Raw genomic sequence first — 288,358 nt, forward strand, 5'->3', positions numbered from 1 at the left:
ACAATAACTGCTCAACACTTGTCATGAAGTCATAGCTGACCACGGTGACGGGAAATACAACTTCCACTCCCTTTCATTCAAGTCGGCGTCTGCTAATCAAATGTCACCGTGCTGAAGCTGGTTCGTCGTTGTGTGATCGGCTAATTGGGATTTCGGGAAAATGTCATGTATTCAAGAATACATGCGAGGATCATTTTGAATGCGATTAACATTTAATCCAAGTCTTTGTGATTTGAGTGACATTAAAGCATGAAAATGTAGGGCTGCAGCCACTCGTGCAACATGTGAGAATATATCAGTCTGTCTAATTCGGTCGCTTCATCTCATGTGAAATCTGCCACGACACTTGAATCCAAATGTTGGCCAACGTGCACGACGGATGATCCCTAATGAGGCAAATGAAAGACTCCAATGCGGCTGGTCGTGTCCATTACACGGCGTCCCGAGGCCCAGTTTCACTAAATATGCATATTTTGTGGACCAATAGTGGACCATAACGAATGAAATCCAACGCAACCTGTAATGGAGTGCGAAGCACGTTTGATCGTCTCCTGAAACTTTCCATACACACCAGAGCATAAGGATCTTTAAAAAATCCTGCAAAAACCAATCGGCTTAATGGACAGAATTAGAGTGGTCTGAATCCAGGGTCGGATTAAGGAAAAATTGTGTGAAATAAAAGAGCGAGTGATCAGGAAGGGCGGGAGGAGAGGGAGAGGGAGGGAGAGGGGGAGAGAGAGAGAGAGAGAGCGCCTCTCTCCGCTCTGCTCCCCATTGTTTGAACCGGGAGGGAGAGAATAACACTCCGCTTGTTCCGTCGCCGCAGCGAGTCTCCTTCTTCCTTCCCGCCGATCCGATGCTCCGCTCCCGCCGCTCCGAATGTTTCATTCGTCGCCAACTTCTCCGATTTCCACACCCGAGACTTGAGCTGCATCATGAGTAGTTCGGGGGCGCCTTTCAATCGCATACCTCTGGAATGGTGGGGATTACACGGCCGAGACCCGGAGAGCCTGTGAACGCAAATGGAGTTTGGGATTTATTGCAAAATAAGGGAAAGATGACCGTCTTCTCGCTGTGCCTGCTCCTGTGCGCAGACCTGCTGGATCTGGCCGTCGGTGAGTCTCTCTCCAGCCTTTTGCCGTCACATCCTCTCCGCGCACGGGGCCACTGAGTTGAGCGATTGGCGCCCGCTGCTCATCAACGGGACGGCCGGACGTCAGCTCGATCCGCGACGCGCAACTTTCCGTGTGCCAAAGCGAGTGGCGGACGAGCGGCAGCCGCCCCCCCCCCCCACCCCCCCCCGAATAACGGTCGCGTGCATTGCAGGCTGCGCGACGCGCGGAGTCCGTGCACGGGGAGGCTTAGCGGGAGGCCTAGTTGTGTATTAAGTGTTAATTCATCTGCATTGACTCGCGCGAGCGTGCGTGACAGCACCTTTACTTCTGAGGCACGGCGCGCAAACCGAACCTGCGCCGGGGAGCGCAGCGCTCGGCGGTCCGGCGTATTGCGCACGCCGATAACGCGCCAGCCAGCGTGGGATCAACACATTTTAAAGTTGTTGCCTTGAATGATATTGAAGTGCGTTTTTTGGTTTTTCTCCTGTATGCAGATTTGCGTTTGCAGTTTTTCAGCCACAGACGCGCCGCGCCGCCGCCGCGCCGCCGCCGCTGCTGCGCGCGCGCGCGCCCGCGCGCACTGTCCTCCGTCGACGCGTTTAGTTGCGAGGGGATGGAGAAAAAAATAAATAAAAAGCCCGGCATTGATAATCCTTCATGGAAGATTTCCATTCGAAATGAAACGTGTATCCTCCAACCTGCAGCATTTCCCTCCGCGGGTTTGGCTCTTTTATTTCGGGGAGGCAGCGGGGGAAGAACTGTGGCGCTTCACTGCAGTTTGAGGGAAGCCGGTGGGCTCGAATCTCTTTGCCACGTATAGAACGGACACGGACAACGGTCATTCCCTCTCAGACATCACCTGTCCTCCTCACGGTATTTTTGGGGTATTGGCCGGTGGCGCTTTGGTTCTCTGCGCGGTGTCATTGGTGGATGTTTATGATGCGTTGTGGCACGTGGCAACGTGGCACGCCTTGCCAACCAGGTTAACCTGCGCCGGTAGCCGAGGATTTGGCTGCTCTGAAGCGGTTTTGACCTTTGCTGACCCACATAGGAAATCAATACGCCAGTTGGGCTTAAAATAATGTCAAGTGCTTAAATTCCTCCTGGTGTTTTCCCTTCAGATGACGCTGAACCGCACACGCAGGTCTCATGTGGAGCGTTTAGGACTCTTTTGAAACGTGAGGACAAGTCTTTTCTTGGCTGGGTGAGATTGCACAGTCGAGTGGGCAGTGCAATCTTTACCATCGATTGGCATGTAAACAAACAGTGAAAGGCAGAATTGAACCAATCAGTACGTGAGTGGAGACCTTCGGTCTCTTGTTGTCGTTGTTGCTTTTGTTCCCCCTCTAGATGATTCATATTCAAACCAGTTTACATTTCCTTGTGTGCGTTTTTAACAAGATGAACGTGTCTCTATTGTTAAGATGGATGTAGTTCCCTAAAGGGAGGGCCCGCGGTCAGTGATTCCACTGTCATCTTTCCCTTGAAACGCCTTCCATTTATTATTTTCCCAGATGGCTGCTTTCATTTCAGCCGTGTTTTAAAAACGTAAAACCGCAAAACTCGTGCCGTTACGCACGACCGGACGAGTTCCGTGAACTCGGCCACAGTTCCCACGCAGCCATGGCTCCAGCTGGTGAAGCGGAATAGTTGAGGATCTATGTGTTTGGTGGTGGAGCATCTCACCGAGTCCCGGCTTCAGGAGCCGGCCGTGTCTGTGGGTGTTTCTCCCGCAGAGATATTTTTACATAATTCATTTTTGCAGATGCATACAGGTGCACGGTGGAAAAGAGTCCCAAGATGTGGCCGTGCCGCGAGCCTCCGGTGCACCTGTTACTTCTGATTGACTTCTGCAACATCCGTGCAGACACACCATTATGAGGATTGATCTGACGCGGGCGCTTACTCTGGAGGTCAAGATTTCACGTGGAAATCCATTCCAATCACAGCGAGCAGAACAGCGTTGGGTCCTGAAGCCGCCACAATTACTTTTTACTCAACAAGTTTTCGGGATTATCTCCCATTGCAGAGGCAGAACACTCCTGTTGGTTTTAACAAATTGTTCGACATCTTACTCTCATTTGCTTTGATGCCAAGATCGAGAAGCCTCGTCCTTTCTAATGTGAGCAGAGGCTTATCTGTCTGTGTGACGGTAACAAAACCCTGAGCATCTGCACCTCTAGCGCCAACAAATGGGCATATTGTTTGTTTTAATCTTACAAAAAGAAAAATGCTTCACAGACAGTTCTGAGAAATAGTTTGGCACGTAAATTCGAACCTACCGCCGCTCTTTTGACACGGCGTGCTGACCAGCATAGCCTTTGACCTATTTAACTGTATATCAGACCTCCACCATCTTAGCATGACAAAAAAAACGTCCCAAAACATGTGCAGGAGATGTCTGCGTGTGTGTCGGAGGCGTATTACAACCGCTGCCGTTCACGAGATAGTTTATAGTTCACCGTTAGGTTTGATTCATGACTTCTTATTGGGGAGAAACGAACGAACCCAAAACACCCCAGAATTTAATTGGGATGAAATAGTCGTGTTCCTCAGGGCTTCGGTTAGAGGGGATGGGCTTTTCCTCTGCAGTCCCACTTGTGCTTTCGTGGATGTGAGGAATGCGTTTCGTATGTTTGAGTGTTTTTTTGGCAGCTTCGATATTTTTATATATATACATATATATTTTTTTTTTTCCCGTCCCTACGGACTTCCACTCCACATCCTAGCGAAAAAGAAAAAAAAGATCTATTGTAATAAATTGGCACAAGGTGGTAGTGTACTGCTGTCTGTATCACAGGGTAATTTAGACTTGCTGCACAGGGCATCAGATACTCCTCAAAGAGATTAAGAAATGCAGATACGAGTGTTCAGAACTCAATTCAAATGGTATCCAATTTCAGCTTTTTGACACCTTTTTCCTGGTAAAAGGGACCGTTTTCTCAGATCGGTCTAATCTAATAGAAATCCAAGTACCTCTAAAGCTGTATCTCATTCCTCCTTTTACAACAATCTGTTGATCGTCTTACTCAGTAATACTATAAATGTCCCACGTAATTCTAACTGAAGATGTTTTCCCCTCTTAGTGACAACTCGCTGTCCTCTGCAATCATTTTACGCGTCTCCCCTTAGAAGCGCTTATTCATCTTGTTTTGATGTTTTCCCCAATTACTCTTGCAGTGCGTAGAATCTTTTATGCAAATGTCCGATGTGAACCGGGGGGGGGGTCGAAGCAACGTGTGGGTTCAAAAAGGACTGCAGTGAAGTTCAAGGCGCTCTGACTTGGCGTAAATCAGCCAGCTGCACCGCAGGCTCTTGGCATTTTTCTACCAGTAGATTTCGGTCGGACTGTTGCAAAGAAAAAGGAGTAAAATAAATCATGTCTGTGTTCGCCGGGTCAAAGGTCAAAGCGATTCTGAGCATGATGGAAAACCCACTTAAACAGCTCTGGCCAAGACCCTGTTTTGAGTCTTTGCAGTCAGAATGCCGGAATAGGAAACGTGAATGATACAAAAGCTATAAGTAAATGGGCCAATAATCTATAATAACACAACGTGTAGGAGGAGACCCACTGTGGCCTGACATGTCTCCTGACATGTCTTTGCACTATTCATCGGCGATTCATCGCATCGATGGAAATCAATGGCAATTTCTTCACAGAACCCTTCGTAGCCGGCACTGGATCCCGGCGCTCTGTTAATTCCTGCCGCTGTGACGGCTGCTCCTCACTTACAGGAAGCCAGAGGAGAGATATCGGCCCGGGAAGCGGGTCGCCACCATGCCGCTATCTGCCGATCGCCGGGCTTTGCATGAGCACTGCAGCTTTCAGCAGTTACATAAAATGATTATGCTCAGATTAGAAGCACTCTTCATTGTTTTGGCGCCGCCATTATTTGTTTGTTCAGTCATTGTGACCGTTGCAAAATGTATTTATTGTTCTTTCTTTCCCCCGTGGACCAACCAGTGCTCGTTACACGGTACTGTCGAGACAGCACACTTTTATATCCCCATATCTTCTGCAGCGGATTTGTCTCAAAACTCTATTATCTTTTCTACCGATATATTTGACGCGCCAGTGACTTCTAACTAAAAAAGTGTGTGGAATCTGTAGAAACATCCAACATTCACTTCTTTCACTTAATCAAGAATAAAAGGTTTAGCTCATTTTGACCCAATGAACTGCAACACAAAACTGCTTTGAGTCCCTGGTTGACCTTTCACACTAGTTTGGAGTACATGGACTGGAATTAGGGCCTCAATAGCATACAAAAGGTCACCTGCGTGTAATAGCTTCGCGGAATAAGAAAGAGAATGCATGGGACCAACCCTTTACTGCAGTGACCACAGAACGCAGGTGTATAACTACAAATGGTCCCTTTCAACGATCACCTTCAATTAATGTATAATTTGTTATGCTCACCTTTCAGCCTGGATCTTTTGTAACTCAAAAAAAATCCCATTTAGTCCGATGAAAGAGCCATATTAAGACTTGAAACTGCCTTTGTTGAACGGCGTCGGCCAGCTCCGTGCACGTAGACCCCCGCGCCGATACTGGAATAGCTCGTTACTGAAGAATCAAAATGAATTCAAAAAGGTCTCCGCGGTGTCATCTAATCCCTTCAGGGCGCCGTTGAATGTTTGTACTTCATCATCTGATTATTTAGTCAAGAGTTTTACTGTAACTAGGAAAAGAGCATCTTTGGCTTGGTGAAACATACCAGTGACGGGGATGACGTGGTTGCATTGCATTTCACAAAAGGGGGCGTGGCACCCACCTGGGGAGCAGGTGAGGAGCTTTGAGGGCCGTGAGCCCCCACACGGCTTGGCAGCAGCTACTGTTTGTCTGCATCAACAACGCGACTGCATTTAGAGCAGACTTCTCTTCATCTGAATTCCAAAGGCAAAACCCAGATATACCCGAGATAAATGGATAATGATGCTACTAAATGTCTTCAACTACTTCACTACTACACATGTTTGACTAATAAACCATCTTCTCTTTTCCCCGGGAGTGGACCTGGTTATCGTGGCATAAAGTAGAAAATGAGTGTTTAATAAAATCAAAGTAATGTCCACGTTACTTTTCTCTCCCTTTGGGGTCCAACAGTTCTGCATCTCTGCTAAAGACGCTTTGTTACTGCACGGCGGTCAAGCGTGCGCTCAGCTACTTGCAGCGGATAAGTTAATGTTAACCCACCGGTGTTTTAAGTGTTCTCTTAGAAAAGAGACACGGGACGCATTTAATGGTAGTAGTGCCGTGTGCAGAGGTCTCAACGGGTGAAGTCGTCCATTGACTTTGGTCCGAAACCGTTTCTGTGTTCTAATGATCCCGTTGCGTCTAGGGCTGCAACTAACGATTATTTTGATAATCGATTAATCGGTCGATTATTTCTTCGATTAATCGATGAATCGGATAAAAAAAAAAAATGGCATTAAAAATCTTTAATTTCCAACCCTTTATTCTAAAACAGAACCTCAAATGCGTCAGAACTAGTTCTCTATACTACACTCACAAACACACCCTCATGTTCAATTGAAGCATATTCATTAAATTATTACCATCATTGTAGTGCAAGTTAAGTAAATGCATACAGCTAAAAAACAACCAAGTGCTATGAGATGAATTTAAAATGGCATTTGTAAATAAATGCATTAGAGGCTTCTTAGTTGATTTAATGGATCACCATGTGTCTCCCTTTACAGGCATAACATCAACTACCGTATAACCCACAGTATATGACAGCATTAAAAACAACACACACAAATATATTTGTCAACAATAACCGACATGGGACAAAGCACAAAATATCAGACAACACATTGAAAAATGAATGGTCCAAAAGAGGCGAGTAAATAAAAACGTGTCTTAGTCTTGCTAACTGCTTTACTGCTGTTATTAGCGAGCTAACGCTAGCTTGATCAGCTGGATGACGAGTAAACAGGAGGCTTGTTACGTCCCTCACGTCAAAACGGGACAACGTGGACCGGGACCCCCACGCTCGCACACCTTAGACGACCAGTCGAACAGACGTCTCTCCCTGCGTCACGTGACTCACAACAACTGCCGGCTGCTCTTTCCTCTACGTCGGCTCGCCGCCTTTATTTTTATTTTTTGCTCCGCGCGCATCTCCGCAACTCATTGAGTGACGTAAAAATCCGGCGACACAACGAATCGATATTGAAATTCGTTGCCAACGCTTTTAATAATCGATTTTAATCGATTCGTTGTTGCAGCCCTAGTTGCGTTAACTGGTTATGCTGTTATTTAACAAAAGTCAGGCACTTGTTCCACACATTTCTCCAACAGCAGGTCTGACACCATTTCACGCCTCCCTTCGCTTTCCACGTTGCCGTGTGGGTGTTGGTCTTGAAAGAAATTCTGGCTTTTAGTTTCTTCAAAGACGTTCATCCCAATTGCGTGAAACCCAGAACTGTCTGAGACGGCGATAAGCCACATGTGAGAGAATGACATATTCCCAGCATTAGCATACACGCCAACTATCTTTTCAGGTAAATGTGTGAAACCAAATCATCTCTTTGACATTCTGGATTCTTGTCAAGTGTGTGTGTGTGTGTGTGTGTGTGTGTGTGTGTTTGCAGCAAACCACTTCTAGGAATTTCATTTCCATAATTTATTAACGGCTGGCGTCTTCTTCTTTGGGGTTGGCATTCAATACGGTTTGCTGCCTGGTAGCCTCAGGCCCGGTGGGGGGGGGGACGTATTCCACAATGCAAACAATGCAACACATCTGTAACCACCATGACAAAATCTGTCCTCCCCTGCTGCGACCAAAACAGCCACTTGCCTGGGAAGTGGTGCGGGGGTGGAGGGGAAGGGGTGGAGGGAGAACACACACTTTTGCAGATGTGGCTGAAATGGCAGTTTTTTGTTTTTTTTGTTCCGCAGCACTGCTCCAATTTTGATGTCTTCTTTTCAGCAACAGCCTTTGCCGGCGGCGTTACTGTATGTTGGGGATAAACCGTGAGACGTCCGCTTGTGTCCAAAGTTAAGAAAGTTAACAGAACAACGTTTTGGCCATGAATTCACATGCTTATCATGACACTTCAACAAAGAAATAGGATGAAATAATGAAACGGCCGCTGATAGATAAAGATCTGGAAATATAATCTCTTTTTAAAGATTCCCGATGTGAAAATACAGATGTATCATCCCGTGATGATTTGAGACTCTATCAATCACCTTATGATCTACTGGAGCGACACACACACTGCTGAGAGGCCTCGCTGCACACGCACACACACACACACACACACACACACACAAAGCCGTCATCCACATATAAATGACATTTGACATTAACGCACGCAACGATCCAAACGGTAAAAGGCGGCGACTGGGGAAGACAACTACAGGCTCGGGGCTACGAGGTTCAAACGGCACAGTGAATTCCCCCCCTCGCCATCCCCCCCTCCCCGGAGTCCCCCGCACGCTGATGCATGCTGGCTCGGCTGATGTCTTTGGCTTGCGTGGGAGTTTAAAGCAACTGCGACTCCCTCGGCAGCTGGTGGTTTCCAAAGATGGGAGGAAGAGAAGGGAAGCTCCGTAAGGTCGAGGTGTAAAGACGCAAGAGCCCCTTGCGTGTCCCTTGCGTGTCTTTTCACACCTCCTTGCGTTCGCCGACCCATTTTTTCGACGCTAGCCTCCCGCAGCGCACCAGGCTGCGATTGGTCCGCTAACTACGTCCTTTACCGAGTGTCACATTTCCGCTTTCATAGCCCGACACCGCCATTATTAAAACGAAGGATGTTAACGAGAGTACGGAGCAGATTGAAGAACTTTTGTCGGAGGAAATGCGTAAATATGAGCGCTCACACAAGCCGTCTTTGGCGGGTTGTAGAAGCGGGTCGGATTCACGGAGGGAGATCGTTTGCCGGTCGAGAGGTGCACAAAGTTGTGGAGGAACTGCATCGGAATGTGCCGGAGACATTTTTTCCCCTCAAATTAGCAGCCAGAATAAGCAGCGGACGCCTTGACGAGCTTCCCCCCCCACGTTTCCCCCCCAATGCCGGTGTGAACAATGCGAATTCTCTTACCGTGTTTAAACGCGGCGTGATAACGATTGCTGTGCCACAGTGCGCCAACGCCAGCCTCCTTGTTAGAGATCCTTATCTGTGTGCTCATGGTTCATCACGAGGGGCTTAAGCTCCCAGGAGCATTACCGCCGTGCACGGACGCATTTCTCACGCGCAGACGTTGGGATTCTTTCGCAGTTGGCCTTGTTTTCTGCTGGCGGTGAGCGTTTTTAAAGACCAGACCGACCTTATTACTTCATGTGATGTTCAAACCCTGTTTCTCCACTTCCACGTGAGTATGTAGTAACTGTTAATGTCCCCAATCCCGACTTTGCCGCGTTGGTTTCTCAGGTTTGGAGGGGAAATAAAGATATTGTCAGGGAGCTGCTGGTTTGTTTGTTGGGCCTGGAGGAACGGCGGAGTTCTTAAACGTGGTTTCATTCTGTTATCTCCTAAACGCAATCTCTCGAGGCGTCGCGCCGGAGCACCAGCTCCCAAGCTGGTTTGCTCGACCTCGACGCGGTTATCTCTGCCGAGCGCGGCACTCGTCGTGCGAGGCGGACTTCCATTCTCTTCCCTTCCGTTGGCTTCCACTCCACTACGTGGAGGGGCGGAGGAGTGCGAGAGGACGAGCTCCCATGCGTCCGCTTGTGTTCAGCCACAACCGGCCGCCGAGCACGAGTCGTTTTCCATTTGATGACAATCGAATCAAATTCCACCGTGTTTATTGTGCTGTGGAGCGGAGACGTGGAGGCCATCTGCTGCAGCGCTTTTAACCCGCTGCCGGAGCCCCCCCCCCCGAAACACATAGACGTTTGAGCTCGTTGTGTCGCTTTTGCTCCACGAAAGGCAAAACAAGGCGAAGGTTTTTGAGCAGAGGGTTGAAAAGTGATGAAAATAGCTTGAATTAAACTCTCTGGAACACGTCGACATTACATGGCGGATGTTCGTAGCAACGCGCCTGTTATTTTAACCGGCTCTGTGCTCCGAAAATGTGTTTGCGGAGCGTCTGAGAGCTTGCGGAGAAGGTTGCTTTAGCATCTCAGAACTTCCATCTGTGTTCATTCATCACGTCTTAATAATCCTCACGGTTTATCGGGCAGATGTCCAATTACCGTTAAAACACAGCGGCCCACATATACTTTCCTACCAACGGATGTTGAATTCATAACATTTTAGCCGTTATAATTCATTTAGTAAATCATAAGTGTATTTCATCCCCAAAGACTACAGCTTCTTTTTATTTACTTTTCCTTCCCTTTCCTTTTCAGCGGCTCTATAAATATAAACTACATTTACAGCAAGCCCATTGGAGGTCAGTTCCATTTTTCTCAGCCGGTCCAAGTTTTATGTGAACTAAGGCCGCTCTCTATAAAAGGTCCTGGTTGCCGTTGCCGGGACTTTCCATTGGCCGCACTGCTGCTTCAACGCCATTATCACTGTGAGAAATGCATTAAGTTGTTAAAGTCCCAGTGACACGACAGAAACTCCTGGGTTTCACAACCAAGGTGCTCTATGTAACAGCACAAGCATGTTTGTTGTGTGTATTGTTAAATAGATGCACAGTATGACGGATAATAGCGATTTTGTATAGTTTTTAATGCTCATTGATCCAAGCATATTACCTGTTATGTAATTACCCAGACTGGGATTTACCTTGTTGGTCTTAAACGTACATGAGTTCCTGAAGGCAGCACGGTGTCACAGAACAACCAGATTCTGAGGCCACGGTTGGTAACAGCAGAGTTTTGGGGAGAGAAAAGTTCTTCTTCCGCACTAATTGTTTGAAAGTGTTTCATCCATGTGACCTTGAGCTCGAGCCGCACTCTTTCTGATCCCAGCTTCCACGCCGCCTCCCCCTGGCTTCCGCCCCGTCGGGCCCGCGTATAACGTTTTTCGGCGTAGGAATTAAACGCCGGCTGTGCACCTGTTTGGCAAAGGAAACGTCAGACGAGTTGAATTGAATTGCTTTCCTGTCATTTCAGCGGTTTGATTTACGCACCCACTCGGCTGCTCAGTTTCCTCATGTGTGCCGCCTCTTCCGAGGGGAGTTGAATGTACGAGAAAGCTCGCATTAGTCCTCGTCACGGATGACTAAACAGCGGGCTGCATCCTGCAGCAGAGTGAGACCTCCATCATATCGCGGTAACACTCGGGGGGTAGAAAACGCCGGGATGCCGTCACATTTGAGATTCAATAGAGTGTATTATCTGTGTTCTCTGGCATTTTATCTAATCCCCCGCCCCCCTCTTTTTTTCTCCATGCAGATCTAATGAATATGAATGCGCTGGCCTCCATTTTTGCACTAAAATGAGATGTATTCTGTGCACTTTGACTCCATTGAAATTCAGTGGAATGTTCCTGATATCAGATGTTGGACATCTGATGCCACAAGAACAAAACACATGTTATGTAATTTAAAGCGACCCCGTGTTGCGGCTCTAGTTCTCTTGTTTAAAAACGTGGAGCGGTGTGTGAGTCACCGGCGGATTGTTGGACTGGCGCTCGCCCTGTCATTTGGTTTGAGGGAGGGAATGAAGGTCAATGCTTTGGATTACAAGAACAATCACGCTGGTCACTTTAACAACATGTGTCTTTTGCGATGTGAACAATCTGCTTCCGACGAGGCGGATCCTATAAAATCGGGATAATTCTTAAATCTGCCGATGTGGTTTTTTATCCCATGCAGCCGTTCACCACATTCAGGGTAATAATCTAAGAATAAAAATGACTCGTGTCAGTTACACGTCTGCAATAGCCATGATTCCTACCATTCTGCAGCTACACGGTGGCTGATATTAATTCCGTCATTTAAGCACCACCCATGATGAGATGAGGCATCAGCTGACGTAAGGATTATACTCCATTAAGCCTGGAAAAAAAATCGGTCTAAAAACCCCCCCCCACTTTTATTCTCTAGTTCCCAATGCGCTGACGGGTGGATCGTTAAAATAAGTCTGTATTTTAACGATACGCCCACTGGAGGTCCAAGCACCACCTGTTCGGGTCAACTCCACCTCCTGCCGCTATTCTGCATCTCACTTTTTGAAATAGAAACCCGAGATTAATGGCGAAAGCCGCAGTAAAGACGTGTTTCCTCCCCTGCAGAGCCTCGTCTTTTACCCACTGAACGTCCACCGTGGACGCAGTTTCCCTTCTTTATTTGGCCACGTGTCCAACGTCAATGGTCGGATTGACTTGTTTTCACCGTAGGGTTGTTCATTAATAAGCTGAACCAATTTAACTTGACATGGAAGGTAGAATCCCTGTAAACTGTCCTACTTTGCCACACGCAAAACATGAAATCACATCCAGAATTACAGGTTCTGTTTAAATTCTGATTCACGACAAATGATTCGAGTAAGTGGACGACGATCCCTGTCCTCTTCAAATGTCATTTCTCTACAAATGGGAAGAATGAGAGCTGCAATTACCTTTTCTTGATCTATTAAGTGACATCCACTTTGGCAGTCATTTTCTTACCCGCATTTTTCTACTTGAGGCATTTAAAAAAAAAAAAAGAGTAAATTGCAAATTCTTTTATCATAATTCATTGTCTTTTAAAGGATATTGCCTGATAGAAATAAAACTGCAATACTGTAGCTCCAATGTTTGCATAAAACCATTAATAAATGAAGATAAATGTTTAGTTATATACACCACATGCAACATATTTCCATCAATGCAAGACAAACAGTAGTTATAATAGTTTATTACTTGCATAGACTATATATCTCAAGCTGCGCCGCTGTTTTAAAACGTCTAAGGGACACATTCCAGTGGTCAATGCAGATGTTACCGCGTGTAGTGCAGCGTAACACACGTCAGTGAGGTTGAGTGGTGCAGCTGAAGGTATTGCAGCGTGCGGCTTCAGCAAAGGGAATTAGAAGTGCTGGATCGGGACAGGATTACAACATGTGACCACGGGACGCAGCCCAGTAAAGAAGGTCAAATCCTACGGTGGATTAAAAATTGAGAGGTTGTCGAGGACATAAAGTGATGAGATGAGGGGAAAAACGAGTGGGTGTAACTATGACTTCATCCCCGCAAAAGTAAGGTGATTTCGCGCCGCGGCTATGAAGTGGTTTTTCTGTCTTAGAATCCACCGGCTTTAACGGCACGCGATCAAATATCATTCGTCATTTTGCAAAACCAATATTGTGGGATGAGATGCAAATAAGTACAGTGTGCGATAATGTTTCGGCAATGACCCATTAACGGCTCCGTCGGCGTATTTGCCTTTTTTAAATTACGATTTTCATTCAATTCATTTATTCATTATATGGAAATAGTTAAAGCAAATAGCTGGAGAACTAATCAAATGTAGATTCAACAAATGAAGCAGACCCCTGCTGCGAATGAATAGAAGTATTGGAGTGTATCTTCTATTAATGGTTTAATTAAATGTTAAGAGAGGACCTGGAACGTGCACATCAGTGGTCGTCAGAAACACTGACATCTGCCAAACACCATTGTTCAACAAAATATGTCCCTCGTGTTCTTTTCTGTGTGTGCGCTGAAGCAGCCGTCGCACATCCGTTACATAATAATCACAGCAATCACCCCAAATGTCGAGGCTGGATTCCTTAAAGAAAGGAAGCTTATGCGTGATTGTTCTTCACGTTTTTTTGAATGCTTCTTAGCAAAGGGTTTAGGGCGATAAAAGCAGCAACTACAGAGCCTTCTGTGATTGGCCGAGCTGCATATTAGTCAGCAATACGGTTCAGTCTTCTGAGGAAAGTAATATAATGTTTTCTGTTTAGTTGAACTCTTGATTAATATTCATGCAACGTCATCTCGTTATTCACAGTTTAATGAGAATTTCCCCCCCGAGGAGGAACGACTGAAGCAGTTTGTGAAAATGCCTAAAATCAACTTTCAAATTAGTTTTAGCAAAAAACACACAGTTGTTTTTACTGACATGATTATTAACTGTTTCTTTCGGGATTCACAAAGGGCTTCTTGGATATGAGGGAAGAAAACACTCTCGGGTCAAAATAAGTAACATATCATTTTTATGTTATGTTTTAGGTTTGCAGGACTATTTAATAAAAAATAAGCAAGTAAGTGTCAAATAGCGACATCGATCATAAGACGATGCACTTGTCATCTGAAGAGCATCTTCACCATCTTTCGCCTACATTACTAGTGTGTGTTGTTGCCTTGTGTTTTCTTGAGTCACAGCAGACGTACCAATGCTGCCTCCACCTCCAAAGGCCCCGGAGTATCTTTAAAACTATCCATAATTTATCATCTTTTCCCATAAAACAACATTTTACCTTTTTGTGCTCTTGATTTATCCTTTTTCATTTCCTACATCGTGCAGTAACTCCCACTGCATTCATTTTATAGAGGCCCGAATGAGTTTCTATTTTAATATCTAAACTGATTTTTTCCTGACTTCCTTTTGTTTTGTGAACTTTCCTCCGCCGCTGCATGTTGGAGCGCTGCCTCAGTTTGCCCTGAAGCCCGACTTTTTGCCTAATTAGCTGCTGTCTTGGTGCATTAGATGCTCATTTTTCACTGACTTTGAGCACAAACACCGTGAACGTTGCGCAGTAACTTGGATCCCCGTATCTTTTTCAGTTCAGCTGTTTACATCAACACATGTGAAACGACGTCCAAGAGTGTCCAAATGTAATTTTCGTTTTCGGTACTTTAACCGAGGTCATTTAGACCCTCCACAGTCCGGTGGCGGCGTAGCAGCGAGAGGAACTCGTGAGTGCCGGTTTGAGTGAAGATGCGTGAGAGGAAACCGGCTCCTCAAAACGAGCTCACGCGACCAGTCAACCGATGAGTATGAAATCCAGCAGCCTCTCTTGATCTGGCACCTGCTCGGGGTCCGTCTTCTCACATCGCCGATCGTGGCCGTCGCACACTGACAGACTTTTGGAGCGAACCCCGTGGTCACGGCGAGCGATCCTTATCGAGTACGCAGAAATAATTGGTCCGAGGGCCTCTGCTCTTTCATCATCGCTCTCCTCTTCGCTCGGCGCGATGCGAGCTACAGAGTACTTCATCGACCGCGAGGCTGCCAAACTAAACCGGCACCGTTAAGGAGAGCAGAACAGAACATCATTGTTTCCACGACTTTAAAAACGGCGTTCGTACGACTTCTTTGGGCCTTGTTTCGTTCCCACGTACATTAGCTTATTCAACGGCCCAATGTGCTGCCAACACAGTCACAGGCAGTTAAACTCTCATCTCAACGAGTTGCGTGTCCCAAGGACTCTGCCGAGACGTCTAAGCCGTGATGTATGAAGTCAGTGGCAGAAAACAAGGGCAGGTGACGAAGCTGTTTGGTATTCCGGAGACGGGGCTTCCTCGCCGTGTCCTGAGGGAGAAGAGAAGGTACTCGCAGTCCAGCCACTGAGCCGAGGGTCCGTTAACAGAGCGTCGCTTGTTACTTTGATACTACCTACATACTGCCTACAACCTTAAAGGACTTGGAATGAGGTTCATTCTTTGAATCTCTTGTCAGTTAAGTGGTTTTCATTATTGTTGGTTTGTCACCTTCGGCGAGGACCTCTCGCAGTGTCATCCAACGGCGTCCGAATCAGTGCTGCGCGAGTTGTCGTGCTCCCCTGAGTTGTGAGCACATTCTCACCGTTTGGGTCTTTGGGAAGATGCGGAGCACGTGCCGCTCGCTTTGTCGTCCGCCCTGGCCGCAAAACGCCGTCTCCCTAAATCGCTGCCCTCTCACCGCATGTGTTCCTGCGCGAAACAGCACTCAGACACAACCAACCGATTGCTGAGTGCTCTGCAGCTAAGAGTCAGCCATCGGGAATCAATAGAGATTCACAGGAGAACTTTGCCCAAGCCATCGGCGCGTGGCACCTCCGCTGTCACGTGGCACCTCCGCTGTCACGTGGCACCTCCGCTGTCACGTGACAGTCCAAGTGTGGGGCAGCGGTCATTTCCGTGGCGTCCGGTGAGGTCGGAGTGGAAATAATTCCTGTTTTCTTCTCCTGCTTTGTACGTGTAAAGGTGATCGTTAACCACCCGTTGGGCAGCTTAACAAAGTGGTGTTGTATTAAAATCAAGTGTAGCGCCGCTCGGCGCGTGAATGAACGTTGAAACTTGTTGCAGGTTCGTCGTCTCTGGGGGGTTGGTGAGAGTGAAATAAGGGTTTCCACCCAGCTGTTTGGGGGGTGAATCGATTAAATGCTTGATTAAAGACGAGGCGGAGGAGTCTGCCTGCCTGATTCCAAAGCATATGCAAATAATTGTGTTTTTGCATATCATCGCCCGTTATTTACCTTTTCTCTCTCACACACACACACACACACACGGAAACTGAACAGTACGCAAATCGAATATTTTATAAACATCCCGCGGCGCGCAGACGGACACGAAATCAAGCACTTTCATTTCTGAGCAAAGTTATGTATCAACAATCATCTCGCACAACACAACACAATCAGGTATAATTTATATATCATCAGAAATTGCTCTGCAACGGGCCGCGGCACGTTGTGTGATGGATTGCGGTTTTCAGAGTTACAGCAGGCGAGCAGACTGAGGCGGCAGTGTTCTCCAACCATGGCGCACTTTCCGCGAATGGCAACACATCTGCCCCATTAGCCAGATGTGTTGGAAAAGAGAGAGGAATAGCCCAACATTTTGTTGTATTTTTAACATAGTTTGTTTCTGTAAATGGCAGCTGAGGTCATGAATAACCTTCTTGAATCTTTAAAAGCAAACCGTATTTCCTGGCAATGTTTCACAGCCCGAGCATCGCTGAGCAAGACGTTTTTTTTTTTCCCCCCTTCTAATTTATTTGCCGTATACATCATTCAGTAACTCTCGTCCTGCAACAAATTGTGAACCACCACAAAACCCTTTCAAGTGATAATTCGTCACGCTGGTTCAAGCATCACATTTGCCAAAACTGTCTCATTATCCGAGCCTGAATCCGTTTTGAAAAATCACTTTGATATGCAGTTAATGGGCAAGGATTTAAATGTGTGTGTTCTTCCTATTTTCTTGCTGTTTCCTGTCAGTACTTTTACGTCTTGAGCCACCTGATGTAAAGCAGAGGATCTTTGGAGAAGATCTCAGGAGCTCGCCGCTGAACCAATGAGACGTTATTCCACCGACTGAATGAATGAGCTTCTGTTTGATCACGTACGTTGATACGTTTGCCCAATTCAGCACACTGTGTGTTCTATTGTTTTTTTTAAATTATATTTGTCATTGCTTGAAGAGCGCTGCTTTGTTATTCAGATGAAACCGCTTTTGAAGGCGTTGTTTTAAAGCCGCCCAGACTCAACACGCATTTGAATCGGCGTCGCCGCAGGCCGACGTGTGGTTTCGTGCGTCGCTTTCATTCATTTTATTTCATTCATATGTTTTGTAGCTTTAACCGGAGGAGTAAATGTCAGCGAAAAAAAAAACTTTCAAAACGTCAGTTGGAACTTTTACAATAAGTGTGCAAAGGAATAATCGTTCAACGAAGCAAAATAATTATTTTCAAGGACAGTTTGTAATAAAATGTTATGAAATGTAATGAAATTGGGATCTCCTTATGTCATCACAGGGATGAATGAAAGACTAAATCGTTGCATTCATTTTCGACCTCGCGGTGAGCGAACGTCCAGCGTTCGAGCAAACCAGAAGAGATAAATCGCCGTTGGTACTTTCATTGTTTTGGGGTGTGTTTGGATACGGCGTAATAGGATGTGGCAGCAGGGCTGCAAAGACGACTTGAAACAGGAAATGTGATCGTCTCCGGGAACAGTCGAGGGCAAAATGGGGGCAGGATGATTTAACACGTTACAAAAGACGAATCAATGAACATAGAGGCTGCGTATGAATACTTACCTCCCGAATAACCTTGCGCATCCAATTTGATGTATTCATTTTTCGCCCATCCTACTACGCAGATGTCTTATATATTTGGTATGACGCCGCGGTACTTTGCCCGACAATAAGAGACAATGTGAATAATCTCAAAATATCTTTAGGCCATGATGGAGATGGATTCGTCTGAAACACAATGTTTAATGACTCATTATTGCAGTCAGCCACTGAAAATAGATGAGATGGACATTTTATCCTGATTAACGTGCCTAATGGGTTTGCCCATAAAACCAAACTGTTCCTTCAGTGATGCGTGCCGAGTGTGTCTCTCTCTCTCCCATCTCCAGGTCGATAATGCATACACTAATCCATCAGGATTGACAGTGATCATTAGAATAATAAGGGGAGCAGATATTTGAGATGAACTCTCTCGCTGGCTGTTGCCAGTGAAAACGAAATTGTCTGAGACGCGCGGGCAACCTTGACGGCAGAAGCCAATAACTCTTGCGAAATTCCTCGTTTCGTCCCGCAAAAGATGAACTTTCCCATTTGCAAATAATAGAGATGCGTTTTTTTTTGTTTTTTTTGTGTGTGTGTGTGTGTTGTTTCACCGGCTCTCGCACACCAGCAGGCATTGTTTGGACTCAGCCGAGGCTCCATGTGTGCAAATGCGCCGCCCCGCTGCAATCTATATTTACTAAAGTGTTATCAAGCCAGTGCTGACGGCATAAACATCATTTGTTATGCAGGTAGCAAGGGCGAGGTGTGTCTTCCACTGTGTGTGTGTGTGTGTGTGCGTGCACACTGTCTGTGTGCAGAAGGTTGGTTTTTCTGATGTAAACGTATGAAATGTGCAACGAATGAAAAGACAGCTGACAAATATTGTTTCACTTCTTGTAAACTCTTGCTAGATGTCAGCTCGGCGCCAGTTATGTAATGAAGCGTTTCATTTGGGAAACCGACGCTATTGGCAGGCTCTCTTTAGTCAGATTGAGTTCAATACTGATTTTAGCTTCAACGTTTGAATAGCGCCATCACATCGGATCGGCGCCGGTAGGAAGACGGAACCAACGGAGCGGATGCAATCAGCGGCCATTCATCTTCGGTACTTGTACAGAACTCGGATCAGAACGATCACGATGCAGATGTATTCGCGTTCGGCACATTAGCGAGGTGGAGAAAAAAAAAAACTTTTTCCCGGCGGTGTGGTTGGACTGGAGAGGTGAGAGAATGGCAGGGCACCGTCACCACACACGCACTGCAGACACGTCTCCTGCATCCAATATTATGGTGTCTGTTGAATGAAATATCGCCTCGCAGGCAGCAGAGCCGTGGAGGATCAGAAGTAGTGCACCGCGCTGCACGGGGCCTCATTCTTACTGGCAAAAATAACTCTTAACTCTAATAATAAATGTTGAGATGAAGCCCTTTTTTCGTAACATATAAATACTGTTTTACATCGCTGCTTTAATTCATTACTGTCTTTACATTTCATTTTCATAAGATGACAGAGTTAATATTAATGCTCTCACATCCATGATGGACACCACTGTTGCACCGTAGCAATTTTATATTGTGTTTGTTTGATCTTATTAAGTGGAATACATCTGTTTAAAGGCAATCATCAGTCAATACGTGGATTTATAGATATGATGTGTAGCTTAAGTGCAATAAAAAAACAAAACAAAACCCTCCGGTGAGCTTTTCCTGTCCTGTGAATCGTCTCTTCTGCTGCTGATTCAGCAGGAATCACACAACATAACATGTATGGTGATACTGCGGCTCCCCATTAGCTTATTTGTGGAACAAACAAGCATCTCTCTTCTCACGCTCTTTGGCTGTTTGGGTTAAGGGGGAAATCCGGCTCTTCCAGCTGTTCTCGCTCTCGTTAAAGCTGCGACGGAACGTTGGGATTTTTCCAATGTGGCCTTCATGGCCCGGGGCTGAAATTCCTCCTTTTCACCTGGTGCTGCGGCGCCAGCGGGTTGGTGTTGTAGGTGTGGGGAGGGAAAATGAATTCATGGATTGACCTGTCGTGCTCGGGCCCCTCATTTGGAATATGACTTAATAACATTAGTCAGAGGACAGTGAGACAATAATCAGGTAGATACATTTGTCTGTCATGGTGAGAAAATCGGTTATTTTCTTGGACCGAGCCAGAAATCACCACCTTAGCAACACTTTCCAGCTCCAATCAATATCACGAAGGTTTTTAAAGAAGGGTTTGTTAAAACATCATTCATAGCCAGATCGAAAAATACATTTTGGCAATAACATTTTGCTCTTTTATGACATTTGATGGAGTTTATTTGATATGAAAAACTTTCCAAACTGTCTTCCCACTCGGTGTCGACGGGGTACCTAAATACGCGCAAACACCCCCCACCCACACACACACACACACACACACCGTATCTCTGGGTGCTGAGTGGCGCCTGGGGGGGGGGGTCTGTGATGCACTCAGCCGTGTCTGCCCCAGTGGCCCCTGGCCCGGGGTGGGGGGGCGCTGAGGACTAGTGGATGATGAGTCAACAGGCAGTTGATGGCTATTTAAAAGCAGGCTATAAAAGGTGTTTTGAGACGCTCGGACGGCGAGAGCTGCTGGAGCTCACGGCTCAGCCAACACCGATATGATGCACGGCGCCAAATCAGCTCACGCTATTCACCCCCCCTCGAAACGTCTCCCTCTAACCGAGCGGGCTGAATGGAAAAGCTTTTACCAGGCCATCCGCTCGCACAAGTCGTGTGCCTGGTGTAATTAGAGGAACAAAAGCAGACGTTGGAGGAAGTGTCTTTGAAAGAAGCGAGCGGGTCGACAGAACAGATCTCAGGAGATCCGATTCCCCATCGGCAAACACACCCCGAGGTGGGTACATTTGAACGCAGATACATTTATGTCCAACAGCCACCCTCAAAATGTAGACTTGATAATGTTCTGAGTCCGAGTTACTTCCATCTGTTGTAGATTAAGTGGAATTAATGAACAGTTCTCAGTCAGACCAATATTTAAAATGTCTGCAGAATTGTAAACATGTAACCAGATGCCGCATTTGACGATAAAATAAAAGAAACCAGTACCCTGGAAAGAGTCTTTTTCGCAGCGCTTCTGGCTCGGGTCTTTACCAATTACGTAATAATAAATCTGCACCATAGGAAAGTGATTCATGTCTCAGCGAAGCAGCAGTGGAACACTGACCGTAGTTTAGCGCATTATTCAAGAACACAAACTTATTTTTCCACCAATTCTTCACATCCGCTCTGGAACATCCCCGTGATTTATTAACACGAATCCTTCTAAAAGTCAATGACGGAAAAAATGTCAAGCTCTCCAAAAAAAAAATAATAAAAAAAAGAAGCCATCTATTCATCTGTCCTCACTTCTCCCAGCGGGTGACACATGCTGCTGTTGTGCCACCTCATTAGACCACGTAAGTGGAGTGGCTGTCAGCGGTGTGACGTGCACACCGGGGCAGAGCGCCGGGGCTCGTGTTGGCACCTTGTCTTCACCGTGACTGTCACCCACTTTGGATTTGGGGGGGGGGGGGGGGGGGGGCTGGGGGTTGAGACGGCAGGCCGGCTGCCGGTGCGCTGACCTCTGGGAATGATCCCATCTTCAGCCGCCTCAATCCCAGCTTCGCCCTGCGGACACGGAGGCCCGAAAAAAAGGGGGGAGAATGCCAGCTGATTGATTGGCAGATATTTGTGCCTGGTCTCACCGCGCCCAAAGTCCCAAAGGGTTCCAGCCCATTAGCTTTACTTAGGAGCGATTTCCTTGGAGGCACGGAGGGAAAAAAAAAGCTGTTTTTTTTGGCAAGTGAGCGGGGATGTCAAATGACTCAATTAATCAATCGCGGGGCCAAATTGACAGCATTTAGAGTATGCGGTTTTATCACAGCTCACCTGCTGTTTCCCATTACATTTACTTTCACACCTTGAAATGCATCTCGAATCACAATTATAGAACGCGGCATTTCCGTGCACGCGCCAGGAGTGGAGGAGTTATCTGAAAACCTCCGTACACGTGTCCTGTGCTCCCTTGAACTGCTTAACGTAATAGACCTCGCTATGCAGTGTTGGAAAAAGCCATTGGCTCTTCAATGAAGTGGCCGGTAACAAATTGCATCGTTCCCGAGTGAATGCCCTGCAAATGTGGGGGATCTGCAGGAGCCATTTTGGATCGAGAGCTCCGGTGATCAGTCATCCCCTCATTACATCCCCGGGTCCATTTCAATGTAAACTTCCCAGCTCGCCCAACCCCAGCCCCTCAATGCACATTTTCCAAGCTGAATTCTGCAACACGATGCTTCTATTTTCCGTTTTTCCCCAGAACTTTCCAAGCAGATTTTTTTATTTCATGCATTCAATATATTACATTTCAGGATATTGGTCGTCTGGTTTTTTTTGCAGCTATTTTTTCCTGTCGAAGAATATACTGCATGAAAACCAACTTAAGGTGGTTATAGGTAAATTTCATCATCTTCTGCCGAAGTGCACGGCTTACTGTGCTGGTCATTTTTCAGCATGCAACTGTAATACACTATGGACTCCTGCTCCAAACAATGATTATTCTACATGAGTCATGAGCCGAAATCAGACAGCTTAATCCATCACGGAGTTCAAGTAACCGCTCTCTTCCTCTAGTTTCTGCTGGACTTGATGAATCTTTATACCGCTTCATAAATTATGTCGTTTAATGTTCAATTCCCACTTCAAAAAGGGCCCGGTTCCTTTTTTTAAATTTATAGCCTTTCGGGTGATCCGTAAACCCGCGTGATGACGTCGTTGTTTAATGGTTGTTGTCCAACGCGCTCCACAAATAGACGTACGTATTTATATGTCGTCTGTGTTTCTGTCATCTCTGCTGTAAAATGTATTATTTCCACTGAAGGGTTTGCATACGTTAACTCGCTTCAGTTAACACGCTTCAGTTCCACCCACATTCTCTCATATATATATATATAGTATATAGTGAGAGAGGCAAGTGGATCTACTGTGTTGACGGGAAGAAAAGATGGTACAATAAACACAAATGGGACATATTTTGAGAAGAAATGTTCAAGCAAGGCTGCTTTATGTTCATCCCGAATCATGTAAAACTGTTAACATCTTGTGCTTTGTCTACGAGCCAATTCAGATTTGGTGTTGCAGAGTGACAGGTCCAAATATCACAAGCTGCCAGAGGTCTTTTACACTAAATAGTATATTCCATTCACAGTGTACTGGGTGAACCGCACTACAAGCCAAAATATCTACAGGAATAAAGCTTCTAGCTCAAATGATGATATATATAATAAACAATAATATAATTCCATACCATTATTTTATATATAACAGTAATAAAGCATAAATAATAACCGTTGCCCGGGGAGCGAGGCTCATGCAAACCGCCCAAGCTATCCTTGACGACAGCTCGAGCTGAAATATGTACCAGGGGCCCCTATGGGCCCTTTGGAATTGAAGGACTCACCAGAAGGTTCTCTCCTGGAGCACATCGAGAGGCCCGCTGCCCTTACGTCAAGCAGGGGGGTGTGAAACAGCCTCTTACGTCCATTCATCTTCCCCACAACGGCGAGGCCTTTTCCTCCTCATTAGAGCGCCACTTACGCTCTAATGAGGAAGCGGGAGGGGTGTCGGCCGCGGGGGGGCGGAGAGACGCGCAGCGGTCACTTTATTTTTGTTTGAAGGTGACCACGTTGTTTAATGGAGGCACGCCGCACGCGTGCGATCCGTCTCCCCCGAGCTGTTAAGCTCTCCATCGCTTTGTCGCTTCACACTCATCGTCTCCTCGTCTCTGGTCTTCGGGCTCTCTATCTCCCCCCCCCCTCCGCCTCGCCCTCCTTTCCTTCCTCTCTGTCAACGCAGTCTCTCCCGCCGCCTCCTTCACCGGCGCTGGAGCTCTTCCTATCGTGAATAACGTGCATCTGCCGCAGAGGTCAAACGGAATGGGTTTTTTTTTGCGAGATAATGACTGGAGTGATGGTACCTGGGCGCCACCAGATTGTGGGACGTCGGCGCTTGTCATAAAAACGACAGGGGAGGAGGACGCCGGATGCTCACGGTGTCCTTTAAGCGTTATGAATGTCGCAAAAGGCAATGTCAAAAGATGATGCGCTCCTCCCCGCGCCGCCCCGCCCCGAGCTACCTCCGTCCGACACCGACAACCGCTTTCTAATTTTTGCCTCCAACCCGAGCAGAGAAAACAGCCCCGCAGTTCACCCTCGGGTCACACGTGCATGTGCAGCGTTTACAAACCCCGCCTCTGAGCGGCCGGGCGCCAATCATCCGACATTGCATGCCGCTCAGAGCTAAGATTCATTGCGTGTGTCTACTCGTCATTGAATGACTTTGATGCCTCTCTCCTGCATTACATTGCACGGAGGTTCGCTCCCTTCGTTGTGTCAGCCGACCCCCCCCACTCAGGTTCTTCTCAGGAGGAAACATCACGAGTTCTGGGGAGTCGGGGGGGGGGGCATCACTCTGCTGTCTTCCTCCACTTTGCTGCTCTAAACACCCGAGTTTCACCTCAAATTGCATCCTATTAAAAGTCAGTGAGCCGTTGTCGCGTTTCCACAGGCAGCGGACTTGACAGCTCACAAAATAATCTATTAAAACCCATGAGTCACTGTGTTTAGTGGCAAGTGAACAATATTAAAATGGATATCTGGGACGGGGGATATCACCTGTCATTGGGAGGGTGGGACTACGTTGAATAACAATTTGATCAAAAGTCAAAGTGAAACGAGAGGCGACATGAAAATGTAGCATCGTTTTTTATTCAGACAGCTGCGTGCGAACTGTGAATGTGACAAGTAGAGCGGCCTGTGGAAGAAGCAGGTGGAAAACAAAAGGCGCTCCAAGACGTGGCCTTGGTTTACTCCGGCGCCGTGGCAACCGTCCCCGGGCTGCTAATCGTTGGCTCCTCAGCGTCGCTGCATTTGTTCAGAGGTTTGTGCCTCTAAAATTCATCCGGGAGGCGGAATTAATGGTGCAAAACGATCATCTCTACATATTGTATTACACGTAGAGCGTCTTTGCTTGAGGAAAGGGGTCCAGATGCATAAGACCAAGGTGCGAGCCTTGAAAAGGTCAACCGGGTGTTAGCCGGTTACTTCGAAGAAAGTGACAGCATCGTGTGGTCAAAGCGTAAGGTCATCGTGGCAAAAACAACCCATCTCCAAAAAAAACACCTATATTTATAATGTCAAAAGCAAGACAAAAGCACGAAGGCCTGGCAGTCCTCAGGATGTAGTTCCTGCAGACCGATTCTCTGTACGTCTCAGTAGGTTGTTTTCATTTTGACGGATTCAGCGGGATGTCCAAGCGGGGGCTGACTCCGAGGAGGAGGACGGGGGGGGTTTAAGATTCAGCCAGGGAGGACTGGGTCTAACTTTTGGAAAAGCTCCAACAGAAAGTTTGCTGTGGAGGAGGGAAGCCCCGCGGGATTAGACCCCCGGAGCGAGTTTATCTCACCGCTGGCAAAAATAGAGCTAACTGCTAACGAGGTCCATCTCCCGAAAACTGCCACATGCTCTTCTCCAGGCCGAGTAGTCGTCTGTCATGGAGGAGGACGAGGCGAGGGGCCTTTTGGATTTAATCCAATAAACCTTTCATTTTTTTACCATTTATTTCATTTTAATCCGGCCGGATTTCATACATTTCACCTTTAACCTCACCTGTTAAAAGGTGTTGTGTACTTTTGTCGATATCCAGGTCAACATAAAGTGAACTCCACCATCCAAGATACGTGGAAGACAATTTATTTTAAGGAAACAGGCCAAGAAATGTGCATTTACAAGAATTATTCGTGCAAACGTTGCACATCGTATCTTCTGATTTGTGGAATGAGTTGGAGCTCCGGTGCAGCCCGCGATCACGGCGAGGTGCAGATGTACAGAAGAATCCGGCCTTTCGCAGCTCTCTGGATTGAACTGCATTAATAATGTATTTTGTCGGATCTATTCACTGAAATGATGTATGTATGCGGGGAAGGTCAATTCAAATCGGGTTTTGAATCTGTTGTGATACATCTGTTCCCTCGGCAAGGTCTTGGATTTCCTCAGGCTCCTCCCCCCTGAACTAACAGAAGTGGAAGCGCCGTTTGCTCAGACGCTGCCACCATCTCCTACGGAATTGCATTTAAATAGAATTAAACTACAATCACGTTTCAGGGGGAATTATGTGATGCGTCGGAAACAAAACGGAATCTGGGAGAAAATACGTTTCCCTCAAAATGTGATTGACGACGGCGTTTTGTTGCACGGTAATGTCATTTCTAGGAGAGCGGGGCCGGATGTTCGCCTGTGGATGCTCCAGTGTCCTGTGACGGTACCGTTAAGCGCCCCCGGGGGGGGAGGCTGACCTTGTGGACAGGTTCAGGGTTTTGCCAAGGATGCCTCTCGAGTTCCTTATTTAGACCGCTTTGCTAAAGTGGGCAGCTGAGACAGATGAGCATCCTGATGGGACCCTGGGCGACAGCAGGGATTTCCATCACTTAGCTTCACGCCTTCCCTACGCTGCCTCTCCAACACCCCCCCTTCACCCCCCCACGACCCTGGGCCGGTGATCAAATAATCAAACTAACCAGCCCGCACGATTTGCAGAATCGCCACAATATGCATGTGTTGTACGACGTGTCTGAGAGATATAAAACACAAGTAGCTCAGCATCGGATTCCATAAGTTGTGTTGATGCGCCCACCCTGGAGGGGGGGGGGGGGCACTGGAACTGTCACGGTGTGGTTTCACTTCCTGTCTTATTTTGTAGTTTTCTGCCACTCATGTCCCCGGGTAACTTCACTTCCTGCCTTGTCTCGTCATCCCCTGTGTTCGTCTAATAGTTTCCACCTGTGTCCAATCACCTGCACCTCCCTTGTGTATTTAAGCAGTGTGTCTCCTGTGTCACTTGTCGCGTCATTGTCTTTCGTCACACATGTTGCCTGCGGTTTTTCCTCCCGGTCCCTGTGTTTTTTGACCTTTGACTATTAAAGTCCTTTGTGTTTCCTGACAACTCTGCGTCTGAGTCCTGCCTCCCACCCGCAACCCTGACAGAATGACGCGACCAAGAAAGGACTCAGCAGAGTTTTTTCCCTTGGACGAGTTCAGGGGAACCCGTCTGGCAATGGGCGGTCCACGGAGTCTCCAGCGGGCTGCCCGTAGTGGGGGAACGGTCCTCCCGGGGGTTCCAGCTGGGTACTTGTACTACTCCGTCTCCCCATCTGGAGCCCTCAGTAGGCATCTGGGTCACCATCCGCTGCCCCCCACATGGCCCCCAGAGATGGAGACCATTTCGTGGTCGTCTGGCGGCGATTCGCACTGGGAGGGGGTAATGGACCTTGCGGTCCGACTACAGGCCACCTATGCTCCCCACGCTCGGCCGCAGCGCACGATGTCCAGCGCTGGGCCGCAGCGACGTCCCGACCCCGCTCGGTCGCAGCGCAAGATGTCCAGCGCTGGGCCGCAGCGACGTCCCGACCCTGCTCGGTCGCAGCGCAAGATGTCCCGCGCTGGGCCGCAGCAGATTCCCGTCCCGGCCTCCCGACCCAAGCCCATGACCCCCGAGCCAGTGCCACGATCCATGCCCCCGACCCCCGAGCCAGTGCCACGATCCATGCCCCCGACCCCCGAGCCAGTGCCACGATCCATGCCCCCGACCCCCGAGCCAGTGCCACGATCCATGTCCCCGACCCCCGAGCCAGCGCCACGATCCATGCCCCCGGTACCAGCACCACGTTCCATGCCCCCGACCCGACCAGTTCCGGCGCCACGTTCCATGCCCCCGACCCGACCAGTTCCGGCGCCACGTTCCATGCCCCCGACCCGACCAGTTCCGGCCCCACGCTCCATGCCCCCGACCCGACCAGTTCCGGCCCCACGCTCCATGCCCCCGACCAGTACCGGTCCCACGCTCCATGCCCCCAACTCGGCCAGTCCCCGCTCCGAGACTCAGGCTCCCTCCCTCCCATCCCATGGTCCTCTCCCACCCTCCCGTTGGTGATTTGAGGGCCGTCTGGGATCCGGCCCTTGAGGGGGGGGCTACGGGGTGGGTTATGGGGGGGGCTGAGCCGCCGCCGACTGCGGAGGTGTTCCGTGTCCCCGAGCTAGAGCCGACTACGGAGGTGTTCCGTGTCCCCGAGCTGGAGCCGACTACGGAGGTGTTCCGTGTCCCCGAGCTGGAGCCGACTACGGAGGTGTTCCGTGTCCCCGAGCTGGAGCCGACTACGGAGGTGTTCCCTGTCCCCGAGCTGGAGCCGACTACGGAGGTGTTCCCTGTCCCCGAGCTGGAGCCGACTACGGAGGTGTTCCGTGTCCCCGAGCCGACGGCGACAACCGCGGAGGTGTTCCGTGTCCCCGAGCCGACGGCGACAACCGCGGAGGTGTTCCGTGTCCCCGAGCCGACGGCGACAACCGCGGAGGTGTTCCGTGTCCCCGAGCCGCCGACGGCGACAACCGCGGAGGTGTTCCGTGTCCCCGAGCCGCCGACGGCGACAACCGCGGAGGTGTTCCGTGTCCCCGAGCCGCCGACGGCGACAACCGCGGAGGTGTTCCGTGTCCCCGAGCCGCCGACGGCGACAACCGCGGAGGTGTTCCGTGTCCCCGAGCCGCCGACGGCGACAACCGCGGAGGTGTTCCGTGTCCCCGAGCCGCCGACGGCGACAACCGCGGAGGTGTTCCGTGTCCCCGAGCTGCCGACGGCGACAACCGCGGAGGTTTCCCGTGTCTCCGAGCCCGCCATTCTAGAGACGTTCCGTGCCCTGCAGTCGCCGCTCCGGAGCCGTCATCGACACACAAAATGAAAGAATTGTGCGCACGTCGAATAAAAAGCTGCAAGGGTAACGCAGCGTTTCGCGGCCTCTCGCCTGTTTTGACATATGTACCGGTGTGCCGCTCGCTACGCGCTATTATGGCCTTCTCGTGGGCGTGAAAGGAGCTGTCGGGAACAACATTGTCTTTTGAAGTCGTGGTAAAGAAAGCTTTTAAGCTATTTTCTTTTGGCCAGTTTACGGCTCCACTCAACCAAAGGTGGGACACTTGCTGTCTTTTTTTCGTTCCTAAGCGCGCGGCCACACGATCACTGCATCTGGAGTCCTGCAGCCACCGGGCGTTCTTTCCTTTTTGCACGTTGTGCTTTTACTGACAGATATCCCCACACTCGCACCCATACGACGCGTCGTGCATCCTGCAAAGCACTACGGTGGCCGCTGTGAGCAGATATATACGGAGATCAGCTTTGTTTTATGATATTATACCTTATGCCGCATTGAAGGGAATTTAGCACCTGGAGGCCAGAACACAGTCTAATGCTGCTCAGCATTTCTGCTCGGTTCACAAAGGATATTTTGTGATAATTATTGTAGGCATATGATGCCCTGCAAGGCTTAATGTTTTCAGCAGTGGCTTTATCTTTTGAGAGAGAGAGAGAGAGACAGAGAGGTCCTTAGAGATTCAAAGCTCTAAGCAGTTAATAATTAGCCATTTTGCAATAAACATAATAGTCCCATTAATTCATTGATAATATGCAAATTATACTATATTATACAAATACTTTAGGCAAATTATGTTAGCAGTCAGAATTGATTTGCTTCTTCAGGCCACCCGTGTTGGGAGATTTAACAAAACATTCATCTTATTTTTCCACCAACGTGAGTCTTTGTGTGTGTGTGTGTGTGTGTGTGTGTTGCTTTGTACTCAGAGGGGAAGAGCAGATCGGTGTCTGATGGTTTCGTGGCTACAGGGAAAGCAAAGACGTCAGTGTGGCTTTAATAAGACTTATGGATCGCTCTTCTGTAGCGGTTGACAGACGACTTTACCTTTTTTTTTTATTTTTGAGGATCACTTCACTGCTCTGCAGCCGGTGAACGTTGTACAACATCATTGTTCCAGTGCTTTCCTCGGTGGTTTTAAAGAGTTCAGGAGTGAAGCCACATGTAGGGTTCACCGAAGTGCCATATCGAACGCAGCGGTTTTCCTTTTACTGCTTTCGACTACACATCCAAGCCTGTTTTCCGATTCACTCCATGTGCACAGGAAGTGAAACGCAAGAGACGCGCGCGCCGTGCGGCTTGTTTGATCTCATAAACCTGGCAGTTGTGATTCATCCGTGCCTGTTTAGCGCCGTGCGTTAATTTCCCCTCCCGTCCCTAACGCAGTTTAGCACAATTAACACAGAAGCTCTTTTAGTAACCGCGTGAGGGGGAGATGTGCAATGTGTCAGAGCCGCAGTGGGCTGCAGCCAAGTACCCAACTAGATTCCAGAATGGAGGCACTGCTGTGAATACCAATACTTCCCACTTCCCCTCACTGAAGACGAGGGGTAGTCGCTCTCTCTCTCTCTTTTCTTTTTCTTTGTCTAAAGCTCAAAGAAGGAGATGAGAAAAATAGAAATGCAAAATGATAGGAATAATGGAGATCTGATGCATTTGTCAAATTCTGTCTTGAATTCTGTTGCACTCTCACGGAAACTACGGACGCAATTGTCCATCATTTCCTTCCTTTCTTCAACTTAAAAGGAGAACATTTTCTCGGTTGAGATTCAGGTTCGTGCGATCGTTTCGACTTGCATGCGCTTTTTCATCCAGAAGGAGCAAGAAGCAGGACCAGAATGAGGCAGATGCCGGCTGTTAGGGAGCAGCTTCTCGTTGTCATGGATACGTCGTCCAGGGAGCGCCACGTTGGGCGCACAACGTTGTGACCTTGGAGTTCGCGATATGAATTTCAAAGAGTAAGAACTTGTTGTTTATTTACGCGGATGATCTTAACAACCAGGTTATCGGGGTCCAACCAGTCGTCTGTGGCTGTAAAGTTGTTTACCAAATAGAAATCATGACGTCTCTGCGAAACATTTTCGCCGAATGCAAATTTGTTCCAACTGACAAACGATCAAGGTTTTCAATATTGATGTTTTTCCATTTTCTTTTCTTTTTAAACATTAGTCGTACTTGTAAATGGAAAGTCACCAATAATTAACATCCAATAAATACAGTTGCGGTAGCTTTTAGCAGAAAAGTGAAAGGACAATTATGGAAATGAACATGTTTTTGCCGATCCCAGCGCATTAGGCTCTTCATCAAGCAATGCCTGTGATTATAGATCTCTAACTTTTAGCACCGAGGTGGTTTGAGTTGAACAGCAGCTGAAGCCTGTTTGACGTACGTTTCAGCGGAGGAGGAAGACATAACTATGTCCTTTATAGCAAACCACTGTTTACCGCCGTATTAATGCCCTTAATCCCGCACAGAGAATGACGAGCCAGCGGTGTATTGTTGTCTGGACGGATGAGTCACTTGACCTCAATCCACCTAAACAGATGTTTCATCAGCCGGATGCCACGCTGGAGGTGGAACGCTTCAGAAACCAGACATGCTAAAACCTGCTGTTTCCTTTACTATTCATTTGCGCGCATGGGACCACACAATCATTTGTTAACGACCAAACGCGTGCACGCCGCGATCAACACTTCAGCGGGTCGCGTTGTCTCTTCGACCCAGTTACCTTTAAAGTAGCTATCAAATCCGAAGCCCGACCCCAATGGCGGTGCACCTGTGCACAGGACAAGGAAGTGGACGTGAAGGTCACCCGTTTGGCCAGCGGGACGCTCCATCCCCCCCCCCCCCCCCTCCACCCCCTCGAACACAGAGAGGAGATGAGCTGCAGCGGCGGCCTCTAATCCTCTTTAATTTGTTTTTTCAGATGAGGCTTTAGAATACCAGCCTGCTCCCTAAGCAGAGATCACGTAAGAACGTGGGGCCCGGACAGCTGTCTCCTCTTCTGCCGTTTTTATTTAATTTAATACAGGTCCGCTCACCGACCCGCCCTGCAAACGAGCGATTCTGGTGTTGAGTAGTTAATTTACTTTTGCTACCAATAGAGAAGGGGTGCGATTCCCTCACAGCCCAGCTGCGTAAAAAAAAAAAAAAAAAAACCCGCAAAAGGAAAGTTTTATGTGTTTCCTTCCCCCTCACAAAGCGACGGCTGTAATTGGTTCTGGGCGGCCCCGTTTCTCCTTTATTTGACGGTAGAGGTTGAGTTCTAAAAAGGAGGAAAATGACGCTCTGCCGACCTCGTCCAGATGCTCGTGCACCTTTTGTGGAGGTGAACCGCTGGCGGTGCCTTTAATCTGCATCGCAGTGATGGTAATTTGCCCTACACGAACAAATCACCTGCTGGCATTCGAAATCTCTCCGCGGGGCTGGATCGGTGCTGAGGAAGTCCGTGCAGATTTCCCGTATCTGGGGAGAGGACAGCGGTCTAGTCAGAAAGCTCCATTGACATTATTTACTTCTTCTTCTTCTTCTTCTTCTTGAAACTAGGCTACAGTGGGTGAAAAACCGGCAGCGTTAGCTCGGAACGTCCCAAAAACAAGACTAGACCCTCCAGCTTTTGTCTCCGTAATCCCTTTGATCACGTCCTATGTCCCAATAAATTGCCTCGAGTCCTCCCACGCATGCGTTGCGTTTCCGTAGTCCTTGAGCTGTGTTTTTCTTCTGCCATCTCCAATGCAAGGTTTTTATTCACACACCTTGATCATTACAAGTGAGTTTTCTTAAAAGCGCAATGACTCCTCTTTTGAACTTTTTGGAAGAAGCTTTTTTTTTTATTTGTCAGTGCTTTTCTTTTCACTCTTCTCTACTTCCATCTACAAAACTGGGGATGTGACGAGTGCTCTTAGCATTCTCGGAAGAACATGCTCCACAGTTTTTCTCTGCATCGCCCTTAAATGAAGTTAGCGAGGTGACAGGATTTCTTTTTTTTTTTGTCTTGAGTACCATTCTCGGATTCTTGAGGGACACTCCGTTTAATACAAATATACGATACAATGAGCCGAGCCACCAGCACAACAAATGCAGGTTGTGTTTGAATCGCAAAACCTCAATGGAGGTCACGGCTTCTTCCTTCTTTCCCCACACTTTTGGGAACATCAAGGCAAAATGGGTCTTCTCTTTGTGGTTTAACACTGGAATGGTTTGAGTAAAAAAAACACAAAAAACAACAACGAAAATGCTGCCTTTGGGAGATTGTGTTTCTCAAGTGGTTGAGTGAGGCTTCAAAGTGGAGAAAAACAAGAGCAAAACGAGTGAAAAGATGTTGCGAATAGTCACCGCGGCAGCACGAGAGGGCCTTCCCGCAACCGACTCCGCAGTTCATGTTCCCCGCATGCTGGATGCGTTCCTCAAATCTACCCGTTTGACATTCAGACCGGCCATTTGTCCACGCTGCCCCCCCTCGTTTCCTGCCATTGCTCGTGACCCGTGGTGATGCCGGGCTCCACAGATTGAATGCACAAACAGTGATTGATACCCGAGTGAGTTGGTGTCTGGGTTACCGGGACAACTTGCTTCCTCGGTAACAGCATCATGGCGTCCTTGAGGCTTTATTAATATGGTACCCGTGTTATTGAAAAGCATAGCGAGATTCATCCAAGGCTCTGTGTGACATTTTATTCCTCTGAATAAAACAAACACACATATCACTATGTCTTTTTCTATAAGTGTAGGTATTACATGTACGTACTAAGCGTGATATTATTGTTGTAAGCTATTATTCATCCATCTGTATATCTGGTCATCGGGTCAGAATGCCTTCAGCAGGCCGTCTGTGCCTCGTTTGAGGTTCTGAGGTTCAGGTAAGAAGCGCCGTTGTTAATGTACGGGACGCTTTATTCCAGCGAATGTCCTCACAGAAACGCAAGGACACAGTCGCCTTTGCGTGCGCTAATAATTGCACCGTGACTGAATATGTGTACATTTGAAACAACTGCTTGCGCCAGAGGCTTCGTTGGAAACCGGAATAAAAAATAATGAATGGAGTCATCAAATCGTGTTTCCCGAAAAAATGACTTTTTCGGAGTGGCTGCGGCGGGATTCGGGAACACATTTTGTGTGTTTCTGCTGCAGGTGTCCACTTCATTTTTCAAGCAGAGTGGACACTTTGGCCACCAAACACTTCAGTTCCTGCCTGCAGCTGCTTTCCTTACTCTACGCCGGATGGAACATTATGAGTGATTTCCTGATGCCCGAGGGTCGTTCCCTGTGATTTAAGTAACCGTTTCTCCTTAAATGTTACACATTTTACATACTTTTATATTTTGTGTGAAAACCCAGTGGAATTGCTCCACGCAGTTGCGCTCACGGTCTAGTTTAATTCAGTGGCACTACGAGCAAAGTATTTCATGGGCAAACAATCGTGTCGTCAGCTGGAGAAAAAAAAAAGCGAGATTTACCTCATTACCTGCGACAGGTGCTGGTTGCTGACGGGTCCTGGGTTTGTCGCCCTGCAGCAAAGTGCCACAGGGCCCTGTTTGCTCACTGTGCCTTGTGCTCCATTCAGAGCGTCCCATTTTGAAGGTTCAGGTTGGGTTTTTTTTTTTTTTTTCCCCCTACAAAGCGTTTCTGTTCAGCTCAGAGTCGCTGAGTCGCAGCTCCGGCGCCTCGGCTGCTGTTTTTGTCGCGGAGGGACATCGGCGGCCGGCGTTATTTAAAAAGGACACAACCAGGATGGTGTAGGAAGTTGAGGGGTAAAAACGTCTTAGGAATCACGTCTTTGTTATGCTGACTTTTTACTTGCAGACGTTAAAAGAAAATACAAGTCAGGGATAACGCCCTCCCTCAGCAGATGTTGATTTCTGCCTCAATTACTGAGATTGGCAGCCAAAGAACAATGATAACAGATCATATCCAGCTGCAATAATGAAGCGAGCCGACAGATGGATTTATATTTAGCTGGCAGGAAAGATGCGGGTTTGCAATATCCTCTTGGCAACTAAAAATGCATCTTATTCTACCGACATGTCGTAACACCGACTTCGTTCTCATAAACTACCAGATACGTTACTGAAACGATCGTTACGAGAGGAGAAGAACCATTTGACGGCATCCTCGGCTTCGTGAGCACGTGTTATGCAGACTGAAGGAAGTTTTCACGGTTCCTTTGCCAAATAAAATTTGTTTCTTCAATGCCAACATTTCGCAGTTGTCAACCCTGCATTTGTATACTGCGTCTTTTATTTAAATATTTTGCAATATTCTTTTTTTTTCATTGCATGCACGAGCACCTCTTCCTGTATCCCAAAAGCTTTTACTTTGCAGCGCCTTTCAACGCCGTCAAATACTCCCGTCGCGCTCGCCACCGTAGCTCGGCGCTAACGCGCTGAATGCTGCGTCGGATCCTTTAAACTCGCCGTACGCTCCGCCGATGTGAATGAAAAAAGGCCCCGCACTCATTACAGCGGCCGTTACAAATCTCCAGAGGAAACACTCAGGCTAATGGGACATTCATCTCTGCACATGCAAATTCCCAGTCGGCCAATCTGCGCCACACACGGCCGTGTGTGTCATTTCTCCTCCCGGTGTGGCCATGGACGGTCTGGCAGTCCGAATTCCCCACCGGGGAACGGGGGGGGATTGGAGGTGGGGGGGGCACTCGCATGCTCCAGCAGTGGTCATCCTCTGTCTTTATTGCTACAGCTTTATTGTTACAGCTTCGGGTTGTTGAAGTGAGAGTTTGTATCCCCCAAAAGCTTTTAATGTATTCAGTTGGGGGGAGCGGGGGGGGGGTGAGGGGGGGCTCTGAGGGTCACAAAACTCACTCAGCAGAGTAAACAAGAAGCTTCGGATAAAGCAAAGCAAAGGGCCAATTTCTAGCTCTGCAGTACCGCTCGATGGCAGAGAAGTACCACGCGAGGGATGGAGGGATGAAGGGATGGAGCTATGGAGGGATGGAGGGATGGAGGGATGGAGCGATGGAGCGATGGAGGGATGGAGGGATGGAGGGATGGAGCGATGGGGGGATGGAGGGATGGAGGGACGGAGCGATGGAGGGATGGAAAAATGGAGGGATGGAGCTATGGAGGGATGGAGGGATGGAGCGATGGAGGGATGGAGGGATGGAGCGAGGGAGGGATGGAGCGATGGAGGGATGGGGGATGGAGCGATGGGGGGATGGGGGATGGAGGGATGGGGGGATGGAGCGATGGAGGGATGGAACAATGGAGGGATGAAGGGATGGAGCGATGGAGGGATGGAGGGACGGAGCGATGGAGGGCTGGAGGGACGGAGCGATGGAGGGATGGAGGGATGGAGCGATGGGGGGATGGGGGATGGAGGGATGGAGCGATGGAGGGATGGAGGGATGGAGCGATGGGGGGATGGGGGATGGAGCGATGGGGGGATGGAGGGGTGGGGGGATGGAACGATGGGGGGATGGAGCGATGGAGGGATGGAGGGATGAAGGGATGGAGCGATGGAGGGATGGAGCGATGGAGCGATGGAGGGATGGAGGGATGAAGGGATGGAGCGATGGAGGGATGAAGGGATGGAGCGATGGGGGGATGGAGGGATGGAGGGATGGGGGGATGGAGCGATGGGGGGATGGAGCTATGGAGGGATGGGGTCTGAGGGATGGAGGGATGGAGCGATGGAGGGATGGAGCGATGGAGGGATGGAGGGATGGAACGATGGGGGGATGGGGTATGAGGGATGGAGCGATGGAGGGATGGAGTGATGGAGCGATGGAGGGATGGAGTGATGGAGGGATGGAGGGACGGAGCGATGGAGCGATGGAGGGATGGAGTGATGGAGCGATGGAGGGATGGAACAATGGAGGGATGGAGGGACGGAGCGATGGAGCGATGGGGGGATGGAGGGATGGAGCGATGGAGGGATGGAGGGATGGAACGATGGGGGGATGGGGTATGAGGGATGGAGCGATGGAGCGATGGAGCGATGGAGAAGGCAGAGTGGGACTCGTTGCTTTCCAGCTGGCCGTCTCTCTGCGACGATGCCATACTAACCCGCGTCATGTGACTAGCTCCCCGTGGGAAGGCGGGCTGCATTTACTCCCTGGCAACAGCCCTTTTTTTTTTACCAACGACATGCTAATTCCAGATGCCCGAGGCCCCTCAGAGGCAGCACCCACTGAGAGAGGCTCCCTGGCGATCCGCCGTGTGGGCTCGTGGGAGGGCGGCGGATTACGGCCGACGGGCCGCCGACACTCTTCAAGCTGAAGCATGTCATTAAAAAGTAAACCATTGTGATTGAAAAGACGCATCGGCTTCCTGTTGATCCTCCTCCACTCGTACGGAGCGTATTGTGGAATGGAATACTCCATAGATATCGGAACGCGCTGCAGATCTAACGCTCTGAGGTCGCGCGGCCTTGACAAGAGAAGAGTCCGACCTGAAGCCGTTGTTGATTTCTCTCAACCTCTAAAAATGTTTTCATAAAGAGCTTCATACATAAGCACAGCAGAAATGTTAAGGCTGCAACATCAAGCAGTCGGCTGTGTTCAATTATTTATGGATATACTCATGATTACTCTTTCATTTTCATTATCCTTTAATTAAAGTGGCTAGCTTCAAGACTACGATTGTTTATCAATAAGGAGAGCGTCTGTTAACATTGTAAAAGAATATATCCCATGAATACAGTAACATATGCGTTGATCTTCCCACAGATTGGGCAACACAAGCTGTCAAAGCAATCGCCTGTGCACGCTTCACTAAACGCTCCAGGCTCCGGCCACACGGCCACATCTCAGGGAGGAAGCAAGAGCAGAAGTAACGAAGGACAAAAGTCAGCTACTTTGCATGCATTTCCTCTTCATAATGGGTCGGCGGTTGGCCCCTATCAGACGTGTGGTACGTCCACCTGTCACAAGTGTCATTCATTATGAAAGGCGTGGAGAAAAAACATGTGATTCGTGCTCTTTGTGCTGCAGGCTTTTTCTCAGGTGGAACTGAAATGTAGAATTCTTAAAACGAGCCCCCCCCCCCCCCCCCCCCCGCTACGTCGGGTAAAAAGCCTCTCTGTTCCTATCATCCCTCAACCGTCGAGCCGGAACCACGCTGGGTCCATTAGTCAAGAATTTCAAAAGTGACTTTTTGGCTCCAATTATCCTTGATGGTAACTTCTATTCAGAGAATTACAAGGATGAGGCAAAAAAGCAACCGCTATGATATCTGTACCAATAAAGTTCCTCACCTATTGAATTCTTTTTACTAAAGAATAACGTGACGAAGATGTCAAATGAATCCCATTTACATAATCTATAGCCTTCAGGCTGCGGGACTTTTCAGGAGGTAACACTGACTTAAACGCAGCGATTACTAATGCCGAGGTTATTGCTGCCCGAAGGCGGAGAGCGTGAATATGTCGGCTACCCTCCTTTAAGTCACGCGTGTCGGACACGTACGATGACCTCGCTGATGACAAAAAATAAACAATTAAACATGAGGTAACATAGATGATGCGTTGGAAATGAAATGACGCCCAAGCAGAGGTGGGCCACAGCCATAAATCAGGGAGCCGCAATAACGGGCCCATTTCTTCGGTGCCGGTCCATCATCGGCTGCGTCTTTTTTGTTTTCTCGTTGCATCTTGGCAAATTGCTGTTATTAATGGGGAGAAAGCAACGTCCGCAGCCCTCATTAGATGTTGTTTCAACAGCGCCTCTGATGGATTAAGACAAGCCAGAGGCCTCGTCTGCCACTGCAAACCAGCTAATATCAGCCAATTAAATGCCGCGCGCGCGCTCTCTGGCCACTCGGCGTCGGCTCGCGCGCTCGTAGGACTTAGGCCCTCGTGGCCGTGCGGAATTTGGTTTTTCGCGGGGGACGAGCGAGGAAAACGATTTGCTGCGGACGATTTGTGCATTCCACGATAGTAAATGATGTCCTTTCAAAATCGGTCGGTTGCTCTCAGGAGGCTGAACACATCCTTTTGATCGAGGAAGTTGCATTTTTTTTAATCTAATCTCTCTCCTCTCAGTAATTGGAGCTATTTGTGACACAAGCTGCTGGTTCCACCCACTGTGTTGGTTTTTTTTTTCGAGGCAGAGCGTCTGATTCATGCGGAAGGAGCCGGTGGGCAGGTGGCTGTGAGCACTGCATAAATAAACCCCAGGCCTGCTTCCAATGCACGGATCGATATATTGTTAGCCTGAAAACAGAACGCAGGTCTCGGTGTCGGATGAATTTAAGCTGCGCTAAAGCCAAGGTGTTCACGGTGCCTGGCACTTTGAAATACTTCCCCCGAAATGTTTTGAGAAGACTGCACTTTTTTTTTCTCTCCATCGATTCAAAACAGAATCACTTCCCCCATGACTATTTGGAAGTGTTATACAACAGATTGAAGGAATATAAAAAGCAGTAAAGTGAAGTTTCCTCCTTTTTCTACCGCCGGCGCGTTATAAATTAAAGCTTTCCGACTAACTTGGAGCTGTTTTTTCTTTTTCCTGCATGCTTGCAAAATGAAGGAAGGCAGATGAACGTGTCCCTTTCCCATTTTGATCAGCATTTAAATATTTCGCAATGGAAGCAATGTTTCAGAGTGCGATAAATAACGAAGGCAAAACTAATAACCTGCCTTGCTGTTCGGCGAGAGTTGCCTGCGCAGTTCCAATGTAGCTTCCTGGGGATTTTGGCTTGACGAGGGCAGATTGGAGACTCCGTGTGTCCACTCAGAGCCGGTGCTCCTCTGCGGCAGCTGTCTGGATGATCACGAGTGTCTGTCGTCACCTCCGATGGGCGACGACAGCGTAAACGCTTGCAAACGCAGTGTTGGTTTCGACGCGCAAACGCGGCCCCACTTGAGCCCGTTGTCCTCACAAGCGCGTCAGCGAGGAACATTGCTCGTTGGAACACGTCCAACCACGAATTGGCAAATAAAATGTGCCTAATTGCTTGAAAACTATGCCACTCCGTTGGCATTCGATTGAATTGCGCGGGGAATCGTGGCCTCGAGTCGTGGTGTGTGCAGCCCGCCGCCGCTCCAGTTACTCGCAGGGATTATTGGAGACGTGAACTTCGCTGGCATGTGAGTGTGCATAACCCGTGTAATTTGCTCTTTAAAAAAAAAAAAATCCTCATCCCTCCCCTCAGGCTGCGGAGCATCTTTCTGTCCTTTGCCATGCCATTGTTCACAATTAATCCCCGCGACCACACGACAAGACCACCGGGCAGCACGCGGGGTTCTTTACTGCGCATGCAGCGGACACCACATCTATATATAAATATATATATATGTTACAAACACAGTTTTTGAGGTCACACTGAGACACGGACGAGGCCGCGCTGCTCCTCTCGTGGCTTCGTCGTAAGCGGTTCGGATTTTTTCGAAGAGCATCCGCTCTGCTAATGACACGCAGTCGGCATTACGGTTTAGTCGTTCAATTTCACTCGAGAGAGAGAGACGGCTTCGGCCTGCTGATTAAATTAAGATTCTTTAATAAGCATATCTAGGTGCGCTGACACGAGAGACATCCTGATTCGTTGCCTTGTAACACAGATTCCTCAAAAAAACGGCCGATTAAAGGGAAGGCGACACTAAATCTCTGGTTGGGTCGCGTCTCCTCGGCTCCGCTGTGCACTACAGAACTGTCGTCCCTTAAAATGTGGACTTTCTTTATTTGCTGTACATTTGGCCCGTCTTGCATTGTCTTCATTGTTTGCACATACAAGTGGTCATCTTTAAGATTTCAGTGTGTTGAGTGAAACAGAATTCACAACTGTCACGTTTTACAACCAAAATCATACAAATATATATTTTTACATATATATTTTTACACGCTATTTAATGGCTACACGATGTCTGTGTAATGAAAGAGAAGCACTGAGGACACATCGGACCTCTAGAGTGGAGGCTCGAGCTTTATGAATTACAACTAATGCCATTTCTATGAGGGCATTATCTCTGAGATGATTGAACCACTATTTTATGGATGGAGGCTCACGGCGGAACCACGAGTGTATAATGGTCATCAGAGCCGCAGTTAAACCTACAAAAATCATTTTGCTAAGGTTTAACCAGGTGGCATCACGACGAGCGGAACCATCATTTCCTGGTTCTAATGTGGGTTGTTTCGGAGGCTCATAGTCTCCCACGTAGAAGCTCTTTTTTCAGGATACGCCGTAACATTGAAGTGATACACGCGTACTCAGCAACGCGCGACTGTACAAGTTACTTTCATATGAAAGTCATGACTGTGTGTGAATGATTCGAGCCACTCTGCATGCGCTGCGAGCCGCGCTTTTATGTTTTGGGTCGTTTTCCGTCATCTTCTCAATGCAGCGATCACTTCGTCGCACGCTTTGTGTCCTTTTACCGACGCAATTATTGGTCACGATGTCCGATTTCACTCTGCTTTATATTCTTACATTAATATCCATCTGTTTCGTGAGATCCAACGGCCTCATTAGATACTGAATGTGTTGAAACAGCTATTATGTCGGGCAGACATAATGGCACATCACTTGTGCGTGGAATGTTTATGTATTTCAGGTAGATGGATGGATAATGTGTATGTGTGCATGCACCTCCAGCAGCTTTTGGTTTGTGGTTCTTTACATGCACGTGTGATTTGCTGTTATATTAATGGGAAACACACTTCACCATACGTCAGCTGCACTGTTGTAGACGTTCATTCTCTTCAAAGACATCGTCAAAATGGCATGTTTACCCTTTAATATACACTTTCATGAAAGACTTTTTGTTTTTCACATTTTTCATTGTGTTCTTTATATTTACTGACAGTGGAAGACAAATCACTTCCAACGATTCTCGATGCCGTTCAATTGCCGTCGCTCAGACGCGTATTGACGTCCCGCTTTCAATCAAGGCCAAACAACTATAACTCAAAGAAAGCTTGAAACGCACGGCAGGAGTTCTATACAAATGTCACCGCCACGTTAAACATTCACGCATGCAGATTTTTGTCACGTCTGTTGAGCTGGAAGCTGGAAACAGAATGAATGCATCTGTGCTTCCACAAACGGTTGCAGCGGGATTCCGGTTCGTGTGTCTGAATCTCAACACCGTGTTCAACAAATCGTGAAAAGTAAACCACTTAAATGACTCCCAACTACAGTCTTATTTACCGAGACACTCAACCCCCATGTGGGCTACACTTTGTGGCGTAATTGCATAAAGATGAATCACGGCATTATTCTGAAAGAGGAGGCGGACTCAGGTGGTCAATTTGGGGCTTTTTTTTAAAATTACGTTTCACGTGTTTTTCAATTCTAGCTTTATTTCCGACATTCGCCCGAGCATCAAAGAAAACGACAAGCATGCATCTCGTGTTTTCATGCCACACGACTGTAATAAAACTGTTTCCTCCTCCTCCTCCTTTTTGTCCCCTTTGCAGGGTATTTGACAGTCACCATAGAGCCGCTGCCTCCCGTTGTGGTGGGAGAGACCGTAACTCTCAAGTGCAACTTCAAAACCGACGGACGGCTTCGAGAGATCGTCTGGTACCGGGTGAGTAAACCCGCTTCGCTGCTGACGTTGTTAGGAAACCATCATCATCATCATCATCATCATCGCTGGCCAGCCGGCGAAAGTGAAGATTGGTTAAACAGATGTGCAAAAATGTACAGTTTGCACAGGAGATGCATTTGTTTCCGCTTGAAGAGAGACGCTGAATTGGACGGCAGCGGCACCCTTCTTCTTCTTCTTCTTCTTCTTCTCCTTCTTCTTCTGCCGAGTGTGATTGTCTCTGGTAACGTTACACAAATCCAATCTGTAGAGGCGACATCTTACCCACCGGCAGCTATTCCACCCGTTTGGGGCTCTGTGGGTCGTGGTGCTTCAGATATAATCAAAGACCGAGAGACGAAGGCGGTGGCGGCGGCGGCGGCGTGACAGCGGCTTTGCTCGTGAGATTCTCCTTTTAATCTGTGGGTGTGATTCAATGGATGTGAGTCAGAGGATTAAGTTCAGTTTGCTTATCAGGCCTAAAATCAGTTGTGCATCTTTGTTTGTGTTCAGAGGGTTTGCTGGGGAGGAAGCTTTCAAAGCTCTGGAAAATAACCCTGCTCTTGTATTACAATAAAAGTTGAAGGATTTTCAACATTTCGAACCATTTTTATCTTTATGTGTCTCTCCTGCGTCTTGTTAGCGCGAGTGAGATTGTGTCAATTTTACTATTAACTACGCTGATGGAAATGTAGAGAAACACCGAATCATTCATGCAATTCACTGTTTTGTTTTGTTTTAGTCCCAAAAAATCGATTTGAGCACCCGGTTCGGTCCATGAGCCGACGTGATGTGATCAATCATGTGGCCCGTGAACACTCCCCAGTGGCCCGTGGCCAGTGTGCAATCCCACTGTTGAGTTTGACTTGTTAAATGATAATTATTCCAGCAGCATTAGATAATTGTGAATGGACGCTGGCTTCGTCCTGCGCTCGGCGCTGCGACGCCGTTCATTAACGAGAGAGCGGCAGTCACGCAGAAACGCTTCAGTCCAAACAGCTTCTGCTCTCTCACTTTTATTTTTGCGAAGAAAGAAAGAAAAAAAGAAAAACGGTGTCATTGGGCCGATCAAGGTGGGACAAATGAGAGATTCATGGCACTTTACACACTCGTTTTAGTACCATAGATCTCCTCCACCGCTCTGAGGATTCATTTAATCGGGCAGCGATTGCAGAGTGGTGTTTTGCTGGTATTCTATCAGATGTCCCTGCTGTATTGATGGCTGCAGTTGGAAGAGAGCTGCACGCATTACGTGTTGTCGCGAGGGAAGCAGCGGGGGGGGGGAGGGGGGGCGCGCCTGGCAGAAAGTGGCCTCATCTCTCCAGTGGCCACTGCTCAGCACAAGCGCTGATAAATGATAAATCAATTACCCGCACCAGGCTGCCAAAGTTTCTTTAATCTCTGACTTTTATTTGACTAAATAATGTTGACTTCCCATTTTAGCCCCTGTTTAAGTGGAACGGGGGGGTTGATGCTCACCTGGGGAATCCTCGTATCTGATCGAAGCCCGGCCAATCAGACAAGGGGGGGGCGCATCAACTGAATATTTCAGCAAGCGTAACAAGTGTGCAGCGAGATCCTGATGTATTCTGTTTGAGGATATTTTAATGCATAACACATCCCGCACGTAGGATGTGCTAAAGATAAACCTCCTTTTTAGGGAACCTTTAAAGCCTCAAACGAGTTCTCGAGCGGCGTTGTTGTTGTTCACAATCCGAAAAACACGACGAATTCGACCAAATAACAACGATAGTGTAAAACATAATGTGTAGAAAATGATTTAATCTGGCAGAATTGGTGAAAAGTAACCATAAGAAAACAAAAATGGCCGACAGGGAAAGCAGCTGCGGTGAAACATGCTGAATGACTGAATGACTGAATGCATTCATTCATCCTGCACCTTCACGCCATGCGTCCCCTGATAATCCTGTCCATAAGATCTTATTCGACTTTATTCGAGAAAGGCAGACGGACGAGAACGGACGTTGCTGGTGCATGCTGGGAAACCCCCGAACAAATGAAAGCGTGAATGCCGGCGGGCCGTGGTTTAAGCGACGCCACCCGGCTGTCAGTTACGCTTTAAATGGCGCACCAAGTGGCCCCCGATGGATCGCTTGATGGGCCTGGAGCCCGCCGGGGGGGAGTCGGTACGGCCGTGCCCCTTTTCATTTACGTCGCTCAGACGCGCCACAGCCGTCTCCCGGCGGCGGCGGCGGCCCAGGTAACCCGTCGCGGGGGGAACGCGGGAGGTGTCTGTTTAGAGGGCCTGTCGAGTTCAGCTCTGCTGCTCTCACTCCCGCCGACGTGACTCTCTCTCCCTCTCTGTCTCCCTCTCTGTCTCCCTCTCTGTCTCTCACGGACGGAAGCGTCTTCTCCGAGACACTTCCCTAATTTGTCCCTGGCTGAGCTGCTTTTCCCCGACGCTCATCTCATCATTCGGTCCGTGTCCACCGCTGTCCATTTCATTACGAGGATCACCTGAATGCATAATCCTACTCTCTGCTGGATTGAACACCTCCTCCTCCCCCGCACACACACACACACACACACACACACACACACACACACACACACACACACACACACACAAGCAATAATATCCCAGAGACATATTGTGTTGTTCACGTTGAGAAACTCAATGTTTTTACTAACTAAATGATGCATATGATGTACATATTCTCCATTGATCTACTTAATTACGTCACTATATTGAGTACAGTCTCCCTGCCGTCCACCTATGGGCAAAGCGTGGTGGAGATACGGGGATTGACCGTCTTTTTTGTGGCCATTTGATTGAAATCTTGGCACTTTTGGGCATTTTTCTCTGCACCAGAAGTAGCTGCTTGGGCTCAAAATATGATTTCACACACTGGCCACAACACGGCATTTTTAAAATGGCTCATTCACTTAGTAGGAACGTACTATCTGCGTATCTGCTGGCATTTAAGTAGGCTTATATATCCATCGACTGTTTCAGATCCATAACAAACAGACCTCACTGACTATCTGAAGGCTCTTAATCCAAATGCATAATTATGTCCTCTTAACACATTGCCGTTTTATTAAAAGGCACTTAAGTGCTGCACATCGCTGGGTTCGGACTCCAAATTTGGACATGAAAATAGTTCTGCATGTAAGATTCTGACCAAACTTTACAGTTTAACTTACTGCAAGAAAACACTCCTTCTGGGATGAAGCGACACACTTTGGTGCCCACGCAGACGATGCACCCCCGTCTCCTACATCGCCTCAGGCAGTATTTTCCAGATATACTTGTGGCCCACATTTTGACAAATCCCATTAAAGCTGTTGACAGCGTCAGAGCACAATATAACGGCTATGCAAATGATTTACCCCGCCACAGTAAGCCAAGCAATCTAGGAGTGCATTACGTTAGATGCGTCACGTAAGAGGGCAGTGTGTCACCGCAGTGGCCACACTGCCCTCTTACGTGACGCCCACCCACCCGTTAACCTCCGGATCCACCGGCGAGGGCGAAGTTACCAGACGCTCAAACAAAAAAGAAAAACCCCGCAGTGTTTCTTCAAGCCAGTAATCCTCTTTCTTGACTGTGGCGAGACGCGGGAGGCGTCGTTTGTTAAATCCCAGTTTGAAATCTTCAAGACAGGGTTGCCTGGGCAACTGGGATGTGTGAGTGCAGAAGAGAGCTCGCCGAGTGCGTACGCACAGCACACTCCTGTGGGGGTTTTTGGGGGTCTTAACGTCCTGCTGTTTACTCCCAAAAGGGGTGCGGATCGTGTAGGTTCAGTAACGTTTAAATAATGTGTGCACACCATCCATCCATCCATCCGCCCGTCCCTCTGTCTGAAAGTACCGAGGTGGTTTAAAGATGCGTTTCGATCGTGAGCGTTTGTTAACTCTCACTTAAGTCCTGAAATGGAATCAAACGGAGCTCATTTCTCGCGTTCCTGATCGTGCACAGTACGGCGGCCGGCGGGATCATTATTCTGTGGCGACCGCCGTGAACGATTGGGAGCACCTTGCCTCCCGATGCCGCGTGTTTGTCTTGATGAGAGCCACTGCGATCCCTCACTGCTACAGCTCTCTGTCTGCAGTGGACTTCCTCTTGTGTGCCATCGGGGCTTCGGCCCAGCGACTTGTTTAGTTATTGTCTCCTACTTGGCGGGTCGACTTTGTTCGCCCCCCCCCTTGATTGATTGTAGCATCATTAAAACGCCTCAGCGTTTCCCTGCCTTCATCTTGCCTCCGCACTCGGGTTCAGCCCCTGATTGTGAGTCCATCAGCAGGAATAACTTTACATTAATGCGCCCTTTGAAAAGCCAAAAAAAACCCTCAAAACTCGTCCTGCGAACCGGCCGCTAAGAAAATGAACCGGCAGGTGAGTCTCTGATTGCAGAAGACGTCCAGCGATACACATGTGAGAGTGGGATTTATTCAGCGACGTCTGTTCTTGTGCTGCAACAGGTAAACATCAGCATGTTGGTTGTTGTTTTTGTCTGTAAACCCTTTGTTCCTTTGCATGTGTTTTAAGGCCGCTGGAGCCGCAAGCAGCGGAATCATGACAGTAGTTTCCTTCCGGACGCCGTCACCGTCTTCTCAAGTTCTGTGTCCCTCCAGCAAATCCAGTTTCACTCCCGCGGCACATTGGTCCAGGATTCAAACATTTTGGTCAGTTGTTGTGCAATGATGAAAAAAACAATAAGTCTGAATCTCTGAAGAATTCATTTGTGATTACCAACTGATTGAAATCCTTGATTTCCAACGCTGATTGCAAGGCTTCGCTTACACGTTTGCATAATAAAAACAACCGGCGCTCACGGCCTCAATCTTCATACCTTCAGAACTTTCTTTTACCCTTTGAGCATCACATGCACAATAAACCACCCAGTCAAACACACATCTACATTACTTTACACAAATAGCGAAAAGTACATTTAAAGCACATTTTACATTCTGCAAGACACAAATAATTTGACTCTACACATACAAATGCGTGTTTACGCGCGGTTTATTGTTCCGTTTTGCTTTTATCTGCGGTTGAAATTGGAATCCAAAAAGCTCAGAACCCTCAGTGAGACACTTTGGTATTTTACAATAAGACGTCAACACGTAACAACAAATATTTCCAGGAATGAACGAAGGGTGACAGAAAGATGTTTCCACACTGGTTTGTTTGGGGGGGCAGTGAAAAAAGAAATGTGTCATGGCTCTTTAAACAGTGGCACAAACCTCTGTCATCTTTATTAGCCTGCTGCTCCGTGCCGAATGCAGGGCCCCGAGGGGAACTGGAGATAAGGTGATATGGATCACTGCACGCGGCGACATTCACTCCCCTTTGAGAACGCCGCAGGGGCAGTTATACGTCGAATGATAATTACACACTTTGTGTCAGCAAACTACAGTTTGAGTCCTACTTTTTTTTATTCACACATTTTAATGGCAACAAAGGGACCGATCGTTGCCGAGAGCTCGCCCCGCTAATGGCAGAGAACGTGACCGCCAACGGAATATTTCGGGCCCCATGCAGCCGATGGCGGACAATTTCTCTTCACACAATCGATCCCCCGGAGAGCCGCAGGTTTCTACCCAAAGCACACTGTGCATTTCATTCATTTGCTGATTCAGAGACGATTAAATGAAATGAAAATGTATAATCTTCCACTGTTTTTTCCCCCCCGAAATGAACAAAAGAATAGAATAGTTGCTTCCTTAAAAATTCAAATTTTAAAAATCTTTACGGGAAACACACGGGCATGGTTCTTTAGTTAATCACCCACGCTTCATGCACGGCACATTTATTTCTCAGTTTCTTACAGAGACGTCGGTTACATAACAGTATTAAATGTAATCAGTGTTTGGATACCGTAAAACCATTAAACGTTGTTTTGCAGAGGGAAGATGACAGTTTATTATATGGATCTAAAAATGCTTGCTAAATTATATTTCATTTACAACGGCCATCTGGGAGAAGATTTCCGTTTTGAAGTTATTGTTTTTGAGCCTTACTGTAGCTCGTCCGGTCTTCAACATCGTCTTGGAAATTCCTAATTCCTCACCACCAGATTTTTGAAATCCATTCTTGCCGTCACTGCAGGATTAAACAAGACAGTGATTGCTTAGCGATTAGGATCAGAGCCTCTTTGTGACGTTTGCATGAGAGGAGGAAGTCATTTCCATGCCAGTCGAGTATCAGCAGTGACCCCAACACGTTGTGCCTCAGGAGGTCCGCAAACAACCAGACCCTCATTCAGCTCTTTATTTATTAGCTTGTCTCTGTGACGAGGCGTAGTCCCAAAGGGAGGCAAACAAGCAAATGACATCTGCAATAAGTAAATTCATTGATTTTCTATAGTGCCCCCTTCAAAGTCAGATAATTAGATCATTATTACATGTTTCATTTCTATTACAACCAACACGTCTCCTTTATTAGACCAAATAAAGGATTGATTGTGAACTAGCCGAGGCCTAACATGGGAGACTGTTGGCCGTCTTAGCGCTGCATTCTTGTCCGACAGATGTTAAAGCCCATCTGTCAGTACACTGGGTGACAATGTCCCTCATTACCACCAACGCAGGCACTTGGGTGTATTCTGATGTGACCCCATATACACCGTTCTGCTCCTGTAAGTACTCACCAGAGCACCAAATGTGGATTAATCCACACCTGGAAACACCTGCTGAAGACAGTACCTGCTGCTAAAGAATAATAATGCTATTGGTAACATGTATATGCTATATGTTACCCTATTCATACAGGTTTGTGTGTGGCTTTAGCGACACATCCTGTGCCTTTGTGAAAACAACATAATGAAATTTGACAAGCGCTACACATTTGTTCAACGGGACGTATATAATATGCAACATCAGTGTGTGCGCAGAAGCCGTTGAATATCTGATAGTCATACAGCAGCATTTGTTCACGTGATGTGTTTCTTATCTGTGCAAGCTTCACAGTAACTTGACATCAAATTACGAAAAGCACATAAATAAAGTCAGACCTAAATGACAACGAGTGATTTTCTGATTGACGCTATCTAAATTAAAAAAAATCACTGAAGTGATCAGCAGGGGGAAGTTGTTAGATAACAACTACGAGTTCAGACACTTCTCTCATTTGTCTTTTGCTGCCTTTCTGCATCGTCCTTTGCTTCTATTCCCGGTCATTATGGGCCCAGTAAGTGAACGGCCTTAAAACACTGTGGGAACTTCATGAAGTCGAGGAGCTAATAAGTTCTATTATCTACTATATGCCAGAGGTTGTTGTCCTGTACGTCGCGTGCCGATCTTTCACTGACCTCGACTAACTGCTGCAAAGACACAATGAAAACGTCTCATTGTGCTTTAGTTGCCACAATCTGATATTGAGCCGCAAGATCAAATCCTTTGAAGAAATGAGCTTAAAACATATTTAATAATGACAATCAGGGATTTCTGTGCAGTAAAAGAAGGAGAAAGAACGTGTAGAAATTCAAATGAGCTCGTCGAAACTGTTTGTGGGGTCTGATGACGCTGATTATCGGTTGGATCCATGTCAGTTCACTGCTGAAGAAGAAAACCTGCGGCGTCTTCTCGGCTGTCCTCATCGCACCGTTTCAAGTGGCGGTCCTTGAATTTCCTCTATACGCCGAGTTAAACGCCGCCAAGATTCCTTCCCTTGAGACGTGACCTTTCCTTGAAGGCTTTGTCAGGGCTTCTATTCACTCGTCCACTCCTCATCATTTTGTCCAGCTTCTTACTCCGTTTACCGAGTCATCTTCACCCCCTGCAGAGACAAACCCATAAGAGAGCGCTTAGCGGTTAGCGGTTAGCGGTAGTTTTGTATAAACTCAAGTACATGCGTCCTCGACCAGGAGTGCGTCCTTCCTTGGAGACGCCAACTTGCTTTTGACAATTTGACAAATGCAAACAAACAAAGGTGTTGTCATATCTGATTGGTTTGGATTTCCTTTGGGGCCTTTTTGTAAAAGTTGAGTATATCGCTGGATGTTGTTCATAATAGAGGCGATGTGGTAGGAGCTCTACGTGGGAATGAAAGGTGCCGTGATTAGCATTCGGGTTTTGATCCCTGGTCTCTCTGGTTTCCTCACACAACCCAGAACGGGATATCCGGCATGTTGTGGGAGACCAATATGTGGGTCACACGTTCTGATTTGCATTGCTTGAGGGAGCAGGTCATCACTGAGATGGAAATCTATGATTCCGCGTCGACCCCTAACGCGAATGTGCAGACGAAGAGGAAGATAAAAAAAAAAAGAAAATGTGCTTATAACTTCATCCTTTTTTTTCTCTTTTAGCATCTCGTCTTTGGTGCAAAAAAGAACACAGTGTACAGAAGAAGATGTTCAGACTTAATTCTTTAGAAAAACAGATAATACACTTGAGTTCCATACTTACAAAAGATGCGGCACTGCGGCCGCGATCGCAGCAGACGTCACTCAGCACGTTTTGTGTTCCGGGGACTCGGCAGGTGCAGAGATGCCATTAAAGGATTCCACTGCCGCAACAAATGAAAAGGCCTTTTCAGATTAGGCGCCCTGCTGTTTCAGAGCTCCAAGTTAAAAGCCGAGAGAGCTACTTGAGCCTTCTGTCAATTTCAAAGGAGCTTCGACGCGGCCGGGTCCATGCTCCTGTGTTCTGTGAAGAAAAACAGACAAAAAGAGTAAGAGGATGAATACTGAATGCCCTAAAAACTCTGCATTAACATTTCTGTCGTTAACTCTTTTTAATTAGATGCCATCCTCCTCTTCTTCACACACGGTTCATGTGTGTGTGTGTGTGTACATACAGGTGGTCCGCACAAATACCGTAATATTAGGGTTGATTACTGGCAGCAGGATAACAGTATCTTTCCGTAATATGTCGTCAATGAAAAGTAAATTACTGTGAAAGGAAACTGAGTAAGAGGAGCCAGTTCAAGGACTCCCAGGATGCATCGCTTTCGCCGCAACACCCAGGCGTTCCACAGCAGGTCACCCATGGATCTTCACCTGATTAATGCGTCCATAACATAGGAGTGGTTTATTTAATACACAGTTCACTTTGAGTCCAATGTAGATGCAAAGTCACACACTCCTTCCCGGAATGAATAATGCCGCACTACACACAGCGGTGTGTGAGTGATGGGTCTGAATGAGCTGCGCACCAATCACAGGCACGCCGTGCACCGCGCTCACTCAGAACCAGGCCGGCTTCGCAGCCAAGGAAAAACAATTAGAGGAAAGCCTCGTTTCCCCCGGCGGGTTTATTGCGAGCGAGCGAGAGAGAGAGAGAGAGAGAGAGAGGTTTTTTTTTTGTAATAGATTTTTTGTCCGTGTAAAATGAGACGCTGACCTCTGGGCCCGAGACACTCGAAGACACCAGAGGAGCAGGACAGTGCGCACTCCCAGTGGGGCGAAAGGAGACTCACCCGGGACATCATTCTCGCGCCTGGCGTGAGTCATACTGCCCGGCCGTGACAGCTACTGCTCGCCGTGGTTATCGCCACGGAGCCTCTGAGGGGGGTTCAGAGTCAAGATTGCATCTATGCAATCAAGCTTTTTTTTTTTTTTTTAAATGCCATGAGACCCAGGCAATCGACTCGGCTTTTTCATCTCTTGTGCGGCCGCTGAATTGGCGTTGTTAATCATGTGATCCTGACAGGTTAATGGCGAGGTAATTTTTAATGAATGAGGCGCGTTAAAATACTTGTATTATTTCTGTGGTTTTTGTTAATTGAATAATGTCAGAAGCCTGTTTTCTTCACGTACAAGTGAGCAATGCGCCTGATAAATTGAAAAGCACTATAACAAGTCATTGTACGCTGTTCATTATTCAAATATATTCATTGAATTCCTGAAATATTTGGCCGAGTTCTTGTGGATAATTAGAAAATAAAGGTCCTTTTGAATCTTGGTTATTTACGCTTGAAACCTCCATCTCAACGCGATCACAAATGTGATGTATTTAATATTTCAAGTTTCCCCAAACAGAATTGCTTAGTGTTAAGCTTCTTGCAGAAATCTGCCAAAATTTGAAAATATATGAAAGACCTTTCTTTCATATATTTAACAGCAGTGGGCCTGGATTTGATACCCGGCATTTGAATTTGTCTGTTTTCACTTTAACGGCCGTCTCTTTATTCCCCGTATGCAGTCTTCAACACGTTGTATCTCAATGGGGCCATTTTAATGTTCCCAAATTACATCATTTGTATGACTCTAAACATTCGCTTTGTGTGTGAGAAAGACGATAACACAGAGGGTGTTTGTATTTTGCACATGATTCTGCCTGGTTTCATTTCCTCTCTCACACAGTGATGACAATAGTGTAGCTCTTAAACACGTGTCGTCCATATCTTAAGTGTCCTTTTTTATGATTCATTAATCATAGAGAGAGTTCTGCAGTATGAGGACGTATATGAGGAGGAAGAAAGAGCAGCATGGATTTATTTTCTTGTGGAGAGTTGCGTACGTCACACAACACGTGATGGTGATTAGACATGTTACCTCACCGGGGGGACACACACACACCACCACGCCGCATGTTTACAGTGCTAACAGGCGCTGGATTATTATTTTTATTATTTTTGTGGATGATGCACTCATGACTTCGGTGGGAACCCCTTTTGCCTCTACGGCAACACTGAAGGGACATATTATCTCTAAACGCTAAACACAGTCCGTTACACTACGGTAAGACAGAGAGACAAAGTGGCTGACAGTGATAATTTCGTTGACAAAAACTAGGATGAAAAATGTTCGTTAACGACCTTCTTTCCATGACTAAGACGTGACGAAAACAATCTAAAAAAATAAAAACTATGACTAAATCTATTCTGACTTTCGTTAACGAGGCGAGACGAACACGTTGGTGGTTGACGAAGTCGCGATATCCCCCCGTGACGCAGCTGGACAGACAACAGACCGGCAAAGTACGGCGGATGTTAACGCGCCATGATGACGTCATCCACGAACCCACAACCATTGTGGCCCGCGAGTCAAAAAGTTTGCCGACCCCTCCTGTAGACCTGTCCTAGGGGGGGACATCTAATGGACAACCAAGTACTGCAAGCTGGACCATTATGCAGCTGTAGACACAACACAGGGGGTCCCTGGGCCTGAGAAGGGAAGAAAAGCAGTTTGACATGGCTGTTAAATGTGACTAAAACTAATTACATTTTAGTCTAGATTTGTCGACTAAAACTAAGAAGGATTAAAATGACTAAATGTGACTAAAACTAATATGCATTTTCGTCTGAAGACTAAGACTAAATCAAAAATAGCTGCCAAAATTAACACTGCTGGCTAAGAGTGTCTCTACCTGCTCACATTGCACTAAATGCCTGTCACCTTTGACCTTACTTGCCCACCTTCTGTGTGTCGGCTCGTAGGCAGGTATGACATTAGCATGAGGTGCGCGTGGAACAGAGGCGGGACGGGGAGAAGCGCTAATGTTATTCCTGAATGCTTTGTTTATACTCGATCTTAATGGAGATGTGGAAACACAGGTTTTGATTTATGACAACCTTACATTCATCTGTAATTTATGTAAATCTTCGCCACAGATTCCCGGTAGAGCGCAGCCATTATGTCAGCTCAAAGCGATGTGACCTTAACGTGGCTTTAATAGATGCGTTTGTAATGAAAAATGGAACTCATGCAATAAACACTCTTTTGAACTTCGGCGGCTTGTACAAGTGATACCGAAGAAGTCGCCGCATTGCATTTGCTTTTAATTTTCCCCACGTAATCACAATCTACCAGTGGGCCCGACTGTCGCTGGTCTCATGCGCAATCATCAAGCACTGTTAATCAAGAGTAAGTCTAAACGCACACTTATTAGTTTAAAGCACAGCACACTTTAATTAATGTGGACCCGATCAAACATCAGTGTGCGACTAGCTGGGAGGTCACGTGATAGATACTTTATTGATCCCTCAAGAGGGAAATTTTGGTGTCACAGCAGCATGTACAGGGAAGAAAATTAAAAGATACATATTATATACACATTATATACAATATAATAAGATAAGAAATATTAAATTATTAAATTAAATTAAATAAACTAAACTAAAACAAAAGAATAACCTTCAGTAATTGATTATTAGTTGATTATTTGCTTCCATCGTGAGTCTCAGCTTATTTTTTTTTAAACGTTTTTAGTTCATGGTCTTACGCTGGAATCCTCTCGATGCTTCTATTGCAATCTCAAGAAAAATGCATCAACCTTGTGTCATATAATCCTATTTTAAAAATAGACCCGGAGGCCACAATATAAAATCTGCTTCAAAGTCAATTGCTTCCTGGCGTTATTTGTATCCCAAGTCCTCCGCACTCTTTGTTAGACGTTAAAACAAATGCAAAGTGTAAACAGCGGTTGAACGGGATCAACGCCAACAATCCTTTGGTGCAATGTGAATGCATCCGTAATAATGTCCCAAAGGTTAGTTCTAAAAGCAAGGCCTCTGCTTTTATTGGATGAAATAGAAGAAAACATCCGTGTGGCTCCACTGGATTAAGTATGTGCTGAGGACTAATGTGAACATGTCAGCATCACACTGGACGGTAATACAGCATCTTATTGTTTTATCAGCGGAGGCCCGACTCCGCTAAGCCTCCCTGGATCTTCTCCCCCTTTTACACACTCAATGTGCTCCAACACCCCCTTGATATACTAATTGAACACTTTGTTTAATCCCCTCTTATCCTGATGTGATCCGACCATTTAGAATCAAAAGCCGACGGAGGGATCCGTGTAATTTCAGTTTGCCCGGCGTCCGTCTTTCCCCGGCTGACGCGGCACACTTGTGCGGTGTTTGCGGCGGGGTCGAGCCCACCTGGCTGGACGGTCCCGTGTTCCCGCCTCCCGGTTTCCGCGTCACCACGTCGTCCTTCTGTCGTCCTTTCATGTGCTCCGTCGTGTGTTCGGTACGATGAAGGACATGTGAGCGACTCACAGTAGATGCGTTTGTTTTTCGGTCCACATGCCTGAACAGATCGGCTCTGTTGGAACGAAAAGAGTAAGGATGAATAAGGGTGACTGTTCCCGCTGCTAGTGATGAGTAAGGTTCACGCGCCGTGCAGTGAAACTACTTTGAGGTGTCCTAGTTAAGATAAAAGCTTGTTTCAAGGCCTTGATTTTGCATTCACAAAACTGTGGGGAGTATTCTTTTTATTTATGCAGCAGGAGTGTGGCGGCAAACGCAACATCTCCTTTTTGGATTACAGCTGCTTTAGATGCAAAAGGGGCTCAGCTGCATTTCCTGCACGTCGACAACATCACTCCATCGTGACATGTTACAGGTTATTTACCGGCTGCGCCCGGATCACAGACAATGGGGCGTTGAAACCAGCTTTCGGAGCAAAGTTGATTTTGCATTTCACGCTCTGCGCCACCCACTCAGTGAAAGATAAACCTTGAGCTTCCTCGGCGTTAAACAATGCTAGAACTGTATTTTCTTCAAGTTTGATAATACGCGACGCCAATCAGCTGTAAAATACAGTTCTTTTAAATGCCAGTTCACCCTCAGAGCTTTGTTTCCTTTAAAGGGAGCGCACGTCAGAACATTGCCAACTGATGCATTTCATGATGTTAATTAACTTGTCAGAGTCTGGATGATGCACACGGCGCAAAACACAACAGCCTGTCCGCCCCTCGACACACTGTTCTCTGCAAAGACCTTAAATATGAAGCATGTGACAACAGCCAGTGTTCATACGGTGCTCCCATTGAATGCTCTGGGAGTCCTATGAGATAATGAGCTCCGGCTTTCTTTTCTTTCTTTGTCACGGTGAATCCTGAATACCAACAGACTAAAGGTTTTTCTGTCTTATTTTGGGTAAGAATTTTATTGGTTGTCCCTTTTGAAGTACGCTGAAAGTCCTACGGCCCCCTTTCATCTGGGCTCTCCCTCGTAATTATTGAGAAAGCTGATACGCTGGACTCCATTTGGAGCTGCCTTGGAATAAACCCTTTTTTTTTACCCCCCCAACCAGGCAAACGACTGCAGCATCTTACAAAATAAAAGCCCCCCCGTTGAAGAGCAGAGAGCCCGGAAATCAAAAGCCCCAAAATGGCCGGCATGCAGCTTCCATGAGCACAGTCTCCATGTGAGCGGCGCAACATTAACGCTTAAGTTTATGTTGACCTTTAAGCGTTGTGATGGAAAACCAGATCCCCCGACGGAGCTGTCATGTCTGATCAGTTTCCTGTTTTGCTTTTCACCCCGTGATACGATCGCTGTTGACACCGCGAAGCGCACGTCGTTTTTTTTTTTTTTTTTTTTGCGTCGCAGGAGCATCCTCAATTAAAAGAGTAGCCGTCCGCGGCGTGCACACTCGAGCGATAAATCACCCGCTGATTCCGGGGTCACATCGCGCTCGGGTGCTGCGAGGCGCCGCGGCGCCGTCAAAGGTATCAAACGGCCTCGCTGTTGCGGCAGTAAGCGGGCACGGTGTGCAGTTTCAAAGTGATTTCTTATGTTCAACGCAGCCAGAGTTAATTGGCAGTCTTTCATTCGTTAAATACAGACACACACCCACACCTTTATTTAAAGTGTATATCATCTTGAGTCAGTTCAACCAAGTAACGGCATCAATTTGATTTGAAAATACCTGGTGCCGCCGCAGCGCCGGCATTTAAAATGTCTCGTTCTTTACTGGTTCAATTACGCCGTTCACATAAAAGGCAAGGGACACAGAAGGAAACATAAACCTGCCGCGTGCTTGGTTTACGCGGCTAAGAGATCCGAGGCGAGCCGTTTCCTCCCCGGTCCCACGCGCTCAAACCAACTCCCTGATAAATTGAGTTGCGACCAGCGACAGAGAGATAAACCGAATTGTAAAGCAGCTGTTGCTGCATCGATAGAGCTCTCTGACGCCAGCTGTCCTCCCCCCGAACATCCCCCCCCCCCTTCCCCGGGGAACCATTTTTTTTTTTAAAGATAAAAACATCTGATTCGATCCATCAATGTGGCTTGAACGGAGATTCAACGTCCGCCCTGCGAGTCTTCCGCCCCCCCCCCCCCGGCAGCCTCGCGTCTGATTGGAACATTTGTGAACCTCGGAAATGTGTCGTCGACGTGTCAATCTCCTCCCCGCGGCCCACAAATACACGGCGGATGCAGAATGCCGGGCTAAGTGAAACGGGCCGACTCCGCTCGGCGGGGGAACCGGGCGACAGCGGGCGAACGCTGCCTCGCGTCGGCTCGCGGCGACGCTCGCGGAGGTCGGCAAACGAAACGCACGGCCTCTGCTGCCGAAGCCCACCGCGTACGGGGGGAGGAGATCCTCCCGAGCACAACGTCCACGAATGAACGCTCCCCCCTTCAATTCCTGCCATTCCTTGATGGAGCAGCTCGCAGCTGTTTGAGCTGTCAACAAAATGATGACTTAAACTTGACCATAAAATATTGTCACAGGGTAAATTCAGCAGAGGTGTCAAAAGTATTCACATTACTCAAGTAGAAGTACAGATATTAGGGTTTAAAAAGACTCCTGTAGAAGTTGAAGTATCGACTCAAGCTTTTTACTTAAGTAAAAGTATAAAAGTACTGGTTTCAAAACTACTTAAAGTATAAAAGTAAAAGTAATGTAAGAAATTCCATTAAGGACAAACTCTTAATGCGTGACCTCGCTCACACAACACGTCAGTCCGTTACCATGTGATCAGAAGGCGCCTGCAGATCACGTGACCTGCCGTTGGGATGGTGGAAACAACAACAACAACAAATGTATCTAATTAACTTAAACAGATAAAACCACAACCCATTTTCCAGTGACACGAATCACACACACGTTGTTCGCATTGATGAGGTAGACTGCGGTGTCTCCCCCAGGTTCACTACCTCATGGGGGGGGGGGGGGGGTACACCCCTGTTTATAATGATGGGAAACACTGAACTGGCAGCGGTCGGTTATCAAAGCATCGGCCAAATAACCAGAATGTTCAGGCTTTATGAGCAAATACAGAATCCCTTTGTGTTCATTTCTGAACTGCTGCTTGCAAGTCGCTGTGTTGTGCCAGACTCTCAATCAAACATTTAGGACAAACCCACGGTCATGAAGATACTCATTTAACGTCACATGGAATCTGCGTGAGGAAGAGGAGGAGGAAGAGGAGGAGGGTCCATGTCGCTAAATACCAACGTTCCACCGACCACTTTTCCCGCCCGGTGTCGCTCCGATCTGCCAGCGCATCGTGGAGAAAACCAACCGGGTGTCTGGATGCTAAATGTTTAAACTTCTCATCCAAACACAATCACATTCACTATAGCGCCATTTATCTGGATGTTTTTTTTTTGTCTTTGCCGGAAGTAACGAGACTGTTTTTAAAATGTAAGGAGGAGAAGTAAAAGTCGTCTGAAAAATAAATACTCCAGTAAAGTATAGATACCCCAAATTTCTACTTAAGTACTTGACACCTCTGAAATTCAGTTCAGTTTTTCTTTCCGTCCACCTTCTTTTCTCGTAGTCGTCTGGACGACCACGCGTTAAAAGCCCATCGCGACCTAGCAGGGTCAGACGTGCTATGATAAAAAGTGTAAAGACTCTTGAACTACTTTTCCTATTTAGAAACAGAAATAAACCAACACAAAGAATCGTTTTGCATTTTAAGAATCAGCCCTATAAAACACGGGGATACCAGGCTGAAGACGTGCTATCCCAGTGTGCGGACAGCAATCGTGGACCTTTTTACGTCGATAGATTACTGATAACTCCTCTAGAGGAGGCTGTGCAGAAAGAGAAAGACGACGATGAGTCAAAACGTCCAGCTCTGATTGGCCCGAATCGCACATTTCGACCTCCCGTTTTGATCGTGATATCCGATTGGATCCGACAAACAGCATGCGAGCAGCTCCCTTAGCCAATCAGAAGGCGTAACACACAATTTATCCACCAAAAATTGCGAAACGAATCCACACTGCATTGGTAGTGAAATATTCCCCTCTCTCAGTGAGGAAACCATTACTTGTTTGCATGCATTTTGACAGCTTTTGCTCACAGCCGACAAGCGATGTCGCACCATCACAAGGAAACCAACTAATGAGAGGAGATTTGTGGACGGGGGCGAGCGAGGAGAGACGGATTCTTTTCTCTCTTTGTTGTGTTATCATTGCCGGCCGCTTCGTTAGTCATGTAGCTTCGCCACACCGTGGCTTTGAAATCCTCTCAGGTCTCACCAGATGACCCCAAATTCCTTCAGACACGCTTCACGTTGCTTTAATTTAAGGTCTCAGCGGCTGGAGCTTGTAGAGGAGATACTCTTCCTTTTACACGGCGCTTTTCGCCCGGCGCCGATCCGCTGTTCATCATTAAGGCCGGCGCGGCGGCTCGCAGAGAGCGGAGTGTGGCCAGAAGGACGAGGACAGAGATCAAATGGGCCGCCGGTCCCCCGAGTCTCGTCTGATTAGCCGTTCCGTCCGGACGCCCTCACACTGACATCGCGCCCCCGTCTGGCTTCTGAGACCACGAAGAATGACGCAAGGCAACGACATACACTTGGCGGGGGGGTGCAACGTTTCCCATGCTCTTATCGTACACGTAGTACCCATCAGAGGGTTATCTCAGTACCTAATCGGGGGGGGGGGGCAGTTATCTGAGCACGATAGGAGGCCGGTTTTATCGGTTCCGGTGTTTCGCAGATCTTTGCGTGAAATGCAGAGATGAGAAAAAGTAACTGGCTGCTGCTGCTGCACAGAGCTACAATGGAAGAGTGCGTTTTAAGAACAATCATCTCAAAGGATGTGGAGGTGTTTCTGAGAGGGAGGCACTGCACGCGAGGATGCTTCTGCATCTCGTTTTAATCATTTCTTCTAAATGTCAGCAGCCGTCTGAATGCTTTTATTGTTTATACAATTCTATAATTCACCTTTTTAGCATGGAACTGGTGAGTATGGAAGTAAATCTGTGGCATCTGATTTCGAAAGAAAAAGGTGATTATTTGCGGTTGAATTTTTTGCAGTTGAATATTTTAACGTTGAATTATTTGCGCTTGAATTTTTTGCAGTTGAATATTTTAACGTTGAATTGTTTGCGGTTGAATTTTTTGCAGTTGAATATTTTACCGTTGAATTATTTGCGGTTGAATTTTTTGCAGTTGATTTTTTTGCAGTTGAATATTTTAACGTTGAATTATTTGCGGTTGAATTTTTTGCTGTTGAATATTTTAACGTTGAAAAACAGTCAGATACATGATTTCATTGCATAAATATTCAGTGCTATAAAATCCCCTTTTTCTTTCAAAATCCGATGACACAGATTTTCTTCCACAGGTGAGACGTCTCATGCTAGCAACAAAAGACCTTTATTTTTTTTCTTCAGAGGGTTAGATCTCTGGTCCCGGTCCAGGGAAATGCAGAACTGCTTGGGAAAACTAACAGTTTTCATTGGAGAGCCTTTAATGTCAACAGAGCTGCTGTCATTACACCATTTTATATTCTAATTGCTAATAATGTTTTGATATAAGCAACAACTCCCGATTCCTATGTGAATGTGTGGGGATGTTGTCGTAGCTGGCGTTCATTTATGGCTCTTCAACAAATAATTGGCCTCTGCTGTGAATGCATGATATCCCTGCTAATAGACGCATTATGCATGATTTGCAGCTCTTCTTTCCCATTTCACCTCTTGTTTACTTCGAGGTGTTCAAGATTCTCCTTTTACTCCAATCAGCACGCTGTCGCTCTGCATAGGAGAACACGCCTGCCATTCGCCAATTAAGCGCTCGGACAAATGGCGTCACGGCGGCTGTATCGCACCGATACGCCGATGGAAGAGCGAGTCTCCAGCTTTTACCTCTTCACGTGTCATTGGGTTGCATTGATCTGACTCCCTGTCAAATCAATATCTCCGGTTTTTGATCCTTTACTAACTGCCTGTGTAGCTGAGAGGCATCATTTGGGAATCATCTGGTCAACATGTGTGAAATGGTGTGTGTGTGAATCTCGGATTGGGTTTGATTTCGGGTGAATTTGCATGGATCACTCGCAGCAACGCAATGAGTGATGTAGGGCTCAATATTTACACAGAGTTGTGGTGTTTAATTACTACGGTGTATTTAAGTTTGAACATTAATTAACTAGGAACAAGAAAAGGCATCATCACACTGCCAAATCCTGTCTGTGCCGTAGACGCGGCGAGACAAAAAGATGAAACAGTGGAACACGAGATTAGTCGTGTAGAGCGAAAGAGGAAAATAGAGGGACGAGATATTGAATTAGAATTTTTGTTCGTCACTACTCAGCTCCGTTGAATGAGGAGTCACCACGGGAAACGAGCATTAGCAGTAAACACCGTGAGCCGCTGTCGCCTCCCGCAATCTTAACTCAAGCACGTCTCATTAGAAATGAAAAAAAAGGGGCCCACGCCACACCGAGGGTTTCCGAGTTTGTTTCCGAGCATGAAATGAGCCTTTCGCTGCACGGACGGGGGAATATTTTGACCGACGCGAAAACAAGTTACTCAAATGTGAACATTAATCCCCCAATAAACTGTCCCAACGCTTCATCGCCTTGATGAATAACAGCGCCGCCGTCAACTGGGGCCCAGCGTTATTTTTAGGTGAAATCAATCATTCAGTTGGCTTTTAGCTCATTTTTGTTGGGCTGCTCCAGTTAAAAGCATTCTGCGTCTCCACAAAATGCTTTATTATGATAAAAAGAAAACGAAAACCTTTTTGTCTATTTTAGCATTTGGACCTGCTTGATAAATGTATGCATTGAATAACCCCACCTTCATATCCATCAACCAGCACATGCAGTAATCTGGAGGGGAAGGAATGAAAGGGGGGGGCTGACAAACATATGCAGACCCGTTACGTCCACAGTGGCCACCATGTCTTTTAACGCCATCTGTTCTCCTACTAAAACCCATCTGTGATATAAAGAAGCAAACGGACACAGGTTATGTGAACAAATCCGCGTCATTAGTGCTATAATACATCAAATATTTATCCTTCACGCCGGTACTTTTAACTATAACAAGCTGGTGACCAGTCAGAGTCCCCCCCCCCCCCCCCCCCCGGATTCCTCACACGACAGGAAGACAGAAAAGACGCGGACGCGTAGCAGAGCTCGCCTCCAGTGTTCGTGGCGGGAGAAAGGTTCCATATTAGCTGCTGGAGTCACTGATGCTCGCTGACAAGTTCCACTCGGCAATTACGTTCTGCGCCAGTTTATTTCAATGGAAGTTCTTAAGACAGACGACAGCGTTACTCATTTCACTGCTTTGCTTTTTTTTTTACTTCAAACTGCCATCGCTCGCATGTTCAACGTCCACGACTCCGAGGCGGCCGCGTAATTGCACACCGGCCCGCAGCCTGTGTTTGGTGTTGGTATGAACTTTGACAAAATACATTACGGCGGGCATTTGCACGGCTGGCGATTTTGTTTTTGTAATCTGTCAGCATTAACAGCAGCGGGGAGCAAGTGGCTCCGGGAGGCTGCAGCAGCCTCCGCCGGTTCGGACGCGATTCAGACATTCAGGTAACAGGCGGAGTAATTCGGGTTATTACGAGGTGATCGATGCGCGATGACCAAGGAGGAGGCAGTGCCACTTACGACATGTCTGCAAAATCTTAAGTTGGCAATACAAAGAAGTCCTTGCAAAGAAACCAGAAAATCCCGTCATTATGACCGGAACACATTACGCTTGAACAGCCGTAGAAAGAGGGAGTTTTAATGCCCGTATTAATATTAAAATTACATTTTGACATCAGTGCCTCGGTCCATTAAGCTCTAGTGGCACTTAATAAACTACATATTTTATCCTTTAAAAAATAGTAAGTAGTTTATATCAAGACTGAATGGAAAGCTATGCTATAAATCTATTGTATATTCTGCTTATTGATGCTAAAACTTCTCTTGTCTCACGATACAAAATACGAAACACCTCGGTCACAAAACTACGTATCATACAGCAACATTTCATCCTCGATTTATGGTTGCATTTATCGATTAAACATGTTTAAACGCAATGCTGCTGTGGGTTTCGACCAGCTGTCTGATGAACGGTGGGGGGGGGGGGTCACTTAAAGCGCATTGATCAAGCACATTCAGGACGAGCGCTCCCAATGACGTCCTCCCCTCGCCGCTGCATCTCATTACGTGGCACGTGGTCGAAGTCGCCGCGTGACACGACGCTCCACCAAACGCCGGTTACGCAAATCAGCTCGCAATCGTTTCATTCGTGCCTTTTTGTGCGTGATTCTCGCTATCATCTGTCGTTTGTGGGGTTTTTTTTTGGGAGGACCCCGCCCTCTAGCAGTGTTTCCTCTTGGTTAATAGCCTTCGTGGTCGGACCGTGGCGGGTGAGGCGGGTGAGGAGGGGGGGGGGGGCTGACACGGCATTTTCCGACGATTAACAATCTTCCTCTTGATTCATCATCGGGGGGGCTTTTCCTGTGCATGCATAGTGTTTTATTAAGCCATGCCACCATTAGCATTCTGATTGGTGGGCACCCGGAACAGCTTTCTATTGCTAATCAGCTTCATTGAGCAATTTGGTCGTAAGAGCTTTGCTCGAGGGCATCTCAATGCTAATTGTTTAGGTAGATGAGTGACTCCTCGCACTGATTTTCACCAACCACTCTTGGAATATGATGTTGGTTATTAAACCTGCAGCACCACTTGAATTCGCTCTGAGCCTTTTTCATTTCTTTTCATCAAACTTTTCCAGTGCTCAAAACTCAGCCCAGGTGAGGCTGCTTTATTCAGTGCAGTGACTATACAGCATGATGAGTATGAGCGCTCTCCAACGCGACTGACCTGCTCTGATCTCACACGTCCTCGCTGCCAGCGCACAGACACGCTGTCTTCATCAGGGTGACAGCGACAATAACCGTCCCCCGGGTGGCCTTCTCTCTCCGATGCCATTCAGATAACACACTTGCGTAACGCTCAACTGCCGAAATTGATGCGCCGGCTGTGCGTGACCCTCACCCGGGCTTCCTCCGGGGTGCAGCTGGTTTGTTCCTGTCGGTGACACCGGTTTTTCTTTTTTTTCCTTCCATGGAGCCCGTCTCTAATCCCTGCGTGTAATCCGGCAGCACCAGCAGCGGCCAATCGAAACCCCCGTTTGTATTCTGTAATATCGGGACGAGGACGCCTGGCAGCAGAGGCCGTCATCGAGCCGTCCCTCATGGATCCAAACAGACGGTGCTGCTTTTGAACCTTTTGTGAGTTCCCACGGGAAGAAGCGAAATAAGTGGTTGGAATGAGTTATTGCTCCCGGGTTATTTAACAGCTGAACGCGGGTGGCTAACCCCACCTTCCCCCCCCCCGGCGGACGTGGCGCGTGCAAAATGAGCGGGGGGGGGGGGGCGTCGCGCCACGGCGGCTGCACATGTTCGCTGCCAGCCAGGATCCGCCGTGTCAGCCAGGGAGAGAGGAGCCGTCTGAAGCATGCAGTCCCTTTAACCGAGTCCGTTGTCACTCAACAGCCTGAGGGGGTTGGGGGGGGGGGGGTCGGAGGTGGGGGTGCATGCACGAGCTAGGAGCACACAGGTGTGGAGGGGGGGCACCGATCAGCATTACGCAGCACATCCTCCTCAGACACAGCCGGCGCTTCCTCGGTCAGCAGGCCGTATAAACACCTCAGCCCCCCCCCCCCAGCTCAGAGTGCTGCCGACTAATAAGGTTAACGCACAATGCCCTTTTATCCAGCTGCATCGTATTTTGTGTGGTTTATTTTTTTGGGTTGGCACAGCACTTGATTCTGTATTCTTCCCGGTGTTTAATGCTTGGCGCTCCATAAAAAGCCAACGACAGCAAATTTCATCTCTCACCTCATTGAGGCCTGTTGCGTTATTGTTGTATCCCAGCACTCCCCCCTGCGTATCTCCCAGAATGCAGCGCTGCTCTCTGCCCGGTTGTTACTCAAAGCCTCAAAGAAAAACTGCTTGATCCTCTGGATTCGATGGAAAGGAAAGGTCTTCTTCTTTACCGGCATCGGATTCTGCATTCGCTGTGATTTTGTTCCATTGTATGAAAGTGCACGTTTATGGAGACATTTGAGTTTTCAGCTTATTTAAAGAAAAGCAAATGACAGGGAAAATAAAGGACGTCTTCGCGAGTGCAAAAATAAATTCACAGCAACTTGATTTGTTCGCTTGTGCGTTAACAAAAAAGGTCCCCGCGCGCTCCATCGTACCCCGAGAAGTGACATCTGGATTTTTGTAATATTTTGCTCATTCACACAGCAATTATAGCAATTTCACAAGTAAGACAATGCTTCCCCGATTGTTCTGTCCTGTTTCAAAAGGACATTTTGTGAGATAATGATATTAGGCAAATTAGCACGGATATGAAAGGAAGTGCCAAGCCGGCTCACGACAATGCTCTGATCATCTCTTTTGTTGCTGCTCGTCTAAGTCTTTAAATGAGCGACCGAATGGGTATAAATCTCATTAGGATATTATGAGTCGCTCTGCCGTTCACTTCATGGGAGTATTAGACTTTTAGATTCGGATCACACGCCAGTACAATATGATTGAGCACTTCTTTGAAACTCATTATCATGAGTCGCCACGTTGGGAGCATATTGTTATTGCTCAACCTTATCTTAGAATAACGTTAACTCCACGCGGTCCCTCGTATCTTTGAACATGGAGATTAGACGTCTTTAAACGATTCACCCTCCCCCCCCCATGTGTCATCTCTCCTCAACTAAGCCTGAAGACTTGGGCCGTGGTCATTCTTGAAACGCTGAAGCAGGATTCAGGGTGAATCCCTCTCAGTCGGCCTGCGGTGTGTTTTGCTGAATGTCCTCCAGTGGCTGCTGACGCAGCTGCAGCCTATAAATAGGTCCCACCCCAGACAGGCGGAGGGAGGAGGGCATCGGTTAACCCCTCCGACTCCTAATGCCCCCCCCCCCCGGTAACAGGCAAGCACCATCACAGAGTCCGGTCCACTGGCTGGACGTCTGGAGACGTCACTCCATGCAGCTACCTGTCCAGGTATCAGCCACAATGCCAACGAGGGGGGAGCCTCACTTTCGTCCCCCCCCTGTCCCCCCTCCCTTCCCGTCTTTTTACACCCCCAGATGGCGGGCGGCGGTGTCGGCCCGTTCTTTGTGCCGCGTGGCCTGGATTCAGCGCAGCAGTTGCAGCAAAGCTTTGCCTCCCTGACGGTGCTTTTCCACAATTAAAGCGCATTCATGTCCCTCTGGTCCCGCCGCTTCCCGTCTCACTCGCTCCCGTCTCACTCGCTCCCGTCTCACTCGCTCCCGTTGCCATTCCTTCCGATGTCGGCCCTTTTTAGACGGCAAACAGGGAGACACCCGCGGGTGTGCAGATCCTCTCAGATTGATCACGCCGGGGTTTACGGGTCAGTCTTAATTAAGAAGTGACATCATTCAGGAGGGATTGATAAAGGGGGGGGGGGGTCCACAGAGATGTCCCGTCTGTGGCAGAAAATATCCTCGCAGGTCCGCGTGGCTTCCCGACAACCAGAAATCTAACGCTCGCGTCGGCCACCAGGTCCTTTAACGTTTTTAGATTTGCTCTTTGGTGAAAATAACCACTCAGCCATGTTTACTGCCCCCCCCCCCACACGCCGATAATATGAATGGGATTTCTCTTTCCGCTGCTGTCACAGCTTCTCCAGAGATCGCCGTAAGAGCTCTGCAACAGAAAGACCCAAACAAGCTCCCAACATTCATCAGATTCCATTTAAATATCGATGTGAGCATCGATCATGCTCGTCCCTCCCTCACTGAGAGCAAAACACTCGACCGGATCACGACTCTTGGTGGTGGAACGAGCTCTCTGAAGACACCAGGACCGCAGAGAGCCTCCACATCTTCAGACTCCACCTCCACTAAAAGACTAACAAATTGTAGCACTTAAATTGTACTTGTGACGCCGCTCATCTATAGCAGATTGTAAATTGGCTTATTTGAGGAAATTGCACTTTCTTGTTCTTCTGAATTTGTATCCCTATGGTTGAAATGCACTTATTGTAAGTCGCTTTGGATAAAAGCGTCAGCTAAATGACATGTAGTGTAATGTAATTTAATAATGCTCACATGTACACGCACTCAACAACAAAAAACCCAAACGCTAGCATTAGCTTAAATTAGGCTTTGTCGGTTAAATAGCGAATATCGGTTGTACATAAACACAAAAAATACCATGATCCCGTTGTAGCTCGGTGCTTTTCTTTTATTTAAGGAGTCCTTATTGCTTATATCTTATAACGCTTTATTATATAAGTCTGCTTCGTCCGTTTTTCTCTCTCAGTCGAGTCACAGCACTTCTGACTGAGATTCTGATTTTTTCAACAAAAAAAAAGGACTCAAAACGTAACGAGGCACTTAGAAAATAAAATCTGGCAGGAAATCAAAAAGAGGGTTTGTAGGAAGAGTCATTTGCAGAGCTTTCTTTTTTTCTATTTCATGATTTTAAAGTGCTTTTGTGAGTACTACAAAAAGCACTATTCGAATAAAACGCATTATCTACTTGTGCAATTCCACGTGTTAGCAGGCATGAGACATCTTGACAAGGTGCGCAGACGACATATTGGTGTTAGCTGCTAACAAGCTGAATCGATGAGGCGCGTCAGTGGTTTCGCAGAAACTTTGGCCCGAGGGCCGTTTGAGGTCAGCTGGAAGGTTAGTTTGCAGGACGCCGTGTGTGCACGCAGCAACACACACGCAGCAACACACACGCAGCAACACACACGCGCGCGCCAACACACACGTGCGCGGTCAACATGCAAAGCGCCGGCTGGCCAATGGTTTTGCTGCAGGTTTTCCCGCGTGCGTCCTGGCTGGTGGTGGTTCCCGTCTCGCGTTGAAGAGCTGCTTACATCTTCTTGATGACTTTAAGAGGCTGTTCTGCTGACGGGAAAATAACAAAAATCATGAGCATCCATAAAAGGATTTGACTCGTCATACTCATACACACAGATATGCGTTTTCAAGATCGCAAATAGAATTAATTAAATCCGTTTGATTTTGACATTTGACTTTCTGTGTGAAATTGAGAAAGATAACAACTATTATAGCGAGTAAGCGCCCGATCTAATTCCATTGATGGTTTTGCTGCCTTCTTTATAAATACGCCCTGCTGTACCAATCTATATCGTGTATAACTCTCATCTCATTATTAATCCAGTAACAAACCTGCTGCCTCTCAGCTTTCCATATAGGTGTCGTACATCAGGGAAGTTGCGGGCGGTATTGCTTTTAAGCTCTGCCGCGTCGTTGTGTGTGGTGGTGTCGCGTCAGAGCGAAATGTGGCTCGACTCCCTGCTGATGTTTCTAAAAAAGGTCCATTACTGGTGGAAGGAGAGCAAAACATTCCAACATGGCTTTGCTTTTAGAGGCCGACCCCTTTCCCTGTCATCTCTCCGCGTTCCGCAGCTCCAAAAGAAACGCCGCCGCGTCTTTTTTTCCGGGTGTCTTCGTCCGAGCAGTGACGTGAAAACTGTGTGAAACTGGCGTTAAAAGAAAACGAACAGAAGGCCACGACACTCCAAGGAGGTCCACAGGGGGCGTCAAACATTTCTCCACAAAGATGTAAAAATGGTGAGCCTGATGGGATCAATGAACTATACAAAAGGTCTCGCGATCAGGCACGCAGAGCTTTTGATATTCTAAATCTGTGAAATAAGTCGTTTCCGGGTGATTCGTGCTCTCCTGCATTGGCGGATCGTCCGTGTGCCGAGCCGGCGCGCTTCCTCCAGAGGCCAAAAGGTCACGCAGAAATACAACGTGACTTATCCGCCAGGCGACGCGTACGTTGTGCGTTACGCAGGCCAATCATGAAGCGCTGTTTTCGCTGAGGGGATCGGATTTGGAACGACGGCGCCAGCAGACAGAACAAGAAACAAATTATTCTTCAAAGCAGCATTAGTGGCTCCATTAAAATCATGTCACCCCCCTTTTTTTCTTCATGGCGGTGTCTGTGTGTGTGTGTGTGTGTGTGTGTGTGTGTGTGTGTGTGTGTGTGGGGGGGGGGGCTTCTGAGGAAAGGGGAAATCACAAAACCCCCCCACCGTTGACCCCCCACGTCTGCAGTATCTCGACAAACCATTATCTCGGAAAGCTTGACACACACACACAGTACACAACACTGTGTCAGTTTTCATTAAGACTTAACCACGTGCACGGACACACACACACACACACACACACACCGGCAGCTCCCTCAGAGACGTCTCCTGGATCTTATCACCTCTGCACGTTTTCTATCCCTTTTCTTTTCCACAGTGTAAAGGATGAGATTATCACAGCTGCAAATGAATCAATGAGGGTAATGGCAGGGAGGAGCGCTATCTACACCCCAGGCCGCCATACGACATAGGAGGAGCTCGGGGGAGGTGGGGGGCAGAGAGGGTAGAGCCCGTCCCATCCATCATTAGAGCAATCGTCCTCATTAATACTCTCTCTTTTTGCTTCACAGGTCACAGATGGAGGCACCATCAAGCAGAAAATCTTCACCTACGACGCCATGTTTAATACCAATTACTCTCACATGGAGGACTACCGCCGGCGCGAGGACCTCGTGTACCAATCGACCGTCCGGTGAGCCTCGCAATCAATATTTAAAAAAAAAAAAGGACCTACCTGCTTAGTTCTGCCCGTACCGCGTTACGAGCTTCGGCTCCGCTCGGTTGGACCGGGCGAATCGCCACATTTTATACACTTTGTTGGACAATCAAACGACCGCCTGATACTGCGATAAATATACCATGTGGAACACGCGACTTCATTTCCCAGCCATCTGCCGCCGGTTCAGAACAGGCCAGAGTGGAGCGACCGGGCAGAGGGGTCAGCGCATTATACCATCAGGACAGGAGGCATCAGCGGGACTCTAATCAGCAACTCGGCTGCGGATAAAGAGTTCAGTGTTAAAGGTTTAGCCAACATCTGGACATGCTGCTCCTTATTCCTTGCATGCAGTGCAGGTAGCCCATCTACAAACACAGCCACGGCCCCGCCCTGCTGGAGATGGAGAAGGAGAGAGTAATCGGAGGAGGAGTCAGGCATGGCTTCGGTTGGCTTGATTACGTTGCGTTCTGGGATCTGTCTTCTTTTGCTCGGGGGGGGGAGGCAGAGATACAGCTGGCAGCTCTCTGCCCATCTCCTCACTTCTTCCTTCCTCGGCACTGGCTCTCCTCCCACTGCAGATAATTCCTGTCCGACAGCACAAAGGAAGTACTGGTCGCACGTCGCACCGCGACTCCATTAACGGGACGGAGCGCTTTCGTCTTTTCCTTTTGTCACCATCCTATTTTTATCGTTAACTTTGATCTTATATATATATTTTTTTTTTTTATTCCACTACGTTTCTACCTCTTTGTGTGTGTCTGCGTGCGTGTGTGTGTGTTTGTGCTTTCCCCCTTTTTTTTTTTCCTCATGTGCGGCGAAGCTGCCCAGCTGAGGATGATTTATCTGGACCATTGTAGTATCCCTTTGGGAGAGTACAGGCCTCATCACAATGGAGCGGCGTGCACGCTTACACGCACGCGGACAAGGGAACATGAATGCACACACACGGCGAGAATTCACGACTCCCCACGTGCAGACACACACATATGCATATGCATATTTAAGGAGAATGTAAGTGAGGGAAAGTCTGTCACCAGAGAGAAAGTGGGACAGAAGAGAATGTGGAGGAGAAGCCGTTGGATGCTACCTGCGCTGACCTGTATCCTAATCTGTTTCAGAGCGCTTAACCCAGTTTAGTCAAACGGAGAGAAATGTGGACCGCTGCCACGGTCGCACCGCTCCCCCCCGGTCGGGGAGACAATCTGGTCCCGGTCCCACTTTCACCGAGTAACACGGACGCGGTAAAACACCACCTGAGAACGCTGGGGCTTCTTTGCGAGGCAGTCTGACAAATCCACTTGTACGACCTAAGATAAATGCCTCCGCACCCGGAATCTTTTCAGCGCAGCATTTTGTTGAAGACAGTTTTTTTTTTTCACGTTTTTACTTCCATTAAAAATACCTGACAGCGATGTCATTTTTGCGCTACAATGAAGTAACAGTAATTTTTCTCCTCAAATGCCGGCTTATTAGGCCACTTCAAGGGTGATATTGATTTAATCTCTCTTGACAGCTCTCTCAAAGACTGGAAGCAGCTGGTATTTCCTGTGTATTCAAGTGCCGCTGCATAGAGATCCAGTTGTGGTGAGATAGTACTCAGGTTTGGAGGACCTCCAGCACGAGAGCTCAAATCACAAGAGCAGGAGAACGACACAAAAGATGAATGCAGCACATCGAGAGCAGCAAAAGTAATCCCAAAGGTGGAGACGTTTTTCTTCCTTCCCTTGCTCACTCACCTGCACGCAACCTACCACATGGTACTGTAGTGTAAGAGATGTTGACTATACCAATATATAGTTGTGAGGGGTAAAGCATCGTTCAGATCCTCCACACGGAGGTTTGGAGGCACAAATATTCATCTACCAATAGGAATTATAAAATGTTAAATTCGTCCCACTGCTTGGAATTGGAAACTAACCGATTGGATCAAATCAGAAAACACGCAAAACTCCCTGAGGAGCACGAGGGTGGTTTCACCGTTGCGATGTTTAAAAAGTCCAATGTACACCGGATTGAGAGCATGAGTATAACAACAAACACTCATTTGCGATGGAAGATTCAAGGACTCGAGGCACATTTATTGTCAATATGAAACACATGCCTGCACAATGAAATACAGCCGAAGCCCATTTTCAAGCAAAGGAAGCAAACAAAAGAAGCAAACATGAAAAGATAGTGGTACATTTCTGCTTTTTTGCGAACAGGAGGAATGCAAACACAACTGTTCTCTGGGGAACGTATCAGGGATCCATCCAATCCCCACGCAGCCGCCTGCTGCTGATGGAGGTTCCTATGTGCTCATATGCCACAAGTGATCCAGTAACAAGGACTAAAACCATGTTTTAGGCCACCTTGTGTGGAGGCCGATGACCCATTTCAGAAGGTGGTGACTTGAGTTATTGTTGAATCTTTAGATGTTCGGCTTCTTCAGTCAAAAGGTTCGTTATTATATTATTACAAAAATCCAATTTGGAGCCTGGCCTGCGGCTACTCCTCTCTTCACTGTGTTTACTCCTGCTGTATGACGAGCACGTAGCCGGAGCTCAGCTGGGCCCCACGTGGAGCAGAACCAGTTATGGGACTGCGCTTGAGATTCTGTGCGTCAGCGTCTTTACGGGCCCAGTGTTATGCTTTCTCCCAGCTGCAGAAAGCCACACAAAATGTACCCACTTTAAAAAGGAAAATGTTTTTTATCTTTTTCAAACGCGCACAGCACCCGGCCTCCGGTTCCATCAGCACTTTTGCCGTTATTGCACTTTTAGTGATGTCGGCATCGTTGGCTGGAGAGCCACCGGTCGCCAATGGAAACGCTCGCAATCTCGCAAGTGAGCTCGTTAAACGCACAAATGTTATGTTGCTTAAAACTGAAAAGGACACGCCTAGAATGTCCGTATGCAAATGTTAAAGTAATTAACAGGAAGGACTCAAGTGAAATACATTGTCTCCTTCAATCTGCCTTAGACGATCAATATTAATCAAAGCTAATTATTTAGTCCTAATATTTCAAGGGAGCCATTGTATTGAGTTTTGATGCCCCATCGATGCGCCTCCTCCTACCGGAGCATTAGTAAAGAACTCAGCTTGATAAGATGCTTCACTATGTGCTAATTACTTCCTGTGGGAAGTAGACTTTTTAATTGAGACATATTAAATGAAAGATTCTTACTTTAAATCGTACGCTGTAGGTGAAATCTGCCTACTGAGGCATCATAAACCAACACAACAATAAAAAAGACTCCAAATACCTTGATGATTTCTAACTATTTCATATCCTTTTTCGCTTGCGTGTGCATTTCAATTCATGAATGTAACAGAGGCAGCAAACGACACGGCTCCAGCTGAGAGATGAGCTACATCAGCACTCGCTACCATGTAAGCAGCCGGCACAAAGCCGCCCGCCCCTCCCTCGGCACCCGGACAACCCCCGACATCCGCCCTCGTCATTTTGTTTTCCGCGCTCGTCCCAAAACACGGCCGGGCTTCGAAGGCCTCCTTGCGTCCCGTCCTCCAGGCGATTTGCCCCCCCTTGCTTTCCATCGGGTCTCGACCCAGTCGACCGCGGCGCTTCGGGGCAGGAGGAGCTTCTGACGGTGTGCTGGTTTGACGCAGAGATCGACTGGACGAGCTATCGGGCTGCTCCTTTTTTTCGCTCGCCATCTCGGGCGGGTTTGCGTTGAGCCGGCTCTGCAGGCAGGAGCAGTTCTGCAGGAAGGAAACACACAACAGGGAAAGCGCTTTCGGACGCGGCGCCTGGGGGACAATCGATCTCTCTTTGCGGTGCGCTTTTTTTTTTTTTTTTTGATGGTCCTCCGTGGGGGCCCATTGCTATCGACCTCCTCCATGTATGTGATGTATTCCGGCGTGTGTTTATTGTAGTTTTCTGTAGGTTGTTTGTTTAATCAATTACCCATTTCCTTGCGTATTCATGTATTATAGACTATGAACTATACCCAGCGTCAGTGATGATGGAACTAAGTATTTTATTTGGTGTGCACCATCTTTGAGCGTATGTATGTAGTGCATGTGTTGTCGATGCAAATGTCCAATCAGCCAATCGCGTGGCCACTGACTCGACGCATTGAGACATGCAGACACAATAAGCTCGGTGGTCTGCAAGAGACCACGCAGGCAGAACCTGCTGACAGCAGGAAACTGAGGCCACAACAGGAAAAGGATCTGGTCTGATGGGGCTTCTGCTGCCACATTCACAATTGGTCAGAAACAACACGAAAGGATCTGTGAGCTCAAACCGGTGTGGTCCTTTGGCGGCGACCGCTGCCATCAACCAGAGAACTGACGCCCGCCGGACATTTTCCTCTTAACGTTTCCATCCTCTAGTTAAAACTAGAGACGGCTGTTTGGGAAAATTGCAGTAGTTCAGTGTCTGAAATGAAACCACGGCACCAAAAACTACGCCGAGTTCACAGCGAATTCAGATCGGCTTTTGTCACCATCCCGCCGTCGCGGGTTGAACTTAAACAAACGAGCAAGAATTTTCAAGGAAAAACTATTTGGACATTCAAATCCGAGACGATATGGTTAGCCTCAAGCTGTGTACCAACATTTGATGTGCTTGATATTTGTTCCTCTCAAATGACACTAACATTAGAGAACCGCAGACAGCTGTCCAAAAACACCACGAGTAACATGCAGAATTTTTTTAAATGGCACCTGTGAAACACACGGCGTCATTGACTAGAACAGGTGTTAAAAATGAAGTGCAGCAGTCTCAGTATTTAACAGGAGTCCCGATGTTTGGGGTACAACCTTCCCGGCAACGATTCCACGCCTTGAGTCGTCTTTCCCCAATGCCTGAATCCAGCAGTGAGGAACGTGAACTCAAGCGATCGGCCACATCGGCGTTTGCTGTGATTCCGCGTGCCGAGACAAAGCCAATTAACTAATCTCATCATTTTCACTCAAAAGTCAGCTTCTTTGTTGTTGCCTCAAATGCTGTTAAGATTTCAAGTAATCAAAGCGAATGAAAAAAAAAAAAAAAAAAGAAACATGTTCCTGCCTTCACAGCAGCTGGCGATAGATTTACTTTAAATATTAATTTTCCTTTGAGGCAAAATAGGTTTTAAATACTAAAACTAATCACTCATGTTCAGTGCCTCGCAAAACAAGGCTCATGAGCGCGTCGGAAGGGGGGGGGGGGGGGGCGGTGGCACAGGAACAAGCCAAACACACCGCGTTGTTACTCCCGTGCAGCGTCTGAAAGGCTCTCTCAAGGGTTATTGATGGCGGCCGTCGTGCCAGGAGATGCGGCGTCTACGCTGGAAAGAAGTTTGTTGGCCCACCGATTTGACCGCTCTCCAAAAGAGCGATCTCCTCTCCACACACACACACACACACACACACACACACACTTGAACTCATTAAAGCCCTGCCGCTGTTCCCAACAGAGGTCCCCAATCTGAAAAAGCCGGGCGGGAAGGACATTTGTTCCTGTTTTTGTGGGTATAAATCACCGGGGCTAAATGCGACTAGCAGGGTCTCACTTGGATCATCAACGGTGACACGTTAGCCGGGTGCTGAATGCAGAGTGTGCTCGCCTTCGTTTCCCCAAAGCTGTCCGATCTCACGGAAATACATCGACCGGGTGCATCACGCCGAGTGTCGGGATGCTTTGCTCACGGAGGACGCACAACATCCCGGATTGAACTAAAGTGTGTTCAATCAATCAATCACATGGTTGATTTTTTGTTGAAATTCCTTCATGAACAAGTTGTTCATTACTCTAATAAAAACAAAGAATAATAGTGTGAATAGCAATTGCACTGAAAACTGAATTTGAATAGTGGCGCTGACAGGAAATGGTTTAATCATTGAACTCAACAGGACAATTAAAAAGACATCCAGATGAGATTTGAACGTTGAGACAAGTCAAACTGTAAAAATCTACTTCATTGTGGCGTAATAATTTTCACCACAATTAAACCGTATCAGTGAGACTTTGCATAGATGATTATAAATGAGGTCAACATTCAACCAGCACGTCTCATCAGGGTTTCGTATTATTCAGTCAGCTGGTGAGAGAAGGTGCGGTGCAGAAGTAGCTCACAGTTTAAATTCTGTCTGCATCTTTTAAGGAGTGCATGTATGAATCTTAAGTCTTTCTTTATGTGTGAGTTATTCGCAGCGGCAGTAAATGTTTTCGTAAACATTATTGAATATTCAATCAATGTCTTTTCCTGCGACTTCATAAAATGCTTGAGAATATTTGAAAACGTTCACTTTATGTTCCAATTTTATACTTAAACATAAAAGCTAAGAGATTGTTTCTTTAATACATTTAAATGATGATCCATTGATGTCCTTATTACACCTTAAATTAAATATCTTCGTTGAAGCGATGTTCCAATTGCAATACAACAGTCAAATGATCGAATGCGAATATCAACTCCTTTGCTCTCGTTTCACAGGCTCCCGGAGGTACGGATCTCAGACAACGGACCTTATGAATGCCACGTGGGCATCTACGACCGGGCAACTCGGGAGAAGGTCGTCCTGGCCTCAGGGAACGTTTTTCTTACTGTTATGTGTGAGTACCTTTCACTGCTCTGCTGCCTGGGTATTTAATTCAACGCGTGCGACCCGCAGAGGGACCCTTTAAAGTCGCAGTCCAAAGAATGGAAGGCGTGGATCCTGCGCAGGGCTCCAAAACAAAGTGTGAGGTGTCTGGCTTGACGTCAGTTGCTAGAGGTGGTGTGCTAGAAGTTGGATATGCTACTTTTCCTAAACGTAAGAAGGCATTCGGGCAAAGAAACAGCTGGGTTGAGTTATGCAGATAGAAATACGTTGTTCAACAACGATGCTATTAAAAGTGAGCAAGTGCAGTATTTTGTACTTCCCTATATACGGCTATGAATCAATACCTTTTGTTATTGCGTAAATAACGTGACAACGCAAAAGGTTTTGCTCATATTCATTAACTTGTGGAGAATCTCAGTGTCCCAGAGTTTTATGACTAGTCACAGCCCTTTTTTTATTTAACGGTCCAGCTGTTTTTATTCACTCCCAGGGCGCTCTTAAAGTCGTTGTTCTCACAGAGCAGGCAGTTCCCTTCAATGAAAAAGCCTTGCACCAAACAGCTGATTGGCCAGTGAGGCTTTGCAGGCCGGAGAAGGACTCAAGCGCAGAACCACCTTCGCAAACACCAAATACTTTAATTAAAAGAACAAATTGCCTGTTAGCCAGTAGGCCTTAGGCCAGGAAAAAACATCTAATGGACCCCAGTCAGGGTCACCGAGGAACCGGAAACACGCAGGAGACGAGGCGAAGAGACACAACTGGCTTAAAGACGCAATTAAACACAAGAGGCAACAATTAGGCACCAGTCCGCCATTGAAAACGGCGCCGGGATCGATTGCTGTCTGAGAGAAGAAAACAACGGCAATAGAAGAAATGCCTCGTACCGCTCTATCTACAGCTATCTTTGCCGAGCCCAGTGCGTCTCTTTTTTGTGTCCTACAACAAAAAAAGAATGAAAACGCATTTCCTTGTTTATCGGTACATTGTGGTATGTGTATAGTTTGATTGTGTGTTTCATTGTTTTTCTGTATTTGTGGTTTTGTGACGCTGAAAGCTGCATATTTTACTTGCACTGCAGCTACGGCCCGGAGTTGAGAATTAGCAACAGCCGCACACTCTGCGTGCAGCGCCGCAGGTTCACACTGTGCATTGGAATTCCGCTCGGTGTCGGCGCCCCCATCAAATAGAAATTTTAATGGGCCGACGGGCCTTCGGCGACTGAACGATTGATTCAATTTCTGTGGTAATCTGGATGTAGAATGTCGGCCATTAGGCGGTTATTGCTTCCTTCATTAATGATCTTAACAGAAATAGACTTGTCTCCAAATCCTAGGGGGGGTGTAAGCAGGGTAAAGAAGATCGATCCAATTGAATAGTTGTGATAATTGTGTGGTTTTGCCTCCGTTTGCTCAGCGTTGGAGGAGGCAAACGGGGGGGGGGGGGGGGGCCTCCACGTTCCCCGGGTCCAGCCTGATCTCCAAAACCTGTTCGGAAAAATGTGTACGAAAATCTTGAAGATACAAATTCGTAGTGATACATACTAAATAAATACGGACTGGCAACCGATGACGTCGCCCTGTTCAAAGCGAACGGGGACCTGCGCCCCGTAAACACACTTCGTGAAGTCTAACGAAGTGAAATAAACGTGTTATGATTGCATTTTTAACGAGGAATCAATGAGAACTTGTACGAATAGAATACTGACCCTAACCCCCTCAAAAATCCAACATGGCGGAGAGACGTTCACGCAAGAATCCGACATGGTCCGCCATGTCGTTCACTCAGGGGGCGTGGTTAACCGCCGCCAGTTCCTGTGTATTGTTACCAATTTCTATGTTCAAGATTGTTCGTACACATTCTTACGCACAGGTTTTGGAGATCACGTTGCCGGATCAACGTTCGTGGATTTAACTTCAACCCTTATATTGCTGTTGCGACGAGACTCCCCCCCCCGTTGTTGGTCACCGCCGCTCGCGAGAGGACGCCGTGCGCCGGCGGCCGTTTGCTCAGCCTCTGCTGTAATTACCGCGCCTAAGTCCCCCTAATGACGGCTGCTCCTCCTGCCTCTGATGTGTCAATTCCAGCAGCGGCGGCGGCGGCGACGCGGCGTTCTCCGCGCGCTCCGGCGGGCTAATTAGGATCGGTGGAGTCTTCTGCGGAACACCAGAGAGAGAGAGACGCCGTTTGACTGCGTTATTCCACACGTTCTCATCCGTGCCCCTGAGAACGGGCCTGTGGTTTTCCAAGTTTGTCTTTTTAAAAGCGTGTGTGGGTTTGAGGGGCGGGGGGTTGATTTGGAGATTTATTTTTCTTTGACTAAGCCCTCGGCTCGCCGTTCTGCTCCGTTCCCATTTGATGACCAACCGCGTGCTCCCCAAACACTGTCGTCAGTGACTTGACTTCATCCAGCGGGTGGGGATTTACGCGGTTAAGCGTCGGCTGCAGCGGTGGGACAGTCGCAGCGCCCCGACTGGCTCTTAAATCACCACTCGGCAAAGAGGGGAAGGAGAACGGCCTCGGGCGTTGTGGGCTAATTGCCGTCTAAACTGAAACGGAATTATTCATTAACTATTAGTGTGTCAAGTTCAATGGGAAGTAAAGGGGAGGAAAAAAAAAGTACAGAGGAGAAAGAAAGAAAATTACGGAGAAAAAAAAAAGGTAATTAATAGGAGGCGATACACGCAGAGTGTTTTACATTTTTAAAGGGCTTCATAAATAAGAATGATCATTTTAATGAATCCCCTGCCAAGAAATGCAATCATGCAGATGTAAAAGGCTAAACCCTGAACTCTCGCCACCCGGCTGCTGTCCTTCACTCGGAAAAGTTTGCTTTCCCTCTTGAACTAAGTGAGCATATGTTGTCCCATAGTTCTTCTGGAGTCTTTTAAACGCTGTTCTCCTCTTTTTTTTAAAAATGTTTTACTCTACAAAATGTAAGACGCAGTTACTTGTGCTGCTTGCACTCGCAGCATTAATCATGTTTTATCGAAGAATCGCTGCAAAGGGAGCTCCGCTAAAGCTCTCCTCGGAAAAAGGAACTCCCTTTAGAGGGGAAGAAGAAGAAGAAGAAGAAGCGAGAAATGCAATTGACTAATTGTCAAGATCCCACATGCTGTCCGGACCTGACCGACGCCCCCGACTGAGCGCCAGTCAGGCTTCCTCGCCGCGAACAGATCCCGATGCGAGTCAAGTCTGATCTCGGAGCGAGCGGACTCGGCGGGATCGGGTGCGATGGGAAAGTGGGAACTTTAAGTTTATTGTTAATATGCTTTCTTTATTTTGTTCATTTACAATACATACCCGATTCCCTGGACAATGCAGAGACAAACCTGTGTCCTGAGGATTAGAAGCCTGCTTAAAAAGCAGCACAAGATGAGCCCTTAACAATGCAAATGTGATTTATTCATCTGAATACACGGGCCTGTAAATATGATTATAGACATAATACTGCATGACACTTCATGATGAGGTTCTCTGGCGTTATCACAGTCTAACATCATTTTCTTCCCTGAAAGGTTTTGGATGGAAAGTTCACTGTAAGAAAAAGCAGAAATAAGCTAGTGGACAGATTTCTCATTACGCTATTGAATTTACTGTCAAACAATAATCAGTTCCAGTGTGCAGAGGATATTTTCAACAATGTGGAATACTCAGAATTGATAATGCAGTACGGCCGCCTTCATCCCTGTTAATGTCAATGACGAAAGCTCAGCTGAGGGACATTTAACAGCCAGACATTCAGTTCTTTGTTATCACTGTTCGTGTTTCCAAGAAGGCTAATCCAATCTTTGTGTGTAGATTTTATAGGAAAGACACAGCGCATCATATTCATGTAATATTTGTTAACGTCAGGCCAGAAGGACACAGAGGGAGAATAAGCAACACAACTTTCACGCCACACAATTGCATTTTGACCACAGAAGATCTGTTTGGAGAGCGCAGGTTGCAGATATTGAGAGTTATTGTCAGTAGGAGACTTAGATTAAAGTTTCTTTCTCCATGAAGAGGTTACATGAGGTGAACAGACAGACCTTTTTTTCACGTTATACAATTACCCTCTCCTCTCTGCAACTTTGGTTACAACCAAACTATATGCTTTGAATTAATTGCTGTGTGTCTGGAGTCACACGTTGTGTTATAACAGTGTGGTTGGTTTGGTAGATTGAGATTTTCACCGCTTGAGGGATAAACTTCTGACCCACCGCCACCAATCACATAAAATAGATGTTTCATTCTGCAAACACTGACATATCCATCCCTGTAAAGTTAAGGTCATAATATCCGGCTTCAGTGCCTGAGAGAAATCGATACCTCTTTTCCCAATCGTAGAGATTGGGTCATTATTTGTTATTACCCAAAGTGATTTTCATGCCACATTCCAAAGATTACAAGGAAAGGTTATTTGTCTCCTTTGAGTGGAGCCTGACCTCTGTGCGCAGTGTCCTGGACACCTAAGGTTGTTGTGTTTTTCTGTGCATCATATGACCGCCGGATGAAGAACGTCTCCATAAACCTCGTGTCCCTTCTAACCTTTTGTGAGGCGTGAGCATGTCGCTTAAAGGATACCCTTCACCAGGCGGCGCGGCTGGTATTTATAACCCCTGGAAGCGGGAGCTGAGCGCTAAAGGTGCAGAGGGACTAATTACCTTCTCATCCCATAAAACTAGGATTCGCTTCAATAATAGATGCCCGACTTTAATTAAGCGCTGTGTATATTTTAGGTGCCGGCTTCCAAGTGGGAGGGATTAATTACGCGCCAAACCGAACCCCGCGACGGCAACGCCTGCGGACGCAGCGGTTCGGGCGCGGCGGTGGGAGGAGTCAATGCATGCGTGCGCGCGTCCTGGGCGTGTTCGCAGGGACGACGTCTGGGGCCCGGACGACGGAGCGGCCCCGGTTCCTCGCCTCTTAAAAGAAGACGCCCACTTTTCGGCAGGCCCGCCGGTCGGATTCTGAGGTGTGCCGTCTCTTAGCACGGCTCAGGCCCCCCGGGGGAGGGGGGGAGGGAGGGAGGGAGGGGTTGAAGAGTCCTTGATAGGAGTCTCTCTGTCACGTCACTCTGTCGTTTGGCTTCTGGTGGCACGTTGCTGCTCATCACACTTAATGTGCCATCAGCTTCACAACCGGTTCCATTGACTTTGCGAAAAATATATATATATATATTTTTTTTTATCATCGTGTGACCCCTCGGCGTTCCGTTCCGCCCCTTCCTGCTACCGCCGTTTAGTTTCCAACTGGGAGCAGAGCACAGCACTTTAACACGACTGGTTGGATTGGAGCCCATTGAGGGGGAAAAAAAAAAGAAAAGAAATGAATTCAGAAGAGGAGATGAATTATTAAATGTCTGTCTTTGAGCTAAACCTTCGGGATATGAGCGAGGCAAAAATAAACAACCCATGGGCTTCCTCCAGGATTCCTCTACCCAATATTGAACTGGCTGTCTGTGCATCAATTAGTCCATGCTAAAGAATCTATTCACTTTTTTTTTTGGTCTCTTTCTTGTTTGCTGTCAGTGTTTTGTTGGCAAAAAATGGTTTTACGGATTTTTTAATGAGATTTCCCAATAATTGCAGAATATTTGGTCCTCATCAGACAAGCATTCAAATCCTCCTGCTGCCAGCTTTCTACAATTAGCTTCAACAGGTTTGTGGCATTAACTTGCAATGATACGACCAGTCGTACATACTCATTTGACGCTACATTAGCGCATTTTACGCACTAACGCTGTAGCGCCATGAGTAAGGATTTAAATAAAACATAATAATAACATATCATCTCCTCATGTTCCTACAGCAAGGGAATCAGAGAAGGTGTAAAAGCTGATAATGGCAACATGGACCTGTTCCAGATACCCAGATTGGGCAAACCAACTAACGACTATTTAAAAGTTTCTGAAATAACATTTAAACCTCCAACAAAACAAAACCAACAAGATGTCACCTCCAGAGAAGAAGTAGAAGACTTAAAAAAGAACATTAAAAAAAAATGGTATGATGAGCCTTTGTGGTGTTTTATTTATAATATTATTCATGATGCTTCACGTTTCATATTTCCAAACCCGTCTGTCCTCCAAAGCAGCAGCTGTCAGTAATTTTCTCTGCGCAGTGTTTTGTTTTTAATCACTTTACTTCCACAAGTCAGTGGTTTCTGCTGCTGTGTGCAAAGCGTGCCGGCCAAGTTCTTTGGTGGATATTATTGTTATCATTGTCGCAGCTCTTCCTGTCAGGATGCAACCGCGTCGAAGAAACTGTGTAGAATGATCCGTTGAAAGGACGCGTTTGATGCACAAATCAGGACGGAGGGGCTTTGTTGTTTTGTTACTAAAGTTTTAACAGCGGGTCGGTCCCGATAGTCTGCGCTTTATATCTGCCGAGCTGGCGCTGATGCCATAACCGCTGGATGAAAAAGCCTGTCGTAAGGGTGTTGTTGCTGTCTCAACACTTGAAATGGCACATGCTGTCAAAGTAGTTCATGTTTGCAAACGCTGCGTTTAAGGAATCCGTTTTATTAAATGGAATTTTACGAATGGAAATCACGGAAAAGCAACGCTGACCACCAAACCGAATGAAAGACGCATACAGACACTTTTGACTGAAGTGTAGATCTTAAGCCAATATTGTGGCTGTGGTGTGTGGAAGTTGGCAAGTGTGACTGTGCATTGGCCAGTAGCCTTCCCTTCCAACACAAGCATGATCCTTTCCCTAAACATAACTAAGTAAGCAAATATTTGGGTTTTGGATTCAAATCGGTAACCACGTATTTATCGCGTCCTCGGTGCAGCGTCATGGTTTCATTAGCTGCGCTATGGCACCGTGGTGTCTACTACCCGGGTGCTGGTATGTGACGGGGGTTGGCATGAAAACGCCGGAGGACGACACGCGCCACTACAAGCTTTGCTCGGGCCGTTCACATTCGGGCCTCAGCCGTTGTTCAACGGTGTGAGGCTTTGTTTTAATGAAGATGGTTCGTACTCTCCATTTTGCTCCACTCAACATCCAGGGATGTTTATCTTACCGCTCGAAATGCAGCATCTCCTGCCTGTCACGCATTAATCATTTAGGAACGCCCACCCCCACATGCATAATCCCAGTCATTGCAGCGCCGCCCGCCCGCCTCCGTGCTGTGCAGTCATTTTCATATTATCAGTCGAGGTCAATGAGTCATATGAAATAATGATGAGGTCAAGGTTGTTGAATGCATGAGCGAAAAGTTGTTGCATTGACACGGACAAGAAAGTTTCCGCACATCAGCAATTTTTTCATTTTTTCAAAGCAGCAACACTTAAACACAGAAGTGTACGTCTTCAAATAGCTCCGCCAGTCTTTAAACCGTCGCTTTAGAATCACCTCGTGATGTCTGTCACCGCGCGGGCCTCTCTTCTTTTCTTGGGTAGCCGTCCTCCCTTCATCCCCCCCAGCGGTGAACACGGCGCCTGCCCCCCCCCCCCCCCCCGACGTCTCCTTGTAGTCTTCCGTGTGCTGTGAAGGCCTCGTTCCCTTCGCTCCCCACTCGCTAAGGATGTCTTCATCACACGCGGCGCTCCGCTCCCCACCAAGGTCCCTCTTTTTGAGCGTGAGGTTTGACAGAGGAGGCAACAGAGGAGAAACGGCTTCACCTCCCCAGAGACACGCGGCTCGTTGTTACAAAGGATGAGAAACACCTCTTTGTCTCTCCTCAATATCACCTTGCGTCGTAAGTCTTCTCTCCTACATAGTGATCCCACTCAAACTAGCTTCTCGCTTCATGGTTCTTAGCAAGTTTGACAAAACTTATCAGACAGTGTGGTATCCTTTCTGTGTTTATGAATCCATGCATTTGCTTGAGGAGGTTATGCACATTTTTCAAAAGTCTATCCAGAGGGCATGTGCAACTTGAAAAAGGTTATCTGGAATCAGGAATCAGGAAACATTTATTGCCAAAATATGTCAAACATACAAGGAATTTGACTTGGCGGTTGGTGCGTGACATAAGACAGTATAACAATAGACAAGACAGCAGTGCACAAGTAATAAAATAAAATGAAATGCTAATGCTATGGGTTAGTAGAATAAGGCTATGGGTTAGTATAAAATAAGAGAATAAAGTTGAAAATTAAAAATATTTAAAAAGTTAAAAAATATTTAAAAATAAAGTGCACTAGCGAACAAGTGAAGAGCAATCTGAAACAGGACCAGTGTTACGGTAAGATCTGTTTGTCACTACAGGCAAATACATGTGAGCTCCCCTGTCCGTCATGTGTGGCCCATTTCTTATCACTTCATAGCATTTATATTTACAGTATTTGTACTTGGTTTGGTGGCTTGCTCAATGGCACCTTGGCAGAACCCAGCAGGTCAACCGGCACCAAGTGGCCGGTGATGTTCAGTTGGTAAAGATCAAGGTGTAGAGTAGAATAGGCGTCAGAGCAGGGTTTGTCTAGGGCGTTGCTACCTCGTCAGCTTTAACCCTTTCACGTTACGTTTTCCACTTCACGGAAGTTATTTGTCACCTAAAATAAGGAAAGAAGGTGGCGACGGCCATGATGCTGAGCACAAGGCCTCGAGTCCACAGCCCACAAACCAACAGGGGGACGCCAGAAGTCTGGGGCCCATCCTCTGTTCTGGGTCGAACCGGCAGCCCACCGCTTCCCAAGAAAAGGTCCGAGATGCGACGATCCGCTGCTGCTCCACCGATTCTAAAAGGCTTTTACTTATTCGGATGCCTTTTAATTGCTTTTACTTCTTTTGAAAAATACTTTTATTATTGACGTCACCATGATTCATTTATCATTGTTTCATTCGAGTGAGTGGTTGTACTTTTGAATATCAACCAAAAAGATTTGGGTTTTCCACCCTCACGTTGGGTGAGATCATCTAACTCACAGATGAGGTTCTTGAACGTCAACGAGTTAAGTCGTTCCTTCCAGGGTCACTCGTGAAAATTTGTTGCATACTTTTCCAAAAGTGGGGCTGAGTAACATTCTCTGTGGTCTTAGCTGTTTGAGATTTGACACTCGTCTTCGCGGCCGCACAAAAGACTGTGAGACAGCCGATAAATTCTGGGGGAATGAAGAAATACGGGTTTAGGAGCCCTTGAAAGCAGCCCGTGGGCACGGATCGAATGGATTTCAGTGTGCCCATTTTTTAAACTCAAATAGGAATCAGCGAAGGGGAAGCTGAAGGGAGAATTGAAATGGGAAATCCATTGGGACTTTATTCCGTCCTGACGAAATCTATCAAATTAAGCGAGGTAGGGTAACGTGTAATAATTGTGTAAATGGCTCATCTGAGATCGGCCTGCTGGGGTTTAGAGATTTGCAATATTGGCATTTAGGAATACAACAAAGTTTCTTTTAGAAGTATAATCTCAGGAAAAATGTATTAGAAGCCAATTTTTACATTTTAATGATGTATTACCACCTGTAACCTAAGTGGGCAAATCTGTTCGGGACAGAAAGATATTTTATTAATTGCTAATTTACAAAAGCAATCTCAAGAAAGATATTAAATCATTGTTGAAGATTTATAAATATTCAGGTCTTCAAAGGGCAGAAATCCGACTGCATGCTGATGAATATAGAAATGAAAGTGAAAGTTTGAGATGTGTGACAGCTTGTGAAGAGCCAAAAAGCCGGCTTGATGATTGTAGTTTATTTTAGGAATAGACCATTATTTAGCACTATAGTTAACTACACTTTCTCTCTCTCCTTCACCGTCGGGAGCGCTTTCACAAAAGCTTTTCGATTGACCCCTTCGTGACCCCAAAGCAGAATGAAAGAAACATGTTAATAACACACGGGTTACCTTTTGAATTGGTAGCATGACGTGGTGAGCCTCGGATGGGGGACGAAGCCGTGTACACCTCTCTCCAGAGCAAGAAAGAGGATCGTTTTGGAAATGTGGTCACACAATCCATCTTTTTCTCCTCACATTTACTACAGTGCTGCAGTGTGGGCTTCAAAAGCCCCTCTCATGCTGTGGAGAGCTTAATTGACTACTGTGGTAAGCTCACTAGACCTCAAATGCACTGTCACAGCACACCAGGGAGGAATGCAATGGGGGCAAATCAATAGTCAATTAAAGTTTTTTTTTTTTTGTGATATTCTGTTCTAAATGAGAGGACACAGTATGAGGACACGGCCGTCGCAGCCTCAATATTGCAAAAACACATTGTGTTCGTACAGGACCGAGATCAAAAAAAAGCTCACCTGCCAAAAATCGGCCGGTGGAATTGACACAACGCCGGCCAGCTTCGGGCTCGTGTTTGGGCGAGTTGGAAAATGTTTGTTTCAAGCCCTGGTGGCACGACATGCGGCCCTGGCATGGACCGACAGGGACAGGTGTTGACTGTGTGGAAGCATGAAGATCTAAAACCTTGTTGCAAAATCATCCAACCTCTGAAAAGACAACACAAAAGAATGAAAGTTCTGGCGGATCAGGAGGATGTGATGATTTTGGGTATCGTTATGCTGCATAATGGACTTTCCTCCGATCCAGATGGAAACGGTGTCATGTTCAGGTCCCTGGATGGAGAATGTTGACTCACTAGAAGTCACATAGAATGTGGAGACGTTCTATCTTGGCAGCATATCGGAGGCATAGTCAGGGGCACCTCCATGCATGGATTACTAGACAAAAGCACCGGGATCTTAAAAATCTATGCTAAGACTAATTGGAGTTTCAACAAGAAGCAAGTGCAGAGACTCTGAAAGAGGATTAAAGCTGGAGTGATGTGAGCTAAATGTCTCTCTGCTTTGTTCCTGGGCAACAGCACTCTGAATGAGCCGTAATTGATTTATAGACATTTTAGAGAAACCTGAGAGCAATTTCTAATAAATTGCCTTCATGACCTCTCACGCAACCTAAAGACTGACATCATTGATTTTTGATTGATACTGAAGTAAATTATACAATCTGCAAACGTTGGGGGATGCTTGGGGCTTTCGGGACGGGCTTTACTGGTTCTGTATTATTTCTAACCCTGCTGTGTGATCTGAACGGATTCAGACATTGGTGGAATGTGTACCGGTTGTGGTTTAAGTATCAGTGGAGATTTGAGATCTTGGCGTAGCCTCAATCTCTTTTCTGATCGTGGATAATTCAATCTGTTGCAGAGTAAACTGTTGAAGTGGCCAATAGACGGAAGCAGATTGGAGGCTATAAAAAACGGAATCTTGATGCCGGCGGGTGGACAAGCCGTCTTGTCAAACCAAACATGAGACAATAGACAGCAACTCTCCCACTGCAACAGCTTTTGCATTTCCAGGAGAGCACTTTTGTTGCATGTTTCTGAATAAGAAAAGAAAATATCCTTCCAGAAATGCACAATAATCCATTTTTGTTAGACACCAGAATGGAAGTTTGTGACAGTGCTCATGTCCCACCTTAATCAAGTGATGCCATAATGGGAAAAAGGTGCAGCGATATCTGCGACCTCACGAGTGCCAAAGTCAATATGTTTGTCAGATTGCCCCTGAACAGAGTATCAGCGCCCCATAAATGACTCCTTGTTCCATATAATGAAGAGACTCTCAGATGGCCGTTGCTTCTGTGACTTTGCCCGAGAGCATCTTCTCACATATTGTGAATCCAATCACGAATGAATGTGGAATAGAAATTGTCTCACGACCCGAATTATAGTTATTCTGTCAGGACACGGCAGGTTGTTCCCGCGTTATGCAGACAAACAGTCACATACACCGAGGCAATTGAAATTAGGCTTTGTCCTTCTCCAAAAGGTTATTAAAATAATGTATTTTTCTTTCCCTTCTTTCAGTGAAGTTAGCTTCAATTGTAAATCAACACAGGAGGGAAACTGTCCTTGCGTAGCTCGTCTCTCACATGTGGCAAAGGCCATCTGAGGCAACACAGGCCTCATTGGCCATGAAATGTAATAGTTACAGAACCGTTCAACTCAAGATTTATAGCTAAACAACTGGACGGATTGTAAAGGGCCAACGTTTTGTGACATCTGTCGTTGTGGTTGTGGATTAAAACCAAATGGAAGTTCTCTGTTTGTTCGTTCTGGGTTACCGAAGGAACGCGGAGCGAGGAACTTTGCATGTAGGTATGAAAGGCTTATTGTTAAGATAACAAACCTCTCCCTTATGTGCCGTAACAAAACGCTGTCTTATGCTTCAGTTCTGCACTTAAGAGGCAATCAGAATATCAATCAGAATTTCACAAAAGGTCTTTTGTCACACCAAAAAGTATTAGTCTACGCAAGGCGGCGTGTGTAACCTATAAATCGATAGACTCGTTCAGATTACATTTGCTTTCTTTGTCCACATTGAGATCCAATTGAGATCCTGTCACTCCCTCCGAAAAGGGCCGAGCAGAAAACTGCGTCACGCACCCCGGCTCGCGGCGGACGCTAATTTCAAGTCGTCAAAACCTGCCCGATTGCGATCTGCTCACCCGTGGAACTCTTTGCAATGCACGGTGTGTGAATTTGCTATTTCTTTCTCGCAGTGGGCCTTTCCGCCTTGCATCGCATATGTGGACGTCTATATTTGGCTTCCCAGACAATGTTTGGCAGAAAGATGCAACTCTGTCCATGAGTTTACAGGGGAAAACGTCTTTGTACTTGAATTTTGCAGGCTGTGTTAAAAAAAAAAACTTGCCAATCAATAACCTCTCAACCATTTGGGGCTCTCGTGAATCAGCTTCAGTCTCTTTATAGCGAGAAATGTGCTCTTGGAGTAAACAGTTGATTAATCCATCATTGTTTGGGGTGTTGTGTATGGAAGTTTCTGTCAAACTCCAAATTACTCAGCACTCAGCAAAGCAGCTGAGCATGCATAATACACCGGAGGAGCCAGTGGCAACGGTTCGATGGGTCGGTGTGACGATCTTTGCAAATGAGCTCTTCTGAAAACACTTAATTCGGTTATCGTGATAGTATAGCAATGTTGTTCTTTGGGAAAGGTGTTATGGATGCTTGCGGATCAGTTATGCACTTGAGTGACTTTGGGAAATGTTGTGCCTCCTCAGCACTACGATGATGGAAAAGAAATTGTCTCTACATAAATAAATCCCCTGCGTATTTCACTCAGATAGACTTTGCACATCTGTCGAGAAAATGGTAAATTGAGCCTGAGTTTTCCCCCTAGCAAGACATCACAGCTGCAGTCCTGGTGATACGGTAGAATGTTATTTACATGAATTATCACATGTCACTGCTGACTTCTGAAAATACGGTTTGGCTTAGCAGAAAACTACGCCTGTCTCTGTACATATATACATATAAATATACATGTAACTAGTTCATTTAAATTCTCCAGATACAAATAGGGATTAGTTATGAAGAAAAAATGGCAGAATTCCTGATCTGAGATTAAATAAAGAAGCGGAGACCTTCGTATTTGGCTCCAACTTCTTCCATTCTAGTGTTTAGGATAGCAAACAGGTTAGATTACCAGTTGGACCTGCACTACACAAAGGTTTTGTATTTAATATTAGGCCATACCATTCATAGATATATTTTCCACTGGTAGCTGTTTTTATCAAACAAAATATTCAGCTTCAATCCATATTGATATATTACATCCTTCAAGTTAAACATGTTTAAACACAGGTTCAATGCGTCGTCTCATCGGCTCCTCTGATTGGTCTTCATGGAGAACCTGCAAACACACGTTTTTGAACATCTATAAGGGCCGGCAACTATTGGCAAGACTACTGTACAGAAAATCCCAAATGTTTGTGTGCACGCCTTCCTCTGAGCTGCTGTACATCCACATAGAGATGCAAACGGACCCGACCAAAGCTGAACCAGTGAAATTCCGCGGATGGACCCGTGAAATCTGGTCGTTCTAATTATAGCGGCAAAGTGGCGAGTTCCTCCAAAGAAAGCTGTAATCAAAACCTCAGGCAGCGCGGCGCTGAAGAACACGTGCACTTAAAAAAAATGAAGACATGCAATTGCAAATTCACAAGGTCAGTCCGAGCCTTTTTCCTTCTCTGTGTCTTCTCACGTGAAGAGGAACATTTCACTGTTCTTCTCCTGCCTGGGAATGTATGCAACTGCATCATTATACAAAGACTGCGCCTTTAAAGTTAATCACATTCTGTCCTCATTTCTACTTGGGATTTACTACATAGTATACGTCTAAATGGGATATTACAAAGAGCTTTACTATTATTGTGGATAGACCATGCAAGCAGAACCGGGTGTGCGCCGACTCTTCACAGGGCTTTTATTTTGTCATTCTCGGCGTTATAAGTGCTCCCGACATTTCTCGGCCCGATCGTGCGGCGTCATGACGGCGGACGAACCAGCGACTGTCATCACCCTTGAAATGTCAATGGAATTTCTAACTAGTTTTGCAATAAAAGTCATCCTTGAAACAAAGCCCGTCATGTCTTGAAGCGAAAGCTTCATATTTAATTGAGAACATTCCCCCCAATCTTCTGAGTGTGAAATAGCTCAAGTAGAAAATAGGATTTGGGGATGAATTTATGGGACTGAATTAGCTGCCTTTGGATGTTGTCAGAGTTCTCTAAATGGACATGTTCAAAGTTTTTAATTGTCGAACTAGAAAAAATAGAAATATGGACAGGGAACCATTCATGGGGATAGTGAGCGATGGAAAAAGATGCAGTATGTACTTTTTGGGAACTGAATAATACATTGAATTAATAATCGAAATCTAGAAATGGGAAGTCAAAAAAAGGGTTTCTTTTGTGCACATCGGGAGGTCGGGATCACCAGGATCCTCATTTGTAGCTTGAAAAGATTTGTAGAACCATGAGAGTTCAATTAAATTTGAAAATGAAAAATGTTCTCAGCCCCATTCTAAATTTGATATTTTCTGCAGCCAAAATAAGAACCAATGCATTCATGAATATTGACTCATGTAATTGGAGATGTAATTTGTCACCACGAGGCAATCAAATGTAATTTCCATGCTAATGGTGAATTTCACTTGACGTCACATGTAGAAAATGCTGTTACTCCACACGAGGATGATTTGTTTATCCCTTCTTCCATTTATGAGTTTTCTAATTATTTTGCATCGTCCTTTGTGACGACTGGAGCTGGAGACCCAGTTAGAAACGTGTCTCACCGGCAAGGGTGGAAGGAACTTCATTTTTTTCCTCTTTTTAGGTAAAAGAATACCGTTTGACTAAATCATTTTCATAATGTTTCCATAGTGCGATATGCAGACACACAGACAAACAAACACAAAGATAAGATCTACATGACAACTGTGGGACGAGACAAGGTGCCTGGATCCACAGGCTGGACTTAGTCCTTTGAGAAATGACATCAACTTGTTGATTTTGTCATAATATTTGCAGGAGCTAGTAAATATTGTTAGATGCAATGAAGAATACATCCATCCATGAATGAGAGCATACAGGTGCACTGGGTACGGCCCTTTCAACAGGCAGAATATAGTCAATGCAAACACAAGGGGGTGGTTACACTCCAGAAGGAAATCCATTTATTTCCCATCAGCTCTGGACTCCTAATTTCATATTGTCTTGTTGAAAAGAAAAATGAGTTGCAAATGGGATTCAGGTGTTGTCTTTTTCATCGCTTATGCATCTAGATGAAACATAAGACCACGATTCTACGGCGTGCCTCGTGGAGTAATATTCAAATTACGATGATTTCCAAAAAAAAAATTCTTATCTGCTTAATTGGAACAGTTTCAAATGTGCGATTGATCCGATCTTTGATCAAAAAAATGGGCTTCACGTTGACAAAACTTAATTTGCACACGTCCCCGGGGGGAAAAGGACACCACGTCACGTCACCGATGCGGGGATGAGGACTGTTGAGCCTGATTGCGGATCCTGTCGAAGAGCGGGAGTGGAGTTTAAAGACTGGGGGAGGCTCCGGGGGGGGGGGGGAGGCTCTTCCCGGTGATTGTTACAGCCGTTTTCAGAGCGATGGGACCTCCGTGGGTGAGACGAATGGCCGAGAGTGCATTTATCAATCATCACGCTCTCACAGTTTTAGTCCAACAATAAGCCGTCTCTTTTGCTGGTCTCACGCGGCAGTTATACAAAATATATCCTATTAAATGACAACAAGGGAGGCATGAAGAACGTTGAAGCACAAACACGCCGCTCGTTGGCTCGGCTGAATTCGAGGAACATTTTTTTTGGTCTCCATTTTTCACCCAAGAGGGCGCATCACTCCAAGTGACTAATTTACTTTGTCACATTGTCATCTCGCGCTCCCCCCCCTTATTGCTGTTGGTCACAATACTGCCACGCTGTTCAACGGAGGCCGACGTGGCGTAGATGTTTTCAGGAGGAAGCGGCGGGACAGTTTCGATGTTTGGCAGCTTCCACTGAACTGGTGTGTGACCGGAGCTGGTGGGTGATTAGCGCAGTACGGCTACGGGCGCTGTAGCGAATGTCAAGTATTTGTTTTGCATTATTTATAACCCCAAAACAGTGGGGGAATAGTTGCTCGCGCCCAGATGGAGCCGAGATTAAGTTTAGGGTTGGAAAGTACGTGTCGGGCTGCTAAAACGAGGAGAAATGGAACGGGGCGTGAGGGAGACATTCACGGCACAAAAAAGAAAACCTTTGTTCAGATAATATGGTAAATGTAATATGACAGCAACGAGCCTCTTTCAAATAAAAGGATAAAATCAATTGGCAGATTCTATTTGCCGTGAGACACTTATACTGCAGCAGCTGTCAAAATGCCTTTTCAACCTGTCAACATTAAATCGTAGATCTAAAAGCCAAAGAGAAACACATTATTATATATATATATATATAATAATTTGAAACATGCATGAACTGAAGGTTTGGTTTAAAAACCCATGACCATAAATAATTGAGGATTCCAAATGAGCTTTTTTAACTGAAAGAAACTCACTATTTTTATTTTTTTACAGTGTGTCGTTGATGTTCAGACACTGCTTTTACCTTGTCAAGCCATCCGTCACACACACACACACACACACAGAAATAGTCCCAGCTAGATGGGTCATACATGGACACAGGCAGGCTATTATACTCTTATGTATACACTTCTGTATGTTGATTTATGTTGCGTGTACCTCTTTTTAACAATGCGTGTTTTCAGCCACTGAATCAGTTATTGCTGTATTTAATGGCTGAGGAAATGTCTGTGTTTGTGTGCCATGGCGATGGTCATTTTAGTATTCTTCGCAAATATTCTCATCTGCAGGAATATTCTCACAGATGAGTGTGTAACCGTCTAATTGGATCGAAATGCACTTTTCACCACATCAGATCTCAGAACGCGGCATCGTTTCTGGTGTGAAAGCTTTATGGGTGTGATAATACCATCTAATATGTCATCATTATAATTTTTTTACTCCATGGAACACACAGAACCGATAGTATTAATGTATTTCACTACCTGAAAACTGATAAACTTACAGGACTCTTATCTTAAAAACTCACATAAACCTGTGGCCCAAACAGGGAAAAGATGTAACGAAAGTCACTGTGTTGCTTTTTTTAGCCATTTTAGAAAAGAGGAAGCCTTGATGCATGGTCACCCATTTGTCTCGGTCACAGCTGCTGTCATCTACAAACCCCCGCATGTCAGCTTGAAATATGAATTGTCCTCCACGTCCCTGAGTGCTCTGTGTACTCTATTGACATCTGTGGAGGCATGTGATTTTCTCATAGACTTCGTTGGGGACTGTTCATATTGGCGGAGGCCAGAAGTGAAATTTGGATGACGGATATTTCACCATCTCAAGTGGCCTCATGTCGTTTTTACCCCCTTTGCTCTGTGAATGTGGCGTAAAATCCAACATGAGAACCGTGCCTCACAAGCATATTGATCAAGAAACCTCTGGGGGACCTTCAAGGTGCATCCAGGTCAATGCATAAAGGGTTGTGGGGGGGGGGGGGCAGAGACTGGAGGGGGGGGGGATAGAGGTAATGGGGCCAAAATGGAACAGATTTCCAACCCTAAACCCTCCTGCGTGTAAGCAAGGAGTGGACTTTAGGGAGGAGGGTGCCAGTCAGAGCATAATTGATGCCGGGCAGGGGACACGGTGCGTCCCATCTGTCACCGGGGACAAGAGGAAGCTTTCCCTTATGTCCCGTCCTCTGCCCCCCCCCCCCCAGAGCTGCACGTTCGGGGGCCTTGTTTACCTTCACCGAGCGGCATCCCGGGGAGACGCCGGGCGAAGCGTCATACAGCCGCGACGTCTCGCATTGACTATCACGCCCGGTGCTCCCGATCCTTCGCTTCAGAGAGACGTTGGTTTTTTTCCCCACGTGTGCCATTTTCCCTTTTGCTCTTTAATCCAACGTTATTCCCAGCGCCCTCAACGGCGTTGTGTAACAGTAACACGTGGTGGCAACGCATCAACGAACCCGTACGTTTCCACGGGCAACGGCATCGCTCAAACGCATTCCAGCCGCTCTGCATGCGCGCTCGCCAGTGTTTCTTCCGCAACGTCTGTATGATTAATGGGTCTGAGAAGTGGGGAACTTGTACAATGTGACAGAGCGCTTTTGTCTCAGCGTTTCACCCCCACCCCCCCCCCCCCCCTCTCTCTCTCTCTCTCAACAACCAGCCAGCGCCGGCTGGTGCGCTGGGGCGGCAGGAAGTGATGCGAGCCGACAGCGCGGTAATAAGCCACGCAAATGAACAGGGGAGGGCTGTAAATGCAAATGGCGAAAGCACAAAAGAGAAGTGATTAAAAGGCATTTTCGGTGTCTGTTATCTGGTTCTGGGGGAATGAAAAAGGGGTCACACTCACTGGGTGCACGCGCCAGCGCTCATTTCAACATGTCCCTTTTTCCCCCCTCTTGAGAAGACGTAACTTTGACTGTTCTCTGTGCCGCCTTCCGTCTCCCCGCCGCCACGATCGTACGCCGTCCAACTGTGTGGCTTCTCGGGCTAAAACGGATAAAAGCACTTTGGCAGCTTATGTTTCACTCAGCTCCCATTCGCAAGAAATATTTTCTCCCACCTCAAGGGGCATAGTTATGTAAGCGGAAGTTATGTTACAGCGTTTTCGGGGTGGGGCCTCCCAGGAAAGCGAAAACAACACGTTTGGGGGCATCAATACTGGTGTCAAACTCTTCCCGCCCATCCATTATGGGGAGTTTTACATACGCGTTTGTGTCATTGCATTGAATTTACTTACTGATTTCTAATTAACTCGTCGCTGGCGTCCCGTTGGTGGTGCGTTTCACATGGAAGCGAGTGTTGAACCTACACGCGCGTCTCTGAGAGATGCGTTGCCCGGGAGCAGAAATCAAGCGGCAGTGGGGCAATGTGCTGTGTGCATTGCCAAAAAGCCGGCGGACTGAAGTTTGGTTTGACTTTTTTTCGGTTGCCAGAGTCACATCCTCAAACCCGCGAGTAAAGTTGTGATCATGGATCTGTCCAATTAACTTCCATCCCAGACTCCACGGGGGGGATGACCGCGAGGTGAAAGAGTCAATTCAATTGACATTTTGAATTTCCAGTATCTTAGTTTGTAGCAGTGACGCACGTCTGTTTTCCTCTTTACCTTTTTGTGTTTAGGACTTTTCTGCAGCCTTGACTGTGCCGTTTCCAAAGGTCTGTTCGTACTTTGAACCCTTCATTTAACGGAAGACTAAATGCTCATGAATTTTCCTTAATGTGAAATTGAAAGAGTCCCATTTAGCAACTGAATGGGCGAATTAGAGCAGAAGAAAAAAGGCTTTCAGCCTGACGTAAATGAAAGACGGATAACATTCTGCTATTGCAATCCCTTTCCCTCCGTCTGTGTTCTCCCTTTTGTTACAGATCTGCACATCAGAGACACTGTGATGCTTTATCCTTCCGGCACGAAGAGGAAGGACCTTTTACATGTTTTTTTGGGGGGGGGTGGGGGGGGGGTCCACGTCCTCTCGGCCTCGGGCCTCGCTGTAGTCACTGCCCTTAAAACAGAGTCAAGTCAAATCTATTTGTGCCTTTTGTAAAAAAAATCTAAATTGGCAGCCTCACAAATGTGAAAGGAAACGTGTGTTTTGAATGAACCAACGGCCTCCTGTGACCGAGCGGCGTGCGCCCGCGTAGGACAGCCGGCGACTCCGGCACAAGTCGTGCATGAAAGAAAAATAAGAACTAAACAGAAGAAAAAGGGCCCCAAGAGTCGGCAATCGCGAACGGGCTGGAATTGAAAACCTTGGCTAAATGATTGCGCTAATGTTCCTTTTGTGAATGCCATTTAAATTGGCTTCTTTAATTTTGGGACACTGATTAGCAGCTTTCACCTGTAAGTCCGGAGCCATTTTGAAAACTCAACCTGCAGTGGCATTTATGAGATTACAAGAGTGCTTTGGAACTTAGTTGTTCCCACTTATCCTGCTTTGGTACCCAGCGGGCTGTGACACTGTGCACGCTCCCACACACACACACACACACACACACGTTCCCATGCAAATGTTAAAGGCGGCATCGACCGACTCACTGTGCATCTGCTTGATAGATACGGGCGCAAACAAAGATTTTTCTCTTAACAAAGACGAAGCATTTCAGCCGATGGTTTGAAAGGAAGGTGTTGTTATGGGAAAAAATATATTTTTGTCAATTAGGTAATCCAGAGATTTTTATAAGGTTGCACAGACTCTTGGTCTTACAATAATAACGACATCTTTATCAAATATTTAGTGCTGAATTCATATCAGGAAGAGTAAGCCAGGGATGACCTCGCAGCCTTTCCTTTGCCCTCCCTCACACACACACACACACACACACACACACCCCGTCCATGCACAACGAAGAAACCCCAGAGACGTGGACCCGAGGCCACGGTGCTTAGCGCAATGGGATGTTGTGCGTGTGAGTCTTGTGAGTCCAGCTGTCTCCAGAGTTCTGAAGTCCATTAATTACGAGGCAATTGGAAGGTCTCATGGGAGCATTAAATGTGCACAATTCCAATTGTCTTTCCTCCGTTTTTTTTTTCTCCCCCCCACACATTTGTAGTGTCCTGCTTTTAAGATTCCGGATCTTTATTACATTACACTACATCACATGTCATTTAGCTGACGCTTTTATTCAAAGTGACTTACAATAAGTGCATTCAACCATCAGGATACAAACCAAGAAGAACAAGCAAATTGGCAATTTTCTCAAATAAGCCAATTTATTGATATGAGATGATGGAATGAAGCCTTCACTATGTACAACATGCTTGGCGGCGCCACGCGATTGTTTTTCAGTTTTCTCTCTTTTTTCAACAAATACATATATTTTTATATATATAAGAGATTTTAGCTCATCAAGACTATCAGAAAGACTTTTGAGCCAACGAGGTTGGCAAAAACTACTCGACTTAATGATGTCGTAATCCTCAAATAAAGTAAAAACCTCATTGTGACACAAAAGCCTTTCTTCTCACACTAAACCAATATTCTGCACATTCCTCAAGCTTTCCTCAGTTCTGAGGGAAGAACCGGTGAGTGCCTGAGCAGGAACACGTCTGCCCGTCCTCGCCACAGAGGAAAGGGAGATACGCTGCTGAGAGGATCTGAAATCCTCTCTGCAAGTTTTTATAGAAATATATGTTGAATTTTTTTTCATTCGGTTATTTGCGTTTTCCCTTACAGACCACGCGGTAACCCACCAAAGATTGCTGTTCATGCCTCTCCGTACGCGTCTGCACTGTTGAGCCCCGAACTGCCCCCGTGCGACGCGCCCGGCAGACCGCTTAAAACCTCCCAGAAAAAGCAGCACAAAAAAACAAGGGGGAAAATTTGCTCAACGTTTAATAAGTGGGCGAAGAGAGAGCTGCAATTAAATTGAGGTATGAAAGGCTTAGACGCCGTCATCCCAGACAACCAGCCTAATCCTACACCGGGTTGTTGTGTTTGCAAATAGCATGCTTTGCACAGCAGGTCTTGTTTTATAATTACTTCAGATATTTCACCGAGCTTTATGGCTGTCCTTGGATTTGACATCCACCCACAGGGCAGAAAACCCGATCGATATACCTCTCTGCACTGAAGTAACTTAACCGAAACAAAAGCGTCTCCTTGTTAGAGCTCGTGGCTCTGTGAGTACTTGGCAGGGGATTAACACTTCTTGGCAGTAAAGTAGAAATTTGAAAATTGACAAAAATTTGAGGAAAAAAAAAATTGAACTCCAGGAGATTATCGTTTTGACAAAAAAAGTAGATGTGGATGCTTGAGTGGGTCAAAAGTCCCTGCAGATTGCTGCAAAATCTCTCTCGATCTCTGAGCCGTTACAGCTGCTACTTTAGTGAAAATAAGTATTGCAACACTTTGAAGAACAAAAATGAACGACGGCGAAATACATTTTCTACACCGCCGCAAACTCGATTCCATTAAACAGCATTTCACTCCGGTGTAAGATGCTGTTTTATGAAAAGGAGCGATCAATATCAGGAATATATAAATGTGGATTTCTTCTATTTTGATTGTCTCATATGCTCTGCATACCGGAGCAACTTCGCCGCGCTTCAGAGCACTTTGCCACTTGACTCTGTTCTGCGTCGGGTACTTGGTCAGGAACCGACAGCTTATCATCCGCCAGGTTGGGGCAGGCTCCTCGGTGAGCTAATGGAGTGTTGGAAGGTTAATTTACTACCATACGAATCCCATCAATAAGCAATTAAGTGGCGTGGAAACACAGAGCCACCCCGACCAGCAAAGCAACCACGTCCCCACACAGCCCCCACCTTAAATCAATTCATTTCCCTCTGCGTGTCTCTTTTAAACCTCCTTGATGGATTTAAGTGACACATGAAAAAGGACTTTCTGGTTGCCTCAACGTGTTCTCCTCAAAGCGTGACACATGGATCCAGAAATTTGAATCTCATAAGAGGCTTCTTCTCTCAACTCACACGGTTTGTTTCACCCAAACCTCCCAAACAGAGCTTGGGGGCCAATTGGAGAATTCAAAATGTGAAGGTAAATAAATCGTCGGACTATTCAAAAAGGCATGAAAGGCCTCACAAGGGGAATTCATGTAGATGCGTAGAAAACAAACTCTGCATCTAAGGCTTTTGAAAAGGGGCCTTTGATACTCAGCGGTCCTCATTCAAAATTCAAGAGGTCCTCGTGCAGCTGCCCGTCATCTGCTGCAGTGTCGTCACTTGACAGCGTCCTTGTTGATATTCCCCCCCCCCCCCCCCCCCCCCCGAAAGATCCACAACATGGTGTCGGGAGTGTGCGTCGTTGGTGTTTAAGTTACCATGCGGGGACTCGGCTAGAACTGCATGTTGAGCAGCTGATTTTCCGAGGGATGTGTGAGATCTTCCGTTCATTACTTCCTTCTCCTCCCGGAGCTCCTGTGATGCTGTGAATGTTTTTTTCCCCTTTTCCACTGCCGGGGAAACGCTCGCTGGAATCGAGCGAGCGAGATTCAGACGGCGGGTTTGTCATATGATATGTATGAGATTTTCTACCTTTTTTATCGGCCTCATCCGACTCACGGGATCCCCGGGGAGCGCCGCACATGTTGTTCTGACCCATTCAGTTACCTTCTCAGGTGGAGATTCTCTCAGCAGGTTCTTGGGTCGGATAGACAAAGCAGAGGCCTGCACATTAGTTTTGAGTCTGTTTCAATTTTAACATCCGGGCACGGCAGCATCTTTCTGCAACCGACACCCCGAGACGTTTTAGCACCAAATAACCCCACGGATTGAACTTGGCAGAGGAGATCTGGTGGTTTTCCAACAGTTTAAGAATACCCCGTGCATTTATTTTTATTTTTTTTTAATCAATCAAATGTGTTCGGGGGTGCCATTGATTCACAAAGCTTTCTTCCTGTCCTCCACAGCGCCTCCAAACAACATATCAGTGGTGGCAGAAAACACTCCGGCCCCGTTCAGTCGATACCAAGCGCAGAATTTCACTCTCGTCTGCACTGCGAAAGGAGGAAAACCAGCGCCGTCGGTGAGTTGCTTCAGATGAGACGCCCTGCAGCCGCTCCATGAGGGAGCTGCCTTTTACAGCGGATAGATCGCCGTTGTTCACGGGGAAGAGAAACGCCGTTGCATGTTGCTAACAAACACTCAGAGTTGTGATGTTTTTAATATTTCAGCGAAAACAGGATTTCTAAAGTTGCATACCAACAGCACAATCCTTGATCTCACAGCTTCCCTCAGACATCCAGTGTTACTTGAGAAAAGATGAGGCTTTTTGTGTTACTTACCACACAGTCATTGGCCTCGAAAAGTAAATAAAGTAAATTAACTATGGAAATGTGAATGTTACATGGATGTGTGAAGATGTATAAATTTGAAAAACGATCAAATGTCATCCATTTCTGTCCATTGAGCATGTTGCCATCTCAGTGCTCCCTTTTCACCAAATAGGAATTATTGAACAGGATTCAGCGAGTTGGCACGCAGACATTTGACCAGAAGCAAAGGGACTTTGCTAATTGATCTTTTTTTTTCTCAGAAGCCTATTTTACCGGATGCTAAAGTTTCCATTTCCAAATAGAAAAAACATCATGGTTGGACCCTCCAAAAATAAGTTTGGTAAACGTGAAGTGAAAAAGCCAGCAACAAAATAAGAACATCTACAATATGTAACTCCACGATAACGGTTGGCCACAACATTGTTTGACCCAACCTCCACCACTGCCCTCTCAAATGACTATTACTCGTTTCTGAGCATTTGCGACGCAGTCCGTGGAGACCACATTGCGCAAAAAGCATCATTTAGTTAATAGCTGCGTCATTCGCTGCGTCCCCGTTGTTAAGTTCTTTACAGGTTGACCGGTGATTGATTACCGGCGCTAATTCAGTCACACAATCAAACACAATCAGATGGAGGGAAACGGACACATTAGTGTTATTGACGGTCGCACGCTCGGGCTAATGAATCGAATCGCGGTGACACACGGCGGCGGCAATGATGGCGCGCGGAATTGCCCCGTCCCGCACCGTCCACGTGCAACCGAACAGACGCTTCCTCACGTCAACCTTCCTTGGAGTGGGAAAAACAAGGTGTCGCTTGTTGTGTTTGGCCTGAGACGCTGGCTGTTTGTCGTCCCCCCCCCTACGGGGTCATTAATCATCGTCCGCGGGTGTATGGTAATGGACTCCGGGGGCCCCGGAGCGTGTACCCATCGCTTGCAATTATGAGCCCGGTGAGAGGTGAATACAAGGTGAATGTGATTTCCGTCTGCGAGGTACTTCCTGGCCGATGGTGTGATGAGTGAAGTCGTCCCTCCACCGCCTCCACCGCCTCCACCCCCTGTTGTGATTCACAAGGAGCCTTAAGCCATTAAAGCACAGCGTTGCCGGATCCTCGGTCCCAAAGCTTAATGGAGGAAAAGAGACCCTGAAAGGGTTTCGGCTGGTCAGTAAGCCGAGGCTGCCCGCGTGTCAGCGGCCGTGTCACACTGCTGATGAACTCAGCGGGCAAACAATCCAGGCCACTGACTTCAGATAAAAACTCAAATACCGCAGCGCCGTTCACCATCTCCTCTGCACGTTGCATAAGAAAAAAAAAAGAGTATATTGTTTGAGTATATTGAAAAGTTTGGTTCCTCACTGCAAAGGTGAGGACAATGGCATTCAATAAGATTAGATGAGAGTTTAGCTATGTTTTGCAATTATGAAATATCTCTGTTTAGTGAATATGAGTTCATGAAGGCCGTTTCCATCGACAGCAGCATCATACAACTTTGGTTTTGAATAACTTTCCTTGAAGGTATTTACTATTTGACTGAATCTTGCTAAAAGAAGTTGCCTGTTTTAAAGGTTAAACCACCTCAAGTGTAAATTCAGTGTTGGATTTAAAAACAGACATTTAAGGTTTAGATGTAAACTTCTTAATTGTAGGCTAGTTGAAATTTTTGCAGCAATATGACAAATGAACGCTAGGTGATGCAACCCATTCGAGTATCATTAAAAAGCAGATTTTCTGGTTTTGGTATTTACCACAACTACAATTGATTACATTTCAGTGTTATATTATACGCCTTATCTGAAGATATTTATATCAATTTGAGGCTGTTAAGCGGGAAGTGTTGTTGACACACAGCTCACAGAGTCAGTAAACGAGACATTAATGGATAAAACAGAGAACATAAATGGGAAATAATGAGCTTTGTGGATTGCTACATGATAAACCTACATGATGAACCATTATCATTCTAAATGATTCAGTTCAGCAGCCAGACTAAACCATTTTGAAACCAAATGCATTCATTGGAGCCCCTGAACAGGGGTCCGTTTCAAGAAGCGGATTCAGTTTGTTAACCCCGAGCTGAGGGAAACTCCAGGTTGTCTGTTCCACAAAGGGAGGTGACTAAAGCTCAGTCGCCATGGTAACTGAGCCTGCGAACATCACCTGGTCGGGAGCAGGTTTCCTTCCATAAACCTGGAGTTTCTTTCACAGTCTTCTCCCTCTGACAGCAGCCCAGCCGATCACACAGCGCGCTTTCATTGCCTCGTTCATTCACGCACTCTGTGTCAGGCAGCAGTTTCCACATATGAACAAAATAAGGTCTCTGTTACGGTAAAGACTAAAGTGTTTTCTTGTACACAACGCGTCTTTTTCTGGACGATCCTGTATAAATCCTGTCCAAATATGTTTATAACCTCAGCCGTCCTCATGTAACTAATGTCCCCCATCTGAGTGGACTCTTTGTGGAGCATTACGTCAGTTTCCTTTAGAACATCGGTTGATGAGGGCAACACTGAATATATCAGTCAATATCTCTAAAAACAACAAGAGAAGTCTACTACATCTTCAGATTGGCTCTTTGGATTATTTTCAAAGAGGCTTTTTTGAAGCGATACCGTTTTACCAGAGAAGCAGAAAGGACACTGCAGGTGTTCCCAGTTTCTCAGTACAAAGTCGGGTTGAGAAAAGTTTGCTAAACTCACCAAACTTCCTTTGTGTTGCACAAGTTGCTGCACTCGGGCAGACGGACAAAACAACAACAACATGAGATGTTACCTCCTGAGAGGAGGTTTTATTAGCGCACAAGTAGAAACACTCGTGTTAGCACCATGAGTCGATTGAATAGGGACTTTCTTACATTTAAACATTGTGTGAGTCAGAAAATATTGGAGCCTGATTTCATGGTCACTAATTTACCTTTTAGTAGTATATCCTAAAGGTAAGGGATATTCAATTCATATTCAATGGGGTCCAGTTGGTGAGAATGTACTCGTGCAACATCACAACAATGTATTAAAATCTGTATGAATTTACAATTGAATGTTAAATGAAGAAAGTTATATTGGATAACATCTAAAAGGTCGCTGTTGTCAGACTTCAAATTAATTCAATAACAATGAGAACAAAAACTCCATAAAACATAAAAGCTTTTGAAAAATGTTATCATGAAACAAAGTACGTCATTTGGGAAAATTGAATTTAACTGAACTGTCCTTCAGCTTTGAATGGAGCTCATTCAGGTGTTAAGTGAAAACAGGGTTATTTCCTCTGTGTTCCCCTCCGTTTACATCACCGTGTGTTGTGATTCTGATTGTTTTAGGCTCGCCTTCATTTTGGGTTTGATTTGCTTAATGATTCGCTGTGGCACATCACGTCACCACTTTGACAATAGCCAGGGTCTTTGAACATAAGAGACTACTGTTTAATCTGGTTTTAGATCTCATACTTTGGCCGTAGCCGGGATTAGCCGGAAGACGTTCTTTGAGAAGTAGCTTGCTTTTATATTAGTGTTTCCAATATTCTCTGTGCTTCATTATCTAAATGATATCATAGAGCGTTAGGCCTGTTTTTAAATGTCGTCAAAGGATTTATCAAATATTAATCACAGCTCCTGTCGAAGTTAATGATGGGTTACAAAAAGGACAATTACAAGACTAAAATGTTCTCGAGTTAATCATTATGACTTATTGCAATGAAGATGATCCGCATGACTGTTTTGGAACGAGCAGAAATCTCACGTTTAAACTGATCATTTGTTCTATTTACGCTGTTGTCTACATTCACGCAGCATAACAGAACCTCATAATTAGCTTTGTACGTATTTGCTTGGATGTTGCCTCTTCGTTCCAGTCGCATATCTGATACTTCAAACGGCTCCGTTCGCTTTCTGATGAAACTCATTCGGTCTCCGTCGGTTCTGCTGCCCTGTGGCCCGTTGAAAAAACCAGCCGTTGTCAGCTCATTTTCAATGTCACGTCATTGGCAGCCTGCTCTCATAGCGGCTCACTACTCACAAAGGCAATTGGCCTCATTTACTGAACTAGTTTGACCAATATTTATTGTTTTAAAGTCTCTTCTGTTCTAGATTTCGGGTTTTTTTCAAGACGACAATGAATAAATTCCATAATGCACAGAATCCATATCGATTTTATATAAGTTTGGGTCCTAATGAGGAAAATGAGTATCTGTGTGTGTTGTGGTTTTGGGGAAGAATCAAAAGTGAGAAAGAATAAGAACCTGAGATGCTTTTGTCATATACGGTCAGATTCACTCCCCAACAATGATGCACGTGCAGGTGCAGAAAACCAGAATAATTTTCAAGTTTGAAATAAAGTGTCCAGTGTAACACCTATTAAATAAAGAGCAGAGCGGATGCACGTAAATTGTCCTTGGAGTTGCAGGATAAGCGACGCGGGGTCAGTGGTGGTCCTGGGCTTTATAATTGAGGTAACTTTCTTATCAGTCCTGGATTACGGACACATTTTATACATGCAATGCTCCTGCTGCCACTTCGCCCTCTTAGGATGGTGTTCATCATTCAGGATTCATGGCTGGAGATGATTATAATTATTATCATTGTGAGCTGTCTGCTGAGGTTTTGGTGGCCCTTCTCTACGTAAAGGTCAGCCATCGGCCAATTTAGTTCTTACTATCCTCTCATCCCATCGTTCAAACACACCAATACGTTCACAACGACAAGCCCATCTGGACTCAAGCTAAGTGGGGAGTGAGTGCGGCGTGAACACGGTTTGCAAAAACTGCTTTGTTTCACGTCCTATCATAACATCGGCTTAATTATTGGTGCATCGCTGGTGGATCTTTACGATTTCCCTTTTTAAAAGACAAATGCCCGCCGCTGCCACCTGCTGGCAAGGAGGGCAGTTACTCTCTCACGTGGTGGTTGGCTAGTTTTAGCGGCTGCAGTCTTTGAGGCGGGTTCAAGTGAAACTTTGGCGCCAGACGTGAGCGACGTAGGAGAACTCGGTGTGAATAACACCATGTTTTGTTTATGTATGAGGCCATAACTCTTTCATTTCAACTTCTTTTCATGCATTTTAATGTGGGCCTTTATCTGGTAGTTTTTACTCAATCTAGTTTATCTGTGCATTTCCCTGATGGAATAACAAGCAGAATGATCCACGCTTACCTTTATATTTCTCTTTTTGCTACATTTTTTGGTCCTTCTCGCCGTGCTTATGATCTTTTGTTTGTTTTATACTGTGCTATATTGAAATTGAGTTCTCTATCTCAATATAGAGTTCAGAGAAAGGTTGACTGAAGTGTTTAAGCTTTACCCACACTGCTACCGTCACAAATAAATAAGTTTTAGAAGGCGTCTGCTTTAGCAATATAATGCTCAAAATGGCTCTTTTTGACGTTTTATTGGATCTTCAAATTGAGACACCCAACATGCCACGTTTCCACAGTGCCAATTTCAGGCTGCTGAATATAATCCAACGCATGCGGTAAAAGCGCCCGCTATTATGTTTCAAGATCTGTCGCCATCTGACGTAACCAAAGAGAGCTGGTGACATATTGATAACAGCTTCCCAGTGCCACTCATTAGAACATCCTCAGAGCACAAGCAAGCACTGATTGAGAAGAAGGAGATAATGACGCTTAATAACAAGAAGGAAAAGCTGATTAAGTCACGGATCCTTCTCTCCTCTGACCCCTTCGCTTGCTTCTGCACTCTGGTTGAATCATTCAGTCACCGCGCAAATAACCGCCTCGTCCTTTTGACAACGCCGTGATTAATCGCACCAACCAAAAGGACCATTGCAGGATTGTTACAGTTTCAATAGGATGTCAATTTGAGATGTTGATGAGATCCACTTTCACACGGAGGCGGACGATACGGCCTTGATAGCAGTAAAATCTCTACAAGAGAGAAAGTACCCCGTTTTGCATATTCTAGAGTGCACATGAAAAAAATATTAGAGACAGTCTTGGTCTTATCTTGGGAGCTTTATAATAACTTGAAATAAATAAATGTTTGCTCTCTAATTTAAGCGGCGAAGTGACACATTCTCTGCTAACGCACCTGTCGAACGAGGAAATGTGGGAAATTAGATCTCTGCAAATTAGCAGGTAGCTTCAAGTAAGCCAAACGTAGTCTACAGTGATGACATATGTCTCCTTAATTGTGATTAGATTGAAGACGAATCGTGCATCCTGGTCCCGTTGACTCAGCGTGTTTGGGCAAATTGCATGCCGCACAGCTAAGGACAAGGTACCTTTGTCACACGTCTCTCCCTCGTCCGTCTCAGCCGGCTGGAAGCTGTTCAGTACACAAGAAAACACCCTTTCACAAAACGCATTTAAATAGCGAGATGTAAGAGCCTGATCTCGCCGAGCTGCATTCATGTGTTCGGCTTTCATCGAAGGCCTTCTGAAGTTGGTATTTTTCAGCATGATATAATGGCAAGTGCTTTAGACTTAACTGATCCGAGTTATAGTCCATTAGTGGTCTCAAACGTTGATTTCTGAAAACTGGGGGATATTTGATCTGGACGTGTAAGATGTATTCACGCTGTTTTTTAAACGTGGTTACCACTAAATCTTGATGGTCTGTTTGTCCGTAGGGCGAAAGAGAGACGATGTTGCTATACGTGAACGTAGTCCTCATCAAATGTATTGTTTCCTGTGTCATATGGTTTGGTTTTTTGATGAATAGCAATTTTCCGTCTTCTTTGATCACCATGTTGCAACGCAAAGGTTGGCGTGATGAAGAGATCCATTTTGTTCTCTCATAATCACCTTTGCGGGTCGAACGCGCTTTGCTCACCAAAGAAGCTTTCCTTTGGTTGCCATTGGCAACCACGCCCATAGATTCAATTCACTTTATTTTGTCTAACCCCAAAATGGCAAATTTGCCTAAGAGGGATTTACAGTCTGACACCAAATTCAACACAGTCGACCTTAAAAGTCAACACACGTTCCGCTGATTGCCATCAGATTTAACCCGATTCATTACAAGAAAGGCAACAGATCAAGCAAAAGAAAAACAGATCACGCCGAATCGTATGTATTGACAAAGTCGTAAATCATAAAATAATGCAGACGTGAAACCGCTTTACAGGACTTCCACTTAAAAGCATCACACACATTCATGCACCGTCCCTGAATGCTTTCTACGTCTCATCACGTCTGCGCCCGTATTTCCATATGGGATCTTCTTCTTCGTCAATATAAGGTGAGATGACAAAGAAGCAGAACTGCAAGATCCTAACTCGGAAATAGCGCTTCTGTCCCTGCAGCTAATACCTGTTATTCCATTCATCCACGTCGCTGATGAAACATTGATTGATCCCCCTTCTTATACCTCCAGTAGGCAGGTGACAAAGAAAGATATTTATGTCAGGATGGATAAACTGATGCTTAATATTTTGCTGGAGGCGACGTCTCAAAAAAGCTACTTCCTCAGAGCGTCTCTCTGCACTATGTTGATTAGATATACACATTCTTTTTACTCAAATGAATTCACTTCTCTGTCAATGTTTATAGACACAAACCAGTTATCTGGGCTTACATAATTAATTCCCTGTTATGCCAATCCACAGCCAACCAGGTGTTACTGTGTACCCACACCATTTCATCCAACATAAGCAACAGAACAGGTGCAGCGCGCTCTAATTTTCTCTCCTCCACCTGCTGTGATAATTAATACGCTGTTTTAATGCACGGTGAAAAGGCTTCTTCTCTTTGCGAGTTTGTTGTGTAGCTGTGGGAGTTGGCGGCAGACTCGAGGGGTCACTGTGGATCTGAGGCAAGTTTATCCGCTTCCCATTGAGCTATTGGTTTGCAAGCCCTTAGGTGGGCAGAGAAAAGGGGTGACGGGTATTGAATTCTCCAACAGTGTAAAAGTTCACATGAGGAAGGTGTGATAAACTGTAGCACTTCATTTACAAATTAGCCGGATGTGCACCGCTGGGCTGCGATCGATGCGCCTGCATCGATTCATACATTTAGGAGACCGTTTGCCACCAAAGGTTCACAAAGTAGATGTCGAAAAAACAAATGCGGGATGTGGAGGACACTCGCGTGGGAGGTCGTTTGTGAGCGTACATAAATAAATGGTCTTTGGTACGGGTGTGTGAAGTGAACCTTGGTGACACACTATGTAACACTTCTTCTGTCCTTATAACAACAACGCGCTCGTGTGCTCTAATTGAAAACTAAGGTTGTACTTGTAGGCGTCATTAGTTATCTTTTGCAAGAAACTGCACTTGTGTGAAATTTCTCATTTTCCATTTATTATCAGACCTGAGATGGAAAAAGAAACATCTACTACTTAAAGCATTTACATGTATTGAAATGATTTAGAAGTGCTGCGCTTCAGCTCCAACGGTCACAGTTGAGAGTGAACAAACTGACTTTTAGTTTGAACTCTACCTTTTGTATTGAAAGTACAGTGCAGATAGATGGGGCCATAGAGCAATCCGGGGCTCATCGGCAGCACGTCGTTGCAAGACGAGTTGTTCCTTTTCTTTTTGTTGTGTTTTTTTAATCCATGTTACTGATGTCAAGCAGTACAGCAGATTGCCTTTGAGCAAGGTCACCTCGAACGTTATAGATGCTCTGATGGAGGGCCGTGGAGAGTCGGCTATAAATACTACGATACGACCCGGGAGCACAACACAGCTTGTAATACAACGGCGTGGCTTCTGTCTTTGTGAACATAACCTCAGCAAAAAGCAGGCGTAAAGAAACACCCATCAATCAGTATTTTCACCCATTTATCAACCACGTTCATTTCAAATAAAAGTCTTTATTTTTAAATATATTTTGAATGTAATACAGTGCGATTTAAAATACTGTGTTCCTGTCCTTAAGTACAGCATTCGGTTTATCGGACAAGGACACAACATGTTCACATTAAAGGAATCGTTCATGGAAAGTGCCGCATGTACTAAAATTGCTGATGCAGCAGTTCAAGGATTACAGATTATATCCCATTTTTGTGGGAATATAATTTGAAGTTACACTCATTATTATGAAGGCAATCTGCAACCATCCATTGAAAAAGGCAATGCAGGGAAATACAGTGAGAACAATAATAACTCTGATCTTTAGCAAATTTATTTCAAATCACCAAAGGTTCTTTTCTTCACCGACAACAAGAACTGGTTTGCAAAACAGCAACACGCTGGGCGGTGATGAAACGAGCTCATTTCAATGCAAATATCTGGAGGTTGAGTGCTGAGATGGGAGTATGAATTCCCTCACTGAGAGGGGATTAGGCGCCCAGGGATGTAAATGACATGCTGAGCACAAACAGGCCAAACACAGCAGACGATCCAATTGTAAAATCAATTCTTTAAGGCCGCACTAATCAGCATTTTTGACTTGTAGAGGGAAAAAAAAAGGGTAACGTGAACGATGTCCGTCCTCGAGACAAAACTCTGAGAGAATATCAAACGACTGAGCAGATTGGAAAGCAGCTCATCGTTCAGCAGCCAGCTGTGGTCGGAGGTGTTTTTTTTCTCCTGTACTCCAGCAGGAACTGATCAGATTTGGGAGGTCAAAGGCTAATGGGACGCCACATTTGACCCATTTTCTTAAGCGCCCTAGCGTTTCTCAGGAAACACACACAAAGGTTCACCTGGACTCCACAATAGATTTCAGAGGGGAAAAGGTCAAGGTCACTGGTCTCATTTTGGTGATGTACTGGCAATGCTTTGACATCATTGTCGACTGGTTTGAACTCGTTCGATTTTGGTGTTCGAAGGTCAATGTGACCTCACAAAACACGTTTTTGACCGACACACATGCTGATTATGACAACTTTACATTAACCAAAACAGAGCTGAGGGAAAAATGACCTCATGTTTCTGCTGAGCGTGTAAATAGGAAACTATTTGCTTACAATTGGTCCTGCTTGAGTTCAACCTTGGCCTTTTTCTTTCTCCTCAAACCTCCTCCCTCTCCGTCTTAGGTGTACTTCAAGCGCGATGGCGAGTTGATAGAGGTCATCTCCTACACCCTCCCCTCCGGCGAGCAGGACGGCGGCTCGGCGGGCGTGAGAGGCGCCCGGCCGCTCATCAGCAGGGACCTGGACGACACCAAACTGCAGCGCTCGCTGTCCCTCCTGGACCCCGAAGGGCGGGCGCCCCGCCAGTACACGGACAGCCCGCAGCGCGTCCACACCCAGGGGCAGCAGTCCTACGAGCCCAGCCCGGCGACGGAGGTCATCCCCGAGACGGTGGTGAGCCGGGAGTTCCCCCGCTGGGTGCACAGCACGGACCCCCTCTACTACTTCAGCCACACCAACATCCCGCAGAGCGACGGCTCCGTGGTGGTGCAGGCGCGCCTCACCTGGACCCTCAACCCGCAGCTGGACAACGACGCGCTGTTCAGCTGCGAGGTCAAGCACCCGGCCCTGTCCATGCCCATGCAGACCGAGGTCACCCTAGGTGGGTAGGATGCACGCGCCGTTCTAATCCAGCGTCTAATTGCTCCGCCCGAAACGCCACACGTTCGTTTTTTGTCTCTTTATTTTCCCGTGTGGGTCTCTTGCGTTCTCCTTGGATCCCCCTTGCCGGGACCAACTGGGCCCCCAATTTATGCGTCCCTGTTTCTCAGAACAACACTGATTTTCATTCCGCGCCGCTTAATTGTGTAACCGGCGAGCAGATTGGGAGTTTAGCTGCGAATGCAGAACTCCGAGAGACTGACGGGGCAGATTCACGGAGCTGTCTGTCGCTAGATTGAGTTAACTCACTGCCATTATTGAAGAAGTCGGCCTGAATTAGAGAAGTCAATATGACACGCTGATCGATGATCTCAGCAATGAGCGTCTCCCTTAAGCTCCTCAGGGCATTTTATTTTCATGGTTTCACCACATATTTCAGGGCCAGAAAAAACTTCAACTGAGGGACCATTTTTTTCCCCCCCGTCCATCTGCAAAACTATCGAAGCAGAGGACGCGGTGATGCAGCCACTGGATTCTGAAAACACCAGTCGCGCTTTAAGGTAAACATTTGCATTTGTTTTTGATAGTGTGCGATCCAACACACGGCACACACACAATAATTTCCTGTAATCTAGAAACAAAGATTGCTTCCAGCGCATCCAATTAACACTTCAAAGGCGTCGGCGTCGGCGTGGTCGTCCTGGAGACGAGCCACGCAGTCCTGACACCATGATAAACAGAGACGTTATCTTCCATGAGATACGAGCCGCGGTTGAAGGCAGAAAGAGAATCTAATTGAGGAGACTGGCCGGCTCATCGCTGCTTGCCGCAGCGTGCGTCGCTGTCACTATTTTATCTCCCATCAGCTCCTTTCATGGAATTAAAATGAGATTTAGGAAGCGTCATTTTCATCTCGCAGTGGAGAGTCGCAAATAGGTTTAAGGAATGAAAAGTAGGGTCGAACATAACCCGTAAACAAGGCTCGCCTGCACAGGGGTCTATTGTTATAAAAGGTCCAAAAAAAAAAGTGCATCTAGTCAATAAAACACAGTAAAACTCCTGTTTGGTTTAATTGGAAAACACTGACCTAAATCCAAACATGGAATATAGTTATTTTCAGAATAATAGTGGAATATTAGTCTGCAAGTAAACGTTCGTCCAGCTTGTTTTTGTTGCGCACTCAAACAAAAATAATTTCATTTTCCGTTTTTCCCTTTTTTGTGGGCCGAGGCGTTTTCTTATATCTGAGCAAATAGGGTGAATCTACAGGGTCTCAATTAGTGAGGAAGGGAGACTCCTTTCTGATAGAAAAGCGCTGAAGGGACGACGCTGGCACTTCATGTTCAACAAACCCCATTAAAAAAAACTCTGTCAATGACACCTGGCCTCAAAACCTTTGGTAATTTTACGCACTACTTGCTAGCATCAACAATATAGTGTTGGTTTTGGTATTTTTATAAAAGTCATAGATCTTAGTTATAATTTAGAATATCGCCTGCCATACTTTTTTCAAACCATTTATTTACATCCAAGCCAAGAAGGGGATCCATTGTCCAAAGAAACCCTCCCCATCGGTATTGCTTCAAAGCGTCGCCGTCGTACCCCGGGTAAATTGAAATAGAGCGCATCCCATTCCGGATGGGGAGCGCCGGGTCCGTAGAAGGTACAACGGCACGAGCCGCCTGCTCCGAAGAAAGATTCAGCTCTTTGCCTCTTTCACATGTTGGTGACGAAACCGGCGACGCAGCCCGAGGGCGACGGCTCCTGTGAAACTGTTGCTAAATGTCAAAGACGCTAATGTTTTGACACGTCGTCGTCTCCCCTCGGCGCTTTGAAGGCATTAATTCATCATTACCGTCGGAAGTAACACGTGCAGAAATGAACACAAAAAACAGGCGCCTTTGTTGATTCTAACTAGAGCGCAGTTGAAATTCAGAGCATTCGCAGAGCTACTCCGGGCTTCGTCTATATTGGAGCGGAATAGTACATAAAAATGTACTGTGCTTGTAATTCAGGTTACAGGTGATTTTTTTTACCTTTGTTTAACTCTAATTGAATGTAACCGTCAATCAATCCTCTACGTGCCCCTTTTCCCTTTTATCATCCAGCCATAACTGGATGATGTCACTGGGTATCTTTCCTACTGTATAGTGCACAGTCCCAGGTGTGTGTGGTCAGGAAATGAAAAGAAGGCATTCGCAGTGCCCATAAGCAATAAATCTTTCAGAGATTTAATATTGCCACATGAGACGGAGCGACAGTCTGAAAATCCACCCGTGTTGTATTGCGCTTCATGAATATTCACAGCTGGCTCCGTGCTCGGCGTACAAATCCACCTGAAGCCGGCGCTTTGGGGGTTAAGAAAAAAAAAGAAGAAAAAAAATGGTGCTACAACTCTTATGAAATCATGAAACTGGATTATGTTCCTGAACACAGTGCATCTTAATAATTAAATGTTTTCCTCACCGCTGGATTTACGGTATTTATTATTCCACGTCATTAGACAAGTGGTGAAGTTTATTTCTCTTATTCCATGCACACCCTTTCTCCCAGCGACTGCTTGGCCAGACCATCATAATCAGAGAGCAGATGCTCAGTTCCAGGAAGGCGTGTGTGTGTGTGTGTGGTTATCTAAATGTGAATGAATAAATGTGTCTTTGTCTGTTTGTCCACACTATTTATTATCTGGCGATGGGCGCAAAGTTGGCGGTTCCAACCCCCGGCTGCTCCGTGTCCCATGTCGAAGGGTCGCCCAAACCCCTGACTGCTCACCGGGGCAAATGTCCTCTGCATTGCATCTCCTCTATTTGTATTGTTAAAGTCAGTTATGCTGCTGGCTTGGTGTGAAGGCACACCTGCTGCACAGGTTTGTCCCCTGACCCGGTGGGAGCTCCAATCTGGGGAACCGAGCAGGAGTTTGCTCGTGGCTCACTTGGTCCTCGGAGAGCGGCTGCGTATACGTCCATCGCGCTGCCCTGATCAAAAGGGGGTGACGTAGGACACCAACTGTCGCTGTTGGAGCAAATCCCAGGAAATCGGCCATCGTCTTCCCAAACCATATGCCCCGCGAGCTCTATGTGACGCCGTGACACCGGTATTTAAAAATACCCTTCCGTTAGTGTGTGGGCAGCGGGAAAGATGTGCGTTACAGCGCCATGCCAAAACTAGCATGTGAAATGCCACCCGTCCTCAGCACGCTTCGCCATGACAAACTGCCCACATGGTGTCGGCGGTCGGTGCGGCCAGTTCACATAAAAAGCGTGAATGTTTGTCCATTTGCTTTGCACCAGCTCGGACTGCCATGCACTCATTTTCTGGACAAATGGACCAGTTTATGCAAGATGACAAGATGTCTAGTAGTGCTAAAATCCTGACAAAATGTGTATATCCGCTCCTTCCGCTTCCATTCTTGCATTTTTTTTCTTCTTCTTAATAAAGGGATTGTGATAAACGCTGCATGGGTTTTGCCACATGCTCAATCCTATTTACAGATATGACAGCGCAACTCCTCATCCATTACACTGAAAGCAGGCTGGTAGTCAATGGCTGCCTAAAGGCTGTGCTTCGTTAGCCACAGTGGACACTTTGTTGCCAGATTAATAGCCAAATACTGAGGTCATTTGTCTGTTTATTTATTCATCCTTTAGTTTAGCTCATCTAAGAAAACAAGCAGCAAGTGTGATTTATATCGAGAGTTGAAATCCCATTGATTGAAGAAGTCCCGGGGAGGACTGGTAACCGGGGTTATTGATAGGATGGCCTTTGCTGGAGTCTCTTTGCACGTGCTCCTCATTTCTTTGGTGGAGCCGTGAGCTTTGGCGAAATTGTTAATCATCCCAAGTCGTGCAGAACCTTCCTATATATCGGCAGTTATCCGTGCAGTTTGGCTGTAATGAAATAACGTACCTTTTTATAACACCATGGAAATCACCCTTTTTATCTCCACACTACATACACCGGCTCAGAATATTAGAATATGGCTGCTCCCTTTTTATGCCCGCGCCCCATTGTATTAGACGGTCCAAATGAAAGCCATCTGGGATCCACTGTCCACACCGAGACAAGGGAATTAGCTCCCTGAGTGTCCCTTATCTCACTGCCTCCTGCACTCCCATTCTCCTCTAGTAATGAGCGTCAACCCAATTTAGATCTTTTTCTCACCAAGGGAGAATAAATCCAGCGCAGTCCTTCGGATGAAAGAACCGCAGGTCCCTCGCCTCCCGCCCCATGACCTTAATTGACAGGAAATTGTATTTGTCTCCCTCCCTCTGTGACAAAACAGGTGTCCAGCAGGATTTGCTCTCCTTGCTCAGTACGATGACCTTCTTTTTTTGTCTCTTTTTTTTTTTGTCTTTTCAGCTGCTCCTAAGGGCCCTAAACTCTCCATGTCCCCTACTAGAGCAAAGGTAGGGGACACGGTGCGCATCACCGTGCAGGGATTCCAGGTAGGATCGCCTGGGGTAAGTGCATGGGGTTTTGAAGGAAATCACGTTGAAACTGCATGTTCAGTTAAGCCTGTTTAACCATATTTTGGAGTGCATGACCTCTCAGTTGGACGTGGACATATTTCCCTTCTGTCTTTGCAATTGTGCGTAGAAATTTGAGTTTTCTTTCAAATCTGGACACATTTTAACATCTCACAGACCTTAATGAACAGCCTGTAAGATAACACAGTCGCTCAAAGGAAATAGCTGAACTAGATTCATTCGTTTGTATGTGACAGCAGTGTCTGATGTCCATGTCTACCAGACAGCAGGCAGCAATGCTATGCTAGTCAGTTTACCTTGCTGCTTTCACACATCTTGCTCCATAATCCCAAAGAAAGAGCTGAAGGTTCCAGCGAAGAGATTGTTTTGTGTCACTGTCATCCCCTCCTGAAGAAATCCCCTCTCGGATGCTCTTGATTCTTTTGACATTAAAGCCAACAGCTAATCCTGATATTGGACCAAAAGCACATAAAGAAAAGATCACGGCTTGAGGAATCTCTAGAAGTCACACGTTACATTTGTTTTACTCTTCTTTCCATGTGAAATTCATTTTGAATGCACAGATGCTATCATGTGCGTGTGTCTGCCCTTTGGATTATCTTAAAGTTTAGTTTTTTTTGTACAGTGTTAAAATTGGTAATTATAAACCGGGTTGACTGTGTAATAGAGCCAGTCGGGCCCTTTGGCAGCACAGGCAGCAGCGCATCAAAACTGATCTGGAAGCAAATTCCCCCTTATCCTCCACTGGAACGATCAGCTTTAAGGTTTCACAAGAAGAAACGGTTGTGTGTGGAGACCGACAATTTCCCCTTCTGTCTTTCTGAGGAAATAAGATGCCACTTTCCCCTCTGGTATATTGTTTTAGAACTCATGCTCATTCTTCAGCACGGCTTTTACATAACTGCCTTCCTCATATTGCTTTTCTGTGTGACTTTAAATAGGACATTTAGTGTTTCATTTTGGCTTAATGCTCAGTTATGCGACAGGAAGGTTTCCCTTTGACCCTTTTAGTGTTTGTTTGTTTCTTTCCTAATGTGACCTTTTCACCATCCACTAACTCCTTTTAACCTGCGTCATGATTTAAGCTCAGGCCTCGGAGAGCTGTTTTCATTATCGTGTCCTTTGAAAGGTTAGACATTTCACAAATACTTTAGTAGGCCACTGCAGGCTGTCAAGGGCACGTTTACAGCGAGCGTGATCGGAGCGGTTTATCTGACCTCTGAGGTGTTTGGGTTTGTTTGAGCATGTGAGACGATATCGTTTGAACCTGCTTTGCGTGCTGAAAACAAATGGACTGACGCCACCTGCTTAAGGGCTACGGGTTCCGAGATGGGACCCTTATGGGTGAAGGAGAGTGATGTTGACATCTGATAGTCGGCGGTTTGGCTTGTGGTGTAAAAAACGGCAGCGGAAGGGCAAACCGAAGCCGGAGCTGATTCTCATATTCCACCGTTTGTTAATGCGCTCTTAAATGATATGAGCAGGGTTTAGATGAAGCGTCACAGGCTGCATTTGTTGGGTTTGCGTTGATTCAATACGCATAGTTCTCCTCCCTCATTCACTGCGTTTGTCACAAAATATGAGGAAATATTGTTGATTTTTTTCTTTTTATACATTTCTTTAGGAATAGATAGGTGATTTTGTCGTGCCTCTCTTATGAACCTATCCAACAGTGGACCTTTTTTTATTACGCATCCAGCAACAGTGGAAAGACATAAAATGTGCAGTAGCGAGGTCATTTCTTTTTATTTGAACGAATCCCTCAAAACAAATGACATTCAAAATGTTTCAGTCCCAAATAATATTCTTTGACTTGTTCTCACAAGGACAGGATTTCAATCCAAGTAGAAACTTTTACTGTATACGAACATAACAAAAGGATGCTGCCTCAATTAATATTCATTAAAAGCATCAAAGATCTTCAGAGCAGTCACTGAAATCTGTCCCATTGCAAACTATGGAGGTCGCCTCTATGAGATGTACACACGGGACAGGATTACAAGCCCCTTTTTGGGGCATTTTTGTAAATACTTTTTGCACTTTTATTACAAAAAATCGATCGTCTTCTGGAAGGTTGAGTTTGTCAAGGACTGATTGTTGAAAATGGAGGAAATGGTGGAATTGTACAATAGATTCAGCTTCCTTCTGTCCTCTTGTTATCGATACACATCTGACTCAAATACTGCATTATGTAGCGCTATGTTTTTAAATTGGGGGTTGTTCTCTTGAGGGGAAAAAAGTGTCGGTTATTAATGCATGTTGTTAACGTGCGTTTGAGGGAAATTGCCGCGTGTATTATTCATGTACCCTTTGCTCTCATCCTTGTGGCTGACACTCTCCCCCTCCCCTCTCTCCTCCTTCCGTCCCGTGTGTCGACAGAACGAGGTGTTCCCCGAGCCCCTCTTCACCTGGACGCGGGTGGGGGGCCGCCTGCTCGACGGCAGCACCGAGCGGGACGGGAAGGAGCTGATTCTGGAGAGAGTGCCGGCCGAGCTCAACGGCTCCATGTACCGCTGCACGGCCCAGAATCCTCTGGGTTCCACGGACACCCACACCCGCCTCATCGTCTTCGGTGTGTGCGCTCGGCTCGGAAACAAGCACTGACGCTGTCCTGCATTTAACTGAAACCTCATTCAGCTAATGAATTATTAAGAGGTCGTTGGATGTGGAGGATTTTTTTTTTGTGACTGCACAACTTGGGTCCACTAGTTATCTGGAACACTACAATTACACAGTTTAATGTCACAGAAAAAGGACACGATTCCTCAAAATGTATTTTAATATATACACATTAACTTTGGAAATGACTCATGTGGCTACTTTTAGGTATGAATCATTAATGCAGCTAAGTGAGTGATTAATAAGAGATTGTATTCCTAATTGGCTCAACAACACATCCTTTTTAAGGCTGCACTTAGTGAGAATATCTATTCTCTGGCAAGGGATTTAATCACCATTCCGTCGGTGGCGTGTCATGTTCTGCTCCCGCTTAAACACCGGCGGCCAACAGCGCCATCAAAGGCCCGAGATGAAATCAAAGGGCCTTTTGTTGATGGCCGTGTTAGAAAAGCACTTTGTTCAGTGGCCGAACAGAGAGATAACGTGTCGCGAGACGGAATTAGTTTGCTCGTTGGTGATGATTTCTGAGCTGCGTTGCACACACGCTCTATTATATACGCGGGGACATATTTACCGTGGACTTTCTGAGCCTCATCAGAACGCTTTATGTGTGGGCGTCATGTTGGAATAAGTCCAGAAAGTATCTTTGAAAATAACACATGGCTTCAATCTGATTGGAGAGACTTCACATCAACGGAAAGCTTCGAGCCCACAGTGTTAAATATTCAGATATCATTCATATAAATACAGCGTCTGATTTCTTTGTTCTATCCAATGAAATTATATCATAGTATAATGTTGATGAAAAAGTTTAGGAACAAACAGAAAGAGCATCCAACCGCGCTTTTGTCACCAAATGGAAGCCCGGTCTTGTAACAGAAACAGGAGAAATACTTTTTTTTTCGCATGTACTTCGGCCCTGAATTGCCAGATTGATGTAAATGAAGTGAAAACCATTTACGTACTTCATGGACTCTGGGGAAAAAAAAGAACACTCCGTCCGTCTTTTTCTTTGTAAGTCTTTTGCCCCGAAACACTCCTGTGAACAGGTTTTAAAGTATGTCACAAATGTACAAATTACTGGTCGGGCCTAACAAGGAGCCACTTTAAGGGGAAAGTGCCACTTTAGGTAGGCGTTACCTTGGGAGGCGTTTTGCTAGGAAGAGCACTAATATCTATTTAACACCCTGATGCACCCTCAGGTGTCATCGGCGACGTGCCTGGTACGGCCCATCTGTCTGCCTGCTCCTTGTAGATTGCCTCCACTGGCGCTCAGGGGATGTAAACGGTGATTAAGTGACCTTGGCACCGTCCCCCCGTGGCCTTGAGATGAGACACCTCTCTAACCTTTTTTTCGGGGGGTGGGGGGGGGGGGGGGGGGCCCGGTTGGCAGAATGTTCAGTACAAATCATCAGGAATAATAGCGTATAATAACGGCTGCAGAAATCACAGGCTTGTTTCAGTCTTTAGCCACCCTCAGTGATAATACCCTGAGAGATTACTGTGAAGTGAGTCGGCAACGAGGAGCCGGGCAGTGACACGCATACGCGCACACGCACACGCAAACGCGCACACGCAGAGTCAACCAAACCGCAGGCACATGCAGATATCTACGCTCATGCAAACAAGGGGCGAGCTAACACAAGCGTGCATGTGCAGACTGCACACACTTGCGTCCCTGTGTGTGCGTGTGGCCAACGCCTCCATTGCAATTGGAGAACTGCAAACGCACGGTTAACCGTGCATGCAGGTCTTTTTTAAAAAGGCGGAGTCCATTTCTCCGAGCCTCCTACCCAGACGGTCTGGCCACGGCTGCAGTCGCTGTTATTAAAAGTGTCCTGGCTGTTCTGGTGCGGCGCTCCGTGCTCCCAGTTCCATTAACAGGCCCGGTATCTCTCACTGGGGATGTTCCATTCAGAAACCTTTCCGTTCGGCGTCATTAGAAAAGCCACCATCCCCGTTCTCGTGCTCATTATCCCCTCGTTAAATCGCCCTTCTTCATACTTAAACCCCCCGGTAAGGGCTGTGCTTTTTTGCTCATCTCACAGTTTTTTTTTTCTCTGTCTTTCCAACAGAAAACCCAAGCATGATGAAAAACACACAGAATCAGAACAGTAAGTATGCCGCGCAGCTTTGAGTGTGTTCCCTGGGCTGATTCCCGCTGCATTGCTTGATTGCCGTTGCCATTTGCAGACACACTGTTTGCGATGCGAGAACAGAATGTGAACCAAAAAAAGACCAGATTCCCTTTTCACTCAGAGAAGGAGATGTGCGGCGCCGGTGAGAGGCTCTGCGAATGTGGAAAACACGGCGTCACGGAGTATTGATGGGTGGATGTTGATTCTCGTTGGGCCCCGGATCCCTTCCCCCGGATAGACTGCGAGGGAGTGATTCAGTCAGGATTAATCTTCGCCGATGTTCAGCAGCAGCGGGCGACAAGCGTCTCCCCATGACTAACCGAGCCTGTCACTTTTGGTTGAGCACGAGATTATTGGTGTTTCATATGCGCTGCAGTGGCTCATTTGCGGCTTCTGAGATTATCATATGTAAAGATGAGGGATTGTCGGGAGAAGCCGCGGGGCTGTGACAACAGCCTTTCCATCTCCCCCCCCCCCCTTTTTTTCTGCCAACTCCCTCCCTCTTTCTAATTCAGTTTGCCGCCTGCCTTTCCTCTCCTCCGCTTTGACTCTTCACATTCACTTTCTGTCTCCCCAATGCAAACCGTTCTCAGTTTTTACCCCCCATGGTTCTCATTTCGCTCTCCCTCTCTCTTCTTCTGTCATATTTGCCTTTAATTATATATTTATGACGTACAGCCTAGTTTACAATCTCTGCACATGCCTTATGGCCACTGCAGATTACGCTGCTCGGTAACAGAGAGCCGCTTCTGGCTGAACGGACACTTCAAAGTAACCGAGACTGGAAGGAAAGTGGCGACTGTACCATAAGAGGGAACTCTGTAACAGCCTATCTACATTTGTGTATACACGCCAGCTTTTCCCACCATTTCCACCAGGTGCCACTTAAAGGGTAGCATGTCACGGTCCGTCCACATACGTGTGCCTTTATTATTAATAATGGACGAATCCCAAATGCTAATTTTGTAAAACACATCAGTAATTTTCACTAAATGTCGATTGTTACTTATGTGCAATGTGGCCTGGAGCAACACCAGCATTGTAATTGTTTTTGAGCTGTTGTTGATGAACTGGAAAATGAATTAGAATGGTATAATTTCAGTGCATAATCCCTTGTGCATGTGTGTGACGCCCGTGTCTGTCCCCCGCGTACAGTGTGAACAGCTTTCCGAGCAGATGGCATACGAGCTGTTTTTAAGCCGACCCGCCCCAGTCAGAGGAGATGTGAACAGTCTTCCAGTCTGACATTAGCTTCGCTGTTTTTATCGCTTTTCCGGCTTCCTACTCCAAAAACATCTTATCGTGTGTCTCTCGCCTCCCCCTCCCTTCCCAACTCCAGTTATCTGCCCCTCGTCCTGCTGCTCCTTGTTTTCCTCCTCTCTTCCCCACCCTTGCATATGCCATCCGTGGCGTCGGGATGCAAACCCGAATATGCAAATGCTATGGTAAGCGCGGCAGCAGGTGTGTCACAGCAAGGACAGAATCAAGTCAGCGTGGACGCGCAGACATGCCTCGCGTGCAAGTCAAATCGGTGTACAACATGGCCCCCGAGAGGTCACCCCACACGTGACCGATAGCATAACGGCTGAATAGCCGTGGGAAGGGCCGCGCTCACGTGAAGTTAGTCAACGCCGCAGCGGACAACAGAGCTCGCCTTCCCGTCAGGGGGTTGTATGCATTCATCTTTGTCAGAATTCCCCTCTCCCAGGCGACTTTTCATGCCACACTGCGCGGCGGTGAACCGGATTCAAGACTTGAGTGAAATTGAGGAGCGAAACGTGACATGTCTTCTGCCGCGCAGTAACACACCTGTCAGCCTCGGGAGGCGGACTTATCAAAACGTTTCGGGCTTGTCACAGAACTGCATCCCAGCCGAGACGCGGTGGTCTCAAAAGGGAGATGGATCGCGTTACAAGCCAAAACTGATGGCCGTTGCATACGTTGACTCAAAAGTAACGGTGCAAAAACCAGCGAGCAGCGATAGTCGAGTGATCCGCATCTGTCATTTCTGTCAAAGCAGCAAATCCTCTTTCAGAACAGAGGTCGGATTAGAGACAGGAACCGGGCTGGTAGGAGGGCAAACAGATGTGTCATGGCCGCGGCTAACTTTTCCCATGCAAAGGGAAGGTGTTTCAGCTGGCATTGAAGGTCCAGGGTGCAACATTATTTGGTAAAAAGAGCACATTGCCGATTAAATCAGCCCCAGTTCAAATTCAGGAGGTCTGAGACAAAATCTGAAGGAGAACAGATGGCCTGCGCGACATGCATCTGTGATTGTAAGCTGGAAGGGGACCTCATATGACGATCTTATGGTTGGATGAGTCCATTACAGCATGAGATGAAGTACTTAATGAGAAGATCCAGTTGTTCTTTTCTTGTTTTGACACACTTGATTGGCATAGGCTGTGTACGACATGTCACGTTGGATAGAATTCCGTGGAAATTTATAATGGAGTCATTGTGATTTAAACAACCAAACAAACAGCTAACATCCGATCCAAATGCAGCCTGGTCACGCTGCCAGGGGCGTCGAATACAGATGCATGGGAAGCGTTTCTCGGCGTCTCGGTTCTACGCTTCGGCGCCCTTATGACACGTAGCCGGCTTTATGCTAACTCCAATGTAAAGCCAGCCATTGATGGACAAAATTGATGGTCAAAGAGCCAACGGGGAAAAGAGGAAGGGATTCCGCTGAGGCTGAGAAGGAATGGGGATAAATGGTCAATGTCAAACAAAGACGGGGCTTCTACTGGCGGTCACGTGCTGTGAGAAACCCAGCCGAAGGATGTTTTACTGGTTGACGTTACAGGTTGGCGTTACAGTGTGACTTTACCGTGTAACGTTACAGGTTGACGTTACAGGTTGACGTTACAGGTTGACGTTACAGGTTGACGTTACAGTGCAACGTTACAGTGCGACGTTACAGGTTGACGTTACAGTGCGACGTTACAGTGCGACGTTACAGGTTGACGTTACAGGTTGACGTTACAGGTTGACGTTACAGGTTGACGTTACAGGTTGACGTTACAGGTTGACGTTACAGTGCGACGTTACAGGTTGACGTTACAGGTTGACGCTACAGGTTGACGTTACAGTGCGACGTTACAGGTTGACGTTACAGTGCGACGTTACAGGTTGACGTTACAGGTTGACGCTACAGGTTGACGCTACAGGTTGACGTTACAGGTTGACGTTACAGGTTGACGTTACAGGTTGACGCTACAGGTTGACGTTACAGGTTGACGTTACAGGTTGACGCTACAGGTTGACGTTACAGGTTGACGTTACAGGTTGACGTTACAGTGCGACGTTACAGTGCGACGTTACAGTGCGACGTTACATCAAAGTTTGTTACAGGCATACTAATTTTACCATGACAATTGCTAATAATTCCTACTATTAATCCTAAGAATCTACTGGCTTGAGTCGACATGTGTTTTGTGTCATCAGCCTTTTCAGATTTGTGGGACGTTTTTCTTTCTCTGAAATCAAGAGTAAGGACAAGGCTGGCTCACGTTGAATATTTGGAAAGTCTTTTGAGTCAATTTGTGTTATTGGGCTTTGAAAAAACTGAAGTTCATAATAATTAATAACTATTATAAGATATAATAACAACAATCCCCATTGAAAACTCAAAACTGCACAAAAAGAAGGGATGTAGCGGCACCATTATTTTCATTGTTGTTGAGTGTTGTTGTCATTAAGTGAGCACGCTTGTCGTCCTCGAAGTGGGACTTCAAGTGACAAGCTGAGATCGGTCCCACGGGAAAGCCACTTTAGATCGTTAGTATGAGGGGCCTTCAAGCTTGTCTTCATATGTGATATTTGATTGTAGCACAAAGTGTTTCAGTGGCTTTAGAAAACACTTTTGAATGAATAAGTAAGCCTCAAAATGTGGCCATCGGTCATTAAAAGAAACGGCTTTACCGGCACATCCACGAGTAGCATCCACTATTATTACAAAGCGGACCTCTGCTAGCGAACACATGTCGAAGCACGTCACTCACAAAGTAGCCTCGCCCTGAAGGATACCTTGTTTTACGGTGCAAAATGAGAACCTAGCTGTATTGAGGAAGAATTGAACTATTGAGACTATGGACGTGTGTTTACAAGGCTTGCTGAGGTAATTAAATAAGTGAGAACAATGTTCTGACTAAAATGTGGGTTAATGTATCAAGTGTGTGTCTGTCTGATTGACTGTTTGTTCTGTTTGCAGATGGAGCTTCACGCGTGGACATCCCCGGACTAACGTGGATGGCGCTTGTCCTCACAGTGACTGTGGAACTGACGTGAAACCTCTCATTCGAGACACTCTCGCGCTGACACGTACACACACACACATACGTACCCTTCCTACACAACATCCACACGCACACACACACCTACAAAAACCCTGCAAGCCTTCTGCAGTCATCAACAGGCTCTCCATGCGTCAGTCGATCAGGAAACAGCGCCATCTCAGGATGGCGCTCCACTGTTTTCCGGGTGTGGGGGGGCTTTGTAATGAAATAATAACCAAGAAAATGATATGGAAGGAACGACTTGATGAACATGACAACAACCCCCTCCCCCCCCCATATAGCCCCGCCCATTTACACCCTTTTTCTGTTTCTTGTCCCACGTCTCTGCCTGTTGATCAATAAAATCCGATGAGTTGAAATGGAAAAAAGGAGAAAAAAGCATTTTGGATTTTTTTTGTTGTTGTGTCGAAATGTCATTGGTGTTGACTGAAATGTGAAAAGTGGAACGGGCTGGATAAGTGCCGCCATATCAACCACACCCATCTGTTACATGTCTTGGGATGCACCTGATTAGCAACAAGCTAATAAACCACGGGGGAACAAACACAGATGCTCCGAGAGAACATTCTTTTTTTATTCATAGACAAGCATTCCCTTTTTTTTTCTGATGGCGCGGAATGTACAAGAGGATTTAAATGCATTAAGAAACTAGAAAAAAAAAATCTCCTTTTTGAGTGTATTTTGTGTACATCAGTGTAAATATTGAAAATAATTAAAGACGTTATATGGGTGATGGGGAGGGATGGTTGCTGATATAGCTGGAGGTTAAACTTCTCCACTTTTCTTTGTACTTCATTCAACACCGTTCTCAGAGATCATTCTCGGCTGGACGGACAGGAACATTAAAAGCCTTTGTGTTTCTTATTTGGGCTTTTTATATCTAGCAGGTCTCCAAGGACAGTTTAAAAAAAAAAAAAAAAAAGATCAAACATATGTCTGCTGTTTTGGGGTTGTGGTGCATGTGACGTTTGAAGATTCTTTCTCCTTTTGGTGTGTTGCAAATGGCAGCGCTGCAACTCATTGTGACTGGCCTGTAATCCAGTTATTCACTTGTGACATACTATCTTAAGTGACCTACATTGTGTACAATGCGTAACTCTTACCCAGACATCTACAGTACTAGTAGGATCATTTTAGTCGCCATTCCAGGGAGGTGCTCACTCGAGGCAACGTGTGTAAACAGGGTTGTTGCATTTGTTTCATTTCACCTGTATTAAAATGGAGAGATGATAAAACCTGCCAGCCTTGACTTTGCTTATACCACCGTGTTGGACATGTCCAGTGTTAGATTCCCCCGGTCGCCTTTGATTCCTGTCACAAATAACATACAGCGTGGAATATCGCTCACTCCTTCATATCTAGATTATCGCAGGGGTTGTTCTCGATCTCGCCATACGACGGAAATTAGAAGAGGAGCGTGCGCAGAGAGGCGAAGAACATGTCGTCCTGCTCCGTGACGGAGCGAGGCCCAAAGATGGCTTTGTTTCAGACATTCCTTAGTGTACTGACCCAACGTGGCTTTTGAAGGAGATTTTTCTGTATTGCTGTTGTCTATTCTCCCGCACAGTGAAGGGCGGCTTAACGCGGAATAATCCTGCATTTTTTGGGACCTCGCAAGAATTGCATTTTGAGCTATTCTAAGGACACAACGCGTACTGGGGGATTAATCTTTAAACAAGGTGGGAGGAAAGAGGGGGATTTCTAAAGCTTAGTCCAACAGGAAGGTTAGATCTTTCCGTTTGGGATACGGCCTCACCTTGCCAAAGGACAATCCATATTCCTGCATTCTGAGAGCTGCATGGGACACACATTATTAAGACTCAGTCATATGCGCTTTGAATGGCTAGTCTTTTCTTTCCAGCGAGCGAAGCAAAAGGCGCGAATCTGTAGCATTGTTAACTTTGATTCAGGGGCTATTCTGTGTTTTTCTTTCTTTTCAATCATTTTGCATTCAAGAGAGATAAAAAAAAAGTACATTCGCAATTTCTGAATGCATTGGTGAGTCAGTGATGTTCTCTGACTCACCCAGGTGGCATCGGGGAGGGACGGGGTGCAGCCTGGACCGGGGGGGCCAGTCAGTCGCAGGGCCGACAGAGACAGACAATCATTCATACACCTAAGGGGAATTTTCTAATTGGCCAATTTGGCAAATGGTCTTAATGTAATCATCATGTGTACAGATTTTGACACCTCTGCGTGTGTGTGTCTGCAAGTTAATAGTCCGTAGGAACATTTGATGTAACTTAAATCCATAAAATCCATTCAAAGCTGCACTAAACCAAAGGGATCTAAAGATGCAATAAATATGACCCTTTTAAATGCATGAACTTGCATATTCTTTAACTTCATATTTGAGCCATTTAATAATTCCCTTCTGTAGTAATGGTCCTTAATAATGGGGACATCCCGGTACCCATCATACGTTAAGGCTGTTTAAGTTTATTTTGAAGATTGGATGATACTTTAGCAAAATCCTTTTCTGAATATTATTTAATTTCCGTAATATCTCAAAATATTAAGCTTTACTTTTTACTCCATTCCTGACCTACGTAGTTTAAAAGGGACAGCAACACTTTGTTCAGTCTCGTTCAGTCGCACCTTTCATGGAACGGCACAATCGAGAAGAGGTGAAAGTGCCGAACGGCAGTGTTGGCGAATAGTTCACACAACCCGGGAGCAATGGCAAGGATGAGAAGCAGCTTCTTTGGCCAGTCTGTGAATAATTCAGCGCTCAACTGTGCCGGCGGAATCCGGTTTCCTTTATGTCGTCTCCTGGCTTTAGCTATCAGATGTCCAAACAATGCCCATGTCAGCTAGGACACCTGACACGCCCTCTGAGTGCTGTAAAAATAAACACTAGTCTGCTGTTGACCACGGGCTCGCTCAACTGTGCTATCAGCAGCAAATGACGACCTGACGCAGACAACTGGGCGGGGGGGGGGGCAGGGCTCCCATGCGACAGAGATGTATTTTGCCCCTGAGCATAGCATGTGGAATGAATGACGCTGTCAGGTTTCTCTGTGGACACTTTCAGACGGTTAACTGTGTTATTTTATTCCTGTGTATTCATCACACACACAAGTGGCTGCCATTTTGTTGTTGGGCAGCGAGCTCCGGCGCATCATTTGGGAGATTCATTGTAGCATCTGCGCTGGCAGAGAGAAGGACCTTTGATCTGTGGCATGGCTGTGCAAACAGATGTATCCTGGTTATTAAGTAGTTGATAAATATCACCTATCATAACTCCCCACACCTTATTCAGACCATGTTTTCCTCCTGCAGATCGTAGCCGTGCAGTGCAGCCTGTTAAGAAGCGTGATGTGACGTAATGGTTATACAGACATTCTGAGAAATGTGCATAATTAAGTATGAGCTCAGCCACTCCAGTTTGATTTAACACGGAGCAAAAGCTAAAACAAAGTTGGGATTTGCTTTTAAGGTATTAGGAGGATGATAGTCATGGGAAAAGCTCCGATAGCAAACAGCATAACCAAATATTGATTCATGAGGTATTTACATATTCTCTGTATGGTTATTGAATTGACATCTGACTTGCCACAGGTAGTGCATGACCGATGCCCCGCCTCTGCGGAGCCTGGGATGCAAATAGTACCTCCACAGGTGTCATTTTACACTTGATCCTTTGGCAAAGAGTCATCAGATCACGGGAGCTCCTTTACAAAGAAAGCCAGACGGCATGCCCCCGTCAATGGAGACGCATCGACAATAACATTCAAAAGGATCAGTCGACCAATCGTCGCCGCCATCAGTGCTGCAGCGATGCCAGATGCGACATTTTCGGGAGTTCAATTCGACATGCAGCTGCTGTTGAAAGTGAGTCTCTCTGTGGCTGGGGTGCTGCTGGTTTCGTGGGCTTACAAGCTCTACAGCTCCAGAGAAGAAGAGAATATTCAGCTCTGCGTCAAAGACAACAAAGACACGGACAATGCAACCTGCCAAAACTGCAAGGCGATACTCGGATGTCGAAGCCCACCAAAACATCCCACCGATGATGGGACGGACGAGCAACCCGGACCCTCGGACACCGTCTCAGCAAGTGATAACCGGACATCTGACGGCACCGGGGGCACGCCGGCGGAAGCTCGTCCTGACCAAGCTGAAAAGAAAAAGGAGGCATTTAGTATGTCATATACAACCCGGGATATCAGCATGAAAGGAGAGAAACTCCATCGTCAGGAGCCGGCCAGTAATATTTCATTTGGATCCGCTTTGAACTTTCCTTATCCAACTGAGAGTGGGATGGTCAGTGCAACGGGGCGCCGCTCCCCTTGCTTTTTTCAGAAGCTGGAGGGCAGTGTGGGTGTGGGCAGGGAGTTACGGCAGGACTTAGAGCGCCAGGGGGCCTTCTCCAGCTTCCTCTCCAAGGCAGAGATCAAGGTGGAGGATGCGAACGTTGTGCGGGAGGGAACGGGAGACCAGATTGTGCGCGGAAAAATATATGATTACTATGTTGAGTCGTCCTCTCACTCAATAACAGACTCAAACACCGCTCTGGCTCAGTATGAGAGGAACTGCCAGTCACAGTCTGTGGAGCTTGGAAGTCGTGGCAGCAGCCTCAAAGAATCCCCATCCCCTCTGAGCGCCATCATCATGCGTGATCTGGTTTTACCACAAGGCACTGTTGAAGCTCCCTCCTTACCGGGAAGCCTAAAACAGAGGCCACCCGCAAGGCCGGTACTCCTACGCAAAGAGAGCTATCTGTCTGCAGCAGAGCAGTCGGAGCTTTCCATCCCCTCTCTAAATACGAGAGCCCCAACCAGCAATGAGTCCATCTCTCACTCAACCGGCAGTAAAGGCTTTAATGTGGAAGAGGAGGACGAGACTGCGGCAGCATATTTACTGCCTCCAGCCAAAACTCTCGACGGCTCAGATTTGGAAAGCTTGAAGAGTAAACTGCATCTGGGTAATTGTTTAGAGACGCTGTGTCTGGCCAAGACACATGGCTGGACCTCCGTGCGAAAAGCTGCCCTGGGAGTCATGTCTGACAACTACCTCCAGGTTCTCAGGGACCCCAACCTTTATGGGCGGCTAATGGCTGGCGAGAGGGAGCAAATCCAGAAGCAGAGGATGAGAGGTAGAAGGTTTCTCATGGCGGCAGACATGGACCCTCAGGACTGGGGGAGGAACGCCGGCGGGCGGGCGCAGGACGCTGAGCAGAGGAGGACGTCCAGTGCGGTGTACTATTATGATGACCACAAAGACGCCTGGCATACACTCTGCCCGATCCCACAGGAGGCCATCTCCAAAGCCTGTGCCATGTGCACAATGGATAACTACTTGTTTGTGGCGGTGGGCTGCCAAGGCACGGAGAGAGAAATGACACCCTCAAAGCGAGTGTTTTGCTTCAATCCACTGACATCAATTTGGAAGGAGATCAGCCCTATGAATGAAGCCAGGCCCCGCTGCAAACTGGCAGCGCTGGAGGGCTACGTCTACGCCATCGGAGGGGAGTGCCTCTCCTCCGTGGAGCGCTACGACCCGCGATTGGACAGATGGACATTTGTGGCTCCGCTGCCCAATGATACGTTTGCCGTGGCGCATCACGTCACAGTGAGCAGTGGGGAGCTTTTTGTCTCTGGGGGAACTCTTAGATATATGCTGCTGCGCTACAGCCCCAAAACCGACTGCTGGAGGCCCAGCCTGTTGGTAGGCAGCAAGGACAGAACTGCAGATATGGTCGCCGTGGGGAGATTTCTGTATCGGTTCGACGTTAACCCACTGCTGGGAGTCAGCGTGTACCGCTACCATACGGTGGCGCGGCTGTGGTACGAGTGCAGCTCCAAGAGGCTTGAGCGCTGCCCCGCCTTCCAGTGTGTCATGTTCGGCGGCACAATCTATTGTGTCAGCCGGCAGCTCACCATGAGGTTCGACGCTGACGAGGTCTCCCCAGGTTTCAAAGATGAGAGTATGAGCGTCCTCTCTGCAGCAAAGGGCATACTTTTCCCTTTTGTTCTTTCGCTCCCTGACAAAAAGCCTCGACAGACCAGTGTGTGATGAGGATTCAGTTTTGCTTTGGTGATAAGATTAGGTGCTAATGGAGTTTCACAACAACAGCATGCTTTTACGTTAAGTTTCTAGTTGACCGATTGGGTTTTACTGGATATACTGTGTTGACCTTTCTTTGAGTTATAGAAAGCCTCTTCTATTTCAAACGTAATATCTGGGATTGGGTGTGTTCCTTACGTCTGTGCCCCTGTCAGTAGATGCAAAGTATTAGACTCCTAATGGCAGCCAAACTACTGTTTGCTTAGATTTACGGAGGAGCTGCCATGTAAATTGTTTGCTTCTTTGATTTGCCACTCCCTCCTGCCATTAAGTCAGTTTTATATCATCCCGGATGCTTAACCTCTTTGGATAATTCATGAATAAGTCTTGCAGTAAATTAGCTCATTCAACTCAAACACATTACAGGGATTGAGCAATATAGCGGTAATCTATCACTGTGCTCCACTGTGTAAGACACACATCATTTACGCAGTGGCCTGGATACAATGCAATCATCTACAGTTGCACTTTAAATATGACAAGATGAAAATGGATCTGTCACATAATGTGAATAGGTGGACTTCTTAAAGCATTTGTCATTGCTTTTGACTAAAACGTGTTGTTTTGTGGATTTTAGTCACTCTCCTTCAAAGGCCAGAAAGAAGCGTATTTGTTTTAAAGATGACTGAGCGGAGTCCTACTAAACCTACCGACCTACTAAACCTATGTGTTTGTTATCTATTGTTCTATAAACATCAAAAGAAATAAATGAATGCCATCCATTGCATATTAATTCACAATCAATGAACATAGGTAAGAAACCAAGTGTCTATTCGAGTATTTGTTTGACCTAGAACACAACACTTTTTTTTGTGTTTTGTGTTGAGCAATTACATTGAAGTGGAGATGCGCATAAGAATCATACAAGTGACACTTGTTTTCATCACTAATCAAGTTTTTCAATGTAACGCTGAGGACGCTGACAGGTACGAGAGAGTGACATGCTGCTACAGCGCCATCATGTGGCTCGCAAGTCAACCTCAGCGGCGCGTCGGGTGAAGACACGTTGAGCTCTTCCCGCGGCAGCGAGGCGCCATGTGAGGTGCAGGAATCGTCAAACGCTGGGTGAGAGAGGAAGGCAGCAGGCGGGCGGGGCGGGGGAAAGGGAGTCGGGCGCAGATGGTTGACCATCAAACGTGAGCATCTTTGCTGCTCCCTAATTAAACACTTTGATCCCCTGTAACAAAACACCAAATGAAACAGGAGATGAGACACTTCAGATGTGACCTGGGATGACTTCAAACCCAGGTCAGTTATGGCATCGACACATGTTGGATTTATTGGTTTATATTTCCTACAGAGGGTAATACCAACGGCTCAGTCTACGTTTCACATATCCAGTGTGCGGGGAGAGGAATAATAGCATGTAATTATTCTCTGGAAGGGCGGACGTAGTTTTTAGCGCTTTCCTTTCTCTGCGTTGACAAAAACAAAACATGTATCCATATATGTACTCTCTGCAACTCAGCACACGACACACAGTAAATTCACAGCAGTCCACCCAGCGGCATAATCAGAATCATGCTGAATTCTTTTAATTACTTTTTCAAAAGAATTTCTCTAGGGGGGTCGGGGGGGGTTCTCTTTCATGTAGCTAATACCCAAGAGAGGAACCATACAACCAAAATTACAGAGAAATCAACCAAGCAGCATGGGAGGCAATTCATAATCCACATTGTTGTGATTGGGGAAGTGGACTCCAACAACGATCTGGGGCTTGTAGTAGCGAGCGCCGCCTCAGATTCAGGTCCTTGTTGCCGTGATTGGCGTCATGGAGGTGGCTGGAGAGCGTGCGCGGAGCCCGTGCAAAGCGGCTTTGGCAGAAGGCGCTAAGTGGGAGCCTCTGGTATGCCGACGTGTACACAGTCTGTCCTGGGAGGAGCGACTGCTGCTTTTCCAAACGCAAACTCTTTGTGGACTGCGGCGGGCCAGAGATGGTTGGAAGGGCTATAAAGGCGCAGAGAAGAGAAAGTTAACGGCCATGTTACTGCAAGCATTAATTACACTGGTGACTGATTTGGCACAATAAAAGGCATCTGGGGCAACCCACACTTATCCACTCATGAGCACAACTGCCGATGTGTTACGTCCATACGAAATCAAATACACCCAAGTAGGTTCGCTCTGTGCTGCTGCCGGGATGGTTTGAATATCTATGAGTATCACCATGTATAATAATACGATATGATAATTACCAGAAATTGGCCGTTTGGACCTCTCAAGCTGCCGTGTCAAGCTGTCTGGATGCCAGGGTCGGTTGTTGGTGCGCTTTCGCTGGTAGCTCTCTGCATAGTGCGTGACCAAGTAATGAGAGGAGGGTGAGCGATCGTGGCCAAAAAGCAGCTTGGATGGAAGCCCCTGGAAGACATTACGCAGTGGTTTCAACAAAGTCTGGATTAAGATTAAAGGACATGACCCGCCCTTTTGCAATCGTTTTCAAGGGGCTCAACGCGTGACAGCAGTAAATTGCTCTAACTAGCCTTTAATCGCCCGGAAGGAATGATGATTGTACACATTTTTGATGACTGCTGAGTCCGAACAGAAACTTGCCTCTACAAGAGGGTTTTATCACGAGTCTTTATCATGGACGTCAATATTGTGCAGAATCTAGAGAAGAAAGCCCTGACTTGCAGGGTCGTGGCAGGCATTCGATTGGTGGTAATGGCGTGAATGAGCAATTAAAAGGCTAACCTCAGCTCTCAGCTAATAAACAAACGTGGCAAAGAGGAGAGGGAGGGGGGGGGGGGGGGGGGGGCGCGTTTACAGGGGAATCATCAGCAAAGCTCACACCTCGCAATCGATCCACGCTGTTGTACAGTGTTTTTAAAGCCATTGCTCCTCTCCAGATCCTGGACCAGCAGCCCGTGGCCGAACCTGCCGTGGGTCGATGCAATTAGTCTCCGGCTCTCGCCTCTCCCAGCAGGAGACTGTGCTGAGGCAGCTGAACGGAGGCTGCCTAATCACTTTGCTATAGATTTAACTACCAACAGAGGTGCTACAAAACCATCGGCAGGCTGCCAACCCCAAAGAAAAGGCTTTGGATAATCTGTGACCTCGCATTCAATTGAAGATGTACGCCTGAATCAGAACGTCTTATTTTGACACTCACATAAAAGCCAAAAGAGTCAATGAGTGGACAGAATGCCTACCTGAAGTCTTTCTTCTGCCCAGTTGCCTAACAGCACTTTGTTTGAATATTTCTGCTCTATCCTCCAGCCCGGTTGGGCCCATTTATCCTTTACTGTCCCTGTTTGGTTCATGCTTACCTGGTGTCAAACCCACATTACCGGGGAAAGTCCTGTTAGAACACGGTGAGCTAATAAAACCGACAGCATGTAGGTGCTTCCACCTGTTCCCATAATGGTAAAGGCGGTGGAGGGGAAATAGAAGAGCTCTGTTGCTATGGATACAGCAAACACTGCAAGGGAAGGCAACCTGAGTATCCTGAAGGCACACGGGAGATGTCTCACATCTGTGTTGAAAAGAGATACAGTCCTTAAGACTGAGGAGTTTACTTTTTAGCAGTATACTGAAAATTGCATCCGAAATTGCTTGCAGACTCTGTGGCCGCTTGGTGCTTTTCATTAGGGATTAAAACAGGTTTTGTTTATTAATGTGTGCAGGTGTGTGTGTGTGTGTGTGTGTGTGTAACGGGGATTGTCTTCTGTGTACTATATACTTTCAATAAAAGGCGAAAACTCAAGTCAAGTTTTATTCATTTCAATGTAAAAGCGAATGGAAAGCAGAATAAAATACATGATCTTCACAGTGTTCTCATGTAGTCAACGACACTATCCACAACGTGCGCTGCGGAGGGAAAAGTGAGCCAGCCGTGGTTGAAAAAGTTAATTACGCCGTGAAAACCGTCCGCCACGTGTCGCCAGGTGACATCCTTTTTCAAATCCAGCAGCCGTTTCCTGTAAAGAATCCCGTCGTCCCTCAGGACGTCATACTCGCAGGTGAGGATGAAGGTGGGAGGCGTTTTCCGAACGGCCGCATCATCCGCCAGTAAAGGGGAGACTTCATGTTCCAAACCCGCTTTGATTGCGTGATACACCTCCGCATCGTATTGCGCGGTTGCAATCTCACTGTGGCCCCGCGCAAGAAATTCAGGTGGGAGGTTGGAAGGGGAGAGCCACTCCTTATAGCTTGGCTTGAGCTCAGTGGGAACATGGATCCCCTCCAACAAGTCCTGGCACAAAGACACGTCGCCATTGAGGTATTGCAGGAAGTAGAACGCCATACGGCCACGAAACAATATGGGCACAGCGTGATTTTGCTGGTATGAGGGCAGGTTGAAATCCGCCATCTGCAGGGTCGGGTAGATGAGAACCTGAGCGCAAGGGAATGGCAGACGTCCAACCTCCGTCCTCGCCAGCCTTTGGCACAGCGCTGCTGCCATATTGGCGCCAGTGCTGTCGCCTCCGACCGCCACTCTGTTAGCGTCCACGCTAAACTCTGCCTCAGCCGCAGACAGGAAGTGACACAGCGCTGTCTCACAGTCGTCCAGCTGGGCAGGGTACCTGTGCTCGGGGGCTAATCGGTACCTGAGAGGGAAGACGGGGGAGACAATATGTGAAATTTTGGCTCTTTGGAAGACAAAACTAGTGTGGATATTTGTGTTAATTCAAAAGGTTAAATACCCAACAGAAACCACGGTGGTTTCTGACTCCTTGGCGATGTGCCGACAGACTTCATCAACCGAATCTGTTCAGGATCGGCAGGGCATCACAGTTAGCAAAAGATGGGTTTGGGTGTTTTAAATGACGCAACCAAGCACTGCAGGCAGAACGTGACGGCCTCTGTTTCTCTCTCATCCTACACTCGTCTCCTTTTGGGTATTCAGAGAGCACGATGATGACACTGATGGAAAAGACAACCCTTTTGTAGTTCATTTTAAAAGGTCCAAACGTTTGAGACCTGACCAGAATTTGTGTTGAAAATATGTTCTTATCAACTGCATGTAAAGTGGTGCCAGCGTTGGCACCAAGTCAAGATGTCTATGCATCGCGGTGCAGAACAGATATGAGCACGCTAACCAGCTGGCCCCTGGACCGCTCTGTCTCATGAAGATAGATTACACATAACAGTTGTTGTATAGTTGTTTTTTTCTATAAGAATCACTATAAATTTTGATTTTATGGACCCAGTAAATATTTAGAGCATATGGCGAGGTATTACAATTTTATTTATACTTTGACTCTAATAATTTTCTGTGTTTTTTCCTTCTCATTGGGTTGGGGAAATTGTTAAAGATCAAACCGCCTAACAGTATTTAAAAAAAAGCCAGATCACCTGGACATTATACACTTCAGCAGTGATATAATAATAATCATTTTAGGTCCTTGAGTCACATCTACAAAGACCTGCTCAAGGCCAGAACTACAAAAGGCCAGGAACTTACTATTCAAATATTCTTATGCTACTGATGATTTATTTTCAGAATTTGTTTAGAAATATAAACAAGCATAAACATCAGATGACCAACAACGGTATATTCAAATACATGAACAATGTTTTTATGCCTCTAATTCAAATTTCTCTGTGATGTATTAATGTATTATTCAGATACTGTAGCTTCAAATGCACTTTAATGCGTTGTATTCATACTATTACTTATGTAAATGATGGCCTACCTATATTGCCCAACACCCATCCTCCTCCATGGAAATACACCAGACCTCTTCTCAAGCCGTCACACATGGCGGTGGGTTCGTAGAGTCGCACTGGAACCTCAGAGAACTTTAGGTCCTTCACTCGCAGGCCCGCTGGAACCGGACGCAAGCGAGTGAGAAAACAGGCCACAAACCACCGGACGAAGTTGACCTGCTGACAAATACCCAGGCGATCAAGTATCCGGCCCTTTGAGGAGAGAAACCACAGACAATGTTTCAAACAAACAACTAAGATAAATGTTTTTGATAGGTAAAGTCAAACAGAAAGTTATTCTCTTGCAAGACCATATTTACTATGACAACATCAAAGAAAGGGAACACATGACCTTGCCTCTTTTTACTCCTTTGTAAGGCTTGATTATCTTATCTAACATTTCTCTGATCTACGCTTTATCAGTTGCTGGAGGACAAAGAAAGGACAGCCATCTTAAACAAAGGGCACCAAAAGAGTTTTTTGTCTTCTTTCCCCTCGCACAAGCAGATGAATTATCCGTTATTACACGCTAAGCAATAAGTTTAGTCATAAACCAAAAAGTTAATTGGAACATAAGCCGAACATGAAGGGCACATAAATGAGCCAGATACTCACCACAATTGCTAAGCCAACAAACAGGCCGTGGACCATGTGCAGTTTCCCACTATTTGCAACCCCACGAGGAATGTCTGAGTTCATCAGCTCGGCGTACACAAGTCCAATTACCAGAAGGAGGAAGGCTGCAACGAGAGCGGCGAAGCCAATTATTAAAATTGCTGTTCCGATGTCCATGGCGTTGCTTGTCTGCTCCGTCGGAGGTGAGTCATTAGGAGTAAATGTTTTATCTACCTGCTTTCAGCCTCTCTCCACCCCTCCCACATCCGCTCGCAGTGCATTTTGACCTTGGTTTTGCTTAATGGCGTTTGGCTGGCTGTTACCCAGAAAGAAATAATTATATTCTTCATATTTTATGGCTGTGTAGTCAAAGTAATTACATGTTTCCCAAAGAAACCGGGTTGTCTCAATATGGAATATTTCACATAGCTTTTTATGTTAATAGAGCACTTTTGTAATTGCCATGGTACCCATTAAGTTGCCTTTCAATCCCTGGCAATATTTCCCCAGATATCTGAGGGTCGTTATCTTTTTCGCCTGCTTCCTTTCTTGCCTCTGGTGTTGAGGGAAGATCAGCTGCACTCGGCGAAGAAGAGTGGCCTTTTCGTTGTCTGGTATCTAAGGCAGAAAAATGTCCCGACGTGCTCCCGGTGAGGGCTGGATGAGAGCACCCTTATCTGAACTTTCACAGCTGATCTGTAGATGGCAGTGATAGCATGAGTATAAATAATCAGTGCTTTCAGAAATATACACTATTTACATGTTTTCCATTCTGCGGGCAGCCTACATGCATTTGCCACTGAGTGGGATGTATATCTTTAGAACTTTCATTCTCGGTTTAGCAAATCCACAAACTGATGGTCAGTTTCAACTGGGAACATTTTAGTAGGCCTAAATCTTCTAATGCAACTTGACTTTGGCTTCACGTTTTTTGAGAAAATGTCCAAAAGGGAAGATCGCATCTGGAGTCGTGTCTTCCGGGAGTGTTTTTAGCAGCTCCCCCCCCCCCCATCCGAGAGCCTCTCTGCCTTCACCAAGTAGCTGAGCCCAGCACAAAGCAACCATTGTGAGGTCTCTCTTAAAACCCGTCCCAGTTGCTGCAAAAGCACCAGCATTTAGCGATACCCCGTAAAAATCACAGTGCCAGGGCCAGGAATCACAGACTGGAATCTTGTCTGGGGCTGGCGAATTCATGTGATTAGTTTAGGAGGTATTCAGGCAGTTTTCGGTCTGTCACCCAGCCAAGCTTCTGAGACACAGTTGACCTATTTTTGCCGAATTGTACCGTCACACGCAGAAAGATACAGTGCGTCTGAAAAAACAACAACAACAGCCACAACAAATTAGGTTCAAAAGACCGATGTGGCCCTGCACAGGCCTGAAGGAGGCCACTCCAAATACCCCCAAATTAAAATAAACACGTTCCCTTGGTGAAATATAAACCCTGCCATGCTGAATGGAAAGCATGGCAAATGCTGAAAGCTGTAATTCATCAGGTCAATGCTTGATTTCCTAATCGATCGACCTATCTATCATGGGCCTATCTCGGTTTCTGATTTGCGTGTGTTTGTTTAGTGCTGAGCTGATTAGTTTGTTTGCTTGTTTCTTTTCCATAATTAATAGGGGGACTCGGCGGAGTGAGAATGTGTTAACCTCATTTTTGTGTAGCCTTGACCAAATACCTCTCGCACCTGGAACGCTTAATGGGTCGGCTGTTGATCCTGCTGTTATTGACTTAGAAGTTCAGTGGGGCCAGTTGTTGAAACATCATTGCTGTTCGACCGGTTTAAGTTGATAAACCGCAGACTTTTCCAAATAAGATTGGCCACCCACCTGGGACCCTGCGTTGCGACCACTGTGAGGAGAAGGGAGGGCATGGAGGGGTTGCACAGATTGAGCACCACCTATGTAGACAAGTGAAGGGGGTGGGTGGGAAAGAAGCAAGCAAGCAAGCAACCACTCGGGGCAGACTGGCTCTGGAGCAAATAATACTCATCCCCACTTAACATGTCAATCAGGATTAATGCCCTCACAAACCTCCCCTCTGGGTTCACCCAGGTCCTTTCACTGGTGCGAGCAGCGGGAACGGGGCAGAGGCGGCCGTATAAAAAAGGGCAGGACTGGGGGGGGGGTGGACAGGAACACAACACCAGACCCACAGCGGCGTGAGCAGCGCGCACCGCGGAACTCTCTGCAACCCCGAACCAGCGGGGGACCCAGTGCGCACTGAGCCCCGGAGCGGGATGCACGTCGGCTGTCATGCGTCCTGCCTTTCATTAAAATAGTCACCGCGCACGAGGATCACTCGTGCAACCGTTTCCGAGGCAGCAGACGAGGTTGTTTTTTTTGCATGCGGATAAAAGTCTCGCCAGCAGCAGCAGCAGCAGCAGCAGCAGCAGGTCTCGAGTCGCCGGTTCGTGCACGCAGAGCCGCCCGCGCGCCCTCTCCGCCATGGATCTGAGGAGCGCGTGTCGGATGTGCCTCTTCCCGCTCCAGATGTTCTACTACGTGCTGCGAGCCGGCTTGTTTTCGCTGCTGCCCAGCAGAAGGAAGGACCTGGCCGGGGAGGTGGTACTGATCACCGGCGGGGGACGAGGCATCGGACGTCACCTGGCCAAAGAGTTCGCCAAGCAGGGGGCCAGAAAGGTAACTTGGTCTCACTTCAACTTTGTCTCTGCTTCTTTATTTTGTGTCAAATGCAGTAGTACCCCCCCCCCCACACACACACACACTCTCCCCTCCAACCGCGTCTCAGGTAGCGGTCCTGTCCACCGCTGCCCCACGTGCATTGCAGTTCCATACAAACGGAGGGGTCATAACCTCTGAGTAGCCCAGTTGGACCAGTGCGACCGGAGACGTGCCCTCAGCTTTGGTTCAAGTGTTGCACAACAGCTTGGGTCAACCAGAGGACAAGTCCAGGCAGCCCGTATGGCTGATTGATGTGATTGGGAGCAGTGCGAAAGGTTTGGGTGATTCTTGTCTGGCAGTGTATTACCCAACGGATGTAGGCTGTGGTAAATGTTTTCTGTGTGTGTGTGTGTGTGTGTGTGTGTTGGGGGGGGGGGGGGCAAAGTGTCACTGAAACTCCTTCAAAAGTCCCTCAAATAACAACAGCCCCGAACCGCGTCGTAAAATCTGGCAGAGTAACAACCCCAGAAAAGGCCACATAATCCCTTTAATAAAAGCCAGATTAGTTTGTTTTTTTTGAGCACAACATGAGGACCTGATTTGCCTTTTTTTTATGGAGAGTGTTGCAAAACTAAATGAGCAAAGACAACCTCACAAAAAGAGTGATAGAGGAACACATTACGCTATCTTGGATGGGTTCAAGCAAAGGTCTGACGCAGGAACTGAAATGCGGTGTCATCGGAAGCTTGAGACGGATGATCATTTGAAATGTTTATCGCTGAAGAAATGACTCATCAGTGTTTTTCCCCAGCGGAGGCGAATTGCGCGTTCTTCCATGTTTAACCCGCGTTTCCATTACTCCTTGGAGGGGAATCAGCAGTTTTATAGTTATAAACATGTGGCATAGTTTATTTCCTGTATAGTGTATGTGTATAACCAAAGCTGACAGGACGTAAACATGGACTCAAACGGTTGCCTAGCAATGCAACTTGGTGGAAATGTTCTACAGATTTAGTTAAGATCAAGTTAGCGTGACCCATCCCATTTGGACGTGGCAACCGTATTTTGATGAACGCAGCGGTCGCTGTCCGCTCATCTACAGCTCACCTCTCAGGTAAATGTGCCAATGATTGATCTAATGGGAATCAGCATTTAATGGCACTGACGGCATTCGGTTTGCCAGTACTCGACTAAATGCAAATTTTTTGTAAGTCAGACTGATCAATTGGGGACGGGGGCGGGGGAGGGGCAGTGGGAGTGGGGATGGGGGCGGGTATGCAGGGACCTTCCACCTTCAACATTCTCATTAGAATTCACTTTGGAAGTAATTCAATCTGCCCGGCCAATTGCAGAGAATCGCCCCACTTGTCAAAGCCTTGCACCCTCCTATCCCGTCCCCTCCCTCCCCCCTCCTCTCCAACAAGGCGCCGTCCCCTCAGGCCCGAGATGCTCCAGTGGTAACGTAGACGGTTCCCGTCATCACAACTCCGGTCTTGTCCGCGAATCCGGTGGAATTACGCAGCTGCGTGTCCCTTCAGCAGTTACGCGTTGAGTCGCTTCTATTTCTGATCACCTCAGACGGACGAAAGTGGAGGTGACTTCCCGGGGTAAAAATATCGGGCTGCCGGCTCCGGGTGGTATTTATCTGTACATGTGTGACACGAGCTTCACACCTCCGATGTTCTCCTCGGGGCGTGACTTGAACAACACTTTCTAAGAGCTCATTGAAACACTAACTGCCTTTGCCTCCGTCTTTCAAGGCCGTCTCCTGCGGGAACGAGCAAGGAGAAACCAGGAGGGTTTTAAAAGCTTTACTTCTGCAGCTGCACAACAAAGGAGGTCGCCGTGCTTTTCAGGGACCCCATTGTTGGCTATTCTCTAGGTGTGAAGGCATTGAAAACAACACCTGTGGTAACGTGTAGGACAATTACTCTGCGCCTTAAGAGATGCTAAAAGGGGGCTAACCTCCACGAACTCGCGCTGACCCCAGTTTGAGGCCCTTTGCGATTGTCAGCCGGTATTTCCTTTCTTACCTCCGTCTCTGGCTGTGGTGTTTTCACGGCGCGAGGAAGACCGACTGCGGCGTCGAGGAAACAATCCGGCGAGATGGGAGAGAGCCCGGGGGACTCGTGAGGGGGGGGGCCAGGTCGCCTTTTTTTTGCGCTGTTAGCGGGGAAGCGTTGCGGAACGCAGCCCTGAAACAATAAACCAGACCAAAGCTTTCCTCAAAACACCCGCGTCCAAGTTCAGAGGCCGCCGCGAGAATGCGCTTTCAGAACGGCGCCAGCGAAAACGTCTGAGCGGCATATTTCTTCAAAGCCGAGTGCTTTGTAGCACACGACGACAACTGCAAAAGTCTAAAAAGCCACTTTGATTTTTATGTGGTTGCAAACTCAACACGGAGAGCGACCACTGCGAGGGAGATGAATCCAACCGTGGCGCTGGAGACAGGTTTGTGGAGGGAGGACGGTCTGTGGGGGGGGGGGTTGTATATGTTGTGCTGCAGGCGGGAAGCACACCGCTCCCAGCTGGGTGTTGCCCCGCAGCTGACCTTGCTGTCTCTGCAGTAATTAGACAGCGGCAGGCGACTGCCTCCTGAACTCCCGCTGCCCCCATGTGTGCGCGCGCTGCGTCTCCGCCGGCCCGATACAATGGGTGTGAGGAGGAGGGTTCCTACCCAGCCAACGCATTCAGACGCTGGGAGGTAGAGTGTCGCTGCAATCCATTAGCAGTGAGGGGCACCTGCGCTGGCGCTCTCCCTCGGGGTCTCGTTCCCACCTCATTCATTTGTCGATTACGGCGCCTTTTTAACTCTGGAGCGTGTGTTGCCGTTGGAGTGCTGTTGAGGCGCACGCAGTTAGAGCAGTCGCATGTTTATCACTGAGAGTGAAGGGAAGGGCGGGGAGGCTTTCGCGAGGTCAATAAGAAGAAGAAGAAGAAAAAAAAACTTGTTTACTTACTGTTTCTATCCAAATTGCAATTTGGCCAAGCGTTGTTTGTTCTGAGGGCCAGGGTGTGTTTTGACGGGTGATAAACCTAATTAATTAAATAACATTTTAACAGGAGAGCACAGTGAGAGTGCTGGCTTTTAATGAGAGCTGTCAGCCTTGTTTGTAAGGCTCAAATCCCATTAAAAGCTTTCGGTTATTCATCAGGACCTGTCTGCCTTCATTGATTACTCAAATGGGGCTTGCAAATGAAGCAAACAGAAGAACAAAACAATCAAAAGTAACTCAGAGAAGGTTCACAGAGGGAGCCAAAGCCGTGTTGCTTTGGATCTGATGAAGGAAAAAGAACCTATTCAAGAGCGTGATCTTGGATTTCACCTCGAACTTTACTATAGAAGGAATTAGCAACAGGAATTTGTTGATTTTTCCATTTTTAATCGACGTTGGTTAGCAAGTGACATCATGTCATCGCTAAAAGATTGGCTGCTGGTAAAGATGATCATAATCATCTACCGCTACTGAACCCCTGCAAGGGCCATGCTCGCTTACACGTGTGCATGTCACACACACACACATCCGTTTCCATACTCCAGATCACTTTTTGCTCGAATATTAACCCTGGTTGTGGGCGACCAGCCAAATCCCACACCGCCGTCCTCAGCCCCTCAGACAGAGCTGGTTTGAGGCTCCCTGACCAGAAATGACGGGGCTCATCTGCCCGACAGGCCGTGTAATCTCTTCGAGAATTTGTGTTTGAGAGATGAGGAAGGGCTCACCCCCTGATTTCATTACCTTTCCCCGACCCCGAACACTGACAGATCTAATTGCCCAATCACTACTCCCCCACCCCCGCCCAACCCCGCGTTTCCCTGCTCGAATGACCGGCCTTCATTTAGGCCCCCGGCTGGATGAAGAGAATTCATTCACACGGCGACCCCCGGGGCCTGTAATCTTTGTGGTAAACTATTTGTTGGAGTGAAAATGACCTGTCCCGTTCTCTAGACGAAAAGAGCCTCCGCAGTTGTTTGTCACTGACTAAATAAAACCCTTTTCCTTCACGTTTGACTCTGACGCTTTTGTTGTTGTTGTTGTTCTAGGTCATCCTGTGGGGCCGGACAGAAAAGTGCCTGAAAGAAACAGCAGAAGAGATCTCTCTCTCCGGAACAGAGTGCCATTACCTTGTGTGCGATGTGGCCAATCGGGAGGAAGTATACAAGCAAGCAAAGGTTGTTCGAGAAAAGGTACGACGGCTCAGTATTCATGGAGATATTTCCACTGGCACCGAGAGAAATATCGTTTTTACGTGGTGAAACGCAACACAAGATATTTCTCTCTGCCTCCTCTTCATGTATATTGGCTCTGAGCCGCTCTGTCTCCCATCTGGTGTGCACATTAAACTTCAACTGTGGTACCTGAATAAAGCACGACCGCACGACTGTATCGCCTCCCGTGACGAAGAGCTCCTTTAAGCGCGTCGTTGCTCTTTCATCCAAGGTGGGCGACGTCTCCATATTGGTGAACAACGCCGCTGTCGTCCACGGAAAGACTCTAATGGACAGCGACGACGACGCCCTTCTGAAGTCCCAACACATCAACACCCTGGGGCAGTTCTGGGTAAGAGCGGCGGAGGCCGGGGCATTCCTCATTCCGCACATTTTCCTCGTAATGCCTTTGATTGTGTAATGGAATTATGCACAGAAGGCATGCCCAGACGTGTCAATTATCACCGCTACTAACGCTGGTTAAGTGGGGTATTTCCAAATTACCTCTCAGCCGCCGAAAACATCAGAAGGATTGTGAAACTCATGGCATCCCAATTTCGAACGGAGATCAAAAGACATAGTGGAAGGAAGACAGAAATGCAATTATCAACTAAATGGAAATAGAAATGGAAATTTAATCTGAGGGGCCTTTTTTTTCCTCCTGTCTGTTCGTCTTTTTACTCCACTGAATATAGATCACCTCCTATTTCCACGCTTTCTTCCCCCTCGTCCTCGTCCTCTGACTGTCCCTTTTTTTTTTTTTTTCCCTTTCCCCAAGACCATTAAAGCCTTCCTGCCCCGGATGCTGGAGCTGCAGCACGGCCACGTGGTGTGCATAAACTCCATCCTGTCCCAGTCGCCCATCCCGGGGGCCATAGACTACTGCACCTCCAAAGCCTCGTCGCTGGCCTTCATGGAGAGTCTGACGCTGGGGATGCTGGACTGTCCCGGCGTCGGCTGCACCACCGTGCTGCCCTTCCACACCAACACGGAGATGTTCCAGGGCTTGAGAGTCAGGTAGTTGTCAGCGAATGAGTCGCGTATCCTCCGTAACGAGGCGCTCCCTGATTTGACCAGAAGGACCGTCGCTTTGTCTTCTTTTGAAGGTTCCCACAGCTATTTCCACCCCTCAAACCGGAGGTAGTTGCTCAGAGGACCGTTGATGCAGTCAGAGCCGACAAGGCCTTCATCTACCTGCCCTGGACCATGCATGCCCTTGTCATTTTAAAAAGGTAAAATAAGAACCTCATTTCCAAAAAAAAAAGATTGCCCTGTTTTCACTCGTTGTCTAACGCCTTGTCCCTCGTTTCTTTTAGCTTCATGCCACAAGTTGCACTTGAAGAAATCCACAGGTTTTCTGGGAGTTACACCTGCATGAACACATTCAAAGGGAGGACATGAACCTGGATTGCACACAATGGGAGAGAGACCTAAACCGCTCTGGTGTTATGAAGGGAATATGGACCTTGAGACGTCTGGAAGCGGAAGAGGCCCCCCGCCATAGTGGGAAGACAAATACTTAGGGAAGAGATGCAAGGCGGTTGCTCCTGCAGGTAGAATTAAATCGATAAACTGCAGGATACGCCCTGGTCGCATTTTTTTGTGTGTTTGCGCGTGTGTGCATATGTGTACAGTATGGAGGACTGAATGCCATTCTTACTTTGAACAGAAGCCATGAATAGGTCCTCACCAGTAGTTATTCTGGGAGTTTTTCCGCGACACCTCTTTTAGCCGTTTTTTTTACACTTTCTCTCATTTTAATGTCTTTGAATCCAAACCAGATAATAAAAAAAAAGAGTTTTAGAAGACACACTGTGTTTCTTTGAGCATGTTGAGAAAACAGAAGCTCACACGTGGTCTTGTGTCGGGGGTTTTGACTCCCATGGCCGTCTGAGAGCACTTTTGATTTATTCCAAGCATGAGATCAGTGACCGGGACGGGCGATGTTGTCAAAACATAAAACATACGCTCAGGGGGGGCAAGTGTATTCCTGCCTGTTCTCCGCCGTCAGAAAAGGGTGAAGGGGGACGGTATAAATCCCCATAAACGTCATGAACTCGGAACAACCCGATCGGGACCTCCTCCTCTCATGTGCACAGGGGTCTGAGTTCTGTTCAATTACAACAACCATTACGCCCTTAAATAAGAGCAGTCATCTGAAAAAAGCTATAAAAGCTATTTTTCTGTGCCCTTATGAAGATGAAAACATATCAAATGTGGTTTTGTTAGCTCGGCTCGCACTCATATAAATGTGAGGAGGATAATATTCCAGAATAAAAAAAGAGACGGTATGGAGCTCTTTTCACTTCATATGAATCTGAACATCTCCCAAGGCTTCGGCTTTGTGTAGCAAGCATTAGTGTAGACTTCAGATTTTTCAATGTACCACGTTGGTACTTCACCGGTACGATACGATGTCAGGCAGCTGTGTGTCCATGGCAGGCCGCTTTGCGAGATGCCAAAGGTTGGATTTACCATCCTTATCTTGAAATGTCTTAATAGTTCAGTAAATGCAGCACATTTTAGAAAAAGTGACTGTGATTGTATTCATTGTTATTAACACTTAAGGACACCAAACTTTAAAAAACGAATACCATTTCGATAATAACATCTAATTATGAGAAGTGAGCATCGTAGCGTGTAATTATCATCTAGCCCTAAAAACTAGTGTGGCGTGCGCCCGGACTTAGACCGATTGTGTGTGTTTACTCCAAATACCTGTGGTTAAAAGACAAACAATCCCTTACAATGAGCTCTTACCTTTGCTGTTGTGTGTGACGTTGGTCTTTAATAAAGGTCATATACTCTGACGAGCGAGCGTGAGAACAACCGATTCAGGTTACGCTGCTCAACATTAACGTGAGACCATTAGGGATCATGAGCAGCAATAAAATAAGTAATATGCCTCAGGGAAGGAGGGGGGGGGGGGGGGGGGTCACATCACAGAGGGTAAAACATGGAATCAGAAGACACTCATGTTTAATGAGATGAGACCAAAATCTGACCACATTATTAAGGGTTTATCGCAGTAAAAGAAGAGGCCCGTGGTAGAAAAGTACCTTTCCTGCGTTTTTGGAAACACGGTTCTCATTACCAGCAGACAGCACATTTCATTCATCATGGTGCTCCGACTGCTCCTCCTGAGACTGCAACGGGTATATTTAGATCGGAGCAAAGAGCAATGGTCAGGGGAAATGCAACGGAGCGCAGATTTCTGCTTATCTCTGGGCTCTGCTGACACCCCCACGCTGCGTGGTTAATCATGAAGCCGGTAATCTTTAACGTGGAACACAATAGCCAGCATGGTAATGAATACAGAAGCTAAATATAGAAGATTATGAAACCAGCCAACATTGACGGGACGGGACAGTGAAACGTGACTTTAAGAAAGACACATGAACTCCCTGCGGCAAGGCGAGCACACACGGTGCACATGCACCAAGAACGTTCTCTCCTCAACCCCGGGTTGGGTAGGGACGGATCCAGAGGCGCACACACTCCGAACCTGTGCACAAGTCGAAGCAGGAACAAATCAGCCGAGGCGAACCCATGAGAGTGGCCGTAAAAAAAAAAGCCGCCATAGTACCTGGCCTTTGGCTGGCAGACAAGGCTCGTAAACAATCATTTCGGATCCCTCCTGGGCACTCACGACAGGGCCGCGCATTGTGATCACTGTAGGGGACGACCCGCACTGAGCGGGAAAGGCCGGGAGGAGAGGAGGGCGGTGGGGTTGGTGGGGGGGGGCCTCACTGCCGCGACTGAATCGGAGCCTCCTCCGAGGGCCTGTTTCTCATTCTCTGAGCGAGCTGTTGCGAAAGCAGAGGGGGAAGCATGTTAAGGTGGAACTAGATCGCAGAGGCATGTAGTCCACGTGTGCTGGAGAGGGAGGAGGAGGAGGAGGAGGAGGAGGAGGAGGAGGAGGAGGGCCGGAACGGAACGGTCGGGGAATCTCATGGGGAACGGTTCAGATCAAGGTTAGCCAAACACAGAATAAATCAAAGGGTCCTTCCCCTGCTGAAGGCGCTCAGCTCCAGGGTGACTGACCAGGCGCAGGTGGAAGCCCCGGGATTTCAGTTTTGGGTCACATGTGGCTCGCTCAGCTGTGTCCACATTCCCAGGTTCCTCTGCTGGACGTTTCAATTTTATGTAGGTCAGCACCGTCGTCTCAAAAAAGGTCCAGATTGTGCAGCAAATGGAACCATCACCACAAAAACGTTAATCAAAGTTTACCGTAAATGTTTATTGGTCATCGCTACAACTTACTGCACCTTTTGCCGTGAGACAACTGGAAGAGGAGCGACAAACTCATGTGTATTTTCCCAAACATTTGTAATCTCAACGGAAAGTCGGCCTCCAATGGTCCATTAAATATATTATAGACACCCGGATCTGGAGTCCATTTGGCTTGTTGTGCAGCGATGCTGAACGCATGTAAAACCTCAGCCAGTGCAGGATTCAGTCGCTATTCGCATCACATACACTTACAGATCCTGTGACTCCCAATTCCCTGGCAAACGCTTCAGTGTGACTCCAGAGCTTAATGCGGCTCTGCTGCGTGTGATGAATGTGTAACCAAAAAAAACATGTATTTGATGTTTTGTATGTATGTTTGCCCAACACTATCCTCTTAAAAATACCATCATTCATGTCATTTCTGCAGGAGCAATATTTGCCCCATTTGCACTGAAGCCCCTAATAAATATCCCCTGACTTTGCACACTGAAGACAATTGGCGTCACAAAGTACATGTGCAGTGGACCACTAAATCTCCATAAGTCTGTGAGCTCTGCGGAGCGGCGAACGCTGCCTGGAGCGAATGGCTGGATGAGCCCGAAGCCGGGCAGAAGGCACCGGGCTTTAAGTTCAGCGAGGTGTTATTTGTCACATGGCCTTATTCGCTTTCTCTGAGCGATGCCGCGAGCCCTCTCGCCAAAGTGTCCCAGCGTTCATCCATCACCGGGCGGGTAGTATGATAAAAAGGCTCGGCCCTAACCCACAGCGGGGGGCCGGCCGCGACGCCTCAGTTGACCTGTCAAACTGTAAGAGTTATTATACACTGTGGTGTTAAAGGTCAGTGGGAGCAGCGAGCTCAGAGGGTGTCAGTCCCTCAAACACACACACACACACACACACACACACATTAATGTAGGAAATGAACCACAATGCATTCATTAGTTGGCAGGTTGTGTTAGACATATTGAGTCAAAATATTGGCTGCGTAAATCTCTGCAACCATTTGATGTGTTGGTAACGTTCCTGCAGGTACGTTTGATGCGGTTTGAATTACAAGTGTGAAGTTGAAATGAAGTCGTTTAGGTTTGTTGTTTTGGGGGAACTACATCTCTCTGGACTGCTCTCCAGAAACCTACAGGGGCCGTATAGGTATGAAATGTGTTTTACACAGGCTATGATCGGGCACCACCAAGATGGCCGCTACCTTAGCTCGCTCGCTAGCTCGGTAACATCCATGCACAGATGTAACGTTGTGACAGATGATGATGAAATAAAATACTATTGGCTATTTGTCGAATGCACGGATTATGCACCTTAAACATGCCGGAAGGTGAGCGGGTTGCAGTTCTACAAACACTTGTAGTTGGGGCGTAAACGCTGTTCATCACTGGCTGCTATCTGCACAGTCCTTTCTTCACGGCGCGCCGAGAAGCACAGGATATCTATATGGTGATCTCTTTGGGGGGGGGGGGGTTTGTAGCTACACATAAAACCTTGTCTTTGCTATCGCCAGGTCTGTTCGTTGAGATTTGTTTCTGGGGCACCACATCACGAGAACAGATGTGATTCGAAACAACGGTAGAGCGACGGCGCACGGAGGAGGAGGCGGTTCGAGAAGATAATGGTCTGCTCTCGTGTGGCACTTGAATAATTTGACAGTTGCCCCCCGCCTGCCGTAGTTTCTGGTATGGCGCCCGCGGTGGATCATCTAAAAACAAACAGACAGAAATGGCGACTTCACTTCCTGATCTTTCCCGGCTCCCATATGACACGAACAAAAAATGCCTCTGGGTCATCCAGCCTCATTGTGAAGCCCAGAGAGTTCTGTTTCACATGTGGTTTCCAGTGTTCTGCTTTTGAACACTGACAGTTAACAGGGAGAAAGTGGGAGGTAAGCGCTGAGGGACAAACAAAGCAAAGCAAAGCCTGCTTTTCACCGCGAGCAGAAGGCAAACACTCGCATGGGGAAGGGTGTGGGAGGGTGAAACACAGTTCACGTTGCGCGGATGGGCTCAGGATATTTATAAAGCCCACTAGGCATCACGTCAGGAGAGCTTCGGCTGAAAAAATGTTGCTCCCAGATGGACCGCCTCCCCCCCCCCGATTTTCTGGTTACAGCGCGGCTCCTTGGTGGATTACGCAACAGTGTCGCGGCGCGAGTTAAACTCGAGCTGTGGCTCGCCGTCCGTTTGGCCAGCAGCCGGCCTCGCTCAAGGTGAATCCGATCCGGTCAGGCGGAGGGCGCCGTCCTCTCAGCGCCCTCACAGTTATCAAAGGGTCGGTCAATCCTTCTTTAACGTGCCGTTGCTCTCATCGTGACGAGGGGAGATGTGGGATCCACGGGCCAAACCAGTGATAACACTGTCGGGATTAAAATAGATGAAATATCTGTCATATTTTCTTGGCTTGTGTAAAATAGCTGACAGTTACACTCTCTTGGCACAGAAGGCCTCGATCCATCACAGGGCTATATTACAAAAACAAAAAAAAAAAGGCCTCCCAGGCCCTGAATGCTGGTCACGTGACCATAGTTGGCGGCCTCTGTGAACTACACCTGAACTTAGCTAAATGGAAACAGACCAAACACAAAGCGTGCGTCAGGATGAAAGCATCCCTCTGGAGGGCTGTTGTTGAGAGTTTTGAGGAGAGGATGTGGGTTATCAAGCAGTGCAGGAGGGCTTAAAAGCGTTTTTTCTAAACAATCCAGTCAGCATGGGGCTTGGTTACATGTCTGAGCAGAAATCACACTCAAAACCTCACATTGTGCGAGCACTCATTCTAGGCTTTAATAAAAAGGGGAACATGCACTTTTTCCATACAGCTCCATAACATATGTATCCCTCATTACGCGGAGAACATCCAGGGGGGGGGGAGGGGGGGTTTGGGAGGCAAAAACACAGCAGCCGTCCGCCTACGCATGACACCCTGTTGCTTTTATACCGAACTCCTATGTTGACCAAGTGCTACTCTGTTGGGTCAGAAATTAAGGAGGGAGACGGAGAGGAGCAGTTTGTGTTTGTACCCTTCACACAGAAGCCAAGAAGAGTAATTGCCTGCTCAACACCTCGGAGGTGAAAGGTTGGCTGGGAATGCGGGGGGGGGGGGTGGGGGGCGGTCGCACAGACTGCTGTAATTAGCTTGCAGCGGGACAAATGAGTCTACCACCAGATTACTTTGAATCTGACAAGATACCGCCGTGGCCTTTTGGAGGTCCCGATCTCACGCGATCGGCTGCTCGCGCGGAGACGCAGGCCGCTTGTTTGGCACAAGAAGTCATCCAGCTCAAAAGCAGCTGTTTACTTGGGCCCCTTTGAGTGGCAACGGGTCTGATGCTCTGCTGACTGGTCCCATACAGTATAACCAATATGAATGGAGGCATCTGGGGGGTGATTTGGTTGAGAGGAGGAATCAGACTAATGTGAGACATGACGGGGTTCGACAATCTTCAGCGCATTCCATCAAAAGAATCAGAACTGGTGTGTTTTCAATTACCCCGAAGCCCTGAATAAAAAGGGATGCAATTTTGCAAAACTTGTCAATCTGACAGCTCCACCTGCACATTGAGTTGGACCTCGGTTTCATGTGACAGAACAATCAGAAGTGCCCGCCTCCTCCTTCCCTGCCGCCGCTCCGCCGCCGGGCTTGGATGAGCCAGACTGGACTGAGATTGAACTGAGCCGAGGAATTCCAACATCTGGCTTGTATCTACAGCTTACGGTCATTTGGATGCAGTTGACGGTTTCCAGTAGATCCACAAAGACTGAATTGTTCTGGGTTTTGGGCCTTGTCTGCCTTGGACTCGGAGGGCGTGGTGCTCTGGCGCCTGACTGCCACAGCTGGGCCTGTCTGTCAAATCCTCATGTGACACACAAGGCCGAGTTCTCCCCAGCGTGAGAATCATGGGAGAGAGAGAGAGAGAGAGAGAGACCGGGGTGGTCACCACAAGACCGGAGGGGCTTCGATGAAATGTGAGAACGTGGTGTATTTAAGGCCCAAATCACCACATTAATTACAGCGAAAGGAGGCTTTTTCGACGGGAAATTCCACTTTTCGCAGCTTTTTTCTACATTAGCCGAGGCACGTGAAGTCCTGACGGAGCTCTTTCTGGGACAGAGCGACGACAAACACTTGCCTCAGTCAGCTAAACCTCACTCCGGTGCCCCGCCCCCCGCCCGCCAACGAGGTCCCACACTACACTGCAAGTTTGACAATCGGGTTCAACACCAGGTCAAGCTCCGGGTTTGACAATGGGCCAACCAGTCTTCAATGGGAGTGAAGCAGACAGCTTGCCCACAAAGAGCTCAGTCACACAGAGGGGAATCTGGCTTAGTGGCCTCCCCTATTTAAACCACACTGACTGGAATTAAAGAATATGGTTCTCACTGTGTCGCTGGTGATCGGTACCGGCTATGGACACTATCGGTTACCGTCTCCGCGGGTTCCACTTTTCCTCTCCTCGCACCATTTCGTTTGGCATGCGTCTTCCTTCGGGGACCAACTTTGCCGGCTCTGTTCCGCCTGTGGATTGCGAAACCCGCATCTGTGTTTGTTTTGTTTGCGTTTGTTTGTTTGGTTGTTGTTGTTGTTTGCGTTCCATCCCGTCCCCGCCCATGTGAGTGTCCTCTGGGTAGCCGTGTTCCGTGCCGGTGTGCGGCTGGCCGGCGCTGACTGGTGGGGCGGTGGGGGGCGGGGGGGGGGGGGGGGGGGGGGGGGGGGCACACGGAGCCGGCACACTGGGTGTGTGAACTCTGGCTGAACCCCCGGGTGTACTGTTTCAGGCACGCTCTGACAACCTCGCCCCAATGACCCGGCTCGCGACTGCACAGTTCACGGGGAGGTCCTCTACTCCCCCCCCCCCCCCCCCCCTCCCACTCCTCCTCCTCCCACTCCTCCTCCCACTCCTCCTCCCACTCCTCCGGCACCCTCCTTCACCTCTCCACTCTAGCCTCCCTCTCCCCTCAGCTCCTCTCAATCTCTCCCTTCATGCCGGGAGGGGGGTTCACAGCCCCTCCTGCGTTCCCTTCTCTCTCTGTTTCTATCACAGTTGTGTCTGATGGCGTCTCGGAGAGACCTGCCAGTCGAGACAAAGCGTCTTTAAATACCAAACATCCTTATCAGGCCGGTGGTGGAAGACAAAATGTTCCTCTCAACAGAAGTGGCAGTTTTCAGTGCAACAAAGATTTATTCAGATGCAATCTTTTAGTATATTAATGGGGGGGGGGAACGAAACAAACTTTACTTGAGTAGATGTTGCTTACATGCTGATACGACGCTGGCAGATATGTCTAAACTAAACTGCACTCTTGGTTCAGTTTCAGAATCCAGTCACAGTTTGAAAGCAGCAGTTAATGTCGATTGAAACAAAAACGCTTTTAATCCAAGTTGTTTGTTCCGTCCCAATCGCTATAAGTTCTCTGGGCCCTCCGCCGCGGAACCTACATTTCACAAATGTCAAACCAAACGTTATTCGAATGTATTTCTCTCTTGAAAAAGGGAAAAAAGAAAACTGGGCTGCAAAAATACTGATAAAGTAACATAATATTTCAACAACAACGGGGATCAATCTGCACTTTTGGTTTTGATACGTTATTGCATTACAGTACAGCATGCGAAGAGTAGAATAAAAGCTGAGTTGTTATTCAAACCTCCATTTTTGTTTCACTTTCTATTTTTAAAGGTCAAAAGGTTACTTTTTTTTGGCAATGAAGTTATACATTGAACCCAGTCTACCTTTGCATCACACCACTGCAGTTGAAGCAAATCCTCTTCACTCCCGAGTTGGCCAGATGGCCAGACATTATGTAATGCAACATTCGGAATGAGAGGTGGTATGAGCCTTTTCTATTCCAGGACAACCCCCTTGGCCGCATGGTGCGTTATTAATCAGATACGGATTGATTCGTGCATTACAATTAGTTGAGAATGTTCCCATTAAATGTCATCAATTCTAAAAAGAATAGTTTGTACAGCCAGAGTCGTAACATTAGTCACGATGGGGGTGAATCACGGTGGTTGTTATTCATCTCCGGAGCAGAAAACAGTCCCCGACGTTGCCTTCATCTGCTCTGGATCACGTCGGGCGGCTTTGTTCCCTCTGGCAGTGATTCATGGGGCATTTCAACATAGACCTCATCGATTTTGGTCGTGAAGCCAAAGAAACTGCGATGATTCCGTGCGCATCGCAGGGTTTTTTGCACGAGAGGGGTGAACAGCGGAGGGATGAATCGAGCCCGACTGGTGTGATCGCCAACAAACAAACAAACAAACCAACCAGCGCTCCGTGAATCCGAAGAGCATTCTGTCTCCACCAAAATGTGCTGCGACGCGGTTCTTCAATCCCTCCGGTCGCTGATCACCCCGCCACTCGTCTCATTAACTCCCTTCCAACCTCTGCCTAACCCCCCCCCGGTACAGGCTTTACTCTTGACATTATGGGAGGGACCACTTATCCACTCAAAAGCACCCATGCTGAGCTGCCTGTGCAAACTGCCTGATTAGTTGGCCACCCCTGACTTGCTGTTTGGTCCGTGAGTGTCAAATGACAGATTGTGTCTCTCGTTTTGTCTTTAAAAAGCCCGCATTCCATCTGTGCAGCCGGCACACGCACCCCTGTCCGTACCGCCGGCCATTCCACTGACGGGGGACTCAATGAGCGTGAAGCCGCTTTTTTTTTTTTTTATGTCACGCATTTGTGGAACTCGAACAATAAAAAACTGTTTTCAAAATGATCTTTTGTATCACTTTCGCTTCCAAAAGAAGACACGCGGGGAAGAGAGCTTTTAGAAAAAACAAAACCTTCCTCTGACAGTCAGTAAAACGTTTATTGGCAAAGGTGGCTCTCCTCACACCCCCCCCCCCACACACACACACACCCCCGGAATGACCTCAGTTTACCCAGGGCATGCCCTCGTTCCCTGCACACCCCGCAGAACTCCTGCTGGAAGTGGTCTTGTGTTACAGGGCCCCCGGGGAGCACACAGCAGGGGCTGGAGGCCGTCAAGAGCAGGCCCCTCCAGCCATGGACAGCTCCTACGCTCTCGCAGAGTCAGCGAAGGGAAAGACCTGAACTTGGAATGACCCCAGCAAGCAAAGTCCCCGATGGGTTCATCCACAGGCCAAAGCTCCGGTTCCCCTCACCCCTACACTTTCCTGCTCTTCTCTTTTTCCTTTTTTTTTTTTTGGACCTGTTTTTCCAAGTTGACCAATACATTTCCCAGAGAAGTATCGCCGCCCCCCCCCCCCGCCCCTCGGCTTCCCTTCCTCCCACCCCCCTCATATACCCCCATAGTCACCCAGTTAACTCTTCTTGCTCCTCTCACGGAGAGGAAATGCCTTTCAAGTTTATGGCCCATTCAGATGTTTCCTCCTCTTTACACCTGCCAACCCGATGTGTGTGGATCCTGCATGCGGGTCTTTGTGTGCCTTTGAGCAGCACTGGACTCCAAATGGAATTCATTCTGATGCGCCGTTACTAGTCGGCGTTATTACTCCTCCACATGTTTTCAACAGCTGCTAGATTCTTCAGTGGTTCTGTGTTTCTCATACAAAACAACACATCCTCTTGATCATTGGTTGGATATGTTGGCAACCTAATGAATGTAAATTGTTTAATTTAGGTAGTTATTTCTAAAAACTGCAGAGGGAAGATAACCTGCATTAATTGTAAAAAAACAAGTTAGTTTGTTTTTTTTCGTGGGCAAAAGACACAAATGTGATTATACAGTAATTGTGTGTGGATCCAAACTTACATAATAAATAAAACTGCATAGATATCTTTTCTCAGGAGATGATATTTTAACTTTATCAAACATATATACACTTAACGCTACCCTGCATAACAGAGAGGCATTATTTCTCCAGTCAATGGCACCAAGATGAATGCTTCTGACTTTGAACTCGTCACTGCTGCTTAGGTACTAAAAGCAGTGGACTTTTCCACTCAGCCTGAGCCTCTGAGCCTCTGAGCTCAGAGCGGAGCGGCTGGCAGAGAACCAGCCATCGGCTCTGCTACCATAAAGGCTTAGAGACAGACAGGGCTCCAAGGGCATTGGCAGGCCTTCCACCATGACTGCTTGCATAATAAAGTCCGTAACACCCCTCACCTTAGTTGTGCACCACTTATGACACCAGCGAGAGCCCAGTGGATTCATTAAAACATCCCTCTGAAAATTGGATTCCTATGTGGTAAAGAATTTTAACAAGGAAAGCTCATTTGTTGGCAGGGTCTTTTTTTACCACCTAAAATGTAGGAAAGCGTTAAACTGAAGGTGTACTTTTTTCTTTTTTTTCTATTTCCTGTGATATTTTAATGGAAATCAGCTCATGGAGTTGAACGGGATCAGTCCACATAGAAGTAAACAAAAGCATCTGACTGAGAAAAGCATGTTGTTGCACACTGGAGATCTCCACCACAAGTACCACTGCTGCTGCTTTAAAGAATGACGCCTTTGCACCCCCACGTGGTGCGACCATGGCGTTACACACTTACACACTTGCCAAAAAGATCATCCAATTTGGTTTTATTTTCATGATAAGCGTTCCGTCCCCTGACTTAACTATGAGCTCTGTGTGTGATGAGCAGAGCTGCATCAGCAAGCTCTATATCTCCACCTCCTCATTAAAGCATGATTTAATAGTAGTAATAATAGTAGTAGTGTGTGCGTGTGTGTGTGTTTCCCTGTGGGAAGATCCTCATCAGTCTACCGATGGAATTATAACAAAAAGCATCATCCGGTTAGAAAATCAATTTCGCGTCAAACTTTGGGTTTTAAACTCACTCCTCTTGTCTTTAGTCAGAGACAAAACACCAAAGAAGTGAAAGACACCCGGCTGTGATTGAGGCGGCGCCGAGGTGTAAAACACAGCACCGGTCCATTAACAATATCTGGGTGACAGTTTTTATGGACGGCGAGCATATTTGAGCTTTTATATCGAAATGTACTTTTCTCTTCAATTGTTCGCACCAGTGAACAGGAAAATGTATCCTCGTAGTCTGTTTTAAAAAAAGAAGAAGGAGCTTTTACTACAGTCGTGTGCCCTCATGAGCTCAGTGGCATCCGGCTGCATTTCGACTTCAAGACCACGTTGCTCATAATAATGAATGTTTACGGACGCGTTCCAATATGCGCATGTGATTTAGTAGTTTTTTTTGCACGTTCATTCCTGAGAGGATAAAGTTGCCTTCGAACACCAGATGGTTTTTCTGAAGCCTTTTAAGAAGGTAGCTTTGTCAATATCTTTTGTCAAACTCGGATGCACCACCGGTTGGCTCTAAATGGAGAAGAGACGGGTACCGACTGGGTCAAAGTGGCAGAACTGATTGGCCAGAGGCAGCAGGTCACCGGGTACAAAAGGTGATTGGGAAAGGGGGGGGGGGGGGGTTCCTCGTGAATATCTGTAGCAGAATGTAAGTGATTTACATTCTATGTTGCTTATTTTCGAGGCTGGTATGAATAAATAAAGTGTAAAAGCACCACTCAATTAAACTCACTTATAATCATTCAATTAAATGCACCGATTACGCAGGAATAAATTGAAATCAGCGCGTGAACGTTGAGGGTAACCCTTCTAAGTCTGCTTAGCCCAAGGTTGTGCCGGCAGGAGGAAGGGTAAACCACAGATCTAAAGGGAGACGGTGGAAAGGGATAATACTTTAATCTCAACTGGATCAAAGTTAAAGGACACGATGAAGAAAGAGAGGATTACGGGCTTCTCTGACAGCTGCCTTTGTTGATGTTCTGATGGGAGAACCCCCCCCCTTCTCCCCCCCCCAGCTCAGACAACATTTGGGCTCATTTACATCACTCAGCATTGGGAATCATTTTCCATTTTCTATCTTTTTTTCCAAAAAGTAAGAAGCAAAAGTTGAAGGAGAAACATGTTTAATGTTAACATTAAATGCAACAAACTCTCGGTCACATTTCTTCCCCTGCGTCGCGTCCTTGCCAAGTTGAATCCAGCTTCACCCACAAAGATAAAAAGTGTGTGGAGCTCGACTGGCCTCCATTACCCTCTGAATGACAGACAGTTTTACAGTAATCAGTAACATTGTGCATAACTGCATGAACCCTGTTCGCTTACTGGACATACTGATACTGAAGTTTTTTAACTCATTCAAAGCTTTTTAATCCTTAATTGATGTTTCTGTAGGACGTTGTGCTGACTGTATTCACATTTTCCAAAGTGATATTGTCTGCCAGCAGAATTTCTCAATTACCATGGCAACAAAGGCACATCCGAAAAGAGTCTGCCTCTCCCTCCTCTCAGGGGCAACCTTTAGATCCTAAAACACAACAATCACTGTACTGCAATAGGTTTCAAAACGTAGACGTACTGTAATATGTCGTCTCACCGTATTTTACGGTTCCATCACCTTTTCACTGAAACATTGTAATGAGACTTGAGGACATCTGGGCGGAGCTGAAATTGCAATTAGCTTGGAATGATTTTTTAATTCTCTGTACATCAAAATAACTACTGATAACTATCAGTTTTGAAAAGCAGTGTGTCAGCATGTGAAAACATTTCAACCTGCAAATATGTGGTTTCTTTGTGGATTTTGAGAAATGTGGTGAATGTATTTTGTCTGAAAGCAATGAAACAGTATTCACGGTTACGTCCGTGTGCGCTCGTGTGTCGCTGAATGTGTGAAGAGTTTTGAAAATGTGGTTTAAGTATCGAATGAATAAAAACTGTAACGTTTTGTAAAATTGGTGATTGCTGACCTCTGCTGGTGACCTCTGGGACTTCTTTCCTCTGGTCTGCTCGAACTACAGTGACCTCGTGATTGCATAAACATCCAAAGAAAATCTGTTTGTAAAAAACACAAACAGAACTATTGCCGACCTTCTCTTTTTTCTTTTTGAAATTGAAAAGACCTGAATATTTTAATATTCACACATTTCTGGAGCAGTCACTGGTGAACAAAACTCTTCTTAAGACCTCCAGGAATAAAACCGCGCCTCATTTTTATAGCTTCAACAGATTAAATTCCCTTTTCTCGAATACGCAGTGTTCAATAGAAAGGAAAATCATGTTCAAACGTTGTACGTCACGTTAAACGTAAAGGCCAAATGCAACGACGTATGACCATCACTAGGTGGCAGTCTGAGACCGACTCACTGCCTCAATCATGCCGTTAATTGTCTATACTTTTTGATTAAACAAATGATTATTCTAATTCTTTGGGTGAATTTAGATAATATTTCCTATATATATATATATAATATAAAAAGAGGTGACAAACGTGTCATTTTCTCTTGGCCGGATTGTTGACACATTGGAATCGTCTTCATTTCAGATCATGTAAAGTTATTAAAAAAAAGGTAGATTCCAGGACTGAAGTTTGTCAGACAGATGTGACCGTTCACCTTCATCCTTACACTTCCTTTGCTCTTTCCACTGTCACACGGTCAAAGCGTTACGTGCTTTGCTTCAGACACCAGTTCAGATAGAAGATATATTAAAATGAATAACTAGGCTGCATCCATCCGTTTTCTCATGTATGTCTAAGACATTTACCATGAAAAATGTACTATCCCCAAGGAGAAGAAGACCCAGTCATTACCCCCCCCCCGGTCACGCTGGGTGTCACCTGTGAATCCTGTTATATAGAACATAAATGTGTAATGACGCTGCTGCAGGTGATGAGTCATTCACCGTTATCAACATGCTCCGGCAACCCGTCACAAAACCTGAGTCGACGTTTTTCTTTTCTTCCCACCCTCTGGATCACGCGTTTCAGCTCGACCTTTCAAGGTCGTTATCCGTCACTGGACGCGTGATGAACACAACAGACACACGCAAGACATTTCTTCCAACACGGGAGAAGTTTTACTCCCGTCTACCGTCCGGGCAGACGACGCCACGTCAAAGATGAGTCACCTCTCAGACAGGCGAGCCGTTGCTGTTATTGATGCTGTATTGTAAATAAGAAGAAGACGACAATTGTAGATATGTGTGAGGACAAATCGCTGCCATCAGATTTAACAGATCGTTAAAACCTGCACTCATTTGGAGATGCTTCAAAAATAAACGGCCGTTGTGAGAGCTGCCTTCGTTCCCTCGCTGGCGAAGGCAGTTTTACGGTTTCTCATCATAATCATGATGTGTTTTGACAACCGATTTGAGTGGAATCAGCGGCTGGCTGCAGCACAGCAGCACACAGGCTATAGATTTAACAACTTCTGACAGAGAGTCCTTCCTTTTGATCCATAGGAGGCGTTGCTCCAGAAGTCACCGCACCGACTCCTCCAAAGAAAAACACATCTGCCGGCGGAGCTCTCAAGCACGGGAAGGAATCGCAGCGCCACCTCACCCTGCTCCCTCGTTCGATTTGTTGGGTTTGTCAAGGTCAAGCATATGCATTTCAGCAGTGGAGTGAACCCGAGTCACTCTGCAGTTTCTTCAGCCCACTGGCAGGATATTCTGTCACAGCACGCATCTCCGTTTCTCTGCGAGGGGAAATCCTTCATGACCTCTAAAAAGGTGACTTTTTGTGCTTTTTTCGCTTTATTATTTGAGCTTCCACTTCAAATGATCGGCGAGCATTTCCAAGAGAAGATCTTGACTGAATGTTTTCCGACTTTTTTAATCGCCTTTCTGAGCTTCTGTCTGAATGAAACGTCATCAGTCTGTTTGCGACCCACGTGTTTACAGGGGATATTTCATTTAGCAGGGACGTTAAATGTTTGGATAAAGTGGCGGACCTTCACCCTCGTCGGGATTCCAAAACATAAAAATGGCACACAACACAACAGGTGTTCAGAATGTGTGTCAGAGTGCACTAATGTATGTTCTTCTCCGTGTGTGTTTCCACTTGCTAATCCCCTCGCGGCTCCGATTCATTTTTGTGACACGCAGGAAGTTTAGTTAGGTATTCAAAATTCGATTTGATGAAGGAAAACCTTTTAACCTTTTATTTACTGTGAGCCCGGCTCAATACAGTAACACAATGAAATGAGGGGGAAAGGCAATGCGATGCATTAAGGGTAATTATTTTTACTCAAAATGTTACATTTATTATCACATTCAAGTTGGAAATCCAAAATCATTTCAAATCTTAAGTTACTGACTCCCATTGTTTCCTCTGGCTCTATCATGATTGTTCTGATTTATTCCCTAATTAGTACAGTAAGTCAGGATTTAAGGCCACCGAGGCCGAGGGCCGGAGGGGGGGGGGAGGGCCCAGGCTGCAGACGTGTGCACGCACACCACCTAACACGTGCATTTCATGATGGAACAAGCATCTGCATCATCATCAGAACGCTGGGGCTGATGAAGTGTTGGTGGAGGACGCTGGCTGGCGTGACACTGCTCAGCCCGACGAGCGAAAGACACGCAAGATCGTGCACAACGTCACTCCCACACTCACATCATCACAGGCAGAAGCCTTTGATCGTAGTGACAACCTGTCTGCACCTGCAGGACACCGTGTCCTCTCCGCCCAACGACAAATGGCAGTGGCTGCCGGACAGGCGTCCGCTGCCTTGTGTTAACTGCGCACAATTAGCGCCTCAAATAAAAAGGGTCGAGGGGGAAAAGGGTTTGAAGCCGGGGGTTATTGTGTGACAGCTTCGCTTTATTTTGGGGGTACGAGTCAGCATGAGTCATGATGCTTTTGTTATATTTGGATTTGTGTGCGGCCTTTGACCCAGGGCTATAATGCTTCTGTGCTTTTAACACGTCTGTATCTGTAGCTGCAGCTAAATGCAAGCTAAATTCTTCTTTAACCTTTTCCTCAGCGTTAGCTGCAGTGTGTGAATAATATATTTTGGGCTTTTTTTTAATTTTTTTTTTGCATGGTCGCCCACGCAGCCCACTCAGCGGCCTCCAAACAGATGTGGACGTCCTCCAAAGCCCCCACTAATCTCGGCCACGCTGGCGATAGCGGAGAGTACCATCTGCGCCGCTCCAGTCCTCGCTGACACGGGCAGACCTCCACATCCGGACCCCCCTTTCCGCCCCTCCTCCTGTTCCTCCTTTTTCTTTTTAATCCCATCTGTGTACGAGCTCTGACACCGAAACAGAGGATTTAACAGCACGTCAAGCTTTACAGTCGTTATGTATCAGTGATCAGTGTTGTGGTCGCGGTCAAACTCACCTGAAATCAAGGGTTTAGCCAGTTTTTATATGCGAAACACTTAAGATTCAAACGACTTCAAGTCCCATTAGTGAAACAATTAAGGACTTTTAGATTTATGATACATAGATGAAGATATTGTTCCTTTTAACTATCGAGTTCAAATATCAATTTGGTGATGCTTTCAAAAGTAGGCTTTCATCAAATGAATATTGATGCTTAATGTGAAACACACAATTATGACTTTTAAAGGGTTTTTTATTCACAGTTTTTCATTCTTCAAAAAGGTCATAAATCAAACTACAGTAACAAGTGAGCTTTAACTTTAGCTTTTTTCCAGAATAACTTAGCTCACGGTAGATGTTCAAACCTCTTTTGACTACTTAAAAGTTAAGCCCACCCGTCCATTCTTGACCTTCTCGACCCCCCCTCCCTCTGCTTTGTTTTCCCGTTGTGTTCACTGCTCCGTACAGGCCCTGAAAGCCACGAGCAACGGTGAACACAAAGTGCTCTTTTAGTCATTTCCCATTTGGGCGTCTCTGTTTGAGTTTCTTTCTCCGCTCCTCTCCCCGGCTCGAAGCAAAGCTTTTAAATGAAGGCTCAGACGCGGCCTCTGACCCGACGGGATTAAGGGGCTATGAGACACGCACGGTGCAATTAGAGCGGCAGCGTTGCAGAGCTGCAGCAGACGGCGCCAGAATCAACGGAGGACGGCGGAGGGAGGCGCGGAAGAAGTTCCCAAACAGAGGGCATTTGTGTACGGCCCTTTAATAAAGCGGTGTTAAATAATTGCAGCATATAGATGTGATTACTCGCTCAAGGAGGCTTCCCTCGACCTTCTCGCTGAGGACGCGGACGTGAAACGAATCATTGAGCGCCACGTTTTATGATGGTGTCGACCGGTGCACACCAATCATAAAAAGGTGCGATGTGGCGGTCTGGATTGTCCTCGTCATTAGCGAGTCAAACCATCCCACCTGATACTACTCGACCAATCGAATCTTTGCATGTCGTCATCCAGGCAGGTGACGATGGTATCGTCTCCATACTGCGGACAGACGAGAGCGGTAGCGGCAAATTAGAAATAATAAGACGGTAGGATGAAAAGAAAAGTGGCGACATTTGAGAAAAAGACGAGTGAGGCGGAGAAAAGCGGGAGAAGCAGCATTTAATCCATAATGGACGGACTGGTTTCTGTTCCTCCCACTGCAGCACTGAACCGGGGTCTCGTGTGCTCACAACCCGTTGAAAGAACCATCATGAGGCTCAATGACCTCCTCCACGTGAGGAGGAGAACGGCCCTGATGCTTTAAGACCAGGTTTAATATCTTGGCAGGAAAAAATTGAACAGTTTAATAGAATAAATATATATATATAATATCAATTGTTAAAATGATTTCTTTTATTATTATATTAGACACAAGCTACTGGCAGTCCTTGGGTTCATCGGCCCACATGCCGATTGTTCAGGACGTAGTGAAGCAGGAGCAAACAAGGTTGACCTTTCCGATGTCACTCCAGCATCCAACTGTTTTTTTTTCTCCTGCAGCCTTTTTAGCTGCGTGTGCAGGAGCTCTGAGGCCGGCGGGAAACTTCGGAATCTTGTTTTATCCATCAGCAAGAATTCATCTCAGTGATTTCACGTGGCGGACAGGCCTGTCGTCGGAGTGTGGAAAACGCCTGTTTGAACAGTGTCACCGACGGAGGCTTTGCCATTTATGATGCCGTGAAAGGAAAAAAAGCGGTGAGTACACAGTGAGGACGTTCCACAGAGCGACGCGCACAGACCACAACAGATGTGACCTGTCTGCAATCTCCTTTTGTCCCATTTACTTTCCGGAGCTTCGTTTCGCAGCCTCAACCCAATCCATCTTCCACCTCTAAGTAGGCCAGATGAAAGTCTATTCATGTGGAGAGAAGCACTCGAACGGGTTGTTCTCTCTGTGATTTATACAGCGCTTCTCACAAACGTCTTATTTTCTTCCTCCCTGAATTGAGAACTTTGCCTTTGATGACATGAAAGGTTCATATAACAACCCTCAATCGCCCGGGAATGAATCTCAGCGTAACGCAAAGTGAGTTGATGTCTTGTCACGTGACGTCACGTGACGTCTCTTGTCAAGAGACGAGGCGACGGACATGAACGCGGCCGCTCTGTCTCACGTCACATTTAATTGACACCTCTATAAAACAGCTGCGAAGTCGAGGATGTCTCGTTTGGTTAAATGCGCGTTCCCCCCCCCCGAGATCCCTCGAGCGTCTGCTGCGCCTCCTGTGCTCGCATCGACGGTTCAGGGATGCTCAAACTGAAATATGGGCCATTTTATCCTTTGCAACTGCAAAGAATAAAAATGACCCGTATTTCACTTACCCTAATAAAAAAAAGATGCATTTGTTTTTTAATTAAAATAAAATCGTGTCATGTAGCTCCTCGGCATCTTGCATCGGCGCTCGAGTGGTTTTCTACGCAGGACGGTTATTGTAACAATGCAAATAGGTGAAAACAATTAGAGTTCCACTGCTTTCTCCCCTCTTTCCTCATGGCACGATTCATCTGCAGGCCACGCGTGTGCTCGGTACGGCTGACGCGACGCGGTGACCTCATGAGCCTCGGAGAGCGTCGCTGTGAGTGATGCGTCTCGTTCTTAAACCGTCTTGCTCTTTCACCATTCGTCTTTAATGAGTTTTTCCGTGCCAGATTAATTTCTCTAGTTCAACACACATCAATCGCGGGATGATACGACTTCTCACCGGGTGATTGCAGTAAACACTTTCTCCCCTCCAGTTTTCCTCAACGTGAATTATTTATCTTGCCATCGGGCAAAAGAAAAATCGACATAAGACGCGGCGCTTTCATGTCGTGTAGTTTATCAAGCGCCGCGCGTGTCTGCAAACTGCAGCGTCTGATTGTGTTTTTCACCACTCGGTGGTGACGAATATCAATGTTGATGTCTGACATCGGTGCCTCTGCTCAACCTGCTCACCTCCAGTGTGTCACTTACCGCCGCTTTGCTCCTGCAAGCGTCTGACATCGATGCACCTCGGCACTCAATTAACTCCACTGTAAACACACCCGCTTCATTAATGCACACTCTACATCAGCAATGAGCGTGTGTAGTATATTTTCAGGATATAAAAAGTACAATCTGAGGGAAGTGAGTGCGGCAGCCTGGCCGGGCGTGTTTGGCTGCAGCAGATGAGCAGTTAGCCCGTAACTCTGCACGGTGAATGATGCTTTTAATGCTCGCGCCAAGAATTGGGATCAAGGTAGCGGCAAAATGCTCGCCTTCGCTTCCTGACGAACGTCAGAATAAACGTGAGGGGGCATTCAGAGCGAAAACAGAATGTTGGACAATGGCGCCGTCAGTGTAAATGGGCCGTTGATGTTGAACGAAATGCCAGATCCAAAGAGATAATGCTCACTTTGGTTTATTACCAGCTCGGTGCACTCTTTCTGTTCTCCCTCGGTGACTTAATAGGTTGACGACGGATTGTTAGCTCTAGCATGCGTGAATAGGTGTTTAAAAGTCAGGAAGAAAGGAGGAGAAGGGAGGAAAAGTCGCCCAAGACCCATTTGTGATCGTCAACTAAATCTCCTGCACTTCTCCGGGAACAGTGACCATTGTGTTCCTCGAGAGAGAGAGAGAGGAGCATCAGGTGTGTGCTGGTTTTTCTGTTTTGCAACCCGACCCTTCGGCTGCTGATTCCTCCACAGACTCTGATCCCGCTGTAAGCCACACGGCCATTATTCATTCACAGCTTCCTCTCGGAGGGTTGGCTTACTTTCCGCTCTGTCCTGCTCGCTTCCTGTCTTTGTAGGTCGGGCACAGACGTAACGAGAGACTTTTGATGAATAAATAATAAAAGTTTTATTTTCCAAAACACCCTTTTTATCCATCGGATTATTGCTCACCTGATGATCATTCTTATGTCTGATTAAAGCAATGACTCTTGTTTTATCGTAGAAGTTAAGTGACCTGATTTAAAGTATTTAATCCTTCTTCGTGAGCCATTTTTTTGGGGCGGCCTCTATAATCCGTTTGGATTTGTTCTATGTTGACTCATAGAAACTAGATTTGACGGCATTACCACTCACTGTACAGTCCGCTCAACAATAAACTGCAAAAACAGTCTGCTAAAACGGATATCCAGATCTCACCCATGGATCACAATGCCTCGGACAAATGTGGGAGGATGGATGTGAAAGTCCCAGATTGGTTCACGGGGTCCAAGAGCGGTGCACATTTTATTTTTCTTCTTTTTTTTCATGCCAGGTCCAGTTAGCTGATGCATGGGAGGAGAGGCGAGCAGCCGCACTCTGGGCCATGCTTCCCAGCATCCCTCTCGCTCTCCCTGTTCCCGCCTCGGTGTCCAAGTGCTCAGGCCTCCGGCTGTGTAGTCATGGCAACCAAATGAGGTAAATGGTTGCAGGAGAATCCTCATCACGACCACCACCCTCACAGGCCTCTTTTCCGTGATGCACTCGCACAGCGTGCGCCAGTCTTTCTCATGTGCTGTTCGCGGGCCGATGTGGCGATTAGTCTTTGGAATCTTGAATTTATTCAGTAAGGATTCCATTGTTACCGTTCTCTGGCCTCACTGCTTTCTTTTTCGATACTCTAAGGGGGGGGGGGGGGGGGTTCATCCTGTGATTATCAGACTTCTGAGGAAAAGCACACCACCAAAATATTCACGTGCCGAGCATGAAACTCGTAAGGCAGATTTTGCAAATGCACAAAGCTCTTTTCGTAAGAAATGTCTACAAACATGCTGGAGAATTGTCATGCGAGGGGAAGGGTTTTTGATTTTCCAGGTATAATTTATCTAACACCCCTTCTAAAAATAGTGCCGCCATTTGCACACCTGCAGTGTGATAACAGCGTTGTGTGAAATAACACACTGAGCCGTGTTTACCGAGAAGCCTTGCTCGTTTGCTGCGGGTGACGAGACAAAATACTTCAGCTCCAGGAGACGAGACGGAGGGAGATTCAGAATTATTATTGAGTCATTATTAACAAAAAGCAGTATGACCCATTAGGATCACATTTCCACTGTTACTGTTCCTTTATTGAAGACTATTACTTCCAGCTGGTGTGTACGTGCAGGATGTGTGCTGACACATTACGTTCAGAATAAATAGATCATGATTTTATACACACACACACACACACACACTCACACACTCACACAAATTCAGACCAAAAGACAGAAAAAAAATGTGTTTTATTGTATTTCTTTTTAGCAAACATCAATGTACAGCTACACACATGGTCTGTTTGACATTTGGAAATGCATTCAGCCGCGGCAACAACGCCACACTCTTCGCTGTCACTTCATTTAGATCTGAGCCATTCGGATCGGACAAAACATACGGTAACATGGATTTTGGTATCTTAAGCAAAATTTGAGACGCGCTGTAGGAACGCGGCCAGCAGCGTCTCGGCTTTCTCAAGCTGCGCAACGCCACAAATGTGCTTTGGGGACTGACAGAGTAAATAAAAGTCTTCATTCCGAAAGGTTTTAATAGAAAAATATACATGAATCTGGAGTTTATTCTGTCGATAACTCAACAGTGCATGCTCTAGTGTGCTGATATTTCTTACCTAATAAAATGAGCAGGAGAAAGGAAAGTGTCATGCTAACATATGCTTCAAGCTAATAGCTAAGCCAACACAACAGTTTGTTGATATGCAGTAACTACACAGTAGTTGGAAACGATAATGATGTATAAAACCTTCCCTCTGGTTCCTCGACTGAAGCCTCCACCCACGGATATCCGTGAAGACGGGAACCGCTAAAGCTAATTCACTTTAGCGGTTATTGTGGTGGTTAGCTTTTTCCAAAATGCCCTAATGCAATAAAATCAAATGGTTTCATACTTTTGCTTAGAGTCCCATTTACACCCTCTATTAACCTCATCCGCTCCATGTGAACTTTGAGTTATTTGTTGTCTTTAGAAATAAGGAACTAAATGGCAGAAATTCTCCATCATTAGACCGACGGTGTGTAATTTCATTTTTGCTCAGTCTACAAATTCAAACAGATCAAATCAGCAGCCTTTTGAATTCCACACAGTGCGACTAATTCACCGTTTATCGGACGCAGCATTTTCAACACAACACGTGACGTTGCACATTGATGAAAACATAAACACAGACAGTGGAAGATGTTACCTACATGGGACGTGTCTCTTCTTTTAAAAGACCGTGTTTGAAAACCATTAGCATTCGGCGAGATCCTTGTGCTTTTATTGATGCAAATTAAAATATAAAAAAATAAACATATGTATTTCTCGTCATTTATGCAAAATGTGCTCCTTGATGCTGCACTTTCAGGCTCACGAATTGTTCACCGACGCAGGCATTTAGTATTCCCTTTGAATTATAACGCTTTGTGCTTGCGGCTCTTTTCTCTGCATTTGGGGGCTTGACATTCTTTCTGGTTCATGTCTTAATTTCTGTGAATTATTCATGCCTTACAGAAATGTAGGAAGCAACACAACACATCGTATAAGCATTGGGGATGAAACGCTCCAGCTTTGAGCTTTTCCAAATCCTAAAAGGAGCAGGGTTTGAAACACACAGGATGCAAGTGAACCCATGGTATTCGGGCCGCGACCTTTGTTTAATGTAGATTGCACTGCACTGTTGCTTTTTTAAATATCTTTTTCAGATCGGCAACTTATGTTATTGGAAGATGTTTTCTTAAAAAAGGAGAAAAACCTGACTGAGAGTTCTTCAATTCCGGATATCTTTAAAGCAAAAATAGTATTGTATATTGAAAAATATATATTCTTAAAAGGTTTAAAACTCCACATGAATGAGGCAAAGTAATACAGCTGGTTCTAGAAGGAAAAGCTCATCTTTGGAGACCGTATACGTGTTTGAGTACAACATGTCAGTACGAGGCGCCGTTCCCATCCTCACTAAAGTCCTCGTACGCCAGCTCTCCCTCACCTCAACCTACTCTTTGGCAGATAAACACAAAACCAGTCTACATAGTGTAATTAGGGGCTTGCCAATATTTGGTTCACCATATAAAGTGCTTTATTTGACACAATAGTTCTACTTAGATTCTATTTAATACCAGGTTTGCCGTAATTAGAGATTATACTCTTATTTTGTCTTTCTACACAGGCCACATCGATCTAAGGAATACGCAGTACATCCTCTTGATTTATATGTTTCAGTTGACTGTACAATATTTTCTTTTGGACATAAATTTGCGATTACATAATGGATATGCTAGTGAATGAACGTGTAGACCCGCCGTGAGCGCCTCCTGCCTACCATATGTAATCTACCTGCATCTCACCATTACTGGACTTCAGCTTCTTCAGCGGACGCCTCGGCCACCGTTTCGTTTCACGTGCAGAAGGAGCAACAGAAGTGGCTTTGAATGCGAGTGAGGCTCCAGGTGAAAAAGACACTGTAAATGGCAGGATGGGCCAGCATATCGTGGTATAGGCAGTTAATCACTGAGGTCGTTGGTCGGTGTGACATCCTTCTTTTATGACGGATTCTGACCCGGTTGAAGATAAAATCACCTAAAAACTTGGATGTCACTTTACAGGATTTCAATATAATGTGATTACACGTTGAGAAGTTAGCAGCTCGTCTAATACTAATGTGAAAGCACTGAGAGCAAAGCCTCCTCCACGTCTGGTGATCTTTTACAGGGGTTAGCCTCTCTATATCTATCTAGGACTACAACATGGAGCCTGTAGCCAGCAGCCACAAAAGATGACCCCCCATCCATCGTTTAGCAGGCGGAGCAGTGCAATAGCTAATTTCTATCGGGACTTTGGCTCATTCCTGGGGAACGTCCTCGGGTTGCCCTCCTTCACGTGCAAAGGAAACAACTGCAACCGTACCAGGGCTTCGGTCCTGGACGAACAGTCCCGGATATATGCACCAGACCTCGTCTGCGGTGTCCTCTCATTGTTTGGAGTACCGGGGGACCACGCGGGGGGTCGACCCCCTCCCTCACTCACTCCTCACTCTCCTCCTCGTCGCCCTTGGTGCCTTTACTCCAGCGTTGGAAGCAATGGACAGTCGAAGCCAGGAAGAAGCTCGTCATGATGGCCACCACGGACACGGAGATGCCGGAGAAGATGATGATGAGCAGGTCTGTGAGAGTCAGTGTGGCCTGGCACTCGCGGAAGCTGTCTTTGGAGAGCTGGGTCAGGGAAACACGTCTGCCGTCCATGGGGAGGGAGCACTCCATGCCCTCCACTCCTGCATGGGGAAAAAGGACATGGGGTTAGACAGGTTTGCAAGGCACGCAGAATGACGACATCACGCAGGAGCACGAGCGGTGCAGAAAATGAACTACTGAGGAAGCCTCAAGCTCTGCGATGCTGTAAATGTGTAGTCTGGTGTCAAGTGCATGTATGTATTTCATTTGCACTGTCTGTGGATAATGTGCTTTTTTTAGCGTGAGCTAAACAATACTACATTATTTCATTATTTCAAAACAATTCACTTTCCTACAGAATGTAACCCCTGGTTTCATCTCAAAGTGAAACTGATTTATCGTTTAAAAGTCTGAGACAAGGGCACCATGACCGAAACTCATCTCCCGATGACGATGTGCGATAAATCGGTGAGTGCGGCTCTCTCAGTGTCCCGGTCACTTTCACCCAGATTATTGTTGTTTGCAGATCATTTTAAAAACGGGACAGGACGGTGGATTCAGCCTTTTGTAATTCAAAAAAAAGGTGCGAGCCTTCCAGTGAGTCCTCTCTCTCTCTCGCTCTCTCCAACTCGTGACTACAAATGAGATCCATCCCGGTGAGAGTCCTGGTCCCTCTTACTACAACCACCGGAGACACCGATCAACGATGCCGGCAGTACGTCAGACCTCCACAGAGCCAGGAACGACCTTCATATTTGCACTGACCGTATGGTCGTATAGACGCGTCGATGTGGATGTTAGCTGACAGGTGGGTGGAGATGAATCCCTGCAATGTGGGTGGCTGCTTCTACTGATGCTGCACATGCAAATGCGCGCACACACACACACACACACACACACACGCGCGGCCGTGCATGAATCCGGGGTCTTTGCTGAGCAGTCAGCACAATTCGCAGACATGCTTTCTGATAAAACCAAGTGAAAAATAGAAACATTTGTAGATAAACCCTGAACCAGCTTCAAAAGTTTTAAGGGACAATGGAAATATCAGTATAATGGTTTCCAAGCTCCTCCGACTGACGCTCTACAGTATTCATTAGGTGAGTAACTGAACTCTTTGAGAGCTTGATAAAACGTAGTGACACTAATCCCTTAATGCCAGATACACATTCTCACATTTCCTGTTACATCCAATCAGTGGACACAAGATAACACGCATGCAAGCAAACATCAAAAAGTCGATACAACTTCCTTTTTTATTACATACCGAATGCATGTTTATAGTGTTACAGTATGTATTTGCAACGGAGCATCCAGCACCTTCTTGAGCTGTGGCCCGTGTGCGTTAGCTCGGAATGTTCTTTGTGAGACCTAAATTTCAACCATCATAAATTGTGCAGATCTGGTGGTCACATGCAGGTTAATTAGAACACAACTAAGTAGCATCACGCACCAAAACCACGCTTTGCAAAGAGGCGAGGAGTTGTGACCTTCTCGTATTCATAACACAATAAACGTCATAAACGCAATGTTTGATTTTGTACAAAAATAAATCTGTATACGTGGAGAGAGTAACCAAATAAAAAAGGTATTCACAATCTTCAGAAAGTTGCAGACCCGCACAGAACGCGCTGACCTTTTTGTTATTGATTCCCAGACAGCCGTTTAAGTGGCAAAGACAAAACATCCATCTGGACACGATGACAAAGAAAACAGTAAATACATCTGAAAGTTCGACACGTCGGAGCTCCTGTCTCGGTCTCTTTGTAGCCGTGATGAATGTCTTACATTCATATTCAAGGTGAGCCTTTGAGACACACCTGTCCTCCAGAGGTCCATCGAGACGCTCGATGAACCATTGATCTGAGACTGAAACTACTCTACGGGATAAAGGATAATTACACATATTATAATAAATAGAGAGTTAGTGACCAGGACAATGGTGGACAGATACATTCGCCGGTAACGCGAACAAAATCATCTCGATTTATGCAAAACGTCCCAGAAATTACACTTCGGGTCTCTAAAATGTAATATTCCAAAGAAAATATACAATTGTTCATGTATTTGTAAATGTGTATTTATGTATCTACGCATTGGATGAACCCTACAGCAAAACAGAGGCCTTGCAGGGCGAGATTAGAATGACACAATAGGGGACACGGGCTCATTACATTGCCAAAAGGGGGATTACTGAACAGCTGTTTGTCCCAAAGTGGAATCATCTGCAACAAACACCTGGATTACATTTTCTGGGTATTACAGCTTGTCGCTGATGCGATTTGCATATCTGTCACTAAAGGGAGGCTGTCCGGACTTAACGAATGTGGCCTCAGATTAGAGAAATTAAAACGAGGAGGCGCTTCCTTGTTGTGTTGACTGCCGGCCGTATTTAAACACCGCCTGAACTAATCCAGCACTGCAACTGCAAACGCCCGGTCAGCACTATGCGCCTGACGCTCAAATCTCCCATTTAGCAAATGAAACGATCAGAATGTCAAAAGGATAAACAGCCGCAAACTGACCGAGGCAAACACATTTCAATCAGGACAAACATTGCACATGTATAATATTGAAATGTGCAGAATCTTTGGCGATTGGACTTCATCCTAAACCGGGAGAATCAACGGGCCGTGATGCCGAGTTCTGCTTTAACGGATCCCCCCCCTGGAGTCCAGACACTGGTGGAGGTGAAGAGTTGATGAAAACTAAGGACACGTGAACAATGCCTGATGGCTGCTGGAGGTGAGACACAGAGAGAACCCCTTAAAAAAGGTTTGACAGCAACTACGTGATTGGTTTAGAGCCACAGCGCCGCCTCTGTTGGTCGCTTGCACCTGGCGCAGCCAATCTCCGCTGATTGGATAATTCTGGGAGACCAGCTGAAGACGTCACGTGTCACACATCACGTGTGGCATGACGGGAGTCTTCCTTCTAGAACTACCGCTTAAGCTCCATTACTGTGCAATCAATATGAACTATTAATAAGGAGCTATTTTGTTCGCTTGCTCTGCAAGTTGAGACACAACACGAATAGAAAATGTAAGCACAGTTTTCTAACCTTGTGTTCAAGTCTTACTCAAATGTATCATAGAACAACGCACATAATCCAAATAAATGTTTCCCCCCCACCTGTCGCATCTGTCTAAATAAGGTGTTATCTTACCGAATGCCTAAAAGCTACAAAATATATACTGACTAGTTAGCTGGTTTAACACATTATCTTCTCCTGATTGTAGCTCTACATCACGTGTGGGTTTTAGTCATGTGTGCAAACTTAACTCGACTTGATGCTGCAAGTAGAACTAAAAAAATAGCAGGTCAACGTAACATAATAAATTTATTATACAGGCTTTGGTGCCAATAGGTCGGGAGGTTTGGCACGGCAGCTACCCCGCGTATTATTGTCAGCAGAAAATTTAGTGTATATTGGTTATAAAACAGCCGTTAAATGTGCAGCTTCTCAAATACAAGAATTCCCACCGCCTGCTGTTTATCTCACAGGTTATGAGCTCCGATATTAAAACTGATGGGTTGGTGAAGCATTTATGTAACATAATATGGAGAGAATTTAAGGTAAGAGGTAGGTCCGTATTTGTACCTGTAATTTTACTTGCCAGTGATTTTGTAATTCTGTGTTCGGAGGTCTGTGTGATTTAACATCCATGGATTGCTTGAATGGGTCACAGGCAAGTCCACGTCTCTCCAACAAAACCTACGACGAAATGCTGTTTCATCGTAATCAATTTAACTTCATGCATAAACAGTCACTTAACGGATCGTTTTTTTACCGACAAAATTACTGTATAGTTTTGTGCTTAATCAAAGCAACACGCACATATTCCACATCACAGACAAGTGTGTCTGGATCTGCCCCGACAACATGCAACACAAATCATGCCCAAACACTATCAGGTGTGTCGGCCCACACAGCTTTGTGTTACATTCCTGGCGCGGGCGGTTGATGGATTACATTTGGGATTACAGCCAGTGGGGAGGACGGGGGGGGGATCTGCTGTCGCGGATGTGATTGATCCACCTCGCTGTGACAGGCCGATATTGAAGACTCGTATCTCCCCCCCCTCCTCCCAAACGCCACGCTGTCCGCCCAGATTGATCTCTGCACCCTCAAACTTAAGTCTTCTCCTGTTGCCATAAACCACCAGTGTCTAGACACTAAATAATCCAGTTGTGATAACGACCCTTGGCACTGTCTCCTCCCTACTTTATCAAACGAGAGAAATGTGCCACTCAAGTCCAATTCTAAAGAACCGGGCGGACATAATTACATGGAGATGAATTATTCAGTCGTGATCACAGAGAGAGAAAGAGGCCGAGGGGAAGTCTGCAGGGAAAAGGATGTGAGATTCATACAAGAAGAGGGCAAGAGTAGGAGTTGGAGAGGAGCAGAATGCACAGAATGACAAGCGCCCATGTGACAGCGGGCCGAGGGTGAATCATCCGAGAGGGGATTCCTTCTGCGTGGAGCCTCATTGACATCCAAGCATCGTATGACTGTAAACAACAAACGCACCAACGTGAACCAACTCCCAAACACGAGAAGCTGCAGTATTCGCTGTGATGAAACTGCTCAAAAACCCGCCGTCCACAGTGCTGCACGCAGCCGGCGCCGTTTGGCGCTGCACCTTTTTTTTATTCCTGACACTGGCAGATTATCCCGCTGTGCTCCTGCACACGCAGGCCGATGCTATCACACTGTAATTCCGTCCAACTATCCGCACTCTGCTCCCCTCTCTCTCTCTCTCTCTCTCTCTGTCCGTCTCTCTTTATCTGAAATCTCGACTTTAAACAAAAAACATCCAATTAGGCCCGAGATAAAATAAGCCGTCGCAGCCGTGAAGGTGGAGCGAGCAAAGTCGCCACCCGTGTGACATGTCGCCCTGCCCGTCTCTTCTGAGGCGCTCCTGCTGCGTTTGCCACGCAGGTCCGTATCTCGATAGTGTGCGAGGGACTTTGACCCCCGTCTCATCAGCTGACCCTCTGCGCTGAAGTGTGGATAGAGAAATAGGCACGATGGCCTCGAGCTTCAGCGTCTGCGCCGCCCCCACCGGAGGCAGCTCTGGCTCCAATTACCCCGGGGGGGGGGGGGGGGGCAACGGGGCCTCCAGAACTGTGTCCCACTCAATTATACATGGCCTTTGTTCGTCCTTAACCCAGGAGCAGTGGAGACAGCAGTGGATCGTGTTTACACTCATCCCCCGATTGAAACATTGATGAGTCCGATTGGCGGTTTAAAAACGTGCATTTCTCTGTCTGATGCGGAGCGACGAAACAACGCGGGAAGATATTTGTGTTTTCTTCTATCGGAAGTAAGTCCAGAATCTGACGAGTTTTCCACCCACTCATCATGCTGACCTGCTGTAATCAATCGAACGCAAACAGAAGAATGTGCCGCTCTGAGGACTTTAGATCTCGGGGGAAATCAGGAGGTGAAAAATGGAATGGGGATTGGGTTTACGGGCTCTGCAGCTGCTGTATAACGCAGGCCATCACAGAGGAAACCCTTGATATGAATCTCCGGAGGCCTCCTGAAATAGCTGTACAGTTCCGTCTGTATTCTGTTGGCTTTTATTCAAATTTAACTGTGTTTAATTATCACGCTGCTTAATGACGTCAGACAAATGAACGCTACACTGAGGGAATCTATTTGGACCACTTGATGATGATTCCCAATGCCTGAACTTTGTCCTGTTGATGGTAAAATGAAAACGTGTCGTACGGAAATGACAAAAGATTAAAGCTATAAATCAAATGCAGCTTTGGAACAGCACAAAAATGATTATACTTTTTTTTTTTTGCAGTTCTGCAGTTTGCCAAATCATCTAAAAACCTTTCTCAGTTTTTTATGTTCTTTTGAACAAATATTCCCGTGAACACTGTAAGTTTGAACACTGCATCAACATCGTTGAGTTTTGAAGATCAGTGGAGCTCTTGGTTTCTCGAGAGGAAAACATTCACTGAATATTTAAAATGTAATTTTCTGGCGCGGTCAATGATTTGTTGTATAATGAATCAGACCTGAGGATGCAACACCCACACGGATGGAAGTACACATTAATGGACATTTTAAAGAGCAATATCTGTACCGTTCTCCTTGATTATCTCCACGACGAACGAGAGATTAAGTCAAAGCACCCATCATGAAGTTGGTTGCAGCTGATACATATTGAAGCGCGCATCAAGTCATCCTCTTTCACTAATGAGTCTCCATCTGTTATTCTGCAAGCACTTCCAGCACGGCGTTCCAGGGAATAGGTCATCGCATTTTTCCCGCGATGCGGAGCTCGGCCATTATGTTAATGAGGTGCGGCAGTACGACGCCTGCATGTGTGAACCAGTCGTGTTCGGCAGTTTGCATTCAGGGGGACAAAGACACAACAGCAGCACGCGACGGGCTCGGATCACCGCTGCTCATCAATGTTGATAAAAAAAATGTGAAAGTTACACATGTGAGCGCGCAGACATGCACCTAATTCCATTGTTAGTAGCTACTTGTGTCATGTTGTCGTCTACTGCGTTGTGAAAAATAGAGCTGCTATCCTATAAATAGCACTCAGAGGTGTACGACCACTTTTTTTTGCGGATACCTTTCGGTTCAATGGCAAGTTTTCTCCTCTCTGACCTGGTACGGAACCAATTTGCCTCAGAAGGGAAGAATAATCACCATTCCCTTTGCTGAAATTAGAATTATCCATCCACCTGCATCATTAGCGCACCACAAAGTATATTGAGACACCTTTTGGCCAACGAAATTAATAGAATAACCCAAAAGACCAAGCGTAGGGTATACTTCAGACGTCCCGTACAAATATATGTGTGTGTGTGTGCTCAGTCAAAGCCGGGCGGACCCGTCTCTGCGGTACGCAAAGCAAACACTCACTGGTGCGGATGTAAGGAGCCGCACATGAAGTGAGGTACACAACACTGACTCAATATCCGTATGTGTGATCGCTGGGGCCAGTTGGCAGCCGTCGGCAGAAGCTTCGGGACAGGCCTCCAGCTTCTTCTTCTTCTTCCTCTTTGTGGTGGACGTCTGCCCGGCCAGCGCTGCTGCTGTAATTCATTGCGCCGTGCAGTTTAAAGACACTTAGAACCGGTGATTAATGCATTCGCAGCCCGTTAGCAGGGGAAATTAGGAGTTCTTGCCAGTTTGTAAACTCAAACTCGTCCGATTTTGGGCAGAAGGCCTTGAGGAAAGCAGGAAAAGTATCAATAGCACAGAACACAATGACCTAAATATATATGGAAAGTTCTCTTTTGAGTTGTTTGCAGTTTGTAATACTAAACATCAGGAGTAAAGCTTTTTTGACTTAGATGAGATTACTCACATTAAATTATAAAGTGGTTTCCATAATGATAAAACCAAGGGTCATTCCACTGCTACTCATCATCCCCTCTCCTTATCGGCATGTGTTTTTACACGACACCTACAACTAGTGAACTGTATTTCATACACATCATAAACGATTAGATTACACAAATTCCCGTCAAACATTACACCCTGATGTGAATAGGATAACAGCGCGGGCTGCTAGCTAGTCATGTGTGGCTAAACTGTCAGATCTGTTCTCGTCTTCTCCTGTGACCCCCTCCTCCCCTCCCCCATGGTGCCTGGCACTTGCTGCCCGTGTCCTTTTGTAATGGCACTAATAGTAATATACATGCTGACATGAGGGAAAACCCCGTATGGTTCATCCGAACAAACCATCGTAACGCTTTGTGAAGAAATTGCTTTTGACGAGTGTGTAAGATTCTCAAAATGAACGATGCAAGCACAGACCGTGTTTTGCATCTTGCCACCTTTCAGAATCCAATACCTTGGGAAGGAGACCAATCGGCTCCATGCAATCGGATCTCAGACGCAGGAGAATACTTCTGCAGGGACGCGGTGATCCCCTTTTGTCTCGTGTTGTTCCTCGGATACGCATGCACACGTTCACTGGAGCAAACCAAAACTTCAGCCCTGTTATCTAACTCTCCCCTCCAGGCCGGAGTCTTTAGTATGGGCCAAAAACTGCACATGCATAGAGCGGAGAAGGCAAACGGGTTTCATATTCATCGATGAAGGAATAAAATAATTGATGATGTTGTGGCTGGTCTTATATAAATAGATATTATATAAAAATGAGCCGCAAATTGATCGATGCCCCACAATGTTTAAATGCATGTTCAAATGCGGAACCAGAGAAACTAAAAAGCTTGAATCACTTAATATTAGTTGAGTTGGTTGTTGTTCCGCTTCAGAAAATGCCACGTTTCAATTGTCTTGCTCCTGTATTTTGAAATTCATCAAATAAAAAAAAAAGCGTCCTTTCCCTCTCAAACCAGCGGTATTGTCTCACATTACATAGTCAGTCTCACACATTATATGCTAAGGCAGTGGAGGAAGAAAGAGACAAAATTAGAACAAGTGAGAGGGAGGGGGTGGGAGGGCTTCCCTCTCCTACAGGGAAAACATAAATAGACCGGAGCCGTGTTTTCGCGGTGGATTTGCAATAACGCCGTTGTATGTTGGGCTCAGACACGCGTTATTTGGGTCAAGCACACGCTTCTCGGATGCCGCTACTTACCATTCGGAAGCTTCTGACTGTTCTCCATCAGCCACGCAAACAGGTTGGCAAAGTTGCAGTTGCACACCCAGGGGTTGCCCTCCAGCCTCACCGCCCGCAGGGAGGGCAACTGACTCAGCGCCCCCACCTGTAGCGTGGACAGCGCGTTGCGCTCCAGTTCCAGCTCCCTCAGAGAGGTGAGGCCCAGGAACGCGTCCTCGCTCACCAAGCTCAGGTAGGGGTTGTTGCCCAGCCGTAGTTTGATCAGGCTCCGCGACTCCCCAAAGGTCCCCTTGGGGATTTCGGTCAGGTTGTTGCTGCCCAGGTCCAGGAAGACCAGCCTGGAGGAGGTGCTGAGAGTCCCCGGTTCTATGTGGGAAAGGGAGTTGTTCCGCAGGTCCAGGTAGACCAGGTCGCTGTACAGAACCAGGAAGTCCGAAGGGATGCGGGCTATCCAGTTGTCGGCCAGCAGCAGCCTGCGCACGTCCAGGGGGATCTCATTGGGCAGACGGGTCAGCCCGCGGCCGCTGCAGTCCACCGTGTGGGGATCCGGGCACATGCAGTTTGATGGGCAGTTTTCCCCCCGGGTCCTTGAGACGGAGGACAGCAAGATGAGCATGAGTTGGAGCCAGCAGACACATGGCAACATGGTCGAGGGGGGGGGTGGGGGGGGTAATGATTTGAGAGGGAAAGAGGCTCGGGGCTCAGGTCGAACGGGAGGGGGAGGGCTGGGGTAGAGGACAACGAGGTGAGGGTCAGAGGGCAGGAGATCAGGACAAGTGGGGGGGAAGGGGGAAAGTGAAGAATGGTGGACGGGGATCAATCCTGGCGGGGGAGCATCCTGCCCCGGGAGAGATGGAAATCTGGAAGGGCTGGCGGGTTCTCAGGAGCCGGCGCCGGCGGTGAAAAACGTTTCCCGGGAGGTCATCTAGCAAGCGGCTGGGTTGGAACGACACGCTGCCCCTCTCTGAAGGAGCCAGGAGAGCCAGAGAGTAAGCGGCGGGGAAGCCGGAGAGCGAGAAAGACTGAGCTCAACACAGAGGGGAGGGCTTAAGAGAGAGGTAAATAGACACGAGCGGAGCCGGGAGTGTTGAGAAGCCAGGGGCAACAGACAAGGGAGAGAGGAGGGTGGGAGGGGAGGTGAGGAGGGAGGGGGGTGGGGGGGCTCTCTGTCCGCCACGCTACCCCACGGTCGATCTGGCTCGAGTGACAGACGAAGACAATGAGGTCCCCGACACAAAAGGATATATGAAGCTGTGATTCAAGCATGACAAGCGAAGAGCGGCGTCATCGCATCCCTCCATTAGTCCCGGGGGTCCCTGTGCGCGAAAAGCCTGACGGTCTGAAGCGGGAGAGACAGAAGCTCGTGGAACATCGCTCGAGTGTGCGACCCCCCCCTCTCTCCCCCCCTCCCCTTATTAATCCCTCTCTATCCCCCCAATGCCCTGCAACATGCTGTGAGAGCACAGCGCGGCTCGGCGTCGCTCCGTCCAGCGGCGTGTGAGGGCAGTGCCGCCGTGCAGACGTCCGGGCAGGAGCCTCGTGGATGTGGATCGCAGCGCCCAGCTGCACGCAGCCATGCCAGTCCGACGAGCCAGTCCAATCTCGTGCGCGCTCTCTCCGCTTCCCCCTCGTTCCCGGGGAGGCGTGCCCGAGCCACGCTGTCAACACGCGACGTCACTTCCCATGGTGTGAAGAAATGTCTGGGAAAAAAAATGAATAAATCAATCTGAAAGATGGAGGACGTCGTGCTCGGGAACACCAACATGAAATCCAACACAGTTGACGGTGTCACTTTGTCGTGAATCATGGCTGTGTTCTTAGAAGGCGGTTTCATGAAATCCATTCTATTTGCATTTATTTTTAATGGGTTCACCTGCTTTGTAATCGCTTGGCAACCGCCAGCCTTTTCTTTGGAAGACAGCCACACTGGTTTGAGAATATCTAAAACAAAGGCTGCCCTTTGCAGAAGCTTCATTGGTTCCTTCAAATGGAAAAACACCATCATCCCTGTTTATTGTGTATATCTGGAGTTCGGTGTGGGGTCAAAATGCCACAACAAATCACTAGTCTGCTTGAACTTTATATTAATTGATCTGCCTTTCCATTTACGTATATTTATGACCCAAAAGCAGCGGACAAATTAGACTCAAACCATAATGGGGGGGAGACAATTAATTCACAGTGCATACTGAGTTTCCCAGATGGGATTTGCTCAAACAACTAAATGCAATTAGACCGAGGTGGTTGCAGGGGGACGGCGAATTAGACCTGCGAAGACGAGGGGAAGCGTGAAATTTATGAGAGAGTCGTGCTGTCGCGCACGGTAATTGTGGATTTCCAGGAAGATAACACATTCACGATGCAAATTGAATGCACACAAACTGACGTGCACAGGTGGATGAAGCCGACTGCAGCTGCAGCTCAGAATGGAAATGACATCCAACTCACTCGATCACAGGTAATCTAATAATACCCCTTCTCTCCCGAGGCGTCCACTCAGGCCGGATGAGTCTGGAGCTTCTGTGATGTTTATTTTGTGCAGCTCTTTTATCAGTCAGCAAAAATCATTCAAAGAACCTTAAAAGCCGAGATGTCTTTTTTCCATCCTAATTGATTTATTTTGTGGTTTTTTATTTGTTTAATGTGTTTTGGCTTAGTTAAAATTAGATAATATTTTACCACTGTATCGTGTTATCGTCTATAAATGCTGAATCATAATGGTTATATTGAAGTGGGACCATTGGTTTCCTTTTATTGTTGACAGGCAATATTTAAAGTACGTTGTCGTCAATCTGATGTAAAGCTTGATTATTATTGTGACACGACATTTGGTTTGCTGTGCGTAAAAAACACACCGGCCCCCGCGTCAGGTCACCTGGTCACCTGACCCACCCAAAAGCTGCTTCTCCTTTACAATCGGCACAATCACGCCGCGTTCTTTCCGCCTGGGCCTGATCTGATTACCATTATGCCTCCTCGTTATTACCCCGTCTGATTAATCTGCCCCATCACACCGCTTCCCTGTTACTCGGTGCTGCCAAGTAGACCCACCTGTTCCTGCAGCGGACATGTGACCCAGCGTTACAGCGCCGTAAGACGAGATGTGCATCCTCACTCCCACTGCAGAGTCACGCTAAGGTGCGAACAAAGCAGTTTCTCAACAACACAACAACACAGCGACCATTGTTTTTCTAGCGCGTGACGAATCCTGATTTGTCATCCAGCCGTAGTAAAGTCTTTTTTCCTTTTTCTTGTTCTATTTTTACCTCACGGCTGCGAGGACAGAACAGGAAAATGCTTTCTTGGAAAAGAAAAAAAGGTATATAGAAGGTAAATTTCCTCTGCCTCTGTTTATGTCGGCTGATTAACCGCTGAGCAGCTGGGATGAAACGGACTTAGAGATGCTTAAAATGGAGACGCCTCGCGTTGAAATGCAACCCGGCGCCCTGCCACCCGGCGCAGACGGCGCCCACCCTGTGGCTCAGGGCGCTCATGCAGATGTCCAATTCCCCAAATGTTGTCCGCAAAAAAAGCCCTGGTACGTGTCTGTGTGTGGGGGTCGTAGTCCGACTGGTCCGCCGCCTAGATGGTGAAAAACAACACTGTAGGATGTTTAGCCGTTGCACATTCCTAACAAGGACCTTGTGAAAGTGGCATTTCAATCATTGTGTCTGATGACAATGTTTCATCATTATCTGCACACAGACAGCTCGACATTATGCGAAAAAGTGATGTTTTTGCCCAGAAATGAACCTCTCACATGGGAGTTGGTTTGTTCCCGGATCCCATCATATCGGCCACCTGTTCTTAGCAACGGTTTAAGGGCTACTTTCAGGGAGCAGTGAAAGCTAGTTGAACAGAAATTTAATCTGAATTGCGGAACAAGTGAGACTTTCGACAAACCTTTTCAGGTGAGGCCACGGAGAAAGTGGTGCCCAATTTGTTGATTTTGTCACATGATGATTCATTCTCAATGGTTACTAATGTGGCATTAACATGCAGCAACTCACCTCTTTACATGCGGATATTTGTATGTATCATCTGTATATTGATTAAGAAAACCTGGCAGAATAACACAACATCTTATCCGGTGGTGCATTTGGAAGCTTAATGTTAACCAAATGCAATTATTGTGTTGTTGTTTTGGCCGGTGCCGAAGGGACTTTGACTTTGCTCGGCTTTCAGTAGCTTTCTCGGTGCCAGTTGACCTTCCGTGCATGGATGTTCACGATGGCCGTTAAAACAATAAACGCCTCATTGATATCGATTTCCTCAGACTGACGCCTCTGCTGCTTTGTACTTCTGTGGATCAAAGCGTCACGATGTTTCTGAACGTGACCCCGTTGTGTTGCGCAATCGTGATTGGTGGAAATGATCCGCTTGGCCCTTATTTAAAAAAAAGTTGTTTGTTGAGCTCAGACAGTTTTTGAAGAGATCGCTATTTTGGTTGTTCAAAGCATTTTTTTTAAAGGTTTTTGACAGAAAATGACTCTCGCGTTACATTGAACCAGGAAGCCGTTGGATGTCCGTCTTTAAACCCAATGCATGTTTTTCAACCGCAGCGCTTCGAGGCAAAGAAAACCCTTTCGTAACAGTAACGTCACCAACTCGGGGGAAAACAACTTTGAGCCACAACAGGAACAGACACGTATTGCTTTCTCACAAGGTGCTTTTTCAAGTCTTTGCAGCAGTGGCGTTTCGCCGAGGTGTTAAAAGTAGTGTAAATGTGCAACGAGGGGGAAACAAGCCAGTGCTTGAGGCTTTAGCCACCTTGTCAGCGGGGACACAGCATCAATCCAGGCTTACCCAACTCATGTGTGCCCAGGTTTTCATCGGGGTTTAGCAACATTTGTTGCTCCATGACGTACGGGCGCTTTGCTTGTAAAAATCCCCGTTTTTGTTTAAGATAAAATGAGATTTACATTTGAAATGATGACCAGCGGGCAGCCGCACATGGAACCCGTACATTAATCCCACGCCGGGTTCACGTTGGATAAGAATGCCTCTGAGCAGCCGTCAGCTGTGTATTCCGGTTAAGCGGCTCGCTCGCTTACATTATTTCATTTTTGCCTCCGGAGCAAACGCAAACTACCGCAGAAGTTGTCGTTTGTGCGTCACAGCAGTAACGAGTCAACAGGGGTAAATGTGGGCACCTCGGCGGGAGAGCCCTCCCCCGGGGATCAGCCAGTGTGAGAGCGGGGAAGGCAAGAACTACCCATCAATAAATGATGAATGTCAAGCGCAGCGTGGCGTTTGGCCCGGTAAAGCAGCCTTTTGTGTCCCGTGTGGATCCATGGGCGCAGCGGGGGGGGGTTAGAACCGCAGAGGGAGGAGACGACCACCCCCCCGCTGCAAATGTCACATCGTCCCATTTCGGGCGCTTCTCGGAATGCGGCGCCGGACACCCAAGATGCGGCGGCAGCTGTCGCTTCTTAAGCCGGGCCGCTGACATTTGGGATTCTGGGAAGCCGCCACAGGAAGCGGGATGGAGGGCAAGGGGGGTGTCCTCGGTCAGCCAAGGGCACCGTGGGAGGGTATATGGCTCGGGACCCGGGGGGGGGGGGGGCGGGGCGCCGGCCGCATCATGGCGGCAGCGCCAGCGCCACTGTAACTTAACCCAGTGTTTTCCACATCGGGCCGGGACGTGAACCCTCGCAGCATTACTCGTGAGAGCTGACCGGAGAGGGAGAGGAAAGGGCAGAACACCTGAGAGCAATCCGACAGAGCCTCATCTGACACGTGTCACCGTGTCACCCACATAACTGCGCCCAAGCTCTGTTTACAATCGGGCTGCTCTGCCAAATATCAGCAATATTGGTATCAGCGGCGCATGACGGGCCCTCTCCAGGCTGTGGAAGGGTTCCCTTATCTGCCAATTTCACCAGCTGGAGCTGAGTGAGAGTGAGTCAGAGTTATTATTGAGATACCCGAAATGTGAGTGGGAGGGGAGGCGGATTTGTTCCACCAGTTGGACGGGTCAAACTAAATGGAGAGTTCGGACGACATTTGGTCACATGAACAGTAGGTGAAACATTTCAAATCCAGACTGTGACCTTTGTGGCAACATTTGACATTTCAGGAATATGCAGAAAAACACTCACCATCAGGTTCATCTTGTCATTTTGCGTGTTTTTAATGTAAATTAACTATTACTACTACTATTAACTTTGACCTAATTGCTTTATGACGTCTCGGAAGATGTAATTTCCCTTGAAGAAAGCCACGAGGCCGATGCTCACATTGATTTCCTTTTTAAACGACGCACAGTCACAGCACCTTGTCATAGGTTCCCTTAACCCGGATTAGACGTGGAAACACGGTGGCAGACAGGAAGAAACTATTTATAGTGACGCCATGTCTCTGGTGTTTGTCAAATTCAAACTCAAGCACAAGCTAGAAGTCAGTAGCTTTAGTGTAACGTGTGATAATAAATGTTCGAATGCTTTCCCGAATAACAACGTTAAAACAAAAGTTAATGGTCAAACATACATTACTCCGTTAAAACACCTCAGCTGAATATTTTTGCTATGAAATATTAATAATGCAGTGTTTTGGAGTGAAACAAATCTAAATCGTACTAGATCCCAGAAAAGTGCGTTTCTCATCTAGTAAGCCAAAACATGCTCCACGTTTTCATTTCATGAAATTCAAATGCTCTTTTCTGACCCCCCCCCCTGTGGATCTCCTGACGGCGCTGCTGTTTGAGATGTAAGCTGTCACTGGTCATTGCGTCCCTGTCAGCTGTCAGAACAGAACCGCGGCGGAGGACTCTCAAACTCACGGCGAGCTCCGCGCGCTGGATCGACTGACGGCTGCAAAAACAACAAAAGGAGTTTTGTAGTTTATGTTTGACATGACCTGACAGTATCTAAGCGGCCATGATGAATGTGTTTAAGTTCTGTAAAGCTAACGAAAGCATTTAGCAGAGACGACCCTTCCTTGCTGAAGGAAAGGAGGAAATACGTCCCACAAATCCATTCATTTGTGCGATAAACTCATACAGAAACCGACAATAGTTGAAGGTCAGGTTCTCTTAGCACTGTGGACGTCTCTTCCCAAGTCCTGCAGCGCACAAAATGGGGGAATAAAACGCACAACTTGCACTTTTTCCCACACGGGTGGTTCTCCACTTGGCGAGGATGTGGCCTGTCAACCCGCCGGAACTCTCCTCTGACTTATCAACTGCCAACACGCACACACACACACACGCACACACACACGCACACAGCTCACTGGCGTTGCCAACTGCCAGGACGAATGAGATGGTGTGTTGATGTGCAGCTGGGTTTGTGTTATCCTCTCACCGAGCCGCGCTATTTGGGGGGAGTGTTTACGTGTCGATTGGGGTCTGACCGCGTAAATCTCAGGCCACCAGATGTAGCTGCCGCGCTGTGTGGCGTCAGCAGCTCTGCCGGGACATTTTCTGCATGTCATCGTTCACACGTGGGGAGGGGAGGGGGGGGGGGGGGGCATGTGTTAAAGGCAAAAACTCCCATCTGCATTGTGTCGATGGTGTCAATCATCCTCGCAATCTTACTGGCACTCAAACTACTGCAGATTTAACCGAGCAGTTAAAACGCACGTAGCACGTTAGCACGTTAGCAAAGAGGAGGGCTCAGAATGGACACATGAACCACATTGCTCGGCTCAGGAACTATGCGTTTCTTGGTTCCTCGCTGTCATTTCCATTTGCTCAAGTCACTTGTGCTGAAAGTCAAAAGCCCCCCCCGAGTTGATTGGAGGGTTGCTCAGATCACCTGCTGTGACGGCGGGGCGGTCGGCTCCATGAAGAAGTGAGAGGAGCTCTGAGCGCTTCCCCTCTCGGCCAATCAGTTCGGTGCTGACGAGAGGTGAGGGATTGCACACCCGGGGCGCTCATGGTTCTTTCTTGACTTAATGTAGACCTCGTTTTAGCATATTCATCCAGAAGCTCTGGTCTTTAAGCCCTTTAGAGGCTCGGATTGAGGTCGATTCTGACCATTCTGACCCACAGTTTGAGTGAATATTAATGAAACCTCTCCACTTGCTCTCAGCTGCATCAGGACAGATGTTGGTGCTATTTATGCTCACCTAATGACCACAGGCTTAATCTTGTGTGTTCTGTTGGAAACCCACTTTGTACGCATTATTATTTTATTCCAATGAAACAGGCTTATGTAACACATGCAGTGTTTCTCCAACTTAATATTCCTCTATTTTGTTACTAGGGATCAATCTGCAAACCAGTTCCCCAATCAGCTGGAATGTGGAGAATCAATTCAACCATTTTTTTTAAATAAATGGTGAATTTTCTTATTTATTTTGTTTTGAAACTTTGCCAGGATTAACTAGTAGCCCCAATAAAAAGAATTTCACAGCCAGAGGCCACGCAAACTATGAAGGCAATCCATCCATTGGTTGTCCAGACACTTCAGGATGGGCTGGTAGTGATGCAAGAGGAGAGTGTTGAACCGACTAGCTTCTTCCAACAGAGCCGCACCGTTTGCATCGCTATTTGGTTTATGATTAATGGTTTCGCTTGTAAATGTACATATATATATATATATATATATATATATATATATAAAAATGTACATTGCATTGCAACTCCAGAGCATTGAAGATGGATCTTCAACCCTGAAAATCCCACTTTGGTCAAATGTGTTTGAACCTCCAGCCCACACACACCGCCGGTCCAACCTTCATTCATCGCTGATTTTTTAATATTGGGACACGAAGACGAGAGGCCGAGCGGCATCACCCCCATTTTCTCTCCCTCCCTCTACCGCGCGGTCTCACACAGGGATGTACACCAGAGTCAGAAGGACGGCCTCATCCACCCCGTTGCCCTCGGCAGCGCGGGTGGTACGGTGGCAATAGGACCGGCGTTAAGGGCAAACTCTCCGCCTCTTGCCAACTGTGAGCACGTTGGAGGCGAAAACAGAGCGTGCTGCTCGTGACGGGAGACGATGCTGAGGGAGGCACGGAAGAAGCTGCGAGCCTCGGATTAAGTGAACATCTGTTTGTTGTGTAGATGTTTTTCTGGAAACAACAGAAGTAGAACACCGCTGTTGGAGTACGGTCTTACTCGTCAAACACAATGTTATTTTTACAGGACTGCAGGCATTCAAACATCATGCATGGAATTATTATTTTTGCCAATAATTTGACTGCTTCTAAAGGAAGTACGATTACGTTTTGAATGAAGTATTTCACCTTCATTAAATGCCTCAGTCATCCGTCACTGTCCCTCATACTTATCCATGCATTGTTGTTATGAAAGCAGTCAAATTACGCTTCAAAGAAAAGCCTCAATATGAGGCGAGTAAGATCCGAGTCAGCGTCTCATCATCTGGATTGGTACCGATCGCCCTCCTTTAAGTATGACGGTTCATTGTCGGTCGTGCTACTGCAGCATAAAAATCCAACTGTCAGGTGTGTGTGTTTGGTCTCTGAGGAATGAATCTAACAGGAAATGCTGGTTTGCGCGTGTTAAAGTAGCTCAACGTGAGCAGGGTGGACATGCATTTTGAAACTGGTCCACTTCTTAAATGATTTGAAAGGCCGGCATGTCTCCGTTATGAATAATGCAATAGCCTTTTATATCAACGCTCTGACTTTTACTGAGCTTCTGCTGGGAGCGTGAGCCTAAAATCCGCCGGATTGGCCACAGCATGCAAGAAGGGATTTCCATCCGATCTGACGAGGGGATCACTTGTGTGTGGGTGTTCTGGTAATTGTTTCTGAAGCCGCCGTGAAGCTCGAGGTTGCCGGACGGAAGTCGTCTTGGCCGTCACAACGACCAACTGCAAACGATGAACCTGTCACTCAAAGCTCTTTAGGCATGAAAAACAAACAACATTAGTTTTACTGACGAGAGGAAACATACAAGAGCCTGTTATTGCTGCGTAATTCAGTTCATTCACTCTCCTCTAAGTCTAAAAATGTGCTGGTTTACATTCACACAGTGACGGTATCATTTGAGAGCCGTATCACATGCAGCTTCCAGAGTTTACGGGGAGTAATCCGTGGATGTCGAGGGCGTGGACGTGAAGAGGATGACCTTGTCGGATGCCACGGGGACGGCGTGATGGACGGCAGTTTGTCTCTGACAGCTGCCTCCCCCAAAAACCCGGCAGCTGCAGCAGCAGCAGCAGCAGCAGCAAAAAAAATGTCTCTCCCAGATTGCAACGAGAGATGTCCCGGCGTATTTCATCATCGTGAAGGGTGTTTTGGGAGACGCGAGGGGACGACCCACAAGTTGTCGACGCGGACCGGTCACAACGCGCGTCACTCAAAACCGGCGTGCTTTGGCGTTACGACAAGCCAAAGACAAGTCACAGCTACCGCATGGAAGGGCGGCTCATGGCGGCCCACGTCTGCCACGTCTGAGGCCAGAGAGCAAGCTGTGTCTCAACCAAGCCGTGCATCATGAGCTATGTGCAGATTTATGCATGTCAGGCGCTAAATATGAGGCCCCCCCCCCGCGTTCGGAGCGGACCAATCCTCGGCTTTTGCAGGGTTTTCCGAAATAGTCTGTGTGGTCACAAGTTCATGACGGCAGATCACCATTTTTTGCCGGCTCTCTCAAACATCTCAGCATGTTATGTCATCTCCACAGCTGCACACCACGCATCAAACACTAATGCGTCCCTGGCACAGGCCTCCGAGGTCAAGAGGTCCAGCTGAGAGACGGCTAGGAATGATGACATCGTTAGCTCGGTGCCACTCGGCAGCGAGGGGGCACATGCCGGCGTGGCACCGCAGGGTGGCGCGCCAGAAATAACACCGCTGCATGCGCTCCGCATCTCGCACTCCGCCTTCACCTCTGGTCCGGCCGGAGGTGAAGGCGGAGAGCTTTTGCGGTTGGCTTTGTCCAACGGGGACGTTTGAATTCGGTGGACTCATGAAGTCTGTGCTTCTGTTTGAAAAGTGTAGCACAAAGGGAGACGAAATTAGACGGGGCCCTCGGACGGAATCCATCATTTCAGAAAGAATTCGAGAAAACCAATGAAAGAGATGGAAACGCACAGATGAGGACCGCTTTAATTGAAGGCGGAGATAGTTGCCAAGGAGATAAGTCCTCTGAGCGTGAGGTGTGACTTCTGCGTCACTGCCTGTTGTTTATTCATTAAGCATCCCTCCCTCCTCTCCTCCAATGAATCCCTTCGTTCCATCACGTTTCAGCCCCACACACACACACACACACACACATACACCCTACGTCACCAAGGAGACGTAGGTGGGGGCCTCTCCTGTTTTTTTTTTTTTTTTCATCCTTTTTTTCAATATCACCGTCAATGTCACTGACGAGTGGAGGAGAATATTTCTGACTGTCACCTAAGACGTGTCCCTCTGGTTCAGAGCCAGTCAGCAAGAGAACGGACCTCTTCTGTCAGCACATGCCACCGAACACACACACACACACACACACACACACACTGGAGGAGAGTGAGGACCTTTCAGCTCTGTGTGGCATGTCACCGTTTCCCTAAATCAGCCAAGGAAGACGAATTTCACGCCAACGGCAGAATTCGGAGTGACATTTAGGGACTCCACTTCAATTAATAAAAGGGTTCTGCACGCACACGCATGAATACGTGCTCTGCTGCGTCCTCCCCCGCTGTCCTGAGCTGCAGAGTTACCCAACAAAGGACACAAGCTCATTTGACCCCTAGTCCAGCGATTGTATCCATGAAAATTCAATTATTTTTAAATAATGGGCAAATGCTAACAAAAGGAAAACCGGCACATCTATTAATAGATTCACATCTACTAGTCAAGATTTGCCACTGGGGCAGTAACACTCATTTTAATAAGGCAAACCAAGTTTCAAATGTTGACATGACATCCTGTGACATCAGTGAAAGACACTGAACTTTTGGTTTAACGGCGAACATTAACACTGTCTCGTGAGTTCCTCCCTCTTCTCACTGCATCCGCTGCTCTCAGCTGTCGGAACGACGGGTTTGTGTTGGAGTTCGTTAACACATTAACACGTTAAGCTTCACAATAAATGCATTTTACCAAAAGGACACAAAGTTCAGTTATATGAGACGTGTTGAGAATTCTATCCAGAATCAGATTTACTCCTTTTTAACAAAGCCTCACAGAGGGAGATCTTAATAATGTCAAAAGATTTAGGGACTTGACATTCAGTATTGATACGTTTTCAGGAGAGAAAAAGCCTGTTGATGTCCTTGGACGTTTATGTCCAAACTCCAAGTCCACCTCAAGACATTACGTCTTCCAAGGACGTAGACGGAACAAAGGAGACGGGAGGGCCGGGGACGCGGCAGAGAGCCTCATTAAGAGATAACTCGGTGAACTGCACACTGGACGGGACGCGTCTGACCCCTGCTGCTCCCTCCTCTGAAAGCATCTCATCATCTCATCTCAACCCCCGACCAAGAAAGAGCTTTAGTTAAGAGAGACAAATGTCCCCATCAATTCTCCTCCAATCTAATGGATGTCTCCGAGGGAGCCACGGCAAGGACTTCTGCAATCACTCACGCCTCCCTTATCATTCACAACACCTTCCTGCCTGGCAAATGTCAGCACGGCATTGCCTGAACACACCCTACAGTGTGTGTGTGTGTGTGTGTGTGTGTGTGTGTGTGTGTGTGTGTGTGTGTGTGGGCATCCAGACATCTGATCATGAGATGGATTGAAGAGGCGATTTGGAGGCTGCAGGACTCCGAGGGTAGAGAGGACGCTTACCGTGAAACGTCTCCCTCTGCCCGTGGTAGTCAAAGCAATTCAATCCATCATCCTCCTCGCCCCCCCCCCTCCCCTCCCCCTTCACTCGGGTGTCACTGTGCCCTCGAGAGTGGGATGGATGGACTCCGCTTACTGTTTATCACTACTCCATGAAAGACGCAGTCCTGAGGGCGAGACGCCTTGAAGGCTTGAAGCACCGGCCGGACGGGGCTCCGCACAGCAGCGCGCTTCAGAAATTGCAGCTGGACGTCGATGAGCCCGTTGCCTCGAACCAAAGCAAAGTGGGGGTTTTTTTGTTCCGTAAGGAGACCCGGCTCGGAAGTACCTGCTCCAACTATCGTCATCTAGTGCTCACGAGACGAGACGCATCAATCGTCGGCCGCATTCATCGGTTCATGGTGAATGCGGTACGTCTTCGTAAGCAAACGCTGCCTGTGTGCTGTCACGTGCGAGGCCTTCACTAACATCCTGCATGAACATCACCACGTGGCGTCACGCATCCGGGGTCCTTCCCTTCCAGATGGGACGCTGTGACTGCCACGTTAACGATGCCCTTCAATCAATCGCTTGAGGAAGTGGGATTCCAGGTGAGCCGCGGGACCGCACGCGCCTCGCTGGGTCTCAGAGGAGAAGACGGTTGGCCGATGACCTCTGCCCCCCCCTCTGCTTTTCACTGACGTCCCGTTTGCACGTCGATGAGAAGAGAAGAGACCTTGGAGGGGAATTCGTCCTCTGGAATTGTGACAAGAGGCGATCGCTTGCCAAACACTGCCCCCTGCTGGTCAAACTGTGCAACACGGTGTCCGTCGTTAATGCAAGTATTTACCCTGTCATTTAATTTAACCAAATTGAGTAAATATTCTCCTCAAATGCAAAATACAATTTTTTTTGGAAACAACATGGAAACTTATTTCAGTGTCACGGTTCCAAAGGATGAGTTGAAATCAAGCGGAGCTAATCAAACGTTGCCACTGCTGCTCTCACTGAACAACCAGAGACAGAAATGTGTGAGTGTGATTTCACAGCTTCATCCTGAAAACCTGACTTTATTTAAATAGCCGCGGAGCCTTTAGAAAACATTCCTCTCTTTTCAAGTGTCTGTTCTATTCTCAGCATTTTAGTTTGATTGTGATTTAATGTGCACATTACATTGGAATTGGAGCGGAGGGCTTTTTCGTTGGATGCAATGTGCAACCTCACCACTAGATTCCACTGGATCCTTCACACTTCTCCTTTTACATGTAACCTCCTGCTGCAGCATCCTTCAACGGCAGCGTGTTTTCTTTTCTACGTGAAAGACATTTTTGTTACTTCTCCTTCTAACTGACCTTTTTAATAGTGAAAATGAAATCAGATCAGATCCATCCAACGTTTTGTCCCCTACGAATCCATCAATCCGTGCGAGCGCATTCGGTGTGGCACGTGACGTCTTTCCTCTGACCTCCTCGCCCTTCAGGGCCTTGGAGGTGTCGGAAGCAGCAGCTGGTTTTTCTCGTGTAATCGTGGATGAAAACCTGTCGACCCCCAAGTCTCGGTGACGCATGGAGAGGAACAGCTGCAGCACACGGAGGAGTGAAATGTACCTCTACTTTATTCTCCTTATAGCAATAATATTTGCCTGATGTTTGTCTTATGCCTCACAGGGTAATCAAACCCCCACAGAAAATAAAAGAAAATGGGTTTTGCCTCATCTTCTCTTTAGAGAATGATACTTTAGATTCTACCCGCTGGGGTATTTATGAGCACATGGAGGGGTTTTTGTCCTGTATAATCTGGAAACGTCAGTATACATATTGTATATGTATATATATATATCTGTTCACTTTATTATATTATGTTACAGTGTTAATACTGAGGATTCTTTTATGAATGGGTTCATTACATACACTCAAGTTCTGGGCTTAGATACTATTTTAAAATATGTTGACCAGTGAAGTACTTCACTTTTAGTAGTATTGTCAATATATTTTAAATCTATTTTTTTACTTCACTAAGACATACATATTTTATTTATTATAATATAAATCTAATAATAATAATATAATTTATATTATAATAAATAATATAAATAACGATAGATGATATTTAAATGCATGGTAAAGCATATGGTGATGCTGTATATTTGCCACTAGGTGGCGATCACAATCTGTCGGAGACCAATCGACTTGTGTGCAAAACGACTGGCCTGTTTGAATACTCAATCTAGAGCAGTGGTCCCCAAACTAAGACCCGCGGGCCGGATACGGCCCGCCTACCACATTTGGCCCGGCCCCCTGAACAATACCAGAGACGCATTATTTTTTTTCAGTCTGGCCACGCAAATCCTAGACTAGCCCCTGTCAAATAGAACGGAATAATGGAGACATGGTTAAGAGAGAAATGCATTCAGAATGCAGAATATTTAACCTGCAGCGGTCAAACGATTATTTTTTGTTCATTGCAAAGAAAAGGCTGTTTGTCTCATCTGTCAAGAGGCGGTGGCGGTATTCAAAGAATACAATCTGCGCCGACACTATGAATCCCGTGACAGAGTATGATAACCCGAGAGGGTTATTTGGTTATTATTTATTTCATTAATAGTGTTATTATTTATTTTCTGACTTTTTTTCTCTGAAGATGCCCGGAAAGGGTTATTAATATTTGGTTATGGCTTTCTGGAAAACAATCAAAGTTTACATTAAGACCCCCCAGCGATTTTTCTGTTACAAACTGACCCCGGCCCCCACCAGAGAAGGGAAAAGTTATCCGGCCCCCAAAGGAAAAAGATTGGGGACGCCTGATCTGTACTCTAGAGTACATTCATCATTCTAAACAAAATGTAATCAATGAAACAAAAAGCAAAGACACAGATTTACGTAGAGATCCACCCGGAGGTGAAGTAGTTCCAACCAGCTTCAACATTAAAGTGACGAACACATTAATGCATCAATAATTAAAATCCAATAACATATATTATTCTGAAAGGGCAAACTCTGCCTGAAGAGTACTTTTGGTACTTGAAGTGTGTTATTGCCACTTTGACATCCATGGATGACTTCTCCCTCCGCTGCATTGAAGGGACACATGAAGGGACCCGATGCATCGTACCGGCCTCCTGCCGCTGGACCCCCCCCAAAAAGCCAGTGAGCACTGAGGGACACGACGTGGCACAACGTGGGCTGAAGCTCAAGTGGAAGGGAATTTAGAAGAGCAGAAGTTTGGGGACGTCACGGTCGCTGAGAGTTCACGCGTCTCTCTGAATCACGCTGAATGTCTGCGCTGCACTTTGTTGGCCCCCCCCGGTCCGAGGTCCACATATGTGCAGCACAAACGTCCCCTTGTTTCGCACGCTGCTTTGTGAACCGTAAAACACTCGCGTTAATCGGTAATTAAAACGGGTTTCTTTGCGGTTATTTCTGCATATGTACGGGAGGTTTTTAGGGAAACAACTTGGCAATAAATCCTCATTAACCCCCCCCGACAACAAAGCTGTTGTCTGTCCTTGAGAGCGATGGACTCTGTTATAAAAGCGTCTTTGATTTCCCTGCCAAGCCCAGAACCGTGCGGATCAAACATGGTTATTATTTATGACATGGCTCCCGGGCTGGGGGGGTGCTGGGGGGGAGCCCGGTCAACCTCTCCGTCTTGTTTACAGTTGCTGCTGGGTTGCATTAAGCGCAGTCAGAGACCAGTTAGTAGCCCGAGCCCAGATGTCCAGGTTTTTCTTGCACGCATTAATTCACCGATCCAGGCGAGGGGGGGTTGCTGTGAGCAGTCTGCGCCGCGTTAGCCACTGTCTCTCTCGTAACTCTCTCAAAGACCAGGGGGGTCGAACTTTTAAAGCTTTTTGCCAATTAAGGGTAAGCAGATCCACTCCTTCCCGCCGACGGGGGAGACACATTTCTAATTCCACTTTCCATCAGGTGTCGGCAGCGGGGGGCGTGACGGGGACGGCTCGTGACAGTCGTGACCCCACTCGGGGGCCTTTTCCACACACTGGCAGCGTGAGCCCACGTCGCCGGCGTTGGCCTTAATGTCCTCGCCGGGGTCACGTACGGCTTCTCATCTCACCGCCTCCATTTTGGAAAGTGGGCGGCGACCTCCCCGCGCGGAACGAGGTCGTTGGCTCCAACGCGACGCCCCCCCCCGCCTCCCGCCTCCCGACCTGACGGCACCTTGGTCGTGGTTTGTTCATACATTGGTAACGGGGCTGTTTTGTGGCTGTAAAGACGTTTCGTGTTTATCCTCCTCCAGCTTAAGTTATCTTGTTTTTCTTAAGCTGCTTTTTAATTCAGAGAAGCCAATGACACAGAATGATTGCAGAACCATCTGAACAAAAAAAGGAAAATCCATATTTACAACTAATTAAGTAACTGGTTTATTAAAGAGGGAGAACACCATAAATCTTAATTACAGGATTACTCATTTTTCAGATGTTTTGGTCCAGTAGCTGCATTTTAAAAGAGGTTCTGTGAATGAGCGGTCGGTTTACCACAAATCACCGTTATTTCACATCAAACGAGGTGCTAATAAGGCCCTTTCCTTTCAAATAAGCTCAGTATTTTGGGGATTTTGTGTTCAAGTTTCTTTAAAGTACTACTTAATTCTTCGTGAGTGGGTGTAAATCTAGATAAAAGTTTTTATCTAATGAACACAAACGACTTTATTTATTCATGACTGTCAGCTAAAACTACAAGCTGTAAAAATAACAGTACTCATAAACCTTTCAACAAATAAAAGCATTTTTTTTTTAAATATATTCTAGGTGGCCAAAGAAAACGGCTTGCTGGTGACTTTTGTGAAAGGAAACAAAATTACTTTTATTCCTCCTTAAATGAAGCCAGCCGCCGTTTATTGTGTGCAAAGAACAAAAGCAATTGCATCAGAACAAACACCGAGGTTTACTTTTCATTTGCTGAGTAAATGAGTATCAGCGTAATTAATACGTACAGACAAAGTGGCTCACGCCTCGCTGAGCTGCCACGTAGAGATCCTCACTCCACACCATAACGTTTCCTCTCCTCGGGCTAAAGGAGGAACACGGGGCCGGTAGCTATGAATCATGGGCCCTGCGAAGAGGAGGTGCCCCCCCCCCCAACCCTCCTCCGTCCCCACCCACCACCCTTCAATCCACCACAACGCGGCCTTTGTCCACCTGCCTGCTACTCAGACCCCCACGCTTCATCGAACATGAATTTCCGGGCCTGAAAATATTGCCACTGTTTAACATTTAATCAGTCACATGACACTTTGAACTCCCCCCCCCCCCCCCCCCCACCCCCACACACACCCACCCACCACCTCCTCCCTCAGTTGTACACCATGACCTCCGGAGCCCGAGAGGTCGACGAGGGTCTCCGCGTTGGTTCCCATGGTTGGCTGTCCAGTCATCAAGGTGTAAGAAGGTAGGGGGGGGGGGCTTAGAGGTGGTTTGGGGGTCCGCCCCCCTCCGCTGAACTCCTGAACCCCCACCTCCTCCCGCTTCACGGGGTAAAACCATTTTAACACGCGCCATTCTCCGCCGGGTCAGGCCCGGGGTCTCCGGCCTTTCACGCGTTAGCTGCTAATGAGGTTTCAAAACCTCTGCGGAGACCCGCGGGGGGGCGAGGGGGGGGGGGGGGGGGGGGCGTCTGACCCCCCCCACTCAAGAGACGGAGGCGCGTTGGGACGCCCCCGCTGTCGGTCAAATCACTTGTGACGTTAAACCGCTGAACAATGTGCAGTCTGGCAGAGGGGAGGGGGTAAGGGGGGGGGGGGCACCGGGAGGAGGAGTTTGATTATCCACCAGGCGTTTTGGTAAAATCCACCACTGCAATAAATAATCTTATTTTTAACTCTATCCTACATTTAGCTGTATGTAATTGAGGCATCGGAACGTCAGTCCACAGACTGGAAAAGTTTTTTGTAAATCCCAAATCTCCAGAGACACGAGAAGGGAAGTTGGGAGAAGTTGCCACTGAAGCAGAAAAAAGGAGAATAGTGAGATTAAAGAATGAATGTTTTCAAGCTACAGCTGCCTTTGATTATTTTACACCACATTTTACAACATCAAAAACAGATATGGCAACACAAAATGTTGTCCTTCACATTTCGTGTATGTTTCAACTAGTTTTGTGTCTCTATTCCAAATTAAGATAACTACATCAGATAAGCATTTATCACAATGTAATACACTTAAATATGTGGAGTAAAACTAACTTCACAAAAACTCGTCTCCACTTAGCCGTCTCCTCTCTGCGTTCTGATTGGATCACATTAAGTCATTATCTAGAATCAGTTTTTACCGTGATGCAAGTTCATCATAATTTACATTTATAGATAATAACTGGGAAAACACAACAGAGTTTCAACAATATGCAGCTGGAGCCCTGTGTGTGTTTCCCTGTGTTTGCCACAAGTCATTTTTATTATTCCGTTTTTGTGCACATTTGAAAAGGCAAACATTATTATTTACAACGTTATACAATTCTAAATTGTATAATAGTCCCCGTAACTTGGTATTTATCAGTTGGAACCAAAAACTATGACGTGGACATGTTTTGATGCGTCAAATAAAAAATCTTTTATATTAAATATTGAGTCTCCAGTCGCCAATTATTTAAATTAAATTATTTGTGGGCACAATGTAATTATAAAAAAAAAAAAAAAATGTAAAAGTTTACATTGACAACAAATAAAAGGACTACTGTTCACTGTTTAATAACAGATCTTATTTTTATTGAGGAGAGTCAAGTTGGGCTTTCCATTTTTAGAAAATAAACCAATGACAATATTACAAATAATGAAATTGTTACATCATTCACAGGGTTACAGTCAATATACATTTGTACAGAAATACAGGAAATCCCACATCAGTCACAGTGGTCTGAACCGGCACTGGTTTACAATGTGGGCTTCAGAGGACCGGCGCGGCGGGGGGGGCACGTGGAGGGCCCCTCGCCATACTCGCCTACAGCCAGAGTGGTAGTGGGAGGGGGTGGGGGGGTACCGAGGGAAACACGGGGTCATGTTGGTGGTGGGGGGAGGGGGGGGGGGGGGTCTGAAAGTTCGTCTGAGCAGCAGCCAGCGAATGTCCGTCGGCTGGAGCTCGTCCGACCGCCGCGGCAGCAGAGGGCGCTCTGCCGCTTCGCGCGCCCCATTAAAACAGGGAGCCATTTTCTTTTCCACCCCGGCAGGAAGGGGTGCTGCTGGCGTCCCGGCGAGGCCGCCCCCCCCCCCCCCCGGGGCTCGTGTTTGTGTGCACACTATCACGTAACGGAAACACTGAGACTCGACGGGTTTCCGGATGTAAGAGCAGAGAACACGGTGTATTTTTGCTGGAAGCTGCTTCCAGTTCCATATCCAGAGGAACCCTTTTCAAAACGCTTTATTTAACACCAGATTCGCTGGAGTCTGTGTGGGTGGCAGATTTTTGTGTGCTTTAGAAAGCTACAATAAAACTACATCAGAAAAGTTAAATAATACATCGTTGTTTCTGGTAAAGTGAACAGTAGAAAACAAACTGCATTCAAGGGGGAAGAAAGCAAGTGAATGTAACATAAAGGGCAATAATACCTTCCTGTATGAACAAATCTTGAATTGACATACAGTGGATTTCATTTTCCCAGTGATCCAACGGTCAGTTTCTTACCGTGAAAGTAATTTTTACAGAATTTAATTAAATATTTACTTTGATTTCATGGAGGCGAGAAAATAAATCACTATAAAGAGAAATACTTTTTTTTTTATTTCAGAATTCCTTAGCCAGATGATACGTTTATTTAAATTTTATATACATTTTTCTGTATTCTACCATTTGGACATCGGGGCTTTTTCGTGTAATAAAAACAAGTCAGAACCACTTGGAAACACGTGGCGTAAGTCTGTCCGTTACTTCCCCGCCATCGTCGCTCAGCCTCAACTGCAACGACGTCTTTCTAAATCACAAGATAAATAAATACTTAATGCAACGCTTTCAAACACGCCACATTCAACCAAAAAGGTTTTCACGAAACTCCTTCAGATAAAAATAGAAAACACCAAGCTCACCCTTCAGAAGTTCGGCAAAACGTATCCTCTTATCAAAAATACCCACAGAATGCAACAGAAAGTGGAGTTCAGCACTATTTTATGTCGAGCAATAAGCATGCCCGGCCTCTTCCGGAGTAGTTCCTTGGAGGAAAGGTCGAGGGTGATTGCTTGGTTAATAACTCAAAGTCCCGGAGGCGTGAGCGTGTGGACGGCGCTTCAACGGGGCGCCTGGTTCGCGCTCCTCCGATTCATTTTGGGTTGGTTTTTTTTCCCCCCCGACGGTGGAGTATTTGCCGCGAGAAGACGTGCAGCCTCGGCCCCGCAAAATAACAAGCGATGAGCTGCTGAGAAGGTCTAAAGCTCGGCACCTGGAAGCAGACTGCATGTCGGAGGCTTTGCAAAAAAAGGAAACATTCGCACTAAGGATGGAACAAAGAAGTCCCTCCCCTGATAGCCTCGACTTCTGTGGAGAGCTGCGGATAATGGAAGGTAACTCTCAGTGAGGGAGGTTTACCACTTTCCTCAAACGTCTGCAGAGACGCCACCAAAGGCTCAGGTTAAGTCTGAGGATTTGGTTCGAGCAAACATGGAAGCGTGGTCTTTTGGAGTCGCTCTCTTTTTCTTTTCTCTTTTTTTTTTTCTGTCCACATTCTTCGGGGGGGGCGTGCATCATCACGACGAGACGAGACGCGACCGCCCGACTGTCGGCTCGCCCGCTGCTGTGGATGCTTATAAAGACAAAACCAGGCAACTGCTGAAGGCCGGCTGTGTGGAGATCAGTGGGAGCGGCAGACAGGTGGCCCAGCAGAGAGGGAGGGAGGGAGAGTCGGTGGTTAGAGCGGCTGTGATCGGGGAGAGGGGGGGGGGGGGGGGGGCTCCCCGCTGCGACCGGACACATCTGACCGATAGCTCACAGCTGGACGCCGTGTCTGGCTGTCAGGTCTGGAAGCGGAGCTCGGTAGGACCACTGCACTGCTGATACCATTAATCGACTGTGTACATAACCCACGCCGGATTCACTGTCTCAGGACGCCCCCCCCTCTCCCCTCCCTCCCTCCCTCCCTCGGCAAAATCCATAATGCCAGGTTACGGATAAAAACGCAGAACCGTGATTGGAAGCCGTGTCCGGGAGAAGCTCACAGTAAGCGTTTAAGAATCCAAGCGAGCCACAGGGACATGTGGGTTTGTGCACCAACATGATTCATGTCTTATAATAAATGTATAAGCATTGATGGAAGATCAAGAGTGTTTGTTGGAGTCCAACTATAGACTCAGAGCAGAAAAAAAACAACCTAAAAGTAATAATTAAAATAACAACTCATTAATATCCATACAGAAATTGAAAAAATATAACACATTGCGTTTTTTTATTCAACAAACTCTGACGTCTCTTCGTGGCCGCGTGTAGGATCCAAACTTTGATACTTTAAAATGTCCTTTCAAGAGGAAAACTGGAAGAATGCAAGTGTGTCGAGTCCTGGTGATCAAAGCACTGTGAAAGGAAGCACTCACTCAGCACGCCATCCAACACCAGGCCATCCAACACCAGGCCATCCAGCACCAGGCCATCCAGCATCACGCCATCCAGCATCACGCCATCCAGCATCACGCCATCCAGCACCACGCCATCCAGCACCAGGCCATCCAGCACCAGGCCATCCAACACCAGGCCATCCAGCATCACGCCATCCAGCATCACGCCATCCAGCACCAGGCCATCCAGCACTAAGCCATCCAGCATCACGCCATCCAACACCAGGCCATCCAGCACCAGGCCATCCAGCACCAGGCCATCCAGCACCAGGCCATCCAACACCAGGCCATCCAGCATCACGCCATCCAGCATCACGCCATCCAGCACCAGGCCATCCAGCACTAAGCCATCCAGCATCACGCCATCCAACACCAGGCCATCCAACACCAGGCCATCCAGCACCAGGCCATCCAGCATCACGCCATCCAGCACCAGGCCGTCCAACACCAGGCCATCCAGCATCATGCCATCCAGCACTAAGCCATCCAGCATCACGCCATCCAATACCAGGCCCGCCACTTCTTCAGTGCACGTGTGTGTATATGTGTGTGTGCACAACACGTGCACGTTTGCACAGCCGGCGTAGGAGATGGGCGGCGCTATAACGGGACGGGCTGTACGTAGGCGGACTCTGACGTAAACAGTAGAACCCGTTTGTTTGTGAGGGAATCTGTGTGGGCGACGTTGTTTGTTTGTTTTGTTTGCTGGAAACAGGTTAAATCTCCGTGCCGTTCGGTTCTTCTGCCCGGGTCAAGTGGGTCCGATATGTACAGCACAGGGGCGGAGGGTGGGATGCCAAAAGGGGAGGGGTTTGGTTTGGCTGTGTGAGTACTGTGAGGACTTCACTGTGGACCATTTACAAAAAAAGAAGTTGTCTAAAGTGAGAGGAAGTGTTGTGAGACAAAATTCTTCATCACAAAATAGCAAATCAGTTGAGGAAAGTTTTTTTTTTCTCCTTCTTTTTCGTGAGTGTTGATTTCACTGTGGGAAGTGTCAGTCTTAATGAATATGTTTTTTTGACATCAGTTTATGCCAAATGTCGTCCATCTCTTTTCTCTCCCGGGGAAACGCTTCGGGAGGGAACATCGGGCGCTCCGTCTCCTCTCTGGTTCGTCTCTCAGAAGGCTGCACAGTTTCCTCATGATGTCTAAAATTAAAAAGATGTAAAGACACGTGGCCTCGACCCCCCCCCCCCCCCCAGCTCTTCTTGTTTTCTCGGTTTATTTTTTGTCGCCCTTTTAAAGGGTAGCTCTCCTACTCAGCTTCCTTTCCTACAAGCTCATATCACCTATAACCATAGATACAGTAAACTCCTTTTTCTTTTCTTAGTTTTCTTTTTTTTTTCTTTAAAAAATTCTTTACAAAGTTATCAGAAGAAACAAACGCCTCCCCCCCCACAAAAAAAAAAAATGGTGGAAGATTGTAAAAGGTGTTGCGGGTCACTGGCTCCGTCGCTCCGTGTGCGCCTCGTCCCCTTTGACCTTAGTCTCAACAGCTGATCCTGGGGGACCAGAGGACAGAGGGAAGTGGAGAGGGGACACGAGGGGGGGGGGGCAATGGTAGTCCGGTGGGAAGACCAGATACACTGTAATGCAGAAAACCCAAAAGTAAAACCGTCCACTCCATCCTCCTCCGCCGCCAGAGCACCCGCATCCCGCTGCCTCCTCCCCCCCCTCCTCTGCTCCGCTGGGGGGTTATGGAGGGTGGAGGGTGGGGTCAGACCTCCACTGACTGGATCTGGTTCATCTGTGCCCGCATCATCTGGACGCTGTTGAGGATCTTCTTTTGATGGCCCGCTAACGTCACGCCGACCCCGAGGATGTCCCTGTGAGGAGAGACCGGCTCGTGTTACCGCAGACTGACAGAATATTACATCCACACCGTACAGCAGCCATGCATCCTGTCCATCAACAACGTGACGACAGCGGGGCGGGCCACAGAACCGCCGAATGGCCCGAGATGACAGTGAAGCAGCGGGCCAGGAAACAGCTGCGTCTTCGTGCGTCTTCCGAGGCCTGGAGGCTTTTAAGAGGTCGAGATAATCGTTTTATTGTTTCACTCCTGACTCCCCCCCCCTCCCCTCCCCTCCCCCCATCTCACAGCACCACAAGAAATGCAAAGAAATTTACAGCATCCCATTGGCTCGCGTGTATGGCGGATGCAGCGTGGAAAAAACGGCGGGTTCCTCCTGGTATCGAGGCCCTGGCCTTTCTTATTAATAGCAGAGCATCAGCTTTCTCCTGTTTCTGACTCTCAGCAGTAATCACACTCATTGGATCACACAGCGCAATCAGGTTTTGTTCTAAGAATTGAAGCTCCACTTCTCCGCAGGTTTATCTCTGGCTCCAGAGACAGGAAAGTGTTTTTTCTTTTTTTTGCTCTCCCATTGTTTCGGCTAATCAATTGCATTTGGAGATGTTTCCCCCTTGATCGTTGAGCGGAGGTACGAGAGAGGCCTGCTGAACATGGCAGAGAATGAAGGCCGACGTTGCCGGCCTTGAGCTACTCTGCTACTCATCCCTGCAACTGCGCGGGCGCCGCGATCCGCGGATCACACGCGGCGCCGGCCAGCGTCCCCTTATAACCGCCTGGTGCTTCTTCAGGGACGTTAAACGGGTGTTTCCTCGCTGCTATCGGGAGCCAGAACGGAGCCCATTAGCACTTACTCCATGGTCATCTGGGACACCACATCAAAGGTGGAATAGTCGGCGCCGGCAAAGTTGTCTTTGTACTGGCCCATCTTGATGGCATCCAGCCACTCGTCCACGGTGCTGAAGCTGGAGAAGTCTGGGATGCTGCGGTCCAAGAGGGGGAGGTGAACACTGACGGGGGACACAAGCAGGAGCCATTAGGAGTGATGATGATACCACATGACGGGTTTCAGGTCGAAGATAACCCGGACCACGTGCATGCGATTCAACCATGAATTATTGCATTTCATTTTTCAAAAGAACAGAACTCGGGAGATCCCCACTGGCCGTATCCCGCAACGGATATTTTCCAAACTGATTCCTCATAAAGGTTTTTTTTTTTTCCAAATGAAGTGATAGGCTTTAAGGAGCCAATGTATCCCCCGAGTGTCTGTGGAAAATATGTCTCTCGGTCCCGCACGCCACCACAAATGGAAGTACAGACGGGGGGATAATGGAGATCCGTAAAGCCCTCGGCTCTCAAAGGAAACTAACACCCGGGGCAGAAACGCTTTCAAATGTTTTTGTTTGCTTCAATCCAGGTTTCGCCCGAGGCATTGGAATTGGTGGAAAGGATTTGATTTATCAAACCGAAGACCTTTAATTTATATAACCGCTCGGCGCCACGAGAAACAAGAGACACTGCGAATCGGAAAAAAAAAAAAAAAATGAAGGCAACGGATGGCACGTTGGCCCGAGCAAGCAGGGGAACGGCTTCGCATTTAGAGAAGATCAGATGCATTATATCGTTCACGATGTTATCCACATCAATGCGAAAATGACGCTACAACCAGGGTCCCCCCCCCCCCCTCGCGGGAGATAAAACCCACATGGGGAATAATGCAGAACACACTTTTAACACCGGCCGGTCGTAAACCACATGTCACGACTCAAGAGGCGAGACGGACGGCCTGTCGCTCACCCTGAAGACAGCGGGGTCGTGGCCTTCAGCGTGCTGGGGTTGCGGATCATCTTGTCCAGGTTGTTGACGATCTGACTGAACTTGGGCCGGTTGTTGCGCTCCTTCTGCCAGCAGTCTAACATGAGCTGGTGCAGCGCGCTGGGGCAGTCCATGGGCGGGGGCAGCCGGTAGTCCTGCTCTATAGCGTTGATGACCTGCAGGGGGAGACACACGGTTGCTACGGGGCTCCGCGGAGAGGGGGGGGGTGGGGTTGATGCAGAGGAGACGTGGTATCGTGCAGTTTTTACTTCGGCACAAATACAGGACTGCATTTGCACCGATATGTTGTGATAGATTGATGGATAAATGTTTAAGCTGCTTGATTACTGTTTATCATTATTTTACTCCTAACAACATCTAATCAGAACAAGGGGCCCCATGTAAATACTTTAAAAAGAGTCATAAACCAAATGACTGGAACCAGCACTTTAATCTCTATAGAAATAATTATTTGTTAATCTTAAACTGAAAAATAATTAATGTTGCTCACTGATACAGAAGATCACAGTGCCCTCCGAAATGTAGTCAATTGAAATAATATATACATATATATTTATATATACTTACTAATATGAATAAATGTTCATTTAAAACTCAAAAGATAAACCTCCTTTCTTGTTGTACAGACGTTTTCGGTGGAACATTTTTCATTCATTTCCCCAAATTAAAAGATTAGTCTTCTGGAGAACGACTCAGGCATCTGTTGCTCTCACCGTGTGGTGAATATAACTGCTGTAGTCACTACTGTTAAACACTCAACACTGTTAAATGACCATTATTACACATACGAACGTATAACTACATCTATTTATGTACAAATCAGCGCGTCAATTCGCCCTGTGCGGAGTTGTTAAACAACAGTTAGGACATTAAGAACATAAACCTTATTTCACCAACTTCACATTGCTGCCAGATGTGACCCCACTGCTGCCCTCCACAAAGTATTTAATGCCCCCCCCCCCCCCCCCTCTCTCTCTCTCTCGCTCTCTCTCTCTCCAAAGCCACAGTAACAATGCGTCTGGCTCGGGGGCCGGCGATGTCGCCGGTCGAGGTGGCGCGCGGTTTCACGGAGCGAAACAACCCGGAGGACACTGGTGAGGAGCGCGCGCAATCCCCCCCCCCGGCTCATTACCGGGGCCATTAAAGGACCTCCATTCAGACCAGGATTAATCTCATTCAGGAGACCTCCAAACGGGGACCCCGATGGAGCGCAAACACTATCTGGGGCTGCTAATAAGATAACCGTCGAGGTCCTCAGTCCCTCTCAGCGCATTAGTGTTCTCACTTTCAATTTGAAACTATTTTCATTATCTCCCCCCCCACCCCCCATAATTTGCGCTCCCCTACGCTGCCCAGAGGGAGAGAGGAAACCGAGGCTCCAGTCAAGAAGCGGTCCACCGCTCGCTGCCGTGCATTTCGAATGATCTGATTATGTCTCTGCGGCGAGTGGTGGAGAGGGAGGGGGGGGTTGGGGGGGGGGCTGGTTCATATAAAAGAAGTGAGTGAAAACTGCTGTTTAGCTGCGGGAGAGCAGATACAATGACAAACTGTTTCTCTGAGGAGTCTGAGGCTGCAATGCAACGCAGCCAGCAGATGTGTGCGTCGTGAGGCCTTATTTCAAAAAGAATGAGAATGTCTATTGGGAGGGGGGGGGGGGGTTGACTCAACAGCAATTTTAAAAGAAAATGACTGGAGGCCAAAGGGAAATACGTACGTCTTGATTGGTCATGTCCCAGTAAGGCCTCTCTCCGTACGACATCACTTCCCACATGACGATGCCGTAGCTCCACACGTCGCTGGCGGAGGTGAACTTCCTGTACTGGATGGCCTCGGGCGCGGTCCATCGGATGGGAATCTTCCCTCCCTGAGAAACGCAAGACAGCACAAGCTCAGGGGACGGAAGCGAGACCCAAAACCCCGGCCGCGGTAATGCGAACCGTGTACAACTGGAAATACTGGAAGAGGAAGGGAGGATGTTTGTGTCGATGGTGAGTCAGATCTCGTCGTCGGGATGGAGGCGACTCTCGATCGGGGCAGTTCACAACAATTACTGTGTCGTAATCAACGACACTGCTTTAGAGCGCCGGCGGGGAAACCTGCCCTTCGGCGCTTCTTACCAGCGCGCTGGTGTAGGTGGGATCCGACGTGTCGTCCTCCAGGAAGCGCGAGAGGCCGAAGTCGGACACCTTGCACACGAGGTTGCTGTTGACCAGGATGTTGCGGGCGGCGAGGTCGCGGTGCACGTAGTTCATGTCGGCCAGGTACTTCATGCCCGAGGCGATGCCGCGCAGCATGCCGACCAGTTGGATCACCGTGAACTGCCCGTCGTTTTGCTGCGGGAAAGACACACTGTTTGACCTTTGTTCGCCGGACGCAATTTAATATTCTCCTCAAAGACGCACAAAGGCACCCGGCGTTGCCTCAACAAAAGAAAACATACGCCGGATGAATTTGAGCAATGACACTTGACACGACGGCTGTAAGACGAAACGTCCAAAATACTTTCCATTGTTTCAGTGAATAAGAGGCGATGACGTGCTTCTTTACACTATTCACAAACTGCCATCTATCAACACAACCTGATTCCCACAGGACTCTTTCTTTCCGACACGCCTACCTGTAACCCAACCCGGCGTGTGGCCCGAAAAGTCACTGCGTCGTACTGTGAAGAGGCCCTGCAGGACACGCACATCCAGGTTCGGGTCGGGCTCGGCTGGCTGGCTGCATACAGCTGTCGCCCCCCCCCCCAACGGGGAGGGGAGGCCTTCACCCCGTGGGGCCGCGGGGCAGCTGTGCCTCCCGACTGTGCCACACCTGCACGCTCCTTGCCGCCCACCACGACGCCCCGGCAGAACACTCGGTCCCGGAGACACTCAATGCCCACTCATTAACAGAGGGAGGGGGGCGCTTGATTTAACGTGGAGCTGAGGCTCCTCGTGCAACACGCGGCAATTAAGCAGATTGCGTTGCGCATGAAGGCGTCACTCACTAATGCACATCACTACCCACAGTGGTCTGTGTCTGCCGGGTTTGCAACTATTTCAATTGGAAAGATCCCTCCGGACTCTTTGAGGTCGAGTTAAATGGACGAATTGAGCAAAGTCCAGCGATTCATTTGCATCCAAACAACGTGTTATTACGAAGACGGACTCTCGCCAGGGTTCAGGGGCCGAACCCCATTGCGTTTGTTAGTATTTATTGTTTGCTGCGAGCTGGAGCCTAAAAGCTTGAGCCTGGAAATGTGCAGGGGCTTCCTAAAAAAATATGACTCCAACCAGCCACATGGGGGCGCTGTAATTAACGAACAAAACCCCTCATACAAAGTTATGCTTTTTGATTTAAGCCAAAGAGGCCACCTGGGTCACAGGAAATGCAAAAACAATAAATGTTGTCCAATCAACACAAAATTAGCAGGATGTGTTTCATGATGACACGCGCGTGTGTGTGTGTGTGTGTGTGTGTGTGTCCCTACTTCCAAATCTCTCAATAGGATACGCCACTAGTTCCAAAACACGCACCTGCACCTGCCAATGACCGCCTGAGCAGACATCACCAAACTGAAGTAGTTGTAACCCAACGCCAAGAAACACGAGCGGAGGGAATGTGCTGCATGCAAGTGTGTGTGATTGGTCTCACTCGTCCTCCAGGAGAATTAAACCAGTTTAATTCTCAGAGCTGCTTCCTCCTGTTGAGCAGAACGGGCCGTGAACCCGTAGCTCTATTCGTCTATTCTTCATAGCTGGTCCTTAAACAGCAGCTCAGGTCACATTGATCTATTGTCTTCGCGCCCAGCAGGAAGCAGCAGGGGAGATAATCCTCGCCACACACTCAACGGAGGAGACAGAGACCCCCGTTCAGAGGCTCCGACGCCGTCGGCGGCCTCTCGTCACAAACTGTCACCGCGAGGCGCCGCAGAGGTTCCCCGTGGTTTCCGCCAAACGTGCTTGGCGAACGTCTACATTCACACAAACGGCGTGATCCCACGAAGGGCTGATGCTCGGCGAACGCAAATAAGGACCCGGGTCTGAGCGCCGTGCAGACGGGAGCATGCGTGTCTGCCGCAGAGGGCTTAAACTGACTACCGCTGTGGATTAAACCGGGGGGGGGGGAGACTGTTTTTTCATGATGCTGTTCAGTTATTCAATTACAGTAATTTACAGGAAATGTATGTTTATTATTCTAGCAGAGATGATTTACTGTGTACTACGCAAGTTTTCTTTAGTAACGTGTGCTTGTTCATGGTGAAATGCTCAGTTTAGCATTTCATTTGAGGAGATTAAAGCCAAGTTCATTTATAATGTGTTATTTTTAGAGCACTACAGCATAAAGTGCTCTCATTGTCACTTGAGTTCATCATTTAAAGATGTTAAAAATAGACCTTTTTGCCTGAGATTCTACATCTACAATTACCATAAATTAGAGAATCCTGTAAGAGAACAATTAGTGAGAATGAAAGCACTGTAAAAAGTGGGAAAAAAAAGGAAAATAATATTTTTATTTTGCTAACATGCCAAGACGGGTTTGTGGTAAACGGCCGTGTGACATCTCATCTTACTGCCAGATTCATTTTTAAACATTTTACATCTCATTTTAAAGTATTTTAATGATGTATGTGGGCAGTAAACGGGGGATCAGGCCCTCATCTCCGTAATATCCCTCTGAGGAGGAAATGTGCAGTGAATGCAAACATCACAGCGGATCAGACTCCAACGAGCAAACAAAAGGACACAATATTAAATACAGAGAGCACGTGAAATGAATCCATAGTGCGGATTAACAGGAACACGGGGTGTTAATAGAGAAGCATTACTGCACAGGCCGAGAATACCTCAGAGGAGCTGATGATTGACAAGACTCTGGGTAATAATGTCTCCTTGAAGTGGGATCACTGCGCATAAATAAACCAAACTACTGCAAAAATGTGTGTATCCGTTGCAATAAGCACATGAATCCACGTTTGTCAGCTGTCCTGATAACTCAAATCAAGCGCTACCAGGCGGAACGATATCAAGTGAGCTTTATAAAAACCTGTGAGGAGAGAAATGAAACCTCAGAACATGTGGTGTTCTGGCTGAGACTGGAACAGCAACAATGCAGACGACAAAAGAGTGCGGCTGCTCACTCTGAGGAAGGAGTCCAGGGACCCGTTCTCCATGAACTCGGTGATGATCATGACGGGGCTGCTCTTGGTGACCACGCCCTCCAGGTGGATGATGTTGGGGTGGTCGAACTGGCCCATGATGCTGGCCTCGCTGAGGAAGTCCCGCCTTTGCTTCTCGGTGTAGCCGGACTTCAGGGTTTTTATGGCCACAAACATCTCCCGTTTACCCGGGAGCTTCAGGTTACCGCTGCACACCTCTCCGAATTCCCCTGTGAGGAGGTAACAATGGTGCTGTTTAACTCCAAACGGGCGGGTGACGTCAGCATTTTTTTGTTCATACGTTTTTTGGGAGATCAAGCCCGAGCTACTGTGGTTCACGTTACCTGCGCCGATGACCTGTTCAATCTTCACACAGGATATATCAATCTCCTTGGCAAACTCCCTCACAGCCTCGTTGGGGTCCTCATATGTGAACGGATCGATATAAATCTTCATTCCTGGAGTCACTTGGAAAAAAGGAGAGAGCCTCTGTAATACGTTATGTGTATTTGTTTGTCACGCGGTGACAGCCCGACGCATTCGGCCACGTTTACAATCGATTCACTTTGCAATCTCACATTACTGCACAACGGTGGGATTTTCTTTTCCCGTGTGACATTCAGCCGGTGAAGGTCGAAAGATGGAGGAGGCGGTGTGGTTACAAATGGCGGCCGTGACCAGTGCCTCGCGGCGCTGAGTAATAAGCACGCGGTACCGGCAGTCTTCTTAGCTGGGATAAGGTGCATTAATACATACACATATATCATCGGCTGTGAGTCATAGTGCCATTAACGCTCGGGCAGAGAAATCCCGGGCCCTGTATCAGCATCGCTCAGCTCCACTCCAGGAAATAAATTGGCTCTGCTAAGCCCCGGCGCCAGGTAAATTGGCTTAAGGTGGCCTTTAAGTGTTCGGGGACTTAAGTGTCCTGAGTTTTAAATCCGATTATTCAGCTCTCACCTCCACATCAGGCCCGAGGCTGTTTCAGTGGATACCGAACACGAGCCGGTGCCGCCGCTGCTGCAGTGCTGGAGGAGCACGGACGTCTCAACATTTGGCCCGTGGCCGCGGAAACGTGCCGCAGAGATGAACAGATGGAAGACGATCTGACCGCCCCCCCCCCATTAGTAAAACCCTAGAAATCTCTTCCCAGACCCCCCTCCTGCGATGACAAAGAGCACCAAACCCGAGGAGAGCGGCGTGGGGAGGGGACGCGAGCGGGAACGCGCCGGCTAATCACTGTGAAATAGCAGAATGTCTCGGCCGAGCGCTTCTCAGTTCACAGACAGGACGTCTCCGCACAGCGTGATCGCATTATATTAGGGGAGTTATTACCTTTTTTTTTTTAAAGAGGGAACAAAGCGGGGGGCGGTAATTACCAAATGAAATAAACATATTAGGATGGGGGCCGTAAACTTGAGGTGGGATCTGACGGGTAAAAGACGGATCGGCTTTAATATCTCGAGGAAATGACTTCTCTGTTCTTCCTCCCGGATTCATTTCTGAATTATCATCATTTACGCTGTAACTCTCAGACAGAGAATCAGTGTCTTTTGAATCCTTTTCTTCTTTTTCTTTTTCACAAAAGGCAAATGACTCATGTGGCATTAGCGAGCTAATGACGGCAACGCCAGTGTGCGACTGACCTATTTCAACCACAATGGAGTTAATTGACTATGAAATGTGATGATGCACAGAACACACACTTGAACATTTGCTTTTTTTTTTTTTTTGATGTGGTTAAATCCGGGCTCCGAGCGAGCAGAGTCACACAACAGGCAGGATCACTGGCTTGTGTGGGGGAGGGGGGAGGAGGGGGGGATCGACGGGTGCGCCGTAGCCATGGAGACAGGTGTTTGAGAGGCTGACTGACCGCCGCGGAGACGGTCGTCATGGAGACAGGTGCGCGTGGTGCCGAGGGGATTGGCGGTGCACTCACTGTGGCCGCTGGTGTAGTGCTGCAGCTTGTCCGTGTATTCCGAATCCGTCCGGTCGAAGCCCCGCCTCCTGGGGGGGAAAGACAAAGAACTCTAGCTCCGGTTCAAAAAAAAAAAGGCGAGGGCAGGGAGGGGCGGGCACGTAGATCAAACCACGTTGACCTGGCCACGTTCCCAAACGCTCCCACAATGCAGCGCACGGCCGGTATCATTAGGCGCTCGTTGTCCACTGAACAAACACACTGGAGGGAATCCACGTGCAGTCGACGCAGTCAGAAATCCACCTCGTAAAGGCTTCTCCTCTAAATCAGCTCTTGGTACGGGAGGACCCGGTGGGGGCCGAAGCTTTCACCTTGGCAGGGTTACAAACGTCTGATCCCCGCTGAGTGGGAGCACCTACAGGACTTCAGCGTTAGCAAAGTCGACTTTTGTGTGTCTTTGCTTCTGCTGAAGGACTGGAATCTATTAAGAATTAATATCTTCGAAGCCACATGCTTCCACATTCATAAGAATCTGCTTTATTGGCACACACACACACACACACACACACAAGGAATTTTACTTTATTTCTATTGCTCTAAATGGACTTGCACGCAAACTCCAAGAGCAATGATAGATGGAAATAGACTCACAGCTACAAACGAGAACATTTACCTGTCACATATGCACATTTTAACGGGTCAAATCTGCAAAGTGCAAGCCAGCAGAGCTCATAGACGCATTCTGCTGCTTTACTGGCACAAAGGGCTGTATCAAAAACACCGGCACAGGACTGACTCACCGGTTACAGACGATGACGATGACGACCACGGCGATGAGGAAGACCAGGCCGGCTGCTGCCGAGCCGATGATCAGAGGTAGCTTCTCCTGAATGCTGGTGTTGTATTCCTCTGCGCAAAGAAAAGAGCACGGACGTAAACAAAGCGAACACGAGCGCGCGCGCACACACACACACACACACACGGTGTCACACGGGGAAACATATGGGCGAGCATCTGAGCCTCTCCATACGCAGGGAGCAATGGGTGACAGACAGACATACGGCTGGATGAACCACTGATCATCTTGGCATCTTGACTGGCAGCGTGGAGCCTTTCTGCCGAAGCCCACTGAATGTGCTCACAGGCGGCGGCGACGGACAAATCATCTGGCAGAAAGCGTGTGAAGTGAGCGGAGAGAGAGAGAGAGAGGGAGAGAGAGGGAGAGCGAGGGAGAGCGAGGGAGCATGTTTGGGTGAGACCCAGACGGACCGGGCGGCCAAGAGCAGGAATCCAGCTACTGAAGGGCCACACAGAGGCAGAGCGAGCCGACCCCCCCTTGCAAACGCCGCAGTTGTTGCCCTGTTTGACTATGCTAATTTATTATTATGCACCGGAATCCACTCATCCACAGTTGCTTGATTAAATCATGATTATATATCTTCTCCTAGCTACATTCCAACTGCATTATGGAACATTCATAAAGTATTGATACCTTGATTTGTAATGTTAATTATAGTGTGTTTAAAGAAAAGTGTCTATGACAGGAGAAGGTCAACTCCAACAAAGTACGGTTGGTTTATTACGTTGTATATTATAACTCTGCTAATGGTACTTAAATAAGGGAAATTATGAGACTTCATGAGTTGACACTGTATTTAAAACCATTTTTATGTCTTTCTAATCTTTTATGTCTAGTTCCCAAAGACTGCGACGCATTTAAATCTGCAGGAAACCTTTAAGGTAAATGAGTGCCTGACTATTCATTTTATTGGGATATTTGCCGACTTATAACACTGAATCCAACTCGATTCCAAAGCATATCAAACTGTGTGGGAAGAGGAATCAAAATATTTTAATTAAATATAATTTGGTATTATTCATAAAACACATTTGCATGTTTTTAATAACTAATAAATAATAACTAAATAACTAATAGATGAGTTCTATTATGAATTGGTTGTTTGTCATTTTTAAAAAGTGGATCGTGAAAAGAAAAGTTTTGAAAAACGCCTTTTCAAGCTTTCTGGAAAAGGAGAATTTTCCCTTTCTCCACTTCAACAGCTTCAGACCTTCACTTTAATCAAAGCCTTCTTCACGTAGCTGCATGGGCCCGTGCGGTCCAGGTGAACGGCGGAGCCTGATGCATCCTGGGTTTACTCAATATTTACAGCTGTACACATCTGCACGTGGCGGCATCAGGCTAACGATCGGCCCCCGGGGCGCTGCGCGCCGAAGGAAATGAGATGTTCACAAGGGGGAAAACCCAGGCCTTGGCTCACGACTGATGTTAGCTGAATTTTCCTTACAGTACAAAGATGAAACGGGTTCCGTCCCCCCCCCGTCCTCCCCCGTCCTCCCCCCTCCATCCCCTCACTTCCCGCATGGAAAGGAAAGAAACCCTGAAAGCCGGAAGATGAATGAAGAAATGATTACGAGTGTGTTTCCCCCACTCGTCTGGTTTTTAGAAGCGCGTTGACAGTTTATTCCACAACAAGACCGCCTTTTCTTCCCTGCGGTCTGTCTGCGTCCGCGCTACGCTACGCCGCGCGGCGGCGGCGGCGGGGTAGGGCCGTTAAGGCCGGCCGGGTCCTCACCCTCGGTCATGGTCTGGAAGTAGAGTTTGCCACTGTAGCGTCCGAAGCCGGCCACAGTGCGAGCCCGCACCTGGAACACGTAGATGCTCCCCGGCTTGAGCCCGCGGACGACCACCGTGTTGGTCTGGCTCCTGATGGCCGTGCCGTTATATTCCGATTGGTCCTGTTGAGACGGGAAAAAAAAAAGAAGACATGGTGAATTTGTGCAGACTGGTAACTACAGTCCGACAATTATGAAATGCCACGGGGAGTAAATGTAGCTAAAGATATGCGACTTAAGAAGTGAACACAGCGCTTCTTTTTTTAGTCGGGTTGAATGTGATTTTAGAACTACAGACATCGAGAGGCAAAAACTACTCTAAATGGCTTGTTACGGAGCACAAAATGCACCAAAGTGGCATCGGATCGGAGGATGAACGGTACCCGAGGAAAAGCAGCGCTTCTCACCTCAACATCTTTCAAACACCGGCAGTAACAACGCTGGAAATGGCACTGGAATAAATAAAGGGCCCTAAAGGGCCCCGAGGGAGTCGCGCATCCGGCGGACGCAGTTTAAAAAAAAAAAAAAAAGGTGGATTTCGGTGGCAGTTTCGGGTCAGGCGGCGTTTCTGAGCCTTTCCGATGATCCTCTGATCATCGCGCGTCACTTCTTCAGCTGCTCCCTTCAGCGCGCCGCTCCCGGAGCCCTTCTGAGCCGCGGCGGGGGCCCCCGGGACAATTGTTTTGACAGCTCTCTCCGCCGGTGTCAGAAAAAAGGGAATTAGACTCAAAAACGGCTCAGCGCGACGAGACGAAAGCTCGACGAGCGCTCCGCCTGCGTGCGATTGTGTTCTCAGTCATCGCCGCGCTTTTGAGCGTCGGGGGGCTGCCAGTGTTTTTCCTTTGTGAGGAAGCACGCCGACTGCGGCGAGCTCGCCCCTTCTAGATACTATTTTTACAGCATTGTTTCGACCCGCACGTCTCTGCTCATCAATCCCCCCCCCCCGAGGCCCCAGCCGGGGGGCCCGACAGCGCCGCTCCTTCCTCCGCTGACTGACCGTGAATGTAATTGAAAGCGAAACGAGCAGAAGTTCTAAGCGACGCTCAGAAGCTCTAACAACGGGCGCGAGGGGAGGGAGGGGGGTCCAGCAAGTGGAGACGTGTCACGTCTTGATACCTTCTGGTAATACTGCAGCTCGTAGTCCAGGATGACCCCGTTGGGCTGGTCGGGCTGGGACCAGGAGAGGGTGATGCTGTCCACCGTCCGGCTGACCTGGTGCATTATGGACACGGTGGACGGGGCTGCAGGGGGGGAGGGGGGGGGGAGGAGACAAAGAGAGGTTGTTAAGGACGAGGAGGATGAATCAGTACAGACTTCACGAGTCACGCACGCAGGCTTTTACGGCGTCTTTAATCTGGGAGACAAACACCGGGGTCCTGCGGAGGTGTACCACGTGACGCCATAAACTCCGCGTAATATACTGCGGCGTCTGTTTTTAGGGAGTCGCGCGGACGGACGCGCGCCGCAGTTTGGCGAGTTGCAACACGGGCGGAGCCGCATGCCTCCCGGGACTTCCCGGCGTCAACTGTGACCTCCCTGTGATTCATCCGCGCTTGTCAGGCCGCTGATAACAGACCAGACTCTCCAAATAAATCATTTTGAGATCTCGAGACCACCGTGCATCACGTGCACGAAGCCCGTTCCGTTGGCCGCATAAACTAAACAAGCAGACAGCTCACAAAATGCAACAGTCTAATTCTACTCCCCGATTTGTTTATGCAAATAAAAGAGCTTAAAGGGCCGCAGCAGAGAGCTTCCATGCTACAAACCACGTGTTTCACATCACTGCCAACATTGTTTCTCCTTCAATGTTCCCTTACGGTTCCAGGCACAAGCTAGAAAAGTATAAAAATCAGCCCTCTGAACCTTGAACTGGCTGCATGTGGATGCATCGGCATAACAGCATTATTTCTTTTTGCCGGTGACATTTGCTTGGCCTTTGCAAATCTAGGTAAAAATGCTGTGACATTTTAAGCGCAACCTTTCAAGCTAAACTGACATATTTTTTAAACACAGCAATACACCCTCTACTTCAGTAAGTGTACTCGGCTCCATTCAGAGATAATGTAACTTCACAACAGTCAACGATCCGTGGGGCCGCAATGGATTCAAGTCTCGGGTTGATTTTTAAGGCCACAGAGACCAAATCAATCCACAGACAAATGGAAAGCTTTGGGCTGTATAAGTTATTCCTGAAATGTAACACCATATAACCCTTTAACAAAAGCCAACAAATGCCTTATAGGAACAATTGTGTACAACTTTATTAATCTTGACAATATGTTTTGGGTTATTCTACATTCGTAACACTAATTCAACCTGTTTCTGTTCTTTCCTTTTTAGCATTTTAACAAGTAAATGAATGAACCTCTTTGCTGGCGTTGATTCAGGTACATAACAACTGCACACGTTTGTCAGGGCTCCTGACGTCCTGGGTGGCCCTCCATAGTCTTGCGTGGCCCCCGGGACATAAAACTTTGTACATTCTTTTGAGCCGAGCCACAAGGCCAGAGGAGCGCGATTACCTCACGCCCTGCAACGACCATTAAGATTAGTTCAGGGTGCCGTGGGTCAGTGTGAAGCTAAGAGAAGCCCGAGATAAAAAGCTCCGTGTGGGGAGCCGGGCGAGGCCTGCAGGCCTCTACGTCTCCGCCGGTGTGTGTGTGTGTGTGTGTGAAAGGCAAAGGGGTGGGCTGTGGATTGGAAAGGAAGGCCTGGATTTATTGACACCGAGGCCCACGCTCATCCCCTGCAGGCCCGCGTGTGCTGCACACACACACACACACACGCACACGGCGCCCTTCGGCCGGCGGCGGCTCCCCCGGGTCCCGGCGATAAAGAGGGAAATCTCTCCACCGGCACGCGTCCTCCACGGAAAAATCCTCCTGCCCGTAACGAGCAATTCTGCGGGCCGCGCGTGACTGGGTCTCTGACTCGCCTGCATGCCGTCGCGAAAAGAAACGCCCTCGCCACTCGCGTCCTGAAGCACGGGCGAGAAAACATAGCTGGTGGGTGACCAGAGTAAGTCCCCCTCGCTCTCATCAGCTAATCAGTCCTGCCTCGCGCGCCCTCTGACCCCCCCCCAGAACGGAAGCGTCCGCCTCCGGGGCAACGGACCGCGATGTCTCACATAAACCTCGTTTGCCGCTGCCAGCATTTAATAAATAGCCGGCACAGCACTTACGCGACGATGCCCCCCCCCTCCCCCGCGACGGCTGCGGCGAACATACATCACGCCCGGGAGGAGCGGTAACGTGTGCAGGTCGCAGGAGTCTCCTCCTCCTCTTCCTCACTGTACACAGCGGTTTGTTTGCGCGGCCTAATAAGGCCAAGTGTAACTCTAAGAGGAGCTCACGAGTATCCCATTACGGATGTGCACATGTCCAGCGCTGCCACATGGCCGTCTTCTCCCCCGCTTCCATTAAACACGCGGCGCAGCCATGCCTAGTAACCCGATACAGAGCCGAGGAAACAAAGGCGGCTCGTGTGCGTTCATGTGCAGCGGATGGACGCGTGCCAACATGAAAAGCTGTCGGAGGAGAACACTGCGGGTTTTCTCGGGAACAACCTCCAGGCCGCGGGGCGGCAGCCGCCATGGCCCCCCCCCCCACTCCCCACCGAGCCCCGAGGACGGCGACAACGGGAAGCGAACCCGGGAGCAAAATCAAAAACCCGGAGGCGCGGATCCCGGCGCAAAGTAAATATTGAGCGAAAAAACACGGCGCTCGTGGAGGGAATCGCGTTCCAGCTGCCTCTCGAGTAGCTCGAGTCCATTCGGTGCATGCGTTTTTCTGCTAAGCTGACATTCCACCAATTGGCTGCGGAATGCGGCGCTTACGCCAAGACAAAGTTTCACTGCGGCAACGAGCCACATGTGAAAGCCATTTTGGGACGTCTAATTTATGTAATCTACAAGTCTCTCCATTGTGTTCGAGCGGAGCTGCCCCTGATCTAATCTATAATTAACAGGCCTGAGAAAATACTTTGATTTTCTTTGTGTCAACATCGTCCGGCGAGTTACGCCGCTAAACACATGTTTGTGTCGTTCCGAGCCGTTTTTCCTTGTTGATTCAGCGATTATTTCCGAACCGCGTGGACTGCACCCCATTAAAGTTTAAGAAATTAAAAACAACGGCGGAGGCCAACTACGTCTACGTCAGACGCATTTCTTCTAAGTGGGCGAGCTCCACTTTCACTCCATGTCCTTAAAAAAACCAACGAGGCGGGGTAGATGACAACGACGGCGACTGTAAGTTTACGGTATTAAATTAGACGGGCCGAGTTGTGAAGATGAATGGCCTCGACGAGCACGGCGGCGACCGGAGTTTCACATGTGCCACCGGGGGAGAAAGAGAGAGAGAGAGAGAGAGAGAGAGAGAGGGAGGGGGAGGACGGGGGGGAGGACAGGGGAGTCACCGCCATCATTTCTCATGTCAAAGCCACAGCTTGAAAGGCATCACTGATGATTATTGATGTTACACACAAGGTGTTTCATTTTCCCCCGTTGCCCCGGACACACGGCGCTCAGCGGGGGGGGGGGGGGGGGGGGGGGGGGGGGGCGGGGCTGTGTGTTTAGATTCAGTTCAACCGAAAAAGATTGTGTGTAATTTTCTTTCCTCCAATACATCCAAGAGCCCAGAAAGACAATAAAGACTTTTAATGTGCTTGGGGGGCCTTGGTGTCCATCTGAAAACTTACCAGGTTTGGTATCACACGGCTTGGTTGTGAGAGGACGGGAGGCCCCAGCTGTTGTCGGAGAATTAGGTTTCGGACCCCCTACATCATTACCCGGCCCGGGATGTGATATGAAAGGCTGCCTTGCAGTCTTTCCTAGCACGTCGTCGCTCTGGCCTCGGCCCCGACGACGCGGAACACAAAGGGCTCTGTTTGGCTCCACATCCCTAATAGACGTCTCGGTGTTGTGTTTGAACACCTCGTGACTTCCCTAATCAATTAAAGACGGGAGTTTACGGGGACGTTTTCCGCTCATTTACATCCAAGCAGATTTAACGGGCCGGGCTTCTGCTTTACAGGAGCGAAGGCTTTCATGCGTCCCATTAATGTACGCCTCTTATCTTTTATTACACTACACTCTTTCGGTGGGCTTTTCCACTTTCTCCCTGACCGCTCCCTCGTTTGGCAGCAGTTCTGCCGCTAAGCCTCATTACTAAGCGCCGCCGTGAGCGTGATGGGCATGTTCATTAAGCGGGGCTGCTGAAGCGAGACCATTCGGGCCGCGCGGCGGGCCGAGGGAGCTCCGTCACCGTAACGGTGACTGTTGCATGCAGCCATTCTCCGCAGGTGACTTATTTCATTGACGGGAAAGAGACAACAGCACCTTGTGATTTGATACGTTTTTTTTCTCACTATTTCAGACTTTACAAGCCAAAAGGAAAAAAAAAAAAGAAGAGAAATAACCCCCGAACATTTGCTGTTGCATGAATCACGTGCTTCTGGGCGAGCGAGAGACAGATAAAAGGGCCTTAAACATATACTAACGTCCTAATGTGTCTACAGCCATGTGGTTCTGATGATTAGACGCTCTGGCGGGGGAGAGCGGCGCTGTTATTTGGGGAAGATGGGGGGAGGTAGCGAGAACAGGTCGGGGCTCGTAAAGCCCTTTTCCTTTTCGTTGTAAAAATACCGCCCCCCCCCCCCGACTCCCTCCCTCCCTCCCTCCCTCCGTCCCAAAGGGCCCGAACCAGCTGGTTCTCCACCAGGCGGCCCCTCAAACGCGCCGCGGCGCTCTCCCCGGCCGACGGCCGTTTATGAGCGGCGCATCGAGCCGCCTTAAAGGGGAGAGGCCCGTATTTGCAGGTACTTTTAGCACGCTGGCAGCCTGCCCTGTTTCCCCAGCTGCAAGGGATTGTGGGTTTTTTTTTTTTTTACATCCACGCGATTTTCCAGCGCAGTAAAGCTACAAATGTGAGATTTCAGTTCATCGAGCTTTAAACCATCTGCACTGGAAATGATTGGGGAGTAAATGCACTCGTACAGACACCATAAGCTAATTATAAAATAGGCACTTCAGGGGCTTGAAGAGTTTTCTGATGCTTCCAGAGGTCAGAGCTTAAATCCAAGCCGACCGAGATGAGTGTGTGTGGAGAAAAAAAAGCTGCAGAGAGAATCGTTTTGCGGCCACCGAAGCCCTCTGACGCCCCCCCCGAAACGAGTGAATCCTTCCAGCTTCGGTTGGTGCCGAACACAATGCTCAGCATTAAGAGTCACTTTGAGCTTATAACTTATCTCTGATCATTGAAAACTGCCGTAATTGAAAGGGACCGATTCCAAAACACATGGAACGCGGAACGCTTCGGGTTTGAGCGGATGTGGAATGAAAAAGCTCTGCGGGAAACTGGATTGTGATTAATACGCACGCGGTTTTTTCCCGCATTTACACAACTTCCAAACTCCTGTGAGGAAAACAGAACACAAACCACGGTCTGCGTGTCAATATCTTACATTGTGGGCTACGGATTTCTTTTTCTCTGCTGCTCGCACGCTGTTTATCCACTTAATAGCTTTGCTGTTAGAGCAAAAATGCAGAATGATTCTGACAGGATTCAGTCCATGTTAACGCAGCGAGAGGAACAAGGATACGAGCTACTACCTCAAAGGATGTGGGACCAAATTCATGAGGTTCCCTGGATTAAAGAAGTTCTCAAATCTTCTAATATCAACGGTTTCTGTGGGTCGCCTCCAAAATACACACCTCATTACACAGTCTGAGTTCTAATGTTGAAAGCAGCTGCAGAGACACATTTTTGCTCGCAACGTGCAGCCCTGACAGTTGCACGCGGCACATCTGCCCCGGTTCTGTCTCAAGGCACGGCATATGACGCGCGGCTTAGCGGCGGAGTCATGCTTATCTACCGAAACCACACTGCGCGGCTCCGGCGACGACGGACGCACAATGCCGAGGATTACGAAAGATCATCTACGCCCTCAAAGTTCCCGACCCCAATTTACGCGCGAAGCCGCGGAGAAGATGATGGTTGATGCAGATAGCCGGACGGCAGTGATCTATGCGAGAGGATCCGGGCCGCATTTAAAAAGGAAGAGGCATGTGGGGGGGGGGTCCTGCTCATACCAGAAACACCAGACAATGACTTCCCTCTTTTGCTTCGGCCTTAAAAGGAATACTTGATCCCCTCGCAGGAGCTTGAACTTCAGCAGTGTGTTTGGCAAAGAGACAGAGGGGGCAGCGCCGTCGTGTTTATCCCAGATCCATTCCCTTAATTGGCCAAGTTAACTCCATAAAAGTTCACACACAAATCTATAAATGTAACACCACGCCGCTGATTGGGTCGAGACCCCTTTTTGCTTCCTCGACTTAATTTATTATCTCTTTATTTTCTAACCGCCATCATCCTCCTCTTGTGTGTGAAGAGCAAATGAGCCGCTGCATTGAAGCACAGTCAATTATTCAGGCATTCCGAGCTGCGTGCAATGCACTCATGTTATGATTTGTTGTGTTTGTCGTGCGTAGTGGACCCCCCCCCCCCCCCCCCCCCCCTTCGTCTGTGAGCATGCAGATCACACGGGAGAAACTCCCGGCCACTGAATGCCTCACGAGCATGATCAACTAGACAACTTTTTTGGACCGCATCCTCTCACGGGGAGTCGTAAATAAATTCATAAATCGCACGCGTAGGTTATTTAAAGTCATCCGTAGAGCCGCGCTGGGCTCCCCCCCTCCCCCCCCCTCTCTCTTCGCGTAAAACGGCTTTCTCGGTATCGACGTCTGTGCCCGACTAGCGGAGCGGCCTCGTCAGCGGCCGGGATCCAGGTGCATGCTGGGGCCTCCTGTCCGTCCGTCTGTCCGGCTGACCCACGCCGGCACCCACCATATGCGTCCCTTCTCGCGCCTTCTGTCGCTGTCACACAGCGCGCCGTTAAACCGGCGGCCCCTGTCCACCCGTCCCTCAGCATCGGTATCGCTCCTCGGCCTGGAAGCGGTCCACTTAAATCCCTCGCAGTTGTTAATATATATATATATATATATATATATATATACACACGGCATTCGTCGCCATGGATGTGCCACTGCGCCACGTAGAAATCTGCACCGTTTTCAGTCCCCAGATCAGAGGCCACACTTGGCTGGCTGGTGTATTGACGCACGCTGGCGGTCCCACCTGGCTCGGCACCGCGGCTTTTCACACCGCGGCGGCCCAGTGGAGCGGCGGTGGACGGGTCACTCTGGACCTGGGCAATCTGGAGGGTAATTAAGTCGTAAATCTTCCCCCTCGAGCCGCGTGGAAAAGGCAGCGTGGCGCACGCCTCTGAGTAATGGGTTTCCCTTCCACAATCAGCCGGTTCGCCTGATAAGAAACCAATTCGGCCGCTCTGCTTGTGGACGGCGTCATCAGCAGACGCCGCGGCTCACCTTGAGTTAATGAGGTGCCTAAACAAACACGTCCTCTGGAATCTAATACACCCGACCGCTATTGGATACAATATGCAATATGCGCGCATATTGCATATTGTATGTGGAGATCTAATTCCTCTATTGTGCGATTCAGAACCGTCTCTCAGAGTACTGATGGTTTTTATTAAGGAATGAGATCATCTCACCTCTGTGCGCGGAAGTTGATGGTACAGCAGCTCCAGAGTGAGCTCGCCAACAACAGGCAGTTATATGTGTGTATCACTTATATTAAATAACTCAAATAAACTAAAGATTAACTCTAAATATTTGGAAACCAATCAAGTCCTCATCACATCATCATCATAATCATCATTTCTGTCCGATTTCAGTCTGACGCTGCAACTAAATGCCTGGTTTTAATATCCAGCAGTCAAGACCTTGGGAGGGATCGCACACACAACATGCGTGTAAGTGTGTAGCCACGCACCCATGTGTCTCAGACAGAGTGTTTGTGAATGAAGTGTATTAGGAGAAAATCACCCGTCAGCGACGTTTGATCAAGACTCAACAATTTCCCCTCCCGCACATTAATATTAATTTTTACTGTCAGCCGACTAAGGTCAGGGGGTGAGCACGGCACCGGGTGAGCACGGCACCGGATGGACGGTGGTGCAGGAATTGCGTTAAAGTGGTTTGAAAGGGCAAATGTGCCTCAGGTTGTGCAACAGCAGTGAGGTTTACAGGACGCCGATCCAACAAACCCACTCGCACCCGTGACCTTCCTCCTACGCAGGCGGGAAGTCACCTCGCCAGTAGTTTCCAGGCTGCGATGTGTCCAGTTATTTACTTTACAACGTTGTTTAATATTTCCACATAATCACCATGAAGCCACTGAACTCCAAAACATTTTTTAGATAAATGTGTGCCTCCCCAGTAGTGTTACCATTAGACACACACACACACACACACACACACACACACACACACACACACACGCTATGGTTTCAACCCTCAGTCCCTGAACGTCTGCAACTCTGCCCCACGACCCACAAAGATTTTATTTTATACACAGACTCATTATTACCAAAAAAAAAAGAAAATGAAAAAGGCTTGCAGGGACATTCGAATGCTTCTGCATATTCATTCAATGCATATTCATTCAATTCATTCATACAAGTTTTGAGGGGAATTAGTCATTGCCCCTCCCTCTCCCCCCCCCTCCCTCCTCGTGTGGCGTTACTTTGTGTAATCAAGCGCCGCACTTTGCAGGGCGATCACGTCCTTTATCGCGCCCATCACCTACAGAGGGGGGGGGGGGGATCAGTAACAGGAGTGTGGTGGCTGCCTGATTGGGTGCGGTGGCGAGTGAGAAGCTCGCCTCGCGTCTTGCCCACCCCCCGGCCCCCCCTTCACACCAACAAATCATAGCTGAGGACAGCCCTTCGCACAGGACGTGGGTCTTACTTTTAGTTTACGTATTCACCCGATGGTTTGTTGGAAACCTTCAGCCTCCAGCTGAAGCTCACTGACAGATCGATTAACACAACCTACAACATTTTGAACACAACGTTTAAAAAATAATTCATGTAACTTACTGTGAGCGTAGGAGGGAGGCGCAGGGCTGCCTGGGGTAATTAGGGGTGACATGATGTTTATGTAACCTCCAAGCCTCACAAACCAGATGTAATTATGGGCTCCTGGTCCCAGTGACCCCGACCCTGTAGCGCAGCCCCACCCGCCCCCCCCGAAACGGCGATCCCCGTGTCCCAGGGGGGAGCCTGGTTTCGCGGGGTGACGGGGGGGGGGGGGCGAGCGAGAGTTGAGTTCTTTTCACGGCTCCCTCCGACGGGAGCCCTCGCCGCCTAATCCAAAGTGACGGGGCACTTCAGTGGAGAGGGCGCAGAGCCCCCCAATTTCCGGCGGGGGGGGGGGGGGGGGGGGGGGGAAGCCGGTGGAAGCCGAAAGGGTTGGGGTGGCAGACTTATTGTGGCCCCAGCCCAGAAAGAGCCGGGCGGGGGCCTCATTACAACGCTTAACTGCACTCACAGGCCCTCATTAACCCGCCACACCAGTGACTCAAATCAAAACAGACAATAAAAAAGGGAGGACGCCGTCAGAATGAAGGGCCCCGTTCCGGCCCGACTCGGGAGTCCCCGGCATTGTAAAACGAGGCCTTTATGGAGCTTTTACACACGCGCGGGTTTCCGTAAACATTAAAAGTCTGCAACAATGGGTCGTTTTAAGTGCGGAAAGCGCCAGTTAAATGTTGTCACCCGACTTGTATACACTTTCCCTTCGGCGGCTCGCATGGAGGCATCTGGACATCTGGGAATTCCAGAGGGAAGTAACGAGGGAGCCAGGGAGCCAGTCAAACAACAGCCAACAGGTCCGGTAGCTCGGGCGGCCCTCGCTGGAGGTGGAATGGATGACGTGAGATGACAGGCAACTACGTGCGTTGCTAATGGGATGCAAAGCCAGTGCAAAGATGAAGCCCGGCCTGTATACCCCCCCCTCCCCCTCCCCCGCCCACACACACACACACACACTTCCCGTCCCCCCCACGTGCTCATCAGCGCTCGGGGGAGAATAGCTTGGCACGCCAAATGATGCGTTTCATGGAGACAATTAAAGAGCAAAATCAATGCCGCTGCCTCTGTGAAATAATTAGAGATGCGGCCGACTTCGACCGCAATCACAGAGTGGAGAGAATGCAAAGCTCCCGGGAGATTTACTGAAGGAGATTGTAAGTTATATCTCTTGTTAAAAGATTAAAAACTTTCCATTCGGCATAGAAACCGCCTGGAACAGCGGCTTCTTTTCAGGCTTCACATACCTCCACACGTATACTGCACTATGCATGTGTTTCTAATTATTTATACTGTAACCCTATTGTACAGTCTAGTAGGTGGGTGAAATGAACGGGGGGGGAGGAAGTGGAGGAGAGGCAGCCCCCCCCCCCCCCTCGCCTGTTCTCAGCTCCGCTGCCTGAACAAGGCGGTGATGAGGTCATGCTGTTACGACCAGCGGGCCATCACATCCTGTCTGTCACATCATCAGCGCCACTCTCCCTCCCGTTTTAGAACCCCCCCCCCTCCCCCTCCTCCATCCGCGGACATTACCACACGGCGGAGCGAAGGGACCTGCCTCAGCGGAGGTCCGAGCGCATTACGAGCGTGATGGGAGAGGCACTGCGCCGGGGCATGAGAGGCAGAGCGGCAGCACGGAAATAGAGGCGGGGGAAAAGAGGCGGCGAGGAGACCGCACGGGGGAATATGACGTGTAGAAAAAGAGACAGATGGGCCCACTTACCAGCCTGGTTAGTGGTAATGTTGACTGAGGCGTACTGGGGGGAGTAGGGGCTCTGATCTGACACCCCGTTGACAGCCTGCACCTCGAACGTGTACTGCGTGTGGGCCAGCAGGTCGCTGATGTAGACGCGGGGTTCCGTCAGGCCCAGCTGACGGGGCAGGAACTGAACGTTGTCCCCGCAGCGGGTGCAGCCCCCGCGGCCGCCGCCGCAGCTCTTGCAGATGATGTTGAAGACCACGTCCTCGCGGCCCCCCGAGTCCCGGGGGGGCAACCACTCCAGCATCACGGAGGTTTCGTTCACGCTGGAGATGACGGTCTGCGGCGCCGAGGGGACGGCTGAAAAGGGGGACGAGAGACATTCTGCACGTTAGCGCTTGAGGGATTAAAAAAACGGGGGCGGGGACACTTTGGGACAAACGGTCCACGGCTGAGTTTGATGATAACTCAATAACTATTGATATAATAACCCGTGATAATAAGCGTTCCCCTTTCACATTGGTCACATACGTAGTAAAGCTGCCTCAGGATGTGAACGACACGCTAAAAGACCAAAAACAGTGACAACATTTGGGGTATTTGGGGCGAGTGTTTATCCTTCGGAGGCATGTGCGCCTAATTATGGAAGTCGTACCCTGCAGGACTAATGGGATAAACCGCTCGGCCCCGCCCACAACCTCCTAAATCCCAATCGATCACTTCCCAGCTATCCTCCCCTTTTAATTGGCAGCAATTAGCGGATCTCCGGCTCTGGATGGAAGCCCGTCGGAGCGCCCCTCTCCGTGTCTGTCATGAAACGGAAACAACACTCCTCCTTGGCATCTCCTTTCCTGGGGGGGGGGGGAACTCCGATGGCTCCATTCCATTGCTTCACCTCGGGGGGCCGGGCCCTGCCGCGCTGGGCGCGAGTGACGCGACGCCGCCGCTGCTTTCCCGTTCACAACAGCTGCTGCTCCGCTCCCAGAGCCGGGCTTATGCAGATCTCCTTTGTTGGAGATCATCAAATCTTTCTCCCCTCCTCTCGCCCTTTCAACGGGCAGAGAGGGAGAGCGCGGGGGGGGGGAACACTACCCAAACGATGAAAAGAGCTTTTTTTTTGGTTGTTTTTGTTCTCGCTCAGCCCTGTTTTGTTTTAGTAAGTCCACACTGTGTGAACTGAGTCTTTTGTCTTTCTCGCATACACACATCCCCTCTCCGTCCTTCTCCAAACGCCTGTCCTTCACTTCACTTCACTTCCCTCATGCTTTCCCTCCACCCTCCCTCCCTCTCTCTCTCTCTCTCAACCTCAATGTCAGCTTCAGATTCAAACAGCCTCATTGGAATGACAAGAGAGGGAGTCTGGAAGGGGCTCTTTCTCCGGGGGCCTCGGCCCGCTAACCTCTGGCGCTCGGGGCGTTTGTGTGATGTTGAGGAGGGGCGGCCGGGCCTTGCGGTGCGCCGGGTCAGATCCTGTGGACAGCCACACTATGGGCGTGTCGGCGTGGTGTTTGTGTGAGGGACGGCTCTGAAAAGGACCTCTCTGTTTGGGAGTTACGCAGACCACCGCTGTCCTTTGAACCCCGGGGGGGGGGGGGCCTCTTCTGCCCGCGGGTGTGAAATGTGCATGCACGCGGAGGAAAAAAAATAAAATAAATAAAAAGAGTTCATATCTGCCGCGTTCGCCGGGCGTGTACTTTGTGTGTGTTTCTTGTTCACGCGTGAGGGCCGAACGTACTCGTGCACGGCATCTGGAGAGGGTCCGAGTCGGTGCGGTAGAAGCCGTTCCGGCAGACGCAGTTCATGGCGCCTTCGCTGGTGGTGCGGCTGTTGATGGGGCACTGCATGCAGGGTTCGTCTTTCTGAGTCGGCTTGAAGAAGCCCGACGGGCAGGCTGAAAGAGAGAGGAAGGAGGCGCGTGAGAGTTTATTCTCTTACAAGAGTCCGATGACATTGTGCATGTAAAAGTACACACACACACACACACAGGTTAACGTGACGTGGATGAGGTTAGATCATTTTTTACAGATGCTCTATGAACTGTGTATTCGGGTAAAGATTAAAACACTCGGCGCTTTGTATTTGTAGCCGGTGAAATTAAGAGGTCATCGTGAACAGAAAAAAAAAGGACGTATTTCCAGCCTGGATTCCAAAGTATCAACTTCCGAATGTGCAGCCGGAGATTATCCCACAGAAGTGGAGCTCAGTGTGGCAAAGTCCTACTAAGCCAATGGTGAAGAAACATGGAGGGTGTTAAGTGAGGGTGTCGGGATGTGATGAGGTCAGAGTCAAATCAAAACAAAGCAAATAGTTCAGAGTATGACGGCAGAAGCCTACAAGTACAACGTGAAGGTATCAGGGATTCAACTACTATCTTTTTTGATTAGTCTGCCTTCTCTCCCCATCAGGACGTTGCTTTCCTTCAGACAATCGCCTGATATTGTATTTTAGAAAATGGTGTAAAAATGTCTCACAATAAGTCAGAAGCCAAGGAGACCTCTCAAAAAAAATCTGTCAATTAACTCATATTACCCTTTTCTGAGAAATAAAAATGGGAAATGAGTATGTGAGTATGAGAAAAGAAACGCAATGCACGCTGCAGGCTAAGTGTAGTAACCTGAACGTATTCACAATAAGAATGCAGAGGAAAATAACTTTCCGTTGTTTCACGTTTCCTCACATCTGCATCAGCGGAGGCCGTCATATATATAAATACACAGGAGTGAAGCCTTGCATGTGAGACGTTTCAGAAGTTCACTTTGAATTATTCACCATGATCCACTTGCCTGAGAAATCGGGATGTGCCCTTGATTCTGTTAAGAGCCCTTTGGTGAGGCCCCTTCTGTGTAAACCCGGGGGGGGGGGTTGCGTTCACCGTGTACGAACACCGCGGCTGCCATTCAATTCTGGAAATCTGTACGTGCATCTTCCCGTGTGTGTGTGTGTCTGTGTGTGTGTGTCTGTGTGTGAGTGCTGAAGGGGTGAACTGTTTGTTTGTTGCCACAAGCATCCATCACTGCAGCAATAAGCAAGCTAGCGTAGCTGTCTTTGAAACACCCCCCCCCGAACATTCACTGCCAAAGAAGGAACGTTTTTTCAGACGTTTTGCACCTGCACCATGTCGATTATTTGTCTCTCCCGGACCAAAGCAGCAATGTTTTTTTCGCTGGAGGTAACGCGGCTCGCCACCTGCTCCGCCGCAAGAAACGGGAGAGGATGCAGAGGTGTCGACAGACGGTGTTGCAAGAGCGGTAACATGAAAAATTCACACACGGGACACGCTGCGTATCTGCAAATACCCCCCCGGCCCCCCCTCCCCGGCCGCCCCCTCACTCCACCCCCAGGTCTGTTGTTCTTCTTTAGCAACCGTGTAAAAAGAGCAAGAACCCGATTGAGTTCCATAAAAAGAAACAAAATGCTTGCAGCTTTTCCACAAATTCATGGTCCTTCACCATAAACATCTCTATTATTTTTATTGAGTCAACGCTGGTGGGGGGGCGACGGAATATTTTTCAAACAGATTCAGAAAATATATCCTCAGTCATTGTGGGAACAGTTGCCGTCGCCCCCCCCCACCCCCGCCTCTATTTTCTGTACATTTCTAAAAACTTACTATGACCACAGTGTTCTGCATCGTAAAGTAAAAAGAAAAAAGAAAAGAAATGCAGACACTATTTCATTCTGAGGCTGCACGGGCAATTACAACTTAACTGTAGCATCTGGAATATGGAAACATCTGCAGCTGCAACTCCCATTTAAAAAGAGGCCCGATCACAAAGCAGAATTAATGCAGGTCCAATCCCAATGTTTATATTACACATACACATCAGTGAGGAGGCCGTGGATTAATGCTCCTCCCCCCCCCCGTTGTAACTCGAAGCACATGACTCAGCCATCACCTTCTAAATCTGGCCATTACAATGATTCAAAAACTATGCAGACACGTTTTTTCTTTATTAAAGAAAGCAATGAGCTGATATGTTGCTGCAGTTTGGTAAATGCTGTTAGTCTGGCTGACTTTCCATCCAGTGGTTCGATGTGATCGGCCCAACCGTACTACATCAGAGCGGGTCTGTTAGCAGCAGCTAAACTAATAAAGTTTGGTGAAAGAGAAACTGTTTTCATTAAATGCACATTACGTTTAACTTCTTTGACCTCAGCTCAAGAACAAGAAGAGATGACATACATGTAATAGTGGGCTCTGTTCCCTCCGTTCATGTAACACACGTAAGTCCGTGTGTCTACAGCTGCAGCAACTTATTAGAGCTCAATTAAGAAATGAATCGTCAACTTTTGTGATAATAGATTAATCGGTTGGAGTTATTTTTCCTAAATTTGAATGTATACGTTTCCTTGTCTCTTCTGTGAATGTCTTTGAGTTTTGAACCAAACAAGACATTTGCGCACCGCAAAACGTGTCACCATTTTATAGAACAAACACAGAATGCGATTCATCAAGTCCTTGGTTTGCAGCCAACAAATGTCGGCGGCTGAAGGAGTTATCCCAAAACAAACGCTCAAGCAATGTTAAAGATCACCTCACTAAGTATCGGCTTCGACATGTTTTCCTTCTCCCATGATGGATGGGGGAAAAGGTTTCTGGGTGCAGTGCGAAACATGAGGCCTGGACGTTCACACCGGCCGTCAGCAGGGTCGCTGAATGAGGCCCCCGGCAACAGCTATGTGGGGAATTGGGGTCGGAGCGCCGCGGCGCAGGGAGGTCTAAGGGAGGCCGGCGCACCGGAGGGGAGCGACACCAAAGGAAGCAGCATAAAGAGGGAGGCGAGGGGAGGGGAAGGAGAGAGGAGAAGTGTGAAGATGGGAACAAAGAGACCAGAGTGGAGAGGCGGCGAGTGGCTGTGTTTGGGAGGGGTTTTTTCTTCTTTCGCTTTTTGTTTCCTTGCCCACACTGGATGTATTCGACGTAACAGTATGCGGTCCGTGCATGAGGACACAGCACCGGCTCTTCAAAATAAGAGCGAGGGAAGAAAACGAATGAATGAAAGTAATTTGTGCCGGCCTTGTTGCCACACAAATGCCGACAAAAAATGTCCCCGCTGCTTATAAATGCATCAAAATGAATAATATTGTATCAGAAATTGGATGTTTGCTTTGTCCACCTGGTATACGTTACGCTCGCGGTATCAAGACGGTTCATTAGAGAAAAGTACTTACCTCATTTCTCATTTGTGGCATTAAAGTCATCAAGTCATTACCCTTTGTGACAAAGCCTTCTGGAACAGTTTACAGCGTTTAAAAACAAAAAGTATCTGCACCCTCCGGGCGTACTAGGACAGTGTGTCCTGGCACGCCCTCTCTGCCCGGCCACGGTCATTATGATTTGGAAAATATTTGGGGAATTTCCACTTCATACCCAGATGACAGATTTTTAGCGTTGCGAAGTTGTCTGGTGTCGGATGTGGAGAGGCAGCGACGCGGAGAGCTGTGATTATAAAAAAAAAAAGAAAAACAGATCAGAGCCTTAATTCCCTCCCCGCCTCCCCTTGCTGCCGTTGAGCTGTTTGATCACCATCCTGGCAGTGCTGCTAACATGTGAGAGCTGAGGGATGTTTTTTTGGGGGATCTTTCGTCAGAAATCCTTTTGGTTATAAGAGTTAATTATTGCAAGAATATTCATTGACAGCTCCTCCGTTTCTTCTTGCTTCTCATACTTGGAGAAATAAAAAACACACACACACAAACACGGGCGCGTGCTATTAATAACATTAATAGCATCAAGCGAACATGCCACCTTGTGCTCCCACGTCTCTGGGGACTAACGATTCTGGAACTGGGACAAACAATGAAATGGTGACGATATGTCACTGGAGACTCAATTTAGTGGCAGTCGCTCAAAAAAAGGTCCAGGTCCCAGTGAGGCATATTCACCCTTAAATCTCATATTTAAAAAAAAAAAACACACAAAAACTTTTCGATGTTTTTTCAAATTGTTCAAAAAGTAAGTGCTACACTGCTTTAATCCAACACTTTAAACCCAATCTCAATATTTCCTCCCTCGTGCGCATTCCAAACCCCCAGCTGCTCACGTCTGTCCAATGTTTACGACTTTTAATAATATACAGTGACATAAAAGCTTTAATTAGAGGTTTAACTAGGCTCACTGAATAAAAATAGTCCAGGGAGAGCTGCGAGAGGCGAGTCGCCGTGCAAAGCGTGCTCGTCAGTTTTTACAGCAGGTACTTTGCTGCTTGTTTCAAAGGTTTCCTGAATATTACTGCTGGAGAGATTTATAGCACGTTGAAGACGAGAACCCGCAGCTAAAACCACCTGAATCCTGCAAGTGTGACTGTGCATGTGTGCAGAGGAAGGGCTCCTGTGATTCCGGCTCCTCTGATTCCGGCTCCTCTGATTCCGGCTCCTCTCATTATGGCTCCTCTCATTCCGGCTCCTCTGATTCTGGCTCCTCTCATTCCGGCTCCATTGAGACTGGCTCCTCTGAGACTAGCTTCTCTGATTCCGGCTCCTCTGATTCCGGCTCTTCTGATTCTGGCTCCTCCGAGACTAGCTCCTCTGATTCTGGCTCCTCTCATTCCGGCTCCTCTGAGACTAGCTCCTCTGAGACTAGCTTCTCTGATTCTGGCTCCTCTGATTCCGGCTCCTCTGATTCCGGCTCTTCTGATTCTGACTCCTCTCATTATGGCTCCTCTGATTCCGGCTCCTCTCATTATGGCTCCTCTGATTCCGGCTCTTCTGATTCCGGCTCCTCTGATTCTGGCTCCTCTCATTCCGGCTTCTCTGATTCTGACTCCTCTCATTATGGCTCGTCTGATTCCGGCTCCTCTGATTCCGGCTCCTCTGATTCCGGCTCCTCTGATTCTGACTCCTCTCATTCCGGCTTCTCTGATTCTGACTCCTCTGATTCCGGCTCCTCTCATTCCGGCTTCTCTGATTCTGGCTCCTCTGATTCCGGCTCCTCTGATTCCGGCTCCTCTGATTCTGACTCCTCTCATTATGGCTCCTCTGATTCCGGCTCCTCTGATTCCGGCTCCTCTCATTATGGCTCCTCTGATTCCGGCTTCTCTGATTCTGGCTCCTCTCATTCCGGCTTCTCTCATTCTAGCTTTTCTGATTTTGGCTCCTCTGATTTTAGCTCCTCTGACCAAATTAGCACACAGAAATTTTGACATTTCCGTCATGGGCGCCTCGGCAGCTTTGGACGCTGTGCGATCACAACAATCAAATGGCTGAGACCAGGTAGTCCAGCCTGAGGCCACACCTATTGAGGAAAAAGGGGGGCAGCTCCCCGCGAAAAACCCCAACACTCATCCAGTCCCTTTCAGCCTCCATCTGCATCCACACCGCCCGACAAAGAGACTCTTTGTCCAGCCGTCTGGGGCACCACCAACAACAAGGCCTGTTCCCCCTCCGTGATCAAACCCGCCTTCCCCCAAACTATTAAATGAACGCAATCATTAAAGAGGAGCCAAGGGAGACAAAGACGGCCACGGTGCGAGTGTGCGTTCATGTGTGTGTGTGTGGTGTGAAAGAGAAAAAAGCTAAAGGGCTACAACGAAAAAGAAAAAATCAGAGGTGCTAGATTTTGTGAGCACAGCAGGAAAAAGTGCTGAAAGGGGTGAAAATGGCGAGCGTCAGAGGGATGGTGTGTGTGTGTGTGTGTGTGTGTGTGTGTGTGGATGCTGGGTGTTTCCCTTTATTCCATTGTGAGCAAAGAGGCCGCTACAGTTATGGCCTCTATTTGCTTTGGTGCTGCCTGTTAAAAACTATTTATAACAACAACTGCAGGGACGGATCAGAGGCTTTCGTGACAACTTCTCTTTTTATGAGATCGACCGCTGTTTCGCCTCATAGAGGGGGGGGGGGGGGGGGGGGGGGGAAATGAGATTAAGACAACCTGTTAGCTTCCTGTCGATTCAGCTCGGCCACGCGGCCCACTGCAGACCCTGCAGCCCTCCGAGCCGCTTCTCGTCCAAGTGGAGCGTAACCTCGTGAAACGGTCATGGCCGCAGATTAACCAGAGGGGAGCTGCCACTGGTTCTGTGTCTCTGCCCCCCCCCCCCCTTTCAGCACTTCCATAGGGAACACAAGCTATCACTGTTTGCAACACAGGGTCCCCCCGCAATTCAATTATGGCCGCGGCCCTCCTCGCCGTCTAATTCAATCAGGCCTGTGTGAAAGCTATTAGACAACTGGCATTTGCTTCTAGTTCCACCCCCCCGACACACACACACACATATACACACAGGCACACAAATGAGATATTAATTTCTCCCTCTAGGTTTCCATGTCTGGTGCAATTAGCAGGTCTGGGACTCTTGCGTGGCTGCTCCCGCACTGGAAGACAGCGGCAGCGACCAGCGATGACCTACAAGGTGTAAATCAGGCTCCTCTCACGCTCAAGGTCATTTATAGGTCTTGTGTTCTAGGAAATGTTCAACATTTATAACTGAGACACGTTTGAGGGAAGCGCTGCGTCACCAGATCACTTCAATGGGCGACTAAAAAAAGGACACGGGCACTTTGACGGCCTTACCCAATGAAAGGGAAAAACATTGCAGTTACTTTAATGATCGGTTTCCATTCTTTACCCCATTAACTTTAGTGGCAAATCTCTGACTTCAAACTGGGAACAATGCCCAAGATCAACTCTGAAAGACTCCCGCGGTCGCCCAGAAGTCGGCGTTCACAAAGACTTGATCTGTTTAAGTGGCCCCAACACACTCTTCCTGATCCAGACCCTCTCGTAGTGTTCAAACAAACGTGTGTGTGTGTCACTGTGTGAATGTGTGTCCGCAGCGAGGGACGGGATGACGTTTGGGGAAGCGTCTCGCAGCATTTTTTTTTTTTTTTCTCCCGTTTCTCTAAGCTGCATCTCTTCTGCAGTTGTCGCCGACCTCGCATTCCCAATCCGCCCCCCCCGGCAGGCTCCTCGGATTAGGGGCCAAAGTGAGCCGCGGATTAGGCGGAAATGTGGGACACCTGGGAAATGAGCTCCGAGGGACGACTCTCTCACACACACACACAAACACACACACACACACACACACACACATGTCACGTACTCGCAGCTGGAGCTCGTTTAATTCCATCATCTTCCGATGCAGGTACATCAACACATAAATAAGCACCATTAAGAAGAGAGCTGCTCATAAACCCCCAGCTGGCTGCAGGCCAGAGGACAATTTCGGCTCATACAGCGGGAGCTTAACCTCATATACGTGGCACTTATACAAGCCTCGCCATCACGACGCTCCCTATTTACAAGGACAAAAAGAAGAGCAGAGCATCGCTCAGAATGTCAGTGGCAACTAAAAATACTCTGGAAGGAAATTATTAGTCACGTAACAACGGGTGTTAATTAATTTCCCACTAAACTGACCTTATTTCTTGTTATCTCGCCTTAACGTGGGCAGTAAATAACACCAGCGAGCAACGTGGTAAATAAGAAACTGTGACATTGTAGCGCTTTTTGTGGGCAAGATAATTACAGTAAATACACAAAATAAAACAGGGAGCAACCATGTTTCCAAATCGTCAAATCAATCAGAACATTGTTGTTTGAGAGCTAACCCGGATATATTGATCTGTTCTTTCAGATATCCAACGGTAACGCCGGTTAAGAAGTAGATCACGTAGCCAACGTTAATATCCGGGGTCAGCTCGGGTTACTCTCTGTTTGGTCGGTCAATAACTGCCGTTCAATAGCAAAAAAAGATCCAGTATGTTTCATAAAAACTGCTTGTCCGAAACCCCAGATGTATAAAATGATTTCAAATCTTCCCATTCGAGGAAATGCAGGTGGTGTCCGTTTGCTTGATAAAAGGCCTTCAACGATTAAGGCAATTAAAGTGTCGTCGATCAGTTAATCCCCGAGGTCATGCATCAGCCCTTCGGCGCGTTCTGTTCTCCAAGCCAGCCTCCGCGCGGCGAGCCAAACCGCTTCCCCGACACCCGCTGCCTGGAGATGAGTGCGTCATTCCTCCCCGTGTGGCAGACGGTACGTTCTTGATTCCAAGCGTAGCCGGCGGTGCGGCCGCTCCGTTCGCGACCACAGCGCTCTCGGGATGATCGTCAGGTCGTAAATACCAACAAAGAAGAAAAAAAATCAGCGAAAGCTGTCTTAACCGCAGTATTTCCATACTGTCTGATAACTACCATCTGTCAACAGCGGAGGACACGGAGATGAAAGGAGGGCATCATGCAGGCAGCGCAGTAATAACGTCTGGAGTTTTCCCTGCACTCCCTTTTTTCTTTTTTAGCACAAGGGGGGAAAAAGAGCCACAAACGGTGGAATGGTGAAATTACAGGCATCTGAGCCAACACACACACACACACACACACAGGGCACGGATATGGACGCGGCTGCTGGGCGGCAGCGGGGAATAAAGCGGAAAAGGGTCGCTTCGTGCAGGCCGATCGCTTGACAGCTTGCTCTCCAGAGGATGTCGAGGGGTCCGGTCGGGGTTTGTTGCCGCAAGCAGGACCCCCGTCCGCACGCCGGGGGCCCCGCAGATGGCTCGGGTGTGCGACAGGAGGCAGGTCCCCTTTGTCGGCGTTAATCTACATTTAGGATGTGGCTCGTCGACCTCCGGGGGCCGCGTGGCATTGGGACGGGCTACATCGTATTCCATTGTTTGCAATGACAGATCGTTACCAGAGGCCAAAATGTCAACGAATGAATTTGAAATTATGGCGTGGTCCTCCCTAATCTGGCCTCTTTCCCTCAGGAGGGGTAATTAATTCGGTCAAAGTTCCGGGGCTGGAATAAGCAGATGTATGCGTGCTGTTTAGTGGTTACAAATTAGCCTGATTCAAATTAATTCAGCTCCATAACTTTGTGTTACCAATAAGAATTAATTGCCTCGCAGCCCTGATTTAGCACGGCTTGATTAAACCGCATCACGTGTCGTTTCTAAATGTATTAGAACAACAACAGCCGTAGCCCCCGTTCGACCTTTAGTGGGAGGTCACGGGAATGTTTCCCGCGGTGGGGAAAGGCCGCCTTTCGCCGTACGGCTGTGGCCGACGGGGCGTACGGCGGAGGTGAGATGGACTGTCGTTGTTTAGGCAAACAAAAGAATCCGTGCAGCCTCCACATGACCTGCGGCGCCGCGGCAAAACCATGGAAACACCCATCTACCTATGACAAGAGTGTACAGAGGGTGCAGGACCCCCCCCCCCCCCCCCCCTAAAAACAGGCGCTCGTGTACATTCCACGTCATTCATTCTCTATTGAAGCGTTCCGTTTTTTCGCCGTGCGTCCTCTGCCGGTCACGCGCATCAACGTGTGTCCAAGTCTTTATGACTTTGGACAGCGGCTGTCATTGCCTCGGCCCCCGCCAGACCCTTTTATCTCAAGGGCAGCTAGTTGCCAGGGCAACGGGAGCCGTCGGCGCGCGGGGCGGTTTCCCCACTCCGTTCCGCAGGCTGCACCCGGACCTCCTCGCAGCCCCCGATGGCAGCCGCAGACTGCTGATGACGGCGGGACCGCATTGGGGTGGAGAGAGCTCGACGAGAGGGGGGGGGGGGGGAGGTAGAGGGAGGAGGGAAGCGGGACGAGCGGAGAGGGCGAGTAACCCCGGCGACCCGCCGAGGACGTGCACTGGGCTGGTGTAGAATTCACATGCTCGCCTCGCCGGAGAGATAAGAGGCGGCGGAGCAGAAATGCCGCTGCCCAGTCCGTGAAATAAACAACTACCCCCCTCCCACCCCTCCTCCTCCTCCTCTCCCCCCTGCTTGGGGGGGGATTGGCGTAAAATTCGTAAAATATCTTCGGCTTCTTGCTGATTCCAATCTCCCCTATCTGGCTCGACAGCCGGCATTCCGCGCCCGACGCAACAGCCCTCTGCAGCTGGCACCCGGGCCTCCACAGGTGAGATGCAAAGATGGACGGGGGGGGGGGGGGGGGTAGTGATGGAGGCGGCGTAGTTCGTTGGTTGGTTGGGGGGGGGGGGGGGAGGTGTCCCTTTTGTGCCTGGAGGCAGATGCAGGAAATAGCTGACAGAGGCAATCACTAGTCTGTATGCGTGTGTCTTTCTCTGTGTCTGTATTTGTAAAGGACGGCCCAGAGAGCGAGACCGAGCGAGAGAGAAAGGGAGGGAGAGGGGGAGCCGGGGAGGGGGAGTGGGGGAGGGGGGGGTTTGTGCCTTCACCAGAGTCCAAACAAAGGCAGCGAGCGGCAGCCCCAAGCTCGGCTCCCTAAGGTGCAGCGTCGCTGATGGACAGGTGGCATAAAGGGGCTGCGTGTTGTCCAGTCAGTGGGGACAAGAGGGGTGTCGGAGGAAAGGGGGTGTCGGAGGGGAGGAAGGAAGGGGGAAATGTGGGTGGGGGTTCCGCAAGGAGCAGCTGGTGCTGAATCCCGTCACTGTCCCGGTGTAACCCTCTAATGAACATACACACACACACACACGGAACACACATACACCTCAAAACAGAGCCGGGAAGATAAACAGTTCCCACAGCCGGACGGCGAGTATCGTGTTCATAGGATGGATTTCATATCTCCGGCCATCTCACCCGCAGTTTGTTTTTTAAAGATGATATCAATTCTTCTGACCGCGAGCATCTAGGGAGTCCGAGTGGATTCTATAATTCATCTAGTGGACAGAAAAACAACAGCTGTAATGCAGCAAATTAACCTGCATGGCAACAAACTCAAGAATCATGTTATTCAATTATAAAAGAAATGGAGGGACATTCCTCTCATTGGGCCGTTTTTACATTTTAATATCTTCCCCTTACAGGCCGCTTGGCTTTGATTTGTTACAATTACGACATATTTAGTGAATGGAACTCGGTGAAAGTGTGCAACAGAGGTGGTGATAAACTCCCTGATCATGTGACCTGAATCAGGCTTCGTTCTCAGATGGATAATAAGCCCCTTCAAACTATGACAAGCCGACGAAGACTTAGAAAACACCAAAACGGCGTTTCACCCGGTATCCAGACTCAGCGGTGCAACATGAAGGGATTAGAACGCACACATTTGCACAAGCAAAAAAAAAAACGCACACCCAAAACCACTTCCCTTCCCCATTACACCTGCGCCTGAAAAGGCTGCTATTGTTGGGAGGAGATTCATTTGAAGGCTTTAACGGCTGCTCTTTAGAGATGGAATACATTAAATAGCCCAATCATGGCTGCAGAGCGAGGTGGTGGCCCCGGACGATTTTAAAGTGAGTGAATAGATCGGCTAATTAGCCTTTAAATATGTCATTGATTCACCTAAAACAAGGGATCCCTGAGCTCTTCATCTGCCCGCTCTGCGCCTCCTCCTCCACGGCGACGTCCTTAACCCGGATGAAAAGGAGAGGCTTGGCCGGCTGCTCTCCCCGCCATTCGTCCTAATCAATGGAGGCTGTTCAGCTCCGACCCGGGGGGTCAGTGAAATTAAGTACCCGGCTCACACACAGAGGGACGGGGGCCAACGCCGGGGCGGGAGGGGGAAATAGGCAAAGCCCGTCTGTTACCATGGTAACACGGCTGCTGCTGCTGCAGAGTTTTTGCCCAATATGTTCCTGGAGTCCAACTCTTTTCCCTTGCAGGAGGGGGACGGTCTCCGCCAAAATGGCGGCCCCCGAGAAGAATATTGCTTTGTGTGCAATGAAGTAATTTCTCTCGATGTGCGCTCTTTGCAAACACATTCCAGGTATTGATTCAGACACACAAAGCGCGGCCATGAGTAATCCATTATTCTCTGCTGCTCCAGACTCTTCATCACCGTGATGCGGTTTCAAAGGCCTCTATGCAATTGCAAATGCATTTATTTTTCTCCTGTGTTTATGTTTCACAGAGTAATGAAACGGGAGGCAGGAGGACGTTAATATCTTTCTAGAAACGTCCAAAATGAGTCATTTTTGTGTTTGAAAGAAGAAGTAGTGAGATGTTTTCTCATCTCCCCACATCTACATCTGTCTACAAATGGAAAACATCAGCGCAAAGTGGAATTCCAATGACAGTCTTTCCGTTACAACCAGTTTTCGGACCTCTTGAATCTTTATAGACATTCTTTAAAGAAAGATGTTTATATTGAATGTGGAGTGCAACACATCTTGAGTGCCATTGGACTGTGTGGATGTGAGGTATCAGTAGGTATATGAGGAAGGGGGGGGGGAGGAATCCCCCTTGTTCGCAAACTTTGTGCAAATAAAAAAAGGTGCATTACCCCTTGTTTACCTGCCAAAACCCGGCAAACCTAGACAAGTTAACTTATTTAACAGAATTCATACGCATCGGCGATGCAAAGGGCTTTAAAAAAAAAGAAAAATAAGCATGTAGTCTCTTACTAGATCACAATCCAAGTAAACTGCAGCGTCACGGAGGAAAATGTATGTTGTTCTTTACACAGTTTCAACAACAAAATTGAAACAAAAATAACCAAAAAGGCCTCAAAAAAGTATATGGTTATGTTTAGGAAACCAAATCCTCGGTGGACACGGATCACGAGCAGCAGCGTCAGAGGTGAACTTGTTCTGCTACAATTTCATTTTTAAAGACAAAAAGCTCTTTGAACGTCTACAGTTGCGCGTTGAGCGCTAATCAGTCGCTTTCTGTGACTCTGCACGGCCTCATGTGCGACCAGGTGTTGGCAGTCTGGACTTAACCAACTAGGATTTAAGGAGAGGGAGAAAGCGACGGTTTATTTTTCTGTACATTTCGGATTTTTTTTTGTCAGCCTTAATGTGAAGTTAAACGTATTTTACAGCTAAACCCTAACGAACAACTTGATTTAGTGAACTTATTTGACAGTTTTCAATTGTTTGTTTTGTCACAACCCCGCTAATAGCTCGGTGGTTTTGACCACAGTATATTTAAGCGCGTTGTTTCACTTGCTGGCTTTTTTTTTTTTTTTTTTTTTTTTAGGAGACTGCTCTTGGTTTAATTTGTTGGCTGCCAGATGGCATGTTGGGGGACGGGGTTACAGAGCCACACTCAATATGTGCTGGATTGTCTCTCGCGTGTCAATCACGCTCAGTTAGACTGGATTGTTTGTGTGACTAAAATTCCCGAGTCATAAATGTCATATGCACATACGCATATAACCTCAATGCAACCCCCCCGCGCCCGAAGCCTTCCTCTTGGCACGCCTCGGCACATTCCAGTGCTGCATATCTGACTTATCCATACAGGCCGGCACGTATAGCCTTTGATGGTAATGCTGAGGTGCTGAACGGGCCACTGTAAAAATATAATGCTTGAATAGATGCTCGGACCTTCTGGGGTGGGAAGCCGCTGTATTTGATCATAAGCTGGAAGGGATGTGTTGAGTGATGAGTCATCACAAATATATATCTGCCCTCTGCAGACCAGCAATTTAAAACAGAGGAGGCTAGATAAGAACCACTGCACGTATACATTTACCCGGACGGGGAAAAAAAACGCACACAAATGGTTGCGGCCGCGATGGTTGCCAAGTCTTTGTGAAGGTTTTATAATAGTTGAGGCAGCGCGGAATGAGTGAGGGTTTGCAAAAAGAGGAGACGGGCAGATTAGTCTTAGGTTCCTGGAGGCAGAAGGATTATCCCAGTGAGGCTGGCGGGGGTCATGTCGGTTGCACTCAGCCTAAAATCCCCATCCGAAGCAGACCTGGATGAAATGGCTTGTCTGAGGAAAAAAAAAAAAAAAACCTTTACACGTGTTTTTAACCCCGGCTGCAAAACCAGATGAGGTTTGGTTTTCAGGAAAAAGCCCGACAGGACTGTAAGTGAATTGTGTAACGTGTGTCTTGATGGTTTGGGTTTCCTAAAACCCTGATTATCTCCTGCTGCAAACTGATTACAACAAATGGGGGAAAATGATGTGCAAAAACTACTTTGGCGGGTCCTTGCACGGACGATGATGATGAAAAAAGAGGGGCCCGGGCGCGGTTAGTCGTGCTTCGCTGCCTGGAAGATGAGGAAATGGGGAAGGGCATCCATCCAAGACCTTCCATTCGTGGACCGCTGCCGAGCCCCTTAACCAGAGACATCAGCGATTGATCAACGAATAAGGAGAGTCTCACTTGCAGTTGATTTTTTTTTTTAACAGGCTCTTGCCTCAGACTGCAACAAGAGCCGATGACGATCAGAAGTCCAATCTAACCGGCATGGTAGGAACCCGCCCAACATCCACTGTCAGTATGGTTCCACCGTTTCAGGGCTTGATTAATATTACGCGTGCGATTCACCGTTCCAGTGCCGACGGACCAAGGATTTTATGTCGGGCAATTAAAAAGCATAGACAGAGATGCTTTTTATGATCTACCCGCCACCCGCCGCCTAAAAAAAAAAAGGTCCGATCAAGAACGCATTCCCCGGGGGACCGGCAGTGGCCCCCGAAGAGGTCAAATACCTTCTTATCGGCACGCTAACAGGTTCTGGCTTGACAAGCTCAATTAGCCGGCGCTTGGTGCAGCGTACGAGGGGAGCGCGCTCTCAGCACGAGGCCCACATCAACAGAACCAGGGAGACGACAGACAAGCCGAGCCCACAAAGGCCCGATTGTGGCGGTGCCTGGAAGCTCGGTGAACGGGTGGCGAGGGAGGAAGGACTTGTGTTCTCGGGGGGGGGGGGGTTTGTGATGTGGCCGATAACGATCTCCCAGCGGAATCACAATGCCGCCGTAGAAAGTCTCCCAGGTAAATTACTTCCATTGAGGCCAAAATCCCTAAATGAGCATAATAGAAGAGATAAATGAGTTTTAAATGAAAGATTGCTCGGTTGAAATCTAGGATCCACCGCGTCCAATGCATACTTTCCTTTTTTGCATAGTCTGCTATTGAGGGAGAAGGCCGTACCGCTCGCAGCGCGCCTTCTGATAAGCCAGCTTTTTTTTAAAAAGGGCAAAAAGGTGAATGCGGAGTTCTTCAGGCGAGTCACTCGACTGTTCTCCTGAAAACGGTTTCTGGATCTCAGCTCTGGCGAACCAGTGATCCTGTTGACGGCCGTCGCTCCTGCAACACTATAGATACACAAAGCCCATCAAAGCTATGATTTAAATCACACAACAGTCCTTCCATAATGGGAAGCCTGCCTGCTGGCAAGGTAAACACGCAGCCGGAAACCAAGCGCTCCTTTGCCAAGCTTTCGTTGGCCCTTTTCCCCCATTGCAAAACTTTAATAGCAATAAAGTTCATGCTGTGAATAATCCCCACTTAATCACACTTCTGGTCCGGCTGGTTCTCGTGATCTCCTGACAGCTCATGCACAAAGAAATCTACTCTTTAGTATGGACACAGATCTCTGGACAGGTTCTCACGTTGCCCAAAGGCCTAAATGCAACACACCCCAGCGTATGTTGTGTCTGGCTTGGCTCAGAACATGTGGCTGTGTCTCTCCTGCAGCCTCGAGACAAAGAAAGCACAGACGAAAAAAATATATATATATTTAACCACGAGCAATCTGTTGAAATAGGTCACAATGGTGGAGGCTGGCTGTGAATGCACCGCGTTCTCAAATCAATACGTGAATTGCTATATTTAGTAAGAAGGTCGCAAGGAGGAGTTATCAAAGCAGAACGAGGGGGGGAGAGACATCATCGGATCAGCTCGGTGCCTCGGCCTGTTATTTTAGATGCAGATGGCTCCAAAATGGCTTCTCTGGCGGAGGAAGCTGGAAGATCCCTCGCTGTGGCTGAAAATGTCACATTCTGCTCAGTGTCAATGTCGAGCCTTTCAAGGCGAAGCGATGTGAAATGTCTGACGGGCATCGCTAAAATTGATTCAATATGGCCAGTTGTATTGATGCACAGGGAACATGTTTTGTGTTTCATCGTCAGAAAACCTTTCAACACCTCGACTTGACCGTGAAATCAATTCCACAACAGCGTGAAGGCCCAAGACTTTTAAAAACAACAAAAAAAAGATTAGATTTATTTCCCCGCTACGCTTTTGGATGCAGTTTGGCCCTTTAAAACAAAAGCTGCACCTCTGCACTATAAAAGGTCACCGTCATTGTCTCATTGTCACGGGCTCCTCGTGTCACGAATCCCCGACGCTCGTTAGACGGGCACCGACGGCGCCTCGGCGCGGTTTCAACTACCCAATGACGTTTAAGCGGCACCTGGCATCGACGGCTGCAGACCGTAAGGGGAGAGGAATGCGCTCCTTTCGCCAAGTGTGTAACGCGACGTGGTGCGGTTACACGCGTAGTGACAGACATGCTGCGATAGCTCTACACTGTATCGCCGTCTCTTCCTCCGAAAACTCCCCCCTTCCTGCATCGTTGAAATCAATCTGTCTTCCCGTGAGCTCACGCGCTCTGTCTTTTTTTTTTTTTTTTGCAGTTTTTCAGCTAAAATCCTCGACGTTGTTGTGAAAGGAAAGAAGCTGAGACAAGAGGAGAGCAGATTCAAAAACAACCTCATTAATAACTGTGACTAATGCTTTCCAGACGGCTCTTTTAAGCCTGTTACTTCACAGAAAGGAGATGCATGCACTGAGGATGGGGGGCCGGGGGGGCAGCGGTGGCTGAGCTCTTTCCCCCACCTTCACCGCCAAAATAACTCCGTGGAGACCACACAGCCTTGAGATTGACCACAATAAGCCAGAACACTGGTCCCAGCACGCAGTGAGCATTTCCCAGGCGTCAACGCGCTGCCAGGCCCGTCCGGGCTTTGTGGTAAACACCGGCGGGGGGTTAACGTACGGAATCTTACCCTCTCCCCCTCCCTACTTTGAGTCCTATGTGTTTCCAACATGGTGCAGCCAGTCCATGTTTTCAGTAAATAGGAAATCAAATCCAAACCCAAATGCACCTCACACCTCTCTGATTCAAACCGTTCCTCTGATGGTGAAAGGGTAGATAATGGACTTCTACAGCAATATCTTCGATTAAACAACAATGAATATATTGATCTGGTCCAAGTACCAGATAAGTCTTCTACCGGCGTTAAATCTGTGACTCTTCTAAATAAAAAGAACCCCCCTGGTTTTACAAAGCAAATTCAAGTGTCTCAAGAATTCCGTGCAATTGAAAGAATGTACTTTGGCCTCATTGAAACGTAATCGGCTCATAATGATCATTAGGTTTTTATGTCCCCGTCATTTTAAGAAATGAAATGATATGGCAGCGCTGTACTTTAACTGGTGCTGTGAGGTGCACAGGAAGCAAGTGTTGTTTTTTCCACAACAGCGCAGCCCTCTCATTAGCTTGTTGTTTACCGTCACCTCCTCCTCATGAATCCAGTATAAACAGCAGAAGCCCCGAAAGCCTTTACAGCACAAACTGTGGGAAAATATGTCTAATCCCGAAACAAAGGCGTTAAAGGTGGAGGAGAAGAACAAGGGGGGGGGGGAGATAAAGGACTGGAATGGAAATTTTAACTGACTAGATAAGGATTAGCTCGGTGGATTGCGCAACGCCTTTCATCTCCCAAAGCGTGGGGTTGAAAAAGAAACGCCGTATCCTTTGGATGAACCCGCTCTCTGGAAAAACTATGAGAAAAGCGTGTCGAACTGTACCTCCCCGGCCTGAAAGCGCTGAAACTCCGCAGCAGAATGGAAGCCGCTCATTAGGAGCGAGTCATTTATTTGCTTAGCGGCTGCCCGAGGGGAGGTAGAAAGTTTTTTAACATCCAGAAAATTCTGTAAGTAGTCAATTTACAAAGCAGAGCTGTCCCCCGCAGCAAGCGAACGCCGTCTCCCCCCCACCCTCCCCCCTGAAACCAGGCTTCAACGATTAAACCAGCCCGCAAGAGCCAAGAAAGTTTCATCCAGTTCGATCCGACTACAGAGGCAGAGCAGCAGGGGGGAGAATCACAAGGATATTCGGTACTGATATGCATTGTTTACTTTTGGATGGCCTGAAATTATGTTTTAAACATTCAGGACGTTTACAGGACGAACTGTAGTGTCTTTGGGTGATGCGGATCCAGTGTGCGGGTGTCGCTCTTTCCTCAGGCTGCGGATCCAAAAAAAGGGCCCGTTGACATGGATTCCCCCCCGAGGAGTCAGGGGCTCACCGGCAGAGTAAGCTGACCAGGAGCACAGCGCACAGCCCTGGGGCCGTGGGCCGGGGGGCCGGGGGGCCGGGGGGCCGGGGGCGGCTCAACTTCACACCGCAGGCATGTGTTGGATTTACAACTCCGCCGGGGGAAAAAGCGAGATGACAGGAAACTTGGCCGTTCCAGTCCCAACTCTTTGAGTTGACGTTAGCCAGCGGACTTCTAAACAATTGCCAATTAGATCACACAGTAAAATAAATCCCGACATAAACCACTTGATTCGGTTGTTGGTTTTGCTCCACGGGCCCCCGGCGGGGCAGATAACGCTCGCGTGGACCAAATCGCCTCGTCAGGATTAACGGAGACTTTGCCCTCCAATCCCGGGTTACGTCTCCGTTTGTTGTTTTTTTTCTCTCTCTCTCTCTCCTTGAAGTCAGCCGCTGTGTTCTCCTTTTTAAGAACGATCCACCACGAGGTTCTGATTCACTTTTGATTGCCAAGTAATTAATTGCAGAGGAGAGTATCTAAATGACCCTGCCAGAGAGATGCACTACAGTGCTGCGCTGACTCGTGGCACGAAGCAAAGAAAATCTTTATATATAATCTATAGATAAATACTGTAGATTATGGATACACACATGTGAATCCACCTCCGGGTTCAGGACCTACAAACTTATTTGTTTGTTCAAAAAGGAATTCTCCCAGAACACCAACTAAAATTTGTACAAAACCTTCTCCTATCCAAACACTGAGGAAGGCGGCCTCATTTTTTCACCAACCACGCAACCATAACATGTGTTTGAAAGGCGCCGTACGGGGAAATCTACTCGGCAATCCTCCATCCGAAGCCAAGGCGTCGGAATCACCACGGACAGGAAGTCCACGGCATTGATATTCCGCGGTGTCTTCCTCTTCCTAAAGGTTGCTGGAAGGAGGTGATCTGGCGTGCTTATCGGAGCGCTGAGGCCCATCACACCGATAAGAGAAAGCAAAGCAACCTCTTTGCGTGTTGCCCTTTTCCCACTCTCATTGCGTCTCGAACCTGCAGCCGTTTAATCTTTCACCACCTGAGGTTTAACAGGCGGGAGGTTTCTGCTGGTGGGTGATGTTACCTATCTTTAGAATCCATTATACCTCTGGAGGCTTATGGAAGGAAAACGCTCTGTTGAACTGGTAAGGGGGGGGGGGGGGTGGTCAAAGCGATGGCCGCCTGCAGTCGCACACTTACATAAATTGCTGTTGTCAAGATTCTCCTCGAAAGCAACCAACTGTCAAGTGATCCCGTCGAGCTGAGCAGCCACACGATGAATATCCGACGATTCATATAAGCAGCAGATGTTTGTGTGAGATGCTCCGGCTGCACGTTCAGGTTGAGCACCTCCACATACGTGGGGCTAAATGACGCCGAACGGACCCTCGAGTGGCTGGAGCAGGGGGGGGGGGGTCAACCGCCCGTGAGCAACTGTTCTGGTCTCTCGGGGTCAACGCGGCGGCACCGATAAGCCGTGCAGCCCCACCCTCGTTTTTTCAGAATGGCTCTGATGTAGGTCAACGGCACACGAGGCGCCGCTCCCCCGGCGACCGGCGGGTTCTGACACATCGACTGGGGGGGGGGGGGGGGAAACAAGGATGCCGATACGCGAGCGCGGCTGTTTGTCATCTTCAACCCAGACAGATGCCTGATGCATCAAGGCTCCCTCAGCCAGGCGGGCTGCGGCGAGTCGAGGACATCAGAGGGAGGGGGGGGGGGGGGGGGTTTTGACGAAGCCCCGGCCTCCTCAAACACGCACATGTGGTTCAATACGCTGCTGGTTTCCTCGGGCTGATCCACCGCGAGCAAATACCCAGAAGGTCTCTCGTGGAGGAACACCAGAGAGCAGTCTGTGGACATCGGGCTCGCCGGTATTTTGGGGGCTCATGGGGGAAGGAGGTGGGGGGGGGGGAGGGGTTGGGGAAGGGGGCAGGAATAGGTGTTACAAGCAAGAACCAGAGCCCTCTGCCTCCGCGGCAGACGAAAGGGCGCAGGCGGGGGGGGGGGTGGGGTGGGGGGGAGAAAAAAAAAGTGGCGCTGGGATTATAAGAGGTCGCGCGGCCCTGAATTTGAGATTCGAAAGATGGTGTGGGATAATGAGGAATGTGACAGAGGGGGCACATGGAGCAGAGACCAACATGTGGAAAACGTTTACAGGCTTAGCAGGGCCGTGATCTTTGAGTCCGGGGTGGGGGGGGGATCGCAGGTCATGTTATCACATCCGCGTATGATGAATGTGCTGAGAAAAAGAGGACGATAAAGTGGATGCGGGTGTGTGTGTGTGTGTGTGTGTGTGTGTGCGCTGTAACACGCTGCACTCTAATGTATATTGTTTCCTGATTAAAAGCCCCCCCCCGCTCTTTTCCTTTATCTCCCCTCTCGTGCTGCATGGATGTGCTCAGTGTGCAGGACAGACAGAACAAAAAGAAGCACCTGGCCATACTGGAACGCTATCGCAGTGGGGAAGACGGGGATAAAGGCTCCTGAATGTCCTCCCTCCCCTCCCCTCCCCTCCCCCCCGCCCTCGGGGCCTCTGCGGACAAAAGGACACGCCTTGGAGCTCGCCTGTTTGCCTCCCGCTGTGACAACAGCCCGCCCTGTGTGCAGGCCGCCCGAAGGACGCGAGGACAGTCAGTGGTGGGAAGGAAGTGATGTTGCCCGTTTTCGCAGAGAAACGCCGCGGCGATGAACATCTGCTCTGGAGCCAATTTGTATTCCGAGTGCTTAACTAAGCCCAACAGCGGCCATCAACCTGAGAGACTAAGAGTGGCTTTCACTCTAACATGAGCTCGTGTGAATCACTCTTGTCTAGGCAGCCAGACCGTTGACATTTTGCTCTCTCTCTCTTTCTCATTTCCTCCCACTCACCTCCCCCCGGCCCCCCAGTCTCGCTTTGTGTTGCTGCAGCCCAACGTGAACCTTCCTTCATCTTTGTTTGCACGATGCAGCAAAAAAAACCTTAAGGAGGGGGGAGTGTGTGTGTGTGTGTGTGTGTTGTGGGATGGGGGGGTTGTTTTGTTTTCCTCTGCGCCCTGTTTCGGCACCGAGGACAGTCATCCAGTCATCAGCGCGGCGCTTCCCTCCACGTGCGCTGTTAGTCAATTAGAGCTGCCATTAAAGACAGCGGCACCCGGGGAAATAAAAGGCGGCGGCGTGGATTTGCCCGCGCCGCGCCGATTTCCTCCCGTAAACCCTCTCCAGACGAAGAGATTGCAATTGCAATAATTGGGATTCTGACAGTAGGTTGGGGAGGGGGGGGGGAGAGTGTTCCCAGCCCTTCGCCTCCTCCCCTCCCCTCCGATGTTTCCAACGCAATCATGTCTATCCAATCCCGCCCGCCCCGGCGCCTACCTTTCGCACTCGATCCTCCTCGCACATTTAGCTGAAGAATTAGCAATGCTTTTCCTCCTTAATCGAATTGTTCTGGGTGCGACTGCAGGAGCAGCTCCTCCGCTCTGCGTGAGGTACAACCCCACGCAGAGAGACCTCACATTAAAAAGGAGCGGGAGTCCTTCCAAATCATCCACAATGTGACCCCCCCCCAAAAAATTTGCTTTTCGAACCAGGCGGTGGGGCCCGCCATGCGCGTTCCGTCCAATTAGCTGTGTCCGTCACAGTGCGCGTACTGTATGCAGAGGGAACGCTCAATATCCCTCCTACGCGGAGTTAGAAATCGAATCGATTTTTGAAAAGCGTGAATACAGACGACGAAAATGTATGTTTAAGGTTTTTTTTTCAAATGTGTCTCTCGCTTCTATTCACTCTCTCTTTCATTCCTCTATCTCGGGCTGTTGGATTCACAGTCAGAAAGATCATTTCTCACATCATTATTTCCACTGCGCTCTATAAGTGGCGGAGCGTGCAGAATATGTAACAGTACCACTTTTCTTCCTTTTTTTTCCTCTTTTTTTTTTTCCTCCCCAAACCGCTGTCATGCTGCGCGATGTTTTACGTGTTGACTATTCTCCACGGGGCCGTTTGTCTTCTCCTCGCCGAACGCAGTCACAACAAAAACAGAAAAGCACAACAAAAAACGATTTCTGTCCCCCGTCCGAGTCCGCCGCTGCGCTTTAACGCGAGCTGAGCTGCGGCGGGGCGACACCCTTGAACCCAACAATAGCGTCGGGGGTCAGATGATCAGATTACTGCAAAGCGCACACATGGGTATTGTTAAGAGGGTATGCGATTCCACCCATGAACATGGCTCTCATTGTGTCCTGCTGCAAAGGGGAGGCTTTTTCTTTCTGGGAGGGGGGGGAGGACAGACGGGAGCTTGTGTGTCTCCTCGAGGTGAAGCGGCATCTCTCTTTTCAAGGCCGTCTCCCCGCTGAAAGGCCTCGGTGTGGTCGCATCACGTCTTCAGAAGGGGAAACTAAATCCTACTTGTGAGACAATCGGAGAGCGGAAAGAAGGCCTCCGAAAATTCATGTAAACGCCCGGTTTTCTGCTGTCAATATTGTGACGGATTTCACGACAGCATAATTATTCGCCGGAATCACTGCCAAGGATTTAATTGTTACATGCGTAATTACACGTTGAGTTTGCGGGGAGCTCGGAACAAAGCATCGGTTTGGTCCTTAATATCACGGTACAAATGCGCTCTTTCATCTCGGCTGCTTTATGCCGTCTCTGTGGCTCCATAATCCGCCTATGAAAGAGGATATTCTGCAAACCCTCCGAGGGCGCCTCTCACAAATCAATTCATCACCCCGCAAAATGAGCGGGCCGAGGCGCATCTTTCACAGATCAATTCATTACCCGACTGCTGGCGGTTGAAAGGCGGTGGCTAACCGGTATCGCCTTTCAGTGTTTGGGAAGGCGGCTGGAGAGCGGACCGACTGACAGGCTTCCGTCAGAAGGAAAGGTAAAATACCGTAAAATAATACCCTCCTAAACTCTAATGGTTTTATTATCCTTCTGGGTAAAACGCACACTTCTGCTCATAACGATTGTATGGAGCCACAGATACACAGCCGCTCTCTCGAATAATGCATTCTTTTCATCAAACTTTAATATTCAGTCGCCGTTGTCACGTGAGGAGCTCCGTGTCCACCGACATGCCTCGGCTCTGGGACTTGGGGGCGGGAATAGAGCAAAGCCAGTGTACAGCGGTGAGACAGAAACCCGACGGCGGTCAGAAATAGAAGGTGAGACATTCCATATTCTGCTCAAAAAGGAAATTACACACGGGGAAAAAACGGACGCAGGCCGATCTGAGGATGCTCGGCAGGGCAGAGCCGCCGCCACACGCCTCCTCATTGGCCTGTGTTCCATCAGGAGGAGCCGGTCCTCAGCGTGTCCTCATTAGTCGCCATCGAACGGGCCCGGCGGTGTTTTGGAAGCAGCACCCATCGCGCTTCTCCATCCAGCACACAGACACTGGGCGGGCAGGGGGGGGGTGTTGTAATTACAGGCGCACGCGAGGGAGGCGGCGTGAGGCGCAGGTGGCTGGTTTGTTGTGCCGGGCTGCAGCAGCACGGCTCCAGTCTGCAGGCGGCACGCTCCGCTCGTCGAGGGATCGAGCGCGTTGACCGAAATGCCACCTGCCAGGCGGCGGGGTGGCGCATGGCACAGGTAAAGCGCCGGGCACATTGTTGTTTTTGAAAAGCCAAATTGATTTGCCTTTGAGGGATTCCAATCCATAGAAAAATGATGGCAATTTAGAAAAAGGTCCTCTTTGTCCTTCTGGGTGGGAGGAGGCATTCTGCACACAAAGGATCAGCATGGACATTTTATGTTGAAAATAGATGCACCTTATTTTCTTGAATAACTAGAGCCACGAGTCTCCGCCAAACAGTTTATGAGTTGGGAACTGAGGGCGGGGGAAATGTGTCGCTAAAGATAAACAACTTAACAAGCCATTTTGTTACGGATCTCTCTCCTGCGCTCCCACCGCCCCTATCGGTCACTTGGCATCAACACAAAGCCTCCCACACACTTGACCTGCAAACCAGAAGTGAGCTATAAAGATATCCATCTGACAAAAGGATAAGCCTTCTGGGGGTACGATGCTATAGATCTGGGGCTCCGGAGTAGCCGGCGGTTATTCCCGGCCTACACTTTTCCCTGCGGAGATCCCCGTCCGCAGTCCAATGAGCAGCGTGAGATGTGAGCATGTGCGAGGGGAAGGTTTCACCAGGAGCCAGCGCTGACGCTAATTTGATACCGGTAAAAAGGTAAATTACCAGCAACCGCTAACGCTTCGGCCAATTCGCTCTCCACGCCGACCCTTTACCGACCAAAGCATGCTGGGCTGCAAAGCGAAAGACTTTCGATGTGAAAACATTGCAGCAAAATTGCAGATGTGCTACTAGGAAAGAGAGAAATTAAATAAATATATTGGGTCCCTTTGTGATGTGCAACCGATTTGGAGCAACTCCCACCCATATGGCACAGGAACTGAACGATGTGCAATCGCTACTTCAAAAGGCAGCTGCATGTTTGGAGATGAAATTAAGATGTCTGGATATATATATATATATATATATATATATATATATATATATTAAATTTAAAAAAAATTATATGTATAGAGAGATATCAATTCGGCTGTGCATTTCTGTGAGATTCTTTTTATGGAATGGTTGAAGTTAAATCATGCGCAGAATGTAAATACCGTTGCATTGTGAGCAGGGGTCGCGACCTGCTGAATGGGATCGAGTGACGCAGAGCTTACTGCGAGGAGCAGCCTACACGCTGATTGTTTGGTGGAGCGTTTGGATTAATCTGATCCTAAAAGCGGAGCGTACCTCGACAGACGGTCCCGTTCTCCACCGCCTCGTTGCCGGCCTTGCACATGCAGCGTCCGATGGGCACCATCCACTCTCCGTCCCCGTTGCAGTACAGCTTGATGGGCACGTCCACCTCCTCCGCGTTGGGGATGCAGACGCCCCTGGCGGCCACCAGGGAGGTGCTCTCCGCTCCCGAGAGCGTCTCCTGGAACAAGGCGCCGTTGGTGATGATGCGGGGGCACTTCCGGTAGAAGACGCGCACGGCGATCAGCGACATGCAGCCGCCGTAGTCCTGGAAGGCCAGGTAGAAGCCGTTCCGCGACACGGGGCCGAAGCTGCGCACCTCGGTGTTGATCTTCATCACTCGGCCGCCGAGGTCCACCTGGGAGAAGCTCTCGTCCGCCGCGATGGTGTCCACTTTGATCCAGGGGTTCTCCATCCAGGCCGGCGAGGTCCTGGTGGCCGCGTCGGAGTCGGACTCGTAGTAGTAGAGGTTGAACGTCTCTTTACAGGAGCCCGGCACGTTGGGGATGCTGCTGCAGTCCCTCACCGAGAACTTCATTTCCACGTGGATGCGCTGGGCGCCGCGGCGCCGGATGTACTTTGTCCGCACCCAGTTGTTCTGGTTGTTGTCGAAAACGTTGCACACCTGGTACGTCCGGATGGTGTTCATGTTTTCATCGTACCCGCTCACCTCCTCCCACTGCGGATGGACACAAACAGGAAGTTAGCACTTGACAAACTATAAAGAATTATAATTGTATTTTTTTTAACTAGACAGGTAATTGTGGCACAGAGTGAACCCGATTCAGACAATTAATTGTCATTCATCTGTAAAACAGTAAATGGTTTGTTTTCTATTAATATAAACTGCTATAAATCCCCCGCTGACATCAATTCTTTCAGCAATAACAACAATTGTCTTCTTGCATACTTTATAATACTTGATTACTGGGAGTAAACTGCTCAAGCAACGTTTTGATTAAATGGATTGCAAGACTCCAATAAACCAATTTACATGGAGGAATTAGTCTAAGGGAACAAATGATAACCAGCCTTTCCTTCCATTTCTTGAGGTTATTGTATTTTATCATTTTCTCTCTTCAGCCACGTAAATAAAGTCATTTTACATATTCACCATAGTCAGAACATTGGTCTATTTTAGTGATATATATAACACATTAGGGTTGACGATCTGGGTGATCATGTGTGAAATGACAAGAGGTGCATGTTTTATCCGTGAGCAACGTTTTACCGTGTATTCCTCTGATCGGTAACTCACACAGGAAGCAGGCTGGCATTATGAAGTCACTTAAGACCTTAAGACTCGTAGAATGAATCAGATCTCAAATGTGCAGCTGCTATGATAGTTATTTGAAGACTTAGAACTAGCGATTGAGATCATCGAGGCGCGTTTACTTCAGTGATTAATGAAATGAGAAGCGGATTCATCTTCTCGTAGACTTATACACAACCAGCCTTCTTTTTGCAGCCTGGTGGTCATTAGAAAGAAGCCGCTGCATTGGCTCCACTTTTCCAACCCGCAGGGTTGGTTCATCTCATTTTGGGATGTTAAATATGTAACCTCTGCTTCGTAGAGGATTTGGCGTTTACCCTCTCCTGTGCGTCCGCTCACTGAGGAAAACATTCACATCTTGTATTGCTTTGAGAGAAAAGGGACAATGAGTCACAGAACAGAGCGGGTTTCTGGTCTTCGCGTCCAACTTTCACTTTTTTCTCGCGTCTTAATAGGACGCATTCCTTGCACACACTGCTGCGGGTTGGTGACAAAAGCTCCTTTCACCGCAGTGAAGCGCTGAGGAAACATGACATGAATTTTAAACAATCAAAGTTGTACTAAATAACCGTATTACACGGGTAATCATACGGCACAAAAGAACAATCCAGGGGCAAATTTCACTGCGGATTTTTCTGAGCATTCTACACAGCTTCAAAGTGGACGCAGTGCACGCCGCCGTGTGGGTCCTCGCTCCGACTGCAGCCGCCGTGGTTTCCCTGCCCCTTGGCCACGGATCAAACCAGCTTTAAACACCATGCGCTCCAACCGCCGAGCAGGTCGTGACCTTGACCTCGGCATCTCGGCCCGAGATGAGAAGAAAGGAAACGTGTTCTCAACCCCCAAGAGGCACTTTGCATCAGCTGCACCGTCTGCTGCCTCCACAACTCCACCACCCCCCCCCCCACCCTTCACTCTTCACTTCACCGTTGATATAATTTCTCAAATTAGTGCCCACTTAGAGAGGATTTTGACGGGTCGGGAGAAGAAAGTCACCCTTCTTATTACAGACCGACATTCTATCAAACACTTTCTGACTAATTAGAACAGCTATGCCCCTTAATTCCCTTGTCCCAATTAATCACTGCTGGTGTGACGCTCGGCTCGACCCAAACTCGACAATTCAAACCCAAACCGACGAGACGGATGTGCAGCGAAACAATTACAATTGCCACTTAAAGATGGCCAAACCGCTGTTGAGTATTTTTCTCTGATTTCACCGTCAAGTCGCTTTAGAATGATGCAAATAAATGCACAGATGACTGTGCAAAGCGGTGGTGCGGTTTGAGGGGGAGTCGGCCTGTTGGCCCAGTACCGGCAGACATCATCATCATCGCAGGTCATGAGCAGCCATTGACCTTCCCACTTGTTGAGGGAGCAGAGGGGAGGCTGCGGGCCAATTAAACAAGAGCGGGTTGCCCGCTCCTACCGAGGGGTCGGACGATCGCAGTTTAATAAAATGAATTCGGAGACAGGTGGGGGTTGCTGCTAATGAGGGATTTGGACAGGGGAAAAACTGCAGGGGAAAGTGTTGGCGGTGATGTTGGAGAGGGAGGAGGGGGGTTGATCCAGGATTTTTTTTTTTAAAAGCCCCCAAACAAAATGTGTTTTGATGGAGGGCCCCTTTTTGTCCTGTCACGGCCCCTTTGCCCCGCTTTCATCACGGCCAGTGGAGGGAAGCAAATGGGGCATAACAAGAGCCTAACGATCAAGCGCGGAGGGCGAAGTTAGAAGAAACGTCTTCATTTTCACAGCTCTTTGACCCCGGCTCTTCACTCAGAGCGCTGCAAAGCGCTGGTCATGGGTTTTAAGAACAGAAGGTGGAGGTAACCCCCGGCGGTGGATGTCGAGATGGATTTAGTTGGAGGCGATGAGCTGAAACAAAAACTTTTTTTTTTTTGTTCTCTGTGTGTGGAAATCAACGGCCACGGGGCCGAGTGCTTTGAATAGCGGCGTACCGTAACATAAAATAAATAGAGGTTTAATGCCAGAATGATCACAGGGACTTTCTTAATAACCACAGGCACTCCAAATATTGCCAAAAGCTAATTTGCATTTGGGAACATTGCGAGACCTGGAAGTAAATAACAACAAATGTGTTTTCACGGTACACTGAATGTGCCTCATTCCTCTGAGAAACACAGAAACGTACTCTTATGATAAACAAAAGAGGAGAAACCAATGATGTGAAACAGAACGCGCGACTGGCTCCGAACGAAAAGACATTGTTTGACGTTTTAATTGCTCTCCTTGGGCTCCAATAATTCTGGGTCCAATAAGTTGTGTGGTTTTACCTGCTGGCTTTCACCTGCACGTGATATTTAATGCTGTAAGTACATATCGGATTCACTCCATTATGGCCGATGTTGCCGATCTGGTCTGAAGGAAATAACAACCATAGATCGGGTTGGTTGGAGAACGTCCAGCGGAGGCGGCCGTACGTCAGCTGCCCCCCCCCCCCCGCACAGTAATGCGAGGTGCTCCAGTTCAGTGGCGCTCACTGAGAATGAGCTCCACGATCGATATCTGCTCTGCCGCCCCGTGAGGGAGCGAGGGAGACGGAGTTCAGCTGACCTGCGATCCATACGTCTCCGTGACAGCGGTGGCCTCCGCTCTATCTGTGAGGCCCAGAGTCTTAACGCTCTGTCAAACCGGAATTATAGACCCGGGTTAGCTCCGGAGCCGGGGCCCCTTTCACCGAAGATAGATTTTCGCCTGGTTGGACGGGCCAAACGCAGGAATAAGTGTAGTCCTTCTTGGACCGCTTTTGTAGAAGCCACCCACCAATCTCCGCTGTCAGCGCACACGATGCAGGAGCTACTCTGCACTCGGCTGTTTACATTAACATCTCGTCCGTCCAACCGACGTCTTAATACAAATTGGTTTACGCGGCGAAAGGAGCAGGAGAAGTCAACGGGCAGACGATCAACGGGGTCTGTTGGCGGAAACAAGTTGACCACAATCCCACTCTTCACTGACGGTTTTTCCAAATTCCTTCAATTCTGTTTATATTTTTTCGTAAATAAAAACTCCAGAGGACAGCAGACTTAAGGGTCCGTGGCGTTGGCATCCAGACGTGGCGCTTTGCCCGTTAGCCGTTTAGCGAGCTTCAAACGTCGAGTTGAAAGCTGTTAAAAGCATCAAATGTTTGGCTGTTGCGCGTCGGGTTTTCAGACTCGGTATTCCCGACCGAGCGGCTCCGCGGTTGCTCGCAGTGACTTTCAGCGGTGGGTGCCAAGATTCTCCACCAGACGTGTGTACTATACACACACCGCGCTCCATTCTGAAGTACTTGCTGATGTATTCCACCCGCTCACGGGACGGGGGGGGGGGGGTCCGGGTTGTTTGCGTTGCATTGGCGTTAAAAACACGCCTCACAGTTGAAGCTACGATTGCAGGTAAGAAGAACGCCGGGTCCAGCCAGGACCAACATTCCATTGTTTGGACAGGACGTGAAGTGTGTATTTATCCCACCGTCTCATTGCGGAGTTCCGGTTAACCCGGACGAGACTCCGAGACCCGGAGCTCGCGCCGCGTATCGCCGCTCCGTCACTGACACAGGCAAATGAATTATTCACACAAAAGCAGGGCAGTGGGAGCCAGTGGAAAAGCCCCGGCGGCACAATCGCCCCCATTTGCAGTTGTGGGAAATCTGTCAAGAGCGAGAGTGCCTTCCCCAGAGGGACAGAGGACAAATGACACCCAGTCTCTGCATTCAATTACTACGCGAGGGGGAGAGGGAGGCCATGGGAGCCGGATCCTGCAGGAGACCGGGCTTCGCGGAGAGGAGGGACTCCAACACACACACACACACACACTTACAGTCTAAAGCAGAACTGTCTGTCTGCAGCCAGCTCCGATTACCACTGTCCACTACTAATGCACAACATGCGAAACGAGGAACAGCTCGATACCCCCCCCTCCACTCCACAAAGTTCCATATGGATTATATCGTTCAGTTGTGAGTCAAAGTCAACGTTGCACATTAGCGGCCGCTTTAAGTCCCGGCGAGTCCAACACAAAGAAACGTGTTCAACAAACGACTTGTAGAGGACGAGGAAGGCTGCGTGACCAATGAGCACGCGGCTCGCCGTCGGTCGTCTACGTGTAAACAATCGCATTCCCAAAGACTTGAAAGACAATTCGCAGCGAGTTACAAGCAACGGAATATGTGTTTGGTTTCTTTTTTGTGCTGCACACTGTGTCCCCGAGTAACACCGGGGCTCCGTGAGTCTCTTCCTCCACCGAGGGTCCTTTGGGTCAGGAGCTTCCGACCTGATGTTCACGCCGTCCCTCGGCTCCACTTGAAAGGACAACGGCGACCACTTAACCCCGCTCCGCCGGGCCTGCCGTACATTAGCGCCGTGTCACAGAGTGAATTGTCGGGGACTTTGCATGGGCTGATGCGAGAGGAGCAGATTGCATGTGGCGTCCGTCTTGTCCAATGGATTCTTCCAGGAGGGGCGTCTAAAACCAGAACGCTAACTTGTATAAGAGCCGTTCACTCGCTTAAATCATCTAAAATGCCCTTTCGACTGAACTGGTTCTGTGTGGGCGGAGAGAGGCATGTTCAGTCGGGAAAGTTTCCAAACACCCCCCCCCCCTCCCCCCGGCTCCGATTTCTGGTTTGGTAAATCTCCTATGGGCACGTCGGCGCTATCAGGAATAAAGAAGACGTCTTGCTGGTCTGGCTCAGGAACACGGAGGCTGTCTGTCATTGTGCGAGATTAAAAGGAAGGAGCAGAGACGAGGACGGCCGCACCACTGGATCTACAGACGCTTATGGCTGAATTCCAGTTCTATTTTATGCCCCTTCGCCTAGCCCTAACCCTTCCCCTACCCCTTGGCCCTTGAAACAGACTGGCAAGGCGTAGGGGTGAAAATAAAGCCCTAAGAAATGGAACACCCCTACCTCCGTTACACGTCATTTTACGTCGACCCTAGGCGCCTACGTCACAGAAGATGCGCCGATGTTTATCACAAACTTCCAAGATGCCGTCTTCATCAGGAGCCATTGCAGTTGCGTCGTCGTTAAAATACTCTTTAATGCCAATAATACTTTTATGCATTTATGGGTCTCCTTTTTTGTTTGGGCAGCCATTTTGCATCTGTAGCTCGTACCCCCTTCGTTTGGGGTGTGGTCCTGAAAAATCTTCGTTTGAAGGGCAACCTGGCCCTTCCCTCTACCCCTACCCCTTACCCACTACCCCTACCCCCTACCCCTACCCCCTACCCCTCCAACCAAAAGAGAATTGGGACGACCCTTCCCCTTCACGAGAACGCGCAAAACGGAGGGGAAGGGGAAAGTGAAGGCGTAAGGGGTATAATTGGAATTGGCCCTAAGTGGCTGGTGCTTTGGGGGGGGTTCCATTTTGCCTGGCTGGCACTAGAAAACCCTTTGAGCATCTGTCCACCATTTTCTTCGGGTTTTTTGAATTAAAAAGTGACCGATACATTTTCACTATTTGTTGTATAGTTTAAATACAGTTTTGGAGACAATGGCAATGGAGTAAATAAAGTTGTTTGACCGTGTGGTGAAAAGTCACCCAAGAGTAACCCGTCGGCATCACAGACTTTAGCAAATGAAACCGAACAACAATAGACAGACAACAGAATAAATTAATTGGGGAGGCCTGAGAGGGAAAGTATCCCCTTTTGAGCAGGGCTCAACATATTGTCCAGTTACTCTAATTAAGCTTTTTATTTAACAAACTAGATTCAAAGAAATAACGGTGCTGTAGCTTTATTATGGAGTCTTATTGCAGCTGAAATGATCTCCGGCATCTTTCGTTGTGACCGCGCAGCTCGACCAGCCTGTTTAATATTAAAATACACGTTAAAACAATACAGTGTCATAACACCAGAAGCCATAACAGCTCTGACTTAATATCACGCTGCCACGTCTCTGCACGTCCAGTGCGCCTCAGAGTATCGCGTGTCACTTTAGGGTATATTTCACGAAGCAATACAGAGTAGTGAAAGCTCGTCTCTGCTGGATGTTACCGATCCAAGCGCCTAAGCCCCCACCAATCCACACGTAACGTGTGTGTAAGACAATAACTCGCTGAGCTCTGTACCCACACCTGTTGCCCTCTGGACTAAAACAACGCCCCCTCCTACCCCCCCCCCTGCCCCCGCCGGCGGCGAGGCATGTGTACATGCGTATCGTGAGCGTGGAGTGATCTTGAAGTGAAAGCAGCAAATAAGAAAAGGCCTTTCGTTCAAACTAAATGTGGACACACTTGATCCGGAGGAGTAAACTACCGCAGACTTCGGCAGCGCACCACATGCAACGAAGATGGTTCCTTAAGAGGCCGTCAGTTCCGACGTCCAGACCTTCATTTCTCTTCTCTTTGCACCAGAGCGGGCATTTTTCTTTTGGCCAGCTCTAAAGTTTTATTTTGGTCTGCAGCTTCCACACAGCACCGAGAGCCGACGGTGAAATATGGTTTGAGTGAATGTTTTGCCGAGTTTCGACCTTTTGCCGAGATGAAAGAAAGACGCGACGTAGGCCGTGCGTTTGGAGCCGGCGTGCGCGCGCGAGCTCAACTTCCTCTCTGTGCAAATTGGATCCGGAGCTGGCGAGAGGAAAGCGAAGCCTGGTCCTTTCTGCGTCGGTATCGATTGGAGGAATTAGCAGGGAGGAGACAACGTGCCCTCAGGTCGGGGGAGATGGAGTTGTGCTAAATTACTACAGAACAACTTTGAAGTTGTATCATTGGACCGTCGGGAGCGCAGCTCCGCACCCGTGCCAGTTTTTGAACGCCAAGCGGGACCCAGCGTGATGGAGCATAATTCAACCCATCTTTGATACTGACCACAGAAGCATAAATAATTGAATAAAATCGGCCAGCGGCTTTTCAAATTGCACCAGCAAATAACCCTACAACATTTTTCTCTCTCTCTCTCTCTCTTTTGGGCTCACTCGAGGAAGTCTTGCGGCGGGGAAAGAAGGGAAGGAGGCAGAGGCGCCGGTTCTGGGCCCGGTTTTAAAGTTGGCCGCGGCGAGGCGTGCGGCGAGCAGGAACCGACGCCCTGGCCCGCCGCGTGGAAATACTGTGCATCGAAACGCAGACAGCGGCCCGCGTAACGCGCGCGTCAGCTTCTTCTTTATTGCTGCGTTTGAGGGCGAGAAATGTGGATCCTTTTTGGAGAAATGACAGAATACATTTGAAGAGAAGTAAAGCAATACGCTGGGAGAGCAGGTATTAGTAATTAAAAAGGCTTTCTTCTTCATGTTTGGATAACATCTGACTCCGCTGTTGGATTTTCCCACTTTGCTTTTTTTGGGGGGGGAGCAGAATAATTGAGCTCCCTCCCCCCGGGGACCAGGCCGGCTCATGAGCTGACCTTTAACATTAGAGTGAGAAAACCAAACCACCGGCTACCAGCAGAAATAAAGTTATCATGGGGGACTGAGCACATTTACACATTAGCTGCCCTTTAAACGTCTAACAAAAGAGACCTCGCCCCCGTCGCAGTAACAAAAAAAGTTCTGAAATGACTCGCAATTATAGCGTTATTCAATTAAAAATCGGCGATATCCGGAGCAGGTGGCGGCGGAGAACCTGTCACTCACGCTGTTGTCGCTGGAGCCTGACACCGGGTAGACCGTCCAGCCGAGCTCCGCCGTGGCCGTGGTGGAGTCCATGAGTGTCTCTGTGGGAGGGGGGGGGAGAGCGAGGAGAAATGGTGGTCAGGTAATCTCGCAACAACGAGAACATTTTGATGGAAACCATTTGAGCGATGAACATCAATAGTGTGGGTGTTAACATTGTGTCTGAGGTTTCGTCATGTTGTAATACAGCAAAAAAAACATGTTGGAAATAAATATTTAAGCAGGGGGGATAACTTTCTATTGCTAAGGGGTGCTAAAATTCTATAAACCCAAATGATTATTTGGATAAAAGACCCACGAGACTCAATCCATGTGTGACTTTCAGAACTATGCCATCATCCGTATGGCTCGTAGGGTAAACACGCTGGAAGAGCAAATCTCCGCGGCGCAGAGGCGGGCGGGGAGTGGGTTTGGGGGCGGGGGGGGGGGGGGGCACCCTGTACGGCGGATTAGCCGGTGGAAAGGAACACCTCTGGTAATTGGGGTCAAAGAGAATGTGCCTCCTGTCTGTCACGACCAGATCCTCCCTGGCACACATTCCCGCCCGGTCCGACCCCGAAACGTCCGTCAGGCGCTTCCTGACCCGTCCCCGCTGCCCCCTTCCCCCGACAACCTCCCCCCTATTCTCCAGCCCCGACCTCGTCTCTAGCCCCCCCCCTCCCGCCCGATCAGACCCCGGGGTCAGCCTTGTTGCTCCGGCGCTGAAGTGCAGCAGATGGAGAGGAGCACTCATCGGGTCCGAGGCGTCAGCTGCAACTCTGAAATGCCACGGAGGGATTTAGAACCCCCCCCCCCCCCCCCCCCGCCACCGCCCCACCCTCCACAAACACGGCTCCTAAGCTTAGCATCAGTCACGGCGAGCAGGTCATGGGGGGGGGGGAAGCGGCCTCTGCTTGTGGCTCTTCATTAGCATCGTGGCATGAACAGCGAGTCGGCGCTCGTGGAGGCCGGATCCTACAAGCGTCTCAAAGGCCGATGACATCGTGTGGCGGCACCGAGGATATTTTGGAGACTTCCTCCGATTTTACATATTTCGGCAAAAGCCGCGGCGTTTAATTAACAGGCTCCACGCGCATCGGTTTATTTCAGGGCCCTTCCGCTGACTTTCCTCGTCCCGGCGAGGAGCACAGAGCTGCGTCCCGCGTCCTCCATCGCTTATCGCAGAGCCCCAATCGTATAATTAGTCGGATGAGGCTGTAATTCAGCGGCTATTGATAACCTTGTGTGTGTGACTCAGAGGCGAGGAGCCTGCACGGGTGTTAGGCAGTGAAATGCTAATTATTCCCCCATAATGATAACGATAATTAGCGTAGGGTGAGAATAATGACCCTCCCTCTGAGCGTTTGGGGGGGGGGGGGGGGGGGGGGGGCACGGTGACTCTCACCTGGGACTTGAACCGGAGACGCCCACCCTTTTTACGTTGGTTTCTCTCTGTCTTTACTCCTCTGCGACCCTGCGTCACCTCTCTCTCCTACACCCCGCCTCCCCCCCTCCCTCATTGTCATGCTCTGCCCCCCCCCCACCCCCCCACGCTATCAGCAGTACCCGCGCCCTGAAAGACGGATCGCTTTACTTCCTTCCTGCTGTCTGCACATCAGCCCGGGCGGGCGCACTGATTCATTAACCGCGCCGCCGCCGGCCGCCTGCTCGTTCACAGTCACGAGGCCCGATTGGCTATTAATCAGAGGGAGGAAGGGAGCCCGAATCCCAAGTGTGTGTGTGTGTGTGTGTGTGTGTGTGTGTGTGTGTGTGTGTGTGTGTGTGTGAATGGTGGTGGCGTTTTTTTAATAGTTTTTCCCCCTCGTGGGTCGGGCTGTGATCTGTAGGGACACTCTGTCCACGCTGTCCCACAGACAACGCCCGGCGACTTGGTGTAGAGGAACAGATGTCGTCGCTCCGTGCACGAGCCAGCGAGGTTCAAACCACGTGGCGTTTTAAACCTTTACAGAAGACTGTGTTTCTTAGCTCAATGATGAAGTCCCCAACGTTTTTTTTTACTGGCCGAATAAGTAAAAAAAAAACGGTTTAAAATGCGTCTGTGGAAGCCTGAGAGAAGAGGTTGTGTTGGTTGCGTGTCTTTGAACGGTATTGAGAGAGCAGTTCAGTTGTGTGAACATCACTTTGAACGCTTACGCGTTGGCAGCTGCACTTCTTTTCTGGTGGGTTTTCCGCTCCGGAGTGTGTGAGTGCGTGTGGGGTTTTATTTTTAGTGCGGCGCCCACGCAACTTCTCAAACATTCAAACGTTCGCCGGATAGAGAATAATTGAAGCAATTGGCCTACAAATAGTTTTTGGGGTATTTAGAGGACCCGAAACCTTTTTTATAAGAACAATTCATTTTAGCACTCGTTATTGAAAATGCAATATGTAAAACAGGGCGGAAATCATATTGTTTTTATTGAGTGCTCAATCCGAGCATAGCATTGCATTCTCTCTCTCGCTCTCTCTCAAATTTGCCCCATCAGCGCTTTCAAAGACAACCTTGTTACTGCTGATCAGTTTCTTCCTTTTCGACAGACAATCTAATGTCAAACCTCCCTGTTCAAAAGCAGCTCTAGTAGGTCGAGCGATGTGTGACAGCTAGAGCTCGTGGGAAAATGGCCTCCGCGCAATACTTCCCCACACACACACACAAACAATCAAACATGTGCACGCTTTCGTACATCTTGTTTGGGTTTGGTGAACATTCCAGTGAATAATAATTAAAGCTGTTTTCTTTTTTTGAACGGGATACCCTTGACTGTGGAGGCGGACGGGGGGGAGAGGAGAGAGGGGGGGCGCCATGAATATGCAATGAGGCGTCGGAGTGTCAGGGAAGCCCACTAGGCAGTGAGTGCTTCCTCCAACACTTCCCGAGACTAAAGCGAGAGTTTAACGCCGAGAGGGAGAGCTGCTCTCCAGCGAGCGGCCTTCTGAAGTGGCCTGAGAGGCGACAACACTCCTCTTCTTCTCTGTGAGCGACTCGCGGCTCCTGAACAATGCGGCGGAATTTTTAGTCGGGAGGAGAAACAAAAGACGAGAATTTTTTTTTTTTTTTCCCCACTCAGAGGGAGCGGAGAGTAAAAAGGACCCGGCGGTTATCTTCAAGCCCCGTGTGTTGTCGGATGAATAAATGACAGCCTCTCTACTTGACCTGCTGATGTATTCATACATTCACGGCCCGCTCGCTTATTGCTTATTCAGTCGGTTTTACGTAGGTGACTGGACTCGAAAATCAGGGTGTGGGCGAGTGAAGACGTATGAGTCCTGAATCCTGAGCTTTGGGTGGAGAGCTTCTCTACTACCGTGACGAACCCCCACAGCAACACGTCCAGTTCAGACGTCTTTTCCCTCAGACTTCCAAACTCTAGGCGCATCGCTGCTACCTAATTCCATGGAGCTTCTTTGTATTTTTAAATTGCCTAAATGAGGTATTTCTCCTTGACCCCCCCCCCGGCATGAAGAATCCAATTCAACAAATTGCTCTGCAACTTATTGCATCGCCGTAGAGGTCGGCACGGCACCTCAAACCGTAAACAACGAGAACACAGCGCATCTTCTAGCAAACTAGCTGGCGGTTCAATGAGGGTGATTTGAGGAAGCAATTGACCTCCAGAACAGCGCGAAGCAGCTTGCATGCATGACTTCTGTAATAAAAAATATATATATATATATATATATATAAATATACCATCCACACAAACTCCACATGGCGCCCACCACGGTCTCCCGTGCGGGGTAGAGTTGAGCTTTAAGCGCTGCTGAAGGGCGCACGTGCATTTACTCGCCTCTCACCCACCACCTGAAAACCGACACATTTGAGCGCCAATCCGGGGGAAGATTGCGGTCCGCAGAGTAACACGAGCGAGCTGCTGAATAACAGAACCCTGTGCAGTGGACCCCGGCGCGGAAATCGGCCCAGATTAAGGAGCAAGGCAACGATATCCCCTCGGAGGGTCCGGGAGAAATGATTCATCGCTCTAATGACGGACAGGGCTACTGTATGGCCCGGCCCGGGAATGAATAACAATCTGTTTCGTTTCGAGGCTTCGGAGAAACTCGGCTCAACTTGTCCGTCAGCGCGAGCTGGGCCCATTAGAGGGAGAGCGGAGCTCCCAGCGCTGTCCCGTGACGCCCCATCGCTGTGTGTTTGGAGAACCCCTAATCCAGCTGCTGCAGTGAAACGGGGGGGGGGCTTTGTGGACCGTGAGGCCCAGAACCCGGCAAGCAGGGCTGCTTCTTTTCTTCCCCTTCTTCTGCCCCCTGAAAGAAAGAATCCGAGGGCCCAGGGCCCATTGGGGAGACATCACCCTGTCAGGGAGATGAATGGGGGGGGGTATTATCTGGGTCCTGACGAGGTACGGCCCCAGAGTTTTTTTGGGGGGGGGGGGTGGTGGTGACGTGGGTGTTCCGGGCTGCAAAGTCTGCCCCCGCCTCATCAGGGCCGGTGTGTTTTTCCACGTCTAGGAAAGATGAGGTAGGAAGCCGGGTAGCTGATTTTGGCGGAGGACGGTGCGATGTGACATATGGTGGCCACGCACACACACACACACACACACACACAAACACACACACAAACTAAGTAAAGTGGTGCACTCTCACGGCACCAGCTGTTGACAGAATGATGCAGCGCGGCGTTCCCGGAGTGGGTGGGGGGGACGGCAGAGGGCCCGACGCAGCCGAGCTGTGTCATCAGTCAGCGAAACTTAACTTGTCAGCGAGGCTGAAGAGGTGGAAGCCACAAACAAATGAAAGAAACCCCCCCCCCAAAAAAAGAATACGTATGGCGAAGGAGGCTCCATTGGATTCCTTCTGAGACAAACCAGAGGGATGCTGGTGGGATTCCAGAGTTCACCTACGAGCGTCTTTCCGGAGTTTGCGCTGCCTCTGGAAAAACACTCTACTTCTTTTTCTCCAGAAACATCTTCCCTTTTTTTTTTTTTTAACGATGATATTTATGAGTTGTTCATTTCAGTGACATCGCCCTGTAAAAAAAAAAGGATCCCATTTTCTACACCAGACGAGGTTACTTGATCCCAAACACACCGCATTGACTTAAAGTTGTTAACGTCTGGTTCGGTCAGCGTCCGCGTGCACTTTGAGGGTTTTATAACTCTTCCCGTCTCCGCTCCAGTTCTGAAGGCACGTATTATTCTTTTTGTCTTGTTTGAAATAAAACGCTATACTCCGCTGCTGTAAAATACAAGTTAGCCGTCCATTCTTTCCATTTTTTTTTTTTTAAAAACACCACTAAATGGACGTCTGCGAACCGTTTTCCAGCGGCTGTCACTGTCTTGTCTCGCCTGTGATTACGCCCCATTGTCACGCCAATCATCAGAGAGCAGACGGCTGCCTTACTTCCACCGCCGTGTGTTTTTGCCATCAGCGGCACCTGTAGGTGGATCATTAGTGCCGCTTCGCCATTTAAAATGTAGTTATTTCTGAGTGACACCGTATTTCATGGAAGACAGACGTGGATGTACGCAATAAATTGCGAGCGGCGACGGTCACCTGGCCAATCGTAAGCCGCGTGAGAAGAAACCCGGGCTAATAACGCGGGCCAGGAGGATTTTTCCATATTTCCCGAATCGCCGCCAACCCACCGAGACCTGTTCAGCAGATCAGTTATTTGAAATTCTGCAGCGGAAAAATTCAGTAAAAGTGGGTCCCCTCGTTTTTTATAAGCAGCAGCCGAGTAAAAGGGCACGAGTTTAAAAAAAAAACCCCACATAAATGACATTCACCCGTCTGTCCAATCAATGTAAGTGCTGCATGAACACTGATCTACTAAATACCTGCAGCAAAGTTCGACTAGGTGGGGGGAGGAAGGGAGGGAGGGGGGGGGGGGGGGGGGTGCAAATCACTGTTCATCAGAGTGACAGCTCTTCAGATACCGCTGCTAATTCACTTGATGGAAGTAATCATCGCGGGGCCTCCCACCAGCCATTACGCTCAAAGTGGATGATTAAAAAAAATAGACACAGCGAGATCACGGAGCAATCCTTTATTTCACGGACGTGCGGACCCTCGTCTTCACGTGTGGGAGGAGACGCCCCCCCCCCCCCCCACCCCGCCCCGCCTTCATCGTCCATCTGATTCTCAGTCTCCCTCTCTCTGTTTCTTGATTAGGGATAGCGGTGAATAACGGAGCTGCAGGACCACCAGGATCCGCCTCTATCAAGAGGAGACGCCCCCCCCCCCCGCCCCCCCAATTACGCCAGCTCTGGGTTAATCCAGGAGGAGGGGGCCACCAGGTCAGACGGGCACGATGTGAGAAGCAGTCGCTCAAGTCTGTCGACCTGATCTAGTTTACCGCCGTTTCTACGTCCCCGGCCTTTTTCTTTAAAGAAGCCTTTCATCGTCTCCGACGCCCCTTTTAAAACGCCGCTGTAAATTCCTGTGCGGAGGCCCCGTCTGCTCGTCGGGGTTGGAGCTGGCCGATAAGGCTGAACCGGTGACCTGCGAGCGTCCGGCTCCTCAGAGACGTTTACGACGGCCCGCAATGTCCCGACAGGACCGGTGAACCAAAGCGTCCAACGGGGCAACTAAACAACAACAACGGGGGATATTTTCCTTATAGAAAATCGATAGCTGCACTTCCATTATGATGTTGATTTAGAGAAAAACATTCTCTTCCCGTCTCAATCCTTTTTGTTGATTGTTGATGATAAACGGGCTCCATCCATTAAATGTTACTCAATTTGAACCAGACTTGTATGTTTAGCTGCATGTAAGGCGTCAACATTGCGTTGCTCTGTTTGAGACCCATCAGGCCTGTTTTACCAACACCCGCTGCTGCTAATGCAACTCAAGACTGCAGCGTGTGCTCGACAAATTAGTTTTACATCTCCTCGTATATCAAACAAATCTGTCTCAAAAACACTTTTTTTTTTCCTGCCTCCGATTTAGTTTCTGGGTCAAGTGCTGAGGGGAAAGAGAGTTAAAAAGGTCCTCCGACTTCCTCGCGTTGAATGATAAATGTGACTCATCCGCAGCTGTAAATCTTTCACAAAACCTAAATAAATAAGGAGCTTTTCCTTGCAAACGGTGTTTGTCTCATTGCTTTGATTAAAAAAGACACAATGACGCAAACCGCCCAAAACGGAGCTCTGAGAATGACTCAGCGAGGAGACAGAAAAAACCCTTTTATAACCTGCGGTAAAACGTCAGGTTTCCTCATGTCCTTCATGCTGCTGAATGAACCGCCGTGAGTGTGTGTGTGTGTGTGTGTGTGTGTGTGTTACCTGCAACATATTCCATACTCGACAGATTATGGAAAAATACTCTTATGTTCTTTCATTTTGATTTAAATAGATAGAAAATGGAAATAAAGTCCACATGTGTGTCCTCTGCCGCGACGCAACTCTCGATTGCACAAAGGAAGAGACACCCGGCGGGTCGACTCGGAGCCGGGAACCCGCCATCCCTGAGTAATTCAACCGCGCTGCTCGTGAGCCACTAATGAGTAGTTGTGCGTTCCGCTTTCCAGGTGCTCCACTTCCTGCCTGCGGGGTCACGGCGAGGAAGCTGGAGAGCGTCGCTGGCGCGCAGGAGCACGTCACCGGGGGGGGTGGGGGAGGGGTCACGCTGGGAGAGTCGGGGCCGTTGCCAGTCGATTACCGCCGATCTGCCAAATTCATTCGATCCGTTCCCTCCCTCCCTCCCCCACTTCCTCTCCCCCCCTCTGTCTGGCCTGATATCCCCCCCCCCCCCCACACACACACACACACACACACACACAGACACACACACACACACAGACACACACACACACACACACACACACACGCGCGCGCGCGCCCGTCCACCTCCCACCTCTGGCTAGTTAATCAACAACGTGACATACTCAGCAAACACGGCTTCTCACTCGTCGCTTGATGTTCGGCGCAGAATCAAAATGGAGGCAAAGGTCGCCGTAAATCAGGCGCGCGCGTTGCAAAAAGCTGAGGTGGGGGGGGGAGGTGTGGGGGGGGTACTTAACGCGGCGCAGCGACTTGCCATAAAATAGCGCCGTTCCGGACGATACGGTATTACTACGTAAGGAGGGAGGCTGGATGTCGGGCTGTCGTAACGTGTATTAATGGCCACGGTGATGTGCGTTTTCAGTCATGGAGGAATGGCGAGAGACGAGTGGTGATTTATTCTCACTTAGCGGAACACTACAGACGCCGTGTCTGGCCTCGTCTTCTGCTAATTCATCTCTCACGTCTCCGGCGTTTCATCCTTCTGCTCTTTTTCCACATTCAGGCCAGTGTCCCCCCACCCCCCCCCCCAACCCGTAGGAGCGTCGGTGGATTCCGGGCCCCTGAGCGAGCTGCTCTCTGTGGATTTGAGAGTTATGCGGGGGGGAGGTGAGGGTCTGTAAAACGGGAGAACGGGAGGCCGTGGAAGGCAGTGCTGCACCGCTGGGACCATTAAGGCCTCCGACCCGGCAGACGGGCCCTCGGCCCGACTAACCCAAATATCGCCGACAGTACAATCAACGTCCTCTTCCGTCACGATGGGAAGCGGCTCGGCTAATCCTTTAAAAAGGCGCCGCGAGGCCCTCGTCTCCGTCCAGCTCGCGTAGACATCGGACACCCAGCGCGGCGCAAACCGGCGGCTAATGGTTTCAGCTGAATGAGTGGGAGACGGCAATCGAGTGGGGGGGGGGGAGAATAAGATGGAGGAGGGTTAAACAAAGCCGCCTGTTTATGTGAGATGGGGGGGGGGGACTCGTTTCTACGCCCCGCGTCGGTCCTCACTGCGCTGCGGCGAGAAAATCGGCTGAGCGGTTTTTAAGTGTATTTTCAGGGAAACTTAAAACTCTTCAGGGACAAAATGAGGTCGTCAGCTATTTCATTAAAGTCACCACAGCTTTAATTACCGAGAGGACAAACAAAAGCACAACGGAACACTTGATGGACCTTTTTAAATCACGGCCGCCGTCCTCGTTTTACTAAATCATAACGCTTTTACAAGCGGACTCGTCAATATTTTATGGATGGGGCACCGCAGCTAAACTGTTCCCTGCGTCTTTGAGAAAGTGCCGTGCAATAACAAATCCATATTAAACAGACGTGTTCTGGGCTCTGGGAACAATAGAGCTCAATAAACGTGCAGGTACGACTCCCAAAACACAGACATGAATTAGCATTTTTGCACTTTCCCTCAAGTTAATGATTGTTTTTTTATATGTTTTGTTGGTCGGATGCCTGAAAAAAGTTGTTTGGTCTACAATTACAACACTCACGAACGGTAAAGCTTTCACGTGTCGTAAAGGCCGGTGGCTAATTGAAACATGTGTTTGCCCCAGAACTTATTTCCTAAAGTGATAAAAATCAAATCCGGATAGAAACACGTCATCTCTGCTGCATTTATGTGATTTCAATGCGTACTTTGGTGTGAGGAAGTATTGTTGAAGTGGAAAAGAAGAACGGAGGACTTTGTCGGCCACACTGTTTGGCCTTGTGATTCCACACAGGTGAGAAGGCGCCGGGCCAGTTCACACTAAACTAAGATCCCTCACACCGCTTAAAAAAAAACAAGCAAGCGACCGGAACGGAAAAAAAATTCAAACCCGTTCGTGTCTTTTGCATCGGGGTGCGGCCAAAATCAGGCGCATCGTGTGTCGGACGGGAAGGTGTGGAGCGACGGTAAACCCGGAAACTGGGATAAATGTTTGCGTTAGGACCTGCGAGGTAAACAAACAGCGCCTGGCTGGAGTTTAGTGCAGAGATGCTCGGCGGTTCTCTGTGGAATGCCAAGTCCTTCGTTGCTCTGAAGCGAGCAGCCCTCCTGCGTCTGTTTGCTTTGCAGCCATTAAAGCCACTTAGCCCGACAGGGCACTTTGTTTCCCTTATCTCTCTCTGAGCAGCTCAAAGCCAGAAGTGTTTTCGGCGTCTGCTCAGGCCCGGCTCTGACTCCCGTCACCGCCGTTTACCCGTCACGCCGATCAAAGACGAAGCGCTTTATGGTTTCATTCCAGCGGGGGGGGGGGGGGGGGGACAAAAGAGAGGCATCTTTTAGCACCTTTGACAGGCGGGCGTCAGGGTGGTGGGGGGGGGGGTATATTTAAATCCGTCTGAGTGATTTGCCCCGGAAGTCTCCCGACTCGGCAAGACGTGGCGACGTGGCGGGGCAACCGCTCGTTGCTATGGCAACCGGTCAGCAGGGTGTGATGAAACATCATGTCATTAACAATAGGAGATGACTCAGCAGGTTGCGATGCCCTGCAGGGCAGGGCAGGAGGAAGCTGGTTATCGGTGGGGGAGATAAACCCGCTGAGCTCCGTCTCACCGCGCAGGTTTGATTTCCTGTCCAGACAACGGCCCCTTTGTTGCATTGCAGCCGTTAAAAATTCAAATCTCATCTCGTAGAAAAAGAAATGATTAACTTTTCTTATCTTTGTTTCTAAGCAAACCTAGCCTCGTCTAGTAGCACAGATTACTGTTTAATCGCATAAATATGGAAAGTACACATTCAGAAAGTTCAGCTTCATCTAACGGCTTCACTTCACAACTCTCTTATCTTCTTTCCCGACGCTGAAAGTTGTGAGTGAATGTGCAGATAACCAGACGGTGTCACGCATTCAATAAATACGTGTCAAGTTGAAATATGCTCCAGCATCTCTGAATGTGCTGCTCGGGCTCACATAGGACATGTCCTTAAAACAGCTTCAACTTAGAAAGTCAAATGACAGAAGAGGCCTTATTTCGCCCCAAAATGCCATTTTCCAAAAAACACATGAGTTAAAGTGGAGAGATCGTTTGTGGAGGAACTCATATTAACTACTCGGTGGTTGTTGTCAATGCATGAGCATAAAAGTTGTGGAACAGAAATATTTTTGTTGAAACTGCCCTCTAAAGTGTGTTTCGGGGCCTAAATAGACAATTACTTTGCGGATCTCGATGGGAGTCTTAATTGCTGTGTGTGTGTGTGTGTGTCTGTGTGTGTCTGTGTGTCTGTGCGCGCGTCCGTGTCTTTTCGGTTGGACAACTTTCTGACAAAAAAGGAGGCTCACAAAAGCCCCTCGATTTGAAAGGCGGCAACAGGTGGCCCAGAGGGACCCCGCGGGACAAAAGTGAAACGCTCCCGTCCCGGGGACCCGAAAGAAGGAGCGCGGACCGACAGGGAACCAAAAAATGATAGATAAACAGACAGACAGACAGCTCGTTCCGCCGAGTGGAGGCACAGAGGGGCTGATTCACGGGGGGGGACGGGGGGGACGCGGGGGACGGGGGGGGGGCGCGCTCGGCATGCTAATCAAGCCGGGTGAGACGCGGGTGCGCGAGGCGGCTTCACAGGCACTCATTCGCCAGCATTCAGCTCCCATCAATATCAGGAGCGATTAATGAGGGGCTGGAGGGGGGTGAGCGGGGGAGAGGGGGGAGAGAGGACTGGGGGGTCGGGAGGGAGGGAGGGAGGGAGGGAGGGAGGGGGGCACGGCCAGGTGTCAGAGGAGGCACAGAATGGGAATAAAGAGGGTCCGGGCAGTGATCCGCGAGGAATTCCAGCCGAGCGGCAACAAGAGTGAAGGGGGGGGGAGATGGGGGGAGGAGGGTGAGGGGGGGCGCAAAATAGGCAAGTTAGAAAAAGATTCACACGGTTCCGTTTTCTTTTCTTCCGGCCAAATGATGAAAATTAAGCTGCGACACAAAAAGGGAGCGAGAAGAGAAGCATCTTCACATCTTTCAAGGGACACAATCCTGAAAAGGCGTCCGTGTAGAATGAACTTAAAGCCCCTGTACATGGTGCGTGGGGGGGGGGGGGGGGGGTAATCAATAATGCACCAGAGTAAAAAGACTTTAAAGCGTTTTTTTTCCGATTGAGAGGAAGCTGCTGCTCAGTCCGTCCACTTGACAAACTCGTAGATTATATACGTACACACACACACACACACACGCGGGTCGCACACTTAAAAATAGCAGCTGCCAACATGGCGTACTTGACACTACATTCCTCGGAGTGTTGAGGACCGATGGAATGATACTTGTCTCTGATTGGATCAAATCAAAGAATCCTCGCATCCCCACACGTGCGGCTCTACAGGAAGGAGGCGGCTTTAGGAGCCCGTGTTGGGTTACGTGACCCGATGGAGCTTTTTGGCCATGACGGGGGATGAAAGAAAGGGCTGCGTGTGTGCGAGTGTCTGTGTGAGGCCTTTTAATGTGTTGGGACGGAGGTTTAAAAGGCTAAAATCATGCTTCGACCCCCCCGAGAGAAAAAAGCCCCCAGTGTGGATGACAGAGGGCCGTGTTCTTTTCGGCATCTACGAGCCCCCCGGAGGTCGTGTTTTATGGCCGGTCGTGCCTGTTGTGCACATGGGTGGCCCCGCGGAGGAGTGTGGATACTCAAGTGTACACATGTAGGTGTGAGTGTGTGTGTGTGTGTGGGGGGGGGGGGGGGGTGTTAGTGCTGCGTGTTGAAACTATGAATGTGTTTGTTGGTGCAACAAGCGAGGCATTGGTAGTGGTTTAGCATGTGTGTGTGTGTGAAGAGAAGAGGGATCTGTGGGCCCCGAGGGGGGGGGGGGGGGGGGGCAGGGTGACCACAAAGCGGGGGGGGGGGGGGCGAGGGGTGAGGATACAACCCCAGAATGCAATGACTCGCCAGGTCATGTGACCGCTGTTTCTCACAGGGGCCACTGGGCAGTTGGAAACAAGAGGGCAGCGTGTTAGGGCCGCATGCCTGATTCTTTGTTTGTGTGTGTGTGTGTGTGTGTGTGTGGGGGGGGGGCGGTTGATGCAGACAAATCAATCCTGAAACATCAGCATCAACACCGCGAGCACCATCCCGGGCCGGCCCGGGGAGCTCGTCTCTGCCACCCTTCATTTCTCCGTCTGGCGGGGAGGAAGAGGGAAGAATCTCTTCTCCTCGGGGAGGCTGTAAATCATACGTGCAGCTAGAAAAGGGCCCACTGCATGTGAGGAGGGGGGGAAAAAAAAAAGCAATTTATGGGCCGCGGGAACACAGAGTGCTAATTTGAAACCCTCGGATTACATCTCGGGTCTGACGGCGCATTCCTTCTCTGACGAAGTGCAGCGCCGCAGCGTTAAACTACCAGCGGTCGCATGAGAAGCATGCGATTGTGATACCAAAGGTAAACGTTAACATGGCAGCCTGACTGTGTAAACACAGTGGTTTTAAAAGGGGAAACGCCCACATGTGCTTAAGCCTCAGAGCCGGCTCGCTGGATTAGCGTTTTGCTCCGTAGGGCGGCGAGGTGATGCCTGTTAGAGATTAAAGTCACTCATCTATCTTAAAGCTACATCGGACATCAGCTCGGATCCGCACCAGAGGTGGCGGGGGGGCCACGTGTCACATCCAAATTGGCTTAAAGTAACGATCGAGCGTCCCGAGGCCTTTTTTTTTTCTTCTCCGACTGCATGTCTGCAAGGAGCAGAACATAAATGACTCAGTCCGCCCGAACCGACGGGGGGGGGTCCGATTACCGGCGAGCTGGAGATACGCGGCGGATCGCTTCGAGGTCGATACGCAAAAGCTTGGCCTTGATTTCCCAGACTGCTCGGCGATTCCCAAAGGGGGGGGGGGGGCGGTGGACCGGTCCAGGGGCGAGGGACATTTTGGGAAGGCGGAGGGAGTGTGGCACCCGGTGCTTCTCCTTCTCTCTCCCTCCCTGTCTCGCTCTCTACCCCCCCGGTGACCCGAGAGAGTGTCGGGCCTTCGCCGAATAACCAGGCTGTCCGCCACATTCAGAGGGGGGGGGGAGGAGGTCTGAAAGGTTAATTGGACCTCTGTGCCGCGCGCCGTCCTCTGTGTAATTCCCTGTGATTAATGCGCAGAGGTGGACCGTGAGCCTGGTCCGCTAATTGTCCAAAGCGCCACGTAATTAACCACATCTGCGCACACATGTGTCTGGAACTGCGCGGGTGCAGAACATCCGACGGACTCCGGGTGCTGCTGACAAGACTTTTCTGTAAAAGGAAATCAAAATCCTGCTCTGCCGATGTGTGTTTTAATGATTAATAGCGCTCTGCCCCTCCATCGGCGAGCGTGATTGGTCCTCAGGGAGGATGAATACCTCGTCGCTCAAAGCCCCTCCCCCCGCCCGGAAAGTTTCCACCTGAAACTGCAGCCGCGAATGACTGAACTTGTCAGCCGGAGCCCGTCCGGCTCTGTTCCCCGTGTCAATTATTTCTGGAGATCCGTCCTGCAGGAAGCCGCCGCGCTGCTCTCGTGTTATCTTTGTTTTGCAACAGCGTCAGATATTGAAAAGCACCCGGGAAGTTATTCATTTATTATTTATTAGGAGGGGGGGGGGGGGGGCAGAAAACGAATATCAGAAATGACAAATATAAGGTTGTAGTCCACGAGACTGAGCTCCTCAGTGGTTTAAAATTGAATGGAGTCTTCATTTTCTTTTTCTTTTTTTCCTTGGATGATGATTTTGGGCCCACAGCTTATCTCTGGGAGCGGGACGTGCCTGCGCATTCGTTTCCCCGCCTACTCCCCTCCGCCGGGCCGTGCGCCTGCATACGTTGAGCCCGTTCTGACGCTGACCTCGTGTCCTGTCGCGCATGCTGTACTCGCCGTTGGAGGCGGGGAGTGGGAGGGAGGAGGGAGGGAGGAGGGAGGGAGGGAGGCGGCCTCTTCTGCCGCTCCTCCTCGACAATGGAGGATGCGTATGTTTTAATCCGGGATTTACTTGGCTGACTCAGAGGCTGCAGACGGCCGTCACAATAAACCCGGAGCAGGAATAAGAATGCTTTTCTACCGCTCTGCCGCTGACTGCGAGTAACCAACCGGCCCGATTGAAGCGAGGCCAATCCGTGGGGGTGGGAGGGGGGGGGGGGGGGTGACGGATTCATTCAACGCTCCTCTCTGCACAAAAAGGTTCCAGGAAACGGCCGTTTGATTGAATGCAGCTTCTATGGATGTGGAAGGACAATGCTGGCAACGTCCACATTTCTTTTGGGTTTTTTTTTTTGACACACACTGATTGGGTTCGCGTCAATTAAAAATCCCTTTCACCCTGAAGCTTTAATACAATTTCCAATGTCGCGTTTAAACAACGGTCTCCGTTTTCTAAGGGCGCCGGTCGGAACTAATTACAGCAAAGTCAAACTCGCCTGCCGTTGCTGGTTATTTATGAGGGCGTACTCATTCTGTGGAAGTTGTGGGCCACGTTGTCCGCCGACCTTGGCGCCGCGCGGTAATGCATTCACACCTTTGGCAGATTTTATGCAAACTAAAATGAATATTTGATCAGGGTTTTTTTTTTTTTTTGCTCGCCAAGGTCACTTAGTTGGAGGGTTTTTTATTTTTTATTCTGTGACTCTTTTGCTTTGTAGATCACACCACCTGCCACTTTTCAAGCTGCACAGAGAAAAGTATTGCAAATTTGTTGACGCCAACATCCAGCCCGACGAACGGAAACGCAAACTGCGGTCATCTGGGCCGGGGGAGCATAGGGGGGGTTGTAATTAATTCACTGTTAGATTACACTGGATAATGCTCGTATCATTACTAAATTGGGTTGGCGGTGGTCTTGGCGTGTTCCCAGTGTCCATGCACACGGCAGAACGCGCCTTTTGTGTGTTTGCGGAGGCCGCCGTGGTCCTTGAGACGTCAGCAAGTCAGGAAAGGTGTTTGATTACACACAGGCAGATGTGGACGGGGGGGGGCGCATAACTCGGAGGAAAGCAAACGCCGATGATGGAGACTCTTTGTTCGTCGTCAGTGCAGGCGAGTCGAAGCGGTTCTGCTTCGCCGCCGTCGCCACGAAGCTCGTTTTTCTGGTGTCACTCGGAGCGGAGCGGTTGCCATTTTGGATGTAACGAAGGCAGAAGACCTTCTGGTCCAGGAACTCTGCCTTCACCATTGGGCCCTGAATACTAACAGTGGTAATAGAATAGTTAAATCAGGTCCTGGAGAAGATGTTTAGGTTTTCACAAATCAGTTACTGCATTCACATGACTTTTTTCTACCAAGATGCCAGTGTAGGATTTATTATTTCAATAACAAGCATCGATTTAATTGATTTGCATGTATACATTTGTCCCTTTTCAGCTTTGCAAAGTTAATGAAGCAATGTTTGCATCGGATGTACTCTCATACGAGAGGGTTCTGCACCCGCGGCCGGTTCCTTTTTTCATCTCACAATGTATTCCACATGAATATAAAACAGCGTTCATGTTGGTCTTCCCTAAATTCTATTCTAACTGCTAAAGTTTGTTGAGTGGGAAAGAGTGACCGGAGTCTATTGTTACGGCAACTGTTTCTTCTTCTCCTTCTTTGGGCTCAACGAAGCGGAAACGCGGAGGATTCATCCTTCATGGAAAATTAGCACATTGCTCGGCGTGTGACATCACGGCCCGGCGTTTTCTCCTCGGGAACCTTAAAAAGCATCGCCGGCATTCTGTCTCTCACTCTTTTCCTGTCTTTTGATTCGCACAAAGGCAAATGTGAGAGGAAAAAAAAAAAAAAAAAAGATGCTTGACCATTCAACAGGCGCTCTGCATAAACTTCTCGGTTGCCCCTTTGTCCGATTAATACCTTCATGTCTTTCAGCACCCCAACCCCCCCCCCCTCGCCACCCGCCAGATCCAACCCCACATTGCCGTCCCAGACGAGCCTTAGTCCTCATTATACGCAGCTTCCACTCTAGTTCCCAAGATTAGGCAAATGAGGTCCCAGGCACGGTGCATAGACACAAACCTGCAACCCCCCCCCCTTTTCAAAATCAACCCTGACATTCACCAGAAGAAGTAAGAAGCACCTCACAAGTACTATTTCACTTCCTCATATAATCTCACATTGTCGTCTGATTTGATGTGAGACACAATCACGTCAAGTGGCTGTTAAAATATCCCCCTCCTTCAATTCAGCGTCCCCATCGATGACAATAGGACTTGAGCCCAACATGAGGGCTCTCTCGCCATCCGTCGTTGGTGGAGCAGCGCGCAGTAATTCCACATTGCTCACTTGTTCTCCCCGGTGCTTTCCGGCCGTAGATGGACGGAGAGACCGTCGGCCTGTTGGACGTAAAGGTGCTCACACCGCAAACTAATTCCAACCAGCAGAAAGAGGGGTTAGGGGTTGGCGTCTATTTGATACGATTGGCCTTGTTGCAAACTGTAAGTTCATTTAGACGGGTGTTGTCGCACGCATTCCATTTCCAATTTACTTCCCGAGCACAATAAATAAATTGGCTGGGAAAGTCCAATCTTTCCTTTATCAGATAATGAAATCTCATATTTCGGAAGTCCCATATCCCGGCTTGGACCGTATCCCGGCAGCGTGGACCTTTCCATCAAACAACTGCACCGCCAGGCTGCAGCAGGACACAGAATGGTATCGGGCCTCGGACTGATGTGGAGCCGATTACAGCCACCACACCCCCCCCTCTGCACCCCCTCCACCCGACAGTCTGCTGCTGCATTCATAGCAGACATGCATGAAGGTATGTTGCTGTTGTGATGGAGTCAATAAAATGCAACTTTTCTCTTTGTATTCTACTGCAAATAAAAATAGTCAGAGAGAGGGTCAAAGGTCAGGACCCAAGCCACTGTGCGTCAATTAGACCTCTGTCAGTGATCAATTTAAAATTAATTAAATAAGATGCTGCTGTTTTATTTATGTGTTTAGTGTGTTTGTATATCTTTCATGGGACAAATGTTTCCATTCACCTCGGGCTCGTGTTGATGTTACCGCAGCGGACGCCATTTGGTTCAAATGAGAACAATTGAATTAGCTTCTTCAAATAAAGAGCAGAGTTTCCTACCATGATAAATCATTAGTGCGTTAGCACGCAATGAGAATCCCTGAAAGTGCTCTTTGCTGAGGATGTGTGGCATCTGGGCCCATTCTCCATCTTTTTCCCTGAGGAATAGTGGATAAATAGTATTGATCTGCAGCATCATCATTTTGTAATTGGGAAGAAAGGTCTCAGTTTTAACCCCATCCATGTAAAAGTGGGTTAAAAGCATTCGGTCTTACGGAGTACGTGGACCATGTGGCGACTTCTGGACGCTGGAGACTGAATACGGTTCTCTGGTTGAAGCGAAGGTGGAGCAGGCACTTTGAAAAAGATGCTCGGCAGATGATTGGAGGAACCGTGTGTCAATCAAACTCAGTCGGGGGAAGCGTGGAAGCGTCTTCTCCATCGAGAATCGGTGTCTAATCTGGAGAAATAAGGGGAGGCGAGCTCGCTGCGTAATGGCTTCATCAGCAGCACTCGGCTAGACTCCGAGAGGCGCCGCTCGCACAGGAGGCGTGGGCCGGAGACTTTGAGCACGTCGGAATGCGATGCGTGGAAGCTCTCCAGTTAAACCCCTGAGGTCCAGCTCCATTTGTTTGGTTCATGTCTGCCCTGCTTCATCCCCGTGACGTGCAGTTGGCAGGTAAAATCTCCGCTTGAATCCGCTTTGCTGCCGCTTAATGCGGGACGACGCTGCGGCCCTTTCAAACTCGGGAGAGATGTGTGAATCCTAAAGCAGGCGTCTGGGAAAATAACGATTCATCATACAGCGCTATGGATTCCATCTATGCTGGAAGGCGGCCAAAACAGCACTTTCAAGAGAGAAAAGACACCTTTGCCTTTTACGGGAGACATAAATCCCATTGATTGGAGTTAAATGCGTTCATTCTGTGGATACTGGCTATTACACCAAGCGGCGTGGAAGAGGGGGGGGGAGAGATCATTGGGTTACAGCAAGGTACTCGACTAATGTTCGTTTTAGATGAAGTCAATATTAGACTAAATGCGCAAAGCGGTACAGCGGATCAGAGGCGTTCGAAACCTTTTGGAAAGATGAAGCTGCGTATTTTCAATGCGCAGCGAGCGTCGGTAAACAAAGCCTCATACGTGTCCTCGCCTTTTGTTCTCTCCGGTTCTACACCCAGAGGGGACCAATATTTATCCCCAGTTCACTTTGCAGGGAGAGAAAGGACACTCAACACATGCTGGTTGGTGTCAGCAGGCGGCTACATCAGCACCCGCCTTCTCCCCGACCCCCCCCCCCACCACCACCTCCTCCCTGTGTTTGCAAGCAAGAACAAAGAGAGAGACGGAGCAGCAGCCGAGCTCCTGCGACTGGAGGGGAAACAGTGGCTCCTTTTCTACGGAACACCGGGGCTATTTTTAGCATCGGCTTTGACCTGAAAGACGTCTTTTTGTGGAATTGAAATGGTATTAATGACCCCCCCCCCCCCCCAAAAAAAAAAACCTGCATGGATAATCATACAGATAAGGGTGGCGTTTATCCACCAGGTGTGGGAAGAGTGTCACTACACAGAATTAAACTTCTAGTTAGAGTCCCTTCAATCCTGAAGAGCAAGTGCCAGGTGATTCCAGACGCATTACACACACACACACAACACAAATACACTAAATGACCCTCGTGTATTTTTGTTCATTTAAATTCTCCAGCGTGCAGGTGGGCAAAGCCTTTTATAGCATTTCTGACCTCCGTGTGCCATTAAGCCAAATCAGCGGCCCTGAATGATTATGCATTTAGTGGTTTTGTCTGTGCATTTATTCAACAATCAGACTGGAGTCGGGTCACGGCCGATATCCGCCGATCTCTTGTTACCCGCGTGTTTATTTTGCGATAATGATACGAAAACGCAATCGGCCTCCAGGACCACGCTGAATGAGCAATTATTCTATAAAAGCCAGATTGCCTTCATTTAACGAATGAATGGCATGCCAATCCACATCAATGGCGGGGGCTGAAGAGGAGGTGGGATTCAGCAGAGTTGTGATGGACACGGATATCATCAACAGCGGGAATAATCTGCATATTTTTTTTAAATGAAATAAATGCTCTTTTTTAGTTCGAGACTTTGAGACCTTTCCATTAATGGTCATTTTAGTAAAATGACTAAAGGAATAAGTCATTTTTGAGATGAGGTTAGTGTAGCTTAGACATCAGACAGCTGAATGACTTGTTGGTCTCCCCCCCGCCCCCCGCGAAAGGTATGGAAATCAGTAGCGCGAGGCCTCTCCGCTCTCACTAATGACTACGTCGAGCCCATCAATGGATACTGCGGCTCGCCGATCAAATCTCTGCACTAATCTGTGGATTTTCCTTCAGAGCGCCGTAAACATGTCGGCTTCAAGTGTGCGTATCGGTTCCAAGAAACGCTCGATGTGAAGCAACGATCAACCAGAGCCGACCGAATCCCCCCCCGCCGACCCGCTCCCAGTCCATGTGAAACAAGGGCAGGGCTCCTTTGAGTCAACGCCAGCAGACATGTCACTTAGCGTATTAAGAGGATGGGAACAAAGAGGAAAAAAAAAGCTAGAACACGGCGAGCCGAAATTATAGGGCGATATTTTCCCCTGTGGTTACGCCGTTAATGCCGAGGGTTATTACGCTCCCTTTTAAACGCTTATCCAACCTTCTGTCTGTCTCCATCTCGCTCCCTGCACACAAAGAGCAGCGGAAAGTGGAGCAATTAAAAAAAAACAACTCTTACTCACGTAGGGTAGGAGGCCAGATAGGCCTCAAGGGTTCAAAAATTAGTAAGCTACCCCCACAGTCCCCTTTTTACCCAACTACAAGCGTGCAATACCTCTTGTTGCCCGGGGCAACAAAAATGCAGCTACAGCAATTTGAGTTACAGAGCATCTGCATGAAAGGTGCTGTACAAATAAGTATCATGATTATTGTAAATGATTGATCACTGCCGCACGTTAGGGTTCCCGTTAACTAACCCGACATAGAACGCTGCTATTCGTAGAGTGACTCTGGATAATAAATATCTGGTAAGTGAATGAAAAACACTTATTTCCCTACATGACTGATAAAAAAGGAAAAATCCCTCCGCCGGCCACTCTAGAAATGCTACGTTTGTGTCTCATGAAGTTGCTGAATGTTAAACGCGCTCCGCTATGTAACATCGCTGCTCCCCAGACCGCCACCTCAAAAGGAGGACAAGATGTGTTGATCGTGACAAAAAAAGAAAAAAGGTGACCATCTAAAATACCGCCGACGTAAGCACCGCCCACTTCTGCCCCCGGAGTCTGAAAATGAACCGCGGCCCGCCCGCAGCTGAGCCCGTCTCCTGAGGCCGGCGGCCATCAGGCAATAAAAGGAAGCGCCACCAGAAAAAGGACGCGCTGACTTCCCCCTTTTTAATGAGCACATTAGTTATGATTTCCCTCCCCGCGGTTTTTGCGAGCAAACAAGATCTTGTGTCGGTGTGATTTATGGCTCGGACGCCGTCCTGCCACGCTTGGCTTTAATAATCGGCACATTACACACCGCTGCTGACGAGGCGGAGGCAGTTCGGTCGCCGTTAACTCGAGATTTTGAGTGTTGTTTTAGCGGCCGAGTCCCTCGGCGGATCTCAGACCGGAGACCGGTGAGCTAAATGGATCTGCTCTCTTGGGCTGTGACGGTGTGTGTTTTCAGGAGGTGGGAGGCGGGTGAGGATTAACCCCTCGCCGCCCGGCGCAGTTTCCCCCGCCAAGATGGAGGACAGCAGCCAGCGCGTCGCGGCGGGTTAATTCGCTCGGGGGGGAGAAATCATCAACGTCAAAATGACACACTTAAAATGACACATAAATACATAGTACAATACATAAATAATCCTGCATCACGTTTAGCAGCCGGGTGGAGGTTGCATGTTCTCCCCTGGGTTCTATCCGGGGACCCCGGCCTCCTCACCACGGGCCAAAGACGCGCAGGATGGCTTCCCTGGTGACTGTAGGGGTGTGAATGGTGGTCGGCCCTGTGATTGACTGCCGACTAGTCCACGTGTAACCCCGCCTCGAATAGCGTGGAGGAATACGCGATGGGAAGCGATGGGAGAGCACAGCATGCTGAACACATGAATGACTAAAGTTGTTGTTGTTTTTTCCTGCGTGACAGCGGCCTCGGGAGGGCAAATCAAAAAGAAAACACTCCTCTGCCTCACAGCATTTGGGATAATTATGGAAGCCAAAAAAGGCGCACAAAAAAAAGAGAAAAGGCGATAATTCAAAACGGGGATCGTCCGCCGCCGAGACGGTCTGAATGAATTCTCGCCGACTATTCATGGCTCCTTTGCCTCCATTTGAAGTCTGCCAAAAGGCCCGGCTCCCGTTTGATTAAAGAGCCAAAGCGGAGCCCGTTATCGCCCACTGAGAGCTGGAATCCTGCGCCGCACCGTCAGAGAGAGCCGGACGCCCGAGGTTAAAAAAAAGTGCGTGACGAGGGGCTCAATGAAACAAAAACTTGACGGAGGCCACGTTGAAGTGGTTAATCACCGTTTCGCTTTCCCCCACCTACTGCGTCTGTAGAGAGATACCGGTGTGACATTTCAGACGAGTGGCGCGTAGGACGATTACGGCTTCGGATTTCTGCATAAATTGTTTTCCTGATTGTATTTGATTTGCAGCAACAACGAACGATGCGTCGTAAATTCTGCAACACGCTAGTCCCCCCCGTCAAGGCCGCCCGCCCCGCCCCGGACCTCCGTGGCGGCGCCTGCCTCGGTTGCCGGAGGGGCGGGGGGGGTGAAATCTGCAATCCAGCTGCGGAGCTCGGACATAATGAAAGCCTGTTCGCTAAACCCCACCACACGTTTGCTTCTGACACAACCTTGCACCTTCTCCAGAGCGCGTCCCCGAGGAGCGATTGACTGTGTCGATGATGGAGAATACACCCCCACCCCAACCCCACCCGCCTGTTTCTACAGTCCCCCCCAGCCGCTGCTAGCCTCACACGCTCTTAACCAATGAGAGGGCGTCCCTTTGCCCGGATAGAGCGGTCTGGTCAACACACACACACACACACAAGGGCAACGCTCTGTCCCGTTCGCGTCAGGACGTCCTTGAACGTCTCGCCCAGCTGGTTTCGGCTGCTCAAAGACCCGGACAGCGCGGAAATGTTTTAAGTGTGTGCACAATGCGTGAAGCCGTCCCACCAAGCATGTGTTTTGGTTGCGACTGGGAGTCGAGCAGAGATCTGGGCCGCGGTGGGAGGGAGGGAGGGAGGGAGGGAGGGAGACGGGGCCAGGCGGGGGAGGACGGTGGGGACTGAAGCCGGGACTACAGCCAGGCAGAGAGGAATGGGGCTTGGACTCTGAAGGGAGGGATGTGGTGGAGACAGCGCTGACTGAGGCCGACTAGGGGTTTGGGAAACGGCAACAACGAAAAAAAGAGACGATCTTAAGTTATCTGTCCGTGTGCTTCGCAGCTTTCCGTGAAAAACACATGAAGAAATGTGAGATAATGTAGTTTGCAAAGCCGTTTTACCCCTCTTGGATATTCCAAATGAAACACGCAATGAGAAGAGCGAGCTTTCACAAATCCCCCAAACAAGGCTTCGCTGGCAGCGAATTCAATTATGTCGTGGCTGATGTTTTTTAGAAGAGCAACATTTAAAAATTTCTAAAACGCAATTACTGGGGGAATTTGATGTTTTTTTGGGGCCCGTAAAGAAAGTTGATTCAACAGAAATGAAGGAAGACGTTCCGAGCGGAGGAAAACCAAACAAAGGTAAAGCTCCAAAAATACTCCCACTTGAGCTACAAATACTCCAGCGTGATATTATTGATCTGCGACTCGTCTTCGTACCAAAGCCGCTCCATCAGATCTAATTCGCCGGTGACGAGCTGAGAGGCGGTTTCAGTCGCCTCGATCAGTCCTGCTGGTTCTCACCTCGTCCCTCCCCGTGAAACCGACTCGACTCTTCCTCCGCGCAGCTGTGCACACAAGTGAGAAAAGGAAAAAAACGTGTGGGGTGGGGAGGAGGGGGGGGGGGGGGGGGGGGGGGGGGGGGGGGACAACACCGTTCACCGCACACATCTGTTCCCGGCACATATGTTTCTTTACGGCCACGTGCACAATCATCTCTCTCCTGACAACGCAGCTAAGAGCCCTTAAATCATTTGGCGCCGGCCCGTGACTCCTACTCCCAGACAGGTGATGTGTTTCTACCAACGCGGCTGTGGCTCCACGTTAGCGAGGGAGGACGGGCGGTGAGACGGAGAGAAACCAGCCAAGGTGGGGGGGTTCCACGGGACGGATTTGGAGGGGAAGATGGCCGAAGTCGTCGCTTTACGAAACTGCGCGGCCTCGTCGTCTTCACTTCACCTCTGAAGTGGCGTTGCAGCCAACGCATCAGCGCGCCGACGGCTCGCGTCTGTTCGAAACCGACCGTGACCGTTTCCCCCGTTCCAGTGAGCTGGCCATCGGCGCCCGTCCGGATCCTCGCCGTCGGTTTGAGTCTGCGGGGGGCGTCCGTGGCGTCCAGCCGCGCAGCGAGACACTTCGGCGCAGTCGCTGCGGGTTGCACGGCCTCTTTGTGGCCTTTGGAAACATCGCTCACCGGGTTCGTCAGGTCGCCCCGCGTCTCGCCGTCTGACTTCATTACTTGGGTGAAATGCTGCTGGTGCGTTCGTTTTCCACTTCACGAATGTGCTGCTGGAGGCTTCCTGGTTGTTAAAGTCACTCAGACTCTCCCTTCATTTACGCAGGCAGAAAAAGCAACCAGCAACAACCCCGCATTCCAGCTTTTTCTCGTCTTTTTGACAGAGCGTGGGATTTATTGACTTCTGGGGGACGTAAAGAGAATTCCAGCAGACGGAACGAGGACAATCCAAGACAGAAGCGCATTCCCGCCGCCTCAAGAGGCTGCTGGTAGACACAATCTCCACTCCACAAACGGACACTTTAGGGCCTCTCGAGACACCTGCCTCAGGCTCTGACGTGTGCACCGATGAGGAGGAACGCCTGGTTGTGTTCCTTTTGCGCCGCCATCTCTCAGCGTGTGCGAAGCACAGCGATAAGACACGCGGTGGAGTAAAAGCATGGGGGGGCAAAGTGACCTGTTTTTCACACCCCCTCTCAACTAATCCCGCTTCAGGCCTCTGGTTTCCATGTTAATGGCGAGAAGCAAAATAAAAGCGTCACGGCCTAAAAGCTGCAGGTGGTTTGAAACTGTGTGCACACATTTGTGTGCGTGTGTGTTAGAGGGACACACACCCAGACAAGACTAGAGAGACTAGTATCTGTGAAAACCTATAAGAAGAAAAACCACTGGAGACTATTATGGGTCTCAATTACCATTTTGGAAAAATAGGACATATTAACGTAGGCGCTAAGATCAAAGGATTTGTGTATGTTGTTTCTTCTGGCGTAATGTGCTGTTCTTGCTGGTTCTTATAATAATGGGAAGTAAAGTTCCCATTAAGTAAAGTCACATATAAAAAAAAACCACCCAGAGCATTTCCATTTTGCTCAGTCAGGCGAAACGACCAAACGACCAGCGCAACACTCTTTTCTAGGTCGATTTAGACGTGAAGCTTCTCTTTGTGCTGAAGCTCTGGAAGCCGACTCGATGCCCGAGGGACGTCTGGAGCGGCGAAGCCATCGCTTCTCCCACGTGAGCGGGTCGAGGCCACAGAGCTCGCCTGCATGTGCAGGTCACGAGGTCAAATGCTGTTTACAGCATGTGCCCCCCCCCCCACCACCCCCAACCCCTCTACCTGTCGCATCTCTCAACACGCATGCAGGCAGAGAGAGTGCAGTGACCCCCCCCCCCTCTCGACGGGGGCCTGAAACGGATGACGACAGACGGCTAATCCCAAACATGATTTTTCAATCACTCCGACTGGCGCCGCGTGGAGCCCCGACCACCAAACCATTTCTAAAGGTGCTCACAGGAGGTGCAGAAAGCCTGTGAGTGACGCCCCCCCCCTCCCTGATCCCCCCCCCCACCGCCCCTCTGCTCCCATTTCCACGAACATGTATGTTGTTGGAAGGTTTTGCGCGGCTATTACGTTGTGTAAACTGACAACAAAGTGGCGAAATCGAAATCTACTCCCATGAAAAGGTCAGTGGACGAAAATGGAAGCGGTTGCAAAACGTTGATGCTTAGTCAACTAACGGAGTCTTCAAGCAAACAAATGAGATCAATGATTCATTACTTGCGATTTATCATTTATGGCATTCTACGGGCAGAGAATGTAAATGTGGGGATTTGTTGCTTTTTCTGACGTACATAATAAAAAAAAACTGAATATATGTGTGTTTTTTTGGACGGTTTGCTGGACAAGTAACTCAAAATAGAATTTGTGAAAAAAATGTTTCCTTATTTTTTAAAAGACACCCAATTGATCACGAAGAAGACTGGCAGATTCATGAGGGATGAAAATAATCATCATTTAATCACAAGAAAGTCCTTCACTAATCCCTCTTTCCAAATGAACGAGTGAGGATTGGACGTGAGTTGGAAGGAAAATGTCCCAAAGCTCCGGCTGCCAGCTCTCATCCGAGTGCTGCGACAGTAATAAAGCAGGAGGCAACAGACAAATACACTGAAGCTCGTATCTATTCAACTCTCTTTCTTAACTTAACGACCTTCCCGCAGGTCGCGCGCGTGACGGATGGCTTGCAAGGAGCGCTGTGCCGCCATCACTGACGCCTGCTTGCATTATTCGCAGATGAAACAGCGACTCGGACCGTATGAATAATAATATTCAACATGTTAAACCCTATCATATGACAGTCATTTTATTTAATGGTCTCAGCTGGATCTCTGCATTGATTTCACAGGCGCAGCGGGCACTCCCGAGATCCTCTATGGATTTTCCAGCTTGCCCCACGGCATTGATCCATTGTTCTCCCTCCCCGGGGGAAAAGGGCCCCCGCCACAGGGATGAATGGAAAACATTATCATTTGGCCGTCTGCTCGCACGGCGCTACCTGGCTCTCGTATTGTGAGGCCGAATTGTGATTCCAGACGGTCGAGGAGGACGCGGATCGGAGGTCTCGCATTTCCGGCCGGAAAGTCTTTGACAGGTTTTGGAATTAGAATAAAAAAATAACAATGAATTATTTGAACAAAAAGGAGGGGGGGCGGCGACAACGTGTTACGGCGTGAACAGGAGCGAGATGCTGCTGATTGCTCCCCCCCCCCCCAACACGGGATCCACTTTCAGAGGAGTGATTATGTAGATTCAGGTAAAGTTTCTCCGCCCGGATGGAGCATTCATCACCGGCTCCGCTGAATGTGAAACGGCTGCAATGAAGTGTCGAATTGATGGGGCTGCGTGCACGTCGCCACGAGGAGGAGGGAGGAGGGTAGTAATCTTTGCACAGGCCGGGTTATTGATTTTGTGGAAGTGGAAGCCGAGGCGGAGCGATGGCGGCGGTGGGAGGTCAGGGGGAGAACACAGA

General features: G+C 48.1%; 7 protein-coding genes and 1 long non-coding RNA gene across 15 annotated transcripts in view; 3 read left to right on the plus strand and 5 right to left on the minus strand.

The window, feature by feature from the left end:
• The first annotated feature begins 723 nt into the window (after positions 1 to 723).
• Positions 724 to 125,515, plus strand: igsf21a (immunoglobin superfamily, member 21a). Of its 2 annotated transcripts, none has more exons than XM_040203806.2 (10): positions 724 to 1,115; positions 42,086 to 42,198; positions 69,559 to 69,680; positions 76,133 to 76,251; positions 99,957 to 100,072; positions 110,259 to 110,736; positions 115,095 to 115,195; positions 117,602 to 117,794; positions 119,917 to 119,955; positions 124,196 to 125,515. In XM_040203806.2, exons 1-10 carry the CDS (start codon positions 977 to 979, stop codon positions 124,270 to 124,272), a joined length of 1,497 nt encoding a protein of 498 aa, XP_040059740.1. In that variant the 5' UTR covers positions 724 to 976; the 3' UTR covers positions 124,273 to 125,515. The 2 variants fall into 2 exon arrangements, with proteins under 2 accessions (XP_040059740.1, XP_040059741.1); XM_040203807.2 differs by having other exon boundaries at positions 115,095 to 115,180.
• Positions 49,390 to 50,811, minus strand: LOC120835159 (uncharacterized). Its single transcript, XR_005714545.2, has 2 exons — positions 50,572 to 50,811; positions 49,390 to 49,939 (listed from the first exon to the last, which is right to left on the minus strand). It is a non-coding gene; the product is annotated as an uncharacterized LOC120835159 (long non-coding RNA).
• A 1,804-nt stretch (positions 125,516 to 127,319) lies between the features above and the next one.
• On the plus strand, positions 127,320 to 131,073 carry klhdc7a (kelch domain containing 7A). Its single transcript, XM_040203810.2, has one exon. It carries the CDS (start codon positions 128,061 to 128,063, stop codon positions 130,293 to 130,295), a length of 2,235 nt encoding a protein of 744 aa, XP_040059744.2. The 5' UTR covers positions 127,320 to 128,060; the 3' UTR covers positions 130,296 to 131,073.
• Positions 131,074 to 131,877: 804 nt separating this feature from the next.
• cfap107 (cilia and flagella associated protein 107) lies at positions 131,878 to 133,732 on the minus strand. Its single transcript, XM_078091706.1, has 3 exons — positions 133,478 to 133,732; positions 132,542 to 132,704; positions 131,878 to 132,293 (listed from the first exon to the last, which is right to left on the minus strand). The coding sequence occupies exons 1-3, from the start codon at positions 133,604 to 133,606 to the stop codon at positions 132,010 to 132,012; spliced, it is 576 nt and encodes a 191-aa protein (XP_077947832.1). The 5' UTR covers positions 133,607 to 133,732; the 3' UTR covers positions 131,878 to 132,009.
• A 313-nt stretch (positions 133,733 to 134,045) lies between these two features.
• On the minus strand, positions 134,046 to 141,696 carry aadacl4 (arylacetamide deacetylase-like 4). 3 transcript variants are annotated; one of them, XM_078092806.1, is made up of 5 exons: positions 141,272 to 141,696; positions 136,611 to 136,735; positions 135,983 to 136,208; positions 134,990 to 135,053; positions 134,046 to 134,893 (listed from the first exon to the last, which is right to left on the minus strand). In XM_078092806.1, exons 2-5 carry the CDS (start codon positions 136,692 to 136,694, stop codon positions 134,110 to 134,112), a joined length of 1,158 nt encoding a protein of 385 aa, XP_077948932.1. In that variant the 5' UTR covers positions 136,695 to 136,735; positions 141,272 to 141,696; the 3' UTR covers positions 134,046 to 134,109. The 3 variants fall into 3 exon arrangements, with proteins under 3 accessions (XP_077948932.1, XP_077948931.1, XP_040059745.2); XM_078092805.1 differs by lacking the exon at positions 141,272 to 141,696 and adding an exon at positions 136,845 to 136,965; XM_040203811.2 differs by lacking the exon at positions 141,272 to 141,696 and having other exon boundaries at positions 136,611 to 136,859.
• dhrs3b (dehydrogenase/reductase (SDR family) member 3b) lies at positions 138,475 to 145,256 on the plus strand. Its single transcript, XM_040203812.2, has 6 exons — positions 138,475 to 139,256; positions 143,284 to 143,427; positions 143,681 to 143,800; positions 144,227 to 144,465; positions 144,555 to 144,680; positions 144,765 to 145,256. Exons 1-6 carry the CDS (start codon positions 139,062 to 139,064, stop codon positions 144,847 to 144,849), a joined length of 909 nt encoding a protein of 302 aa, XP_040059746.2. The 5' UTR covers positions 138,475 to 139,061; the 3' UTR covers positions 144,850 to 145,256.
• Positions 145,257 to 166,965: 21,709 nt separating this feature from the next.
• lrrc38b (leucine rich repeat containing 38b) lies at positions 166,966 to 181,549 on the minus strand. The gene is made up of 3 exons (XM_040204880.2): positions 181,522 to 181,549; positions 178,489 to 180,170; positions 166,966 to 169,998 (listed from the first exon to the last, which is right to left on the minus strand). Exons 2-3 carry the CDS (start codon positions 179,114 to 179,116, stop codon positions 169,751 to 169,753), a joined length of 876 nt encoding a protein of 291 aa, XP_040060814.2. The 5' UTR covers positions 179,117 to 180,170; positions 181,522 to 181,549; the 3' UTR covers positions 166,966 to 169,750.
• Positions 181,550 to 202,006: 20,457 nt separating this feature from the next.
• The window catches only part of ephb2b (eph receptor B2b), a 95,326-nt gene continuing 8,974 nt past the window's right edge, over positions 202,007 to 288,358 (minus strand). Inside the window, exons 2-16 of one of the 5 annotated variants that reach the window (XM_078092810.1) lie at positions 261,226 to 261,305; positions 252,368 to 253,052; positions 227,427 to 227,582; positions 225,716 to 226,051; positions 215,152 to 215,276; positions 213,996 to 214,158; positions 212,202 to 212,310; positions 211,423 to 211,487; positions 209,828 to 209,941; positions 209,466 to 209,713; positions 206,461 to 206,676; positions 206,058 to 206,207; positions 204,305 to 204,498; positions 203,359 to 203,514; positions 202,007 to 202,517 (exon numbers count right to left, since the gene is read on the minus strand). In XM_078092810.1, coding sequence (XP_077948936.1) covers positions 202,409 to 202,517; positions 203,359 to 203,514; positions 204,305 to 204,498; positions 206,058 to 206,207; positions 206,461 to 206,676; positions 209,466 to 209,713; positions 209,828 to 209,941; positions 211,423 to 211,487; positions 212,202 to 212,310; positions 213,996 to 214,158; positions 215,152 to 215,276; positions 225,716 to 226,051; positions 227,427 to 227,582; positions 252,368 to 253,052; positions 261,226 to 261,305 — 2,906 coding nt within the window. In that variant the 3' untranslated portion in view covers positions 202,007 to 202,408. Of the gene's footprint in view, positions 202,518 to 203,358; positions 203,515 to 204,304; positions 204,499 to 206,057; positions 206,208 to 206,460; positions 206,677 to 209,465; positions 209,951 to 211,422; positions 211,491 to 212,201; positions 212,311 to 213,995; positions 214,159 to 215,151; positions 215,277 to 225,715; positions 226,052 to 227,426; positions 227,583 to 252,367; positions 253,053 to 261,225; positions 261,306 to 288,358 lie in introns of all 5 variants that reach the window. The other 4 variants (XM_078092808.1, XM_078092809.1, XM_040204824.2 and 1 more) reach the window with 4 other exon arrangements.

This window comes from Gasterosteus aculeatus, chromosome 17, assembly GCF_964276395.1.
Source record: "Gasterosteus aculeatus chromosome 17, fGasAcu3.hap1.1, whole genome shotgun sequence".
In the NCBI taxonomy this organism is placed as follows: Eukaryota; Metazoa; Chordata; class Actinopteri; order Perciformes; family Gasterosteidae; genus Gasterosteus; species Gasterosteus aculeatus.

Excerpts from the sequence above, each read along its gene's own strand:
- cfap107 (XM_078091706.1), bottom strand. The coding sequence starts at position 133,606 with ATGAACCAAACAGGGACAGTAAAGGATAAATGGGCCCAACCGGGCTGG. Across the intron at positions 132,705-133,477 it reads AGGTAGGCATTCTGTCCACT|GGGCTTCCATCCAAGCTGCT; the intron begins CATTGACTCTTT and ends AATGTCTTCCAG. Across the intron at positions 132,294-132,541 it reads GTCCAAACGGCCAATTTCTG|CCCTTCCAACCATCTCTGGC; the intron begins GTAATTATCATA and ends GCGCCTTTATAG.
- lrrc38b (XM_040204880.2), bottom strand. The coding sequence starts at position 179,116 with ATGTTGCCATGTGTCTGCTGGCTCCAACTCATGCTCATCTTGCTGTCC. Across the intron at positions 169,999-178,488 it reads CAGTCAGAAGCTTCCGAATG|GAGTGGAGGGCATGGAGTGC; the intron begins GTAAGTAGCGGC and ends TTCCCCATGCAG.
- dhrs3b (XM_040203812.2), top strand. The coding sequence starts at position 139,062 with ATGGATCTGAGGAGCGCGTGTCGGATGTGCCTCTTCCCGCTCCAGATG. Across the intron at positions 139,257-143,283 it reads CCAAGCAGGGGGCCAGAAAG|GTCATCCTGTGGGGCCGGAC; the intron begins GTAACTTGGTCT and ends TTGTTGTTCTAG. Across the intron at positions 143,428-143,680 it reads CAAAGGTTGTTCGAGAAAAG|GTGGGCGACGTCTCCATATT; the intron begins GTACGACGGCTC and ends CTTTCATCCAAG.
- klhdc7a (XM_040203810.2), top strand. The coding sequence starts at position 128,061 with ATGCCAGATGCGACATTTTCGGGAGTTCAATTCGACATGCAGCTGCTG.
- aadacl4 (XM_040203811.2), bottom strand. The coding sequence starts at position 136,787 with ATGGACATCGGAACAGCAATTTTAATAATTGGCTTCGCCGCTCTCGTT. Across the intron at positions 136,209-136,610 it reads TTGTTGGCTTAGCAATTGTG|GGCCGGATACTTGATCGCCT; the intron begins GTGAGTATCTGG and ends CTCTCCTCAAAG. Across the intron at positions 135,054-135,982 it reads ATGGGTGTTGGGCAATATAG|ATTCGGTTGATGAAGTCTGT; the intron begins GTAGGCCATCAT and ends GATCCTGAACAG.
- igsf21a (XM_040203806.2), top strand. The coding sequence starts at position 977 with ATGGTGGGGATTACACGGCCGAGACCCGGAGAGCCTGTGAACGCAAAT. Across the intron at positions 42,199-69,558 it reads GAGAGATCGTCTGGTACCGG|GTCACAGATGGAGGCACCAT; the intron begins GTGAGTAAACCC and ends TTTGCTTCACAG. Across the intron at positions 115,196-117,601 it reads TCCAGGTAGGATCGCCTGGG|AACGAGGTGTTCCCCGAGCC; the intron begins GTAAGTGCATGG and ends GTGTGTCGACAG.